Below are 286,793 nucleotides of genomic sequence, written 5' to 3' on the forward strand. Positions count from 1 at the left end.
AAAGAAAGTAGTCGAAGACCAAAATCTTTAGAGCTGGTGATGAAAACATAAAATCTGGGATTGTTCTGGGGGTGAAGTCAGCCCAGTCCTTCCCGCTAATACCCGCTTGGACTAAAAAGCACAATATTTCGTTTTGTGGTCGCAACTGGTATTTTTTACAGCTGCAGTGAATAAACAAGGCTGTAGTTTATCGGGAACTTGAGCTTGCTCTTGACAAAAGACATTTTCCACGTCAAGGATGCAATGAGCTCCTGGTAGCTGGAAGTGCTATCATTGTAACGGACCATGTGCCAAATGCAGTTCTCTTTCCAGCCAAGTGCAGACACCAGGGTCCTAGGCCTAACCTTAAGGCCCGATCTGAGATCATCGATAAGGCATAGGGCTAAGAGATCTGCCGGGGGGTTCTATGGGAGCAATGGACAACTGGCAATGTCCCCATTTACTGATCCAAAACTTCTACCCAACATGGTAGAGAAGAATTAAAATAGTTTCCAGTGTCATGCATCATGCAATGTTTTAAATCACAAACCTGGCTGCATTGCACAGAGTCAGAGTTGGGGGTTTAATGCAGTGGTTTGGGGAAGGAAGTATCATTTAACATACCACTGGCATGAAGTTATTGGGTATGATGAATAAAGGAGAGGATCAAGCATTTCAGCGTCCTTTTAAATTATAATATGCCATAGTTGATGCCTGGCACTTTTCAGCAGTAGATCTCAAAGCGCTTTACAAGGTCAGTGTCATGATCCCCGTTTCACAGGTGGAGAAACTGAGGCACAGAGAGGGGCAATGACTTGCCCAGGGTCATTCAGCACACCAGCAATGGAGCTGGGAGTAGAACTCAGTTGTCCTGAGTCCTAGTCTGTGCTCTGTTCACTAGGCCACACTGCCTCAATTAAAAAACCTAGGGACAAATCCTACGGTCTTTACTCAGGCAGAATTTTGTTTGACTTCAGCGGGAACATGGGCCCACCCTCTGAACAAACCCCCAGCAATCCCTTTAGGTTTGGGGTTTATTTCCAGGATAACCACACTAAAATAGACTAGCAAAAGCTGTGGCCACATTTTCTTTTCAGACCAAACAAGGTAAACAGCATCAGCAATATGTTACCGACAGGGCAGCGTCATTTCTGCACTGCTCCATGGCCTGCCCTCCATTCCCATGGCTGCTCCCCTCCCAGCTCCTCCCTGAGGCTTTGGGCCACAGTCACTAGTACGTTTCAGCTGGTTTGCCATGGGGTTTAGGGTGCCTTTGCGTTACGGGAGCAATGTAAAGCAGCCAGAATCTGGGTTTATGAGACCAACTACATTTAGGTGTAGAGAAGCCTGAGTTTCCATGTATATGCCCCGCAACTACCCTCAGATCCCCCATGGACTCTGTGCCTGGGGTTTAATTCTGAGATGCACCCCTAGGAGCCCAGGTAAAGGGAAGTGAAGGTGGCTGTAAGCCATTGTTGCGATGCCTGGATTTGAGGCGGACTAGAGGTTGCAAATTAGAGCAGCCCCAGTGGTTACCTATAGGGTGTGTGTCAGCCCAGAACCTCCATAGATGCATGTGTTTGGGAGAATCCCCCTCCATCTCCTGCCTCCGTCTGGGGGCACGGGTAAGGTGGGCTATGTCATGGCTGCAAGGGAGTTGTGCTAGAAAATGGATTGAAGGTTTCAAGATATGGGGTGGAATCCTGCCATGCCCTCTTCACATTAGGGCCTGGGATGAGGCAGAGTGTGGCTCTTGTCCATAAATATTGTTTTGCTGAGAGGTACTGTTGCTGCAGAAACCTCCATAGTCTCTGGGATTGAATGTGAGTGCCCCCTTCCATTAACATACCTGGCAGGGTGAGTGAATCACAAAACCGAAGACAAAAGGGGGTTGTGAACCCTCCCAGGTGTTTGGACTGAACAGGTGCTTTTGCTGAGTTGTGTGTGAGTGAGTGAGAGAGAGAGAGAGAGAAAAAAAAAAGATGACAGAAAATGGGGAAAGACTCAGAGTGACAGACAGCCTGAAGGATCAGCTGAAAGCCAAGTGTCTGACCCTGGAAGAAATTTTGGGTCGGTGGTGCAAGCTGAAAAGTGTGTTCTTCCCCTGAGAAGTGTTTCCTGCCATTTGGTTCTTTCTGTGTTCACAGACACCGGACTTTGTGCATTCTTTGTAAATAAACACAATTTCAACAAAGAAATACTTATCACCCATTTCTACTCCTAGCTGGAACAACCCCAGGGCCCCAAAATTTGCCTAGCCACCTGGGTCAAAAAATGGCAACACAATTTAATAAAACTTAAAACAAAACAAACCCTCTCTACATTTGAGGACTTATGTTCCCTGTAATTAGAGGAGGGCAAATAACTCAAATACTTCCATTGCTCTTCTCTCAAATCACAACCAGAATTTGCTTCTCCCGTGGTTGTGCCTGTTTCTGTTCATATTCTAGCACACAGATTTCCTGGCAGGAAGGGGCATACAAATCAAGAATAGGGCTGAATATTTTCAAACGCTGAACTCGGGAATATTTGATTCTAAAAGTAATGCTGATCCAACTAGGGAACCGATACAGTGTCATGTGATCAAAACATCTATTCCAAACTAAACAGCGCAGTTTGCATATGGAATGATTACAATGGACTAGTTGATAAGTCCTACAAACAATTCTTGGCCTATATGCTGAACAATTTTGAACAACAAAAAGAATTGGGGAGAACTATGAGTTCCCCTCAGACAATTCACAAAGGGAAGATGAGGTAAAAATTAAGGTGTTCTCATGACAGTCAATTAATCATGACAATCCTGGGTTCTCAACCAGAGGTCATGATCAGGTGTTGAGGGCTTACGTCCACCATGCCCATCTCATATTACTAAAGGGGAGTGAGTTCTCTGCTAGCAGGGAGCGTGGCTATTGGGTCCCAGTCTAGAAAAGGAAGTCCTAATTTGGAAAAGGCTGAGAAGCAAACTGATCTATTACAAATAGTTTGCCCTGCACAGTTGGAGTGATGGAATCCAAAATGATCACATGAAAAAATAAACAAAGCATGTACAAAAATTCTCTCCAGGGTCTCGGGTGGGTGGCTTGTTAACAGTAAATGTTGCTTTATGGGCCTTGTCTCTCTGTTCAGGGCTGAGCGTATGTACAGAGCACTGCCAAGCCAAATCCCACCTCTGTGGCTATCAAACCCCAAGAGATAAATGAATTCCAGTCTGTTGGAAAATAATTACCTTTCTAGAGATCTTCAACTAGTCCCTCTTGAAAATCATGCTCCAATTAGAGGGTGCTGAATATAAATGCTTTGGATGTCCTTCTGGCCTGCAGATTAGCCTCAGATGTGCACCAGCAACAGGTGTTATTACATTAAACATCACAGCAATCAGTCCTGAGTCATGGTTTTTAAGATGTCAAAACTTTTTCTTCAGCAAAAAAGCTGATAGTGATCTGTGCTAAATTAACTACAGGGGTTCAATTCATTTTAACAGCTTTTCCAAACATGAGAGCTCAGACTTGTACTTGGGGTTGCAAAACAATGGTTAGGCCTTATAGTTACCTGGTTTAACTATTCCCAAATTGTTACCAGAGTGTGGATGCTGCTATATGGGTAAAAAAGTGCTTATACTATTATAGATTATTCCTGTATGGGAAGGGGAATAAGATGTCCCATATTTTTACCAGTAAAACTGCGTCCAGACTAGGGGTTGTGTTGGTATAACTATTTCAGTTATGCCCTCCCCCCCAACTGAAACAGATATATTGGTACAAAGGCCTTAGTTTTTTTTGGCAATGACGACTGTCATATCGAGCTGCAATCATCTAGGGAATTGATGTACTTACTAGCTGATAAATGCAGAATTCAGACAATCGACGTGCCAATGTTTGGAAGGTGGGCCACACGCAGAATAGCTTCCAAATCCCACTTGCTCCCACCTCTCACCCATTAATCTAATCAGCCAAGATACCTGGAGCAGGGGGGCTTCCCACCCCTAAATCCACTGTCTGTATGCATAAATGCATGCTTGCACTCTCTCTCTATTTGGTAGAATGTGTGAGCCTGCACATGAGCTCCTCCTCTGTTGATTAGTAGAGCTGCATCTCTGGCTTATAGGGTGAATACATCCGATGAAGTGAGCTGTAGCTCACGAAAGCTTATGCTCTAATAAATTTGTTAGTCTCTAAGGTGCCACAAGTACTGCTTTTCTTTTTAGGGTGAATACAGTATCTGGGTTTTTAAAAGGAGAGGGTTCTGAGCTGTGGCCCCAATAGTAATGAACTAACAGCACATGCACTGTCTGGGGTTTACTCCTACAGATTATTAGGCCAGTGATTCTCATTAAACGTGCCCGCAAAGGTCCTTTCTGCAGCTCAGTAAAAATACTGAGCCAAATTCATCACTGAGGATGTTCTATTGAGTTCACTGCAGTAAGAGCAGGGATGGATTTATCCCGGCATGGGGGATCCTTTCTCCAAGCACTTGTGATGACAGAAGGTTTCCACCATTATTCATAAGCCAGAATCCTAGAGATTTGCAATCAGGAGCATTTTCCTCTTCTCCAAAATTTGGTGTAACATATGGTGCTTTCAGAGGCAGAGAAGGTCCAAAGGTGCCCAGCCCTTCAAGGCTGTTGCATGCCCCATCAGGAGTCATGAGATCCCCACTAACTCTTCCAGTGCCCCCCAAAACCTCCCTCCATCACAGCCTCGAGCCACCACATCCTGACAACCTCCATATCCCAGTACCGCTCAAAGCCACCACCTCAATACACAGCCAACCCCGCTCACCCCCCCATAACCTCAAAGCTGCCCCACTATTTGCCCCGACGCACCTCCGCTCTCCATAGAGAATAGACCATGTTCTTTCTACTCTTGTGATTTTTATTGTCAGTCTCATGATTTTTTTCTTAAAGCCCCAGCTCCTGGACTCAAGTGACTACATAAGAACTTTTATTTTTAAAAATGGAAGTTTCTAGTTGTGGGGGTTTGTGAAGAAAAGTGAGACCTAAAGGTTCAAAATCCAGAAGGTAATTAAAAGGGACCCCAAATGTGTGTTTTTTTTTAAATCTTGATTTTAAATGTATGGGGATTGGCAACACAGTAAACCCCCACTAACTGCACCCCAAACCCACCCCATAGAGAGCCTCTGCACCAATTGTACCCCAAACCCATCCAATACAGAGTCACACCATCCCCAACCATTGCACCCCAAACCCACCATATTCAGTCACCCCACCACACCCACTGCACCTCAAACCCATCCCAGAGCCACCCAACCCCTACCCACTGCAATCTAAACCCACCCCATACAGAGCCACCCCCCACCCATTGCACCCCAAACCCAACCCATACAGAGCCACCCTACCCATTGCATCCAAAACATACTCCATACAGAGTCTCCTCACCCAAACTCCACCCCAAACCCACCCTACTCAGAGCCACCCACACCCACTGCACCTCAAACCTACCCCATACAAAGCTGCCCAGCCAACCCACTGCACATCAAACCCACCCCATACAGAGCCACCCCCACACCTTGCATCCCAAACCCACCCCATAGTCACCCCCATCCCCCCACGCTAAAACCCACCCCATACAGAGCCAGTCAACCCCTGCATCCCAAACCCACCCCATACAGAGCCACCCCATGCCCACCCATTGCAACCGAAACCCAACCTGTTCAGAGCCACCCACCCCACCCATTGCACCCCAAACCCACCCCATTCACAGCCACCCCATCCCCACACATTGAACACCTAGCCCACCCCATACAGAGCCACCCCATCCCCGCCCATGGCCCTAACCCATACAGAGCTACTCACCCCCACCCATTGCATCCCAAACCCAACCCATATAGATTCACTGCACCCCACCTACTGCAACCCATACCCTCCGTACCCAGAGTCACCCCACACCAAACCATTGCACCTGAAACCCCAGACAGCCACCAACCCCACCGATTACATCCAAAACCCACCCCACCCACTGCACCTCAAAACCACCTTATTCAGAGCCACCCCATCCCCACCCATTGCACCCCAAGCCCACCCGATACAAAGCCACCCAACCTCCACTGCACCACAAACCCACCCTGTACAGTGGCACTACACCCCAAACCCACCACATACAGAGCTAATTAACCCCACCCATTGCACCCCAAACCCACTCTCTACAGAGCCACTCCACCCTACCAATTACATCCCAAACACACTCCATACGCAGCCTCCCAACCCGCACCCATTTCATTCCAAACCCACTCCCTACAGAGCCAGACGACCCCCACCCACTGCAACTGAAACACACCACATACAGAGCCACCACACCCCACCTACTGCATACAAAACCCATCTCATAAAGTCACCCACTCCTACCCTGTTTGCACCCCAAACCCACCTATACAGAGCCACCCCATCTCCCCCACTGCACCCCAACCCCGCCATACAGAGCACCCAACCTCTGCATCCCAAGCCCACCCCATAGAGCCACCCCACCCCACTCATTCCACTCCAAACCTACCCCATTTAGAGCTACCCCACCCCCACCCATTGAACCCCAAACCCATTCCACACAGAGCCACCCCACCCATGGCAATACCCCATAAAGAGCCACCCACACTCACCCATTGCATCCAAAACCCAACCCATATAAAGCCACTGCACCCCACCCACTGCACCCCAAATTCATCCCCACCCATTTTACCCCAAACCCATCCCATACAGTCTCCGTACACCTACTGCACCCCAAACCCATCCCATACAGAACTACTTAATCCCCACCCACTGCTCCCCAAACCCACCTCATATAGAGCCACACCATCCCCACCAACTACACTCCAAACCAGTGTGGATTTGATTTAAATCACTAGTCAGGAAGACTCGATTTAATCCTGGATTTCTCCATAAAAGTGCATTCTTGTTGGTTGTTGTAATACATATTCTTCACAACTCAGAGATAGATGAGACCCAAACTGGGTCTCTTTTACGGCCTGCTGCCATTATAGGTTTTCTGTTCTCATGAGAGAATGATATGGTAGATCTCAAATCAATGAAGGCTACACTCAGAAAGACCTCAAGACTTCTGGAATATGCTGTTCAAACAGTTTCACTTTTGTTTCTAATGCCTGTCCCTCCCTTCTCACAGTTATCTCCTGACTTCTCCTTGTCCAGATCTATTCTGACCCCAACAATCTTCTATTAATTGAACTTTTTGAAACTTTGCCCTTTTAGAGAGAGGTAAGGGACTGACTCTGTGCACACAAATTTGCAGAGAGACAATAGGGTTGAGGTCTGTTATTTCTCACCTCTATATATTTGCAAGTTTGCAGATGACACTAAACTGGGAGGAGTAGTAGATACGCTGGAAGGTAAGGATAGGATACAGAGGGACCAAGACAAATTAGAGGATTGGGCCAAAAGAAATCTAATGAGGTTCAACAAGGACAAGTGCATAGTCCTGCACTTAGCATGGAAGAATCTCATGCACTGCTACAGACCAGGGAATGAGTGGCTAGGCAGCAGTTCTGCAGAAAAGGACCTAGGGGTTATAGTGGACGAGAAGCTGGATATCAGTCAACAGTGTGCCCTTGTTGCCAAGAAGGCTAATGCCATTATGGGCTGTATAAGTAGGAGCATTGCCAGCAGATCGAGGTACATGATCGTTCCCCTCTATTCGGCATTGGTGAGGCCTCATCTGGAGTACTGTGTCCAGTTTTGGGCCCCACACTACAAGAAGGATGTAGAAAAATTGGAAAGAGTCCAGCGAAGGGCAACAAAAATGATTAGGGGGCTGGAGCACAGGCTTTATAAGGAGAGGCTGAGGGAGCTGGGTTTGTTTAGTCTGCAGAAGAGAAGAATGAGGGGGGATTTGATAGCTGCTTTCAACTACCTGAAAGGGGGTTCCAAAGAGGATGGATCTAGGCTGTTTGCAGTGGTAGCAGATGAGAGAACAAGGAGTAATGGTCTCAAGTTGCAATGGGGGAGACTTAGGTTGGATATTAGGGAAAACTTTTTCACTAGGAGGGTGGTGAAGCCCTGGAATGGGTTACCTGGGGAGGTGGTGGAATCTCCTTCCTTAGAGGTATTTAAGGTCAGGCTTGACAAAGCCCTGGTTGGGATGATTTAGTTGGGGATTGGTCCTGCTTTGAGCAGGGGGTTGGGCTAGATGACCTCCTGAGGTCCCTTCCAACCCTGATATTTTATATTATTTATTTAAAAACGTGTTTGCTGTTAACAAGCATGTTATCTCTGGAGAGACAAATACATAGTCTGAGAACTGCAAAACTAAGTATCTCTGATGATGTCTTCTAGACTGAGCACTGAGTCCCGTTGGGAGGATAGAAAGATTAACCTAAATAATTTATGCATGGAACCGCATAAGATTGGGTCCCCATGAACTATTGGAACTCACTTACAAAACTTTTCTTAAACAGTACATGAATCTATTGTCTCATACTACTGAATTAGAATTTATAATCACTATTTCATGATGAGATATCTTTAAGCTATAATGTATCTTAATTAAAATGATCTTTAGATCAGATTTTTTTAGTAAAATGCTTTTTTTTTTTTTTAGGAAAAAACCTATTTAAATAAAAAAACTCCAATTTTTATTTTTTTTTTAAATCATTGATTTTTATCCACCTTGCCCCAAACAGAGCCATCCACCCCCACCAACTGCACCACAAAGCCACCCCATACTGAGCCACTCAACCCTCACCCTGATCCACCCCATACCATCACCCCACCCCCAGTGCACCCCAAAGTTACCCTAAACAAACCCACTCCACCCCCAACCATTGCACCCTAAACCCACTCTATACACAGCCACCCAAAGTCCCCCAAACCCATCCCATACAGTCACCTTACAAAAAGAAAAGGAGGACTTGTGGCACCTTAAAGACTAACAAATTTATTTGAGCATAAGCTTTCGTGAGCTACAGCTCACTTCATCGGATGCACTCACGAAAGCTTATGCTCTAATAAATGTGCTCATCTCTAAGGTGCCACAAGTCCTCCTTTTCTTTTTGCGGATACAGACTAACACGGCTGCTACTCTGAGACCGGTCACCTTACACACACTGCACCCCAAACCCACCCCCTACAGAGCCACCCACTAGACCCATTGCACCCCAAACCCACCCCCTACAGAGCCACTCCTTATACCCCAAATCCACCCCACGCAGGGCCATCCCACCCCCATAAAACGGCCCCGCCCCCTACCGGAGGCCCCGCCCCCGGGCCGGGCGGCCCCAGCCTCAGAGCGGCGCCGGCAGGCTGAGGGGACGCATCTCAGCGCCGCGCGCGACCAGCCCGACTCGGCCGGGATCCGCCTCAGCCCGGCCCCGCAATGGGCTGCACCGTGAGCGCCGAGGACAAGGCGGCGGCCGAGCGCTCTAAGATGATCGACAAGAACCTGCGCGAGGACGGCGAGAAGGCGGCGCGGGAGGTCAAGCTGCTGCTGCTGGGTGAGCCCCGGCCCGCCCGGTCCCGCCCCGTGCCCCGTGCCCCGGTCCCCCCTCGCCAGCCCCCCTCCCCGGTCCCGCCCGGTCCCGCCCCGTGCCCCGGTCCCCCCTCGCCAGCCCCTCTCCCCGGTCCCGCCCGGTCCCGCCCCGTGCCCCGGTCCCCCCTCGCCAGCCCCCCTCCCCGGTACCGCCCGGTCCACCCTGCCCCCTCTGTACCGCCCGCCCCGCCCTCGGCCCCGCCACCACCCCGCCAGCGCCCTGCTCCGCCCATCGGCCCCCGCGGTGCCACTGCCCCGCTTTCCGGTGCCGCCCTGTCAACCGCCTGCCTCGCCCCCGCGGTACCGCCCTGCCCTTCATCCCCCCCCAGTACCTGGGTCCCTCCTGGTGACACCCCCACCCCCTGGTACCACCCTGCCAGGCTCCTGCCCACCTTGCCCCTATGGTACTGCCCTGTCCTTGACCCCCGGTACTGCCTGGTACCACCCTGCCCTGTGACGACCCCCCCCCCCCCCGTGCCTGGTACCACCCGCCAGCCCCTTGTCCAGCCTGCCCTGCAACCCCCCTGGTCCTGTGGTGCTGCTCTACATCCCCCCAGTACCCCAGTCCCTCCTGGCACCACCCTGCCCAGCAACACTCTCTGCCTTTGTACCGTCTGGCCCACCCCTCTGGTCCCACCCAGTGACACCCCCACCATCTTCCTCCTGCCTGCCTTGCCTCCGCGATGCCACCCAGCCCTGCGTCCCCTCAGTACCCTGGTACCGCCTGGCCCAGTGACCCTCCTCTGGCCCTGCCCTGTGACATCCTCCTGTCCTGGTACCACCTGGCCCAACAAGCTACCCACCCTGGTAGCCTGCTCCTGGGCCCACTGAGAGTCCTCAGTTACACTCTTGGGATTCTCCAGCATCTGAGAGCCCCCCAGTCTGCTACCTCCCACAGAACACCCCCCACTGTGGCTCTCAAGGGCCTTTTGAGACCCTGCATACTTTTAGCCTGTCTCACCAGGGACCTGCTTAGCAGACCCCAAGGTACAGCCCCGTGCACCCTCCCAAAGAGCCCCCTACTGGCTTCCTGCACTCCCCTATGTTGCACCCCGGAGACACTCCAAGCCCTCCAGATTGCATTCCCAGGCTGCCTATGTACACCCCAGCAACCCTATGATATACCCCCCTAGGTACAGCCTACACTCCATACATCTTCCCTAATATACTCCCTCAGTAAATTGCACCCACCCAGATTCTCTCAATACACCCTTGTACAGACCATTGAGCCCACGACCTCCTTACGTACACTGACACCCCTTATGCCACAGTCCACACTTCTTTTATATCACAGACTCCCTAGTAACACCCCCATATAACAGACCCTACTAGATACAGCTCCAGCCTCCACCCCCATACATGACAGTCCTCCCAGATACCTCTACTTCCCCCTAGATACCATAAGCTCCACCGTAGATGAAAACCCTCTGTTCCAATCCTCAGATACCACAGGCCTCCACCTCTTTCTAAGCCCCATATACCATGGGTGCCTATGTATGGCATATGGAGGCATGTACCTCAGCCCTACATGTACCCCAACTGCCAAGTTCTTCTCCCGATCTTCCCCCAGAGATCCCCTGAATGAAACCTTTCCATTCTTCCCCCCAACTGCCCACTCCCTCCCTTCAGCTACCCTTTTCCTCTGGAAAGGCTAACCCCTCATCTCCACACCCCCGGCTGTCCATGTATCCGCAAAGAATTCCCATTCCTCTGTCAGCCCAACATTTCCACATTCTGAAATACCCCATCCCGTCCAAACCCACCCCACCCTCCCTGAAGCCTTGTCCACGCTCCAGCTACCACATCCCCTCCAAAAGTGTTCTTCAGCTGCACCCGTTCGCATGCACCCCCCCAAATACCCCCTGTCGGTTACAGAACTCCACCCTTGTACAGCTATACACCCTGCCTTGTGTTTTCCAGCCACTCTGCAGAGTAAATGTGCAGTATGTGTACATGTATGTGTAAATGTAAAAGTGTGGAGGGGAAAGCTTTGAGAGTGCCCATGCCCCCTCCCACATCCATGCAGATGATGATGGAGAAGAGTTAGGATCCCTGTCAACTGTGGCTGGGGATGGATTGCTTGGGAGGAGAGTTGGAGACAGCTGCTGCTCAGGGTGATGGAACTTGTGTGTGTGTGTGTGTGTGTGTGGGGGGGGGGGGAAATGGAAACACTTTCATCCTGCTTGATTTGGGGGGCACTGTGGTCTGTGAGGTGAACCCCCCTTGCATTGAGCAGTGCTGCTCAGGGGGTGGAACTACTTTTTGTTGATTTTTAGTCTCCCCTTTTTGAAACCCTTTGCAATCTGACTGAGACCAGATGGCATGCTCATCCCGTTCCAGGAGGTGCCCAGAGCGAGCTGGGTGGGTAGCTTTGTGTCTGCAGTCCCAGGTTACTGGTCAAAGGGCTATGTCAGCTGCTTTATGCCTTTAGCATTCAGCAGTGTGCCGCGCTATTTCTCTCTTCCCTCCTTTCTCTGAGCTCATCATGGGGCCCCGTAAACTAGGAAAGTAAACGTCTATTTCAAATCCTCAGATTTTCTTGCTTTTCTTTTTCCCAGATACCCCCACTTTTTTTTTGAGGGGGGAGAGGAACTAAATTGTTCTTCAGTGCCAAGGTAGCAGGGTATTGAAAGAAAGTGTTTTCTGCAGCCCTTAGTGTAACTTGATATTAGATGGATGGGATCTGAGTTACTATAGAAAATTCTTTCCTGGGTATCTGGCTGGTGAATCTTGCCCATATGCTCAGGGTTTAGCTGATTGCCATATTTGGGGTCGGGAAGGAATTTTCCTCCAGGGCAGATTGGAGAGGCCCTGGAGGTTTTTCGCCTTCCTCTGTAGCATGGGGCATGGTTGACTTGAGGGAGGCTTCTCTGCTCCTTGAAGTCTTTGAACCATGATTTAAGGACTTCAATAGCTCAGACATGGGTGAGGTTTTTCATAGGAGTGGGTGGGTGACATTCTGTGGCCTGCGCTGTGCAGGAGGTCGGTCTAGATGATCAGAATGGTCCCTTCTGACCTTAGTATCTATGAATCTATGAATGGTGGAAAGCATACCCTGACAAGAAGCAGCAATGTGAATTCAGTATGTGTGGATACTGGATGTTCTTATTTGCTTAGTTCAGTAGCAAACTTTGCACCAGTCCAGCCTGTGTTTACCGCTCCTCAAATATTTTTCCACTTGTTCTGCCCGTCTTTTAATGAAGCTCTAATCCAAATTGAAGATTTGTGCTTTATGGACATGTGATGATGAGAATGATAATGTGTTTGCATACTGCTTGCTGAGTTCAAAGCACTTTACAGACATAAAACTCAGACATCTCTGCTCTCTGTCCTTTAGCTTTGGGGAAGAAAGCAGATTTAAAAAAAAAATTTAAATGACCTCCTAACTGGATTTTATTCTGCTTCTGAAATTCCCAGGAAGAGCAATTCCTCATTTAGCCTTTTAAAGCTAAATTTTTTAGCCATATTATGTGATACTCCTACACAGTGTGGGGAAACCCAGATGGGGTGGTAAACTGGAAGATGTGGGGTGGGTTGGGACGAGGTGATTAGGAGATATAGGATGGAAGGAGAGAAGCATGTGATGGCAAAGCAGTTGAGAAAATGTCTGTCTTGGGGATTTTTTAAATAGAGGAAACAGTGGCAGGAAACAATGATGAAATCAGGCAGGCTCATTTCTTTAAACACAACCTTGCTTTAGTAACTACATAATTAACATCTGAGCAGCTCTAGTCATACAGATAAAATATGTTATTATATATGATAAAAATGTTGATAAAATAACAGTGACTTCTTGACTTATTTAATATTGGTTAAGTGCCAACAACGTATGCACTCCCGCTAGGAAAGTCCATGGGCTTATTTGAGGACAGTGGAGATGCACTGATGCTTTTTTAGAGGGATTTCAGTAAACAAATTAGATCAGATTCCTGTGTTGGTGTGATGTGCTGATATCAGGACTGACCAACTGGAATGCAAGATTTCTTAATACCATTAATATTTTAGGCCCTGATCCTGCAATCAGGATCTATGTGGGTGGACACCAGGGTAGCTCCATTGACTTAAATGGGGTTCTGTGCAGGTATGGGGATCTGTTTACAGGATTGGGGACTTAGGTGGGGAGAAGTCCTACACGTATTCATGTAATCTTATTTTTGGGTGTGAAGATTCCAGGCCTAGTCTTGCATCTTTTTTTCCCCTTTATAAATACATGGGTCAAGTAAAGCAACAGCTCTAAAACATTGTTTCTTGTAGCCTCTTTAAATGCCCTGCTCCCCATAACTCCTAAATATTTAATAATAAAGCTGCAGAATGAGGTGCCTGTAGTACTTTTAGTAGCAAAACAAAAACCCATGATTGACTTTCTCCCCCCCAGTGAATTTTCTTTTGTATGAGTCTAACATCTGTTGGCCTGCATAATTTGTAACATAAACATGCTTGTGATTGCCTGTGGATTTACAGCTGGCTAGGTGAATTCACTGGATAAATAAGGCAGAGGGCAGCAGCTTCACCCATAAACTAAAAATAATTTACAAGGTCGCAGACACCTTTTGGATTTGGATTTCCACCTGTGTTAGAGTAAAGGCAACAGGAAATCTGTTTGTAGAGCGCTACTGTAGCATTTTTGCTAGCTTTGGTAAAATTCTCTAGCTGAAATGAATACTCGCAACAAATCTTTTTTTTTTTTTTTTTTTTTTTTTTTTTTTGGATAATCACTTTTGCACTGAATATTAAATGTGAAACAAGGGCATGAGATTTTCAAAATGCAAATGATGCACATGGTTAATTTACAGGCAATAATCCGTATGCTTCACTACAGTATGTTTTCTCAGTTTAGGTGGGGCTGTAGCCATGTTCTTTGCTGTGGCTGTTTAAAGTAACTCATTTAGTAACAAAGGTCTCCATCCTGCAAGCACTTATTCATGTGCTTCACTTTATTCACACAATGACTGCTGTTGGAGTTAGTAGAACAACTGATGTGTAAAGTTAAGCATCGGGGCACGCACTGGTGTAAGGGCTAGTCCAGTGTGTGTGTTACAGGTCGTATCCTGTGCCCCCCTCACCTCCCCCATGCCTGTCACTGAGGATCTGAGTTGTTGCAGCCCCCAGCTAGGTAGCCTTGGCTCTTTAGCTCAAGCTGTAAAATCTCCTGTTTTTAGCTCTGGAGGTACCCAGTTCAGTCTCTGGTGTGTTGGCCAAGATGTTGGCTGTCACATTTGCAGGATGGCTGCCAAAATGACCATCTGTTTTCGAGTGCTACCTGTTGGTTACAAAATTAAAGGGAAGAAAATACCTTGGCAGCTTTGAGTGGAGGATGAATGTGTGTATTCTGCCCTCTGTCATACTGTATGTACAGTGCTTGGTTTTAGATGTCCAGTGTGGAATGAATTATTTATTCCCAAATTGTATCTTTATGTTGGAAAGGATGGGCGGTGGGAGGAAGGGAAGCATCCAAATGATCCTTGACTTCTGAAGTGGAGAGTATTTACAAAATACAATTCTGATCTTGGTGTGGGGCTCTAAATTCAAAAACAGAGCAAGACAATTTTTCTTTCTAGCAGCTGTTCAAGTGTAAATAGTGCTGAAGACTTGAGTCATTATTGCCCTATATTTAAGCTGAGACATGTCTGCAAAATACTTTCAAATTAACTTGAAGTCATTGCACAAACAGATTGCTCTTTACTGAGAACAGCAGTAAGACACCTTACTTCCTAGATTGTGAATAATTGTAATGTTAACTTGGTAATTTCTGAGCACAGTTGTCAATTTTAGGTCAGTTACAACAGCGTGAATCTCATCAGTAAATTCGTATAACAAGCACAAATTTTAATAGACTTTTGAAGAGTGACTGTACAACTGAGGAGTCCCTGGGACTTAGCAAGCACTTTCAGGATGAAAACTGGCTTGACCTTGATGAAATGAGTGGTGAAGAGAATCTGACATTTGGTCTGTTAGTTGTATGCTAGCAGATGTTCCTCATTGCAAGGCTGAAAGTATGCATGTATAAGTGATGCTTTCAGATGGACTGTCCCAGGCAGGCTGGTAATGGCAGATGTATTGTATGTACATTAAAGATAAGTCAAGGAAAACTCCTGTGGCATGAGATCATTATTGTTGTTTGTTTGAGGGGAAAAATGGATGTAAGCCTTCTAATACCAAAGGAGTACTTGTGGCACCTTAGAGACTAACAAATTTATTAGAGCATAAGCTTTCGTGAGCTACAGCTCACTTCATACAGACTAACACGGCTGCTACTCTGAAACTTCTAATACCAGTGGCTCTGAAGTCTGGATTTATTTTTTCAACAGGTCTGCTGTCTTTACAAAGTGATACCGGTATGGTTCTAATACTCAATTTACATACTTCCTCCTTAGCGTTCCACTGTGTAGATGGATTTCTTCCCCCCCCCCCCCCCCCAATAAAAAACCAACAACAAGCTGTGCACTGATGAAAGTTCTTACTCCATCAAACTGCTGTGAGCTATTGCTTTGTGAGCCTCTGGAGCGGAGGGTAGTACCACATTTTATCAGGACATTTGTCTGCTTTGGGGAGAGCAGCTGCAGTCATCAGAGAGCCAACTTCTTGTACAAGCTCAAATTAGTACTTTTCAGCAAACACGGTGGCTTTTGTCTGTTGTGGCTAAAGACTGGACTGAGGTCTCAACAAATCCTCTGTCAAATCAGAACTCTCTCTCTTCCTGCTCTTCATGTGCATTCAAATAGGCTTAAAAGGCTTCTCTTGTCTCGAATCTTTTGCACCAGAGCATTGACAAACTAGAATAGTCGTGTAGCTAAGGGCTTGTCTACACTGGCAATTTACAGCGCTGCAACTTTCTTGCTCAGGAGTGTGAAAAAACACCCCACCTGAGCACAGCTAGTTTCACCACTGTAAAGCATCAGTGTGGACAGTGCACCAAAGCTGGGAGCTGAGAGCACCCCCTCGTGCTCTCCCAGAGCTCTGCTGTGACCACACAAGCCATGTTAAAGCGCTGCCAGCGTAGACTAGCCCTAAATCTCAGTGTGCACCACATGCCTGGAAAATTTAATCTGCCATTTCAGCTCCAACAAACATGTTAGGGAGGCAGTAGGTAATGTTTTCTGTTGGCTTGATTTTAAATGGTACCCTATGATCTCAGTCCTTTTTTCCTCTCTGAATCATGGATGTTTGCTTAGATTTTTCACACAAACATTCATTAGAAGTAGGGCTGTTGATTGATCGCAGTTTAACTCATGGGATTAACTCAAAATTAATTATGATTAAAAAAATTAATCACAATTAATAGCAGTTTAAATCACTGTTAAACAATAGAATACCAATTGAAATTGATTAAATATTTTTGATTTTTACATATTCAAATATAATTTCAGTTACAACACAGTATACAAAGTGTACAGTGCTCATTTTATATTTTTGATTACAAATATTTTCACTGTAAAAATGATAAAATAGTATTTTTCAATTCACTTCATACAAGTACTGCAGTGCAATCTCTTTATCGTGAAAGTGCAAGTACAACCGTAGATTGTTTTGTTTTTAAGTGCGGTTATGTAACAAAAACAATGTAAAATTTTAGAGACTACAAATCCACTCAGTCCTACTTCTTGTTCAGCCAGTCACTAAGACAGACAAGTTTGTTTACATTTATGGGAGATAATGCTGCCCACTTCTTATTCACAATGTTTCCTGAAAGCAAGAACAGGCATTTACATGGCACTTTTGTAGCTAGCATTTTAAGGTATTTATGTGCCAGATATGCTAAACATTTGTATGCTGCTTCAGCCACCATTCCAGAGTACATGCTTCTATGCTGATGACACGCATTAAAAATAATGTGCTAATTACATTTGTGACTGAAGTCCTTGGGCGAAGAGTTGTATGCTCTGTTCTACCCACATTCTGCTGTATATTTCATGTTATAGCAGTCTCTGATAATGACCCAGCAGTGGTGTTTGTTTTAAGAACACTTTCACTGCAGATTTGACAAAACAAAAAGAATGTACCAATGTGAGATTTCTAAAGATAGCTCAGCACTCGACCCAAGGTTTAAGAATCTGAAGTGCTGCCCAAAATCTGATGGGGACAGAGTGTGGAGCATGCTTTCAGAAGTCTTAAAAGAGCAACACTCTGATGTGGAACCTACAGTACCCAAACCACCAAAAAAGAAAATCAGCCATCTGCTGGTGGCATCTGACTTGGGTGATGAAAATGAACATGTGCTGGTCTGCACTGCTTTGGATTGTTAGTGAGCAGAACCCATCATCAGCATGGATGCATGTTCTCTGGAGTGGTGGTTGAAGCATGAAGGGACATCTGAATTTTTAGCGCATCTGGCACATAAATATTGTGTGACGCTGGCTACAACGGTGCCATGAGAATGCCTGCCTGTTCTCACTTTCAGGTGACATTGTAAACAAGAATCAGGCAGCATTATCTTCTGCAAATGTAAACAAACTTGTTTGTCTGAGCGATTTGCTGACCAAGAAATAGGACTGAGTGGACTTGTAGACTCTAAAGTTTACATTGTTTTGTTTTTGAATGCAGTTATTTTTTGTACATAATTCTACATTTGTAAGTTCAACTTTCATGATAAAAAGAAAAGGAGTACTTGTGGTGCCTTAGAGACTAACAAATTTATTTGAGCATAAGCTTTCGTGAGCTACAGCTCACTTCATCGGATGTTTATGCTCAAATTTGTTAGTCTCTAAGTGCCACAAGTACTTCTTTTCTTTTTGCGGATACAGACTACACGGCTGCTACTCTGAAACCTTTCATGATAAAGAGATTGCACTACAGTACTTGTATACGGTGAACTGAAAATACTATCTTTTATTTTTTTTACAGTGCAAATATTTGTAAAAAAAATAAAGTGAGCACTGTACACTTTGTAATTGAAAACAATATATTTGAAAATGTAGAAAACATCAAAAAAAATTTAAGTGGTATTCCATTATTTTTTTAAAAGTGCGATTAATCACAATTTTTTTAATTGCTTGAGAGCCCTAATTAGAAGTTTTAGTGTTTTAATGGCTTATTCCAGTGGGCCATAAATTACCAAAACAAAACTTGTTGCCGCTTTGAATCAAGCACGCTCCATTCCAGAAGCTTCCTTTGGTGGGATTCACCCTTGAATTTGCCCATCATTTAGTGTCAAAAATAGACTGCTGCACAAGGGGAAAAATGTTTTTAAAAAAAGGCAGACTTTGGTTAGTAATTCTAAATTATTGTAAGACTTTCCATCTCTCTCCTTAAGGAATGTTAACATTAGAAAAAAATGGCTATGCAGCTTTGTTCCAAGGTTGAGTCTTTAGCTAAAAATAAGTACAACTAAAGACTGTTCAGTTGGCTTGGAAACTATTTCCAAAGCCAATGAGAAATACCCTCCTGTTACCAAAGAGAAAAGCGTTGCTGAATTTTGCTGACCCGAAAGTAGGGTGGAGAGTTTCACTTGTGCTATTATTACTTGCTGCAGATCTAGATGCATTCTCTTGTTAAATTACCATTCTCAGAAAACCAGCCCTTGACTCTGACAATCAGCTCTCCCTATAGAGCAGTCCCTTTCGTGTCTGAGCAGTATGAGCTATTTTAATTTAGATCTAAGCTCTGCCTCTGGGGAGGAGTGATGGAAATAATTTCATTCTCTTAATGGCTTCTTTATAATTAGTTTAGTGTATCTGATTGTGCCCAGAAGTTTTTGATATCTCTGTGGACCAAGGGTTTTTTATCAGTTCAGATGTGAAAGTTGGCTTCATTTACCAGAGAAACTTAAAAAAACAAAACAAAACACATCTTGCTGATGAGTTGAAGAAAGCAAAGGCCCTAGCTATTCATTTCAGCCCAAGTATGCCTTCCGGAAGCATGGGTGACATTGTTTCTCCAGCAGCTCTGAAGGTAGTGGAATATTGTAGCAGAATTAACATTTTGGAGCAGCGATAGTAATTGCTGTCTTATAACAACACTGGGAGAAAACTGGAACCACCAGGACCTCTGGAATTTAACAGTTCATCAAGGCTAATTTCAATAACAGTGCAAACCAAACTGTGTGCCAAACAGTTTTTCAAATTTTACTGTAAGGATAACTAAATTTTTTGGCACATTTACCCAGTAGGAGAACATAACTAGTTATAGCAGAGCAGCATCAAACATATACAGTGCTACTCATGGACTTAATCACGTTAAAGAACACGTGCTTCGGTTTGCATAGGTGTTCTAGAACACTGTTATCAGATAGTAGATTTTTGTCACTGCATATTTTGGGGGAAAAAAAATCTTGTGTCTGTAGACACAGTTAATGAGCGGGTGTGTATATACAATATATATACTTCCTACAGCTGAGTAAGGCATGAACATATGCAAAATAGTTAAATATTGTCTCTATTATATGGTCTGAGATCTACAGTTCCACAAATGGAGAATGAATAGATTGGAAAACATGCCTCATAATATGCAGTGCTTATAGCCTTGTTGGTCCCAGGAATTAGAGAGACAGTGTGGGTGGTGTAATATCTTTTACTGGACCAAGCTTTCAAGCCACACAGAGCTGCTCTTCAGGTCTCTTCCTGAGGAAGAGCTCTGTGTGGCTTGAAAGCTTGTCTCACCCACAGAAGTTGGTCCAATAAAAGATACTCCCTCACCCCCCATGCCGTAAAGTGTTGGATTCCCAGAGTTCAATCTATTTAGCTTAACAAAGAGATGTGACTTGATCAGTCTGCAAGTACCTACACGGGGAACTAAACTTTCATAATGAGCTCTTCAGTCTAGCATACGAAGATATAACAAAATCCATTGGCTGGAAGATGAAGCTAGACAAAGTCAGACTGGAAATAAAGTGTAAATTTTTAGTAGGGAGAGTAATTAACCCCTGGCACAAGTTATCCTGAGCTGTGGTGGATTCTCCATCACTGGAAATTTGTAAATCAAGGGCAGGTGTACATTTAAAACACTGCAGCAGCACAGCTCTTCAGTGAAGACACTCGAACACAGATGGGAGCTCTGCCATCAACATAATTAATTCACCTCTGTCAGAGGAGGTAGTATGTCAAGGGGAAGAGCTATTCTGTCAACATAGCGCTGCCTACAAAGGGAGTTAGGTCGGTATAACTGCATCACTCAGGGATTTTGCACACCCCTGAGTGATGTATAGTGATACTGATGTAAGTGTATAGTGTAGATCTGGCCCAAGATTGGATATTTTTCTAAAAGATCTGCTTTAGTTCTAACAGGAATTATTTGGGGGCAGGTTTCAGTTCTCTGGCCTGTGTCACACAGGAGGTCAGACTGGATGATCACAGTGGACTCTTCTGGCCTTAATGTAAATCTGATGGCCATTAAGGTTACTGGATGGCCTACGGCCACTGATAAGTTTTTTAATTCTTCTTGCCATTCAGAAATTTGCCTGTTCAAAAAGTATAGTGTACTTAAAGGTTTTGTTTAATGGCTAAGCTGTCTTTGTTTAGTCACACATCCAGTCATGTCTAAACCAATCTCAGTGTAACTATTCCATAATGATACAGTAGGAAAAACCTCGCTTCACTGTTCCAGCGTCCATCCGGCACATAATTGTATCTTCATCAATCATTTGGAATAATAGAATTCAAGTAATTGAAATTGAACATATTAGTGCAGTATATCTGTCTCCTGCTTGTAAAAATTAACATCTTGGCTATGCCTCAACCTTTCGCTCAAATAAATGAATCACCCTTTGTCTAGTAGTAGCAGACCACTGTCCTGTGACATTTGTTCTGTTTTGTTGACATTGTCTTTAGTGATTTTTAAAAAAAAAATAAAAAAAAGAACAAGTGATTTCTGGTTGATCCCTGACTGAAGAGTTCTTGGTGGTTTTTTAAATTATTACCTTTTAAATGGTCTCCATCCAGTATAGTTCTTGTAGTCAAGTGATTTATTTAGATGATGTTATGACTCCTAGGCATAGGACTCAGAGCGATTGTCTCAGGCTCTTTGCAACCTCAGGCATGTGTTGCTGCGCTGGTTATGCCCAGGGCAGCTTCCTCCCTTTAAGGGTTTGTCTTTACTGCATAGTGAACTCAAGTGTTTCCCCAAATTTGAAAGCATGCTGAATCATGTGGTTGGCCTGAGAGGGAATGTAGGCCAAAATTGAGCGAGCACATCTAGTCAGCTGCTGATTGACCACTTTGTAGTATGGAGGCAGGCTAGTGCCAGCTGAGCACTTCTAATGCTGCTGTGCCTTCCCACAATTTTCCTAGTATGCCCAGAAAAGACAGACAGGTTCTCCCACACATGCTTGTATGCAAAGAACCATGGGATGTGCTCCTAGAAGTCGTAACGCCACCCATGAGTTAGTGCAGCGCCTGTGTGGACGCAGCAAGTCGCTGCTTAGTTTGCAGGGTTGCTGCTTTTACTTGAACTCAGTTAATTTGAGTGTAGGTAATTGGAGTTAACGCTGCAGTGAAGACCTAAGCAATTGAGAGCTGTTGTCTCAGGCTCTCTGCAGACTCAGGCAAACACCACTGCATCTGTTACACCCTTTCAGAGCTATTGTTTCTCATGTTAAATTTGTCATTAGTTTCTGAAAAATCCCCCTTTTAATAGGAAACGTTTCTCTGTGTGCGTGTGTGTTGCTTTCCTCAGTCTTCAGACAGCTCCAGTACTTTTGCTATTGCTCAGAGCTTTGCCAAGCTACATCAGGCTGAAGTTAATTCAGAATAGTTTAGATGCTTCAGCTCAGAACCCTGTGGGCAGAAGTGAACTTATTGGTCACCTCAGTTTCATGCAGCTCCTTGGGAAGGTCATGAGGAGCAGCGGAGGAAGGGGTTGGAATTTCTTCTTATGGGGAGGAGGACCCAGAAAAGAGTCTGAGGGAGGGGTGGGGCAATGGACAGCCCCCATTCTCCTCTGTGGCAGCCGGTATCCTCTCTGGGATAGAAGAGTTGGCTGGCACATGCTTCTGTCCAGCTGCATGCAGGGAGTGGAGCTATTGTTATAACACCTAAGATTCTGGAACTGATGAGCTGTTCTCTCCCTTTCTGGTTTTCAGATTTTTTTTTTTTTTAAGGTAGTGAAATGGACTAGATGCAAACTGTTGTCAAGTGCAGAGCTGTATAGTCGGTTGTTTGTGTCGCTGTTTTCCACAGCAACAGGGAGAGGAAAAATGTTTTTAAAAATAGGAAAATATGCTTGTAAATCCCAAAAAACTGGCAAGGGACTTCTGGGGTAAAGTGCGGTACCTGAAACTACTTTAGTTGTCATCGCCTTTTTTTTTTTTTTCTCCCCCTTCAGTTGACTAAATCTCAAATTGGTGGTGTCCCTCTAATCTTCCTGGCAGCTTCATTTCCTAAGCTACTGTAGCCTTCTTAAACTTCCCATTTAGGATTTTAAATAGATTTTTCTCTTTATCACTCTGCCTCTGCCAAGTACAACTCTTTATTATTGTAAAGCAGCAAGTATATTTTTCCGGGAACAGATTTTAGGACTCGGCAAATGCTGCAGAGAATTTTTCTAGTTATTTCCATTAAAACTAGTCCTTTTGGGGTCTCCCAGTAATACAATACTTCCTTTCTCCCCCCGCACCCCACATGAAGCTCCATCATTTAAAACAAAACATCATATTGAGTTGAGAATAGGAAAAATACAGCCCAGCTGCTAAAGTTCAGTTTACTCTGGAGTTCTGAGTTGTTTTTGGTTCATTTTGTTTACAGATGACAGTGTCCATAAGTAAGTGGATGTTGGCTTTCTCCCAGACACCCAAGTTATTTTTAGATTGTGAAGGTTTTTTGTTGTAGCATCTGGTAAGGCAAGTGATTCTATGTTTGGGTGGGGGAAATATACTGTGCAGTAATATGTTACTTAGATTAATTTCACACCCACCCTACAGTTTTCTGTAGAATTTTGCCTGTTATAATTTTTATTTGCTTCCTGATGTTGTTGTGTTGGACTTGATTGTCTGTCTGAATGCATGCCAAAATAACTTTTTAAAAAAACAATTCTGTTCTTAGGATGTTATCACTCTGCTAACTTGGCCGAGATGTCATGTCCTACCAAGAATAAGAATGAACTGTTAGGCAGTTAGTTGCATAACTTTTCGGGGGGGAGGTGAAAGTGAGATATGGGAGAAATTGACATGGTTGATGGATTAGATGTACAGTAAATAGTCTTCAGTATATGGAGTTTGATCTTTTAACAAGTATAAAAATCATACTTAAGAGTCTGAAATGTCAGCTATCTGGTTACTTCAGAACATTTTTTGGAATTGTATTCAGTGGCTGCTTTAGTTTTGCTGTCTACACGAACAGTTACAAACTCTCTGTGGGTGTGTCTTTAAAAAACAGATCCCTCGCCAATAATCTCATTGGGTCTCAGTAAATGACATGTAACAGCTCCTTCCTGGTGCCTTGGTCAAGGGGGCTATGAGTGGGTTGTGGCTTTTATTTTTGTTTGTAACTGACCTTTTTGGAGGCCCCTCCCCCACCTCTTGTGAACTGGCCTCTTGCAGGAAAAATTTACTTAGCAACCTTTTCTTCTGTTTTTGAGGCTTGCATAAAAATAGAGGAAGGGAGGGGCCGGCTGCAACTCTGAGGCTTCATTTTCCCAGTGCAGTAGGTGGAGCTAGGGTGGGCTTTGTGTGTGTTGCTGCCCATTTGTTGCATTTCACTTGAGTGACTTTCCGCTATGGTTAACGGACTGTGGTGCCCCCTCCCCTGCTCTGAGCTTCACCAGCAGTAGTACTGAAAAATGTTTCCAAATTTAGGTGTTTGCCCTGAAGCATCTACATCCATAGGGAGGCACATAATTGGTCCTAACTCTCCCACCCTGCCTCAGAGTGCTGAGCACTTGCAGCTGCCCTATTTTCCATTGGGGTTTGGAAGCCCTCAACTGCTCTGAAAAGCAGGTCACCTACTCTGGTTGCCTAACCTGAGGCCACTGAGGTTTGCAATCTTTGACTGAAGTTTCGTCTCCCCACTTCCACCCAGTCAAGCACCCTACTATACTTGAACTTCTTTTAAACACAGATTTAGTTGCAATGTTAAAGTCTTCTTGCCAGACTCTGAGATCAGGGCCTAAGTGAGGGCTCCAGGCACCCCTCCCGTCCTGTTGCCAGTCCCCTCGCAGTAGCTGTTAGCAAAAGAGGAAATTCTGAGGAATTGAGGGTTACGCTCACAACATTACCCAGGATGCTTCTCCAGCTTGCAGTTATGTTGTTATATCACTAGGAGTCTGATCCCTGGGAACACACTGAAAGGTTTAACCTGTGCTTTTGTTTTGTGTTGAATCCAGATGTTACAGGGATATCTGTCAGGTCAGTTTTGGCTCCATAGTTAGGTTCCCTAGGTCTAAGCATGTGTAGAACCTTAAAAACCAACAGAAATTTTTCCATTAAAAACTTCTGGAAAGTTTTCTTTCTCCCCCTCCAATGTTTGTAAGGTAACCCTTGGCTGCTTTATGCTGGTGACCCAGGAAGTGAAATTGACAAGAAACTCACTAGTCTATTTTCAGTGTAGTGAGCTGATAAAAACGCCTGTCAAAAATACAGCTAGTGCATGCATCCGATGAAGTGAGCTGTAGCTCACGAAAGGTTATGCTCAAATTAGTTAGTCTGTAAAGTGCCACAAGTACTCATTTTCTTTTTGCGGATACAGACTAACACTACTGCTACTCTGAAGCTAGTGAAAAGTAAATGAGAACATATAACTTTAATAAGCTGTGGTGTTTGACAATGGTAAAAAAACTGCTTTCTTAATGGGATTTTTAACCATGTGGTGTCCCTTTAAAAGTAAGCTTGGTCATGATCAGTGGGGGTTTTCAACTCCAGGACAAAGTTGGATTTGGAAGAAATGGGAGGCAGCCTAAAAAGACCTTTAGGATTTAAAACCTGAAGGAATCCTTGTTATTTTGTAAGCCCTTCTGTTTGCTGTGAATTTCATATCAACCATTGAGTTTGTTTCTGTGCTTACCTTGCAAGAGCTGAGAGCCTCACTAATGCTTATAGTGGTGCAGGGAGCTGTATGCCTAGCAGGGCTTTGGAACCTAGCAATGCAGGAAAGAGCTGTGAACTTGGATCTTGGCAAGGGGAGGTGACTTTCAAGTGTATCAAAATGGATTAGTAAATGTTAAGTCTAAATAGACAACTTTAGGTTCTATGTGTTTTCTCTATTTTAAAAAAATAAATGTCAGCTGGCTCATTTTTGTTTCCTGCTAGAAGCTCAGCTGGAGGGGCTCTGCTCATCATGGATACATTTTTTTAAAAATAAAGGTACATCTATGACACTCCTGAGCCTAAGGACTTGCCTACACTAGAAAGATGGGCCTTATAAATATACTGATATGGGTCTGGTCTACATGAGAAAATCAGTTTGGCTTAACTATGTCAGTCAGGAGTGTGAAAAATCCACACCACTAGGTAATCCACCTCCCCAAGAGGCAGTAGTATTCTTCCATTGACCTAGTGCTGTCTACACAGAGACTTAACAGTAAAATCTTCCCCTAGTATGGGGGCAGTTGCGTCACTAGAAAGGTGCTTTCTGCTGGTGTAGTTATTGGGAAGGGGACTATGCTATACTGGTATAAAGAAACTTCATACTGGTACATCCACAACTGGAATTGTCCCAATATTAGTATTAGTTACCCCATACAAAATGTGTGTGTGGAGCAGGCTGAAGATGGAATGTGCCACCTTGAAAAGTGATATTGTCCCACCCTCACTTGGCAACTTGTAAACCCATCTCCACGTAGCTTTAATGTATTAAACAAAGGGTTAAAATGTCTGGACCCTGAGGCATTCAGCAAGGACAAGTGCAGAGTCCTGCACTTAGGATGGAAGAATCCCATGCACCGCTGCAGACTAGGGACCGAATGGCTAGGCGGCAGTTCTGCAGAAAAGGACCTAGGGGTTACAGTGGACAAGAAGTTGGATATCAGTCAACAGTGTGCCCTTGTAGCCAAGAAGGCTAATGGCATTTTGGGCTGTATAAATAGGGGCATTGTCAGCAGATCGAGGGACGTGATCATTCCCCTCTATTTGGCATTGGTGAGGCCTCATCTGGAGTACTGTGTCCAATTGTGGGCCCCACGCCACAAGAAGGATGTGGAAAAATTGGAAAGAGTTCATTAGAGGGCAACAAAAATGATTAGGGGGCTGGAGCACATGATTTATGAGGAGAGGCTGAGGGAAATGGGATTGTTTAGTCTGCAGAGGAGAAGAATGAGGGGGGATTTGATAGCTGCTTTCAACTACCTGAAGGGGGGGGGGTTCCAAAGAGGATGGATCTAGACTGTTCTCAGTGGTAGCGGATGACAGAACGAGGAGTAATGGTCTCAAGTTGCAGTGGGGGAGGTTGGATATTAGGAAAAACTTTTTCTCTAGGAGGGTGGTGAAGCACTAGAATGGGTTGTCTAGTGAGGTGGTGGATTCTCCTTCCTTAGAGGTTTTTAAGGTCAGGCTTGACAAAGCCCTGGCTGGGATGATTTAATTGGGGATTGGCCCTACTTTGAGCAGGGGATTGGACTAGATGACCTCCTGAGGTCCATTCCAATCCTGATATTCTATGATTTGGGAGACTGAAAGGCCTGGCAGCCTCCTCACTTCTAGGTTGTGATGGGGCATAGTGAAATTAGCACTCCATTCTAGTGGGGTCTTTTAGAGTTCTCAGGACAGTGTAAAGCTGCCCTCCTCTGGTGAGAAATCCCAATGGATTGGGAGTGGGGGACTGCTGACTGCCCTCTCCACAGTTTGGGGAGTCGGCTGGTGCAGGTGGAGTGTGTGTTTAATGCCTCTGTGCCAGCTGGGGTAAATCAGGTCCATTGTGTTTAATTTTTAAGCAGTTGTTAACCCTGACTTGGAAGAGGATGCATTTGTCTTATCTTTGAAAACTCGTGGCGAACGGGGGAAGTCCCGGATGACTGGAAAAAGGCTAATGTAGTGCCCATCTTTAAAAAAGGGAAGAAGGAGGATCCTGGGAACTACAGGCCGGTCAGCCTCACCTCAGTCCCTGGAAAAATCATGGAGCAGGTCCTCAAAGAATCAATCCTGAAGCACTTAGAGGAGAGGAAAGTGATCAGGAACAGTCAGCATGGATTCACCAAGGGAAGGTCATGCCTGACTAATCTAATCGCCTTTTATGATGAGATTACTGGTTCTGTGGATGAAGGGAAAGCAGTGGATGTATTGTTTCTTGACTTTAGCAAAGCTTTTGACACGGTCTCCCACAGCATTCTTGTCAGCAAGTTAAGGAAGTATGGGCTGGATGAATGCACTATAAGGTGGGTAGAAAGCTGGCTAGATTGTCGGGCTCAACGGGTAGTGATCAATGGCTCCATGTCTAGTTGGCAGCCGGTGTCAAGTGGAGTGCCCCAGGGGTCGGTCCTGGGGCCCGTTTTGTTCAATATCTTCATAAATGATCTGGAGGATGGTGTGGATTGCACTCTCAGCAAATTTGCGGATGATACTAAACTGGGAGGAGTGGTAGATACGCTGGAGGGGAGGGATAGGATACAGAAGGACCTAGACAAATTGGAAGATTGGGCCAAAAGAAATCTAATGAGGTTCAATAAGGATAAGTGCAGGGTCCTGCACTTAGGATGGAAGAATCCAATGCACCGCTACAGACTAGGGACCGAATGGCTCGGCAGCAGTTCTGCGGAAAAGGACCTAGGGGTGACAGTGGACGAGAAGCTGGATATGAGTCAGCAGTGTGCCCTTGTTGCCAAGAAGGCCAATGGCATTTTGGGATGTATAAGTAGGGGCATAGCGAGCAGATCGAGGGACGTGATCGTTCCCCTCTATTCGACACTGGTGAGGCCTCATCTGGAGTACTGTGTCCAGTTTTGGGCCCCACACTACAAGAAGGATGTGGATAAATTGGAAAGAGTACAGCGAAGGGCAACAAAAATGATTAGGGGTCTAGAGCACATGACTTATGAGGAGAGGCTGAGGGAGCTGGGATTGTTTAGTCTGCAGAAGAGAAGAATGAGGGGGGATTTGATAGCTGCTTTCAACTACCTGAAAGGGGGTTTCAAAGAGGATGGCTCTAGACTGTTCTCAATGGTAGCAGATGACAGAACGAGGAGTAATGGTCTCAAGTTGCAATGGGGGAGGTTTAGATTGGATATTAGGAAAAACTTTTTCACTAAGAGGGTGGTGAAACACTGGAATGCGTTACCTAGGGAGGTGGTAGAATCTCCTTCCTTAGAGGTTTTTAAGGTCAGGCTTGACAAAGCCCTGGCTAGGATGATTTAACTGGGACTTGGTCCTGCTTTGAGCAGGGGGTTGGACTAGATGACCTTCTGGGGTCCCTTCCAACCCTGATATTCTATGATTCTATGTGTACAAGGGGAAATGTAGAGCAGGCCCAGGCTGCTCATTAGAGAGGAGAATCACCTGTCAAGTGCTCAGTTGCTTCCCTCAGTGCTTCTCTAGTGACTTGGTTTACTGCAGCCTGGCGCTGGAGTGCAGGGCTGGTGACGTTGCCTAACTTCAAATACCCTGTGCAGTTTGTCCTTGGTACCAGAGTTCCTCCTTTCCTTGCGAATGTTCAGGGCTTGCACAGAGCAAGACCTGTGCCTGTCTGTCTTCTCCAGCTTCAAGAACATTGTCCTCTGGTGGCCCATCTTGTGGTGATAGCTTGAGAGGGAGGAGCTATTTTGCTTGTAAAAATCCTGGGGAGCCATTGATCCTGCTTTTTGTGGATGGCTAGAGCTTTATCTGAGGAATGGCATTTTAAACATCAAATTACTGAATATAATTGTGCGCTAACCACACTGAATGTTCTGCTCTGATTCCAATTTAGCTCTTTCCCCAGGATGTTAAATTCCATTTTTTCCCTATGTATAAAAACAGGCCTGCCAATGCCTGCTCTCCAAGACTTCCCCATGCCATGGGAAGGGCTGGGTAGACATTGCCATTTCAGAATCTCTTGTAGCAGAGATGGGGATTTGCCCTCTGTTCTTGGCCCAGAGGGGTGGACTCTAGAGCTAGGAGGATGTGGGTTCTACTCCTGGCTCTGCTACAGGCTTGCTCCATGTCCTTGTGCCTCAGTTTCTCCATTTGTAAAATAGAGATGATGCTAACAATCTCTAAAATGTTTTGAGATCTATTAAGGAAGAGCTGTTCTCTACAAAAATAATTTATTTCTTGTATTGAACTCCAGGAGTCTTGCTTGAGAGCACTCTATGGCTGGGATCTAGCTAGCAAGTCCATCTGAATGCTCTGTACCATGCTCAGTTGCGCTTGGTGGAGTTGTGCTGCCTGGTGTTTTAGCTAGATCTCCAATTCTTTAGTTCAGGAGTTTTGTATTGGTGACTCCTTTCATACAACAAGCCTCCGAGTGCGACTGCCCTTATAAAAAAAAATTGTGCATTTAATTTACATTAAACACTATTATGAATGCTGGAGGCAAAGTGGGATTTGGGGGTGAAGGCTGAGAGCTCAAGACCCCCAGTTTGAGAACACCTGCTTTAGTTACTCTCCCTGTGGGTTGCTCTGAACCCACCTCAAGCTGCAGCTGAAAAGCACCCAGAGTTTCCAGTGCTGTGATTGTCTGGTCTGGATCATTGTGGCTGTGCTAAGTGAGAAGGTGACTAAGCTACCGCCCTAGCAGTGTAGTGTCAGCAGCCTCCTCCTTGTTCCCAAAGCTGTGTCAAGTTCCTTTCATTTGCGCTGTATCCCAGAGCGTGCTACAGATGGAGAACTGGGTGCTGACAAATGCTGACTCCAGCGAGTTTTGACAGTGGTTCAGTGTCGAGTGATAGTGCTTGCACAGCCTTCAATGTGAGAACATGCGCTCTGTCTAGCGTAAGATGTTGGCTGGGACACGGGTTATCCCTGTCTTCTTTGGGGGAAAGCACTGTGGGATCTGTAACATGTACCAGCAATGGGCAGGAAGGGTCTCTGGCTTACCACCTGCTCATCTGATAGCCAGCACCTTTTCTCTGCGAGCTCTGTGGGGCTTGCAGCCATGTACTTCTGGGCTTGACAAGAGTCATAGTTGTAATGTGCAACTGCCATTAAATGACCACACTGCCCTAACTTCCTTTCAGGGTGCTGATGGACCAATATAATGAACAGAGCTTCTGTCATTTTAGTTTAGTCCTTCAGATTAGTGCTGGGTTGAGGGAAGTAGAAGCTAGTTGGGTACCTTTTGAACTGTAAAAATGGAACCTCACCAGCCTGGCTGAATGCTTCTCACTGACTTCACATAATCTGTGGTTCTTTAGCTCTGTCCAGCCATCAAAAGATCTCAAAGCCCTGGGTAGACATAATGAATGTAGATCCTGTCAGAATGCCTGTCCTGAACCGCTGAGTATTGGGGGAGCTTCTCTGGCTACAGTCTTTATGTGCCATGGAGGTTCTTCAAACTGCATTCAGTTCTCTGGGGAGGGAACATGCTGTCTTCAGTCTTCCGGGGTGTGGTTTGTGAAGCAAAATGGTATCTGTAGAGGGGTCTGTTAAACCATTTACATGGAAAATAGAGGGGTTGCTAATTAAGGATAATACATAATTAATGTTGAAAGCTAGGTCCGTCATAAATTGCAACCTGGAAGTGCTCAGTCTCCCCAAGGGGGCTGGGAGAGTTCCTTCCCTGTAACACTTTGACTCCCTTGATTGAATTTCCTCTTGAGGAAAACTTTGTTCTGCCACAAGGATTGCAAAGGCAGTTTCCCTCTAGATTCCCTACAGAGTCTTCACCAAGGTTTTTATTTCAGCCTGAAAAGAGTCATTTGCTAAAGTGTTGAAGCATCGGAGAGCTAATATCGTGTCAAGTGAAGAAAATACATTTTTTCCTGGCTATTCCTCAAGCAATGCCATCTCAGAGGAAATACTTCTGCCATTGCAAACAGGGTTTGTTTTTTTAGGGGTTGAGGCTTGCCTTTTGTTTTCTGCTAAATCTCATTTGGTCATTAGCAAACTAGGAGAATTAGTGAGTTAGGACACTGCTAGGCTTTTACTGGGGCAATCTAAATGCCAAAACCAGGAAAAGAGATCTTTGCATATGACACAGGTGAAGACTTAGTATAACTCTATTATTGCTGATTCTAATCAGGAGCTAGCACTAATTTGTCTGTGTCTGGATTTGGCTGGCAAGTGTTTTTCTGAATTAGAATATATGACTGTGCATTGTATATAGAATCCCCAGGCAACAGCTTTTCTTGTGCTTGCTCTGAATTATGAGCAGGATCAATTCTGCCTCTTGAGAGTCCAATTCATCTTCCTCATTAATTCCCCTCCCCCCATTTTTGGTTCAGCTTCTTGTGTAATGAGGCTTCTTTGGAAGGTGGAGTTTCTAGTTAAATTTGTGCTGTTTGTGTTTTCCTGTTGCCCATGTTGCAGTGGCATTGAATTAACATACCTGACAAGGTTATTTTTCTTCCATTAATTTCTGTAGCCACTAGGCCAAGCTCCCGTTTACTAGCTCTTGTTAGTGGTTGCTCTAGCTGATTTTGTCCAGGCATGAGAGATGGAAGGGGAAGCATTAGTATCAAGCTGTGCTGTTGTGACAAAGCTCGCTTCCTCCATCTGAGTGAAGTGATGGGGGAGGGGCTGACTGGTTCATTTCACCTCTTACCACCCATCTCTTTAGTCTCCTTTGTTTCTGCTTCTTTGTCAAATGGCCACTGAATGTGAAGGATTTTCAAATCAGAGGAGCAGGCTGGTTGGCACATAGGACTGGACTGGGAGCCCTGGGTTCTATTCATTGGTCTGTCTAAACTTGCCATATGAGGCTTAATTCAGGCACGATTGCAAGACACTCAAATACTACTGTGACTAATGCCAGTTAATAAGGAACTGTGTGGGGACAGTACTGCTGAGGTGCGACATGAGGAACAAGGGCTGTGCTGTTAGAGATATCCAAGGGAATGTGTGGGTTAAAGTACCTGTTTCAGGACAGCTGTAGGGGTCATTAAGGACTGGCCCCTGATGGGTATTTAGGTACCTTATTCCCATTGATTTCAGGTGCCTGAATACCTTTCGGGATCTGGGCCCAGGCTAGCAAGCTGAATGCACGTGGCCTTTAGCCCCACAGACGAATTGGGGTTGGGCTGCACCAATGAGCACTACTGCTCCCAAGAGAAGGAAGCACTTGGTCTGCCCTGTCCATACCATTATAAGATGCCCATTACCATTGTATCTGAGCCTAGCCAGAATGAAGGTTCTTCTGGAAATAAGTAGAACTTGTTTGAGTGTAACTTTTTATTCCCAGGTTTCAGAGTAGCAGCCGTGTTAGTCTGTATTCACAAAAAGAAAAGGAGTACTTGTGGCACCTTAGAGACTAACAAATTTATTAGAGCATAAGCTTTCATGAGCTTATGCTCTAATAAATTTGTTAGTCTCTAAGGTGCCACAAGTACTCTTTTTCTTTTTATTCCCAGTTTGACAGCTGCCTCAGGCTGTCTGTGTGCTCTATCAGGATCCCACCCACGGCAATTTTATGTTCCCTTCCAAATGGAAAGTAATATTTTACCCTAACTGGGAGCCTTGAAATGCCATGAATATGATAAAGGCCATTAGTAGTGACCAGAGGCTGAGCCTGCTGTAAAATCGCTGCTTGTGCTTTGAATGTGACAGTGCAGCTCTCATACAAAGCTGTGTTGAGACTTGAGCCTGCCATGCAAGTCTGAATGGACCATCAGTTAGCCACTGGTGAGCGGGTTATAATGGGCTGAATTAGCCTACCAGGGCAGTAGGCGTTCAAATGAATAGTAATTTTGCACCTTAAAAAACAAATGGAACTGTTCTTCAATGCAGCTAGTTCGTTCTTTAACATTTTGTGTGGTTCAGCTGGATACCAACATTTCTTATAAGTGTTTGCACTGAATTTTTACTGCCATGTATCATTTACCAAATCAGTTTCATTTAATTCCTATGATTCAGTCTATTTTTATGTCTCAGATCAGTCATCTGCACTTAATGTACAATTCATCTGCTCTGAAAGGGTGACTTGCATCATCGCATCACAATTCAGATCTGCTCAGTTGAGATCAGCCTCTTCTGTAGTGTAGCTTTGACTGTGTCTCAGAGAAGGCACAAGTCCTCTTCCTTTGTGACATGAACATCAAATTGGTCCCCAAACACTCCTTGATCTGCTTTAATGATCATCTCTGGGGAGGTCTCTGAACTCCTCTTCCACTCCACTGAATCTCTGCTATTCAGTGCTATTAGTGATGGAGTGCTATTACAGGAGGGTCAGTGGTGACCTTTCTTCTTTTGTACAGAATACAAGCTGTCACTGTGTGCTCTACAGTATGAGTGGTGACAAGCGTTAACAGGAGGAAGGATGGTCCAGTGGTTAGAGCACTAGCCTAGGATTTGGGAGACCTGGGTGCAAGCCCCAGCTCTGTCACACATTTTCTTTATGACCTTGCCTCAGCTCCTGGCATTTCCTTCCCTGTGCAAGAACCAATACATTAAAGATTGTGATGTGCTCAGGTACTGCAGTGATGGGAGAGCCTGATAAAGATATCTCTAAAAGAGATCAACTGCATGATGTACCATAATAACCCTAGAGGTCACCTGGTGTGATGTAAAGTATGGTTCTGGAACCAGTTTAATCGTGTTTAGTTGGGGTGGCCAACAACAGAATCTAAAATGTGGCTGGGCTAATCTGCCCACATCAAATGAAATGTTAGGTGTGAGACCCAGGGCCTCCTTTTGTGCCTTGCTAAAGTTGATCATTAATTGGTACGTATGTCAGGGTGACATACTGAAATGTACACAAGGCACTGCAGTAGATAATTCTTTGTTTAAAAACCGAATCTGATCTTCTGTAGCCAGCATAAATGCAAGCTCTTCAAACTGTAAACCCTGCTTGTTGCATATGCTTTATTTGTGGTATTAAGTACTGAGAAATCTGTAACAGCTGAAACCAAGTATTGGCAAATTGCTGCTAACAGATGCAATTTTAATACCTAATTATGCAGGGTAAATGGAGGCATGATATAAAGTGCACTGGATTGGTAACACAATCTACAGATCCCCTTGACTAATTCTGCTGATTACATATTCACCTATTTCTAGCAACTGCCTGAAAATCTCAGTACAAAGCTCATAAAAAATGGGACAACAAACTGTAGCCTTGGTGCCTCTAACCTGCATGCTTAGTAAAATAGTATGGTCCTGATTTGGGCTTCGGAGCATGGTTGATCGTGTGTGATTGGTTTACCTTCCCCCTGCTCCTTTACTACAGGAGGCTGGGAATTTCCTGGTTAATGAATATGCAAAAACCTTTGTTTCCAGCAGAGCAGTATAATTTATGTATGCTGAGCCACCAGCAGAACTGCCTTCCCCTTCTGTATGGCTGTAAGGAGTCTAGGGGCTGGGATTGGCATGTGGCATGTTGAGTTTGCTTCCATGCTTTGTTTGTTCTGTGGACTTTTTGTCTGACTTTCCAGTTATTTCCCATGTTAAAGTATATGGTGGAGATGTAAGTCAAATCTGCCATGTCTCAGGCCATTAACATGCCATACTCATGGTGGGAGAGAATCTATTACTTAAGAACCCATGTCTTGGGGAATGAATTCAGGGGTCTCAATAAGGGTCTGCTTTGAAGGTGGAGGTGCACTGGGCCATGAAGGCCTCTTTCAGTTACTGCTCTGGAATGCCCCTTTTGGTCAGAAATGTGTCAGACCTATGCAGCTGGCTGATCAGGCACAGCCTGATGGGCCATTAAAACACTTCTCATGTACTTGGGCTGCTCAGAAGACACACAGTGATTTTATTTGAGTAGCAGCCGTGTTAGTCTGTATTCGCAGAAAGAAAAGGAGTACTTGTGGCACCTTAGAGACTAACAAATTTATTAGAGCATAAGCTTTCGTGAGCTACAGCTCACTTCGTCCAATGAAGTGAGCTGTAGCTCACGAAAGCTTATGCTCTAATAAATTTGTTAGTCTCTAAGGTACCACAAGTACTCCTTTTCTTTTTACGGTGATTTTAGTACAGGACAGAATCTCTTCTGTTCTGAATTTAAAGCAAACACATTGGTTGGTTTCACTTATGCAGCCCTGACCCCAGGACTTTTGGAGCCATATTAGCATTTCCAGTGATGTCTGTTCAGGCTTTGTCATCCATTGAAGTAGGGAGGCCTTTTTTAGCCTTGCATTTTTTGAGGCTGTCTTTAACATGTAGCTAAGGCTGGCAGGGGGAAATCTGATTCTTGGTGAGTCAACCTCGAGTCACTTTGGTGTGAGTGTCTGACCTTGTAGCAACAGATCAGCGGGCAGTGGTCTACCCCTTTTTTCCCCCTTGAGATCTTGGAAATGGGTTACTGCAGCAACCCATCTGCTGAAAGCTTCGTTTAGGAATGTCTAACTCTTATGACTCTTTACAGTAGAAGTTTGCAATAAATTTAGCTGGAATGACAATAATTGGAATACTTTGTCCAAACATTAAATTGGTGCCATTAACAATAAAAGACAGTGCCGTATAATTTCAGTGCCAACTAATACCTTTGAAGGACTGAGTGTTGGATGGCTCAGCTAATGCGGGAGAGAGCCTTTTGCCTCAAGGCTGCTGGTTCAAATTCTGTCCTGGCTGGTAACTAAAATTTGTTCCTATGAGAAGACTGTTAAGTGACCTCTGTGAAGTGAGTTCATGGTCTATCTGGTTCCAGGTGCTCAAGTCTCAATTTGCCTTCTGTGTATTTGCTGTTGCAGATATTTGTTGTTTGTATTGTAGCAGTGGCTAGAGGCCCGATGAAAAAAAGGCCCTGCCCTCAAGAGCTTACAGTCAAGGAAGACTGAGGGTGGGAGGGAAAGTGACTGGCCTGGTATAGCATAGCATGTCAGTTGCAGAGCCATGGAAGAACACAAGTCTTCTGATTCCCACTGGACCACATTTCCCCCCCCCCCCCCTTTTCTGATCTGAAGACCTAAGTCGCCTGCTTATAGGGCCTCCCTTGCCATGGATGACACATCCCACTTGGATTTTGCTGCAGGGTCAATCAATAAGAAAAACTGAGAGAAGTCCTTTATTTAAAGGTGATCTGTAAAAGGTAAATAGGTGTGTGCTCTCTTGATGCTTTAGAGTGTATGAAGGGGGCCTGGAAGGTGTTGGAAAATCCAGCAGAATGGTACAGCTGCATTTAGAGTTAGGCTGTTGGAGGTTTATGGCTCTGGGAGTGGTAACTGCAGGGGTCCTGGATGAAGCAAGGTGTCACTTTCTGACCCAGGAAGAGCTGGTTCAGAGCATTACAGCTTCAAACATTAAATCATGAGTCTGGTGCCAAAAGATCATCAAATTGAAGCAATTGTATATTTGGGATTTTTTATTTGCTCTCTGGGTTCTGAGCCCTTGGAGCACAGTTGGGTCCTTTCTCCAAGCACGAGGGCTGGGACTTTTTTTTTCAGTGCAAGATGAGTCTCAAGTAATTACCTGGCTCCTGGAACTGGGGCTTTAAAAAGCTAAATGCTGCAAGACTTCCTGATAAAATTACAGGAGTTGGCAACATGGACGGAATCAAGCTGCTTCTGCTAGTGATTGCTGCTGCATAGGAGGAGATGAGGAAACAGAAGCTTATGAGCCAGCACTACTAGAAGAGAATACTTACCCAGTATGACTTTTCCATATAACCTCTTATTAAGTTGCCACAGGGAGATTGTGCAAATGGAAGGGGAGGTGGCTTGTGATCGCAAGTTTGTTGGGGAGCTGTGGTTGAAACAAGCTCTCTGAAACCTTGCTTACACTAGGAAGGGTTTGGTGGTATAGCCCTACCGGCAAATCCTCCTAGCGGGGACGCAGCTCATACCAGCAAAAGAGTGCGTAGGGCCTAGTAGATAGAGCACTGGACTGGGACTCAGGAGATCTGGGTTCTATTGCTGGCTCTGCCAGTTACTACTATTGAACTTGGGCAACTCACTTAAACTCCCTGTGCCTCCATTTCCCCATCTGCAAAATGGGGATACTTGCCTCTTTATAAAGTGCTTTGAGATCTACTGAGGAAAAGTGCTAGGTAAGAGTTGGGGTTAGAATGTTATACTGGCAAAGGCCCTCTTTTTGCTGGCATAATTGCATCTACACTTTGGGATGTACACTTTTTGTATCCCACGCTCCCATTCAGCAGGCCAGGTTTTGCTGCTCTAAAAATGTAATTAAAAAAAAAAAATCACCTCTCGCCTAGCTGTTAATACTTTACCAACCACAGTTCCTTGTGTAGACCAAACACTATGGACCCATGTTGGAGGACCCACCTGGGCTGGTGTTTAGTGTAGCTCTTTCAGGATAGTCTTGGATCATTACTTTGCAAGTTCAAAATTGTTCCCTTCCTTTGTGATACTTGCTTCCTGTTGCTGTTTTTTAAGAGACAAAGGAAGAGATATGAACAAAAATACCTTGAACTGGGGGAGGAAGCACTCAACAACTGTGCGACAAACAATGATCTGGCTGAGTTGGGTTTTCTTTTAGTGGTAATTTATAGACTTCCTTTTTTTTGTGGGGGAAGCAGAATTTTTCTTCTCTTCACACTTGTTCCTAGAATTGGGCATATGCAACACTCCTAAAACAGTGCTAATTTGTGCCCCTACTCTGCCTGACTGGGAGTCCCCCGAGCAGCCTGTCATGCAGGTTACTCCTATCAGGACCATGAGTGACCTGAATGTAAGAGGCTGCCCAGTGACTTCAGGGGTGAGGGACTCTGGGTTAAAACAAATGAGTCTGTCTCTTTGGATTTTCCAGCCACACCTCAGAGTGCCTGTCAGCAGCTCAGTGTCCACATCTGTTGGAAATGAGCTAGAACCGTGGTGCGCTCTGCAGCAATTCAGGCCTCCATGGAAGCCAAAATCTGGATATGGTCCTCTGCACTCTCAACACAGAGAGAGTACAAAATATTCCCTTCAGCACTCAGAATTCAACTTGATGTTGGTGAAAGGACTCCATAGGCAATCCCAGGAGGCCGGTGTCACCTTTCCCAGGGTAGGTGCAGCACAAGGTTCTTCCATGCTGCCTTGTCAGTGTGGACAAACTGTCCCTGGAGGCAACAGGGAGTTCAATCTCCATGGCCTTTTGGCTGAGAGCACCAGCGAGATGGCTAAAGATGCGGGAGAGGCTTCCGTTCCTAGTGGGCAGGTGTCTGCTTTATACACACACGCAGTCATTTTACAGAAGCAGCTTCACAGCCATCTGATGCAGGGCTTGAGCCATGTGTCAGCAGTGGAAATAAAGGGGTTAGTGCATGGGGATGTGGCCCCCTCTGAAATCCAGGCAGAGTGTTTTGAGCTGCTGGGCTGTGTGTCTACAACAGTGCAGTTGCATAACGGTTTGCATCAAATCCAAGGACACGAGTTGTGGCCCTTAACTGTGCTCTCTTGACTCCCTGTGGTGGCACCTGATGTGCACACATCCATGTGCAAAATCCCAGGCCTACTCAATCCTTTCTTATTTAGTCAGAATCTAAGCCTGGGCTCTCGAAGTGAGAGACTCCAGTTCCCAAGGCAAACCCGTCTGTGTTCCGGTGCTTTCATGCATCTGTTACAGTCCCAGCAGCAGCAGGGAGAAGGAAGTATCTTTCAGCTTTAATGGACTATGCTTTATTGAATGGTACTAGTCTATTTCTGGGGCCATGTCATGTCCTGTGCTGCAGGAGGAGGTTAAATTGAGACGGCCTCTCTACCTTTTTCAAGCAGCAGAGCTGTTAGTTCAGTTCTGGGATTATGAAAAAAGGCGATGACTGACCTTTTAATTTTTTTTTTAAATTTATTTTATTTTTATTTTTATTTTTTTTGGTTAAAGTCCTGATTGCATCCCTCACTCCCACTTAGCAGGTCAGTAAATACACAGCCTCTCTAACTGTTTCTTTCAGATAGAAATGTCTTGGGAAATTAATTCTTGTCTGCTCTCTGCCAAGCATGTCTGGTGTCTCTTCACTTAGAGGAAGGCACGTACCATTCTTCCTTACAGTAAAATGCAGTAGGATGGATTGCCACACTGTGGGTGGGAATCATGCCAAGGGGTATGCCATGGTGGGCGAGGAACTACATATCGGCCACTGAGTCTTGCTTGTCACCAGGGAAAGGGTTTCTGCTTGCTGAGGTGATGAGCTGGGAGGCTTGGTGCAATGAGGCTGCTAGTTAGTTCTAATTGCACTGGTGGTTTCTCCTAATTTAATCCATTGGCAGCAGCAGGATGACTGCAGCTTTGTCTGCAGCACTGTGAAATCAGTGCCTCTTCTGTTGGCATGCTGCCTAGTGCTCAGCACCACAGCAAGGGCGTTGGGAATGCTGAAGTGTAGGCACCACCGGTCTTGTGGGCTGCACTCTGACCAGCTCTATTCTCTCTGGCCAGCTGACGAGGGGAGAGACTAACCTGTGGTACAGGAGTGAGTGGCAAGAGGAGCCTGTTTGATGCTTGTTTCATCTATGCATCCTGGTCTAGTACAAGGCTTGAGGAAAATCCTGGCTGCTTCTCTGGGGTGGAGGGTGGGGACAGGGCCTGCTTTTCTACATCTCTCTTGAAAAGCATGGGCTCTATTTTTCCTCTCTCTCCCTCTCCCCCTTCTCTATTCTTTGGGTTCCCTCAGCTCTCTGAATAGCCCCAGTACCTTCTGCAGCTGCTGTTCTGAGCTTCCCCAAACAGCAGCAGCAGCTGCAGAGTGAAGTTGATGTGAAACTGACAAGAATCACTGCTTCTGTTCAGAATCTTGTGGGCTGCGATGAAATTGACATGAATCATTTCAACTTTCCTTATTTATATGGGAGAAGATGCTAGAGACATTTATTGAAATGGGTGCTTATATGTCCAGCAGCTCTTGGATTTGCTTAAATAAGGTTGTAGGAACCCAAGATCCCCAGCAATATTCCCAAGTCAAAAGTTAACTGAAATAGTCTTTTATGATCACAGTTTTGGTTCCGTGCCGTAGATCTGTGTTTGGAGTCCAGGAACATAACCTTATTTTCTCTCTTGCTTTGTGTGTGCACATGTGAGGCAGATCATGCTAAAAAGTACCCTACGAAGTTATTTTTTGGGAAGCTGGTGGCCACCTCTATTTTTGGGATGTCCTAATTCAAGAAACCCTTATCCGTCTCACTTCAGATTTTATTGAAAAATTCTACCTCAGCATCCAAATCTAGGATGCTAATTTGAGGCCAATCTGACTTTAATTTTAGATCTGGAGTTCCAAATCAGGGCTGTTATGGAAACATAGGTGGAAACCTTAACTATAAAAAGAACTGGAGTACTTGTACCTTAGAGCATAAGCTTTCGTGGGCTACAGCCCACTTCATCAGTTGCATAGAATGGAACATAGAGTAAGAAGACACAGAGAGAGAGAGAGATAAGTTGGAAGATGCCATATAAACTGTAAAAAGAAAAGGAGTACTTGTGGCACCTTAGAGACTAACAAATGTATTTGAGCATAAACTTCCGTGATGAAGTGAGTTGTAGCTCACGGAAGTTTATGCTGAAATACATTTGTTAGTCTCTAAGGTGCCACAAGTACTCTTTTTCTTTTTGTGGATACAGACTAACCCAGCTGCTACTGTGAAACCATATAAATTGTGAGAGAGTAATTTAGTTGAGCTATTATCAGCAGGAGAAAAACTTTTGTAGTGATAATCAAGATGGCCCATTTAGACAGTTGACAAGAAGGTGTGAGGATACCTTCAATATGTGTAATGACCCAGCCGCTCCCAGTCTCTATTCAAACCCAAGTTAATGGTATCTAGTTTGCATATTAATTCAAGCTCAGCAGTTTCTCATTGGTGTCTGTTTTTGAAGCTTTTCTGTTGCAAAATTGCCACCCTTAAATCTTTTACAGAGTGGCTAGAAAGGTTGAAGTGCTCTCCTACCGGTTTTTGAATGTTATGATTCCTGATCTCCGATTTGTGTCCATTTATTCTTTTGTGTAGAGGCTGTCTAGTTTGGCCAATGTACATGGCAGAGGGGCATTGCTGGCACATGATGGCATATATCACATTGGTAGATGTGCAGGTGAACAAGCCCCTGATGGCGTGGCTCATGTGATTAGGTCCTATGATGGTGTCACTTGAATAAATATGTGGACAGAGTTGGCATCGGGCTTTGTTGCAAGGATAGGTTCCTGAGTTAGTGTGTGTGTTTTGTGGTGGTTGGTTGCTGGTGAGTATTTGCTTCAGGTTGGGGGGCTGTCTGTAAGCTCCAGGACTGGTCTGTCTCCCAAGATCTGTGAGAGTGAGGGATCATTTTTCAGGATAGGCTGTAAATTTTTGATGTGCTGGAGAGGTTTTAGTTGGGGGCTGAAGGTGATGGCTAGTGGCGTTCTGTTTTCTTTGTTGGGCCTGTCCTGTAGTAGGTGACTTCTGGGTACTCTTCTGGCTCTGTCAATCTGAATTTTTCACTTCAGCAGGTGGGTATTGTAGGTTTAAGAATACTTGATAGAGGTCTTGTAGGTGTTTTGCCTCTGTCTGAGGGATTGGAGCAAATGCGGTTGTATCTTGGAGCTTGGCTGTAGACAATGTATCGTGTGGTGTGTCCTGGATGGAAGCTGGAGGCATGTAGGTAAATATAGTGGTCAGTAGGTTTCTGGTATAGGGTGGTGGTTGTGACCATCACTTATTAGCATGGTAGTGTCCAGGAAATGGACCACTTGTGTGGATTGATTGGTCTAGGCTGAGGTTGATGGTGGGAGGGAAATTGTTGAAATCATGGTGGAATTCCTCAAGGGCTTCTTTTCCATGGGTCCAGATGATGAAGATGTCATCAATGTAGCGCAAATAGAGTAGGGGCATGAGGGGATGAGAGCTAAGGAAGCGTTGTTCTAAGTCAGCCATAAAAATGTTGGCATACTGTGGGGCCATGCGGGTACCCATAGCAGTGCCGTTGACTTGAACTATAAAGTGTCTGCTGTCTGTAATATTTCACTCGAAGGTGTGTAACCTATTTTGCTTTAAAAACAACGTATATCTGCTTTCATATCAGTAGATTTTGCACTTAATGTTTGTTTGCACTGTGGTAGCACCTCAAGACCTCCAAACAAGGATCAGGGCCCACTGTTCTATACAAACTATATAGATGACCAAAATGGACAGTCCTTGTAACAGATTTACAATCCGAGATTAGGACAATAACAGGTAAGGATTAGACTTCACTGACAGTTGTGGTTTGTATCCCCCTTCTTCCCCCTCCCCCTGCTCCGCATAAATTAGCAAAGCATGTTTTCTATCTGTGGCATAGAGCTATCCACAATGAATCACTGAGTACCATTTGTAGGGAGTTAAGTAGCGTTTCCGCAGAGGATGCAAAATCTATAGTGCAATTAGTTAGTTTTTCAGTCTGTTGGCTGTAGCAGGGTTTGGTGTTCCCATTTGAAGTGGGTGACCCAATAAATATTGAACAAGAAAATTGGAGTCTCCAGAGTATTTTAATAGGTTTTCATCCTTATGCTATTTACTATCATTAATATATTTTTTTATCATAGCTTCTAGGAGCCCCAGTCATGGAGCATGGCACCATTGTGCAAGGTCCTACAAAAACTCAGAACAAAGGGTGTCCCTTCCCAGAGAGCTTACAATCTAAGTCACGACATTGGCTTTTTTTTGTCTTATTTACTTTTTTGCTTGGGGATGGATTTCAGAATGGAGTGGTGGTGGTGGAAATCTCATTACTCCCCCTTTCCCCTCCCCCAACTTTCTCTCAAGCATACTGGGACAGCTGATTAGCTTGTAGAAGCAAGCAATACATTTGTTTTTGCTAGAACTTGTAAGCAGTGATTTTATTCTAGTTTTAAATTGCATTATACATAATTATGAAAACTCATACTTGTATACACTGCAAGCTTAAAAAAAAAACTTGAAAAAACTTCTGAGATCTGCTTTGCTGCATTGGAAGTTAGGGCAGAGGATGTGATGCAACATATTCTATATCATCCCCTTTTCCAGTAGGGGAAAAGCATTTCTGGGAAGGTATAGCTTCTCGTGGCAGTAAAGAGAAGCATTTGGGATTGACTTGATTAGTCCTCCTTTTCTAGACAGTTGTGACAGCTATGTTTGTGGCTGGGTCCTCGCAGGCTGCTTAAAACTTCTTTATCTAAAGGGCCTGATGTTTGCATGTTGCATAATAGCTTGTGACTTCGCTGAGCGTCTCAGTTGAGACAGATGTTTGAGGCATGTATACAATAAAATATGGTGCATAAGCTGTAAAACAGGGAACTTATGCACTTAAACATTCTCCTCATCAAAATAACCCCATCTTGCTCTGAATAATAATTTGGCAAACATAAAGCATGTTTCTAAAGATAGTGGGGTGATTCACTGCAAGCTTTCTGGAGGGACTGCCATGAATGCGGGCAGCTCCTGCTTTTCTTCTACTTCGTTTCAGCTAAAAGGTCAATAAGCGACAGATCTGGCTAGTGGGGCAGCTGGCTGTTTCCTGATGATGCCCCATCCTGGTATTCTGCCCATTTCTTGAACACTCTTCATATAGGCTTTAGAGGAGTTTTCTGGGTCACTGTCTTGCTTACTGATGAATTAGATGCTATCCAGATGGATACAGAATGCTGCAGTGTGTCAGTTCAAGAACAAAAAGCCTTGGCTGTCTGAGCCTGAGTCGTAGTCAGCTTGTGACAGATATGAATAGCAAAAATCTAGGAAAGGAATTAAAGAACGAGCAATGCCTTCGTTTCCTGTGGGTGGGAGGGAGGAGCGTCTGGGGCTAAGTCATTCAGAGTGTTGCTGGAGTTACATTTCCTATCATTCTGAGTTTAGGTTGAAGGTGGTGTTTACAGCTGTTGGGCGTGGAGGTGGGGGAGGGACAGAGATTTGCTGGTTTTATATGGAAAGTTACCATGAAAAGTTTAGCACTGATGTCAGCACAGCATTGGCACTAGTACATTTCGCTCTCTGTTCTAGTAGGCACCAGAGGGGGTGTGTGCATGCCACTACAAGCACACAGGAACAGTCGAGAAATTGCTGCAGATTCTCCCAGGCCCTTATGCTGATCTGCTTTAATTAAAAATGTATATAATTACTCCTCCCCTTCAGAAAAGGAATAGCAAAAGCTGTAACCTATGTTTGCTTTGCTGGAGATTGTCTATATAGTGGGAGAACCATCACACCCCCGACCCACCCAAAAAAACAAAAAACCCACCACCCTCCTATATGTTGGACAAAAGGGTTCTAGTGGCATAAAGGGCACTAAGGGTCTTTGATCTGCCCTTGTCAAGGTTCCTTCCCCACTCTGAACTCTAGGGTACAGATGTGGGGACTTGCATGAAAACCCCCAAGCTTATTTTTACCAGCTTAGGTTAAAACTTCCCCAAGGTACCTTTTGCCCTTCGACTTTATTGCTGCCACCACCAAGCGTCTAACAAATATATAACAGGGAAAGAGCCCGCATGGAAACTTCTTTTCCCCCCCAAAATCCTCCCCAAACCCTACACCCCCTTTCCTGGGGAAGGCTTGATAAAAATCCTCACCAGTTTGCATAGGTGAACACAGATCCAAACCCTTGGATCTTAAGAACAATGAAAAAGCAATCGGGTTCTTAAAAGAAGAATTTTAATTGAAGAAAAAGTAAAAGAATCACCTCTGTAAAATCAGGATGGTAAATACCTTTCAGGGTAATCAGATTCAAAACATAGAGAATCCCTCTAGGCGAAACCTTAAGTTACAAAACGACACAAACGGGAATATACATTCTATTCAGCACAACTTATTTTATCAGCTACTTAAACAAAACAGAATCTGCCATAAGCCTGCCTTCTGAGACCCCCATGGCATAGGGACTGGGACAAGGCCCAGCGCCCACTGCTGCAAAGATTCCATGCAGCACTGCCATAGTTTAGACAGGTCCCTGGAGCAGGCCAGGATCAGGAGAGCCCAAAGGTAGCTTAAAGCTGCTGTAGCTCCATCCCCCCTGGCTGCCAGTTTTGTGCTGCATCTCTAGGAAGTGCAGTGCAGAATCTCATCTAGTGAGCCCCAGCCGGGTGTCCTTAGTCAAACACTTGTAATCAGTGGGAGATCTGCTGGAGCAGGGATCTCGAGGATTTGGCTTAGCAGAACTGGGTTAATAGACTCACTTCTGTGAGCTGAGAAGTGTAATGGAATGTCCTTAATACCAGCCGTTGAGGGTTTCACGTAGCAAATCCCCGAGGATGCATATACAAGAAAGAATCTCCATAAATCATCTATCTTGCTAAATTTTTCTGGGTGCCTTCCTGTACCTGGACTCTGATTTACCATTAAGGAGAATTCCTTCGATCCTAGGGCAGTAATATTGTGCAATCAGAGAGTAAAGGGATACAATTGACTTAAAAAAACCAAAACCAAACACTTCTCTGACAAGGCCTTGTCTGTCTATTGCAAGAAACACCTAAATTACTGCATGCATGAAAGTGTATTTTATAAGTTGTTTCAAAGGCAAGCTCACAACTTGCTCCCTAGTAAATTCATCACCTGTTCCAGTTAACTTGATGCACTGCCAGAGGTATGTGAAGCTTATGCCTTTGGAGATCCACTCACAAGCAAAATGTGGGTGAGAAAAAACTAAGAACTACACTGATTTTTTTCTTATTTGTACACTATCTATTAAAATGCTTCAGAACTCTCTGGTGCAATAATTTATTACAGAAAGATTTCTCCTCCCCCATCATTTTCAGTATGTTTATTTTGTGCTTTTGCAGGCATTTGCAATGTAGAGTCAATTTTAGTGCCCCCTCCCCACACACAGTTAGTTTCCTCATATTCTTTGTGTGGGTCTGTCCTTCAGCAACAAGGAAGAGGAAAAAGTATTTCTTGAGTTGGAAAACTTGATTGTAAAGTAATTAAAAAAATTGTCAGACCCTGAGGGCAGTTTTACTGCTTGAAACTAACTAAACTCACTTCTTGAAGTTGATTAATTTCAAGTTGAATTCAAGTTAATTGTCTTTTAAAATCCTTCCTCAAATCCTTTGCAGACTGTGCTGTGGTGAAATGAGCTTGCTGGGTACTGTGGGCAGAAAGATACAAGAAGACTGTTTCCTTGGAGGCCACTAGTTAGCTTAAAGCACCCAGTCCTCATTGCAGGTCAGTCATCCATGGCACCATCTACCTTAAAATTGATGTAGGAAAAGTGGAGTCTTAGGGTTGAGGGAGATTAATTAGTTCACACATCCAGACAGATTTGGGCAGATCAGCACGCAGATGTTTCTCTATGCTTTATTTGCATCTGATTGCATGCATCTGAATTTGTGCATGAAGACTTAAAAGTTAACGTTCAGGCAAGTACGTTTTCAGCATGGATTGCCCTTGGTCTTTAATTCTACGTCAGTTGTACATGGAATTGGAAAAATCCACATCCATTTACCCCTGTTATTCAGCATGGGATCTCAGAGGCATCCCAATAAAGCAGTTTTTAAAGCTTATTTAAATATATTGCAGGAAATCTGTTCTTGGCCATTTGTCTATTAAATGACTTGTGTGTGTTAAACTTCTGATGAAGTGTAATTTTTGACCCAGGCCAATAGAGCTTGACTTTTCTGAATCAAAGACTCAGTTTGGGACTCAACTTTAAAATAGACACTATCTACTTTAAAAAAACCTTTCTCTTCAGTAACCGTGCCATGTGGCCCAGTTTCTGGGCTTGAGGGCACAAATGCATAATAACTCTGAGGAAAAGGTTTCCCAGTGCAGCTTATGGGGTTACAAAGATGATGCATTCTTGGGTACCGGTAAGTAGCTCTCGGAGCATTTCAGACTGTCTTCGTGATGGTTTTGCTTTTTTTTAAATTTCCTTGCTGCTGTGATCCTCCCCAAAGCAGGAGTCACTAGTTGAGAATCAAGGCTCCGAACCATCAAGGTACTTTCCAGCTGTTATCCGACTCTAGAGACTTGCAAAATCCAGTTTTCATATAAGCCTTACAGAAATTCTTTGAAAACAAACAGGGACAGGTGGAGAAAACAGTAGCCAGGACAGTTACATTGCCATTTTAAACTTAGTCTCCTGGATTTAGTAGGAATGACTGAAAACTGGGACAAAATAAGCCTTGGTTACACAACAGCCTCGCACTAAGAAAACATAACGCATTACCCTGCTGGACCAGGCCTGTGATCCCGCTAGTGCATTATCTTGCCTCTGACACTGACCAATACTAGCTGCTTCAGAGGATGATACAAGAAGTCCCACAGTAAGCAGCTCTGGGATAATCAGCCCCCAGGGAAAATTTTTCCTTCTAACCCCCGATAGTTGTGTCCTAAAGCGGCAGGATTTTTATTCCTTCCTGCACGCCTGTGACTTGAGCAACACTAGACTTGCTTCCTTTTTTACTGCTTCCTGAGGTACAAAGGGTTGCCTGAAAGGTGTGTGGGTTCCCACTCCAAATTTTTTTTGTTTTTCCAGTTTATTTCCATTAGGAATTCAATTGTTTCTCTGCCCTGGAAGACTGTATGGTGACTGGAAAAACAAAACAAAACAAAACAAAAAAAACCCTGTGACAATATACCCTCACGAGACTCAAGAGAGCAAAGGCTGTGCAGCTGAGAAGGAAGAGATCTTTTTTTAGACTGTTTAAAACTTAGCAGGCCACCTTTAAGAATTGTTTTGTTGTTTAGATTCTTGCCACAGATCCTTCATGTGGCGCAGCAGAGAGGCAGGCCTGGTAAACAGTAACCCGTTTGCAGTGTCTACATATCAATTCCACCTCCCTCTCCCCAAAGGTTTATTGAATCACTGAAATCTTGGGGCTACCAGAGGTCACCTTGTCATAAAAGAGGTTTAGTACAGTTGAGAGCATCATTTGGCTGTGTAGTTTCAATAATGCGTATTACCAGAATATCCAGTTCCTGCCTGTAAGGTTATATCAGGGGGTATGTTACCCCACCAGTCAATATTTGAGAACAAGGAGCCTAGTGTGCTGCATTATAATGACAACTGAGTTGCCGTGCTTTATTGCTGTTCCAGAGGGGGAATGTAGTAAAATAACAAAAGGCTTTTTAATTTCCTGTTTGGGGTTTTTAAAGGTTCCCCCCACCCCCCAACTGAATTTAGTACCAATGAAAGGTACTAGAGTGAAGCTCTCCATCTAAAGAACAAGGATGGTGATGGCAGCAGCGCTGGCTAGCTTCCCTTCAACATGTCTCAACCCTGACCTATGTAGGAAGTCCCAATGTATGTTGGGGAGTTACTCAAGGCCCATTCAGTCCTTGGCTTCTCAACAAGGCTGCTGTTTGTAAGGTAGTTTCTCTAACATAGAAACTTCTTAGCAAGTGGCTAAAACTAGCTAGTGACTAAAACTAGACAGAAACTAGCAACTTGCTTCCTGTGGACCACTGCCTTCAGTCACTGATTAGAGTGGATGATGTAAAGTTTCTGGATTTGTTAACCACTCAATCACCCAGCCCTTAGACCTTGTACAGGATTGCAACCTCTCCTGGTAGCTACTACAGTGGAAGAATGGTTTGGTATTGAAGTCTCTGCCTAACTCAGGGCAGGTTCTAATCTGACTACAATGGTGGGCAGGTTTTAAATTCAAAGGAATTATCTTTGTGGTGTGGTCTAGTGGAAACCTGACTGCTACAAAGACATGCATGCTTTCTTTGGAGACCCGCCATTTAGCTGGGGATAACACAGCTGCTTGATTTATACAAGAAAGCATTCAAGTGATTGCTTTACTACTTCTAATTCTGTGCAGAGGATGTGAACTAGATGGTGTCACCCTTCAGGAGGATTTTGAATGCTGCTTTTAAATGGGTGACAGAGATAGTAGCTTGTCATGGCTTTCATTTGAAGATGATAGCATCTGCCTGCAAGTCTGATTTGAGAAGAGGCAAGAGAAGTATGGGGAGCCTTGCCTGCCAATCATTTTCTTAGTCATTTTAGAAACACAGAATCCTGTTGAAAGGCTGCCAGCTCTGTATGGGAATCAGATGGCCACTTGTGAAAACATTCCTTTTTTAAATGCAATTATTTTTAAAAGTAATTTTCCATTTATTGTTGCTACAACGGGCAGTCCAAAGGAATGTATGTTTTGCAAGTTGTTTTCCCCCAGTTCAGTAGCTATCTTTCTAAGGCGGGGCTTGAAAAATCCATTTGGCATGCTGGAAACTTTTCCATGTCAAATGAAGATCCCTAGCAATTCCTGCAGAAACAAAGCTTTAATTGAGATCGGGGAAAAAAGGGTTTGTAGCCTTCATGGTTGTGAAGAGACTCTTCCAAATATAAACTGAAATAGTGTTTTCTTCCTGAGTTTGCAAGCAGGCAGCTCCAGGGCTTTTACTGCTGCTCAAGCTTTCCCCTGGGGCAATAGAGTGAAATTGAGACCACACTAGTCTGTTTCACTCTGCTGTGAAACAGACATGGTTTTTTGTCAGTTTCACCCTGCTTGGACAGTCAGGTCTCTGTCTGCGTAACCCTATTATTCTATCCCCTCCCCTATTTTTCAGGTCTACCTCGGGCTAGTGGGTTTCTGGTATTTTTTTTGAAACCTGGTCCAAAGGGGTAAGTGGGTATTGTGTTACTGAGCTCCTGTGGATGGATACACAGGTTGTTTTTTAAATGTGTACCTTTTTAGTATTTCCTAAATATACAGGAAGTAAAGTTGTCAATCAATTTAAAGTAATGAAAAATTATATCTACCCTGTTCAGTTAACAGTAGTCAATAAGTTGCAGTTGAGCTAAGAATTCATTATGGGAAAAATATCTGGCTGATTGCTAAAACAATAGAATACTCTGTCAATAATTTTCCTGTCCAGGGATTTCCAAACTGTGATCTATGGCGAGCTGGCTGGGCACATGGTACTGGCTCTCCTTGTTTCTAATTGCTTAATCTCTTAAAAAGACACTACTTTCCCCTATGTAAGCAATTGCTCTGACTCAGGGATGGATATCTGATCACCATGGAACTGAAGGTGGTCCATGAGACACTGTCTGTTCATCTTCCAGTCACCTAGAGGTGGAACTAAATCTCCTGTCTGGTGCTTTGCTATTCGTTAGCATGAAATAGATAACGGGGCCTTAAAATTCTCCAGTGTCTGGTCAAATGTTTCTTCCAAATATTATATTTTTAAACCAGCTGCATCTAATAAATCTGAATAATTAAGTCCAGATTGTCCTAGTACTCCAAACTGCATGATGGACATAAACCCCACTTCCATATAGCATTCTGAAGGTATTTCTGATCTAGAATGAAAAGTTCTGCTCAGGTGATATTTATGATATGCTGAAAATTTAAGAATAATTTTATGCAGTGCATTAAGACAGGGTCCTAAATCACTGGCTGATTAAATTCCATTCCTTTTTTCCAGAGAAATTCAAATCTAAAGATTTATGCCTAAGAATTAAAGGAAACCTTGAATGATTTAAAATATACCTTACTAATTTCTTTTCCCATAAATGGAAGCAGATGACTTGCTAAGTGTTTAATTCTGGTTCTTTCAGCTCATCCCTGATATTAGAAATCCAAAATCCAATCTTGGAGAAGTATTGATAAAAACATGCAAAGGCACGATCATATCTGAAGATGTTAATTCATTATCTACTATATCTCCCTCCCTCCCCCCTCACCTGCTCCTCAGTCTAACCTGAACTTGTAGCTGATAAATAAGAAATATTTTTCAGTTTTGCATTGCAACCAGTGCCATCTGTGCCTGGATTTTGTCGTAGTATCATGCCAGGGAAAACATTAATGCACCATAAGGCAATCCAGAAAATAGTCTTTTCTCATCCACTAGTAGCTTCTGCTTCCTTTCTTTTATTGCCATGAATTTGTTCTGTGACTTCTGTTACCTAAGACAACTGCTTTGCCGTCCAGTGTACAGGAGGACCTGGCTGGCCTGCGTGAGCCCCTGTGTGTATGGGGAGCCCAGATGGTTATGGGGGCAGGATGCTGGCTAGCATACACTTGTAATGTCATAAGACTAGAGACCAACCTTCTTATAATGTCTGCGGGGAGCAATGTGGAGGGCCATTTTGGCAATAGTCTCTTCCAGCTTGCATAGCTGGCTTCTCTCTCTTTCTATCTTGGGTATGTGTATGGCCCCTGTTACTGTATTATCTGAGCACCATGCAGTCTTTAGCATATTTCTGCTCTTGCACTCGTATGAGACAGGGCATGGCTATTATCCCCATTGTACAGACGAGGAGCTAAGGCCCAGTGGCACTCAGTGACTTTGTCCAAGGTCTTACAGGAAGTCTCTGGTGGAGTAAGGGTTTGAACTCAAGTCCTAGGCTAGTGCCCTGCCCCGGCCTTTGTCCATCCTTGCTTGCGGCACTTGTTTAATATGGCCAAGATGAACAGACTCTTTACTTCCTCCATTACAAAATCTTAGTTTGTGTGTTGTATCCGGACTACACCGCTAGCATAGTCTTCCTGCTGGTCTCCCTGCATGTGTTGCCTCCAGCTTGTACAGAGCTGCACTGCCAGATTCATTTCTCAACATCCTCTCTAGTCTTGAGTCCTTCTATTATTATCCCCTTTGCTTATCTGCTAATGCATTCCCAGGTCAAGTTTAAAATCATGTTGGTCGTTACAGCATGTCACCCTTCCACTCAGTCTTGGGAGTGAATGAATGGAGATCAGTTCCTCAGCCAGGCATTTGTTCTATCAAAACAATGAACTGAGATTGATTTCCCATAATTCCCCTCTCCTGCTCTGCCAATCCTATTACCTGCCTCCCAGCTGGCGTCCTCTCTTCCTAAAATCCCTTTATCCAGTTCCACACCAAGCTCCTCATCTTTCAAAGCTCTCAACGATTCTGACCCATCTCATCTGTTCTCATTTTGTCCAACCTTCCGTCCCATTATGCTCCTTTGTATCTTCTCTCAATCACTCCCTTTGATTCCTCTCCAGGCTGCCTTCTCGGAACAGCCACTTTTACAGTAGGTTCCTGCTCCTTTCCTAGTTTTCCTCACATTGCTCCCTTTTAGCTGTGGTGTCTCCACCCTTTGCCATGTCTGGACTGTTGTCCTGGGCCGTGTGCCTTAGCCTTCTGATGGTAAACAGGACAGGGACCTTGGAATGCTGTGTGAATGTATGTGACTGTTCATTTCCAAATTTCAGTCATTTGCCATGGAACGGTTGGTTTCGTTAACGGGTTTCATTGCTTCGGGTAGAAGTTCCACTTGTTTTACAAACATGCAGCTTGTCTTGCTCTGCAGAGCTAAAGCCTTGACTCCTGGGTGAATGTAAGATAGATATAGATATAGATATATAGGAGTCCCAACCCAGTGAAGTACTGAAGTGCTCCATGCTCCCTGGCCCAGATGGAGCTCTTTGGTCCTCTCCAAACCCTACAGGCCACTAGATCCCAGAAGCTTGTAGCTCTTGTGAAGGTCTAGGCACCAGGAGTTCTCTGGTCCTGTAGCAGTTAAAAAGCCTCATTTCAGAAGCTGTTGGAGGGTCCTTGGATCCTAAAGCAATTAGGAACCCCAAGTGAGTCCAGCCAGGGACATTGCAGCGCTGGTTATAAACCAAGAGAATATTGCATGTATTTGAGAGGCAAATGCAACATTGCACCAACTAAACTTTCCAGAGGCTTATCTTTACTGCAACAGCTGGCTGGATTTACTCCACTTGAGCTTGCCTAGCTTGTGTGAGCAACCACACTGCAAAACAGCATTGCAGCTACACTCAGAGCGATGTGATTAGCAGCTGAGGAGTTCTAACACAATCTGAGGCACCCCTTCTGCACCCAACATTAGCAGTAGTCAAGCTCCAATCCCTTTTCCTGTTACCTCTGCAGTTCAGCTGAAAAGTCACACACATGAGAAACTCCAGGCAGATTGGTCTAGATTTAGCACACTTGGAGTGAGAGGGTCAGTCTACCTTATAACCAAGGTTGTATCTAGCTTTGACTGTGCAGACTTTCCATGATCCACGTGCTGCTTAACTTACCACACGTTGTGTGGTTTGGTTACAGGCAGGAAAGGGTTAAGGGCACATGTACACTGTGTGCCAAGTTATGGGAGGGGGCGGGGGGAATGAATTGGCAGTAACTTCTGTAGAGGTTTTATGGAAACTCCAGCCTGCATCTCTCACTAAATAGGTAAGTCCCAATTCTTTGAGGGGCGAATGTTCACTGATGCACTGAGTTGCTAATTAGGTAGTAAGATAAGGTCTTCGGAGGAGCTCCACTCCAACCAGATCTTGGCATCGGGCCGTTGGAAGTGTGAGTATATAAATATTGCATTAGATGTCATGACTGTACTAAAAGAAGCTTTAAAAGCTTAAATCACAATGTTCAAAATATATTGGAACTAAATAATTTATCTTGCTGACAAAACGTTAAGATTAACGTTGCCTTTCGGATCCAGCCATCTACTCCCTCAATGTTTTAAAAAAAAAAATACCCAACTCCCTCCCCACCCCCCCAAAAACAACAAAAAACAAAATTCCTTGTACTTCAGAGAGCAGTTGATATGGGTGGTGAAAACTGTGGAGTGCCAGCTGGTGGAAATGGAGGCCATGATCCTGGGGAATGATCTATGTGGGTGGACCTGTGCGCACACGCAGGGGCCCACATAGGAGTGCAGCGGTCCCTCCTTGGCAGATTTCATTGCAGGATCAGGGCAAAATCTGCCCTGAGAGAGTCTTTTCTAGAGGATTTAGAGCAGCCATCTTAGTTCTCTGGCTACCTTATGGACAGATTCTTGTTCATAAACTTGCTCCTTTTACCTCTAGTAGGTTTCAGAGTAGCAGCTGTGTTGGTCCATATTAGCAAAAAGAAAAGGAGTACTTGTGGCACCTTGGAGACTAACAAATTTATTTGAGCATAAGCTTTACCTCTAGTAGCCATTTTGAATCCAGACTCTTTCTGTTCTTTGGTGGGACATGAGCTGATGTTGGCAGCACCATTGTCTTCTTGGCTCCTAAGACTGTTAGCAAGGTGGCCCTGTAGATCCTGAACTCCTTTGTGCTAGCCTGTGGAGCTGATCTCCTCCCATCTGTGGGAGACAGGTTTTGAGAGGAAAGCTTGCACAACCACTGTTTTATCTGTTCTATGCCAAGTATTTTGCTTCTAATCATGTTGACCTGGCACTTTCGCCAGCTTCAAATTCGTTTCAAGGAACAGCTATTCACTGACCTCTCATGTGCTGGTTCAAAGTGAAATCGGTGGAAGGAGACTGGTGTAAAGCAGTGTAAGAAATGAATCGGGACCTGGGACTCCAGCGCAGTCTTCACTGGGATCATAGATGTGATCTTCATTGTAAGTACATGAGAATGGAAGAGGACTCGGAGTACGTCTTCACGGCAGAGGTAGCTTGCACATTGAGCACCCACATTAGCTGAGCCTGGGTACAGGTATCCCCACTGCAAAACTTTGCCTGTTTTACTGTGTCCTCACTAAAAGAAAAGGAGTACTTGTGGCACCTTAGAAACTAACAAATTTATTAGAGCATAAGCTTTCGTGAGCTACAGCTCACTTCATTGGATGCATTTGGTGGAAAAAACAGAGGGGAAATTTATATATACACACAGAGAACATGAAACAATGGGTTTATCATACACACTGTAAGGAGAGTGATCACTTAAGATAAGCCATCACCAGCAGCGGGGGGGGGGGGGGGAGGGAAGGAGGAAAACCTTTCATGGTGACAAGCAAGGTAGGCTAATTCCAGCAGTTAACAAGAATATCTGAGGAACAGTGGGAGGTGGGGGGGGGGGGAGAAATAACATGGGGAAATAGTTTTACTTTGTGTAATGACTCATCCATTCCCAGTCTCTATTCAAGCCTAAGTTAATTGTATCCAGTTTGCAAATTAATTCCAATTCCGCAGTCTCTCGTTGGAGTCTGTTTTTGAAGCTTTTTTGTTGAAGGATAGCCACTCTTAGGTCTGTAATCGAGTGACCAGAGAGATTGAAGTGTTCTCCAACTGGTTTTTGAATGTTATAATTCTTGATGTCTGATTTGTGTCCATTCATTCTTTTACGTAGAGACTGTCCAGTTTGGCCAATGTACATGGCAGAGGGGCATTGCTGGCACATGATGGCATATATCACATTGGTAGATGCGCAGGTGAACGAGCCTCTGATAGTGTGGCTGATGTGATTAGGCCCTATGATGGTATTCCCTGAATAGATATGTGGACAGAGTTGGCAACGGGCTTTGTTGCAAGGATAGGTTCCTGGGTTAGTGGTTCTGTTGCGTGGTGTGGGGTTGCTGGTGAGTATTTGCTTCAGATTGGGGGGCTGTCTGTAAGCAAGGACTAGCCTGTCTCCCAAGATCTGTGAGAGTGATGGGTCGTCCTTCAGGATAGGTTGTAGATCCTTAATGATGCGTTGGAGAGGTTTTAGTTGGGGGCTGAAGGTGATGGCTCGTGGCGTTCTGTTATTTTCTTTGTTGGGCCTGTCCTGTAGTAGGTGACTTCTGGGTACTCTTCTGGCTCTGTCAATCTGTTTCTTCACTTCAGCAGGTGGGTATTGTAGTTGTAGGAATGCATGATAGAGATCTTGTAGGTGTTTGTCTCTGTCTGAGGGGTTGGAGCAAATGCGGTTATATCGTAGAGCTTGGCTGTAGACAGTGTCCTCACTGTTTCTGCCTTTCTGTGTATGTGCCTGGGGGCATATCTCATGGTTTTGAGTGCAGAGATGCTCTAGGATTCTTTCCCAGTCTGTTGTGGGAGAATTGTCTGCCCTTGGGAGGGAATTGTGGGAAGGCATTGGAAGACTATTAGCACTTCAGTGATTTAGCCTGAATCCTCACTGAAAAGAGGGTGCGGTTGCTGCTCAAGTTCAAGTGGAGCCTGGGCTCTAACCTGCATCCCCAGCCAGGCCAACTAGCCTGAGCCTATTGTATCTCCAAGCCTGGGTCAGAGGTTTTTCTGTGAAAGCGGTAGGGAGTGCTGGGCTAAAACCCATGGAAGAGCCCTGGTTAACTGTGCAGTGAACACAGACCCTGGAAGCAGGGCTGTCCTTACCCATACGCAAAGCACACAGCTGCATGCTGCTCCAGCACCTGCTCCGCCTCTTCCCCAGGCCTCCGCCCCCGCCGCCTCTTGCCCTGGGCCCCCTGCCCCTTCCCTCCCCCCCTGCACTCACCTGTGGCATGGCTGAGGCTGGGTCACTGCACTCCTGCTGCTGGAGAATACAGCCCCAGCCCTGCCCCCGTTCCCCTGAGCTCTGCAGCCAGGCTGGGCCTGCACTCACTGGCAGTGGGAGTGCAGTGCCCCGGCCTCAACTGCACCGCTGGTGAGTGCTGGGGGGTGATTTTCCCCCTGCCCCCCCAATGTGGAGGCCTCCCCATTGGGAGGGAGGAGCGGGGGGGGCTGCGTAGGGCCCCAGAATTTCTAGGGACAGCCCTGCCTGGAAGACTTGTTCCTGCTTTGGCACTTGATTCTTACTTTTCAGACTGCAGGTTCACACTGCAATACTCTTCCTGCCTAAGTTTCTCTGCGCTGGGGTAGTTGGGGCCTGAAGCTCAACAGAAGGGAAATGGCTTTCTTTCCTACTGGTGTTGGCTGAATGCTTTGGTCCTAAAAAGGCCCCACACCTGTGACTGAGGAAGAATAGCAGGAAAAGGAAAAACCGGCAAAATGGGTTTCTACACTTCTGCTTGCTTGAGGGCTTTTCTCCGAGTTGGAAATGCCTTTTTCTTCTGAGACAGGGCAGCTTAAAATCCGGGAAATACTGCCCCTTCCTCCACTCCCAGGCAGCCATCCAGGCAATTGTTCCCTTTAGTGAATGGATGTCATTTACTGTGTTCTGGGGATCTGGGCAGTGCTTTGAGCATGTCTCGGTTCTCTTGCACTCCCATGTGAAAGAGGAGAGGCTATGGAAGTTCCAGTGATACCAGGAAGCGCAGCTGAGTGAGTGGAGGGTGGAAAGGTTCACATTGGCTAGAGCAGGCAGAGACAGAAACTCACCTGGCAAGGCTCTGGGATTCAACCCCCAACATTAGTCACTTTGCAGCCATCTTAGCTTTTTTTCATTGGAAATAATAAATCTTATGTGAATGCTGTCTTGCTTTTTAAACATGAGCAAACAAGTGGTAGAACTTGCAATGCAGAGATATGGGTTTTGATTTTTATTAAATACATCTTTATTAAATGTTGTGATGCAGACGTAATAAAATTTTTGAATACCCCTAGAAGTTGCAAACCTCTTATGTAAGGAAATAAAAATTGAAACATGCTGGCTGTTGGGGTTTGCTTGTCAGGGAATCCAATACATGCTACTGTAGGAACTAAATATGTAGCAATAAGTTATGGAGACAGGCACAAATGGTGGAACTGTCATGTCCTTTTCTGCCCTCACGTCAGAAGCTTTATTGTTCACTAATACAAGTACGGGACTGAATCAGGGAAAAAATGCATTAACAATACTCATCTCTTGTCCGGTGCTTTTCATTAGTAGATCTCAAAGAAGCTCAGTATCATTATTCCTATTTTACAGATGGGGAAACTGAGGCACAGAAAGGTGGCTTGCCCAAGGTCATCCAGCAGGCCAGTGGATGAGCTGGGAATAGAACCCAGGTCCCATGAGTCCCAGCCCAGTCAATGTAATTAGATTGAGGAGAATTTATTGCTCTTATTCCCTTTTTAGGGATAGAGCCCTAGATGACTTTTTACTGAAATAGCTACACTTAGGGTGCAGTTGTATCGTTATGGGGTTGATGTAGCTTATTCCCCTTCCCGTAGAGTAATAGCTGTCCTGCTATAAGAAAAGGAGTACTTGTGGCACCTTAGAGACTAACAAATTTATTAAAGCATAAGCTTTCGTGAGCTACAGCTCACTTCATCGGATGCATGCTGTAGCTGTAGCTCACGAAAGCTTATGCTCTAATAAATTTGTTAGTCTCTAAGGTGCCACAAGTACTCCTTTTCTTTTTGCGAATACAGACTAACACGGAAACTACTCTGAAACCTGTCCTGCTATAAGCACCTTTATACTGGTACAACTGTTTAATTATATTTAAAGCAGTACGACCTGTCTGCCTACAAGCCCTAAGGTTTCATGTAGAGGAGGGAAGTTCCTCACCGCCTATGGAAGAGGACTACTCTAGTTTGCCAGCACCTTTGAAGCAGAAGGCTGCTGTGTGCTAGCTGATGGTTTCCTTTTTAACATCTGGCTGGCTAGAATCTGTGCAGGATCAGGGCTCTGAGCTCTCCTCCACCAGTGACCATCTTCCCTGAAATTAGCAGTTGAAAAGGAATGTTCCATACTGTTGTGCAGTAGCAAAATGTGCCAAGCATGTTTGTTCCGTGCTTCACAGCTGATTTGCATTGACGCCTTTCTTGGGAGGGGGGTGTGGGGACCATCACCAAAAACCTGGCAACTGAAGTCACTCGTGAAAGATCTTGTACCGGGGTATCCCTCCTGCCTCCAGCTTGGTGACCTGGATAGAAAGCCAACAAAGAATTATCCATTGCAGCCCTCTGAGCAGAGGAGCCTCTGAGTGTATTGTCTGGTGGGGATTTAGGATGACTTAATTCCCTTGGAATGCTGATCTTCTCCAGCCGCTGGGAGTGGAACCCATTCCGTTTCACAGTGCTGTAGGGAGGAGCCTTGGGGGGAGGAGGAGGAGGAGTGGCAAGCTTTGTTCTCCACAGGGAGTCAGGGCCTGACTGAGGAGGGAGAGCGGTGGGCATGGCAAAGCAGTCCTCCTTTCAGGGAAGGCTGTTCCTTCAGCCAATCTCTGCCTTTAGCCATGACCTGCTCCTGGGTTCTGCAGTGCCACAGGCACCTTTGGCCACTTGGATTGCGAGCATCAGTTCAGACTGAGTGCTGGCATTAAGATCCACTGAAATGGAAATGATGTGCTTTTCATCCAGGAGTTTGGATGCCAAACCAGTGCTCAAATAAATTTTAGTCTCTAAGGTGCCACAAGTACTCCTTTTCTTTCAGTGCCTTTCTGGTGACTTAATCAATAATGGCAGAGCTGTAGGCACTTTATTTCAGAGGTGGGGTGGTTCTGGAGGAAAAACCTTTGAGTGGCCGGGTTTCCCTTTTTTGGTCTTCCCAAGCCTGCAGGCTTTTCCTTATGGTACCTCCTTGAGAAAGGTGCGAACAGCCTCATTCAGTTTAATAGTGTTGACCCTGAAGCCTACTGATGCAAAATAGCGGTGTTAACTATTTTTCTCTCTGGAGAGGATGGATGTGTCTAATGCACTAGACTGGGACTCAGGACACCTGGATTCAGTTTTAGCTCTTCCACAGACTCCCTAGGCAACCTGGGGCAAGTCGCTTAATGCATGATTTCAGGTCCTCACTTGTAAAATGGGAATTGACTGTCTTGTCTATTTAAACTGTAAGCTCAAGAAGGATCAGGGACCTCTCTCTCTCTCATTATGCATGAGTAGTACCTAGCACAATGAGGTCCTAATCTCAGTAGGGGCAGCTAGATGCTAATATACAAATAAACTATTCCAATTTTATCAGAAATATTCAGCTAATGTACTCATCCAGCATGACTGGATAGAGTACGACTGAGGGAAGGAAAGGGCCAGATCAGTCAGGTCTCACCTGGTCCACCCCCCCTGGAAGGGTGAATGGTCAGCATATGTTTTCCTAATGCTCTGTTCTGTTCACTTTTTAAAATGTAGCAATCAGTGGGGTTTCTTCTGCTTCCCTGCAGAGACTGTTTCACCATCTAATAGATTCCCCCTCCCCCCCCCCCGGTGTAAATATTGCTCAGTTTTATCCCATTCTTTCCTACTTGTGCTCCCAGGACTCAAGGTAAGCCCCAGGGAACAAGGAAAAAGGAAGGGAGAAGATAGGTTAGTGAGGGATAAAGATGTTGGCGCCTGCGTAGAGTCAGTCCTGTCGCATTCCTGCCCCTCCCCCTATCCCTGTGGCTCTCATTGTTTTCATCCTTAGAAGTAATGATTTTAGCATCTGTGACCCTGGTGCTCTGTGTGTGTGTGTGGGGGGGGTGTGGAGGGAAGAGGGGGTTTAAGAAACTACAGCATTTGCTCAAGAAACTCCCTGAAAAAACGCAAGAACAAATCCGCACAGACACACCCCTAGAACCCCGACCTGGGGTATTCTATCTGCTACCTAAGATCCATAAACCTGGAAATCCTGGATGCCCCATCATCTCAGGCATTGGCACCCTGACAGCAGGATTGTCTGGCTATGTAGACTCCCTTCTCAGGCCCTTCGTTACGAGCACTCCCAGCTATCTTCGAGACATCACTGACTTCCTGAGGAAACTACAGTCCATTGGTGATCTTCCTAAAAACACCATCCTAGCCACTATGGATGTAGAAGCCCTCTACACCAACATTCCACACACAGATGGGCTACAAGCCGTCAGGAACAGTATCCCCGATACTGTCACGGCTAACCTGGTGGCTGAACTTTGTGACTTTGTCCTCACCCATAACTATTGCACATTTGGGGACAATGTATACCTTCAAATCAGCAGCACTGCAATGGATACCCGCATGGCCCCACAGTATGCCAACATCTTTATTGCTGACTTAGAACAACGCTTCCTCAGCTCTCGTCCCCTAATGCCCCTACTCTACTTGCGCTTCATCATCTGGACCCATGAAAAAGAAGCCCTTGAGGAATTCCACCATGATTTCAACAATTTCCATCCCACCATCAACCTCAGCCTGGACCAGTCCACACAAGAGATCCACTTCCTGGACACTACGGTGCTAATAAGCGATGGTCACATAAATACCACCCTATATCGGAAACCTACTGACCGCTATTCCTACCTACATGCCTCTAGCTTTCATTCAGATCATACTACTCGATCCATTGTCTACAGCCAAGCTCTACGATATAACTGCATTTGCTCCAACCCCTCAGACAGAGACAAACACCTACAAGATCTCTATCATGCATTCCTACAACTACAATACCCACCTGCTGAAGTGAAGAAACAGATTGACAGAGCCAGAAGAGTACCCAGAAGTCACCTACTACAGGACAGGCCCAACAAAGAAAATAACAGAACGCCACGAGCCATCACCTTCAGCCCCCAACTAAAACCTCTCCAATGCATCATTAAGGATCTACAACCTATCCTGAAGGACGACCCATCACTCTCACAGATCTTGGGAGACAGGCTAGTCCTTGCTTACAGACAGCCCCCCAATCTGAAGCAAATACTCACCAGCAACCCCACACCACACAACAGAACCACTAACCCAGGAACCTATCCTTGCAACAAAGCCCGTTGCCAACTCTGTCCACATATCTATTCAGGGGATACCATCATAGGGCCTAATCACATCAGCCACACCATGAGAGGCTCGTTCATCTGCGCATCTACCAATGTGATATATGCCATCATGTTCCAGCAATGCCCCTCTGCCATGTACATTGGCCAAACTGGACAGTCTCTACGTAAAAGAATGAATGGACACAAATCAGACGTCAAGAATTAAACATTCAAAAACCAGTTGGAGAACACTTCAATCTCTCTGGTCACTCGATTACAGACCTAAGAGTGGCTATCCTTCAACAAAAAAGCTTCAAAAACAGACTCCAACAAGAGACTGCTGAATTAGAATTAATTTGCAAACTGGATACAATTAACTTAGTTTTACTTTGTGTAATGACTCATCCATTCCCAGTCTCTATTCAAGCCTATTTCCCCATGTTATTTCTCCCCCCCACCCCCCACTGTTCCTCAGATATTCTTAAAAAGAAAAGGAGTACTTGTGGCACCTTAGAGACTAACAAATTTATTAGAGCATAAGCTTTCGTGAGCTACAGCTCACTTCATCGGATGCATTTTTTTTTTCTTTTCTTTTTGCGAATACAGACTAACACGGCTGCTACTCTGAAACCTCAGATATTCTTGTTAACTTCTGGAATTAGCCTACCTTGCTTAAAGAAAAGGAGTACTTGTGGCACCTTAGAGACTAACAAATTTATTAGAGCATAAGTTTTCGTGAGCTACAGCCTACCTTGCTTGTCACCATGAAAGGTTTTCCTCCTCTCCCCCCCCCCTCGCTGCTGGTGATGGCTTATCTTAAGTGATCACTCTCCTTACAGTGTGTATGATAAACCCATTGTTTCATGTTCTCTGTGTGTGTATATAAATCTCCCCTCTGTTTTTTCAACCAAATGCATCCGATGAAGTGAGCTGTAGCTCACGAAAGCTTATGCTCTAATAAATTTGTTAGTCTCTAAGGTGCCACAAGTACTCCTTTTCTTTGAGCCATTAGAGGTGAGCTGAGGAGGGAAGGAGCTTTTGATAAAGCTCCAGCTAATGATGAAAATAAGAGTCTACAGCTATTGAAACTGAGAGAAATGAAACCATTTGGTTCTGGAGCCTGCACATGACTTCCAGGGCGGCGGCTGCTGCTGCTATCTTCTCGTCAGGGTCTTTTATTTTTGAGATAAGTGAGTCTTGTCTTATCCCCATTATGTAGTTAACTTTTCTGGGCCACAGTTTTCCTAAGTGACTTTCTCACATTCACCCAATAAGTTAATGGCAGAGCCAAGAATAGACCCAGGCCTGCTGTTCCCAGCTCTGTGCTTGAACCAATATAGCAGGGTGTGGTGGTATACTGGGAGTGCTGTTAGCACACTGTGAACAGAACCCCTGAATTGCCTAAGGACATTGCTGGTTGAGTATTCAGAAACCTTCTAAGGGGCCTATTTCTCCGTTTTTCTCCTTGACCAGCTGATTTGTTCTGTAAAGCTAGATGTGCTGTTACAGTTGCTCTCAGATAACTCACAAACTTTGAGGCCAGGCACCTTCAGCCGGCTGAGGACTGAAAGTAGCCAGCGTTGCTTCAGAAGGTGGCTGGTTCTATTTTAGTAATGTTTGGTTGCTCACACTTGATGTGTCCTTTTGTTATATCAAATACCTGCATTGGTAGAAACTTTGCCAGCCAGTCAAATCTCTCCTCTTCCTGGCATGTGTTGGCGGGGTATGAATGGATTGGGCAGAATGCTGCCTGTCAAATCAGAGGAAAATGGATTACAGTGTCATCTCCACGGTTGGAGAACTTGGTTGTGTAGGGGTTAAATGGGAGCCTTGAGCTCCAAGAGACCAGGAGGTCACTATAGGTGGTAAACGGATGCTTATGCAGAAATGGAGGTCCTGTGGAAAAATTTACTCTCTGTTTTACCTTTGTGCTGCAATCAATCATGTGCAGTCCCAGGCATGATACTGCTTCAGCTGAGCTAGAAGTGTAGTAAATGAAATATTGTGTCATAAAGCAGTGGACCAAAGCAACAGTAAAATAGCTTGTGGGGCAGCATAATTATCCAAGTAAATCTTCGAGGAGTGACAGTGCAGGGGCAGAATCTAAACACTATAGCAGCTATTTCAGTAGCGATAGATCTTGTCTGTCTGGGATTGGCCAGGCAGTAGCCATGTGAGATGCAGCAAGACAAGGATACCTCCAGTGTTCAGTGTAAAAAGAAAAGGAGGACTTGTGGCACCTTAGAGACTAGCAAATTTATTTGAGCATAAGCTTTCGTGAGCTACAGTCTCTAAGGTGCCACAAGTACTCCTTTTCTTTTTGCGAATACAGACTAACATGGCTGCTACTCTGAAAAGTGTTCAGTGTGGTGAGGAGGAGCTGCATGTTGTCCCCATAATCCTAAGGCCATGGGTGGGGGCTTTGTCAGTTGCTGGCTTTCTATTGAGTTCGTCTTGGCCTCTCAGATTTCCTAATACACATGATTGAGGCTCTGATTTTGGCTGGATGGGCCCAGTGCTCATAGTAATCATGAATTAAAATAAACTCCATGACCCCCGTAGCAATGTCTCCTTTTCTCTCCAGGCATTGCAGCCTGTCCCACGGAGTCGCAATGTCACTAAGGTTTGGTGTGCTTGCTCCTCCACAGATAGAGACTGGGGGGTGGACGTGCCAAACTTGAGTGGCATTGTGACCTAGTGCATGCAGATGCAGTGCCAATGAATTTTGGCCCTTTACCCCTCCATCTACAAAGCAGCAGATGCACCAAACCTGAATAGCATTGTCACTGGCTCTGTGGATATAGAGAAAGAGGTGGATGTGATATATCTTGACTTTAGCAAAGTTTTTGATACAGTCTCCCACAGTATTCTTGCCAGCAAATTAAAGAAGTATGGATTGGATGAATGGACTATAAGGTGGATAGAAAGCTGGCTAGATTGTCGGGCTCAATGGGTAGTGATCAACGGCTCGATGTCTAGTTGGCAGCCGGTATCAAGTGGTGCCCCAGGGGTTGGTTCTGGGGCCGGTTTTGTTCAACATCTTTATCAATGGTCTGGATGATGGGATTAATTGCATCCTGGGCAAGTTTGTAGATAACACTAAACTGGGAGGAGAGGTAGATATGCTGGAGGGTAGGAATAGAGTCCAGAGTGAGCTAGACAAATTGGAGGTCTGGACCAAAAGAAATCTGATGAGGTTCAACAAGGACAAGTGCAGAGTCCTGCACTTAAGAAGGAAGAATCCCATGCACCACTGCAGGCTGGGGACTGAGTGGCTAAGCAACTGTTCTGCAGAAAAGGACCTGGGAATTACAGTGGACGAGAAGCTGGACATGAGTCAGCGGTTTGCCCTTGTTGCCAAGAAGACCAATGGCATATTGGGCTGTATTAGTAGGAGCATTGCCAGCAGATCTAGGGAAGTGATTATTCCCCTCTATTGGGCATTGGTGAGGCCACATCTGGAGTATTCCACCGAATGCATCCGATAAAGTGAGCTGTAGCTCACGAAAGCTTATGATCAAATAAATTTGTTAGTCTCTAAGGTGACACAAGTACTCCTTTTCTTTTTATCTGGAGTATTGCGTCCAGTTTTGGTCTTTCCAATTTGTCCACATCCCTTCTGTAGTGGGGGGAGTCCAGCAGAGGGCAACAAAAATGATCAGCGGGTTGGGGCACATGACTTACGAGGAGAGGCTGAGGGAACTGGGGTTATTTAGTCTGCAGAAGAGAAGAGTGAGGGGGGATTTGATAGCATCCTTCAACTCCCTGAAGGGGGGTTCCAGAGAGGATGGAGCTAAGCTGTTCTTAGTGGTGGCAGATGACAGAACAAGGAGCAATGGTCTCAAGTTGTAGTGGGGGAGGTCTAGATTGGATATTAGGAAACACTATTTCACTAGACGGGTGGTGAAGCACTGGAATGGGTTACCTAGGGAGGTGGTGGAATCTCTATCCTTAGTGGTTTTTAAGGCCCGGCTTGACACAACCTTGACTGGGATGATTTAGTCTGTGTTGCTTTGAGCAGGGGATTTGACGAGATCAGTGGTCTCCGAACTTTTTGGCTCGCGCACCCCCAGGGTGAAGACCAGCTGCACGCGCACTGCCAGAGGGGAATATCAGCTGTGGATGTACAGAGCTGCTGCTGAAGGAAAAAAAACAGTGGAGTGCCATCTGGTGGTGCTCCTACTGCCGCGCACCCCCTGGTATCATCTCGCATACTCCCTGGGGTGTGCGCACCCCAGTTTGGAGACCACTAGACTAGATGACCTCCTGAGGTCTCTTTCAACCCTAATATTCTTTTGATTCTAGGACTACGTGGGCCAGGTTACTATGCCCAGAGTTGGGAGCCAGCCCCACAGGACAGGACCGATCACTGAGGGGTGAGCCCACCCCACAAACACCTCCCCCAGCTCCCATGGATCCCCCACTCCTCCCCTTTCTGTGACTATCTTGTTTTCCCATGCCTCTTCTGTGAAATTGTTAAAATGTTCTGTGAATAAATCATAGCTTCAAACATCACTTCTAAAGGCGTGGCGGAGAGAGAGCTGTCTTTGCATTAGAGGAAACGCAGGCATAGGGCGTGTGCAGCGGCACACTATATGGGTTGTGCAGTGGCACAACTGTGGTGTGTTAGCTATGCTGTTGTGACCCTGTCATGCAGACACGGTCTACACAGACTCAAGGGTTTTTTCCAGTGCTGTAGTAATCCACCTCTACAAATTGCAGGACTCATTCTTCTGTCAACCAGGCTGTGTCTACATTGTGGGTTAGGTCGGCCTAGTTACCATAAATCTATGTCCTGAAGTATCATAGCAGTGTTGACTTAAGTGTGAAGTATAGACCATTCTTGAGCCATCATTCACCGGTCGTTGTCCCTGAATCGGTGCCACCCTGTCAGACAAAGGCAAATCCTGCCTTGCCCTTAATTCTGATCATTGTTGCAGGCCAGCCTTTGCTGAAATGGGGCTATTGCTGAGTTCAGACAAAGGGCCTGGCTACACTTGTAGATATAGAACGCTGTGAGTTAAACCAGCCCTTTTGAGACTGCAGCAGGGAAAGCGCTGCAGTGTGTTCACACTGTAAGTTGCAAACTCACTGGCATGGCCACATTTGCGGCACTTGTAGCAGCATGGGAGCGGTGAATTATGGGCAGCTATCCCACAGAGCCCCTCTTCACATTCTGGCATTATGGCTTGTGGGAAGAGGGAGGGGGGGAGATGCAGGGCATTCTGGGTCCTGTCCCAACGCACCGTGATGCATCACTTCACATCCCAGCAATCCCTGTGCTTCCGTCCACATTTGGCGCCATCTTTCAACATTTTTTTATACTGCGCACTAGGTCTTCCCTTTCGGTCTGTGGGAATGGATCCCAACCTGCTGAGGAATATGCTGATGGGTCTTGCAAACACGTCACAAATTGCAGTCGAGTTACTCCTTAAGCTACAAACTGACAGTGAGGAGTCCAACAATGTTGACGCGCATAACGCGTACAACCGGAGATTGCTTGTGGCATTCACAGAAATGCTGACCACAGTGGAATGCCGCTTTTGGGCTCGGGAAACAAGCACTGAGTGGTGAGATCACATCACCATGCAAGTCTGGGATGACGAGCAGTGGCTGTAGAATTTTTGGATGAGAAAAGCCACTTTCATGGGACTGTGTGAGGAGCTCACCCTCACCCTGCAGCTCAAGGACACGAGATTGAGAGCTGCCCTGACAGTGAAGAAGCGGGTGGCTATTGCAATCTGGAACTCCAGACAGCTACCGATCGGTCACTAACCAGTTTGGAGTGGGAAAGTTAACTGTTGGAATCGTGTTGATGCAAGTTTGCAGGACCGTTAATCGCATCCTGCTCAGAAGAACCGTGATTCCGGGTAACGTGCATGACATTGTGACTGGCTTTGCAAGTGGGCTTCCCTAACTGCGCAGGAGCGATAGATGGGATGCATATTCCAATTCTGTCACCGGCCCACCTAGCCTCCTAGTACATAAATTAGAAGGGTATTTCTCTATGGTTCTCCAGGCGCTTGTGGATCACCATGGGCATTTCATTGACATTAGCACAGGCTGGCCTGGAAAGGTGCATGACGCATGCATCTTTCGGAACACAGGCCTGTTCATGAAGCTGCAAGCCAGGACTTTCTTCCCAGACCAGAAGATCACCATAGGGGAAATCGAAATGCCCATTGTGATCCTTGGAGACCCCGCTTACCCTTTAATGCCGTGGCTCACGAAACCCTACGCAGGGAGCCTTGACAGCAGCAACAGGCCAAGTTGGTTGACTGGAATGTGCTTTTGGCTGTTTAAAGGGCCACTGGCGCTCTCTATATGGAAAGCTGGACCTGGCCGATCACAGCATCCCTGCGGTTATAACCGCGTGCTGTATGTTCCATAACATTTGTGAAGGGAAGGGTGAAAGATTCATTCAGGCATGGAACTCGGAGGTTCAACACCTGGAGGCTGAATTTGAAGTGCCAGAGAGCTGGGCTATTAGAGGGGCCCAGTGTGGGGCTGCAAGAATTAGGGATGCCTTGAGGGAGCAATATGAGGCTGAAAACCACTGGTAATGTTTGGTGCCCTGCACAGGACTGAAGTGCAGTGGTTCCAATGTTAGTAGGAATCTGTGTTTGCTACATATGATGCACTGACTTGCAGTGTCTGTTGCTGTCGTGGGCTAAGATATCTTTTACTTAATGCAATATTAAAGAATGTTTTCAAAGCCAAAAAATTCATTTATTGAAAAGAAACACAACTGCTTGGAAAACAGGGCATGACACATCTGTGCGGTTTGGGACGAGAGAAGGGGGTGGGGTGGGGAACGGGACAATCCGAGATTTGCGTGTGTCCTGTTATCATACTCTGCCTTCCTGTCTGGAGTCCTGTGCAATGAGTGCTGCACTTCAGGCTGGCTAAATGCATGGTGATGGGGGTTGAGTGCAGTGGGTGATGGGGGTTGAGTGCAGTGGGTAACGGTTGTAGTTTGCAGGGCTGGGTGGTGAAGCTACAGGTGTTGGAGGCAGGTGGTGGCGATTAGAACCCGGATGTTGGGGAAAGTGGGTTGGTGGTGACATGGGGGCACAAAGGAAAGAGTTTTGGGACAAGGTCTGCGGGGGGACAGGCATGGAAACGCTCAGCTTGCATGGTTACGAGCGCTTGTATTGAGTCTGCCTGGCGCTCCATGATGCTTAGCAGCCACTCTGTGCTTTGGTGCAGGCGATCCGCATTCTGCTGGCGGACCCTCCTTTCACTCTTCTGCCACTCCTGCACTTCTTGATTTTCATTAAGGGAGTGCTGCATTACTTCATGCAGCATGTCCTCTTTGCTTCTACATGGCTGCTTCCTGATTCTTTGGAGTCTTTTGGCCAGTGATAACAACGATGTTTGGGATCTCAAGGTTGCATCTGTAAAGCCAAAATGCAACACTTAACAGAGGCAGCATTGTTTACACCAGACAGAGCAATGATTTGACCATACTTAGACAAGCACAGTGTACACAGTTGCAGAAATTGCCCATCCCAAAGCGAGTGCACGTAACCCACGGGAGCCCCAAAATGGTGAGCACAGGGGCAAGGTGGACTAATTGTTTCACGGCCGTACTGTCCTCTGGGGTTCTGTGCCTTGGGGAGAGCCAACAGCTGCAAGGGGCCTCTATACTGAACACTGTCCCCACATTTTCCACAGGATGAGTTCGTCCTGGAAAAGATCTTGCTGCTGAGTGTGACCTAGGAAGCAAGGGAGGGTCTTCTACTACAATGCAGCTTCCGCCCTGGCCCATATGCAGCTTGCCTATGTGCAGCAATGGTCCCCCCTCCCATCATGGCACAATGGTGCAGACATGTTAGCCTTACTGGGACAAGGAGCACAGTAGCTCTGCCAAGAAACCTGCGCAAGCGGATTGCCCAGCGTTTGCGTGAGACCTTTGAAGAGAGCACTGAGGCCGATTACTGCGATGTGAGAGAGCACATCAATGCCCTATTCCACATCTTGGCATGCATGCAGCCCTAACCCTCCTCGCCCCAAGAGCCTGCACCGAATAACTTCCTTCCCAAAATAAAAGCCGCTTACTGGGAACCTCCTCTGGTGTTTGTCCTTCCCCAAGCACCGGCCGCCGCGACTGGCTACCTTCTTCCTGGTTTGAGAACAGCTCCTGGCTGCCTGCATCTAGGGATGCCAGGGTGTCTTCCTCCACTTCAGCACCCTCGCTCCCGCTTTTGCTCCTCCTCTTCCTCCTCCTCCCTTGTTGAACTGGGCTCTGAAGTGTCCATGGTGGTCTTTGGAGTGGAGGTGGGGTCATCCACAAGTATCGCGTCCAGCTCTTTGTAGAAACAACAGTTTGTGGGGGCAGCACCGGAGCGGCGGTTTGCCTCGCGGGCCTTGCAGTAGGCATTCCGCAGCTCCTTCACTTTAACCCTGCACTGCAGTGCGTCCTGGTCATGGCCTCTTTCCATCATGTCCCTTGATATCTGCCCGAAGGTATCGTAATTCCTAGGGCTGGAGCGCAGCTGGGACTGGACAGCTTCCTCCCCCCAAACACCTGAGGTCTAGCCACTTTGCCATTGCTTCATACTGGGGATTGCCTGGCCCGTGGAGGCATGGTCACCTGGAAAGATTCGCTGAGAGCACTCCACGCCCGGCTGAGCAAACAGGAAGGGGATTTTCAAAATTCCCAGAGAATTTAAAGGGCGGGTCTAATGGTTGGTCACCTTAAGACAGGGCAGTAGAGTTCAAAGTGATGACCAGAGTGGCTAGAATAGGCATTATGGGACACTTCTGGAGGCTGATGAGTGTATTAATAGATCAGGGCATCTACACTGGCGCTGCGGCACTCCATGGAGGTGCATTAACTATAGCAATGAAAAACCCCTTCCACTGATGTAGGCTGTATCCACGCTACAGGGTTACAAGGGTGATGGAAGAATTCTTTTGTTGACCTAGCTACTGCCGCTCGGAGGGCTGGGTTACGGAAAAATCCCTTCCACTGCTGTATGAAACGTCTATGCCATGGTGCTGTGGCTGTGCCATGTAGTGCCCAGAGTGTAGGCATGGCCTTACTTTCGCATCCATATTCTCCCCTTTCCTTCACTGGTGTTCAGAGGGGGAGTCCAGAATCTATCCAGCATCTGTCTCTTAGGTATGTATGTATATGGCCTCTGTTGCTGTAGCACCTGACCACCTCGCAATCCTTAATGCACTGACCCTGTGAGACAGGGCAGGGCTGTTAACCCCATTGTAGAGATTCAGGAAAAGAGGCACAGAAAGGCTAACAGTCTTGCCAAAGGATAGTACAGGAAGTCTGTGTCAGCGCAGGTATTTGAACCTTGGTCTTTCGAGTAGTAGGCTAGCACCCGAACCACTGGGCTCCCTGGCCAGCACCTGGCAATTCGAGCCAGTGGCAACCCCATACAAACTAAATTGGAGTCAGTATGTTTACTAGGCAAATGGGATGGTTTGAGAGGCAAATCCAAATGAAAAGCTTTCCATGCAAACTATATGGTAGGTTTATTTTATAGAATTGTATTGCAGCCTAGCTTCCAAATGATGTCGTTTTTGTTTAAGACATTGCATGTTCTGTACTGGCACCATAAGCGTGCTTGGCATTTTAGGGATGATCAGGGCACTGCCCAGCCCTGGGGAGTTCACATTATAGATAGGTATGGCAAGTTTGATTCAGGGAGAGAAGGAACTGAGTCTTACTTACAGACCAGGTCTACACTTAAAAATTAGATTGACCTAGCTGCGATGCTCAGGACCATGAAAAATTTTACTCCCTGGCCAATGCAGTTAGATCAAGCTAACCCCAGTGTAGAAACTGCGAGGTTGATGGAAGAACTCTTCCGCCCATCTAGCTGCCACCTCTTGGAGAGACGGATTAGCTACTTTGACGGAAAAATCCCTTTTGTCAATGTGTGAAGTGCCTTCTCTACAGTATTTTATCTGTGCTGATGTAGCATAGACACACCCTCAGTAGCATGCTGTTCTTTTTCCAGTTTTCTTAGGGCTTGTCTACACTGGCATGTTACACCGCTGTAATTTTCTTGCTCAGGGGTGTGAAAAACACCCCCCTGAGGGCAGCAAGTTTCAGCGCTCTAAAGCACCGTTGTAAACAGTGCACCAGCGCTGGGAGCCACCCCTCATGGAGGTGGCATTGTTAGGGCGCTGGGAGAGGCAGTGCTTTTAACATTGCCAGTGTAGACTAGCCCTTAATGTGCGTTTCCAGGGCTGGAGAGGAAAAGGCATCATTGGAGGTGAATAGGGGCATCACATTTTGGGGAAAAACCAGGAGCATGTGTTTGCTGTTTTAAACTTGCTATTTATGTGGTTATCTGATAGAGAACGTCTAGAATGATTATTACACTACATAACAAACCTTTGGGAAGATATTTATTGACCCTCCTGCTTCAGGGCTTAAGCCGATCTCTGATTAGAGTCCAGGATGCAACCCAGTGTTGGGGCAAATTATCCCACATCCGCTAATGTGGGCTTCTGACACCTTCCTCTGAAGCATCTGGCTCAGACTGTCAGATACAGGATATGGGACTAGCTGTACCTCTTCTCTGATCCAGTTTGGCACAATTCCTGCATAATCTTCCTCTCCCTGCCTGCTTATGATAATGAACTAAGATGCTACTCACTATAGGTCGCATAGACTTTCTTAATATGATGCTCCTTAAAATAGTTTTCGGAGTGGTAGCCATGTTAGTCTGTGTCAGTAAAAACGAGGAGTCCTTTCGTGAGCTTATGCCCAATTAAATTTGTTAGTCTCCAGGGTGTCACAGACACTCGTTTTTTCTTAAAATAGTTAGCAACGGTGACATTAAAATGATCATAATCCAGCTTTCAGAGTTGACCCATAGACTTTAGATGATCATGATGGTTCCTCCTGGCCTTAGTCTGAACTCCTGCAGATTGCAGGTCACAAAGACTTCACCACCCACTCCTCTAGTAGGCCCACAACCTCTGGCTGAGTTACTGAAGTCCTTAAATCTTGATTTTTAAAAAACAAGTTACAGAGAATCCACCATTTACTGTAGTTGAAACCGACAATTGACCCATGATGCAGAGGAAGGCAAAAAAACAACCAGAGCTTTACCAATCTGATCCTGGGGAAAATTCTTTCCCAACCTTAAACATTGTGATCAGTTAGACCATGAGCGTGTGGGCAAAAGGGTTGTCTTCTGCTGAGACCAAGCAGACACCTGGGAAAGAATTCTCCGTAGTAACTGAGAGCCCTCCCAATCTAGTGTCCCATCTCCAGCCATTGGAGATATTTGCTAATAATGCCTCATGGAGAAGAACAGAAACTATTTGTGTTCCTCTCAGAACTATTGTTTCAGACTCTCTGCAGAGCCAGGCAGTCATCACTTCACTGGTTACCCCATTTTCACAATGTGAATGTTGTCTTCGCAAGAGGGCATGAGATGGACTTGGTTAAATTCTGGAGCATGAGATGGCAGCATGCTAGGGAAAAAAGCACCAAATTCAGATCCTGGTGTAGGGGAGGATTTAGAAGGAGGGGAGAGAATTTGCCTGACCTACAGGATCAGGGAGGTTCTTTCAAGTACAGGGACTGCATGAGAGAAGGCCCCAGGTCTGGAGGGTCAGCGAGGTGGAAGGAAGTATGGTGAACATGTTGGAGTATAGATAGGGCCTAAATGGGAGAGTTGCGATGGTAAAATATAGGTCAGGGGTTAAAGCATAGGCCTTGAGGGTAAGAATGAGGAGTTTTCACCATTTTGAAAATGGTGACATGCTTTAATACTGGAAGCTGCTCTGTTGCTAGAGGCCAGATCCCACCACCTGTCTCATGTTAAGTGCCACTTTGTTGTGGCATGTGATGCTCCATGGCTAAGAATTGCAGGTTCTGGACTTGCTGCTGCTGCTGCTGAAATGAAATATCCATTTTCCATGATCACTCTGATTAACAAAGAGGCCTTATTTGAATTCTGCCCAACGGCTTCACAGAGGGTTGCCTTCTGCTGAGACACCACTTATTTACCCCCTACAGACAAGGCCTTAGTGCCTGATGAGGTGCTAACTACATTCATGTAGCACATTTGAGGCCTGAGAATAAGTTTTTGCACACTCTCAGCACTTGAAGATGGACACTTAACCTGGCTAATCAGGGTGGATTGTGCTCTCAAAATTAACGAGACTAAAGCACTGTAATGAATAAAGGGAGATTTAAAAAAAAAAACCCACCAACCCCTGTTCAACTTGAAGGGCTAGATTGAAAACCATTTCAGATTATGGTGTACACTTTGCTTTCTCTAAAAAAAGGAAAGGAGAACTTGAAGTGAGCTGTAGCTCACGAAAGCTTATTCTCAAATAAATTTGTTAGTCTCTAAGGTGCCACAAGTTCTCCTTTCTTTTTTTGCGAATACAGACTAACACGGCTGTTACTCTGAAATGTGCTTTCTCTGAAAGGGTCTGAACACCATTAGGCTGTGACAAGTTCAGAATCTGTTCCCAATATTGTTTGTTCATTGTCTGTGCTGGGCCATATTGTATTCAAAATTGGGGTAAAGAGCTTGATCTTCCCTTGTTCCCCAGGCATGTATGTTTGAAGTTTTGGGACCAGATTCTGAACTTCTTTACAGCTATCTAACTCCATTGGAGTTGCTCCTGACACTCACCAGTGTGGTGAGAGGGTTCTTGAAGAATGCATTAATTTTTTCTAAACCTTCTGTTTGTGGCTCAGCCCCTCCAGTGCCTCATCTATGCTAGGGAAAAGCATTGGGTTAGAAAACGTGTTCACAATTTTGCCATTAGTATGAACCAAGATGTGACTGTCCTTGCCTGCACTAAGGATGGAATAATGGGGTTAATTAACACATTTCTGAACTCTGTGTGCTCTATCCCAGTATAGAGGAAGCCAGGTTGACTTGTCTGCTCCCTTGCTTTCTGGTTTGGGACCCTGCATTGCCAACTCTCAGCTGTGAAATGGATCTTTTTCAGTAAAGTTCCTCCTTCCCCTTCCTTTCCAAATGGATTGAAAGAGAACTGGTTGTTGACTGGACTAATTCAAGAGGGGATGTTCAGGAATGGAATATGTTTGGAAGTGAGGGTGATGGAGCCAGCACCCTCTGGAGTCAGGGGGACAATCCTGGATTCCAGCCATTGCTGCCATATTATTCAAACTCCGTTCTCTTAATGATGGGAGCATTTTAGAAATCCAGCTGCTGCAGCAGATGAGTCATCGCCCATCTTGAATGTCATGAAGGCCAGCCTACTTCAGGGAATTTTAGAGATTCCCACTGGTGTCTGCTGTCTCAGCTGTACCGGTGGGAGCTGTCATTAAGACAAGGCTGCAGAAGCTTTACGCCATGTCCGCTCACCCTGGTTAATTGATGTGGTTCTAAAAATGTAGAAGCTGCAGGGTGCTTTTCTGCACTATGGATCCCACTGGTCCAATGGAGCAAATGGTAGGAAACAGTCTCTAAAATTTTTTAGAATAGACAATGCCTAAGTGGTTTATTCCCAGCTGGGAACATCCTAGCTGTGAAAGATGTATGGAAAAAACAAGGAGTCCGGTGGCACCCTAAAGACTAACAGATTTATTTGAGCATAAGCTTTCGTGGGTAAAAATCCCGAAGGGGGTTTTTACCCACGAAAGCTTATGCTCAAATAAATCTTAGTCTTTAAGGTGCCACCGGACTCCTTGTCGTTTTTGTGGATACAGACTAACACGGTTACCCCGCTGATACTTGACAACATGAAAAAGAAGGCTTTCTGCAAATGTAAAAGCACTGCCTGGGATCCCCAGAACGCATGGTGCTGTATGTGTGACGGGATTGTATACGCTGTTCGTCTGATTTGTTACTAATCTTTCTCACCCCGCTTGTCTCTTCATCTATCTCGTATGTCCTTTGAGACATGTAGGCTGAGCTTTCTGGGGCAGAGGCTGTTGACTTTGTTTGTACAGTTCTAGCACAATGGGGCCCTGGTCTTTGACTGGGGTGCTGCCATAATACAAATAATTAGAAAAAATTAGTTCTGAAACAGAAGCTTTAATTTGGAAATTGGAGTCAAAAGGGACAAATCTCCCGAGTTAGAGAATTCCAGTGGAAACAGGACAGTGTGAATAAAAGCAAGGGATTTCGAGTTGGCAAAAAGGTGGTTTTTGTTTGTTTGTTTGTTTGTTTGTTTTTTTTTTTTTTTTTGCTTTTAAGTCTTGGAGACTAATTGAAAGAGTTCAAATTGGTGAAAAAGCCACTTGCACAACTAGGGTGAATGCAGTCAAGAGAATTTGCAGTGACCGCTCTATTGCATCTTAGTTAAAATGTCACTTGCAAACAAAGGTGAGTGAATTCTGTAGCTGAATTTCTTCTGACATCACAATTCCACCACCTAGCAACTTGGGGCTTGTCTACACTGGCACTTTACAGCACTGCAACTTTCTTGCTCAGGGGTGTGAAAAAACACCCCCTGGGTGCTGCACGTTTCAGCACTGTAATGTGCCAAATTAGACAGTGCATGAGCATTGGGAGCTATGCCCCTCATGGAGGTGGTGTGTGTGGGTTTAAAAAAAAAAAAAAAAAAGTGCTGGGAGCACTCTCTCCCAGCACAGTGCTGCAACCAGGCAGCAGCGCTTTAACGTCGTCAGTGAAGACACACCCTTAGAGTGTGATTTCTTAGGTCTTGTCTACACTTACAGCGCTGCAGTGGTGCAGGTGCAGTGCATAGTGATGACGTTACTTATACTGACGAGAGAGCTTCTCCCATTGGCGCAGGCACTCCACCTCCCCGAAAGGCAGGTAGCTGTGGTGATGGGAGCAGTCCCCCTGGCAACAAGTACTGTCTACAGCGAGAGTTAGGTTGGCATATCCACATCTCTCGTGTATGTGGATTTTTCACACCTGCGCTGCCCTCTTTCCCTCCAAGGCCCCGCCCCCTTGCACGGCCCCTTCCCTTGAGGCCCCATCCCTTGCTTGCTCTTCTCCTCCCCCTTCCATACCAATTGTTCCCCCTTATGTCCAGTAAAAAGTTATGCGCCATCCCCGCCCCCCCAGTTCCAGCACTCCTGTAAGCAGCCACTGCTGCTAAAAAGCCACTTCTCAACACTTCATCTCAATTCTTGCATCTTCCCCTTCCACAAAGGATTCAGTTTTATTCTCTGCCTTTCCTCCCCTGTTCTCAAGGTAACTCAGACTTGTTTGGTGTTCTCATCACATCTCAGTTTCAAAGGAAATCAATTCTATGTAAACCGGTTTATGCAAACCTGGGCATCCTAGTGTGAAGGCTTGCATGGCCTTGTGGAATTGCCATAGGTAGGGATGCTGGAGTGAAGAGCAATTGTTTTCTTTAATTGAGCCTAATAGAGACAGGTAGAGGATGACACATAGCTGCATTAATGAAGAACAGATTTATTTTTACAGAAGTGATTGTTGTAATTACTGCTCAAGATAATGATTATAAACAGATGCTTCTGTTTTTACAGCTAGTGGGAGTGATCACCTCAGGCTCTTCGGATTTCAGTACTGTGAAAACAGGCTTGCTTCAAATTGGTACGTGGTGTCTGACTGGAGCTTTGGGGTCTATTTTCCCAGCATTGAAGGGACCATGTTTGCCTGGCTTATGTTCTTATTGATGAGAATCTTGTATGCCGTGGGAGCACATACCTGTTACTGAAGCTTTTAAGGGTAATATTGACTTTTTTCTCTTCCCTGTTTCAGTGCTCAAGAATAGCTTGCTAGATTTACTTTAGCAGCTGAAATGTTAACTGTCTTTAAATTGTGCTCTGTAACTTCTCTGAGACACTGATACCTCTGAGTTGGGATTCTTCTTTCCCGCTTCCTTCTAGAACCACTTTCTTCAGCCTGAAGGCAGTGATTGGTCCTAGTGATCTAGTTTTCTCTGAGCTGTACTTTGGAAATCAAGAGAGAATTGTTAGCATGGAATGAAGCTTATGCCTAGCCTGTCCTTGTGTCTTAAGACTGCAGTCTAATCTGCATAGTGTAATGCATGAAGAAATTCACTTACAGCTGGAAGGAACCAGAGAAATTTCCTTCCCAGTATCGCTCTACTTCCTGGGGTCACTGGTCAGTCTCCGACACCCTGTAAGGTAGTGGGGGGTATCTTGGTGCTTAACATCAAGTGGAAATTACCAATAACCAACTGTATGAGTATGTCGAAGCGGGACCCTGAAATAAATAGAGACAGATTGGGAAGTTCCCTGCAGCTTTCAAAGATTCTGTTTAAACATGGGATACTATGGCCTTCAGAGGTGGAAAAACTCTATATGGGACAGGCTAAATCTCCTAACTGTTCCCCTTTTGTAGAGAATCTAGGGGGTGGGGGGTCAGCCGTCTTTTCTTCAGCCTGTAGCACAAGGGGCGGAGCCGAATGACAGTGAAGGATCACCTAGAGAGGGTGCCCTTAAAGCTCTTACAATTTTGAAATACTTTACTGGTCTGAGAGAAGCTCTCTATAGGCTTACTAAAGAGTGGTGCTAGATGCACTGAAAACATTCAGTGTGTCTACTGGAGCTGGGAATTGCACCTCCTGGCCTCCCGGATGGGGACATACCCTCAGACAGTTTTCTCTGTCCGCCCTTTAGAGCCGGTCCACTCTATACCTGAAATGCTGACAGGTGAGGGTTTTTGTACCATAATTGCACAAGAACTAGACAATCTGTCATGTATCCCCTAATACTGAGCAGCTGTCTGAACGTGCTTCAGGGACACGTAACTGGGCTTTGTGTCCCTAAGGATGTCTGTAGCACCTCATGTTCAGCAGCCCTTGTAGCTAGAAAGCCTCCACTACAGCTCTGTGCCTCAGTTTCCCATCTGTAAAATGTGGATAATGGCACTTACCCTCCTTTGTAAAGCACTTTGAGATCTGCTGATCGGATGTGCTGTGTAAGAGGTGGGTGGTAACAATATTATGAAAATGAAAGCAATCCTTAGCATGGTACTGTCAGTAGGTGATCCCATCTGCCTAAGTGGCCAAAGTATATCCCCAAGTTTCCAGTCCAATTGCGTTGATCTTCTAGTAGCCACCTGGCTGAGTTGATGATTCCTGAGTGTTCACTAATGTCCTAATGCTCTCTTCCCTGCCTGCCTTTCAGAATAGTCCAGTCCTCTTTCCATTTGATCTCAATGTAGGCTCCTATTCATAGAATCATAGAATATCAGGGTTGGAAGGGACCCCAGAAGGTCATCTAGTCCAACCCCCTGCTCAAAGCAGGACCAAGTCCCAGTTAAATCATCCTAGCCAGGGCTTTGTCAAGCCTGACCTTAAAAACCTCTAAGGAAGGAGATTCTACCACCTCCCTAGGTAACGCATTCCAGTGTTTCACCACCCTCTTAGTGAAAAAGTTTTTCCTAATATCCAATCTAAACCTCCCCCATTGCAACTTGAGACCATTACTCCTCGTTCTGTCATCTGCTACCATTCCAGGGTCCCTGTGGCCTCTGGATAGAATATAGCACTGCATAAAAGATTTGGGGGGCTTCCCAGTGGACTGAGTTTCACTGGCTGCCTTTTGACCACCTTGGCCTCATTGGTTCCTGAAGGAAGAGACTCTGATACACTGATGAGAAACACAGTATATGAGGCATATGTTTGGTTCTATGAAAAGGCTTTGTTAGTGACATGGCCTTTAAAAGTCCCATGGCAGTGCTGAGTGAGGGAAAGAAATCTGAATCATAGAATACCAGGGTTGGAAGGGACCTCAGGAGGTAATCTAGTCCAACCCCCTGCTCAAAGCAGGACTAATCCCCAATTTTTGCCCCAGATCCCAAATGGCCCCCTCAAGGATTTGGACTCACAACCCTGGGTTTAGCAGGCCAATGCTCAAACCACTGAGCTATCCCCCCCGCCAAGTTCTTGTTTGCAAACCCAATGTGATTTTTCTTTCCTTCTGATCAATCGCACACAATTTCAGCCAAACAGTATATTTCAAGTTAAGTTAAAAAACATTTGATCCAATTTACTGGGGCGAGTGCCATCATGGGAGTAAGGTGCTGCGTCCCTGGCCAATTCCTCCTAATGGTTCTCTCCTGGAAGGGCCTATAAGGAAAGCTAGCTTGGGAGGGAAGAAGCTATTGAAAGTCTCCAGTCCATATAGGTAGGTGTAAGGGGACAGTGTGGCAATGTCTTGGTACATTTCCCAGGGTAGGTACCAACCAGAGCAGCTCCATCAGTAGCTGCAGCAGTGCTAGAGTAGCAGCATCACTGGCACTCTAACCAGCATGTTACCTCATCCTGCTCAGAGAAAGTTTAGATAACGTGATTACAAACTGGCTGTCAATTTGTAGTACCGGCACTGGCACTGTTGCTGCAAATGGTGGAGATGCTCAGTCTGGTGCCAACAGTGGGAAACATTGGGGGTTGAAATAACAGAGGGTGGGCTTTGGTAGGGCCCAAAATAGGCGGCAGCAGCTGAAGGAGTAGAGGGGAAGGAATATTTAGTGGCCCACTTCCAAGAGCATTATTGATCACAGGGGAACTGGGAGTCCTCAGGAACAGTGAGTCACTGCATTGCGAGTCAGATGGTTCAACACTCTACCTGAAGGATGCTGACTCCCTGATTCTGTAACTAGGTGCAGGAAGACTGTCTAAGATGATGAACATTGTGTGGGGGAAGGACAAAGCCCTAGTAACTCCATAAGGAATGGACTGAAGAAGTGGTGGAAAGGTGCTCCCATCATCTGCTGTAATAAATACGCTCCCATCATGGGACATGTTGAGTGAAATCTTGGCTCCATTAAAGTTGATAGGAAGTCATCCATTGATATCAATGGGGTCAAGATTTCATCCATGAAGGGTTCTGAGATGTATCAGGGAAGGATGTAAGGTACTGGATTCTGAGCTAGAGGTCACTAGAGATTTGAGAATATGGATAACCCATTCCCGAGTGTGCTTGAGAAAATAAGTTTTGGCCAGATGTTTGAGGAATTGGGGCTTAAGGGGATGAGTTGAAGGTCTGGATAACCATTTCAAAAGAAGCACAATCAAGAGTTGAATGAGGGGGAGACTAGCAAGGAGAAGTGACACTCTCCAGCACATAATATAGCATAAAGACCTAAGACCCTTAAACAGACTTGGGGTAGAGTATTTTATGATTGTTAACTTGCTGAGCTGCATATCTGACTATTGAGGCTTTTCTTGGTAACAATAGGAAGTAGGAGTGGAATGGATTACTGTAGACATATCATACAGTGAGTTGGCAGCAGTTTTGACTAAATTTAAGAGTAATCCTAAATTTGTAATTGCTGTATAGATAACCTGTACTTACTTTCTTACAGCATAGACACATTGTGCAAAATCAAACTTTAGAGCTCAGTAACCCTTCTGCGGAATGTCTAAACTCTGTGCTTGTTACCTTATTCATATCTGTTTTGTCTTATATGGGAACGGTCTACGGGAAATGCATTCACAACCTTGGCTGTGTTTTGGAGGCACCAGTAGAGAAAATCTTGGAACCTTTGGACCTCCAAGTTGAATCTGGGTCACTGAAATGGCCAATGTAGGTTCCTCAATTTTCTTAAGCTCCGTATTCACCATTAAAAGTCACTATTGTACCCAGGGTGGTATGATATATGTTATATCAGATACCATACTTTCAGCATCTTTGGTATTGTGGGGTGTGGTAAATGTTCACTTGTAATAGTGACTACTGGTAGCACAGTGAGAAACCAAGAATTCTCTCAGCCATGGTGGTTTCCTTCACCTACCTGCCCAGGATGGACTTTGTAGGTAAGTATCCTTCAAGCATTCTTCTGTGCATTGCGTTTTGAGAGCCTGAGCTAGGAATCATAGAATATCAGGGTTGGAAGGGACCTCAGGAGGTCATCTAGTCCAACCCCCTGCTCAAAGCAGGACCAATCCCCAACTGAATCATCCCAGCCAGGGCTTTGTCACGCATCACCTTAAAAATCTCAAAAGGAGAGTCCACCACCTCCCTAGGTAACGCATTCCAGTACTGCATCACTCTCCTAGTGAACAAGTTTTTCCCAATATCCTACCTAAACTTCCCCCACTGCAACTTGAGACCATTACTCCTTGTTCTGTCATCTGCTACCACTGAACAGGCTAGATCCATCCTCTTTGGAACCCCCTTTCAGGTAGTTGAAAGCAGCTATCAAATCCCCCCCTCATTCTTCTCTTCTGCAGACTAAACAATCCCAGTTCCCTCAGCCTCTCCACATAAATCAGGTGCTCCAGTCCCCTAATCATTTTTGTTGCCCTCCGCTGGATGCTTTCCAATTTTTCCACATCCTTCTTGTAGTGTGGGGCCCAAAACTGGACACAGTACTACAGATGAGGCCTCACCAATGTCAAATAGAGGGGAATGATCACGTCCCTCGATCTGCTGGCAATGCTCCTACTAATGCAGCCCAATATGCCATTAGCCTTCTTGGCAGCAAAGGCACACTGCTGACTCATATCTAGCTTCTCATCCACTGTAATCCCCAGGTCCTTTTCTGCAGAAGTGCTGATTAGCCAATCGGTCCCCAGCCTGTAGCGGTGCATGGGATTCTTCCGTCCTAAGTGCAGGACTCTGCACTTGTCCTTATTGAACCTCATCAGTTTTCTTTTGGCCCAATCCTCTAATTTGTCTAGGTCCCTCTATCCTATCCCTACCCTTCAGCGGATCTACCTCTCCTCCCAATTTAGTGTCATCTGCAAACTTGCTGAGGGTGCAGTCCATGCCATCCTCCAGATCATTAATGAAGATATTGAACAAAACCAGCCCCAGGACTGACCCCTGGGGCACTTTGCTTGACACTGGCTGCCAACTGACATGGAGCCATTGATCACTACCCGTTGAGCCCGACAATCTAGCCAGCTTTCTATCCACCTTATAGTCCATTTATCCAGCCCATACGTCTTTAACTTAGTGGCAAGAATACTGTGAGAGACTGTATCAAAAGCTTCATTGCTTTGCGCTCCTTGTTCCTTCCAGCTGTACATTACAAGTCTAGAGCTACATATCAAAGCGCAGTTGGAAGGAATGATGATCCATGTTTCTAACGTGTGTTCTCAAAAAGCTACGCATGGAGACTTTGAGGTAAGTATCGGGAAAAATTCTGTCACCATTTGAATATTTGGTTGGAACAAGCTGCCAAGGCAGATTGAGTAGCTGACTGTCCCAGAGGTAACTCGGGCTGAGTCTGGAGACCCGTCTTGTGCAGTCAATGGAAAGCTTTAAAAGACACAATTGCCACATTAGACTCTTGAAAGAGGTGACTTGCTGCCCTTGTAAATATATGGAAAGCCATCAATAAAACTCAGGGTATGTCTTCGCTAGCAATGTTAAAGTGCTGCCATGGCAGTGGTTTAATGTACAGAGAAGCTAAATGCCTTCCTGTGGCAGCGCTTTAATGTGGCTGTGTAGTTGCAGCACCAGCAACTACAGAGAGAGCTCTCACAGCGCTGTAAAAACATCACCCCACAAGGGGAGTAGCTACCAGTGCTGGGAGCATGGCTTCCAGCGCTAGTGCACTGTCTACAATGCCACTTTACAGCGCTGAAACTTGCAGCACGCGGGTGTGTTTTTTCACATCTTTTGAGTGAGAAAGTTGCAGTACTGTAAAGTGGCAGTGTAGACAAGACCTCAGTGCTGCTGCCGCTGCTTGACTCACAATATTTACAAAGGATGAGTTTGAGCAGCTTGAACCTGTGATGGGATGAGTGACCATGGGCCGGGCTTCTAGATAAGGGCACTTACTTGTGAACAGTTGCAATGAAATGGCTGATTGGGGAGGAGCTGCATAGCATCTGCCACTGCAGTTGTCTTCAGTGAGTGGACTATGGCACCACAATCACAGTGCAGCATACTTGTTCTGTAATTGGCAGGGAAACAAGCTTGGAGATGAAGAGGGGACAGCCATGCCCTCGGAGGAGAATGGAATACATTATTAGTTCATATTAAACTGTAGGACCTTTCAGGTGATGCTGAGAGCCCTCAGATTATCAATTCATTAGGTGTTTGTTGGCAGTGATTGTGAAGTGACTCCTTAGCACTGTGACTGCAGAGGGTACTCTCTGTGGTGTGCTATTACAATTCAGTGCCTCTTCAGGCCCCCTTTATAGGCGTAAAGTGGAGCTGCTGGTGTACTGCTGTGAAACAGCCTTGAATGGAATAGTTATACCTCTTTTTTTTTTTTTTTTTTTAATTTTCCATTTCAAAATAATTCTTCTAACAAAGCTGCTGAGCTGAACTGGTGAGGCCTGATTAAATAGAAGGACGCTGGGATAACCTGGGTAGTGACTGTTCCTCATTAAGTCCATCTGCTCCATTACTTTGCTCGGCCCAGTTTGTAGTACTGCTTTTCCTAGACTATTGCCTAGTCTAATCATTCCTGATGGTCTAAATTTCTCTTTGCTTGGTTGGGCATGTCTAACTGTTTCTTTCTAAGCTGGTGCTCGCACCTTTCAAATACCGGTGGACCCTTGTCTCCTGCTTCAATCATCACCGTGTCAAGATATTTAGCTCTCTGGAAAGCTCCCTCCACATGAGTCAATTCTCCTGTCCCTTTATCACATTTGTTGCACATCTACATTTCCTCCAGTTCAATATCTTTCTAGTATTGAGGTGCCCAGCACCATGCTCAGTGTTGCAGATGTGGTCTCTGCAGAGCATCCAGGGACCATCTGTGGTGTGAGATCTTAATGCGTGCAGCTGAGGATTGAACTTGGTGTTGCTGTCTGCATTGTGCTTTGCTGCTGGTTCTCTCTGCCTTGGAACAGGTTTGCGATTCCTACACCATTTAGCTTTAAATCTGGGGCGTTCCCAAACTGAATCTCATTTTATTTCCTGCACCCTATTTCTGCCCTCTCAGTTTGGGCCTCTATCCTCTCTGGCATTTGTGGCCCCTCATTGAGGTTATTTAATTCTCTCTCTCAAGTATTTATCTGGCCCCCATTACCATGGTATCTGAGTACCTCACAATCTTCCTACTCACAACACCCTGGGAGGCAGGGCAGGGCTGTTGTCTCCATTGCACAGATGGGGAACTGAGGTGCAGAGAGGCTAAATGCCTTGCCCAGGGTCACAGGAAGGATGTGGCAGAGCCAGGGACTTGTACCCTGGTCTCCTGGGTCCATGGGACAGCAAGGAAAAGCTTTAGCAAATGAGAGATTTGAGGAAAAGTATTTATTTATTATTTCTGTAGATCTCAAAATCATCTAGGTGCTTTATAGCCTAATAATGTGGCCCCCAGCAGTTGGCCATCAAGAGATCTTGGTGTATTCAGTGTGGAAGGAAAAATGACTTCGGGCGACCTAACAGTGGTCATCTTCTATGTTTGTTTGTATTGCCATAAGTCTTGATTCATCAAAGGGATTTTTGATATTAGAGCTATAAACTTGCAGTTGTCCCTTGCCCTCGCCTGTTTGGTGAACTTCTTGTGGTGGTGGAGATGGGTCTTGAGAAGGGCTTAAAGTGCGGACAGGGCCTTGCCTTTACAGATCAGCTCAGGAAGGACATGCCACGTGTCAAGGTTGGTATGGGAGGAAGCCCAGCAATGGCTGTGGGGGAAGTGGCCGAAAAGTATCGAAGCCTGCCTAAAATACTGTGCAAAGGACAGAGGTTGGTTATTTCCCTTAGGCTGTGAGAAGAAATGTGCAGTCAGTGCAGCAGGGAGAATTTGAGATAAGTATCTGGAAAAATGCTATCACCATTTGAATATTTGGTTGGAACAAGCTACCAAGGCAGATTAAGCAGATGACTGTTCCAGAGGTAACCCAGGCTGAGTCTGGAGACTGTCTTGTGCAGACCGTTCAAGGGTAACTAAATCCATTCTGGAGGAAGAGCTCAGTGACCTGGAGTCTCCCTCCAGCCCTAGCGGTTCTCCTCCCCTTGAAGTTGCTAAGATCTCTTTTCATTGTGTGAGATGCTGTGGTTAAAGTTATTTGCAAGGCCAGAGGCTCAGGGCTCCAAAACTTTCCTTCCAGACTGAAACTTGTCACCGTTCTCCACCGGGGGAAGTTTTTTTTTCCAAAAATGGGACCAGAATTGTTTCAGGTTCCTTGTGAGGAATGGAAGGTGGTAGGGACAGGGATGGAAGCTTTAGATTCCTTTGTTTGCCACCTTCAATCCAGAAGACTCTCCTTTAAAAATATAAATAACCCCACCCTCTTGTATGTCTGATGGGTGCTTTAATCTTTTGAGAACAATGAAGTAGGTGGGGTCTGAACTTGACCTCCCTTGGCAATAGTAGACTTGTAATCTAGAGAACCATGTCTTTTGAGTTCACAGTATTCAGGAGCATTTCCTCTCTTAATCCACTGCTGTGGGGCTGAGAAATACTGAAGACTTTTTTGTGGGGCCAATGCAGTGGCAATATCTTGTGCTCGCCCTGCTGGCTGTGCAGTTAGCATGCCCTTGGTAGAGCTGGAGAGCGCATCCCAGATGGCTGCCGATGCCTACAAGTGCTGGTTTAGTTACTGTTTCGTCACCTGGGCACCTTTTCTTTGCTTTCAGTGTTCTTCTAGCACAATTTGTTGTGAAACTGCATCTGGGAGTAATTCAGGTCTGGGAGATAGGAGTGGGAAGAGAAATCTGCCTGAGACCATATTCCTACCTTCTTCCACAGCAGCAGTGATCAGTTTGGCATCCGAACCTCCATGGTCACTTGGATTGCTAGGAGGTCTGAAATGCAACTCCCACCCCGGGGCTGGCCAACCGCCTGGTTTGTATGCTACAGAGCTCCACCCCCTGAGGAGATGGAAATGTAGTGGTAAGACCTATGAATCCACTTACTTCCATCACAGAGGCCTCCCACTTTGCTAACATAACTTTGGTAGCAGTTAATCCTGAACTGCCGGACCTGATACTCAGATGGTGGCCGAGTACCTGGTGGCCTAGTTTAGTTTTTGGTATGTAGTGACTTCTGATGGGAAATCTGCTTGAGGAACAAAACCACCCATGAAGAATTTCCTCTCCTGTTTAGATGGCATTTTAGAAATATTACTCTGTTTTCCAGTCCAGATTTGTTAGAGTATATGCTTCAAGCTATTGGACTGACCTGGCCTGTCTCAGAGTGTAACTAAATTAATGTGTTTTTGGAGGGCATTAACAGGAATTAGCTTTGTATTAGTCATTCCTCAGTCTAAGACAGGGGTGGGCAAACTTTTTGGGCCGAGGGCCACATCTGGGTGGGGAAATTGTATGCAGGGCAGGGGGTTGGGGTGTGGGAAGGAGTGTGGGATTTGGGAGGGGGTGTGGTGTGCAGGAATGGGCTCAGGGCAGAGGGGTGTGGGGTGTATGAGGGGGCTCAGGGAAGGGGGTTGGGGAGCAGGAGGGGGCTCAGGGCAGGGGTGCAGGAGGGGTGTGGACTGCAGGAGGGGGCTTAGGGCAGGGGGTTGGAGTGCAGGAGGGGTGCTGCTTACCTAACGCAGCTCCGGGGTGGCAGCGGCATGCACTGGAGCCAGCCTGCCCTGGCCCCATGCCGTGCCGCTCCGGGAAGCGGTTGGCACTATGTCCCTGCCTGGCCCCGGGGGAGAGGGAGAGGAGGGGGAGGGGGAGGGCGCACAGGGCTCTGCGTGCTGCCCTTGCCATGCCTCCAGGTACCTCCCTCGAAGCTCCCATTGGCCGCAGTTCCCTGTTCCTGGCCAATAGGAGCTGCGGGGGGCGGTGCCTGGAGGCAAGGGCAAGGCATGGAGCCCTCTGCCCCCCCCGACCACCCCCTGGCCCCAGGGATGTGGTGCTGGCCGCTTCTGAGGGCGACGCGGGGCCTGCAGCATCACGGGGGGCAACTCTGTGGGCCGGATCCAAAGCCCTGAGGGGCTGGATTCAGCCCACGGGCTGCAGTTTGCCCATCCTTGGTCTAAGAGCATGGAGAAAATGGAAGTTATCCGAAAGATCAGTGACCTGTGATCAGCTGACTCACTTCAAAACACAACACATGCTTGAGTTAACTGACAAGGGGACTTTCTCTAAGCAAGTTAATCTGTTTGCTTGCTCTAGTTATGGAGGCAATGTACAATAAATACTATGTTACAGGACGTTAAGATCTTTGGCTCTAAAAACTGCTGTGTGGATTATTTTTCTGCAATGTAAAGGGGGAAAAAGGTAGGGAACAGTGTTTTTTTTTTTTTACAGTTCTGCAAACAAGCAAATTAGCTTTGCAAGAGAAGCTGCTATCCTGAAGATGAGCAGAGGGTAATTTGCAAGGGAAATGGCTAGGGCTCTCGATTAATCGCAGTTAATTCACAGGATTAATGCAAAAAAAAATTGTGATTAATTGCGTTTTTAATTGCCCTGTTAAACAATATAATATCAATTGAAATGTATTAAATATTTTAGGTTTTCATATATATTCTGTGTTGCAATTGAAATCAAAGTGTATATTTTTTATTACAAATATTTGCACTGTAAAAATGATAAACAAAAGAAATGGTATTTTTCAGTTCATCTCATACAAGTATTGTCGTGCAATCTCTTTATCCTGAAAGTGCAACCTACGAATGTAGATTTTTTTTGTTACATAACTGCACTCAAAAACAAAACAATATAAAACTTCAGAGCTTACAAGTCCACTCAGTCCTACTTCTTCAGCCAATTGCTAAGACAGACAAGTTTGTTTACATTTACAGGAGATAATGCTGCCCTCTTCTTAGAATCATAAAATATTCGGGTTAGAAGAGACCTCAGGAGGGTTGGACTTTGTTTGTTTGACCTTCTTTTACACCCCTCTGTGTACTCATTGCCTAACTTTTAAGCGTCAAATCTGAGTGTCAGTAGAAGCAGAAACAGCACATTTCTTCTCTCAAACCTTCCAGGAGACAGGCGACTTCATGGAATAGGTGGTGTGGCTCTTGCTGCCTATGAGCGACTGGGGGATACTCTTGATCTGCTTCCTCAAAGCTGCTTTGCCAAGGATACCAAGCATCGGTCACCTTGTGGGGTTCAGTTTCTCAGCAGGAAGAGAGATGGACTCCAGCCTTTATATGCCTACTAATTAGAAGCAGAAAAACATGGTGGCAACATGGAATCAAAAGCTAAAATGAAAAACTGGGTCCTGAAAATCCTTGCTAACCATGTCAGCAGGTTTGGAAGGGTGGCCCAATAAACCCCATTCCATGCAGTTTGGTAGCTAATGATTTTATCTCCTTAACTGATCTTCAGTTCATCTATGCTCTATTTTTTGCCTCTTTATGGGGTTGTTTAAAAGCCCTTGGTTCCATTCTAGGCGTTATTTGCTTAATTCCGAACAGAGATGTATTTGGGTGACTTATCACCTGATTGAAATGACTGACTTAAGAGAGAGCACCAGCAGACATTGACATGCGCCTGTTTGAGACGCCCCTGGAAAGTCTCTACAAAGATCAGGGGAACTATGTGGGGCTGGGTGAGCTGTCAGCTTCTCAAAAGCCGATGGTAGTGGTGGCTGCTTGGTGAACTGTTGCTCCTCCTTAGAGTCCAGTGCCCCAATAATCTCTTCAAATCTCTGGTCAGATACTGGTAAGTGAATGGGTTGAAGAGTTATTCTGGAATGTTAGAGACCAGATTGCTGCTACTCAGAGGAGACACAAAGTGCAGCACGCACCCCAGTGACTGCTCCAGTCTTAGCACGACCCCTCACATCTCTATTATGTAAGTGGGACCTATAAAGATTCCATGTCCCACCCAGCACACATCAGTAAGCACTACGGGGTGGAACCCTTCTCTGTGGGGCTTATTTCCATGTTGCAGATTAGGGCAGATAATTTATCCAAGACAGTGCTGACCTTCGGGTTTCTGGGGAAATTGCCAATGACATTCCCAGCTGGGCAGAGGATTCTGGGGCAGGTCAAGGGTTCGGAGGCTCCTGGGCAGCATTGGAAGCTCTAGCAGAGACTGGATTCCTATTACATTCCCGTTTGTTAGCACAGCGGAGCATACGTTCCTGGTGGTAGAGAAGGAAATGAGGCAGCACTGATGAATTGCCCTTAAACTCTTGGTTTAAACAGGCTGAGATCTGAGAGGCAGGGCAGGCTGTGGAGGAGACAGCTCTCTCTGACAGCTGGCCTCATTACAGGGGCCCTGAGTGCATGAGGCCAAGGAGGACCTTTGAGCCATAGAAGTAGGCTGCCAATCTATAGGAAAGCACTGTGGTCAGTTGTCTGTCTCCGGGGCTTCCCATGTACAAAAATGGGTGGAATCCCTCATGTGGCTTTGTGCGGCTCCTGAGAGAGAAGTCAGTGGGATGAATTGTCTCCTGTGTAATGATGATCTTCTGAGGCCATGGCACTTTTCCTTGGCATGCAGCCATGGAGGTGGTTCTAATCAATGGAGTCTTGGGCTGGCTCCATCATGTCCCATCAGTGATGAGCTGGCCGTCACATTTTTAATTTAGAAGTTCCCTTTATTTTGCTGGGGGTTAGAGAAGCTCCTCCCCCCCCCCCCCCCCCGTGAATGTCATAGAAACTATGCCGTGCCTGTAATAGTAAAGATTGGATGTAGAGATAAATATAGCTTTAGGGTTAGCGCTGACCTTGGCAAACTGCATTTCTGATTTGACACAATCTGGCCCGTCTCCCGCTGGCGGCAGTTAAACATGAAAAAACAAAGCTGGATTATTCTCCCTCGATCTCTGCCTGGCTGGGGCTTTTGAAATCTCATCACTGTTTGGTTTGGATCTTGCCTTTGGACCAGGAATGAAACTAGCCTTCTGTCATTGCCACAGCAGCTCAAATGGTTTCCCCATTCGTTTGAAGACGTGAGTATCTCGGATTCCAGAACTCTTTAGGATTGGCCTGGCCTTTATTGTCTTTAAGATGAAAGCTGGTTTCTGTAAAGCTGCAGAGTGATGTGTTCCCAGTGTGCATGGAATTTCCTCCCCCTGCACCACAATAAGCGTACATATTCCTGATTTGCATTCTGGGGGGATAGGGAATAACTTGATTCCCTCTTCTGAGAACCAGCATCTGAGCAAAAGCTAGTGTTTTTGGAGGATGTGAGCCTTGTAATTGCAGTTTGCTTAAATTTTAAGAGCAACGTAAGGAATTGTGGGTTTCAGAGTAGCAGCCGTGTTAGTTTGTATTCGCAAAAAAGAAAAGGAGTACTTGTGGCACCTTAGAGACTAACTAATTTATTTGAGCATAAGCTTTCGTGAGTTACAGCTTACAATGAAGTGAGCTGTAACTCACGAAAGCTTATGCTCAAATAAATTAGTTAGTCTCTAAGGTGCCACAAGTACTCCTTTTTCTTTTTTTAAGGAATTGTGCTGGCCCTAAATGTTGAAAACAAATCCTACTTCCAGCAGTGAGTACAGGTTTGGTGTGATCGCCTACCTGCCATGCTGTGATTTGAACTACTATGAAGACCTTTTAAGCCATGCTCTGCTTCTCAGAAGTAGAGTTTTAAATGCAGGTGGGTGAACCAATGCAAGCCCTGGGTAGTTCTACAATGCTGCAGTTGTCATGTGGAGTGACTGGGACCATTGCATGCTGGGTCCTTCTAGTTTCTGCAGGTTGTGGTTCCATTTAAAGAGGGTGGCCAATGGCTTTGGTTTGGGCATAGTGTGGGTGCCTAGATCAAACACAATGTGCAGGCTCATCAGTCAACAGAGTGGCAGCTTGTTTGCATACCAGGCAAATAGCATCCTCCCCAAAGAGCATACGCATTGGGGTCATATTCCTGGTGTACAAAGTAAGCTGAGACAACAACCGCCTGCTCTGGAGATTGATATGCTCAGATTAGCAAGTATATTTACAAAATAAAACCCTGCTAGGAAAAGAGCCCAAAGAGAGGCCTTGTCATGCATGTGAGGTGTCCAGCGAGGCTGGCCTGGCCACCTGTTCCCCCTACGCAGGGAAGGAATTAGAACCAGTTAAGTTCCCACAAACTGGCTGCCCCCTTCTGAGGTTGCTGAGTTGCAGAACAGGCTGGTAAGAAACCCTGTCTTGCTTAAGGGTTGCCCCTTCTCCAGGCTTCATAAAGCCACCCAGACCAAGCAGACAAAGGAGTGTTTCATATAAGCCATGTCCAGTGAGACATTCTTGGCGGCTGTCTCCACTGCAGTCGGAGGTGTGATTGCAGGACTGTACATGCACGGGAGTTAGTGTGGATCTAGCTAGATCAGCACTAGCTCGCGAGGATGTGCCCAGAGTCCTGGGTGGGTTGGGCTAGCATGTGCAGCTGTCCATGTTGCTAGACCTTCGCTGCTATGCTTTCTTGAGTTAGCTTTGATCTAGCTAGCTCAAGTGTGCCTGCATGTGTGTGCCAACACATCACTCACTGTCTAACCTCTGATTGCAGCATAGATGGACCCTTAGTGTGATTGGCTCCCCCAGCTCTTCTGGCAGCCGCACTGGAGTGGAGCCTAATGACATGCCCCTTCCCCAAGCAGGAGGGAAGATGTAGTCGTTGTAGTGGCAAAGCCTGGCACATGGAGATGGCAGCAATAATCTCCAGCATCAGTCATTGTCAGCACTCGTGTAGCTGTCCTGCTGCTGTGTCAGCATCTGCCAGCCGTGGTGCATTTTCCCAGCTGACATCTCTCAGCTGACTCACTCCCTGCGTTTTGACAGGTTAATTTTAGTGTAATCTTTATTCCCCCCCCCCCCCCCCCCCCCGTAATCTCATCCCCACTGTGGCATGTGATGGGTCAACTCTGCCATCAGCCATTTAGAGTCCATTTAAAGTGCTGTGCAAGGCTTCTTTTAAACACAGGATGCCACTTCTGTCTGACCTCAATCACAGTGCTGGGGGCTGTCATTTGGGCTGGGCCGGCGTTCTGCACTGCTGTCGGACTCTTTCTGAAGCGACCCACCTCGTGTGCCCCACAGGGATGCTTTTGTTCTAGCAAATCTCTTGGATGCAAAATGCAATTTGAAAGGTCGGGAACACAACTGTGCAATAGCTAAACATAGGCACGTTGGATTTAAAATAACTTCTCTTTCTTGGTGGCTAGCTTGTGAGGTGGGCCCAGCCTATGTTGGGCTCTACTGATGTAGGTGCCCCATGGGGTTGGGGGGAGGCAGTTGTGGGTCAGGTTCAGTAACCAGTCCAAAACCAGCAAGGACTAGTATATGTGCATGGATTATAGATTACATGTTGCATTATTTCATGAAGTAAATGAGATCATGTCGTGGTAGAGCTTAAAATTCTCAGCTAAACAGCTGCTCCTGCCCTCTGCCAGACTTTTTTATTCCAGAAAGATTGCCTTCTGATTGATGCCATCAGAACAGCTGGGGAGTGTCATGCTGCAAAAGTTCTCCTGGCAGCCTGCTGTGCCCTGTCCCCAACAGGTCACTCAGTGCCCTGGCATCAGTGCCATCTTCCATATCTCCTCTAGCTTCCTCACCTGTCCATCTGTGGCTTCTTTCATGAACAGGCCTGTGGAGCTCTTTTGATCATTCCTTCTCCAGCCCCACCTGTGGCACAGCTTCAGATCTCAGTCAACTGAAAGCCTTCCAAAGGAGATGAAACCCAGGGCCTAGCCTGTATGATGGTATGGGCTGCTTGAGCCTTCCTGAAAGCCTTATTCCCTCCATTCCCATCTCTATACTGCCTAACATCTCCGCAGTTATCCCCAGTTTAGGGGGACCTGAACTGAGCTCCGTTCAGACCAGAACTCTCTAACAAAGCTGACCGGTGTTCGGGTGGTGATTAAGTCCATGGAGCTGTTTTTTCCAGAGAGATCTGAGTGCTGGATTGCCTTGCTGTTGTGAAGGAGTATCCTCTTGTAAGTTATTAAACCACATTTGATGCTGCGGCTGCAGGAAATAAACCACTTCTCGAAAAAACCATCAGTGTTAAATTCATTCCTAGTCATGCAGGTTTGACACTAGAATTGCATAAGTGTAGAACTAATTGCTGTATGGGTATTAGTGGACCCGCCTACATATATAAATGTATCATCACTCTAGTATCTGAGCACATCACCAGCCGTAACGTATCAAACCTCAACCTCCCCCAGGAGGTGGAGAAAGTAGTATAATCCCCGTTTTACAGATAGGAAAACTGAGGCCCTGGGGGTGAATTGCCCTGTCTGAAGTTGCACAGAGGCTTTCTAGAAGAGCCTTGAAGGCGCACGTCGTCTCCTGGCTCTCACTCCGGTGCCATGACCACTAGGCTATTCCTTCCTCTGCTTCAGTGTTAGCGATGGCATAACAGTCAACTCGTTTTTAAATTGAAATGCTGAAAACACTACAATACATTGCTGGCTCTAGGACCCTGTAGAACCGTCGATCTACTCATCAGTTTTGCCTGTTGGCTATTCCATCCATTCCCATCTGAGGAGGCAGGCTGCTTGTTTGAACTTTACTATGGTTCCCTCCCCTATCTCCCGATTTCAGGGGTATACTGAAGCCATTTAAAAATCCATCTCCTCTCTGTATTTGTAATGAGTGCAGATATGTACACAGTGTGATTGTAATGCCAAATAACTGCCTAGTCAAGCAAACTGGATTTTACTGTGCTCTAGTCTTTGATTTTTCTTACACTAGCGATCAGTTAATGGTCTGTCAATGGAGCCCTAATAGCTGAGGCTAAAAACCTCCAAATACCTGATGCATTGTCGAGAGATTCAGTTAATCAAAATATAGACCTCGGAAGATTTTTTTTAAAATAACTGTCAGGATATGTGATCCTTTTGCAATACTGCCTCTAACATGTAACGAATGTGTAGCAACATGAGGCTGTGAAGGGGAAGGGAAGGCTTTATTTTGAATTGGAAATGGTATTTCTTTTTACTGTGTTTCATGCCTCAGGCCCTGGATTTTTGCTGACGTATTGAAAGTGATGTATTGCTGTGGATGTTGCATTGTTTTCAGCGGAAGTTGCCCTGTTGCTTAGAATGTAAATGAATTCCGAAGTTATCCAGCTGTTGCCTTCTTTTCTTTGGAATCTCTTTTTGTGTTTTGAGTTGAAGTGACTTGTGCAAGGTGGAACCTGGGTTTCCTGACTACTGGAGCAGTTTCCTTTCTCTTTAGACCAAGCTGCTTCTCAGAGTTATGGTTGTGTTGTTGCATCTCAATCCTTGATATGTTTGAGACTACCTGTGATTGCGCTTGAAATCTCTCCATGTCTGTCTGTCTCAGGGCTTGTCCACTTGGAGAAATTTCCTGGACTAACTATACCGGAATGATTCCTCTAGTTCTATAAGTATAAATCAGTGTGTGTGGACACGCTCTTCCAGAATAGAAGTGTTTTTATTCCACAATAATTATCCACTTAGTCTTTGAACCACTTAATTCTTTTTACCAGTAGCAGATTTTCTCTAGGGTGCATTATTCATGAGTGCAGCTTGTTTGGGAATGAGAAGATGTTGATAATAAATGCGATGGAATGTCGTGTCCAAAGCCTACCAGTTTAGGACAGTATCATCCAGTTGTAACAATGGTGGGAAGGGAGCCAGCTGAAGGAGGTAAGATCAGGATAAAATGTTAAGTGGGGAACATTCTTCTGAAAGAATGGAGTATCTTTCTCTAGCTTTCTGTCCAGAAAGATCTGAAAGTACTTCACAAACGATGGTAGCTTCCTCTGCCTTTGATCGGACCTGTTCTCGTCACTGAATGATGTGATCCTGAGTAAAAACAACAAGGAGTCCGGTGGCAGCTTAAAGACTAACAGATTTATTTGGGCATAAGCTTTCATGGGTAAAAAACCACTTTTTCAGATGCGTGGAGTGGAGAAGAGGGGAAAAAAACAAAACAAAAAAACCTTAGGTTTCAGAGTAGCAGCCGTGTTAGTCTGTATTCGCAAAAAGAAAAGGAGTACTTGTGGCACCTTAGAGACTAACAAATTTATTAGAGCATAAGCTTTCGTGAGCTACAGCTCACTTCATCGGATGCATTTGGTGGAAAAAGCAGAGGAGAGATTTACACACACACACACACACACACACACACACACACACACACACACACGAAACAATGGGTTTATCATACACACTGTAAGGAGAGTGATCACTTAAGATAAGCCATCACCAGCAGCAGGGGGGGGAAAGGAGGAAAACCTTTCATGGTGACAAGCAAGGTAGGCTATTTCCAGCAGTTAACAAGAATATCAGAGGAACAGTGAGGGGTGGGGTGGGAGGGAGAAATACCATGGGGAAATAGTTTTACTTTGTGTAATGACTCATCCATTCCCAGTCTCTATTCAAGCCTAAGTTAATTGTATCCAGTTTGCAAATTAATTCCAATTCAGCAGTCTCTCCTTGGAGTCTGTTTTTGAAGCTTTTTTGTTGAAGTATAGCCACTCTTAGGTCTGTGATCGAGTGACCAGAGAGATTGAAGTGTTCTCCAACTGGTTTTTGAATGTTATAATTCTTGACGTCTGATTTGTGTCCATTCATTCTTTTATGTAGAGAGTGTCCAGTTTGGCCAACGTACATGGCAGAGGGGCATTGCTGGCACATGATGGCATATATCACATTGGTAGATGCGCAGGTGAACGAGCCTCTGATAGTGTGGCTGATGTGATTAGGCCCTATGATGGTATCCCCTGAATAGATATGTGGACAGAGTTGGCAACGGGCTTTGTTGCAAGGATAGGTTCCTGGGTTAGTGGTTCTGTTGTGTGGTGTGTGGTTGCTGGTGAGTATTTGCTTCAGATTGGGGGGCTGTCTGTAAGCAAGGACTGGTCTGTCTCCCAAGATCTGTGAGAGTGATGGGTCGTCCTTCAGGATAGGTTGTAGATCCTTGATGATGCGTTGGAGAGGTTTTAGTTGGGGGCTGAAGGTGATGGCTAGTGGCGTTCTGTTTTCTTTGTTGGGCCTGTCCTGTAGTAGGTGACTTCTGGGTACTCTTCTGGCTCTGTCAATCTGTTTCTTCACTTCAGCAGGTGGGTATTGTAGTTGTAAGAATGCTTGATAGAGATCTTGTAGGTGTTTGTCTCTGTCTGAGGGGTTGGAGCAAATGCGGTTATATCGTAGCGCTTGGCTGTAGACAATGGATCGAGTGGTATGATCTGGATGAAAGCTAGAGGCATGTAGGTAGGAATAGCGGTCAGTAGGTTTCCGATATAGGGTGGTGTTTATGTGACCGTCGCTTATTAGCACCGTAGTGTCCAGGAAGTGGATCTCTTGTGTGGACTGGTCCAGGCTGAGGTTGATGGTGGGATGGAAATTGTTGAAATCATGGTGGAATTCCTCAAGAGCTTCTTTTCCATGGGTCCAGATGATGAAGATGTCATCAATGTAGCGCAAATAGAGTAGGGGCATTAGGGGACGAGAGCTGAGGAAGCGTTGTTCTAAGTCAGCCATAAAAATGTTGGCATACTGTGGGGCCATGCGGGTACCCATCGCAGTGCCGCTGATTTGAAGGTATACATTGTCACCAAATGTGAAATAGTTATGGGTCAGGACAAAGTCACAAAGTTCAGCCACCAGGTTAGCCATGACAGTATCGGGGATACTGTTCCTGACGGCTTGTAGCCCATCTGTGTGTGGAATGTTGGTGTAGAGGGCTTCTACATCCATAGTGGTTAGGATGGTGTTTTTAGGAAGATCACCAATGGACTGTAGTTTCCTCAGGAAGTCAGTGGTGTCTCGAAGATAGCTGGGAGTGCTGGTAACGAAGGGCCTGAGGAGGGAGTCTACATAGCCAGACAATCCTGCTGTCAGGGTGCCAATGCCTGAGATGATGGGGCGTCCAGGATTTCCAGGTTTATGGATCTTGGGTAGCAGATAGAATGCCCCAGGTCGGGGCTCTAGGGGTGTGTCTGTGCGGATTTGTTCTTGTGCTTTTTCAGGGAGTTTCTTGAGCAAATGCTGTAGTTTCTTTTGGTAACTCTCAGTGGGATCAGAGGGTAATGGCTTGTAGAAAGTGGTGTTGGAGAGCTGCCTAGTAGCCTCTTGTTCATACTCCGACCTATTCATGATGACGACAGCACCTCCTTTGTCAGCCTTTTTGATTATGATGTCAGAGTTGTTTCTGAGGCTGTGGATGGCACTGTGTTCTGCATGGCTGAGGTTATGGGGTAAGCGATGCTGCTTTTCCACAATTTCAGCTCGTGCACGTCGGCGGAAGCAGTCTATGTAGAAATCCAGGCTGCTGTTTCGACCTTCAGGAGGAGTCCACCCAGAATCCTTCTTTTTGTAGTGTTGGCAGGAAGGTCTCTGTGGGTTAATATGTTGGTCAGAGGTGTGTTGGAAATATTCCTTGAGTCTGAGACGTCGAAAATAGGATTCTAGGTCACCACAGAACCGTATCATGTTCGTGGGGGTGGAGGGGCAAAAGGAGAGGCCCCGAGATAGGACAGATTCTTCTGCTGGGCTAAGAGTATAGTTGGATAGATTTACAATATTGCTGGGTGGGTTACGGGAACTATTGTTGTGGCATATAGTAGTTTAGATAGCTTAGTGTCCTTTTTCTTTTGTAGAGAAGCAAAGTGTGTTTTTGTAAATGGCTTGTCTAGTTTTTGTAAAGTCCAGCCACGAGGAAGTTTGTGTGGAAGGTTGGTTCTTTATGAGAGTATCCAGTTTTGAGAGCTCATTCTTAATCTTTCCCTGTTTGCTGTAGAGGATGTTGATCAGGTGGTTCCGCAGTTTCTTTGAGAGTGTGTGGCACAAGCTGTCAGCATAGTCTGTGTGGTATGTAGATTGTAATGGATTTTTTACCTTCAGTCCTTTCGGTATGATGTCCATCTGTTTGCATTTGGAGAGGAAGATGATGTCTGTCTGTATCTGTGCGAGTTTTTTCATGAAGTTGACAGATTTCCACTCTATACGGCTAAATTCAGTGCCTTGCATAATGACAGGTTTCAGAGTAGCAGCCGTGTTAGTCTGTATTCGCAAAAAGAAAAGGAGTACTTGTGGCACCTTAGAGACTAACAAATTTATTAGAGCATAAGCTTTCGTGAGCTACAGCTCACTTCATCGGATGCATTTGGTGGAAAAAGCAGAGGAGAGATTGATACACACACACACACACACACACACACACACACACACACACACACACACACGAAACAATGGGTTTATCATACACACTGTAAGGAGAGTGATCACTTAAGATAAGCCATCACCAGCAGCAGGGGGGGGAAAGGAGGAAAACCTTTCATGGTGACAAGCAAGGTAGGCTATTTCCAGCAGTTAACAAGAATATCAGAGGAACAGTGGGGGGTGGGGTGGGAGGGAGAAATACCATGGGGAAATAGTTTTACTTTGTGTAATGACTCATCCATTCCCAGTCTCTATTCAAGCCTAAGTTAATTGTATCCAGTTTGCAAATTAATTCTAATTCAGCAGTCTCTCCTTGGAGTCTGTTTTTGAAGCTTTTTTGTTGAAGTATAGCCACTCTTAGGTCTGTGATCGAGTGACCAGAGAGATTGAAGTGTTCTCCAACTGGTTTTTGAATGTTATAATTCTTGACGTCTGATTTGTGTCCATTCATTCTTTTACGTAGAGAGTGTCCAGTTTGGCCAACGTACATGGCAGAGGGGCATTGCTGGTGATCCTTAGTGTGTCACAAATCATTGTTCCTTGGGAGGAAGGATGGGTCAGTGTGTAAGGTACTAGTTTGAGAATGGGGTTCAATACCTTGCTCCCTCTGTGACCTTGGTAAAGTCATTTAATCTCTCCATTCCTTATCTGTAAAATGGGGATGGTCCCACTATCCCGCTCTACTCTAGTATCTGGTTTTTGGGAGGTGCCCGCAACAGATGTTTCAGTGGAAGGTCCAAGACCCCTGCAGTGGGCAGTGGTGGAATAACCTGCCCATAGAGGTGTTTTTTCTTCTCCCCATAGATAATGATTGGCTTATGTCCTGAATTGGGGGTGTTAATTTTCCTTCCAGAACTCCTTACTGTTGTCACTCTGGATGGCCTCACATGTCTGGCCCTCTTCTGAATCCTGCTAGGCTTTTAGTCTCATTGCTGGCTTGTGGTAATGAGTACCACAGACTTAAGTGCACAGTCAAAGGAAATACTTTTCTATGCCATAGGTTTAAAGTTGCTGCCTTATTGTGGTTTAGAAACTGCTCTTCTGCAAATCTGTTTAATTATAGGTAGCTCTTCGTTCAGGGGAGAAGGTATTGCAGGAGAGGCCACCACAAGAGGTGGAAGAAACTGATACATTACTGAAGGGACACGAATTATAAAAGAGCATTATAAAGATGAATAGTGGGTCTCTTAAACCATTTCAGCTTCTTTCCTTGTGTGCATACATAAGAGTGCAAAAACCGTCACTATATCATGTATACTCCTTTGTTTATAGCTAACCATTGTTCTGAAGTCATATTTATTTGCAACTGGTTAATTACAGAGACCTCCTGGAACTTAAGTAAAAACCCAGGCTCTTCAAGGAAACTGCTGGGGCTAGCAGTGGTGGCTTAGGATGTTGTCTTGAGGGCATGCTATTGGTCAGGAGCTGGATGCACAGAGCCAGCCAGTGTGGTGAGTAGCTTAGGGGATGCATGTGCATGTGTGTTTGATGCAAAATCAGTATCAGCTGGAGGACAACGGATTTGTCTGCACGTCAGCTATTTGCATTTCCAAGTAGTCTTCCCATGCTCCATGCCTGTTTGTTTTACTGTCACTTCTAGTCACGTCAGTTCCTATTTCTCTCTTCCCTTCCCTCCATGGGATTCCAACCATGTGCTCGCAAACTGGGGTGGCTGCTACCATGATGAAATGCAGCGCAGGGCCTAAGAAGCCTTCATGTATACTTTGCTTTTGGTGCATCTTCATTTGATGAACCCCACATTTTGCAGATCACTTACACATGTCTGCAGTGGCACAAGATATACAAGCACAGGGCAAAGTGCAAATATAAATACCCACACAGTGAACTCTATAAACAGGGCCCTGTGCAGTCCACAATTCCATAGTGCAGGATTGTGCTGTAAAATCTCAGCTTTCAGTTGTTTCTAGTCCTTGTGGCTTCAGAGAGAACCTCGAAAACATGGCCTGCATGTGAAGCCATGCAGCGTCACCTGCCTGAATCTGCAGACAGCATGAAAAGATGGCTTGAAGAGGTGTGAACTGTCCTATTCATCTCAGAATCTGGGGCCCCTGGATTTGGCATTTCCCATGACACTCTGCAATTCAATGTTTCTGCCCCGGAATTTGGCATTTTACTGCAGGCAGGTGCTTGGCACTTATTTTGTCTCCTTGCCTGCTGGGACCTGCCTGCTGCTGCCTCTTGCTCTCCAGCTTTCCCCTTAACGGGGAGTTAATTGGATTTACAGTGCATGCTCCCTGCACTGTTCTGTGGAGCCAGGCAGCAGGGGTGTGAGCTAGTGAGGGTTTTCATCATCCAGGAGAGGGGGTGGGAGAAGCATTAGCCTTTTAAGGCAGGGGCGGGCAAACTTTTTGGCCTGAGGGCCACATCGGGTTTCTAAAATTGTACGGAGGGCTGGTTAGGGGAGGCTGTCTCTCCCCAAACAGCCAGATGTGGCCTGGCCCCTGCCTCCTATCCGACACCCCCTCCCCCCCCGATGGCTCCCCCGGGACTCCTACTCCATCCACCACCCCCGAACCCCCCACCCTGACTGCCCCCCCCCGGAACCCCAGCCTCATCCAACCCCCGTTCCCTGCCCTCTATCCACACCCCCACCCCCAACTCCTCTGCCCTCTATCCAACCCCCCCCCCCCCGCTCCCTGCCCCCTTACCAGGCTGCCTGGAGCACCGGTGGCTGGTGGCGCTACAGCAGCACTGATCAGAGCACTGGGTCAGGCTGCAGCTCTGCAACTGCGCTGCCCACAGTGTTGTGCCGGCAGCACAGCGCGCTGAGGCTGCAAGGGGGGGGAAGCGGGGGAGGGGCTGGGGGGGCTAGCCTCCCAGGCCAGGAGTTCAGGGGCCGGGCAGGAGGGTCCCGCAGGCCGTAGTTTTCACACTTCTGTTTTAAGGTCTTTTCCTCAGGACTTGTTTTATGGTTGACAGAACAGGAAGCAAATCCATTGATCAAAACTGGGCATAATTCCCATAGGCGTTCCCTGCTGTGGACAGCCAGGAGAGCCGAGAGCACTCCTCTGCACTTTGACCCAGCTTCCCCTCCCTGAGGCGAGGGGGCAAGCAGGGACGTGTTAACCCTTTACAGGCTGCAGCTCCCGCTCCTTGTCACAAGGGAGTTGGGGAGCTAGAACCCAGCTTGCAGTCTGGCAGCAAAGGGAGCTGGAAGTGTATGCTGCCAAGCAAGGCAGTGGGGAGAACAGTGCAGGGACTGAAGTGTGGGGGGGCTGTCAGCCAGCCAGTCTTCCCCTTTCCCTGACACATGGTGGGGAAGGAGGTTCTGAGCTGGGTTACCTGGTCAACATCTCAGGTTTTCTCTATGCTTGCAGCAGTGCATGTGGTGTGTGGCTACACAGACCCTAAGGAAAGGCAGGCTGCGTCCATGCTCACTGTGGTGTGTAACTGCATGTGTAGAGCCCTGCGTGGAAATAAAATTTGCATCCAATTTGCAAACATGGTCCATGGACATAAAGTGGATTCCACAGTTTTCAGGGCTCTAGATGTATTTGGATCCGCATCCATCTGCTATCCACAAATGTGGTGCTCAGATATCCGCAGATATAAAGTGGATATCCACAGATTTGACTAACACGGCTGCTACTCTGAAACTACAGATTTGCAGGGCTCTGCAGGAGCTGCTGGAACCTTTTTCCTGCTGCTGAAGTCTTCCACTGCAGCAGAGAGAGGCTCCTGCAGCAGGCAGGCAGTGGGACATTACAGTGCTATTTTTAGCAGTGTAGACTTGCGGGGCACTGCTTGGGTGTGTAGAGTATATACCATAAGGTTTAGACATCTCTACTTGCCTAAGCAGTGCTTAACTCTATGTTGCTGTTATAGCCATGCTAATTGGGTGTGCAGTATCTGTATTCTGTATGCTGCCACAAGTGTAGACCCACCCTAAGGAGCAAAGATCTGGGAATGGGTCAGGCTGCCTCGATATAACAAAAACCACATCTTTAATAAATTTTAGCTGTGTTTTCTGACTGACCGGGGGGAGGGGCATGGAGTGTGGGGGCAGTGGTAGCGAAGAGTGAAGAATGTTATTTAGCAATAGAATAAATATTGCTGCTGAATTTAGTAGTTGCAGTGAAATGTGGTCCCATCCTGGCTTGCAGTATGTGTGGCCCTGTGTATAGCACCTATGCTATTGTGTTCAGTTCCAAGGGTATGGATCAACTGGGGGATATTTAGGAAAGAGCAACACAAGTGCTGCAAAGCTTGAGTCATGAGGACAGATTGGGGCCCTGATTCAGCAAAGCTCTGAAGCACATTCTTAAATTAATCCATTGATTTCAGTGGGACTAAAGCACTGTTTAAGTGCTTTGCTGGATTGGGGTCTTAAAGAGCTAAATGTGCATAGCCGGGCAAAATGCTGCCAAAGGGGATTAGACACAGCTCTGCAAATGGTTTTTTTTTTTTAGGGTGTAAACACTGAAGAGGGAAAGGGATTTTTCAGGGTGTAATGGATAAATTATGACTTCATGGAGGGTACGGAAATTGTAAATATGCCACCAAATCATGATCTTTGTTAAATTTTTTTAAAAAGGAAAATGTCTACAACAAAGTCTTCAATACAGAAAATTACTTTAGCTTGTCGGTTTCCAGGACGGAATGAATTCTACAAGTCTGTGTTGAAGAATAGACTGGTGTGTGCATGCAACAAAAATAGGTGAACACTTGGTGGACTGCATGTTTGTTGCTGCTGGTTATAGTTGTGAAGTTGATTTAAATTTACTTGAATTTTCTAAACTAATATTAGTGATTGATTTATCTAGGGTAATGGGATAATGCTAAAAACAAAGAAAATGTGGGTTAAAGATCAGGAAGACCTGAGATCTGTTAGACTCTGGAATGGTCTCCCAAGGATTGGGATGGTAACCCCATGACTCAGAGCACTTAAACTGGACTGGATGCTGCACTGGTAGATACACGCCTGGAAATAACCCAGCCCTGAAAAATGGCATTGATGTGACCTAATAAATTTATTTCCCCTCTCCTCCTCAGGATACTGGGGGATGGGTGGGGCATTGGCATTATGGGCAGAAATTGTTCAGAACATTCAACACTAAGAGTAGTAACTGAGATAGTAAACTCTTCAGGGCAGGAAATGTGTGCACTCCTTGACTTGGAATACGTTATTTGGATTGTGGCTGGGCCCATAGTTAGCTCAGCAAACAGTACCAAGCCAGTCAGTTGTTTGAATTAAACTTGTTGCTGCTTACGTTTAGCCTTTGTGCTTTTAAATTCTTGTTCCTTTTCTGGGTTTCATGTGTCCCTATGCTTCTCTTTACCCTGAGAATCTGTGCAGTTCATCCAGATAGTGTTTGGCTGGCTGCCTGATCCACCTATTCTAAAGGATCATCAGCTGTTTTCAGTGCGGCTCCAAGGATTGCCTGAGTAATGTTGAAGCAATCTTGAGATTAATCTTTCAACTGCTATCCAAGCAAGCAAACAGTATCTAGCAAATGTGCTAGAGGTTTGAGCAAATATATTAGGTCTTTAGGTGTTAGTATGTGTCCATGTTGGCAGATGTGATTTGCTGGGCTGTGACAGCCACTTTTCATGTTGGGCTTTCAAGCATGATTACTCAGCATGGCAAGCTGCTGGAGAGGGACCTTTCCAAGGAGCATACTTTTTGCAGCATGTACTGGCCTACTTAAGTCCTTTATGAACATACTGGTGCTAGTGTGCTCTGGGGGTGGGGTTAAAATGAAGTGAGCACTCCCCAAAATGTAGTCCCTAGACTAGATAATCCTGGGAATTTGATTCTCCAGCTTTCCCTGTCCTTGGTGAGTATTTCAGCTGAAAAATCATAAAGGCAGGACATGGCATAGACCAGTGACTATTCATGAGGGAGTAATTCCACCAGAGGCGTTGAGATGGTGCAGTCAGCCTTCAGAACCTTCTGACCTCACCAGAACCCAGAGGATCAATGCCAGGGAGCTTCCTGGGCTTTCTTTGTTCTGCGTCTCCAGTGGGGTGTTTTGTGCATCATCCGCATCCTGGTGCCACCTGAATGCTCCATGGTGTCCCTGTCTGACTCTTCCCTCCTCATCCTGCATGGACACTGGCCCCTCGAACCTGCAGCATGCTACTCTCTGTGAGCAGGTTACATGCTCCACCTGAGTCCTCTGCCCTGTGAGCTATGAGTGTTCTAGTCATAGAGTTTACGGCCAGAAGGGCCCACCAGATTATCTAGTCTGACCTCCTATCACAGACCACCAGTACCACCCAGCCTTCGCACACTAAATCCAACCACCAAAATTAGACCCATGTATTACAGCCCACAGGAGACAAGACTGTTCTGTGCCATAGGCAGAGAATAGGAGGGACTGGGGTGCACCAGCATCCGAGGCCCCTGCAACGACAGGGAATTGATTGTCGGAGATATTCAGATGATCCCATCAAGTGACCTGAACCCACAAGCAGCAGAGGAAGGTGACTCCCCCACCAGTCTGGTGGGGGGGGGGGAATTCCTTTCCAACCCCCCACCTGGTGATTAGTTAGACCCTGAGCATGTCAACAAGAACCTGCAAGCAAGCACCTGAGAGAGAGAGAAAGCTCAGTGCCACCTCAGAGCACTGGTCTTCTGGTCCACTGCCTCATCCCTAGCCATGGCCAACTCTGATGCTTCAAGAACGAGGAGTACTTGTGGCACCTTAGAGTAAAAAATTTATTTGCGCATAAGCTTTTGTGGGCTAAAGCCCACTTCATCAGATGCATGCAGTGGAAAATACAATAGGAAGATGTATAGTGAACATGAAAAAATGGGTGTTCCCATACTAACTCTAAAGAGACTAATCAATTAAAGTGGGCTGTTATCAGCAAGAGAAAAAAAAATTTGTAGTGATAATCAGGATGGCCCATTTCGAACAGTTCACAAGAAGGTGTGAGTAACAGTAGGGGGAAATTAGCATGGGGAAATAGTTTTTACCTTGTGTAATGACCTATCCACTTCCATTCCTTACTCAAGCCTAATTTAATGGTGTCCAGTTTGCAAATTAATTCTGGTTCTGCAGTTTCTCATTGGAGTCTGTTTCTGAAGTTTTTTTGTTGAAGAATTGAGACTTTTAGTTCTGTAATTGAGTGACCAGGGAGGTTGAAGTGTTCTCTGTCTGGTTTTTGAATATTATATAATTCTTGACATCTGATGTGTGTCCATTTATTATTTTGCATAGAGACTGTCCAGTTTGGCCAATGTTCATGGCAGAGAGGCTTCATGCTTCAGAGGAAGGAGTCAAAAAGCCCAAGCAGATGGAATAAATTGGGGAAGGAGAAATCTCTTCCCAACCCCTGCAGGTGATGGGGCAAGCCATCAAAGCCCTGATGCATGGGATTTTAGGAACATAAGACATAAACCAGAGGGGACCCCCAGGGCAGTAGACCCTCCCTCCACCCTCCTAAGCAATCCCCATCATTCAGTCTCACTCAGAAATTTATCCTTCTCTCTCTCTCTCTGTCTCTCTGCTAACTAAGATATTTGCCCCCACAACTCCTGTTGGAAGACTGCTCTGGAACCTCACTTCTCTGGTGGTAGAAACCTTTGAATTTACAGCCTGAATTTGTGAATGGGAGGGGATGTGAGTGTAGGTTTATACATTCAGAACATGTCACAATACATGTTTGCACTGTGTAGTTCAGTGAACATCAAGATTTGTTGTCCCTTGACATTACTATTGACCTTAGCTTAGGGTAACGTTTTCCCTCTGGGTTATTAAATCTGATTTCACCTCAACAGAAGTCAATAACTTATTGTACAGTGGCCTATGAATCTAGGATTGTAAGGCAACTGTTAATGACTTTCTCTTCCCGTGATTGGTGTGAATGTATTGGTCTAAGAGCATTGCTGCTGGAAGAGAGGAAATTGACAATCAAGTGCCAATGAATACCTGTTGACCCATGAAGGATGGCTGGTGCAAAGTCTGCTGCATGCTATAGGAACAGTCAATGTCTGTTTGTCAGAGCAACCTGAACTGCAGCTGGCTCTGTAGCACTAACAGTTTCCGGGGAGGGTGAGCCAGCCAGCCATCTTGCAATGGAATGCTACAGGCACAAGCAAAGCAGAAAAGTCGGGTGGCTCTTGCTTGGGCTGGACCCTGAAGGAGATGACAGGCCTCTAAGGCACGGTTGTAAAGCACTTTGTTTAGCAGTGAGAGCGCTCGTTTGACCTGCATGAAGGATTTGTCCTGTAAATGGGATTAAGGGATGAAATGTACAAGAGGAGGGAGTGAAAGCACAATCTCTCATTAACTGGGGAAAGGCTGGCAGTGCACATGTGTGTGGGGAAATGGCAGAGCCCAGATCACCACCAGTAGCAGTGTCAGGAGATCAGAAAGATTTGTTTGCAGGTAGGATTGGAGGCTCCAGGCTAAGGGGCTGAGAGGAAGGGGTACCCTAACTGTGTCTCAGGGTCTAGAAGGCAGCTCTTGTCTCTAAGGCCAAAGCATGGTTCAGGGAGCCTACAAATCCCAGCATGTAATGCAGTCCCCATTTGAGCAGTTGCATGCTGGGACCACTAGTCTCCAAGTGCTTGATCTTATGTTGTTATGTGGCCTTTTGACAAAATTTTGTCATGTTCCTTGGACTCTGATTCCAAATTCACAGGAACAAGCAAACTAGCATACGAGCCCATTCTGCCTGCTGGTTGGTCTGGAACAATGTGTTTGAGTTCGCTCAGAGTAGCTCACTTCATCGGAGCTGTTGCTCATGAAAGCTTATGCTCAAATAAATTTGATAGTCTCTAAAGTGCCACAGGTATTCCTTTTCTTTTTGCGAATACAGACTAACTCTGAAACCTGTCGGAGTAGCTGTTTCCTTTGCAGAGGATGTGAAAAGGCTGGCTCCTCTCCGGTAGGGAAATGTTAAAACCTTATGATCCTCACATGGACTTTGTAAAGGATTTTGTCATTGGAGCAGCAGCTACAGTAGTGTTAAATACACTCCAGTAAAATGTCTTCTGCTCTGTTGGGTTCCATGCCTAATTAAGAGGCTTTTTAGTACGTTCTGTTTAGCAGAAAACCAATGGCTTCTCATCCCAGAGGGATCAATTAAAAGCCTATGTGTGACTGGGCTGGCTGAGTTGTGCCTTGCTGGGCGACCTGAGTGTTCTGTGCTGTTGGTACCATCTGTTACCAGCATCTCAGAACACGCTACTTGCTATTCAGGTATCTACTCAGAGCATGTGCACAGACACACAGTGTGGTTTCAATTCTTATTCTATAGAAAATAGCAAAGTGCCGTCCCTCCATGGAGTGTGATTGCTCTCATCTGTTCACCACTCCTGGCAAATGGGAATCTGGTCTCAGGCACTGTGTAGCCGGCAGAAGGGCATCCATGAGGTTTGCAGCCCTGCCTCTTTTTAGATTGCTTTTGTAACGGAGGCACTTGGCCATCTGTGTCTCAATACCATGTGAGAATCCCTTCTCTCTATGCTCTTGGCCGCGCCTAACTTCACTGGAGTGGATGGAGCTGCAGAGAATTCAATTAGTATTCTAAGTTTTTCCTTCTTGCCTGCATTTAGACACCCGTGGCTGGCCCAGGCAAGCTAGCTGTTAAATTGTGATGTGTGGACATTCTGGCTCAGAGGGTCCTAGAGCCTGGGCTCATGCACAGGCCAGAATGTCCACACCTCATTTAAAGCAAGCTGCGAGGGGGACATGGCTTGCACACAGTCGCTGTACTACACCTGGTTTGCCATCTGCTTGGTCTTCCTGACACCTGAAGTCTAGTGGGAAAGGGGAATAAGGAGCCCCCTTTGTTGAGTGCTAATGAATCTTGTATTTAGGTCTGCTGCTGCCAAGCCCAGGACTCTAATTACCTAATGAATCTCAGTTGTGGGAAACATGCACAAATGGGAGTGGGAGGGCACTAAATGAGTGTGACTGTGTGCGCGGGTGGGGAGGCGGGGACAATGTGGGTGATTCTGGACACTGCTGAGTTACCCAGTTTTTCTGTGTCGAGGTTAAAAATAAGCAAAGGCTAGACCAGAGAAGTGGTTGGGTGACTGTATACCTGGTGAAAGGGTGTGGTCTGTTCAGAGAAGTAGAAACCCTTTTCTCTAGGTTCCAAGCCATTCTGTCTTGCTGTCAGGTCAGATACTGTGAATCTATTTAGATGTGTTGAGTGTGTACCCCAGAGTCCTGGGGGAAGTGGACCATTGATAGCTACAAGCATTGAAGAGCTCTGTGGGGTCTCAGAGGATGCCTCCAGCAGCCCAGCACTCCCTCAATTTGCGCTGGGCCACAGGTGCAGTATGTACTAATGGAGGTGGCACTTCTGTCTTTGGAATCGCTGCTTCCTGCAGAGCCCCCCACCGAAATAATGGCCAGGCCTAACCAAGCTCAGTCTGAGATCACAGGCTATGGAGGGGGCAGCTGCTCCTCAACCCCAGAGCTTCTGCAGAGGCATGGGATCTCAGGACGCTCCTCACGCCCATAGCTCCCTGCCTGAGAACCCTACTGCAATTCCCTGCCACTGCAGAGGCCTCAGCCATAGGTCCACCTCGGTTCTCTGCCTGTGGTGCCCAGTAGTTGTCTCCTGATCGCTGTAATGCTTGAGCCCAGTGATCTAGATTGAACTAAATACAAGGGTATCTGGGTGGGGTTTAGTGGCCTGGGACGTGCAGGAGGTCAGACTAGATGGTTTGACCTTAAACTCTGCGTCTCTTTGCTGCAGTACTGGTCCCCATTGAGGACATGGGTGATCCATGTTGTGCATGGCCGCAGCAGGATAGTTGCTAGGAGTTTGTCTGCCATCACCTCGGCAGATGTTTGCGTGTTGGGAGGCAAAGTTTAATCCACGCATTGTTCAGGAACCAGCTCTGCTGTTAGCTTGCTAATTACAATACTGACATAATTATACATCCGGTTTTATACATAACAAATACAGCACTGCTTGGGCAAGAGCAGCTCAGTAATTAAATCACCCCTACACAAGATCTTCCATTTGACAACAAACATTCATGTAAGCACAGCCCATCTATTGAGAGGCTTAAGCCCTTTCTGCACTGATTTATTGGAGCTGTAAGTATTTCTCACTTGCTGTTGGATTTGTTGTGGTGTCTCAGATAGCTAAGTTTAAAAGGCAGAGGCTCTTGGCTTGAAAACGGCATTGTCATCAACTCAATGACACCTGCTAAGCTGAGCCCTTGGCCTTATAGAAAACTTCAATAAATTAAATGCGAAAGCCCAGTGTTGCAAAGGCCTGGCTGGAGTTCTGGCATGGCTGGGTAGTCCTTTGGCATTGAGTGATGAGCTTTTTTGTCTTCACCAGAGGAGGTACCCACGGCCCTGTGCATGGGGGCTGAAATCCAGTTCTTCCTGGTGTTTTGAAATAAACAGTCAGAGGGAGTTCTCACACCTTAACATCAAAGAAGCTGCTGCACTGGAGTTTGACCTTCCATCTGTTTTCCATGATGCACTTTGGTGACTCCCACTGAACCCAGGCATTGCTGAGAAGAGGGGAGGGCTTTGATCTGGGTTGAATTCCCACACCTCATAGCTTTCCTTTCTGTATGAGCCCAGGCTTTGGCTCCCACCTTCACTCTGCATCCCAATTACCCTGCCTGCCAGCGCAGACTCTGTACGGAGAACAGATTGTTGTTCCATCAGTCAGGTTCAGATGACCCCAGGGCTGGGCATGTTCCATGTGTGAAACGCTGTGAGGCCAAGCAGCAGCAGCTAAGCTTGAGATGCAACCGTTAATTACATCTTAGTTTTATGAAGTCAGACCCTTTTATTTCATTGATCTCACACTGAAGGCACTGCAGACACAGTAGGCTTTTATTTATAGCTGCTGCTGCTCCTTGGAACAGGCCTTTCCTCCTCTTGCATTTCAAACTGTCTTCGTTCCTTTCCTCTCCTCTTGCAGTCTGAAGTGGCTGGCTAGGCACCTCTTTCCCATGCCCACAGCATTTTATGTCAATGGCTTTTTAGCTTTCAGCCTTGTCCATTCTGGTTTGTAACCAGTTATGGCCTGGTTGGCTGTAAACATGATTTGTCTGCACATCATGTACTAAAATGAAGCTGTAGCAGCGAAGCATGTGGTGCCTGCCAGAGGCCTAGCTCGGCACATGACTCATGGAACTGGATCAGCACACTGGATTTATTTGTAATTTGGACATGATTTCCTACTGGGCTCTGTGTAAGGAGTTAGGGCAGTCCTTCTCCTTCCCAGCTGTCTGGGCAGGCAGGGGAGTCGTACACTGGAGTTTGTAGGCAGGACTCTACCTAGCATCCTTTATCCACGTGGATTTCAAAGTGCGTTAGCCGCTTCTCTGAACTGTGGAGGACAGACTGCTAAGCAATGGCACCAATTTACGTGATAAAACATACTCCAGACTCTGTCTGGAAAAGGCCCTTTTTATCTAGCACTTGTCCTGCCTTATCCCTGGCCAGCGGGGGAAATGTGTGTGTTGTGGGTTTTTTTTAAACTGGACAAGTCATTTTAGAGCTGATGGATTTATCTGTTTTGGAAACTTCTCTTTTCTGGTCACTCGCCCACAAACAGCTCGTTTGTTTTGTTCACTAGTCTTTGGGCCCTGTTTGTGCAAAGGGACTGTTTCTCCCCTCTTGAAGTCTCCAGCTCTTAAATTTATTAGGATTTTGAAAAGAGAGGCCAGTTTGTCTCAGGTAACTAATGCCAGAGTCTCATCTCAGTCATAACAGTGTGAACTGGGAGTAACTCCTTTGAAGCCAGTGAAATTATTCTGGACATACACCAGTGTAACTGAGCTGATAAGCCTGCTTTTGGAAATCTTGGCTAAATCAGTGGGATACATTTCCTTTGCCCAGACTGGCTTTCAGTTGTCACAGGCTGCTGGAAAACCAGATTTTTTTTTTTTCCTGACTGTCATTTGACTGCTAAAAATGGGCTTTTAAAAGAGCTTGGCAGTTGTGCTCGTCTGGGCTCTGTGGGTGCTAGAGTCAAGGCTGGTGTTTTTCGACGAAGAGATCAGAATTCGGTTTTGATGTTAGCTTCTTCGGTTGCTGCTTTGTCCTGGGACTAAAATTGTGCTTGCTGAGTTTGAGAATTGTTCTAGTTTTCTGTAGGAAAACTGGAGAAAGAGAGAGACACACACACACAGATTTGGGTTTGGGATGAGGTGGGGTTGCCTGTCTGTGTTGGAAAAAATGTGGGTTCTCTTGAAATCCGTGATCCTTCTTGCACCTTGGAGGGTCTGTGTATTTAGAGCAGCTGTGGTAGTTTTAAAACATTTATAGTATCCTTCAAAATAATGGGCTTCTGCCACAACTGAAAATGCGACTGCCTCTAGGGTAGAGTGTAGCTGGCCTTCAACATGCTGCAGCACTTGAGAACGGTTCAGGGCAGCCTGGTGGGTAATATTTAAGGCACGCTCTTCCATTACTTTGCCCCTTTATTAAATGTTTTAAGGTACCAATTTCCCAAGCAACTAGCCAAAAGAAGAAAAAATGCAGTGCAGGGAAGCAGGGAGCTGGCTCCACAGTGACACTGGTACATCTGTAGATGTGGAATCTGTTTCCTTCGAGCCTTGGGTGTGCGCGTTCTTGGGTCACATTGACTCTGGGCTCATCTGGCTTGCATTAAAAGGCTGCTCTGTTTTCTCATAGGAAACCTTCTGGCTGGAAACCTCCTTCAGCAGATCAGGTGTCTTATGGTTCCATGCCTATTGGGAAACAGATGGCAGGTTTGCTGTTTGGTTGTATTAACAACTGGGTCTTCATATTCTTTCCTTCTGATCTTTTCCTGCTTAGCCCCCCGAATGAGCGAGCATTTCCTAGCACCTCGGTGTGGATATGTCAGCTAACCTTGGCCAGATAGGCTCTGATCCTGCCATCTGCATGGAGCTGTGGTCAGCCAAAGTCAAACTACCATTTCAGGAATGTTGTCACTTGAAAACTCCCCTGGCTTATGTCATCCTCCACCATGTCCATTCTTCTTTCTCCAGTGCTGTTTTGGGGAGCACCTGCACAGAGCTGGGGCTTGTGTTCAACTCGCCAAGTTAAATATAGGGCAGAACTGGAATGTTCTTGAGGAGTAGATGCTAGGACGTCACCTGCTAGTGGTTATAAAGCCCTGCTCTACCTCACTGCACACCCAGTGATACCATTGTTAGATGCTACACCTGGAAGCCAAAGGTTAGAGGTTCCAAAACCTAGCGCTAGCATCTTCCCAGTTAGGTTCTGATTGAATTCGAGGCTGTTCAGGGAGTGATCCCTAGGATAAAACACCAAGAGACTCCTAGTGCAAATGCCCCATTCCGGTGTATGGTTGGATACTTTGAGACTTGCTTTTATTATTTCTGTCCTCCTTACAGGCCTCTTTTCATAGCAAAATGCATACTGAGCTCTGACCCCAGTAGCCCTTACCTTGTTAATGGTGTCTGTTCTAAAACCAGCACACAATGGGTCCATGCAGCTAGCTTTGGTAAATCACTGTGAAAATTTACCAGCCTAGGCACAATCTACCTGACTACACTGATGATGGCAAAACAGAAGTGTTGTTTACCCCTTCACATAACACAAGAACCACGAGTTGGCCTCTGAAATTAATAGGTAGCAGGTTTAAAACAAACAAAAGGAAGGACTTCATGTAACACACAGCCAACCTATGGAACTCCATTGCCAGGGATGTTTATGAAGGCCAAAAGTATAACTGGGTTTAAAAAAACAAAACAAAAACAAACCACTAGATAAGTTTCTGGAGGATGGGTCCATCAATGACTGTTAGCCAAGATGGTCAGGGACCCAGCCCCATGCTCTGGGTGTCCCTAAACCTTCAACAGCCAAAAGCTGGGACTGGACAATGGGGTGGATAACTCAAAATTGCCCTATTCTCTTCATTACATCTGAAGCACCTGGCACTTGCCACTGTCAGAGACAAGACTTTGGGCTAGATGGACCATTGGTCTGACCCAGTGTGGCCGTTCTTATGTTTGCTTACCTGTGAGCAGAATTTTTTTCAGCCTGATACCTCAGCCACAGTTGTCTAGTGCTGCCTGGAGGGGTAATGAGCTGTGGTAGACAGAATCAGGATAATTGTAATAATATACAGCATTTATTTTGTGTCGGTTATTCAGAGAGTGTTTGGAGATGGTTGGGATTCTTCCCATATTAATAGATTGGAAACTGAGGCAAAGAGCGGGGAAGTGACTTGCCCAAAATCTGAGTGTATCACTTGCTGAATTGAGCATAGAACACAGGTCTTGTGACCTGCTGTGTAAGGCTCCAACCACTAGACTTGTTGCCCAGTATCTAATCTTGGTAGAGGGTTGTCTTGTGAGTGCTTTTGACTAGTGGGAGGCAGTGTGGCCTAGTAGATAGAGCACTGGACTGGGACTCAGTTTCTACCACTGGCCTGCTACATAACCTTGGGCAAGTCACTTCCCTTCTGTGCCTCAGTTTCCCCATATGTAGATTTGGGATAATGATACTGACCTCTTATAAAGTGCTTTGAGATCTACTGATGAGGCATGCTAGCGAAGAGTGTGGGAATATTATGGTGCTTGTAGTACTGGTTGAAAAATGGCCACTTGGGCCACAGACCGAGCGATCTGCTCTTTATGGGGTTAAGTTCCTGCGTCTCTGCCAGGCCTTCCAGAGAGAGCACAGTGCTGTCTGATGCTAGGGAGCAGCCTTCAGGAGGCGGCTGGGTGACTTAGCTCTTTTCCAGCTGAGCGTCTGCTTCGTCCCTGCTGCTTTGAGATACCAGTGGTTAGTCCCCTCCCAGCACTAGGGTCCCAGGCGACGGGGCCTGACCTTGGTTAAAAGGCAGAGCATTAGCATGAAGAACCTGCTCTGAGGAGTGGCAAGCCCTTACACAATGGTGTGCATGCTAACCCCTTGCAGTGCCTGGCGAAGTCTGACACCCTGGGCTGGACCCCAGTCTGGTCTGCTCAGCATGAGCCTGATTGTGTCCTGGGGTGGAACTGTCTCCGAGCTGTATGTTCCTGAAACACATGACTCTTTTCCCCACATAGCAGGAGAATAAAGTGATCAGATTTGGTTTTATTTCCCTACTAGGGTAGCAAAGTAGGAGTGGAGACAGGAAACGCTTCCCAAGTTCCACTCTCTGAGCTTAGCAGCTCCTTTGAAGAGCCAAGACGCCAGTCAGGCCTTTCAAGAAAAAGCCAAGTCCGAGGCGGGAGCGCTCCTCCGTTTTAGAGGCCAACCTCCTTATTAGTTGGCTGCTCTCCGTACTATGTTCTGTAAGACCAGACACTGTGACAGAATAATACCTAGAAGAGCATCTGCAGACCCTTGTCCTTCAGCAGGTGTCCCTGCTGGGTACCTAGCCATGATTAGAGACAATTGCTGTCTGTGAAAGGGATGGTGCAGCTGTAGCTCAGCATTGGCACCAGAAAGCCAGCTGGCTCACTCTGCTGAGTTGATACAGTGGCCTGGAGAGTGTCTGCACCGTCTCACCGGCTTATTAAAATATCTTCTGACAGGTGCCAGCCTCGCTCGTAGATGCTCATTGCAGGTAGAGCTTGGAGGCTCTGGATGTCTTCCAGTTTGTGCACAGTGGCTCTCCCTTTAACTTACTTTTGCAAAGCTGTTGGCTAGCTGAGAGCTCTCTCAGCTTTTGGCTAGCAGGGGTGGGAAGAGGGAGCCCTGGAACTCTCAGATCCAGGGCCCTTGCATTGCTTTTATTTAGGATATTGAATTTCTTTGACTTCCACTTCTTAGCCTTTACTCTGAGGCAGGGAGCGGCTAGCTATTTGCAGGGAAGAGGCCTTCTCTTAGGTAGCTGGTACAGTGTATGCATTGGGTATATTTGTCAGGGTGGTGGCTAAATATGTTGGGGACCTTCCAGAGTCATCTCGGTGCTGACAAGCTATTGCTCCCAAGCTCACCTCCCCATGGCCATCTGGCTGTTGGGGTTACCAGAGATCTCTGAGGGGGAGAGGGATCCTCTGTATGAACACATGCACTTGTGCCGGGCACATGTTGGCAGGAGGGGCTCTTGCCAGTCTTTAAAAGAGAACATTGGGCATCCAGAGGTAAAGAGTTTGCCCTCTGGACAACGCATGTCCCATTGGGATGCAGCAGACTGCAACAGTGTGTGGTGAGAGCTGCTTGGGGCTTCAGAAACTTAAATAGGCACAAATTCCGTACTGAGAGACCATAACAAACCTGCCCCTGGTTCTCCAAGGGAGCATGGAGAGCCAGTTGCTGCCTGCTAATTGCCATCCTTATTTATGGATTAGAGTGGGTTGGTGACCATCTCCATACATGCAGTGTATTGGTCAGATGCAATGCTCTGCACACAGCTATGACTCTGGGTGTTTCTCTCCTCCTCTTAGAGGCTGAGGAGCGGGAACAACAATGGCAGTGTTGTTGGAGGGGGCGTACCTCAGTTTTGATGTCTTCACTCTACAGTGCACATAAAATAAAGCACACGAATCTGGGGGGTGACGGAGCCTTAATAAAGTCCCTTGTGATGAGCGTCTGGGAAATGGAGTTTAAGAAGGGTATGAATAGACTCTCCCTAATCCACATACAGAAGCAACTTGCTACCACCTGGAAATCTGCCCCCAGCAATGGCCATCTCGGAGATGCTACTGGAGCATCCGGACTGCTGAGCCGTCTCTATGGTTGTGAAGCGTGCTCCAGGGTGCTTCTGAAAACAAAGCCCCTAAATAAAACTCTGCTCCCATTGATCAAACGAAGGAGCCGAGCTCATTCTGTGATGCATCATTTTGTGTGTGTTCCTTTTTTCATTCATTTTACATAACTGCTCACAAGGGGTCGGTGAGACATAGCAGTAATCAGAGAGAACTTCAGGGTTTGGATATAAAATCAAACAAATCAGCCTTCTGGGATGTTAAATTGAGGGCAGTTTCAAATGGCAGTAGGTTGGTAAAACAGTGTATGGCAGTGGGTTGTTGCAGTAAAAGGAGGGAGATACTAGTGGTTGGGGTAATATGGTCTGAGCCAGTTAGTTATGCCACATGAGAACCAAAGTACTTGACTCTCCAGTGTCACAGATCAAAGCCCTGAATCTGATCTCTGCAGTTAGACAGCTGATCTGTGAGAGTCAGTGTGTGCAGCTGACTGCAGGATCGGAGCCTGAGCTCTTCCTTTTGGAGGATATTTACTGCATGTGTGAACAAGCTTCCTTGTCTCTTACCAACCGGATGGGTCCATTTTCTAGGCTAGCCAAACTTCCCCTTCCAAACAGAAGCCTCCGATTGAGTTAGTGTTTGTGTACCTGGCTGCAGTGTGGTCCCTGCTGGTGGGAGCACGAACTCACTCTGTTGTAACCAAGCCACCCCAAATCAGTGCAGTCCCAGGAGATTCCCTGAATTCCAGGACACAATGAGGCATACAAGCTCGGAGTGCTCAGTATCTTCTTTGGTTTTGTGACCTTTAAAATGGCTGAGCGGATGAGTTTTTGGCGCTCCCTAGAAGGCTGTGCTTGGGTTGAGACCTCATGTGCCAAATTTCAGCCCTAGGCACATTTTCATGGCCGAACATTAAGGTGCCCACCCCTCCCCCCCAATTCCCTGTGGACAGCATAACCTGAGCTCTGCTCTGAGCAGGGCAGGCACTGCTGTCAGTGAGCTGTCTCTGCACAACCCAGTTGTGATCCGTTCAGCCCTGAGGCAACAGGGTTTGCTGCTGGTTGTAAAACACTGAGCAAGCCCCATGACTCACTCTTTCAGACCAAAGCTGAGTTGCGCTGCTGGGACTTGGGCGTCTTTCAACGTTACTGACTGGAAAGCCTGGTTCACACTCGGAACCCATTTCCAGACCTCTTGCTCTGTGCAGGGCGATACCCTAAAGCCAGAGACGAGCTGGACCCATGGTGATCTGAGAGCTCCTTTAGCCAACAGTATACAATACAACAGTGCACAGACAATCCAGGAAGTTTTTGGAGAGTGTTGGGGACAACTTCCTGGTACAACTGATGGAGGAACTTACTAGGGGCCGTGCTCCTCTTGACCTGCTGCTTACAAACAGGGAAGAATTGGTAGGGGAAGTAGAAGTGGGTGGCAACCTAGACAGCAGTGACCATGAGATGGTCAAGTTCAGGATCCTGACAAAAGGAAGAAAGGAGAGTAGCAAAATATAGACCCTGAACTTCAGAATAGCAGATTTAGACTCCCTTAGGGAACTGATGGGAAGGATGCACTGGGAGGCTAATATGAGGGGGCAAGAAGTCCAGGAGAGCTGGCTGCATTTTAAAGAAGCCTTATTGAGTGCGCAGGAAGAAACCATCCCAAAGTGCAGAAAGAATAGCAAGTATGGCAGGCGACCTGTTTGGCTTAACAGTGAAATCTTCGGTGAGCTTAAACTCAAAAAGGAAGCTTAAAAGAAGTGGAAATTTGGACAGATGACTAGGGAGGAGTATAAAAACATTGCTTGAGCATGCAGGGGTGTAATCAGGATGGCCAGGGCAAAATGGAGTTGCAGCTAACAAGGGATATGAGGGGAACAAGAAGGGTTTTTACAGGCATGTTAGCAACAAGAAGGTGGTCAGGGAAAGTGTGGGCCCCTTACTGAATGGGGGAGGCAACATAGTGACAGATGATGTGGAAAAAGCTGAAGTACTCGATGCTTTTTTTTGCCTCTGTCTTCACAGATAAGGACAGCTCCCAGACTACTGCACTGGGCAACACAGCATGGGGAGTAGGTGAGCGGCTGTCAGTGATGAAATAACAGGTTAAGGACTATTTAGAAAAGCTGGACATGTACAAGTCCCTGGGGCTGGATCTAAGGCATCCAAGGGTGTTGAGGGAGTTGGCTGATGTGATTGCAGAGCCATTGGACATTATCTTTGAAAATTTGTGGTGATCTGGGGACAAGACAATTGGAAAAAGGCAAATATAGTTCCCACATTTAAAAAAGGGAAGAAACGGAACCCGGGGAACTACAGTCCCTTGCAAAATCATGGAGCAGGTCCTCAAGGAATCCATTTTGAAGCACTTGGAGGAGAGAGAGGTGATCAGGAACAGTCAACATGGATTCACTAAGGGCAAGGCATCCCTGACCAACCTGATTGCCTTCTATGATTAGATGACTGGCTTTGTGGATATGGGGAGAGCAGTGGATGTGATATATCTTGACTTTAGCAAAGCTTTTGATACAGTCTCCCACAGTATTCTTGATAGCAAGTTAAAGTATGGATTGGATGAATGGACTATAAGGTGGATAGAAAGCTGGCTAGATTGTCGGGCTCAGTGGGTAGTGATCAATGGCTAGATGTCTAGTTGGCAGCTGGTATCAATCAGAGTGGCCCAGGGGTCGGTCCTGGGGCTAGTTTTGTTCATCTTTATTAATGATCTGGATGATGGGATTAATTGCACCCTCAACAAGTTTGCAGACAAGACTAATCTGGGGGGAGCGGTAGATACGCTGGATAGTAGGGATAGGGTCCAGAGCACTGTTCCCTCTAAGCTGCGCGCGTGTACGCATGCTCACAGATCCTAAATCCCGTGCACATGGCGAAACACTGCGTGCACAAAAAGTTTCACAGAAGCACAGCAATTTGCACTGAAATTTTTTTGCGCACATGGCCTGTCAAAAATTAGAGGGAACATTGGTCCAGAGTGACAGACAAATTGGAGGATTTGGGCTAAAAGAGATCTGATGAGATTCAATAAGGACAAGTGAAGAGTCCTGCACTTAGGATGGAAGAATCCCATGCACCGCTACAGGCTGGGGACCGACTGGCTAAGCAACAATTCTGCAGAAAAGGACCTGGGGATTACAGTGGATGAGAAGATGGACATGAGTCAGCAGTTTGCCCTTGTTGCCAAAAAAGGCTAACAGCATATTGGGCTGTATTAGTAGGAGCATTGCCAGCAGATTGAGGGAAGTGATTATTCCCCTCTATTTGGCACTGGTGAGGCCACATCTGGAGTATTGCATCCAGTTTTGGTCCCCCCCACTATAGAAGGGATGTGGACAAATTGGAGAGAGTCTAGCAGAGGGCAATGAAAATTATTAGGGGGCTGGAGCACATGACTTAGGAGGAGAGCCTGAGGGAACTGGGGTGGCTTAGTCTGCAGAAGAGAAGAGTGAGGGGGGATTTGATAGCTGCTTTCAACTACCTGAAGGGGGGTTCCAAAGAGGATGGAGCTCGACTGTTCTCAGTGGTGGCTGATGACAGAACAAGGAGCACTGATCTCAAGTTGCAGTGGGGGAGGTCTAGGACGGATATTAGGAAACACTATTTCACCAGGAGGGTGATGACGCACTGGAATGGGTTACCTAGGGAGGTGGTGGAATCTCCATCCTTAGAGGTTTTTAAGGCCTGGCTTGACTAAGGCCTGGCTGTGATGATTTAGTTGGTGTTGGTCCTGCTTTGAGCAGGAGGTTGGAGTAGATGATCTCCTGAGGTCTCTTCCAACCCTCGTCTTCTATGATTCTATGCCAGTCCCATTCAGAACCAGTCAGTCCTGCCGAGGCCAGCTGAATGGTAGGGGGGTAGCTAAAGTAGGGGGGCTGGAGGGACCTGGAGAGGCTTCAGATCAGCTGTGCCATTTGGAGACACTAGCTCCTGGGGGCAGACCTCATTAGCTGAAGGGCAAATGGCTTGCGCTGTATTTGGGAGCAGATGTTTCCATCTCCTGATAGGAGCCTTGACTGTATGTAACCCTCTAAAGTGCATCTCCTTTTTACTAATTCTACCTGATTAGCTTCTCTGTTTTAGACAGGAGCTCAGCCTCCCTTAGCTAGGCGGGTCTGGGGGCAGCAATCTGAGCGCACTCTGCCTCTTGTTGGTGAGGGGGAATTCCTAGATTCCAAGGGACCACTGTGATCACCTCGTCCAACCTGCTGTGTAACAGGCCAGAGAACTGCCCCCTGATGATTGTCTGTGTGTGGCGTGTGCACATCCTGCTGCTCTCCCCCGAGGGGCCTTGAGTGGTTCCCATCCGGGCCTTGGGCCGGACCATGCTGCGAGGGAGCAGCCAAGGTCAGGGCTTGTGCCCCCTCCTCGCCGTGCAGCAGGCCTGTCTGCTAGACTGACTTTTCCACACTCTCCATCCCAACTGCTGCCATCAGTGACCCAAATCCAGGGAGGGTTTTCACTGGTGAGAGCTAGGGCGGAAAGACCAGCTCCAGCCTGTAGTGCTGTCCAATGGCCATGGCTGGGTGGGTAAAGGACCTCTGTCTCTGAAATCATGGGCTAGTGGGCCAGCTGGAGGGCAGGGCAAGGTGACCAATCACTGCCCAACCTCAGTCACAGACAGCAGATGGATTTGTCACACTCACTGTGCCGTGGGTGCTGCTCAGATCCCATCCCGGCCAGCCCAGTTGCAGTCTGGGTGCAGGATGGGGCGCTCACCGTCGGGGGATACTGGTGTTGAACCAATATCTTGTGGGCGCTGGAGGACAGTATATAGAAACCTCTGTGGGGTGACAAGGAACGTGACTCCTTGCTGGGAGTGATGGCCCCTCCGCTCTGAGGAAAGGCAGCACGCTCCACTCCAGCCCCAAGAGCTTGGAGATGACAGGTTCTGAGCTGGCAGCAAGTGGAAAGGAGAGTGGTGATGCTGGCATGGCGCTGGAACTCTGGCCAGCAGGAGGCCTTAAATTATAGGAGAGTGACTCTGAATTCATTATGGGGCATTTATGTCCTAAAAGTCTTGTAACGTTTCACTTCCTATCCATGTTATGTAGTGCTGCAGCTTGCGTCTGCCACTGCATCTCTGCTTCCTTTTCTCAATTGGTTGGCCCCCAAGCAGCATGACTCTAGGCCAAGCTGGCACCAAATCTCCTCAGGCTGCTGAAAGCCATGCAACCTAGCTTTTGCCTCCAGGGAGAGGAAGGGGAATCTGTGCGGCTTTCCTCTCGGGCTGCACGGAGCGAACAGGTGCTAGACAATGCAGATGAATCAGTGTTTGCAGGCGTGAGGACAGCCAGCTATAGGAATGAATCTGAGAGCAATGGGTAAGGAAACTGAGACACTCATCAGATCCAACCGTGTCCTAGGGGGCAGATCCAGGCACTGCCCCCTGTTCAGAGATGTAGCAGGGGGCCTGCATCATCCTAGCATGGCTTCTCTGGCCAGTACTTGCAGTCATGCTAGTTAGAACATGGTGGTAAGGTAGAATGCCCCGTCTGCATTGATCAGGTCTATCCATGTACTTGCAGGCCTCAGTCACACTACTGTATCTGAGCACTTCAAAAATATTGTGTTCCTCCTCATAGCCCCCTCCTTCTCTCCATGAGGTAGGGCAGCAGGATCACCATTTGACAGATGGGAAACTGAGACTCAGAGCGTGACTTGCCTATGGTCACTTGAAGCCTTTGGCAGAGCAGGAAATTGGACCCATCTTGCTAATAATAGCTGTGCTTAGAGTGGGGCGTGCAATGGGCATGTATATTGCCTGGCTAAGATAGTATGCTGTGGTTCCTGCTTCCCCTGCCAGCTTCCAGGAGGAAGAGGAAGTTTCCTGTGGGTGGGGGAGGAGAGAGTCCGCTTGTTCAACTCTACCTCCCCCCTGATCGTGGTAGTCCCTGAAAGAGTAACTGCTTGCAGCTGGCCTCTGCTGTCCAGGGGTTTGTGTTGACTGGAGCTACACGTGTGGGATGGGGAGAGGCATGATTGGTTTCCTGGAATGCCCCTCTTCCCCCCCAACATGATTCAGAGTTTGCATGACGCTAGGGACGTTCTACTTAATCTCGCTGTTGATCACCGTCCTGGCCCTCGTTAAGTGTCAGGCAGGACACCAGTTCTTGCAGCCTGCTTGGGAAAGCTGGCAGTGCTGATAGGCTTGTCAATGAAGATCAGCCCTTGGTGGCTCCCCTATCCAACCAAGGCCACGTCTAGCTCAAGGAATCAGTCCACGCTGCAGCAGTTTATTTGGCCCAGCCATGCACGTTCATGCAGGTCCTGCTGCGCCATTGCAAAGCAGCCTGTGATTTTGCCCTGCAGCTACCCTCGTGCTGCGTAGCGCCTGTTGTGGCTTGTGGCCCTCTGACTGTGTAGCCCGTTGTCTGGGCGCTGCTCTCTGGCCTGGGGCATTCTCGATAATCTTTGCTCAGCATAAAGGGATATTTCTAGAGGGCTGAGAGGACTTGTGGGAAAAGGCGGTGGCAAACCTCCCACCATCCTCTGGGGAACTCCCATAATACCTGAGTGGGAGCCCTGAACTTACCTGCAGCTGTTATCATTTCAGGCTGTCTTTGTGAGATGAAGTAATGCTGTAGCTGTGGTGTTGTCTGGACGTGCACATTTCGGTACCCCGATACTTCCGTTAGACTTCTTGGTCGTCCCTATGAGGTGTCTTGTTTGCAGGGGCCTTTCAAGCAGCGGAAGGGGGCTGTTTTCCAGGGACAGACAGCTTTTCTAGGAGCTCAGCCTCCTGAAAGAGCGCTCTCTCTCCTCTCCCAAGGTGGAAGGATCCCCCCCACCCCTTGTAACTTAGTCCTTCGGAGGGTCAGCATTTGTCAGCCAGTGGTGCATGAGAGAACTGGGTGTGCTGTGTCTACTTCCCTGCCTTTGGACACATTGCGGCCTCTGCAAATCGGGCCCTGCTAAGGTGTGTCCACCTGGACAGCCAATGTCTCTAGTCACTTTGACAGTGTGGGGCCTAGGTGCTTGTTGCTTTGAGTTTGCATCACTCCAGGGTGGGGATGAGGGCCCCTTGTTCCCAGCTCTCACATCAGACTGGCCCAGGGGCCTTGTACTGCTCAGTATTCATATCCCCTGTTCATGTCCGCATGTGTGCTGGTACAGTCCAGCTAGCAGCTTCTGCCAATGTGCAAGGCTTCCAAAGCTACCTGGGTGGGATCACCAGGGCATGTGAAGGGCTGAGGCATGCTGCACAGTGAGATTGAGCCCACTAAAGTGTGTACTGCCAAAAGTCACCTTCTCTTTATCCCAAGGTTCCCTGGAGATCAGGGTCTACTCCATTGCATCTTTGCAAACTTCTTCTTGCAAGCTTCTGTACGTCTCTGGGCTGCTCTGGGCTAAAGTGTCTGATGACCAGACAAGTGCTTGTAAGCCCAGAGGGCCAGACTCTTTGAGGCTCTGCTGCTGGGAGGCCTGTCTGGATGCTAATTCGGCAGCAGGGGGGTTACATCCTCTGTTGTTGGTGACCCTAATCACACCACAGTGTCCCGCTACTGCACGGCAATGTCCAGTCAAACGCTGCAGCTCATGGCTTTTCTCTCTCTCCTTTCTTTACAGGTGCAGGAGAGTCTGGGAAGAGCACAATTGTCAAGCAGATGAAGTAAGCAATGCCTCCCCTCCTTTGCTTTTGTTTCTGAATTTTAGCAATTGCCTCCCTATTTCACCTCACTGCAGAGAGTGGAGTGTGCGTTCTACAGCCAGGGACCAGGGTGCTACATGGGTGCTGCGTTTTGCAGCTAGGGTCCGGGGCGGTGGTGCCACGTTTTGTATGAACTCCTTTAATAATATTAATTAATTTTTAAAAAGTGCAATCCAAAGCCTGTGATTTCAACGAAAGTTATCCATGCTTTATAGATGCTTTAGCTTCCATTAGCGAGACCTAGAAAAAGTGCTTCCAGGGGATAGTTATGGCAGGCTTCTCTGCACTGCATTTGGGTGATATGATTTCCATGTTCTTAGGGCTCTTGTTTTAAAAACACCCTTTTTTGTATTTGAGTTTTTCATCTGAACAGCCAGGGCAGCCCACGCTGTGGGGCCCGGTGATCAGTTAGAATGGCTGCTCTGGCATTGCGCCATTGACCACATCCAGACCCTAGAGAACTCGTTGTGTCGTAGCCAAGCTGGCTGCCTTCTGAAGGCTGCTGACCCTGTTAGCTCTGTTGGGGAACTGTTTGCTGGTGTCTGCACTCTCTCTGCTAGTCTCCCGTTCAGCACACTGTTCCCCTGTTCAATTCGCAGGGTGGCTTGTTCAGCTTTACCCAAAGCCAACCCTGAACTGACTGGAGGTTGGGCTGGAACTTCCCCAGTGTGTTGGCCCTGACAGAACCTCTGGTTAGAGGGCTGTTCACGCTTGCCTCTAGCCAGCATCAGTTGCTTCCCCGTTGGAGGCAGGAGACTGGACTAGCTGGCCCACTGGTCTGATCCAGCTGGGCAGTTTGTATGTTCCTGCATCGCATCCATCTGCTCGCAGCAAAACTGTCCCACTCTAATTTTGGGCACAGTGCCTTCTCCGGCTGGCATGATGAACCCAGAACTTGTTTAATTTGAGCAAAACTTTACTCTTCTGGCAGCCTGGGGCAAATTGCCTTTTGAATATTTCAGGGACTTGCAGTTAAACATAGGAAGTGACATTAAAAATGCATGTGATAGTGATTACATAATAGCAAAGAGCAATGCTGACAAGTATCGCACAATGAGGATACACAAAAATGGTTTGTGTTGGGAGAGGTAGCCTGGAGACCCCTGCACAGCATCACAAACTAAACCCTCCTGATAGGAAACCACCCTGGTAGAAATCTGCTGCATAAGAATTGACAGACCCATTTCAGTGAGGAGGGAGAATGATGATTGGCTGAACAGGGCCCTATCAAAATAAACCTTCAGGGGAAGGTTCAAGGCATTCTCTAAAAGCAGAGGGAGCTGTTTGTCAAAGGGGAGTGACTTCCACACTCTGGGGTTTACACAGCGCAGAGAGCTTTTATAATCATTCTGTTCAGACGGGCTGTATCTCCTTAACATCTGAGCATCCAGACCCAGAGCATGGCCCAGCTAAAGAACAGCCAAATCCCCACTTGGCATAACTCAAGTGAGCATTCCACAAGAGAATTAGACAGGGGAGGTAGATTTCCTGCCTGCCCTGAAGAGAAGAAACTCTTGCAAAGACAGCAGAGGAAGGTTGGTCTTGTGGTTAAGGCATTTGATGGGGTCCCAGAAGATTTTGGTTCAATTTCCAGTGCCACTACAGACTTCCTGAGTGGGCAAATAACTGAGACTCTGTGCCTCAGTTCCCCTCTTCTGCTCTGTCTAGTCCCTGCCCCAAAGAGCTGACAATCCCATGCTATGTGACAGCTAGCACAGTGGGGCCCTGATTTTGGTTGGGGCTTCTAATGTTGCTACAATACAAAAAGCTGCTGCTTAGAATAATACTCAAATGTATTTAAAACCAGATCCTTTAATTACGTTGTCTGTGTCTGAACCTCTTGCTGAAATGTGTTTGTGATCCCCTGCGGTGTGGGAGCCCAAATGCAATAGATTGTTCTGCTAGATTAAGGTGGGGTGGAGACTGGAGTACAAGAAGAGCTGTTTTAATGAGTCAATAAAATGCTTAAGTTTTAAAGGGCTACAGAATTTGGTTATTTTGGGCATCTCTATGCTGTCAATCAGCACAGCTTGCTGAAGCTGAACAGGTTGGCTGCATTTGCTCCATTTATCCTAGCATATCCAGGCTTGAAAAATTAGTGGCAGGTAACAAACTCCCTGCCTGCTGGGTGGCTGGTGGGTGAGTGAGAGCTCTGCTGCTACAGGTGGAATTGATAAGCATCTGGTCAATTTCACTGTTGCTATGCTGGCTGGTCCTTTCAGCTGCAGGGAACCCAAGCAGAGTCTAGTGGATTTCAGTATTGCTGTTGGGGACAGCAGCAGAGGCACAGCCTTGATCCCAAATTAGCTGCTGCTGTGGGATTTCCCAGGTCGGGGGCTCCCAGCATGGCCAAGGGGTTGTGATCACCCTCCCTTTTTTATGGTGACTAATTCTTTCTTGTTGTAACATGGCCTCGTGGTAGGCAAACAGTTCAGAAACACTGCCCTAGGTGGTGGTTTGAGGAGAAGAGTCTCTTCTTCAGTTCTGCATTTCCCTTCCTCTTCCCCCCATTCCCCCAACCTTCTTGTAGCAGCTGACTAAACCTGACTAGTTTCACAGCTGCTGAGCTCACTCCAGGCAGCAATTCTGGAACTGATCAGCTGCTGTAGAAAGCTGTGAGAGGCTGAGGTCTTGGGATGACCAGTAGCAGGAGGGCAAGAACTTAGTACCCAAAATCCAGTGGGGTGAGGGGGGAAATAGAAGCTGGGGGAGGGGGAGTTCCCTCTCTTTTTGCAGTAGTTCGATCTTCAAACTTCTCACCTCCTCTCCTGGGAGGTGGGAGTGTGTGGGGGGACGGGACAACCCTCTTGGAGCCAGGATGGGATGATGGGGGAGCTCTGGCTGGAGTGTTTGGGAGGGATGTTGGTGACAACCCTAATAGGTTAATCTGAAAGCTGGGTCCAGGGACAGTGTTCAGGTGGGAAGCATGCAGTACCCTATGCTCACTGCAGACTGAGTGCCCTGCCCTGGTGCAGCTGAGGACCCCGTCTTTCATAGCAGCCATTATCTAGCAAACATCTGTGTGATTGTCTCCGCCCCTCAGAGACGGGCAGCACTGCCACAGTCCTTTTCAGCTCCGGTGCTGGGCTCCCGTGATGGTAACATGGCCCTCTTTAGCGATGCTGCTCCCAGAGACAGTCTCCACTGCGAAGTGCATCTCAGGGGAACGCTTCCTGCCCTCCAGATTGGGAGCTGCTGCACAGAGCTGAATGGGGCAGCTCCCAGCAAGCAATACGAATGCTAGTGAGGGAGCAGGGGATGAGGGGTGGGTTCTGCTGAGGAGCTCTGCTAGGACATGATCAGCTCGGTGATGGTCTGACTTTGTTCCTGCCCCCTCTTCAAGGATTATCCATGAGGATGGCTACTCAGAAGAGGAGTGCAGGCAATACAAAGCTGTGGTTTACAGCAACACCATTCAGTCCATTATGGCTATCATCAAAGCCATGGGCAACCTGCAGATTGACTTCGGAGACCCTGCAAGAGCGGTAAGTTACCCTCTCTGTGGCTGAAGATTGTCCTTGCTTTCACTGCTAGCCCTGGCGTGGGAAGTCGGAGCTCTTCTGCCTGCTGCCTGTCTGAATGTGGCATTCGAGGAATCGTGACTCTTGCCAGAGGAGCAAGAATAGCTGAATCCTAGAACTGTTGGTGCCTAGAACCTTGCTGGCAGTTGGGAGGTTGAGGCTAGCTATGCCCAGCAGCAGTCACAGTCAATAGATTTTTAAGAGCTGTGCTTCTGAGTGGGTGAGGCCTGAGCAGCATAACCCAGCCAGCCCCTAAGGCCTTGGGGGTTATGTTTAGCCTGAGGACTCCAGGCATGGGCATGTGCTGCTACACTGTGTACTGCAGACAGGCAAGTGCTTGTTCAGCTCCCACCTGAGCACCGTGTGTGACCTGACCTCCATCCTGCTGGGTTCCAGCCTGAGGGATGGGGCAGTTGCAAGGGGAGGTGAGGTGCCTCTGGGGCACAAGCTTTAATGAGGGTGAGCTTTCAGGTGCAGAGAACCAAAGTGACTCAGGCTTAGTCCAGGCATGTGCCCTGACCTACTCCACCATTAGCTGCCTCCCAGTAACCACCAAGAGCAAGCTAAGGGCTAGCATGAGCAAAGTGGATCTAGATAGGAGGCAACATGGCTCAATGGCTGGCGATTCAGCAGAGCTGGGTTTTATTCCTGGCTCCCTAGGTTTCCTGTGTGACATCAGGCAAGTTGCCTCCCTGTGCCGCCTTCTGGAGATAATGCTGCTCTCCACATGTATGGCGCACTGAAATGCTGCAAGAGGGGGCTGTGGAAGGGCTAAGTAGGGTTTGGGGGGGCTAACAATAGCAGCAGCAATCATGTTTTTTTTTTTTTTCCTCTGCCTGGGACCTCCCTCATTCAGGGTTTGCTCACTTTGCAAAACTGTGTGTCTGATTTGGTTGGTCATTACCTGGGGGATCAGAAATAGGATGCTGTTTATTCAGGCCCCAGCAATGTCCCTCAATTGCTTAAACTATGTGTTGCAAGATCTGAGAGATGGCAGGTGTCCTTAATCTGCCTAATGACCACGTGTGTACCGCTTTGTTGCCCTGCAGGTCGATGGGGAGAGCCCTAGCAGCATGTAGCAAGTGCCCAGGTGGCCACTGGGCCATAGTGTGATGCTATGGTTTAAAACACAGGCTTACAAAGAGGCTTGTACAGCTGAGGAAGCTGGTCCTCCTGCCAAGCCAGCTATGAGCAGAGAATGTGACTGCAGCAGCAAAACTGTCCGTTCTCCTTAAACCCTGGAGGCGGTTGTACCTATCAGAAGGGCTCCCAGCAGGAAAAGGTGTTTAAGCCCTGCCTATGGCCTCCTGGCAGCGTGAAGCTGGCTGGCGGTGCTAGAGGCCGAACTCAGTTTACCTCCTTGGTGCTTTCCGTATTCCTGGGCCAAGGACAGGAGGTTGCGCTTGGGATGGTCAGCACAAAGGAGTCAACAAGGAAAGTTCTGCAATCCACACAGGGCTGATGTGGCAGAGAGTTCTCAGCAATTCAGATGAGCTGGGCTCTGCTGGAGACTTATTCCCTTGAGGGCTGTCTTGAGTGAGTAGCTACAATTGCTGAGGCAAAGGAATTCTTGATGCTCCCGTCTCCATCCCTCCTATTTACCAGCAGGGAATACTGAAGTTGCCTTAGCTTGGCCTTCCTGCTACCTCTCTGTTTGCCACCGGGGTCATAAAAGGCAGGGGAGACAAAGTTTCTGCATTTTGTTTGCTTATGGGAGTATCAGCTGGTTGGGTGACTGCAAATGAGCACTGTATAGCAGGTGTATTTCTCCTCTCCCCAGTCCCCTCCATGGTTTAACAGAGGCCAGTTGAAATGAAATCTAGCTTATTGTTTGGAGGAGTCTGCAGCAAGGATGCATCCTAATACCATGGCATGGCAGAAGACCTGGGCCTTTCCTTTCTGACCTCTCTGGGTTTCTGAGAAGTAACTGTTGGGCAATGTGTTTATGCATTCCCTTCTGTGCCTGACCACAGAGGATGCAAGTCTGTTACAGCCCCTGCTACAGAGCCAGGCTCTTTTAGTGCTGGAGGTCCCCAGTGCAGTCCCTGGGCATGCTCAAGCAAGTGGCTGTCACATGTGCTGTTGTGAAGAGCCCCTCCGATTAGAAGTGCAGGGTGTCTTGGGGACAGTGCTGTGATTGGGTCTGAAAATCTGGAGCTGCAGCAGCCCAGCTGTGTACCTGCCAGTAGCCAATCGGCTGGGGAGGCTGTCTGATTCTCCCCATTTGTGTGTTGCAACACGCTTTGATCCTGCTTTTAGAGTTCTGCTCAGCACTGGGAGACCCTGCAGAACAGTCACAGTGCAGCATCTATTCCGCTGCCTGAAATGCTTCCTCTCCTCCAAACGATGGATTGATTGAGCAATCTCGGTGACTGGCCATCTTTGTAGGGCTCCTGTTCATGTCTAACATTGTGCCTTAGTCACCAGAATGCCTTGCAGACACTTGACCATCAGTTTCCCCCAGTGTCATAACTTCGGTGCGTGGGGGAGGGAACGAGAGGAGATCTCTGTGTAAATGCAATGGCTCCTGAACAATCCTGCCTGAGTTTCCTTGCTGTTGGGTCATGAGCTAATCCAAATGGTGTACTGCAGTTCCCAGGGCTAAGTAACCGATGATAAGCCATGACTGCATACTTTTTAAATTGACATCTAGTTTGTTTGCCTGCCATCAGCCCTGCAGGAAATCAGGGGAGTCCCAAAGCGTGGATTTTTCTGCTGGCTTTTTTGCAAACATTTGAAGTGCCACTTGCCCCATTAATCAAAGAAGCGAACCTCCCTGGGGAGGGGTTTCTTGGGAGCCTTAGAGGCACGTGCATAGTATATGGTTGGTGCAAACCTCCTGGGTTTTGGAGCACTATGTTCCTTTAGTACAAGGCTTAGCCATCAGATTTTAGTGTGATCAGCTTTCATACACAGCAGATGTGAGAAGCAGCTGTTGCTCAGGAACTTCATTGATGTTTGTGGTTTGCTGTTCCCTGCAGGATGATGCTCGTCAGTTATTTGCACTCTCTTGCACTGCAGAGGAGCAGGGAATCATGCCAGAGGACCTTGCCAATGTGATTCGGAGGTTGTGGGCTGATAACGGTGTCCAGGCCTGCTTTAACCGCTCCCGAGAGTACCAGCTGAATGACTCTGCTGCATAGTGAGTACCTCTCCTTTACTGGCAGATTTAACCTGGGGCTGAAATGTGCCACAGCTTCAAGTGGCATGTGCCAAAGGCCAGCCTGTACAGTGTGTGAAAACTGATGGTGAGCTGCACCCTTATGATGGTGTCTTGTTCACGGACAAAATGACCTATGTGCATTGAGCTGGACACATGCACGTGCTGCTGTCATGAGTGTGGGCACTGGTGTAAGCACGAAGGGGGCAGGTGTAGGATAATGAAACATTGACCATCACTCTGCTAGATTTGCCATGTAACACAGCGGTCTCCATTGCTTCCTCTGGTGCTATCTTAAAATAATCTGTGTTGTGGTTGCACGTCAATACTGGGCAAGATAAACTAGTCATTGGTGCTGGCTCTTTGGCTTCCTCACCAACCATTGTTCGCAGGGACTGTCCTGGGCCCCTTGGGACCAGAGGGAGTAGTCTGGCCAGGGGAGGGGGAGTTCAGGGAAGGGTATGCCACATCCTCTGAGAGTAATTCTAGTACAAGTTGAGCACAGTTTGGTTGGGAAATGTCCAAGCATTGTGGGACACATGGGTCTGGAATTTCTGGACTGGGTTGCCCCTTCTTGCCCTCCCATGAGCCTTGCGAATTGGTTAGCTGGAAGCTGGGGAACTGTTCATCATTGCCACCTGGTTTGTGACACAGAGGTTAGCCTGGTTGCTCACGCAGCCCAAGGGTTGGATCCCAGCAGACTGTCCTGGAGACGCAGCCAGGTGGACGCTGCCTGTTCCCTAGGTGACGTTCCTATGACCCCTTGCCCTTGTTTAATGTTTAGGTGATCCTGTGGGACCTGTGCAGAAAGCTCCATTGTCCCAGGCCCAGGCCCAGGCCCTGCCCTGCCCTGCCATGTGCACTGCACAGACTCATCCTTTGTCCCCAGCCCGCTGCAGCACCTGGTGCACCTTCCCTCTCTCAAGCTCACCCAAAAATTTCTGCCTGGCATGGCTGGCTCTGAGGCATTGGCTGTAGGGGGCAGTGGTAACCTCTCCACCTCCTGGGAGCACATAGCAGTTGTGACGGTGTCTGTCTCCCACCACGTCCTCTCTGGATTGTTTCCTGTCTGCTATCATAAAGTACAGCCCGGTGTCCTCCTCCCACGTGCAGTAGTTTTGGGTGTCTCTGTAAGCCACAGGCTGGTGGTGGATAGAAGACACTGCTTGGGTTCTTGGGGCCAGCCTCAGCAAGGAGAGCCGGGCTTCAGTTGTGGCTGTAATGCATTTTCCTGCATCTGAGTATGTGGGTGTTTTTGGCAAAAATATCCTGGCTCTGGCAGTGTGGGGTGGATGTGTGGGGTGGATTTGGGGAGGAAAGGGGGGAAGAGATGAGTGCCTGTGTCCCCCCCCCCACACCCCAGTGGGCTACCAGGAGAACACACGCTGCGTGAGATTCATGTGGGACCTCGGTCCCTCTTCTCCCTGAGCACCAGAGAGGAATGGTCTGAATATTTACAGCACTATTTTTCCATGGCATATTGCGATGGCCTGCTTCATGGTATCTTCCTCCCTCTCCTCCCCCCGCTTTCTCCCCCTCTCCTGCCCCACAATCCTAGAGCCCTGATGGGCTGCAGGCCAGCAGGGTTTGATTAGTTGCTTGTTGCAGTGAAGGTTTCGAGTCTGCGTTGAAACAAGGGGCTCCATTAAGACAACCTGCCTCTGTATTGCTGCTCCCCAGCATCCTGGTAAGCGGGCTGCTGTTGCCCTGCTCTTGTGGCTGTTGTTGGAACAGGGGTGCGTCACTGCATCATGCACTCCATTTCACAAACCCCCACTGCTAATGTGCTTAACGAGTTTATAACGGGCTTGTTGGCAGGGTAACCAGGGGAGAGGTAAACAGACTGCAGGCTCTCCTTTCTAAGGGCTGTGGGGTTTTTAACACACTCCACTCACCACATGAGGAGATGGAGTCATAGCCCTCCTTCCATGGTGGAGGCCCTGTGTGCATTACCCGGTGCTACCCCAGGGCAGCTCAGCTGGCCAGCCCACTTAATGCTCTGGGACTTCCAGGGTGCAAACAATTTGGGTGTGTTGGGGGGGACTGGAAACAACTGAAATGAAATGGACTCTTTGGTCAGTCTTTGGTGCAGCCAGCCCCAGCTCTTAGCCAGGTGTTGCCATTAACTCTTCTCCCCCACCCCTGTGCAAAACTTTCATCTGCATTTAGTGGTGCTTTTAACCCTGGGCTGGCTGGGGCTGAACCTAGGTGTCACTTTCTTTGGGTCTGGTAATCTGTCCACTTTGCAGTGAGGACACAGGCTAAACCACTGCAGTGCTGCTAGTCCTCCAGTGCCTTCCCACAATTCCCCCCACACACCCAGAAGGACAGCCAAGTTTCCCCACTATTGACTGGAAAACAGTCCTAGAGTGGCTTGGCCGAGTGTAGTGCAGAGCCCCCTGGGATGTGTTCCCAGGAGTTCCAGCCACATGCACAGGTCTGTGCTGCTGCACTCCCAGGGCTTTCCAGCGGGGTGCTGCACACCCATTCTAGGCTGACCGGCTGGGTTAACTCTGCAGTGAAGATGTACCCTTTTGTCCCAGGCACTCTTTTGGAGAGGGCATATTTGCAAATCCAGAGCTGCAGTTGCTTCTCTTTAAGGTGCTGAAGCTATGTCCACAGCTCCTGGGAGCGTTCCCCCCCGCCCCCGGGTGATAACAGAACTAGAAAGGAAGATGTTTCAAAAGCATGTCCTTATATTGCAGCTCTTGTGCCCAACAGTCTCCTGACTGCAATGGTGAGGCCCAGCCGTCAGGCCAGAGGATGGGGTGTGCCTGAGTCCCACCCAGTCTTCCCGGTTCCTTTTTGCCTCCGGCACATCCAGATCTGTGGATTGCCCTCAGAGTCCCAGCTGGTCTTTCTGGACAGGGAGGGGTCTCTGAATTGCCCCCTCCCCTTCCTCTCCTCTGCCAGAGGAGTCTGTCCCTCTCACTTAGTGAGCAAATATTTCATTACAGTGATTGGTAGCCATGGCTGGCTGGGCTGACTAAGGAAACACCCTCAGCAGAGTCTCACACTGCACGTGTCCCTGGGCTCCAGCACAGAGACTGTAGGCAAATGCCCCAGTTTTGCCAAAGTTGTCAGGATGGCCAGGACAGGGTTTAAAAAAGAGACTGTCCTGGCCAAACGGGACATATGGTCACCCTAGTTGAATGAAATAGAATTTTAAAAACTGATGTACTCTTGGTCCAAACATCAACACACCTGTTGATAGGACAGCAGCACTTCTGCTCAGCCCTGTCTGTCAGCAGTTTAAATTGCATATGCTTTTGCTTTAAGACCTTGTTGCTTTTATATAAAAAAGGCTTTTGTCCCGACATAGTCACTTAGAACTCCAGCTTCCCTTGCCCTGTCAATAGATGGAGAGGCTGGAGGGAATTCAGAGAGGCACAAAAAGTATCATGAAACTGACTGATAGGGAGAAATTATCAAGGATGTACAGCTCGACTAAGCGAGGATGTACAGCTCGACTAAGCGATAGTAATGGTGGGAGAAATCTGTCTCCAAGTATTTGATACATGCAGATAAAAAAGATAGGGTGATCCAAGAAGGGGCATAAATGAGTGAAATAGAGCATAGGAAAACTTGCAGACAGTGAGATCTATTTTACTGTGGTATAGTCTCTCCATGGAAAGGGACAGAAAGCCCCATGGTACATTTAAACTTAGTTCAGTCTATCCTCCAGGGCTTCGTCTAGAGAGAACAAATTCTGCCTTGGCAGGCAGATGAGCCAAGCTCTTTTCTATCTCTAACTTACACAAGCCTCATGGGACTTTGACAAAGGGCCATCAAGGCAGCCACAGAAACAAATGTAACAGGCTTGCTCATCTGCCGTTCAGGGAGATGGAGAGTCAAGTTTTGCGGTGAGACACCAGATCCTGACTGATTAATACAGTGAATAACCTCTGTTCAGCAGGCCTTGCAGTTACAGCCACTCCCCAAGGCTTCTGCAACCAGTACAGCGTATTCCCTGCTGAAATACTCTCTGTAAGTCAGAAGGGAAATGTGTCACATAGGCCTAGCATTTTCAGACCTGGGTGCCTAGAATTAAGCTCTCAAAATCCCTGTTTACACACTTCAATCAAAGTGGGTGGTGTTTCAGACACGCCAAGTATCCCTAAATCCCACTGAAGAGGGAGATGCATTTGCTCAGCACTCCTGGTAATTAAGCCACTTTTGTTTAGGTTCCTAAATGAGGATTTAAGAGCCTAACTTGAAGCTCCAGGTTTGAGCCTGCTGGGCTGTATATGGTATAGAACAATCTGCAGCACTCGCTGTCTTTCTGAGTAACCAGGATGTGTTTGTGTCATGTAACTCCTCCAGCTCTGATCCACTGGAGTACATCTGCAGCTACAGCTTACAAAGCAAAGCATGCCCTTCCAAGTCACATGGCAAGTGTGTCTGTCTTCATGGCCTTTTTTCTGGCTGCCCATGGAGCACCAAGAATCACTGAGTGTTCACTTCATGTGATCCTCAGCTTTTACAGGGGAGTGTCCTGAGACCAACGATTCTCCTTGGGGATGGCTTTATTTCAGCCTTTTTCTTTCTCCTGCCCTGGGCAAGGGCTTTAGATAAAGGAAAATAGACTTTCTGTATCTCCTTACAAGATAAATTCTATCCCTTCTTGTTGCTGTTACATTTCAGTGCTTGAAAGACTAAACCCCCACAAATGAAAATGTCTGCTTTGAAGAGAACAACAACAATTTTTTAGGTGAACTTGAATTCTCCAGAAGTCAGCAAGAGCCTGTAAGGGGCTGATTGAGTTCCATCGTGGCATTATCTGGACCTATCCTCCAGTACACTCCATTAGTGCTAGTAGGTAAGCTTTCACATTGGAAATATGGGAAGCTGCAGAATGAATGGTAAGAAAAGAATTAGGTGCTATGATCGAGATCAACAGCTTGTGAGGACATCTTCAAGCAGAATGCGCATCCAGCTGCATTATGGTCCTACCCAAGACCGGCACAGCTTGGGCTGGGCATGAGTCACAAGACTACTAGCTTTAGAATTTCTGAGAGGAGGAACCACAAACAGCAGAGCAGCTGAACAAACTATTCTTATCCTAGAATATCCGGGTTGGAAGGGACCTCAGGATGTCATCTAGTCCAACCCCCTGCTCAAAGCAGAACCAATCCCCAATTTTTGCCCCAGATCCCTAAATGGCCCCCTCAAGGATTGAACTCACAACCCTGGGTTTAGCAGGCCAGTGCTCAAACCACTGAGCTATCCCTCCTTTCCTCCTTTTGGAACTAAATCAGACATGTTCTTTCCAGGGGAGGCAGTTGCTGATTCTGACACTGTCAGTATACATCCCTCAGGCTTCCCATTTCTGATGCTTTTCAAATTATGCCAGACGTTGCTTTTTTGGAAACTCGCACTTTACAGAAAGAGGTTTCGGTTGAAGAAAAGGAGTACTGGTGGCACCTTAGAGACTAACAAACTTATTTGAGCGTAAGCTTTCGTGAGCTACAGCTCACTTCACCGATGAAGTGAGCTGTAGCTCACGAAAGCTTATGCTCTAATAAATTTGTTAGTCTCTAAGGTGCCACAAGTACTCCTTTTCTTTTTGCGAATACAGACTAACACGGCTGCTACTCTGAAAGGTTTCGGTTGGTAACTGCCTCGGTGTCATTGTCAATTAGCCTGGGAAAGAAAATACCCCATTGTGGAGTGGCCTGGTGTAACCTTTGGAAATGGCCCCTGCCTGTGATGCCCCATTTGGTTTGTGTGTTGGAGCTCTGTGGTCACAAGGCTAGTCAGATTTTGTGCCATCCGTGCACAGCAAAAGCAGACTGTGAAAGCTGGGCATTCTTTGTTTGCCTTGGCTCAAAGCAGCTGTTCCAAACCCACACTGACAGCTTTGAGAGTCCTGCCTCCCATTTTACCTTAACGAAGGGGATGCAAGAAATGCCGCTTGGAAAGCTGAGCACCTGGTGTAACCCACTGAGAAACCTTCAGAAGACTGAGCCAATTCCACTTAAATTCCCAGACTTGTCTTTTGGAGGTGTTTTACAGGTTTCCTCTGAGGATGAGGGACTGACTTTGTCCTCTAAAAAAACATGTACAACCGCCCTCAAAAGTTGAGCCTGGGAATTGAAATATAGAGCACTCTGGATCACTAGGAAAGCTGGATGCAAGCAAACAGTGTGTTTTTTAATACAGCCAAATATAGTTACACATCCAGGAACAAAGAATGTGGTCCATACTTACAAGATGGAGGACTCTGTCCTGGGAAGCAGTGACTCTGAAAAAGACTTGGAGGTTGTGGTGGATAATCAGGTGAACCATGAGCTCCCAGTGTGACCATGTGGCCAAAAGAGCTAATGCGATCCTAGGGTGTATTAACAGGGGAATCTCCAGTAGGAGCAGAAAAGATATTTTTGCCTCTGTATTTGGCACTGGTGCAACCGCTGCTGCAATCCTGTGTCCAGTTCTGATGTCCACAACTCAAGAAGGATGTTGGTAAACTGGAGAGGGTTCAGAGAAGAGCCAGGAGAACGATTAAAGGATTGGAAAACCTGCCTGAGAATGAACTCAAGGAGTTCAGTCTACTTAGCTTAACAAAGAGCAGCTTGGGGGGGGTGACTTGTTCAGTTTGTAAGTACCTAGCTGGGGAACAAATATTTGCTAATTAGCTCTTCAACCCAGCAGAGAAAGGCATAACAAGAGCCAGTGGTTGATAGATGAAGCTAGACAATTTCAATCTGAAAATAAGGGATACACTTTTAATGTTCAAACCTGGAGACCTTAGCCTGTTTGAATTCTAGTAGCTTCGCTTGCAAAACAACTGTAATGAGAAAATCCCCCCCTGAAACGGCACACGGTGGACACAAGCAGAATGGTCTGGTGGCTAGAGCACTGGTCTGGGGCTGTGGAGATGAGGGTCTTTCCTTGGCTTCGCCACTGGCCTGCTGGGTGACATTAAACAAGTCACTTCTCCCTTGTGCCTCAGTTTCCCCAACTATTAAAAAGGGTGTACCACCTCTGTAAAGCACTATAAACTACCAACTGTAAAAAGGAGACTGACCTCCTTTGTAAAGCACTTTGAGACCACTGTCTAAAAGTTTACGTAAGAGCTAGGTAGTATTAAATTACCTCCTGAGGAGGCCTCCCCAGTTCAGAGGTGTGGCTTCCATCTCTAAATAGTAAATTGTCTCCCCCCCCCCCCCAGAGCAAACATCTTTTTCTTACAGCATCCCGTCCTGACAACTGGAATCTTCAGAACATCACCTTGCAGTAGTAGCTCAGTTCATGAAAGCCTTCAACTAACACGCTCTTCGAATGAGCCATCTGAGCTTGTGAGGGCAGGCTTCCAACCCCCCAGCTATTCTAATCAATAGAGAGAGACAGCTGGGACCAGCCGCAGTTTGCCTCAACAGTGCTTCAGTTGCACTTTGATCAGCAGTGTGTGTGTGTCTGCTTTGCACTGAGAATGGCCAACCCATTTGCTGGGAGAGCTCCCTAATGGAAGAGAAATGGGAGAGCACTGAGTACTAGTAATTTAGACATTCACTAACTTGCAGTTCATACTTCTTAGGGGAGAGCCAGAGACAAACACCCTCCCCCCCCATTTTCTTTTTTTCTAACCCACTTGTGGGAAGGGGATTCTAAGCTCTGCGAAGGTCAGAATTCTAGCCATAGCCTAACCATTTGCCATTCCCTTTGCCTGGAAAGGGAAACTAGAAACGTTTGCTCCTGGCCCTGGACCAGAGGGATCTCTGTCACTCCCCTCCCTCCCCCCCGACCCAAGCCCCACTGAGACTCCAGGAGAATCATAGAATATAGAATCATAGAATATCAGGGTTGGAAGGGACCTCAGGAGATCATCTAGTCCAACCCCCTGCTCAAAGCAGGACCAATCCCCAATTTTTGCCCCAAATCCCTAAATGGCCCCCTCAAGGATTGAACTCACAACCCTGGGTTTAGCAAGCCAATGCTCAAACCACTGAGCTATCCCTCCCCCTAAACCCCACTGCGTTAATTCCAACAGTGCAGACTGGGATGTAGTGGGTTTGTCTGTGATCAGTACCATGTGGCTGAGTGCATATTCTTGCCCTGATTCTCATTTACACTAAGACTCTTTGACACTGCTCCGGTGAGTCTAATTGACGCCCCCTTGATGACCCAGAGCAGCGGAAAGGGCCCTCTGTGCATGTGAGAATCAGGTGTTCTGTTCCTTGGCAGGACCGCTCCAGAACCTGGCAGTGATGTACCAGAGAACTCCAACAGTTTATCTAGTTTTCCCCAAGAAATTTTGTATTAAAATGCTGTTTTGGGGGAACCTCCATGGTCTGTCTTCACTGTAACTCTGTGGTGCATGAATATGGCTATCTAGGGGGGGCCGGACGTGGCTCCAGCTGCTCTCTCAGACCAGTAAGGGGTCACTAGCAAGTGGCATGATGTGCTGCTGTCTCTCATTCCTGGGACTGAGCATCCTTTGATAGCAAGGGACTGATAGAGCCTGACTGCCTCAGCCTCTGATTGCCTGAGATGATGGTGTGTTGCACTGGAGCTATATCACCAGACCAGCATTTAAGTACAAGGAATTTCCCAGAAGGCTTTTAGTTAGAGAGGAGAATAAGGGGCTGGCAATATGGGGTATCTTTCCGGTTATATTGGTAAAGTTAAACCGCCATAGTTATACCAGTATAACACCCCATGTTGACACTCTTGGTATAAGTTTTTTTTTTCAGTTTAGCTTAAATCACTTCCAACATGATATAAATTAAACTGAAAAAGGGCCCTTAATATAAAGGCCATGAGCAAAAGTGTCCATATGCAGAGTTATATTGGTAGAACTCTAGCGGTTTAAATTCACACCCTATCTTCTACCAGTACAACTCCCCCATGTAGACAAGTCCTGAGAGGACAATATCCAGAATAGCCTGCGTTGCTTTCATCGTCCCAAATTCTTTGTCGTATGGAGACCAGATTGTCTGATACAGGTTTATGCTGATGCCTGCCACCAGCACAGCACACATTCTTGTCTGGTTAGACATCGTTTTTCGATTGCTCTTATTGATGAGCTCATGCTTCCTCATATCTATTCCAATTAGGTGTGTGCATGCTGGTTGCACAGTTTGTCGGAAGGCTTTTCCCCTAGCAGCACCCATCGGGTTGGCTCTGGAGCCCCCTGGAGTCGCACCTTTATGGTGCCGCATATAGGGCCCTGCCAATCCAGCGCCTCTCCAGTTCCTTCTTACCATCAGTTGCAGTCGTCGGAGCATTTCATCTCTAGTCTTCAACGAGTGAACCTCCTAGCATATTTTCTGTAAATAGTTAGACGTTTAAAAAATTGTTGTAGGTAGTTAGACATCTGGACCTGGAGTACTGGGGAGTGTTTCCCTCCCTCACTTCCCTGTCCCTCTCCCAGACCCGGGGCATGCCTCGGACCCAGGGGTTTAAGCCGTGCAGGGTTTGCTAGAAGCCTGTGCCCAAGCTTGTCTTGTCTAAAGTGCTTGGGGGAGACCCAACAAGCAGACAGGTGCAAGATCTGTAGGAGCTTTCGCACCCACAGGAAGTAAGAGAGGGTTCACAGACTAAAGTTGCTGTTAATGGAAGCAGATCTCCACCCTGAGTCTGAGTCGAGCCCCATGGACACTGAGTTGGGCTCCTCTGCGTTGGTGCACAGCATGCCGGCTTCAGTCCAGGAGGTGCAGAGGAAGGACTCTGGGGTCAGGGACCCTCGGCACTGGTACTCCCTAGCGCAGAGCACGGCATGGGATCAATATCGGTACCACTCAGTCTTCTGTCCCAAAGAAGTAGTACAGGAACATTGATAGAGGGTGCTCCCCTTCCTGTGCACAGAAACGTGAATGCAACGGAAGTGAACCCTACCTCCCCTCCAGTCAGCAGCCAACACCATTAACTCCGGGCCCACGGGAGGGACCGTTGAGTCTGGTGCCACCGGAGGAGACCTAGGTGGAGGATTTTGACCTCCCATCCACACCCAAGACTTTTATGAGGTGGCGCGGGACCTGATAACATTGACAGTGGCAGAGCACCGGTCCAGAGGCCACTGGTGAAGTCCAGGGGCAAGCCAGCTATGACTCGGCAATGATCTACATCGCCCCAGGACCGATCCCCAGCAATGACAGGCATGGCACCGTCATGGTCCCCGTACGCAGACTCATCAGAATCTGCATCGGACACTGACTCGTGTGTCCCGGAGAAGCCGACACTGTAGCCACCGGCACTCCCAGTCAGTAGGAATGACCCAAACTTCCCCTCAGTACCATGGCCACCACAATGGCAGGTACCAGCTCGGATGCCAATCCAGTGGCCCTTCTGGACCCTGTGGGCTTACCACCAGTCCCAGGGGTCTGCCTTGGTACGCTCCTTTTCAGTTACGTCTGCGAGAAGGACTGTTTGGTGCCAGGGATTTCTCCTGGGCATTAGCCACCGCTACTGCTGCCAGCACCACGATTGGTACCACACCCGGCACCGATGACAGGCCTGGCACCACGGCTTCACTCAGTACCATGGATGATGCTGCCGTTGCAACTGGTACCGGGGCCGGCACTGAAGTGGACTCTGACTTGGGGACAGAGTTGCAGCGTTTTGAGGAACTTGATGGGCAGGTGGGGCATTCCCATATTCCAGGCTCCTCCTCCTCATCTCCAGATGAGGCAGTGGCAGGAACATCCTTGGGGCCTCCCCTTCCCAACAGCAGAACTTCTGAGGTGGGTCGTTCAGAAGCTTGGGGTACAGATGGAGGAGGTCACCAAGGTGTCAGACCCAATGGTAGACATTTTATCCCTGGCAGGACCCACCAGAGTGGCCCTTCCCCGGATAAAGACCATTCAGGAGAACATGCAAACACCATTCTCTCTGGCTCCTACAGCTAAGGGAGTTGAGAAAAAGTACTTTGTGCCCTCCAAGTGAATACAAGTGAATACTTGTTTACCCACCCTCTGCTGGACTCACTGGTAGTGGCAGCTGTTAACGGGAGGGAAAGGCAAGGGCCTACCCCTCAAGCTAAGGATGCAAAGAAGCTGGACCTCTTCGGGAAGAAAACCACGAGTTTTCAAAGACAATGGCCAATTGCTCTGCAATCAGATCAGCCAATTCCCTCAGCACCCTTGGATGCATTAGATCTGGACTCATGGACTTATGCATGTCCAGCTTTTCTAAATAGTCCTTAACCTGTTCTTTCACCACTGAAGGCTGCTCACGTCCTCCCCATACCGTGTTGCTCAGAACAGCAGTCTGGGAGCTGACCTTGTCTGTGAAGACTGAGGCAAAAAAAGCCTTAGTACTTCAGCTTTTGCCACATCATCTGTCACTAAGTTGCTTCCCCCATTCAGTAAGAGTCCCACACTTTCCCTGACCACTTTCTTGTTGCTAACATACCTGTAAAACTCTTCTTGTTACCCTTCACATTCCTTGCTAGCTGCAACTGCAGTTGTGTTTTGGCCTTCCTGATTACACCCCTGCATGCTTGAGCAATATTTTTATATAGTATCTAGTCCCACTGGAATCAGGAATTTGATGAGAGGATAATTCCTTAGGACGGAGATATGTAGAGTTCATGGGGAAGCTTGCAGATGGGCCGCATTTTTCTATTTTAGCCTGTTGCCACCTCTGAGTCTGTTGAATCTGTGGTGAAGGCTGTGATGTTGAGCAAAGCTGCAATCTCTTCTCTGCACTGTTCATCAGTCGGTACTTCCTGTTCTCAGTCAGCATGACTAATCACTCCCCTTTGGTTCCAGGCAAAGGCTCTGTCTTCACCAACCCAGCAAGCTCTCAGATTGTTTGCTCCCTGAATTTGCTTAATAGGCGTCCTGCTGCTCTGGGATTTCTCAGGTGAAAGACTACAAAGGGAAGAAGAAATGTTTATATAAAGGACTGGACAAAAAGTTCCCAATCCATGCGGCTCCCGGGTCTTGGATGAAATCTGGGAATGTTCTCCAAAGACATTCTTTTTTCTTCTCTGAACAAATCTAGATTGAGTCAGGAGGAAATTCACACAACTAGAGCACCTCAAACTTGTGCTGGATGCATCTTCACCTGGCAGTCTGTGCTAAGGACGCTTTGTGCACAGTAAAAATGACAAGTCGTCCTTGTGGCACCTTAGAGACTAAAATTTATTTGGGCATAAGCTTTCATGGGCTAAAACCCACTTCATCAGATGCATCGAGTGGAAAATACGGTAGGGAGGTATAAATACACAGCATATGAAAAGATGGGAGTTGCCTTACCAAGTAGGGGGATCAGTGCTAACGAGCCAATTTAATTAAGGTGGAAGTGGGCTATTCTCAACTGTTGACAAAGCGTGGAAATCACTTTTGTAGTGCTAATGAGGCCAATGTAATCAAGGTGGCCTATTTCAAACAGTTGACAAGAAGGTGTGAGTATCAGCAGGGGGGAATTACTTTTTGTAGTGACCCATCCACTCCCAGTCTTTATTCAGACCTAATTTGATAGTGTCCAGTTTGCAAATTAATTCCAGTTCTGCAGTTTCTCGTTGGAGTCTGTTTCTGAAGTTTTTTTGTTGAAGAATTGCCACTTTTAAGTCTGTTGTTGAGTGTCCAGGGAGATTGAAGTACTCTCCTACTGATTTTTGAATGTTCTAATTCTTGATATCAGATTTGTGTCCATTTATTCTTTCGCGTAGAGACTGTCTGGTTTGGCCAATGTACATGGCAGAGGAACATTGCTGGCACATGATGGCATATATCACATTGGTAAATGTGCACATGAATGAGCCCATGATGTGGCTGATGTGGTTAGGTCCTATGATGGTGTCCCTTGAATAGATATGCGGACAGAGTTGGCACCGGGGTTTGTTGCGGGGTTTGATGCCTGGGTTAGTGTGTGTTGTGTGGTGTGTAGTTGCTGGTGACTACTTGCTTCAGGTTGTGGGGCTATCTGTAAGCGAGGACTGGCCTGTCTCCCAAGGTCTGTGAGAGTGAGGGATTGTCCTTCAGGATAGGTTGTAGATCCTTGATGATGTGCTGGAGAGGTTTAGGTTGCGGGCTGTAGGCGATGGCTAGTGGCGTTCTGTTACTTTCTTTGTTGGGCCTGTCCTATAGTAGGTGACTTCTGGGTACCTTTCTGGCTCTGTCAGTCTTTCTCTTCACTTCCCCAGGTGGGTATTGTAGTTTTAAGAACGCTTGATAGAGAGCTTGTAGGTGTTTGCCTCTGTCTGAGGGATTGGAGCAAATGCGGTTGTATCTTAGAGCTTGGTTGTAGATAATGGATCGTGTGATGTGGTCTGGATGAAAGCTGGAAGCATGTAGGTAAGTATAGTGGTCACTGCGTTTCTGGTATAGGGTGGTGTTTGTGACCATTGCTTATTTGCACTATAGTATCTAGGAAATGGATCTCTTGTGTGGACTGGTCCAGACTGAGGTTGATGGTGTGGTGGAAATTGTTAAAATTGTGCACAGTGTTTATTTACAGCAGCTCCATCTGGGCTTTCACTTTAAAGCTGATGCTGTCAATTTGTGTACATGGAAGCAACAATGACAAATGAAAATCCCAACTGGTGGAACCAAATTAGGTAGGGTTGACAGACTCTCCTCCCAGACGCAGCACACTCCAGAGACCCAGGGAAAGCCGCAATACAATACCAGGCACAGCCTTGCAGCTGGGAATAGTAGGTCTTCAAAAAGTTTGCAGATTTCTTTGAGTCCATTTCCTTCTGTCTGAGCAGTGAAATGGAGTTCATGTGCAAGCACGGTATGTCCTGCAAAGAATTTCTCTCTTGGGTCTTTGGAAAGTACATGCTAATGGGAGCAGGCACACGCTCCCTTTTCTCTTAACTGTTAGCAGATGCTGGTGTGTAAGTACCCAAGAGGAAAGATGGGCTAGTGGTTAGGGCAGTGAGAACCAGATTCAATTTGTCCCTTAATCTTCTCTGGGGAAAACCGCACAGGAACAAATACATTCAAGGTTCTGAGCTGCTCAGATACTACAGTGATAGGGTCCAGACAAGAACCTAGAGTCGATTTGAGTGTAGTTTTGATACTGGAAACACTGAGCTCTAATTTCAGCCTGTGATAAGAGATGGATGAGAACTAACATCAACTCTTCCCTCTTCAGCATTAGGGTCTGAACCTAGGATTGGATTTAACTCAGTCAGGATATATGTAGAGATGGTTTCTATGCTTGAGGGTCTATGCACAGATCTTCAGAAGTAGCACCTATATACCCTGCCACTTGATTCTTCAAAATGAACACCGCTACAAATTTGACCAAGCAGCAGTAACAAACTAGTTCAAGCATACTCCACTGCTGGCAAGGGAGAGCTCAGAGAGTTCTGAGAATAAAGTTGGCTCTGTTGCAAAATCAGCTTTTTCCAAATATCTGTGGTTCGGTTGTCTGAACTAGCACTTCTGTGTTAGAACCAGGAACGGGCCCTATTTAAAAACACTGCATTGAGAATCTGAATAAGAGGAAAGAATAAGAGTTATTGACCTGGCTTTCTATGCAGCCACCTTGGAATCTAGCAAACTGAAGGCGGCCTTTTGCCAACAACATAGGCCAAGAGCACTTCCTTCTGTCGTTAGATTATCCCCTTCTTACAAAGCGCTAGAGAGCTCCTGCTGTCTGCACAGACTCTGGGACCCCAGGGCATTGCCTCTGGAGGAAAGCAGACTCCCAAAGAGATTCTTCTCGCTATTGAGGGAAATTAACCACCAATATTCCTTGGGTTTTCTTGCCCAGTACTTCAGAGCTTGTTGCTATAGGAAAGACTGCATCCCACGCATGCTATCCATACCCGGTAGGATCAGACCCGCTTGGAGTCAAAATTGGAAGGAAGCATGGCAGGTGTAGCAAGGTAGTATTTGATGCTTCCAGTATTTAAGAAGGGAAATGGCTCAAACTTGCTATCTGGAGGATTAGGCCAAAAGAAATCTGAGGTTGGACAAGTGCAGAGTCCTGCACTTAGGGCGGAAGAATCCCATGCACCACTACAGGCTGGGGACTGACTGGCTAATCAGCACTTATGCAGAAAAGGACCTGGGGATTACAGTGGATGAGAAGCTGGATATGAGTCAGCAGTGTGCCCTTGTTGCCAGGAAGGCTAACGGCATACTGGGCTGCATTAGTAGGAGCACAGCGAGCAGATCGAGGGACATGATTATTCCCCTCTATTTGGTACTGGTGAGGCCACATCTGGAGTATTGCATCCAGTTTTGGGCCCCCCGCTACAGAAAGGATGTCGACAAATTGGAGAGAGTCTAGTGGAGGGCAACGAAAATGATCGGTGGCTGGGGCACCTGACTTACAAGGAACTGGGCTTGTTTAATCTGCCGAAAAGAGAAAGGGGGGATTTGATAGCCGCCTTCAACTACCTGAAGGGGGGGGGGGGGTTCCAAAGAGGATGGAGTTCGGCCGTTCTCATTGGTGGTAGATGACAGAATAAGGAGCAATGGTCTCAAGTTGCAGTGGGATTGGATATTAGGAAACACTTTCACTAGGAGGGTGATGAGGCACTGGAATGGGTTACCTAAGGAGGTGATGGAGTCTCCATCCTTAGAGGTTTTTAAGGCCCGGCTTGACAAAGCCCTGGCTGGGATGATTTAGTTGGTGTTGGTCCTGCTTTGAGCAGGGGGTTGGACTAGATGACCTCTTGAGGTCTCTTCCAACCCTAATCTTCTATGATTCTTTGATTTCCTAGTACATTGCGGTGCCGACAGGGCTCTCATCCTGGCACATGGCAGGAGCATGGAACATGTTGACTGCCTCCCAAGGACTGATCTGCTAGGTGGTGCCCAGCTGAGAGCCTGGAAACTTTCCAGGAGCCCATAGCTGCGTTTAGTGGGTATCTAATAGAGCAACTGTAGCTGCCTGGGTCTTCAGTGCAGAGGTGCCTTCTGATGGTATTTCTGACCCCAGCACATAATGCAGCTGCCGATGCCTCAGATGATGATGAAGAGTTCCACTTGTCCATGGACACAACCTCTGTATTCAGGCTGAGGATAGCTGAGGTAGTTGAGAGTTCTGGACTGTGTGCGCTGTTCCTGTTCGTTGTGTGGAGCTGTCATGTCACTGCTGGGATTCCTGGCTTAGTCTGATTTCAAAACCATAATAAGGTCTGGATGGGTGGGGGGGGAGTCAATTTACAGATCAAATTATTCATCAACACTTGTATTAAGCGCCAGATTTGTGCATTTTGCTCCCATATGGACACGGGGTGGGATCTTCCAAAGCAGCTAACAGTGTTAAGAGCGCAGGTCCCACTGGTTTCCAAGAGGACTTGTGCTCCAAACTCCTGTGGACAATTTGAAGATATCCCCACAGCCCCTATCCCAGAGAAGTGACAGCCTTGGCTCTGAAGTCCAGGGGGAGAGACGGAAGGTGTTATGCAGGACACGAGCCCATAACCATAGACTCAATTGAATAACACAGCCGCAAAGGTGTTAACTAGCTGGGTGGTGGTAGCTCCTGGTGGGTATTAAGCTGGTAAGTAAACTGCTGCCGCCACCACCACCATCATCATCATTCTGCTCATGTGCTTTCATTTCCTCTCCAGCCCTGTGCACCTGGTTCTCCAAATAGAGATCTGGAGCTGCTTTCCTTAATTGCTGGCTGAATAACCATTAACTTACTGATAAGAATCCTGGGCATGTTTGTATAGCACTGGGAAATCTCTATAGAAACAAGCTACGGCTACCAGGCTTCTGAGGCTCAGTCCATAGTAATTGGCTATTTTCCCCAGGATAGTCATTGTTTCTGCCTTGGATGGCTTCAGTGTCTTCACTTTGTGGAGGAACATCTCAAAGGATGATTTTCACCATGAAGAATGGCTTCTTTGTCTGTCAGGCTTATATTTTTCTCCCACTCCTGGGTGCCCATATGGTGGATCATCTGCGCTGGCCAGGCTCTGAGAGAAGAGGGCTGGCTCTGACGTTATCTCTACCATTTAAGGCTGTGTGTATTTTTATGTTTAAACAAGCAGGAGTTTGGTTATCATAAGATGTGCTTTTCCCTGAGGTGGCATTAGACTATATAATGACGAGCTGATGATGGTCTCCACTGGCTGGAGGAGAAGTAGAGCTGTCTGTGTGTGTAATGCAAGCACAGCTTGGAAATTGGGGGAGAAGGAAAGAATCTGTCTGTCAGGAGCCTCACAGGTATTTTCAGAAAAGGTCCATTTATCATTAATTCATTTCTATGCCCTTTCCAGACAAGCCCTGCAGCTTCACAGCATCAGGTGTGTTCAGTGCAAAAATCAATGCTAATGCAGTATTAAGGGTGAGGTTTTTTTTTTTTTAAATCCCCACAGGTCTGGAAAATTCAACAGCATCACATCTCTAAAATACAGCCTTTCTTACCCATCTGCACAGCTGCAGCACTCAGCCAAGCTCTCATCACGCATCTTGATTATTGCAGCATCCCTCTCTCTGACTTTGATAAATGTAGGCTTTCCCCACTCATATTCAGCCAGAATGCTGCTGCAAAGATCATTTTCCTCCTTGGTTGTTTTGACCCTGGTCTCCTGCCCTTTGCATTCCTCCACTGGCCCCCTATCACATCAAACAAAAGCTGTTTGTCTTCCCTTTGAAGGCCATTCAGAGTCTGTCCCCACCCTGCTTATCTTCTCCCCTTTGCTGTCAGTCAGCTCTCACCTTGGATCAGCCCGTGATGCCGCCTCCACTGCCCACTGGTTATGTTTTCAAACAAGGCCCTTTGTGCTCCTGCCATGCTTATCAATACTCTCTCATTGTTCACTTGTACGTCCCTGTCCATCTCCATCTCTTGTCACACTTAGTCTGCAAGCCCCTTGGGGCAGGAACCATCTTTTTGTTCTGTGTTTGTGCAGCACCCGGCACAGTGTGGGGCTAAGTTCATGGCACTACGGCAAACCAAATAGCTGTTACGGTTCCCATAAAATCTGTATCTCTCTCCCGTTGTGCATATATGCTATTTTGTCTAGCTCATAACATGCCCATGGGACCTTAGTGCGTGGCAAGCTAGGGTGTGAATCTACAGCGCGCTAAGTTGCCACGCAGTCATGTCCCGTGTGGACGCTGCTACAGAAGACAAGCCCTAAATATCTCTATTTGCTTTGGCTGGGGTGCAGTGGCTTTTAAGACTTTCTCCGCTGGATATCTTGATTTCTGGGAGTGTAAATTCTCCAGCTGCCGTGCTGTGTCAGTGTCACTCACATTGGTCTTTCCTTAGCTTTTTAAAAAATGTAGGACTAAGAGGAGGCAAACTCTACTCTATTATACTCTGAAATAAACCCTTTCTGTTCCTGGCATTACTTCCCCCAGTCCCTGACAGAGGGTGTGTGCTGGAGGTAGCTCCCCTAGCTGCAGTTTGTTTGCCTAGAGAACTCACCCCAAGGCTCTGCCTGTAACGGGAGGCTTGTGGAAGTCGCCCCCTCAGTTCCTGTTGCTCTGCTTGTCACTGAGGCTTCATGCTCCCAATTTCGCTTCTTTGAAGTGAAGCAATTGTTGAGGGCGGTGTTGCCACCTGTGGAGCTTGGTGGGGGCCGTGGAATGGGCTGGGCCTGGCTTTGTATCCGCAGTCTTTTAACTTCACCCTAGAGGAGGAATTGGGCCACTTCTGTGTTAGTGATTTCTCATGAACAATTAGAGACCAAAAGAGACTGCAAAGCAAGGAGAGTGTTTGTCCCATCCAGTCTGAGACCATCCAGTCGGCCCAAGGACTCTCAGCCAGTGCTGCTCGCTTCTGTGTAGGAGAACCAGCACTTTGAGTCTTGAGCTAGGCACAGCTCCAGGAGTTGCTTGGGATCGCTAGCCTTGCCGAGATAAGTTCCTTCCTGCTGGAGTGGCATGTTAGGCACTGTGCCCACCACCACCGCGCAGAGAGAAGCACGTAAGAGGGAGTGTCTCCAGACAAAGAGCATGATAGGGCTGCGGGGTGGTTGCTTGGGAAGGGTCTGTGATGTTCCAAGAGTCTGGTGGTAAAGCAGATCCATTGCACTAATCCTCTTACTTTGTGACCTGATAAGAAGGGATTAGATCTGTGCTTCTGGTGAGCTCAGATGTGGTGGGTGTAGTTGAAAAGCATGAGCAGTTTGGATTTAACAGTGATCTACAAAAGGAGTAGCAGGGTTTTTTTGAGGGGTGCTTTATGATGTATACAGAGAGCCTGAAAGGAATGTTTGTATATATTAACTCTTCTAATTCATTGGTTCTCAACCTATGTCCCATTGTGGGCCGTATTTGAAGTTTGTGTGTTAGGTGGGCTGCATCCGCACAATATATATCCTGCCTGTATGACCCTGAAGATGTCACATGACATCACAACTGTGCACTGATTGGGCCACAAGCGGACCGTGGGTTGAGTACCACTGTTCTAGCTTTTTTAGCTTATAAATATCAGGCTTATCAATGTGTTCTCAGGTTTTGCTGGAGGTATCCTTGGAGGTCAAGAGAACTGGAGTAGTAGCTTTCTTAAAGCTCGGACGAAGAGATGGAGCTTGCTGTATCTTTAATCCAGATCTTCTGTACCAGATGTTGCTACTCAGAAGCTGGTTTTATATCATCTATTTCAAGCTAGAGTTGTAAACAAAAATCCCTTCCCCTTTCATTTCCCTAGGTATGGCTTTCTTGGTTCTTGTGATCCTATGAGTTCTCTAGGCATTAAGGATATATCTACACTGCAGTGTAAGCCCAGCATTTGAACTAAGGCTCAAGCCTGGCTCCGCTTCTGTCTACACAAATCATGCTAGCCCAGCATGCAAACGCAGGACCCCACAGGGGTGGAGGGACCGAGCCTGAGTCAAGCTCGTACTCAGGGTTCAAACCTCTTTCAGTGTAGACACAGCCCTACTAGACTCACACTCTGGGAGTCTGCCAAAAGTATTGACAGGCTCACTTTCTTTGCCCTCTGGACAGTCAAGTTTTCCTATGCTGCATCATGAAGAAAGGAGTAGAGTGGCCACATTTTGGGAAGGCCTTGGGAAGTCTGGGATATGGGTGGTTGGACTCAGACTGCATAATGCAGTGTAAATGCTGGAGCCGCAGGCTGGGACCCAGGGTTCAACAATTCCTAATTCCCAGGATTACAGATGAATGTAGATGCTCAAGCCCTAGTTTAACAAATCTAGGGTCTGCTAATTCGAGTTCTACTGACCCTTGGCTTATGTTGCAATGTAGACATACCCCTAGAGTCCTTTAGGAGAAACAAGGGGGAAGACCTGAATTTCAAATGTGGGTAATAAAATAAGCTGAAACAGTTTTATCTGGGGAGGGAAACAACCTTCCTGCTCTCCTTTATGTGTTATCGAGAAACAAACAATGGCACAAGCCCAACTGTGTTTCCTTTGCAGATTGCGTTGAACTGGTTTCCCTTTAGCCTCGCTCTCGATTGCATCTGAGATGGCCTATGGAATGAGATTTTTTTTTTTTTTTTTTTGGTCTGCCTCTTAGGCTTGAAACACTACTATCATGAACCCAAACTTCTCCAGGGACTGGTTCCAGTGCCCCTGGGTGGGACTGTTCAGCCACATAGGAGAACAGAAGATAAACTACTGGGGAAGAATTTTGGTTAGCACATAAAATACCTTGAGGCATTAGGAATGCAGGTCAAGTCCATGGGACTTGAACAAAGCCTTTGTGACTTGAGCTTTAGGTTTTCTGCAGTGGCTTTTTCTTCCTAGCCCCCTCAATGGCAAGAAATAAGGTTTCCCAGCAGTTACTACAAATGCGTTCTTCATGGTGAAAGCCACGGCTGTTCCAGAAAGCAGGCAGTTGCAGCGTATTCTGTTACATGAAGAGCACTAACTACTGAAAGATTAATGATAAAATCACAAGAGCTGGTAACATTGTCTCTGCGCTTGTCTACGCGCAGCATGACTCTGGCTGAACTGGTGGAGTGATCTAAAATCAGTTTAGCGAAACCAGTGCAAAAGGCTAAATGGACACTCTTAAATAGATGTAAACCTGTCAAGTGGTTTTAATAACACAACCTAGCTCTTATCTAGCACTTTTCATCCATAGATCTCAGTGTGTACAAAGGAGGTCAGTATCGTTAGCCCCCCTTTAGTCATGGGGAAACTGAGACACAGGGTGAGGTAGTGACTTGCCCAAGGTCACCCAGCAGGGGCCAGTGGCAGAACCAGGAATTGAACCAAATCTCTATGCACTTAGACTACTTAGGTTGAGTCAATTAGGAGCAGATTGGCTAATTTCAAGTTAGCTTCATTCTTATACTATAATAAGAGTGGCTACACAGGGTTTGCACTGGCTTAACTAAATCCATTTAAAGAACAATTGAAATTAATCTAGTGCAATTTTTGTGCATCATGATGGCCTGTCTTACCCTGGTGATGGGGGCATCTGGCAGTCTCTCATAAGTTGAATTTATCCTCTTACCAGCCCAAGGATCCGTGTCATACCCGTTTTGCAGATGGGGCGTTAAATTGCTCGGAGAATGAGGCATTTGTCCAGTGTCTGTCCGTCTGTCTCTCCCTGGAATCCCAGTCCAGTGCCTTAGCTGCAAGTCCAGCCTTCCTGCTGCTGATTGGTCACAAGACTTTTTTAAAAAGTTTGCATGAGAGAAATTGGCATCGCGCTGGCCTGTCGGAGGGCAATTCAGTGCTGCTGTGTGTAGATCCATAAATCTAATGAATTTGTTTCAACTTATCCCTGAAGAGATTTACTGAGGGCAAGTCTACACTACAGCACTACCTCAGCACAGCTGCACCCTGTCTGGTGAAGCGCTAGGCCAATGGGAGAGTGCTTTCCTGTTGGCATAATTACTCCACCTCAGCGAGAAGTGGAAGCTATGTAGGCAGGAGAGCATCTCCCACCACCATAGCGCCGATGTGGACAGCGTGAAACTTACATCTCCGGGGGGGCTTTTTCACATCCCTGAGTGCCATAAGTTAGATCAACTTAAGTGGTAGGGCACACCTGTCCTGAGTAAGCTAATCTTCCTAAAGGATCCATTGACTCGGTAATTATTTGTGAAATAAAGCTCAGATGCATAGCTCTCCCAACTGCTCATAGACAACCAGCATACAGAGCCCTGACTTCCAAAAGCATCGGCAGATGACCCAGTTCTGAACGCTCTGCTGCCTTTCTGCCCAATCCACCAGCTTCAAATGCAGTAGCCAAAAGCTGGGCTAGTGATTGCCCTCCGGATTCCAAATAGAAGAGTGAGGGTGGTAGACTGGGGGAGCAGGATTCCAGGCTTGTCTATATTCGGGTTAAGCAGTGGTTCTCAAACTTTTTGTTTTGGTGACCCCTTTTCTGGATCCTCCAGAAAAAAGTTTGAAAACCACTGTCCTACATGGGTGAGACCATAAACTGAGAGAAGAACTCAATTGAAGGATTTTATGACATCTTAATTTTCCCCGATGACATCAGGAGGCTGGCTTCTCTGATGTGCATGGCGTGTGCTACTGTTGTGTATTTAAATAAAATATGCATCTGACTGGAGAAAAGGAAAACCCAGAAAGGCCACAGAAAATCTTAGATCCCATTAGTGGAGCTTTCATCTGAAAGGAAATGGGACAAGGGAGAGGCAGAAGACATCATCCAATTTAAACACAGCCAAGACTTCCAGGCAATTTTGCAGGGCTAAATTCTGACCCAGTTAGGGCAAAGCACAAGCATCGATCTCATCAGGAAGTCCGCTTAGTGCAAAATGGATTAATAGTGAAAAAAGCGCATCGAAATGCATCTCTAAAGAGCATCCAGATAAGTCACTTAGAAGTGATCTGCAAAGAGAGAGTTTTTTGCAGGTTTTTTTTGTTGCCTCTGTTTTATGATGGATAGAGGCCCTGGAAGGCAGTATCAAATAGTTTTTATTCTGTTTGATGTTTATTTGTCTTAAGAAATCACAGTATTGAATTAAACTCTGTGCTTTGGGCCTTAAAACCAATCTCTGAATATGAGACTGCAATTAGACAATGTGGGGGCAGATTATCTGCTACTGTAGGGCTCTGACACTTTCTCCTGCAGCATCTGGTACAGGCCACTGTCAGACAGGATGCTGGGCTGGATGGTCCTCGGCTCTGGTCCACTCTGGCAATTCCTTTGTTCCTATGCTTTTGCTGGTGGTCTCCTTGGAGGACTTGGAACTGTGTTGGGAAAGTTACTTGGCTAGAATATTAAATCTTTTAACAAATAATTGCTTCCTTCCAACTGTTTGTAGGCCATCTGAGTCAAATGGGTGGGAACAAACCCAGTTTTAAACGGTCAGAAAAGAAAAATCTCTTCCTCTTTCAGTTAACCACGCTTTACTTGCTTGGTACCTGTGATGTGGTGATTCCACCAGTTCTCCAGTCATCCGTAGAGTCTTCCAGGAAAAACCGGGATGATGAGACCTGAATTTCTAACATAAAATACATACAGAAGAAATAAAACGTTTATCTGAAAAAAGCCATTCAGGCCGACTGTACACATAATAAAGAAGGGGGAGGGAAGGACACTGACCCAGCTTATTTTTTCCTTTGCTGGAGACTTTAAGGATGGATGCTCAGCTCAGTGGAGAGGGCATGTCCAGCAAATAGGAGTCCGAATTCTTGCTCTGGCAGAGACTGTGTGACCCTCTGTGCCTGCATTTCCACTTGTGTGAAATGAGGATGATAGTGCTCTATCGACCTTTGTGAATGGCTTTCAGGGTGAATGAACTTAAGGTGTTCTGTAGGGTATGATTATTCTGTATTTATTATTTGAGAGACAATGGATGTATCAGCTATCTGGTAGGTCAATCAAATAGTTTCTGCGAGCATCTCTTCAATCAGCCGGTCCATAAAACCATCATCATAATGATACTTAGCATTTCTCTGGCACTCAGCATGTTCAAAGTGTTGTAATTAGTACAATTCAGATACGACTATTAATGAGCTATTGCCTCAAGCTTCTATCTAAATAACTTTTGGGACCATCGCAATCTTGAAATAGAAATTTAGACCCTGATAGCTCACCCCTTCATGTAGCAGGATGAACAGTAGTAACTGCTCTGGTCTGCTGACCTGATATTCATTTTCCAGCAGTGTAGGTTTTTGGTTTTTTGGTTTTGCATTGTGCGGGAGGAGTCTTGAACTATTGTGTGTTTCTATATAGTTCCCGATTTAAAAAGCACTTAAACATGTGCATCGCTTTAAGTGCATGAGTGTTCCTATTGAAGGCAATGGGTACATAAGTACCTTGCTGAGTCCGTGCTTTGGCATGCAGGATTCTTGTCTATATCGCTCTCTGGATACTTGCTCTAACTCTTCAGGGTATGTGACGGGTTGGATCACAGAAACCCCCTTGGGGCTGCCAACTGATGCGCCAAGACTACTTCTGCCTCTGCTTTCCTGCCCTGGCAGATTGGGACTTCAGTGTCCTGCCTGGTTTGAGCCAGACCTGCTAGCCTCTTGCAAACCCAGACCCAGGTCTGAACCATATCCCCTAACGGCTGTAGGCTTAATTGAAAGCAGCTTGAGAAATGTTCCTGTCTTTAACACTCAGATGCTCAACCCACAGTGGGATCCAAACCCCAAATAAATCATTTTTACTCTGTATAAAGCTTATACAGGGTAAACGCATCAATTGTTTGCCCTCTATAACACTGATAGAGAGAGATGTGCAGCTGTTTGCCTCCCCAGGTATTAATACATACTCTGGGTTAATAAGTAAAAAGTGAATTTTATTAAATACAGGAAGTAGGATTCAAGTGGTTCCAAGTAGTAACAGACAGAACAAAGTGAATTACCAAGCAAAATAAAATAGAACACGCAAGTCTGTCTAATACAGTAAGAAAACTGAATACAGATACAACCTCACCCTCAGAGAAATTCCAGTAAGCTTCCTTTTACAGACTAGCCTTCTTCTAGTCTGGGTCAAGCAATCACTCACACCCCCTGTAGTTACTGTCCTTTGTTCCAGTTTCTTTTAGGTATCCTTGAGGGTGGCGAGGTGATGTCTTGAGCCAGCTAAAGACAAAATGGAGGGGTCTCCCAGGGGTTTAAATAGACTTTCTCTTGTGGGTGGATGCCCCTCCCTTCCCCTGTATAAAATTCTAGCTACAAGATGGAGTTTTGGAGTCACATGGGCAAGTCACATGCCCATGTATGACTCAGAACTTATAGGTAGCAGCTATGGTTTACATGCTACCTTGAACGTCCTCATGTAGACTTCTTATGTGGATTGGAGCCTTCCAAGATCCATTGCCGTTAAGTGCTTCTTGATTGGGCACTTAACTTGCAAATTCCTTTCTAAAGACTGACCAAATGCCTTACTAAGGCTATTTAAAATCAAACAAGTATACAGCCAATATTCATAACTTCAAATACGACACATGCATACAAATAGGATGAATGGTTTCAGAAAAAAGAAAAGGAGTACCCGTGGCACCTTAGAGACTAACAAATTTATTAGAGCATAAGCTTTCATGAGCTACAGCTCACTTCATCGGATGCATAAATAGGATGAATATATTCAGTAGATCATAACCTTTACATATGTTACATGGCATATGTAGCATAAAACATATTCCAGTTACGTCATATATACATTCATAAGCATATTTCCATAAAGTCTTAGAGTGAAACATCACAGGATAGATCTAGGTGCCCTGTGTAAAGCCAGATTGAGAGAGTGATGCCCTGTGAGGCTAAAAATAAACCCTGCCTTGTTCCAAACTCACACCAAACATAGTCAAACTTGTTTCAGACGTGTTCCCTCTAGCTCTGTTTTTCCATATCTGTTGGTGAGCCCAGTATCCATAGGTTTTGTTTACTTTCGAGGTTTTTTCCTCTTTCCCAGTCTCTTCAGATGTAGGCCTGTGGAACTTACTGCCACAAGATATCAGAGACGAAGAACTTGAGGAAAATTCAATAAAGAGTAAATATTTGTATAATATAACTAGTAATTACTGTAGCAAAAATCATTTTGATGGCCTATAAATCCTCAGGGACCATCCCTTCATGTTTCTTAATTGAAGTTATATATGTATATATTGTATATGCCCCAAAGGACTTACAATCTAAATGGACAGGCTGTATTTTAGGGAGGAGTTCAGCCAGTGGTGCCAACACATGCTATTGGGTTAGAATCAGCGAGAGGGTTGCATCACTGGGCACAAAGAGAGCCTTCAGACATCTGATCTCTCATGGTTTGGAGAGAACCTACCTTTTATCAATCCACCCACTTGGGACTTGTGGAGCAAATGCCTGTCGGTCTGTATCCATCTGTTGTCTCCTGTATCACACTCAGGCTGCAAGTTTCTTTGGGCAGGGCCCATCTTTTTGTTGTTTGTACAGCACCTGGCACAGTGGATGTGGTTCCTAGGTGCTATGATAATACAAATAATAAATAGCAGCAGCAGCAGCATACTGAGCAGAGCTGGGCCCAAGAGGGATAGGAAGCTGAAAGCTTCAGTTTAAGGCTTGGCACTAAAAGGAAGAAATGTCCGTCATGCCTGTGAGGCACCAGGATAACCACAGGTGTTGGGAAATCCAACCGACAGCCTGGAACCTCAGTGCCTCAGTTCTGGCATGTGACATCGTTTCAGCCTCATCATGTGTCCGTCAAGACACGCCCCGTGGCCAGCTCCTACATTGAAAAGTATTTCGGGCTTCACCTCCAGGACAAATGGCCAGAGGGCAAAAAAGTCATGGATCTGAAGGGGAAATGAGGGTTATAGCAAGAACTTGCTTAGACCAGGAGACACTGGGAGTGTTGGAGAGGGAAATGTTTCAAAGTACAGCAACGGCTTATGAGTGGAAGTACCCACGGCCCAGTTCGAGGATTATTGTGCATTATACAAGTTCAGTTGCAGAGTCTATTCTGACAAGTTTCAGAGTAGCAGCCGTGTTAGTCTGTATTCGCAAAAAGAAAAGGAGTACTTGTGGCATCTTAGAGACTAACAAATTTATTAGAGCATAAGCTTTTGTGAGCTACAGCTCACTTGATGAAGTGAGCTGTAGCTCACGAAAGCTTATGCTCTAATAAATTTGTTAGTCTCTAAGATGCCACAAGTACTCCTTTTCTTTTAGAGTCTATTCTGTAATTTCTTGGTTCATGTTACAGCTGTGTTCACTAGCAAAAACAGTGTGATATATTGGGGAGATCCGGAGAGGTAGGTTTTAGATGTGGTATTAGCTATGACTTGGTGTAGCACCGTTTATGTACATTTATTTGGGGGAGTGCTGTACCACACTGCTAGAGCCTCAGAGTTGTATCTCTAACTGTCTAGAGCAGGCAGGAACTTGGGGTCGGATCTTTTCCCCTGTTGCTAATGAGTTTAACAGGCACTTACACATGATGATGGGCAGCGTATAAAACCCCAAGATGGAAATATGCAGGTGGTGGTTATGCAGTGTATAAAACAAAAGCCCCCTTTGTTGATATGATAGAGTAGCTCTTGGTGGTCTGCCTGCTTTTTTCTGGGAGCTTTTAAATAGGTCACAGGCAAAGGCTCATCACACTGATGTGTCTAATCAGATTTGTTCCATATCCCTTATTACTTGCACATGTGGGGTTTTCCTTAGCAGCGTGATGCATTTCTGTGCTGCTCTTGGGCCTGTTAGCACAGGGCCACGAATCCAGGGACTAGCTGTATCATCAAAGGGACAGGGTTCAAACCAAAATGGATTCCGTTCCTCTAGACGGCCCTTGGAAGACCCAGTCTGGAATAGAGTGTGTGCACTCAGGGGGAAGGTTGTTGCACTGTCACTGTGTGCAAGATGCATGCTGGATCCCATCCAGGGTATTGGGTGCTGTACCGGTTGCTGTTGCATTGCCTAGGAGGTGGGAGCAAAGGCGATAACACTGCTTTAGGAGCTTAATAATGAGGCACAGTCTTACGAGCAAAGAGGAGAAGGAAAGCAGGTGTCCCAGGTGGTGAGGGGGAGGTAGAGACCAGCCATTTCTCTTTGGTGATGGGTTTGGGGACAGAAATTTCTAGCCTTTTCAATGGCCTCAATCCAAATGAATGCCTTGCTCTTCCCCGGGCCTGGTGAGGTAGGGCAGTATCAGCTCTGTTTTACACATGGGAAACTGAGGCACAGGGACTTTGTGGCTTGCCCAAGGTCCAGCAGAGAATCCTGTGGCAGAACCGGGAACTGACCCTGCCCAGTGTTTTCACCATCAGATCATCTTTCCTTCCTAAACAGGGCCTTGCCCAGAACCACTTCCTGCCATGAGTAAAAGCCTCTGGAGAATCCGTTCCCGGGGAGAGCAATGGGGCTCAATGGGAGAAATGGGTTCCAGAAGCTCATCTCCGATTCTGGCAGACGAGGGAAATAGAAGGGGTTGTCTAGGAAGGAAGATTAAAACGGGGCCCCAGCTGCCAGCTTGTTGCAACGAAGGGCAGCTTGCAATGCTATCTGAACTGAATACACGTTTGGTGGCTGCTCTGATTATTAGTGTCGAGGACTCGAACCCCAGATGGCATGGTTTGTTGTCTGACCGGAGAGACAGGCAACACCAGCAAGGTCCGAACACAAAGCTCTTTATTGAAGAGTGCACACAACAATAGAGAGCAGCCCATCTCCAAAGAGAACCAGCCGCCTCTAAATAAAACTAATAGGTTTTTATAGACAGTCCCGTCTATATATATCTGCCTTCTATCACTCTCCTGTAGCCCTCTGGCCTGAAGAGAGAAGGAGGGAGAGGACTGCTGCTTCTGCTAGGCTCTGGGCTCTCCCTGTTGCTACTGCTGTTGCTGCTCCAGCTGCTGCCCTGGCTGGGCCAGATACCATCCCCCTTCTCTGCTACCTGGTTGCTGGCCTGCTGCTGGACCTCCCCACCCTCAGGTGCTGCTACTGCTCCAACTGCAGTCCCTTGGGGGGGCCTGCTGGCCTGCTCCCCAGAAGGGGGAGTGAGGGATCCCAGCCGTTGCTGCTGTAGACACTACCATCACCACCACCTGTGAGGGGTCCTTTCTGCCAGCCTGGCCACCGGGCTGCTGCCTGGAGCTGCTGCTGCTTTTGCTGCCTTGGAGCTCCTGGACCCCGAAGGAGGAGGGGAAGAGGCCATCTGCTGCTGGGGGAGCGCACTGGGACTCTGCAGACCACTGTGGAGGGGGCCTTAAGGCTGAGTAACTTTTGAACTGTGCTTGTGTGGTGGAGGTTTTGACTGTGTGTGTGGGGACACAGGGGGTGTGGCGTGGAGCCTGCCCCCCAGTCCATCTTTGTGTCCCTCCCCAACCCCCGCCACCACTGTCGTCGCTGCCCCCTCCATCACCCCAGTGGACATTTACCATCTGCCTCAAGCTCCTGCCTTGCTTGGCTGGCCGCACCCTTTCTCCACCTTTTTGGGCCTGAAGCAGCAGCCAGCCCATACTGACGCTTTTGTGCAAGCACACATGAGCGCACGTGCCCCCCCCTTCAGCAAGCCTCCCAGTTTTGTCCCTTGCTACCTGCCCCATTTTGCCCCGTGCAGCCTTTTGCCCCCCCTTTTACCCCAGCATCTTGCTAGCTTCAGTTTGTTTGCTTGCCCTGCCGTTTTTCCCTCCTGCGGCTTTTGTTTGTTTGCCCTGCCCCATCCTCTGCCACTAGCCCCTTGGTTCCCTGTCCTACCTCCCAGATGGCTCTTCCGCCCCCCGCACGTGGTTCCCCTGCTCTGATTGGCCTGTTACTCAGTGCGCCTATGCCCCCTCCCATGTGCTTGTGCTTTTCCCCGGTTTGAGTTTGCCCCATCTCACTGCACCCCCCTAACGTTATGACCCCCCTCCCCTAGTACAGCTAGAGGAGCTGGATTCCCATCCTGAGTCAGTGACTGCCCCCCACGAGCCCTTGATAGCTCCCCCGTCCAGCCCACCCCTTTTGGCGCCCTCCTCCCCTGCCTGCAGCCTAGCGGGACGGAGTGATCAACCTGCCTCCCCCTTCCCCTCCTCTCTCTGGTGTTTTTCCCCTCCCTCCCTGCTCATTATGGCGGGGGATGCGGCAGGTGGAGCCCCTCCAGCGGCCCCGGCTGCCCCTCCCCCGCCTGCTTCTCCATCACCCCCCCCAAGCCTCTCCTCAACCGCCTCTGCCAAACCACCTGCTCCCGCTGAGGCGCCAGCAGCGGCGGGCACCAGGGTGACCTCCGCTGCTGCCACATCCCTCGCCCCCTCAGATTCTGGAGGAGTCCCCCCAGCCGGCGGGAAGGGCCAAGGTAAGAAGGAGGGGAAGGGCCCCACTAAAAAGACCAGGCCCTCCATGGCAGGGGTTGCCCCCAATGCTGCGGCCCTACCGCCAGCCGCAGCGTCCTTCCCCGCTGTTCCCTCCACCAGCTCTGCAGGTGTCCCGGCCCCCAGGGCGTACGCTCAGGTGGCAGCAGCCCCCCCCCCCCGCCTGCCGCTATGTCATCTCTCCCGACCACCGCCTCCGCTACCATCTATCGCGGCCGGGGCCCCTTTCCCACCATGATCAGGAAGCACGGTGTCCGTTGCCTCCTGGTGCCAGCCTCGCCCCACGTGGAGACCTACGTGCGGGCATTAACAAGGGTGGTGGGGCCCACGGCCGTTGTGGTGGCCTCCAAAATGTATGTCAAGGTCGTTGTCGTCTTAGCATCAGAGGCCGCTGCCCAGGATGCGGTGGAGAAGGGCCTGGCAGTGGGGGGCGTGTTTGTCCCCTTGGAGCCGCTAGAGGACCTGGGAGTCCACCTGGTCCTGACCTCTGTCCCTCCCTTTCTTCCCAATGCCGCCATGTTACCTGCCCGCTCTACCCTGGGCGTCCTCGGCCCAGACCTAGTCACCGTCTGGGCCAAGTCTTTGCAGAGCGGGGTCCTCCCTCTTTCTTGCAGGCGAGCTGTGCTTGCCTTATTGCCGAAGAAGGGGGACCTCCGCGATTTACAAAATTGGCGTCCCGTCTCGCTCCTCAGCACGGAGTACAAGATCGTAGCGAAAGCCATCTTGTTGTGGCTAGGGTCTGTGCTGGCGGACGTGGTCCACCCAGAACAGATCTACACTGTCCCGGGCCGCACCATCTTCGACAACCTGTATCTGGTCCGGGACCTCTTGGAACTCAGGTGTAGGGATGGTCTGTTGTTCGCGCTCCTGTCCCTGGATCAGGAGAAGGCGTTCGACAGGGTGGACCACGGGTACCTCCTGAGCACTCTGCAAGTGTTTGGCTTCGGACCCCAGTTTGTGGGTTTTCTCCGGGTGCTGTATGCCTCCGCAGAGTATCTGGTCAGGCTCAACTGGACCCTGACCGAACCAGTCAGCTTTGGGTGAGGAGTACGGCAGGGGTGCCCCCTCTTGGGCCAGCTGTACGCTCTGGTGATCGAGCCCTTTCTCTGCCTCCTCCATAGGAGGATGACGGGGTTGTCGCTGTGGGAGCTGGAGCTGCGGCTGGTCCTGTCGCCGTACGACGATGTGGTGCTTGTGGTCCAGGACCCAGGCGACTTGGTGTGGGTGGAGGCTTTCTAGGCCATCTACTCGGCAGCTTCCTCCGCCCAAGTCAACTGAGTCAAGAGCTCTGGCTTCGTGGTAGGGGACTGGTGGCAGGCGAGCTCCCTCCCACTTGCACTTCAGACCAACCGGTGGAGCGCGGGTCCGCTGCTCTATCTGGGTGTTTACTTTTCTGCCACACATCCCTCTCCGCCGGAGAACTGACACAATTTCGAGGGCGGGGTGATAGAGCGGCTCCGGAAATGGACAGGACTACTCCGGTGCCTCTCCCTTTGAGGGAGAGCGCTGGTGCTGAATCAACTAGTCCTGTCCATGCTCTGGTACCGGCTCAACACCCTGGTCCCGGCCCCGGGTTTCCTGGCCAACCTCCGGACATCTATTCTGGAGTTCTTCTGGTCAGGACTGCACTGGGTCCCTGCAGGGGTTCTCCATCTACCCCTGGAGGAGGGGGGGCAGGGCCTGAAGTGTCTCCACACTCAGGTCCGTGTCTTCTGCCTCCAGGCCCTGCAGAGGCTCCTTTATGGTGCAGGTAGGCCGGCGTGGAGCATACTGGCGCATGCCTTCCTGCGCCGCTTCCGAGGGCTCTGATATGACTGGCAGCTTCTTTATCTCCATCCGAGAGGTCTTCCGCAAGGCCTCTCTGGGCTGCCCGTCTTCTACCATGACCTCCTCCGGACCTGGAAACTGTTTACAGCGACCAGGTCCGTGGCGGCCTCCTTGGGGGCAGATCTCCTCGCGGAGCCCCTGCTACCCAACCCCCAGCTCCGTGTGCAGGTGGCGGAGTCCCGCTCGGTGCGCCAGAGGTTGGTCCTGGCAGAAGTCATAAGAGTCAGAGACCTCCTGGACTATGACTGGGGAGACTGGCTGGATCCCCTGACGCTCGCTCAGTGCATGGGGCTCTCCAGACCTCATACTCCCCGGCATATACTTCAGGAGGTGAAGGACGCTTTGCCACCCGCTGCTCAGGTTTACCTCAACCGGGTCCTGCACAAGGGCATGCCCCGCCCACCCTCCACCCCAGGCCCGCCGGACCTTTTCATTGGGCCCGTGCCCCATGGACCCAACTGACCCCTTCACTGTGAGCCGGCTGCACAAGCTGCAGCCGGTCTGCTTCCAGATCGCGTCAAGGAAACATCTATATACGCTCATGCTCCACACCCTTCACGCCCTCATCTTCGTGTCCCGCCCCGATACAAAATGGCGGGACCTCCTGCCACCTTTGGAGAGTGAGGAGTCCTGGTGGGCCAGCCTGTATTCCACCTTAGTCCCGAGGCCCGCCGGGGATATTAGTAGGCAGCTTCTTCACAGAGCCGTGACCATGGGCATGTACTTGGCGCGGTTCGCCCCATTCCAAATACCTGCCCCTTTTGCGGCATGAGGGAAACCCTGGCGCACACACATTTGGAGTGTGCCAGGCTGCAGCCCCTATTCTGACTCCTCACCAATATTTTCTTACGTTTTTGGTTGCACTTTTCCCCTCACCTTCTTATTTATGCACTCCCTATCCAAGGCCCCACAAAGTCACAGGATCTCCTGATCAATCTCTTCCTGGCCCTAGCCAAAATGGCCATCTATAAAACCAGAGTGAGGAGGTTGGCCGATGGAGTCTCCTGTGACTGTTGGGCCTATTTCCTATCCTCAGTCCGTTCACGTATCCGGGCAAACTTCCTCTGGGCGGCGTCCACTGACTCCCTTGACGCCTTTGAGGAGCAGTGGGTGCTGTCCGGGGTTCTCTGCTCAGTGTCCCCATCCGGTTCCCTTCATTTGACCCTTTGATCACACTCCTGTCCCTGTTCTTTCATTAGTTGTCCCCTGGATTTATTTGGTGTCCAGGTCCTGTGGATCCCCCTCTTAGGCTGGGGGGGAGCCCAATAGGATCACTTTCCTGTAGCCATCTGGCCCAACCCTGTCACAGTACCCAAAGCCAGAGGCTGTGGGTCGGGGGCTAGATAGAGTGATGACCAAGGCCAGGTCTACACTATGGTGTCTGCCTGCAGAGCTGGGCCAGGCAGGGTGTGAAGCAATCTGACCATCATAGCTGTGCCAGCGGAAGGCCCTAGTGGAGATGCAGCTTTGCTGTCAGGACTGTGCTTTCACCAGTGGAGCTTGATTCGCTCGTGGCGGTTGGTTTCACTATCCAGGGACAAAGTACAGCTTTTCCCAGTGCAGCTGCACGCACACTAGGAGCGTTGCCAGTATAGCTGTACTGGTAAAGCACGGCTAGTGTGTGTATAGCCAAGACAGCCCAAGCTGTGGGGCACAGCAAGCGATTTACTTCTGCAAATAAGCCACCTTAATTGTCTTTGTTTTCCCAGGGCTTATTGTCTGCACACAGCTAATAAGACAGTGACAATAAGCCGGTATCTCTTTGCATCCAGTGATAAGCACAGGGCAAAGGCTGTTTCTTTGAATGATCTTGCATAAGCCTTTCTCAGCCGAGCAGGAGTCCAGGAGCCCTCCGCCCTTCCTTGCTTTGTTATGCCGGTGTTGCGTAGAAAGGGTAGCTGGCCTGAGTTGCGTAGAAAGGGCAGCTGGCCTGAGGGAAGGAACTCAGTAATGCTCGTGATAATGGAACCACTCCATGGGAGGGCTGCAATCAGAACAAAGTGGCAGGCACAGTGTGTGCTGGCCGTACCCAGACAGTCCCGCATGGGTGTGGGATCCTGCAGACTCCTCGCCCGGTCACCAGCATCACAGGAAAAGCTCAGTTCCTGCCAGGAGCAGCTAAGGGAAGCTAGAGATCCCCTTAGCGAGGGAACTGCATTGATCATCCCAGATAAACTCTTCAAATCTAGATGTGGCCCTAGCGTCAGGGTTGATTCATTTTGTTATTGATTTTGTATTGCCAAGGGTGGGAAGGATGGGGTAGTGGGTATGGTGTGGCACTGAGACTACAGTTTGATTCCTCGCTGTGACACAGGCTTCCTGCGTGACCATGGGCCTGTCTACCCTGGGGAAGGTATAGCTTATCTTGGTTCCCCAAACAAAATAAGCCATAAGCCCTCTTTCACCAGTGTAACTGTCTGCACGAGGGCCTTTGTCAGTACTGAAATGTCACCCTTCCTGCAAGCAACATAGCTCTATAGGCAAACATTTCTAGTGTAAACCTGGCCTAATTCTCCCCAGTCTCAGCTCCGCATCTGTACAGTGGGGATAACACCACTGCCTAGCCCACAGGTGTGCGGGGTGGTAAAATCCATAGATGACTCTGAGATTAGGGCCATATAAGTAAGACTGCGGGTAAGCACTGGCTGCTGCTATGGCAGTCTTGGGCCACTCTCTCCCACCCCCAGCAGCAGAGTTTGAGTGTGGGAGGGGGCAGGGGATTGGGGTACGGAACAGGGTGAGATGGGCTCTGGGCAGCACTTACTTGTGGGGGCTCCCCAGAATCGGCGACATCCCTCTTGCTCAGTTGCTAGGTGGGGGCGTGGCCAGGCAGCACTGCCTCGGCTCACAGTGCTGGCTTCACAGCTCCCATTGGCTGGGAACCACGGCCAATGGGAGCTGCAGAGGCAGCATGCAGAGCTGCCTGGCCACACCTCTGCCTAGCAGGTGAGCGAGGAGGATGTCGCCGATTCCGGAGAGCCCCCCCAGGTAAGCACCGCCCAGAGCCCACCTCACCCTGTCCCGTGCCCCTCCCGCACCCAAACTGTGCTGCTGCTGGTGGGGGAAATGTGGAGCCAGGTAGGGAGCCTGCCAGCCGCGCTCCCCCCCAGCACCAGCGGTGGTCCCAGGCTGCGCGCTGCCACCCCCACCCCCCCAGCTCCCTGCCCCCAAGTTTTAGTCGGGTATGTAGTAAGAGTCATGGATAGGTCACGGGCCGTGAATTTTTGTTTACTGCCTGTGACCTGTCCATGACTTTTACTAAAAATACCCAGGACTAAAACATAGCCTTACATATAAGTAACTGGATGGTGTGTAAAGTCCCAGTCAAGATCGGGACCCATGGTGCTAGGTAATGTATGTACACGAACCAGCTGGGATCAGTGAGCACTGTGTGCCTAACTCCCTTAGGTGCCTTAAACTTCCAGACAGCGAGAGACTGTCCATGCCTCCAAGAGCTTACCAGTGAAATAGATGAGCCAAAGGCTGGGAGACCAGGATGGCCTGTTCCGCCCCCTCATTCCCTGCTGGTCATTGCTGCTCTGGTGAAATGTTAGCCTGCCACTTGAGAGCTTCAGCCTTTGGGAGGGAGACTGGATCTCCCCAATGCCCATCCCCCTCGCTGGAGGATTGCCCTAGCATAGGCGCCGACTCTGTGGGTGCTGTGGGGCTCAAGCACTTGGGACACAGCTGTTCGGCAGTTGAGGGACGCACTTGAGGGAGAGCAGTTGGCGGAAGCCTCGGGAGGGGATGGAGCAGTGTGGGAAGAGCTGGAGTGAGGGCAGGGCCTTGGAGGTGGAGTGGGGGCAGGGTCTTGAGGGAAAGGGCGGAGCAGTATGGGAAGAGGTGAAGCGAGGGCGGGGCCTCAGGAAGGGACAGAGTGGGGTAGGACCTTGGGGCGGAGTGAGGGTGGAGCATCCCCCGGGGAAAAAAATAAATATCGGTGCCTATGTGCCCTAGTCTTTAGGGTGCTGGTAGGGCTACAAGCCCTCTAATAAGCATCCCCTGGGGGTCTCCAGGAAGGGGTGGTGCAAACAGATCACAAGACCCTGCTCTTTGGAGCCGCCAGTGTGTCTAAGCCACTGCTGCCTTGGCAGCACTTCACTTTGTCTTGTTAAGTGGGGAAAGTGCTGCACCTCCGCCCCTCCTCCAAGCAGGGCTCTTGGGTTGCATTGCCCCCAGCACAGAGCTGCCTCCAGCACTGCCCACGCAGCGGTTAGTTCCCCACTGGCTGAGCTGCAGCATTCCTTGCCTCACTTTCCCCTTTTTCATGGTGTTGGGGCTCTAATGCAGGACACACGGGGGTAACTCCCCTTGCCAAGGATGCTGGGACCCCCTGTGGCCCTGGAACTAGTGAATCTTTACTGCGAATGCAAAGCAGCAGCCATCGACTTGAGCTGCCACAAGCTTTTCTCTGAGTTCAGGCCTTGTCATCTTAGTGGCCCCAGGGCTAATGCATTGTTTGTGTAGCAGCGAGCGTCGTCGGGAAATGGGGCTTATTGGCCCTCCAGCCAGCTAAGGGTTTAGCTGATCGCCATATTTGGGGTCAGGAAGGAATTTTCCTCCAGGGCAGATTGGAAGAGGCCCTGGAGGTTTTTCGCCTTCCTCTGGAGCATGGGGCACGGGTCACTTGACAGCGGATTCTCTGTTCCTTGAAGTCTTTAAACCACGATTTGAGGACTTCAATAGCTCAGACATATGTGAGGTTTTTCGTAGGAGCGGGTGGGTGAGATTCTGTGGCCTGCGTTGTGCAGGAGGTCGGACTAGATGATCAGAATGGTCCCTTCTGACCTTAGTATCTATGAATCTAAGGAATCACTTCAGGGACTCAGTGGGTTAAGGACACTCAGCAGGTGAGAAAAGGGAGTTTCTGATCTCTAACCCAATGTGGTGCATCCTATCCCAGCGGAGGTAGGAATCCTCATGACAGCCTGGTCCCCAGTGGGAGAGGAGGGCGGGGAAGGGTGGAGGTTGCAAAAGGCCACAATAGCAGTTCAGCTTGTGCAGCCCCAGCCCAGCCCCTGGCTTTTGCTTCCTGTTTTTGTACTGGGAGGCTGAAAGAGTTTCCGGCTGTTTTTGAGCAGCCAGCTCATTTGCATGATGTGGTCAGGCCTTTATTTTTAAAGAAGAGTGAGCATGCTGGAGCCATGCCCTCGGAGTGGGTGAAGCTCCGGCTTTGGGCAGGGCCGGCATCCCCTCCTGCGGGGATCTCTGGGGCTAGGAGGGTGCAGAGAACACCCAATGTCTTCCTGCAAGCTCACCTGCTCACTGGACTGAAGATCAGAAGAAATCTGGGGGCCAGATGCGCAGCTGGTGTAAATCAACATCACTTTATGGTCTTTGCTGCTGAGCCACTGGCCAGAGCCACTGGCTCCCTGCCTGGCACTGGTATTTCAGGCTCCCCTTTGATCCCTTGGCTCTCCCTCTCACATTAAGTTTGTTCCCCTGGTGGCCCTGAGGCCAGTCCCTTACCATTCGTACGCAGGTGCTCTATCCCACAATGACCATGGGCGTGCTCACCGCCAGGAGCTCGGGGTGTGGGGAGGGGGAGCAGCTTACGCGGAGGCCAGGTGGATGCACTGCAAGGAGCTGGTGGCTATTGCATCGTCCAGCCAGCCTCAGGGTAGGGACCCGTGTTGAAGGTTAGCATTCAAGTCTTTGGTCCCTACCAGAGGTCTAGCTTTAAATGTGATTTCCGGCAGACTCCAGACCTGAGGCTTGGACATTTTGAGGCTTCTCTGAGATGAGTGTGCCCAGCACCTGCCAGCTTTCCCATGCGTCAGGTATTGACGTGTCTGGGAGCATGTGCCTCTGGCAGAGTGAGGGATGGACAGCATGGCTGAGCTCTGGCTGAGATTCACCTATGCAAATCCCACTTGCCTGCAGTGTTTTCTTGGGAGCAGTGCCCAGAAAGCCTCACGTAGGCAGACTTGCGCTGCATGCAAATGTTTGCAGGTGGCAGGATCTCCTTGGGCCATGCTGCAGCTGATCAGGAGGCAAGGCCTTTCATGCGCTCCTTGGTGTGGGCCCAAACTTGGGACTTGTCCCTGCTTCGCTGCAGGCTGATCTCTGCTGGGGGCACAAACCCATCTTGTGACTCAGGCTGCAACTTCCATTCCCCTGCTCTTGAAGAGCAGCCTTTAAAAACTCCCTCTGAAGGGAAATGGATGTTAATTAGCACAGTGGGAAAGTGAGGAGCTCTCCTGAGGGATACGTGTTACTCCGTGATTTTCCCATGTAATAACTGCGCTGCACCTGCCATTCCCCAGCCCGGTCCCCTTTGTTCTCTGTGATGGAGGGGAATCTGTCATCTAAAAGATTCTCTCACTAGATTAGGGTGCTGCAAATCCCCTGATTAACATGGTTCTAATTTGCTTAAAGGATGCCTGAGTGTAATAACCCAATTAAGCAACTGAGCTGGGGCAATTTAAACTCTCGCTGACCTCCCAGGCAGTGTCCTGGGCAGGATTCCTGAGCCTGCAACATCAAATGTTCAAAGGTGCTGCTGTGCTCGGATACTGCTTTTGTAGACTGCTTCCTAGCCTGAGTCCACAGTAACTGCCAGTGCTACCCAGAGCTCAGACTTGTCCCCAACGGCTTTGAAGCAGAGAGAAAGGACTGGCCCTGAAGTTTGCTTGGCAGATGAAAGTTCTGTAGATACTTGATTCCAGGCTGCTGGAGCCGGTGGTCACAGTAGAAGTACGTAAGGTTGGAGCGCAGATGTGCAGGCTTGATCCTGCTGGGGGCTCTGATTTGTGCAACACACCCATCCAGAGCCTTTGCTTTAAAACCACACGATGCCAGTCCGCTGAGCTGAGACAGCATACCTGCCTCTCCCTTGTCACCGCCTCCGGGACCACCAGGGCTTCCCGTGCGTTCAACAGGGCTACAGCTCAAGGTGTAATCTGCTGTCCTGTCTGTGAGATCTCTTGGATTAAGGCATTCTTCACCCGTCATTGTACAGGTCTCAGCTGAGGGAGAAAGCGTTGAGCTAGGTTTCTGTCACGGACTACTCCCTCTACTGGAAAGATCAGGACTCTAAAGAGTGACTTACACTAAATCTAGCAGCCAACACTTGATCGGGATCCCCAAAATGTCATCAGTGGAGCACTGAATAGCCCTTCCCTGTAATTCAGAGGGTCTGTCTGCACTGCAGTTGGGTGGTGAGATAGCAGCATGTGTAGACATGCTGACGCTAGCTTTGATCTAGCCAGCACAAGTAGCAGTGAGGCTACAGCTATATGGGCTCGCCTCGCCCACCCAGAACCCTTATACATCCTCCAGTGGCCCCTGCCTGTCACAGCTATTTCATAGAATAGAATATCAGAGTTGGAAGGAACCTCAGGAGATCATCTAGTCCAACCCCCTGCTCAAAGCAGGACCAATCCCCAACTTTTGCCCCAGATCCCTAAATGGCCCCCTCCAGGATTGAACTCACAACCCTGGGTTTAGCAGGCCAATGCTCAAACCACTGAGCTATCCCTCCCCCTATTGTTACTTGAGCTAGCTTTGCTCTAGCTCAGAGGTTCTCAAACTGTGGTCCATTCTCCATTCAGGTGGTCCGTGGATAGTTCCGTCTAAGGTGCACACCTGGGCAGCCGCACACGAGAGAATAAAGGGCCACCCACCTAATTAGTGGAGCTGCGCAGGCATGACTCCACTAATTAGGTGCCTGGACCCTGGAGAAGATGCCCATGTAAGGTGGGGTGGTGGCCTTGGGGAGAATAGCTGGTAGGTAGGAAGGGGAAGTGGGGTGAGAAGAGGGGGTGGGGGGAATTTGGGATGTGCAGGGCTGTGGTGGTCAGAGAAAGAGGTGACTTTCCCCAGCTCCAAGGCTGCAGCTGCGGGAGAGAGATGGCTCTCCTTCCCAACCTCTGATCTGGGACTGCTGTGATGGGGGAGACACCCCACTCCTTCCCAGCCCCAGCTTGGGGGCTGCTGTGGTGGGGAAGGGAGGGCACATCCATTCCATTAGAAAGGTAAAACTACTCATATTAAAATGTGAGTTGTGTGCTTTTATTTGTTGAACAAAAAAAAAGTTTAAGGTTTTTTTTATATAGTGCTTTTATCCAAAGTGCTTTACAATAGCTAGCTAACAGTACAAACAACATTTGGAAAGATCATTAAGTGGTCTGCCGAGACCCTCGGCAATTTTCAACTGCTCCGCTTAAAAAAAAAAAAATTGAGAACCACTGCTCTAGCTAGATCAGAGCTAGTGTGGGTCTGTCTACATATGCTGCAGCCACGCCTCCCACTGTGGTGTAGGTACCCCCAGAGGTGCAGCCTGGATGGGCTGTAGGCCCCAGCATGAATGCTCTGCCTTGATCTGAGCAGTCTGGACTCAGGGCATGCCAGGACCTATGGATTCAGCACCCCACATTTCTATTGTTGATTATGCTTAGTTAAGGACTTAATCTGGGGGGGATCTTTGAATTGCACGAGGAGCAGTACAGGATCATCACACTCTTGGTGTTTTGGGGAAAGCCACTCTTTACGTCTTGTCAGCCCTTCTCCCAACTCCTCCAACAGGACCCCGTGCAGCTGTGCTGCATGCAGCAAGGGCCCTGTGAACTATGCCGGGGCGGAAGGGGTAGGGAGTGTTTGCTGATCATCTCCAGCTGGCAACGGAGGCAGAGTTGCCCCATCAGGGTATTTCTGCCTCGGCTGCAGCACTGCCTCCCCATCTCCTCCCCTATGCCGGCACCTCCCTCTTCCTCCCAGGATGGAGGGGTTTGTGTTTTTGACTATAAATGGTGCACAACCATCAATTGTTTCCGCTCTTTGTGTGGTTTGTTGCCATAGTGATGAATACTTTCCTTTCTCCATTTTTTCCTGAGAGCTGCACCGTATCAATGCAGCTCCGTAGCTGTGATTAGCTCAGAATGGGGTGGGGAAAAACAGCCCTGCCCTGAGCACCAGACAGGATCTACTCCCCCAGAAAAGCTCCAGTTATACCCAGGGACTGCACTCTACCCAGCCAGGAGCAAGGAAATCCACAAGGGTGGCAGATACATGCTGCAGAGCAGTATAACACAGTAATGGGGCACAAGACCCCCACCTTTACAAATGGGGCTTGTTTTCAGAATGATGCAGCCATGGCCCTTGGTTTGACTGTACCAGCCTCACTATTTCAATAGTTCAGAAGGCCTCTGACTGGTTTCAATGGGGAGCAAAATCCTTTAGCTAGTGCAGATGACTCCCACTAGTGAAAGTACTGAGTAAAAATGCAGGAGGAGCCAAAGTTCAGTCTACATATGCAGCCCCCAGCTTGCGTGGACTACACATCCCACCATGCAGTGCTCCACCTTGATTGAGGAGCCTGCTGCACTGCTTGCTGGGACATGCTACAGTTTGGGGACTGACTGGATAAGCAGCAGTTCTTCAGAAAAGGACCTGGGGATTACAGTGGATGAGAAGCTGGATATGAGTCAGCAGTGTGCCCTTTTTGCCAAGAAGACTAATGGCATGTTGGACTGCATTAGTAGGAGCATTGCCAGCAGATCGAGGGAAGTGATTATTCCTCTCTATTTGGCACTGGTGAGGCCACATCTGGAGTATTGCATCCAGTTTTGGGTCCCCCCACTACAGAAAGGATGTGGACAAATTGGAGAGAGTCCAGCAGAGGGCAACAAAAATGATTAGAGACTGGGGCATGTGACTTGCGAGGAGAGGCTGAGGGAACTGGGCTTTAGTCTGCAGAAGAAAAGAGTAAGGGGGGATTTGATAGCAGCCTTCAACTACCTGAAGGGGGGTTCCAAAGAGGATGGAACAGTCAAGTTCTCAGTGGTGGCAGATGACAGAACAAGGAGCAATGGTCTCAAGTTGCAGTGGGGGAGGTCTAGGTTGGATATTAGGAAACACTATTTCACCAGGAGGGTGATGACGCACTGGAATGGGTTACCTAGGGAGGTGGTGGAATCTCCATCCTTAGAGGTTTTTAAAGTCAGGCTTGACAAAGCCCTGGCTGTGATGATTTAGTTGGGTTTGGTCCTGCTTTGAGCAGGGGATTGGACTAGATGACCTCCTGAGGTCTCTCCAACCGTAATCTTCTATGATTCTATGTAGTTTCCATGGACCATGCCTCATATGGATGATGAAGCTGGGGGTCCTTTTCTCACATGATTCCTCACCCGCAGTGTGTTTGGGCTGGGGCTGCATGCTCATTCTAGGGAACGGATCCAGCTTGCTGGAATCTCTGCCAGCCTCTTTCCCCTACTCACTGGCCAGGAGGTAGGTGTGAAGGGGACTTTATTTAACAAACATGGAAATGTTCCCTGGGCAGCTAACTCCCATTGTCCTGCCGTCCCGGTGGGTCTGAGTCCCTCTGGAACCAATGCTGCAATATGGCCCACTTTCCTGTTTTCCCCCAAAGCACCCGGTCTGTACAGTAGTTGAGAGGGCAGAGCCCTGGAGACCACACCAAGCCACGTCCTTTGGTTTGCCTTGCTGACACAGCTTCCTTTGTATTCTCTCTGCAGCTACCTGAATGACCTGGAGAGGATAGCCAGAGGGGACTACATTCCAACCCAGCAGGATGTGCTGAGGACCAGGGTGAAGACCACGGGCATTGTAGAGACTCACTTCACATTTAAGGATCTGCATTTCAAGTAAGTGGGAGCTGCAAGACATGCCGGCCCCTTCATTTCACCTTTCCTGGTGTCACTTGGGCTCATCCCATTCAACCTTAGCTTTCCTTAGGGAGACAGGAACCTGTCCTGCCAGCAAAGCAATTCTCTCAGCGTGGTGCACGTGCAAATGCCTTGGATTTTAACAAGGCAGTGCAGCCTCTGGGTCTGAGCGTGCAGCGCCCTATCTTGAGCCTTGCAGATTTGGGCCAATGTGGGCTGTTGCATGCTGGGACTTGCAGCCCTTTTGTGGGTCAGGCCTGAGAAGGAGTACAGCTTTAATTAGCTTCCTTGTGTCAAAGGTAAGGGCAAGCTGCTGGCTCTGGCAGGCTGTCTGCAAGGATACGTCTTCACTGCACACTAAGCCCAGGTTCCAACTTGGGTTTGAGCCCAAGCCACCCTTCCAGCCACACACAAATCAGTCTGACTCAGATCTGACCCTGCTAGGAGGTGGGTCAGAGCTTGAGTCCCGCCATTTTTGCAGTGTGGACGCAGCTCAAGCCACAGCCCTGAGTCAGACGGCCACGTAGTGCAGCGTGGATGCATTAGCACAATGCAGTGTGGACACTCGAGCATGGGTTTGGAAATACTGAGCGCACAAACCCAAGTTCCCCAAACCCAGGTTTAGTGTACTGTTGTAGACACAACATAGGTGCCGACAGTTTGGGCCGCGCTGTCTAAACGTGTCTGTAGCTGAATCCTTGCCCCTGCTGGGAGCTAGGCTCGACTCAGCAACGCTGACTCTCACTGAGGAGTTCAGCCGGCCTGTGAGAACGTCCCCTCCATTCGTGTCCCGCTGCAACAGGCAGCCAGGCTGGAAAGTGAGGAGACGCGTTGATCCCTCTCCCAGGGAGGGAGCTTGTAATGTTGCCATAGCCATAGTGGTGCAGTTAAGATTAGAACCAAGCCCTGTCCCCATTTCCAGCTCCTGCTGTGAACCCTGGGCACCTGTTGGATTAGCTAATCAATGCTCCTGCCGTGCTGGCTGGGGGAGAGGTCAGGCTCGGGCTCAGGCTTAGCATTGGGCTGTGGCTCAGGTGACCCCCCGGCCAAACTAATTCTTGAAATAAACAGCTGCACTCCCTTGACCTCATCAGAGCTGGGCCTGGGCTGCAGCTGTCACCTGGCTTCTATCCTGGGCTCTGCCACTAGCCTACTAGGTGACCTTGCCAGGTCAATTCACCCCTCCATGCCTCAGTTTCCCCATGTGTACATTGGGAATAATACCTGCTGGGCAGAGTCAAGAGTTAATTTCCTGTCTAGACTGCTTCAAGATCCTCTGATTAATGGTGCTAGAGAAGGCATCGTAGATAGCCGTGTCTTAGTGTCACGGGCTCTTAGGAGAGGAATTAGCACAGTGGAAACACACTGAACTACTCTGCCCTCCTACCTGTCTGTCTCTGTTTGCTCTAATGGAGGCTGAATGTGCTGTGCCCTGGTGCGTGGTGTCTTGCAGGCAAATGCGTGGAAATCCGTTTGGTCTCAGCCTAGGCCATACATTGCAGAATCTTCCTAGAAGCTAGCACAGCTGTCTTTTCAGGGCTGGAATAGCTGGGGGGCTGCAGGTCAGGAGTGGGGAACTTTGGCAGAGCTGTGGTGAGGGGATCCCAGATCTGGAATAGCAGGGGGCTGCAGGTCAGGACAAAAGTGCATTGGCACAGGGGTGCGAGAGCTGTGGGCAGGAGTGAGGGAGCATGTCTATCCAGTGCACTTACTCTCTTTACTTCACAAGCACCAGACTGACCTGCAGGATAGAGGTAGAAATAAGCATTGGCTTCCCATCTGTTGATACTTTATCATTCAGCTTTTAAATTTGTGGCTCCCCTAGCCAAATATCTTCCCATTCCAAGAGGCTGCAGTGCAGCTAATCCCCCCAGCACTGCGTGAACATTAGCTGAGAGGGAGGGATGCAGCTGCCAGGATGACAGCAGGGCTGAGGGTGGCTGCCTTAGCTCTTCACTAGCACTGCAGCGAGACTGGAAGGTTCGGGGGCAAGATGGCAAAGCCCTGCCTCTTGTCGTTTGAAGTGGTCCAGCTTCACTTCAACGCTCCACAGAGACATTTGCAGGTCTCTGAAACCTGCAGGAAAACTAAACTCGCCACTGGAATAAAACTCTCTGGAATCAGTCAAGAAGCTCTGGAGATGGATCCGTTGCTTCAGAGGCTGCCCTGTCCCTGTGATCTTGCTAGGCTGCAGCCCATCTTCCCACTCCCTGTGCACAGTAAAATTGTGCTTTCCAAATGCCAGCCCCCAAATAGTACTGCACATGGAGTGGGAAGAGAACATGCTGAATGCACAAGTTGGCGCTAAGAATGTGACGCAACAGACCTACTGGCTGCTGAGCATAGCAGATTTCCAGCTGATGCCAATGTACTCCTGGACCGTGCTGCTACAGAACCAGCTTGTTGCTGTCTGGGCACGCTCAGCCTGACAGCACGATGCACCCGGGGAAGCCACCTTTGTCTGGGACTACTGTAATTCATCATGTGAAAGTAGCTGGAAAGGATCATGTACCCTCTTCATTCATATCACACCCAGACTAGGCCTGCCATTTGGTATCTAGCTGGGGCTTATAGCTCCCCTCTCCATAGTATCTGACTGCCTCCCGCTCTGTAAAGTGTTTCTCCTCTGAGACACCTGTTGGCTGGGGAAGTGCCACCCCTGGTTCCACGGAGGTAGAGAGTCCAAATGACTTGCCTGAGGTCACCCAGGCAGTCTGTGGCAGAGCAGGAGATTGATCCCATGTCTCTGGTGTCCCAGGGAGGTGCCCTACCCACTGGGCTGTTCTTTCTGTCTGTAACCATAGAAATTAGAGAATGGAAAGAGTAATAAAATCAACTGGTCTGTCCCTTTGGCACAGGTCCTAGTCGCCATCCCCTCCCCCGCACTCCTGGGCTGCAGCAGTCGTCAGAACATGGCTGTTAAAGATGGAGCATGTTTATATTCTGTTTCACCCAGGATCTTCAGCCTCCCAGCAGGATTGTGGCTTTGTAATGCACTTTATTTAGCTAAGCGCATCACATCTGAGCCCCTATGGTCGCTGCTGCTGCTGGCGAAACCTCCTAGCAAATTTTATTGGGGTGACTTTAAAAACAGATTAATGGGACAAACACTCTCAACAAATAGCAAAATCCTGAGCCGCCCGACATTGGTTACTGTGTCCTCATGTTCCCACCGTTCCAGGGGACGATGAAATCGAATTGAATGAGATTACACTGGCTTGAAAAAGTGAGAGCCTGAATCAGCGTAAGCAAGTTTAGTGCCCCCCTTTGCTTCGCATAAGATGGAAGCAGCAGAGTCCCTTTCATTGTAGGCACCTGCACCGTGGTGGTTACTGGGGACTGAGCCTGGACTTTGAGCTCCAGCAGCAGAAACCTGTATCGGGTAATTGAACAGTCTGCTCTCCCCTTCCCTTTAGCTGGGAGTGTGGTGCGAGCTCGTATCTTTCCGGGGACCAATGACAAGATGGAGGGTGAGCATCCCTGCTCAGCCAGTGGTATTACCAAAGGGATACCACATGTCCCTCTCAATAGGATGGAATCGTCGCCTCGGTGACTTAGGGCTGCATCTCCTGCATGTGAAAAATCCACCCCTCGGAGAGAAACAGTGAAGCTGACGTAAGTCCTGGTGTAGACAGCGCTAGGTCTACAGAAGAATGCTTCCATCAATCTGGCTACCGCCTCTCGGGAGGTGGATTAACCACAGCAATGGGAGAACCCCTCCCATCAGCGTAGTGCAAAATTTTTGGCCTGAAGGCCACATCGGGTTTCCAAAATTGTATGGAGGGCCAGTTAGGGAAGGCTGTGCCTCTCCAAACAGCCAGGTGTGGCCTGACCCCTATCCACCCTGACCCATTTCTCACCCCCTGATGGCCCCCCTGGGACTCCTACCCTTCCAACCCCTCACTGTTCCCTGTCCCCTGACATCCCCTCCTGACCTCCCGCCCCTTCCAAGCCCTCCTCTCATTCCTGACTGCCCCCCCAGACCCCTGTCCCATCCAACCACCCCTTCTCCCTGACCACCCCCAGAACCCCTGACTGCCCCCTGCCGCCCCCTCAAACCCCCGTTCCCCACCCTCTGACCGCCCTGACCCCTATCCACACCCCCGCCCCCTGACCACCACCCCGAACTCCCTTGCCCTCTATCCAATCCATCCTCCCCCTTACCGCGCTGCCTGGAGCACCGGTGGCTGGTGGTGCTACAACCGTGCCGCCCGGCTGGAGCCAGCCATGCCATCGCACAGCACAGAGCACTGGGTCAGGCCACAGCTCTGCAGCTGTGCTGCCCCAGGAGCTCACAGCCCTCCCGCCCAGAGCATTGTGCCGGCAGTGCAGTGAGCTGAGGCTGCAGGGGAAAGGGGCTAGCTGGCTGAACAGGAGGGTCCCGCGGGCCGTAGTTTGCCCACCTCTGGTGTAATGTCTAGACTGACACTCTGCAGCGGTTTAAGTGTAGACATAGTCAAAGTCCCTCTGACGCTCCTTCTATCTGAAGTGCTAGCTTGTCTGTGTCTCAGAGAGCTAGTTTACAAAGGTCTTGAGTCACTGATAGCAGCGCTAGTGTACCCAGTGCTCCAGTGGCCATGGGCATTTTGTATACCTTCTCTGAGCAGAGTTCGACTATACCATGCTTAAAATGCTAGTGGCTTTCTGGTGCCCTATGTCCCAGTGGGATCAGTGCAGGGAGATGGAGGTGTTGGGCGAGAGAGCTAGTGGAGCAGTGCCTGTGTTTCGCAGTCCTGTGGGATCTCAGCTCAGCTGTGGAAAAAGGGGCTTCAGCCTGCCCGGGAATCTGGTTCTTCCACCCTGAGTCACTTACCTATGTACCTGTCTGTCTGGGAATGGATCTGGCCTTCTTGGTTTTTAGTGGTGTGTGACATTGCGCTAGAGAAAAGCTCTGGAGTCTGTAGATTGCATTTTCAGTTGCCTTATGCTTTCAGGGTCATCCTCCTCCAAAAAAGTCTGCCCAATAACTCTGTGGGTGATGTTCATGCACTTCAGCCACTTTCAGGCTTTTTTGCTTGATTAGGAGTAGTTTAGACCCAAAAATGTAGGCCCTTCTTAAAATAATAGGGGTTTCGTAGAAAATGTCATCAAGAATCTAAATGTCTGCTTCACTCTTTCTTAGATCCTCTGAGATCAGTATGTTAGATTTAAGGAAGATACAGATTGTTGCAGAGAATCGGACAAAATACGGGAATGTTGTGGGGAAGTGCAAACTATCTGTTTGAGCTTGTCTGTATCTGTGACACTGAGTACCCGTCTCACAGCTGAAGAGACAGCTTAGAAGCTTGTCTCTTTCACCAGCAAAATGTGGTTCAACTGAAGACATTACCTCACCTACCTTGTCTCACTAGTGGGAATTAATCACCCAGCTTGAGTCCTATGTGCAAAGACATCAGTGCTGGTCATGGACCAGCCTTCGATGAGCAGGTGGAGTTCCCAGAGGGGAGACGGTGTACAGCCAAGAAAGTAAACCAGATGTTCCACCTCCAAAAAATGGCACAGGGCAGGTGAACTAAGGCAGGGGTGGGCAAACTTTTTGGCCTGAGGGCCACATCTGGGTGAAGAAATTGCATGCAGGGCCATCAATGTAGGGCTGGGGAAGGGGGTTAGGGTGCAGGAGGGAGTGCGGTGTGTGTTTGGGGGGGGTGCGGTGTGCAGGAAGGGGCTCAGGGCAAGGGGTTGGGGTGCAGGGAGGGGTGTGGAGTGTGGGAGGAGGCTCCGGGCAGGGGGTTGGGGTGCAGGCTCTGGCCCGGCGCTGCTTACCTTGAGCGGCTCCAGGGTGGCAGCGGTGTGCAGCAGGGCTAAGGCAGGCTCCCTGCCTGCCCTGGCCCCGTGTCACTCCCAGAAGCTGCAGGCACCACGTCTCTGGGGAGAGGTGGAGGGGCAGAGGGCTCCGTGCGCTGCCCTCACCAGCAGGTACCTCCCCCGCAGATCCCATTGGCCGCGGTTTTCTGGTTCCAGCCAATGGGAGCTGCAGGGGGGTGGTGCCTGCAGGTGAGGGCAGCGCACGGAGCACTCTGCCCTCCTCTCCCCCAGGGGCCACAGGGACATGGTGCCGGCCGCTTCCAGGAGCGGCGTGGGGCCAGGGCAGGCAGGGAGCCTGCCTTAGCCCCGCTGCATGACGGGGTTGGCAATCCTGCTGGACGGATCCAAAGCCCTGATGGGCTGGATCCGGCCCACAGGCCATAGTTTGCCTACCCCTGAACTAAGGTTTGCCCAGTATGAAGGAGCTCAGTCCATGTGGCATGGTGGTGGCTTTGAGCTTTTATGGAGTTTAAGAACATTAAGTTAAAAAATACTTGGCTATAATTTCTTCCCAGACTCCTCGCCCCCATAGAAATGTAGAGAAACATGATGAACACTCCAAAATACTTACTTTTTGGCTAGGTAAAAAGAGCTACTGGGGATTGCCAGGGCATGGCCCCAGTGCAGGGGACTACCACAGCGCCATACTGGAGATCCCCAGCAGGAGAGCTCTGGGAGGAATAGGAATACAACGCACACTGCAGGAGTGGTGTGTGCTGCCAAAGGTGGAGCAGCTTTTCAGTGAGTGCGCTAAGGCACCCTAATTATTTCACATCCATTCTTCTGGCTGGGCCCTGCATGTTTACACGTTCCTGGGATTCTGGGTTTCCTTTCTCTCTCTGAGCTGGAACTCCTGGGTCTGCTTCATTGCGTTGTTGAACAGATTGCTCAGCCCGTTGGAAAGGGCCCATTTCGGCAGGCCGTGCACCCCTGCTAGCGGCATGGCAGTGGGCTAGGAGGAGGATCTAGATTTCAGTTGTAATGAAATTCTTGCTGGCTGATTAGAGAGAAGCCCATTAACTCCAACGTCCCACTTTCCATGCTCCTATCCCAGAGCTAGCCACTCATTGCTGGTGCTCCACCAGGAGACTTTTCACATGGGCTGGTTGGGGGGTTCTTCCTTCTCAAGGGTTTGGGCTGGTAAGTTATAGACCTAATGGCCAGGAGGGTCCATTCTGACCATCTGGTCTGACCTCCTGCTTCACACAGACCGGAGCACACAAGGGAATCGAATGGGATAAAGTGACTTTACCCTCCTGACTGTATCTAGGGGATAGAACCAAACACCCCAAGTGAACCCTGTCCAGAAGGAGAACATGCGGCGAGAGCACTGTGCTCCTGAAGGGAGATGACCTCTTCACAGTGACCATTCAAAACAGCAGTAAAGTCTAGCCCCAGCTGATCACAAAGAACCATGGTCCAGCAGCCAGGGTGTGGGACTGGAAAATGTCCGCAAATCTGCACCTCCGTTTCTCCATCCACGCAGCATGGAAAATCATATTTACAGGACCTATTGTTTGTAAAGTGCCCTGAGTTCTGTGAATGCAGTGTAAAAGTGAAGCATTATTTGTGATAGCAGCACACTGCTGGAATATTCTAGAGCTAGCTCTTCCTTCAGGGCCCTAGCATTGTCCGGCAGGGAGCATTGTAAAACTGCAGCAGCTGAATGGCTTCACTCCTCCCCCACTTCCCCTTCTCTTTCCCTCCCCCACACACCCTAATGCTCTTTGTGCAAGTTTTGTTCACTACAGTTATTTCCTGGCCAGTGTGCAAATTCACAGACTATGTGAGTAAATCCATTACAACAGCAAACTCTTGGTGCTCCACCACTTCCATACAGAAGGCCTAACCACCCCGCTCCATTTTTCCAGGGGCTCCGTACATGATCGCCTAAGTTAACAGCAGCCACGTCTGATAGCTCCTGTGCAATAGATTTACAATGTGAATGTTCCTCTTTTATCACTTACATTCTTTTGCCATCAGTGTTGAAGAAGCTAGAAATGTTTGGGAGAGAAGCAAAGTCCTATTGATGGCTCGGTGTCTGTGATCAAGGGTAGCCTGTTTTCTGCAGGCAGATGTAACCAGAAGGGATCCTGGCTCCTGTGCCCTCATAATTGGTACAGGTTTCGAACTCTCTTCTCTATAAACTCCTGTGTTTTTACAGGCCTTGGAGGCTCTAACATGAAGCCATTGAGAGAGAGGCATAAAAGGGATCAAACAAATCCAAGTTTTCTGACCTAAATGAAAATCACATGCTTTGCCTCAGTCCTTGCTAGGCTGGGGAGCCCTCCTGCCTTTGCTGAGCAGAGTCATGTCAGCTGATGTTGGCAAGGCAGAGCTCATCCTGAGCTAGTTCATGTCCTGCGCTGACAGCATACCTCAGTAATGAGGAGCCCTGTGGAGCAGAGTGGGGACACGACCCCATCCTGGTGAGACTGATTTCATGTTTAATCCAGCGGCTGAAAACAGTGCCAATTCGGTACTTTCCATGGCCTGGGCTGCAAGAAGGGGAGGGCGTGCCCTGGGGTTGGGAAGGGAGCTTAGTCGTGGCTCTGGTAGAGGACACTGTCCCTTCTCTGTGTTTATACCCAAGTGCTGGCCCTTGCATGCCTAATAACTGGGCACCAGCTACTCAGTGCTGTGTCGGAACGCCGTGCTTTTCTGCGGGGTCACATGCAGCTGGGGTGCCAAAGCTGTGGGTGGCTCCTGTTGAGACAGGTGCCTCCGGCTAGAGAGGATGGGGGAGTGTCTTTGGGGCAGGGAAAGCTGGGCCAGAGGGCCTGGAGGAAAACCCGAGGGACAGCCACTCTCGGGGAGGAAGCTTGGGCAGAGGTGTCTGTGCTGTTGTTTAGTTACCATGAAATCCAAGTACCAGGAAAAGGGCTGGGTTTGGAGCCTGCCTCGGCTCCTGCCTTGGACAGCGGAGGGAGCAATGTCTTTCCTGACTTATTGGTAGAGCCCTGCACAGATACACAATTTATACCTGCAGGTACTGATATCCACATCTGCGGATATAATTTGTGTATCCGTGCAGAGTTCTACCCATTGGAGGGTCTGCGATTGCATAGGGAGGCTCAAGTCCTCTAAGTGGGCCTGGGAAGGAGGCGGCCTCCTGGGGTTCCCAATTCAGGTCTCACTTATTCCATAAGACAAATGGTGGGAGTAAGTGCTGGCCACCCTGGGATCTGAGAGTCAAGCTGGGTTGCTCCCCTTTGTGCATGCTCACTACTAACTGAGTACATATGCCCCTGAAGACGTGCCTTAGTCTGTTCAATGACTCGGGCACACTGCACTTGAGCTCGGCTCACAATTCTCTTGCTGTGTGAGCTGGATTCCGCCTTGCCCTGCTGTACCTGTGCTGACCCTGCAGGTCCCCAGGATAGAAAAAGGAGCAAGAACCTCATTCCTACAGTAACAAACTGCAACTCTGAACATGCCTGGAAAGTGGGTCTGTGGCAACCCTAGCTAAAAAGAGCTGCTGGGGGTTGCCACAGCACCATACTGACTCATGGACTCTAAGGCCAGAAGGGACCATCATGATCATCTAGTCTGACCTCCTGCACATTACAGGCCACAGAATCTCACAAGCCTGCTCCTGTAATAGATCCCTAACCTCTGGCTGAGTTACTGATGTCTTCAAATCATGGTTTAAAGCAGGGGTGAGCAAAAGACGGTCTGCGGGCTGCATCCGGCCTGCCAGCTGTTTTAAGCTGGCCTTCGAGCTCCGACTGGGAAGCAGGGTTGGGAGCCGCTCACTGTGGCTCCCAGAAGCAGCGGCATGGCCCTTCTCAGGCTCCTACGCATAGTGGCAGCCAGGGGGCTCCGCTTTGCATGCTGACCCTGCCCAAAGGCCCGCCCCGCCCCCAGCTCCCATTGGCGAGGAACTGCAGGGGCATTGCCTGCAGACAGGGCAGTGTGCCCAGCTGCCTGGCCACGCCTCCATGTAGGAGCTGGAGAATTGACATGCTGCTGCTTCTGGGAGCCACTTGAGGTAAGCGCTGCCTGGAGGCTGCACCCCTGAGCCCCTGCCCCAGCCCAGAGCACCTTCCTGCACCCCAAACCCCTCATCCAGAGCCTGCACCCCCAGCTGGAGCCCGGACTCCCCATGCACCCCACTGCCCTAGCCTGGAGCCCCCTCCTGCACCCTGAACTCCTCATTTTTGGCCCCACTCCGGAGCCCGCACCCCCAACCAGAGCCTGCACCCCCTCCTGCACCCCAACCCCAATTTTGTGAGCATTCATGGCCCAGCATACAATTTGTATTCCCAGATGTGGCCCTCAGGCCAAAAAGTTTGTCCACCCTTGGTTTAAAGATTTCAAGTTAGAGAATCCACCATTTACACTAATTTAAACCTGCAAGTGACTCGTGCCTCATGCTGTAGAGGAAGGTGGAAAAATCCCTGGGGTCTCTGCCAATCTGACCTGGGGGAAAGTATGGCGATCAGTTAGATCCAAAGCATGTGGGCAAGATCCAGCAGCTAGACAGCTGGGAAAGAATTCTCTCTAATAACTCGGAGCCCTCCCACTCTAGTGTCCCATCACTGGCAATAGGAGATATTTGCTGCTAGCAGTCGCAGATCAACTACATGCCATTGTAGGCAGTCTCATTGTACCATCCCCTCCATTAACTTATCAAGCTCAGTCTTGAAGCCAGTTAGGGTTTTTGCCCCCACTGCTCCTCTTGGGAGGCTGTTCCAGAACTTCACTCCTCTGATGGTTAGAAACTTTTGCCTAATTTGAAGCCTAAACTTGTTAACGGTCAGTTTACAACCATTTGTTCTTGTGTCCACATTTGCACTTAATTTAACTAACTCCTCTCCTTCCCTGGTATTTATCTCTCTGATGTATTTATAGAGAGCAATCATATCTCCCCTCAGCCATCATTTGGCTAGACTAAACAAGCCAAGCTCTTTGACTCTCTTCTCATAAGGTAGGTTTTCCATTCCTCGAATCATCCTAGTAGCCCTTCTCTTCTCCTGTTCCAGTTTCAATTCATCCTTAAACATGGAAGACCAGAACTGCACAGTGTGTCCCAGATGAGGTCTCACCAGTGCCTTGTGTAATGGTACTAACACTTCTCTGTCTCTACTGGAAATATCTCACCCGATGAATCCTAGGACCGCATTAGCATTTTTCATGGGCATACCACGTTGACTGCTTATAGTCACCTAGCTCTTTCTCCTCCTCTGCTGCTCCCACCTTACATCCCCAGCTTACAGCAAAACTTTCTTGTTGTTTAGTCCCCAAATGTGTGACCTTGCACTTTGCACTATTAAATTTCATCCCATTTCTATTACTCCAGTTTTCAAGGTTGTCCAGATCTTGTATGCTATTCTGGTCCTTCTTGGTATTGGCAAAACCTCCCAGCTTTGCGTCATTTGTAAATTTTATTAGCACACTCCCGCATTTTGTGCCAAGATCAGTAATAGAAATGTTAATAAGATTGGTCCCAAGACTGATCCCTGAGGAACTCCACTAGTAACCTCTTTCTTCCCTGTCAATTCACCTTTCAGTAGGACTCTTTGTAGTCTCCCCATTAACTAGTCTTACCCACCTCTCAATTCTCAGAGTAAGCCCCATCTTCTCCAATTTAACTGATAATTTCCCTAGTGGACCTGTATCAAATGCTTTACTGAACTCCAGACAGGTGACTAGAAAAGGAGTACTTGTGGCACCTTAGAGACTAACATTTATTTGAGCATAAGCTTTCGTGAGCTACAGCTTATGCTCAAATAAATTTGTTAGTCTCCAAGGTGCCACAAGTACTCCTTTTCTTTTTGCGAATACAGACTAACACGGCTGCTACTCTGAGACAGGTGACTGGAGATCACAAGGAGTAGAGCTCTAGAGTCCCACTGAACATAGCCAGGGCCGGTTCCTTCGGCCAGCAGCACTGAGCGTTAGCGTGAGGTCTGTCAAACCCCCGGCGGTGGGCATGGTTTGTGCGCGCGCGCTCTCTCTCGGAAGAGAGGAGGATCTGGTTTTTCTTTTATTTCTGTGGCAGCAAACATGGTAACATCCTAGTGTGTACCAGGCACTTTGTGGTTCTCACGTGCCTCAGTGCATTGAGGTGAACCATGTGCTCCCTCCGTGTTTACCATGACCTGCTAACAGGTGCAAATAGCCTTTTTAGTTGCCACAGGTTAAAAACCCTCCTGTGCAGTGAACACAAGGATTTAGGGAGAGGGTCCTTGTTCCTTTGGTGTACATGGTGGTTCAGAGAGAGCTGACACATCCCTGCTTTAGTATGTTCATTCCAGGAGGAGCTGTGGGGAGAATAGACAGAGTTCCAGTCCTGTTATCTGTGTGGCTGAAACGATGATATGAAATGCCGATCAGTCGCCAAGCAAAGAAAAACACATCTCCTGAGGATTTCAATAATGAGCAGTTTGCAGGGGAAGTTGGAATGCAGTTCTGTGGGTTTTGCCAGTTCTCGTACTTTATTGCTCCAGAGGTTCTGTGAGCAAGAAGAGAGAGCGAGCTGTGTGCCCCAAAAGAGACTGGACCTACAATTCACTGCAGAAGGAGCCTAGCAGTCAAAGGTGGCTCATGGAGCCCATGGAATATAGATTAGGACATCTTGGCTACTCTTCATCCTAGCTGGAAAGACTACAGCAGTGGTTCTCCACCTGTGGCCCACAGGCCACATTCGATCACATTAGCGTACAGTTGCAGCCTAGCTCAGCTGTGTGCTAAAGGCCACAGGCTCTGGGCTGCCGGCTGTCACCGGCTCCATGCAGGGGGGTCCAGCCAGCTGGCTGCTGCCAGCTGCGTGCTGCCGCCCGGCCATGTACAACAGGGTCCAGGTTCGGGGTCTCTGCCCCCGGCCCTGCACACAGCTCTCCACTGCTGGCCCCACTCTGTGGAGGAGTCTCTGGGCGGAGGGTGCTGGGCATAGGGGTTTGTGGGGGCCACAATGATAAATAGGTTGAGAACCCCTGGACTACAGCATACTTAGTCCTCTGAAGAGGATCTAAGGTGGGCAATGCCCATGTAAGTGCTTCTCTCAGCACCTAGGGCTACTAACAGCAACACTGGAAATATTGTACATATCATAAATATCTACTCCACAAATCGCAGCCCCTCGCCCCAATCTTCTAGCTCTGTGTAGCTTGAAAGCTTGTCTCTTTCACCAGCAGAAGTTGGTCCAATAAAGATATTACCTCACCCACTTCATTTGAAGCTAAGGTAATTTACATGTGAAATGAGCAAGTGTTTGCTGAAGAGCAAAGCAAAGCACTCAGGATTGCAACTGCTGCAGCTACAATGTGGTACAGCCATCACCATCAGATGATTGGTGTCTTTTTTCAATTGTGGGAAGAGCTTAGAAACATGGGAGAAGCTAAGCTATTTAGATATAATAACCTAGATAGATTTACTTCTCCTTATATCTGTTCTATAGTGAAGCTTCCTCTCCTTGGCAATCCTTGCATTATCCTGCAGAGAGAAAGAGAGAGAGAGAGATCTTCAGATAAAGGCTGGGTTTCTAAAACGAATCATTGTGCAAGGCATTTTGCTTAGGGGATAAATTGAACTTTGGCCCTTTGGTGAGTGTATAACAGACTCCCAGGTCGTGGCCACTCTTGGCCCCGTATGGTCCGTGCGGGGAACCCCATTCAGTGTGACAGCCCTTCTTCGGGGGGTTAAGCCCCTCTGCCTCCTGGAACTGCACCTTTCTGAGCCTTAGTACGCCTGTCTTTCATCATGAGCCCGCTCAGGGAGTCTACTTGCTTTGGACTCCCAGGGCCTCCACTCCCAGAGGGAATAATGTAACCCTGTCTCTAGACCGGAGCGACTCTCAGCTAGCCTAAAACAGGAGAGTTTATTGAGCGTCTGAACACTGCATAGGAAACTCTTAAGGCCCTCAGGCCTGGCCTCCCTCACCACAGTACATCTAAGCCTTCCCTGCATCCAGGTGGGCTCTGCCTGCTCTCTCTCTCCCCAGTCCTGAGACCCTGCGCTTTCCAGCTGGGCATCCTGCCCCAACAGCTCCTTCCCTGTCCTTTGTCAGGTAAACAGGTTGCTGTGGCCCTCTCTCTTCTGTCCTTTGTTCCCCTCTGGCTGGAACTGGTTATTCAGGTCACCAGGGTCCTCTCTGCTCAGTCCTTTGTTCTCCCACTGGCCAGAACCGGCTGACTGCCAAGCTGGGGTGAGCCTCTTAGTCATCAGGTCACCCGTTGTTAGGGTTCCCCATCTCCAGGCCATTGTCCGGTGGTCCCAGCTGCTAGGCGAGGTCACACCTGGTCCTCTGCAACAACAAACCCCTCCCTCCACCTTGTTAAACATGCAGTACACAGGGAAGCTGAGAAGCGCACACTCTATTCATGTAAAAGACTACAAAGATCCCCAACTTTGTCACAGTGTGTGCTTTAATGATGTATGAAAAAGGGTCTGAAAGGGTTTTTAATAAATGTTTTTGCTTGTTTCTTACCTCAGAAATGCAGCTTTTCTCTAGCCTGTTTTCTGTTTTGAGGAGGCTTGGCAGGTGACTAGAGAGCAGGTAGATGCATGACTGATCTGTCTCCGAAAGATGCACTGTTGTAACCAAACTGATCTGTGCCCATTAGGGACTCGGACCAGTGCAGCTGAACCCAGGGCACTGATCTAACCCCAATGTGGCATGACTTAATCCTTTTCTACACACAGCCTGTGCACTGATTTAGCGAAATTTATGCAACCCCTGTCGTGTGGACACTCTCTTTAAATTGGTTAAGTTTAAGGCTAGGTCTACATGTTCAGGGATGCGAAAAATCCACACTCCTGCGAGATGTAGTTAAGCTGACCTACCCCTCAGTGTAACAGCACTAGGAAGAATTCATCCATCTCCCTAGCCGTGGCCTCTCAGGAAAGTGGTTAACTCCGGTGGTAGGAGAGCCCCTCACATCACAGCAGTGAGTGGCTACCGGAAGCGCTTCAGCTGCACCACTCTTGCAGTTTAAGTGTAGACACAGCCTGAGTCAATTACAAACTGAAACAGATTTGGTTTCAAATCACACTGTTAATTACACGAGTGCCATTCGGTGTGTCGTCCAGGCCTAACCTACCCAGAGTCCCTGAGTTTAATGTGAGCAGGTGCCTGCTGGACACACAGAAAGCAGTGCTGGCGTTATCTGACAATGTGCACCACTTGGCAATCTTAATGACTTCTGCATCTTAACTACGGAAGCCATCCCACACCCCAGTCATGAGTGAGTCTGACCCTCCCCTTTTCACTCATGGGGAAACCGAGGCACAGAAAGCCGAGGTGACTACCCCAGTGCCACCCAGCATCTCAGCAGCAGAGCAAGGAATAAAACTCCAGAGCTCCCAGCGCCCATCCCCTGCCCAGTCTCCACTGATGCCCAAGGGAAGCGGTGCCTTCGCGTATGCCTGGCAAGTTACCGTTCAGAGCACTCGCTCTAAACAAGCAAGGTGCTGACCCCGTTGGCCCTTGCCATGTTGTGTTGTAACACAGTGTTCTTACCCTATTTAGCTCCGCAGCGCTACATGTGATGAGTGTAATCCACTCCCGAGCCTTGCATTTCCTTTGTGCTGCTAGGATAGCTGTCTGAATGTGTGCAAGGCTACTGAGGCCTCAGCCTCTGCTTCCCAGCGCTTGCCGACAGCGTCTTCCCAGAGATCCATCCTTGCTTGCCACAACGCTCTTCCCGCTTGCCACAACGCTCTTCCCACTTGCCTGCAAGCTTTAGAAATACCTCCCCTGAGGCATGGATGCTGGAAGGGAAAAGGGAAGTTTACACTTCCCAGGAATGGAGGCGGCTGTTTAAATGGCTTGTCTGTGAGACCTTGTCTTCTCCAGGGGAAAAAAGGTTGGTTCTTAACTCAGGTTAGCTGACACAAGATAAAACTGCAGTGAAGGCAAGGCATTTTCACATGGTTAGTAGGTTGAGATAAAGACTGGAACAACCTAGGATTTAGCCAAGTAGACCTGCTAACTTATCTTCACTGGTATTTTAACCAGTTAAACTTGCTAACTCATGTTAAGAACACACCTTTTTTTTCCTAGTGAAGGTGCATTTTTATCCCCAAGTTAACTCTCCAGTGTTAGAATCCTATTCTGCACTGCACAGCCAGCCTGGGTGATTGGCACCTGGGTGTGAGTGTCCCACCACAGAGCCCTACCTCTGTTAGCATCCTCACTATCTCTGCACTCGCCCATGTGTTCTGAGGGAACATCCCATGATTCTTAGTGCTAGAGACGCTCTAGGATTTCCCCCCAGTCAGTCATGTCAGTTGCAGGAGAACTTGTCTGTCCTTTTGGGGGGAATTCCGGGAGGGCACAGGACTCAAACCCAGCTGTAGCAGCTGGCTGCAGACTTTCTTAGACAGTTGTAGTGTGGTCAGGGCCGAAATGCAGCTAAAATTCTTGTGTCCGACCTGCTGCTGCGATGCTGCTGTGCCCAGGAGCTGAGGCAGGAGTTGGCTGACTTAGCAGAGGGAACGGCACATTGGTGTGGCCAAGAGAACAGCAGCCAGTCATCTGGGCTGGTGCCAGCGCCACTTCATCCTTCCGAGTTGGCAAAGAGGTTTCTAAATAACGTGAGCAAATGATTCTCAATAAGAATGATTTACTCTGCACTCCTGAGCATCCCCAGACAGCCTGCAGACTCCTAGGCTCAGGTCCTCAGAGGTGTTTAATTGCTGTCAAGGCTGATTCCCCACTCTGGCACTTCGAGTGCAGAAGGTGGGCCCGCAAGGATTCTAAAAATTAATACTGGCCACTTCAGGCTGGTATTAAATTCCCAAGGTTACAGCTTTTCTCTGACCATGGATAGGTAGATGCTGCTCCCACCCAAGTGCAAAAAACCTCTTTGAGAACCCAGGAATGAGCACTTGGGAATTCCTCCCTCTGGGGTACCCTCAAGCCCCTTCACCCCCCTCCGGGGAAGAGCTGAGAAAGAAAACAAAGAAAATCAGCTGTTGCCATCAGCTAAGTAAAGATGTTCACAAACCTCTTAGGACACAAAAATCCAATCTTTTTCTTTAAAAAAGGTAAATTTTATTAAAAACAAAAGGAAAAAAAATACATCTAAAAACTTAGACTATTGCTAGATTTTAAAAAGAACCACTTACAAGGATTAAGCATCAAAATAACTTCCTTGAGGTCCAGCTTAAAGGTTACAAACAAAACAAAAGCCCTTGGGGTTAGCATAGAGGAGTCCACAAGCCATAAAGAAATGAGAGAAACCTAATCGCATCTTTCTAGACATTCCCTGATCTACTTACATATCTGGGGTTTCAAATGAGTAGTTTCTAGGTATGATTAGATTTATTTTTCATACCTGGCTTAAACTTCTTACAGCATTGCTGCTCTGTGTCCTTTCTGGAAGAACAACCACAGACAGACAAAAGGTTCGATTTTAAAAAGTTCTAGCTTTCCCATTGGCTTTTTTGGCCAAGTGCCTACTCACTTCCTTTTACCTATGCATAGCTGTCAGACTTTTTAACCCTTTACAGGTAAAGCAAGTAGAGAACAGTAACCAAGAGGGATTTTTATAGCTAACTGACTTGCTGGGTGCCCATAAAAGGGAGCTACCCCCATTCATTTATCACAGCTACCGAGCACCCTTTGAAAATCTGGGCCTAATTAGTTAATTGAGCCTCTCAGTTCTGGGAGGTTGGTCTTACAGGTGAGGAAACTGAGGCCTGTGCAGGTGACGAGATCTTCCAGGTTGTCCCAGCCAGTTGGTAGCAGGGCTAAGTGGCTCCCATTCTCAGCTCTAGCTGGCTCTCCCTCTCTGGACTGGGGAGTTGTTGATCAGGCTGAGGCTCAGCAATGGGCAGGAGTGGGGGAGGAGCTGCCCTGCTGTAACGCTGGCTGTTTGCTTGCAGGATGTTTGACGTGGGCGGCCAGAGGTCAGAAAGGAAGAAGTGGATCCATTGCTTCGAGGGCGTGACAGCCATTATCTTCTGCGTGGCTCTCAGCGCCTACGACCTGGTTCTGGCTGAGGACGAGGAGATGGTAAGGACAGGAGAGGGGCTAATCTGGCCCTGTGTCACTCGGAGCTAGTCTGAAATGCACGAGCATGAGGGACCATGGGCTGGGTGTCTCCAGCTCAATCCCCTGGATCTGTGCATGTTCACTGGGGAGGGGGTTTGCTGCAGGAGGCTCCAGGCCTCTTTCTCTCTCCACCGCCCCACTCCCTACTCCCTCCCCCCCCCCGGCACTCTAATCTCCTTCCTCCCACTGGATGCTTCTGTCCCTCTCTGACATCTCCTCACCTGCCCCCACCCTCATTGGCTGCCATTGCGTCACCTCTCTTACACGGGGGACAGAAACGAGGGGTGTCTGTAGGATATATGCGTGCAGGAACTGGGCATCTCAGCAGACTCATTAGCCCTCATCTGGGGCAGTAGAAAGCTGTGGGTTTGCCTCCCAGCCACCTGATCCTGCCAAAACCAGAAGGGACCGTTGGGTACGTCTAGTCTGAGCAGGCCAAAGATCTGCCCCCAAACAATCCCAAGAGCAGCCAGTTTTGACAGATAAATTCCAGAGATGGAGAATCTACCACGCCCCCTGGTAAAATGCTCCAGTGGCTCATTACTCACTGCTAAACAATTCTGCCTTCTAGCCATGGTTTGTTCTGTAGTTCCACGAGCTCTTTAGTGATTGCAGCGACACACTGGGCTGCTCATGGGTCCTGCAGGCATGTTGAGTGTAACTTGGTTAACACCATCTCTGTCCCAAAATTTCGGTACTCTACAGTGATGAGGCTGGCGTTTTGGGAAGGGTGCTGTCTCAGTGCTCTATAACGTTGGCAATTTCGCACCAGCAGTGCAGTGTTCCTGTGCCAGGCTGGGATATGACAATAGCCTAACAGCCAAATTGTCCTCCCTTTAGGTTCCAATGCCCCAGCACATTTATCTTTTCCCTTTCTTCCTCTTTCTGTGGCTCCACATGATGATGATTGATGATGATTAAACCTGTGTGCAAGTGTCATAAACTTGCCCTCTGATGCTTTCATTTGGCTTCTAGGAATTCCAGCTGATCGTGACCCTCCCCACGTGCTTTCTACTCTGAAAACTGCTCTGCAATAAGATTTATGGCTTTAAAACATTTTAAAGCTTCTCAGAATTCTCTTAGAACTGAGTTAACCTGGATGCCTAGGCCCCTAGACATAGGAGACATGAGCACCCCCCATCTAGCTAGACTCCAGTGGGAATGGTTGGAGGCAGTTCCATCCAGGAAACACCGGAAATGCATGAGGCTGTTGGTGCCCAAACTTCTCCAGAGTTGAGACATGGTTCCCCAAAATCCAGAGATCTCCTCTGTGTGAAAGGCAGAGGTTCTGGCTGTGCTGGCTCCTGAGACCTTCCCCAACTCATGCCAGTCTGTCTGATGTCCTTGTATGGCCCCATCACTCACCCGTGAGCAGGGGAGTGGTATTAGCCCCATTGTACAGATGGGAAACTGAGGCCCAATACTCAAAGGTATTTAGGCACCAAACTTCCATTGATTTCAACTGAACTTGGCTACAGCATGAAGAAATTTGATTCCAGGGGAAGTGAGACCCCCTAAACCCCTCTGAGGATCTGGTCCAAAGTGACTTGCACAAAGTTACACAGGGAGTTTTGGGGGACAAGGGAATTGAATCTGGGTCTTTTGAATTCCAGTTGCATGCCCTAACCACTAGGCAGCCCTTCCCCCTGCCATTTCTCCAGCTCCTAACCCGGTTCGTGCTCTGTCTGGGTCCCGTCTGGCTTACTAAATGCCTGTGGTTGGTTGTCTTGACAGAACCGGATGCATGAGAGCATGAAGCTGTTCGACAGCATCTGTAACAACAAGTGGTTCACAGACACATCCATCATCCTCTTCCTGAATAAGAAGGACCTCTTTGAGGAGAAGATCCTACACAGCCCTCTGACCATCTGCTTCCCCGAGTACACGGGTAATGTGCTGCTTCTCGCCAGGGTGAAACCCATCCTGGCTCCCAGCGGGTGGTGAATCATCCACTTCCACATGGCTCCGGGCTCAGCACCTGCTCTGGGTGGAGGATAAACTTGTAGCTCCTAGAATTTCCATCACAGACCTTCCCCGTTTCAAGATCATGTGGCCACACCCTGGTATTTTAGGCTGCACTCAGAGGCTATGGGGAGGAGGTAGAAATGAAAATGCCACGGGTTCGATTATCTTGTTTATACGTAGACTTTACTAGGCCTGTTACACTGAGATCCCTGCCTGTTAGTACGGGTCATGGCTGGGAGGAGGTGACCTCAAATGGGAGGTCCTGTGTTGTCAGGAGCGATTGGGTGCCATTGCAGACTCAGGAGAGGCATCCGCTTAGGAATGCATGAAATGAGCATGCAGACGGTATAGAGATGAGTGTGGTATAAAGGCTCAGCTAGTAAGTCAGATGCAATAAGTCTCATGCAAGATATACAGGGCTCTGAAGAGACTGAGAATAGCGCCAAGAGCTGAGAGGCTCCTGTCAGGGCCAGAGGAACTGAACCTAAAGGTCTGTGCAGCCGCAGCTAGACCAGGAAACTCCTGTGACTTTCAGTGGGGCTGCCTCCGGGAGGCAGGTCCCTGTGAATGGGACAGACTGTGGGAAAATCTAGCTCTGTCGCTGCTCCTGCCGCCCTGATCTCTGCTGATGTGAGAAGGGATGTAAGAGAGGGCAGCTCTGTTGAGATGTTGACTGGAGGGTGAGCCCCCTGGAAGGGGGTCTTACCTGGGTTAGGGTAGCTGTCAGCTATATTTAGCTGTTGGGTATAAAGCCCATCCAGACCCTGTGGTTGTACATGGCAGCTGAGTTGAGTCAGGCCCTGGAGTTGGCTGCTGCTGTCTGGGAGCTTAGCTCCAGCAGTAGTGACGCGGGTTCCATGCACAAGATGCTGAGGGCTTATCTGATCATGGAGCTGTGTGCTAGAGCAGGCCTGAGGTGCTGGGGAGATCTCTGCTCAGCTCTCGCTTCCTCCAGGTACCCTGGAATGGCCCTGTGAGCTGCTTCCTGCCAGGCCAGCTGTTAGCACAGCTCCTCCTGCATCACAGCCTAGACGATCACGACACCTGAGGCTCAGGGAGGATTCGGTTCAGGGGCAGGATGAAGCTACTGCAAACTTCAAGGCAAACCCCATTGTCAGAGGGGATGCTGGAGCTGCCCTGTTCTGTGCCATGAGGCTGGGAGCATACAGGCCAAGCCAGACCTGCCAAAGTTACTCTAGGAGACGCTCTCTCTGGGCTCATTGAGATCCTACCTATTTGAAGTGGTCATGTTAATTGAACACTGGCCCCAATGCACTTCAAACGATCGGGGAGTTGCTTGAGCCCCAGCACTTGATGCACAAAGCCAATCCCTTACTTGCATCTTGGAGTCCCGGCTTCCCTGGCATTCCATCGGGAGCTGCCCTCTCCCAGCCCTGGGGGGAAGCTGGGACTCCCAAGGTGGAGACCAGCTGGCCACTTCCACATAGTGGCTCTGCCTTGTCAAACTGGGATGCCTGCCTATCGCATACCACTCCAGTCCAGTGGCTGTGGCTGTGGTGGAGGAGAGGCGGGTTTGAAAATCCATGTAAGTTGTAGCAAACCTGGGCCCAACGGGGAGTGATGGTCACTGCACTGCTCTCCAGGGCCCCTGTGAGCTCAGAGTACAACACACTGGCCATGTTCCATGTCCTGCTCTGCCCAGCCCATAGAGGGTGAGTCTGTTCCAGCCACAGCTATGGAGCTTGACTCTTTAGCTCAAGCTATAGCAGCTCCTGCTTCTGGTTTAATCCCTGGCATAGCACTTGGATCCTCCTTGAGAGGCCTCAACCTTTCCAGCTACAGCCCTGTGCTGGGTTTAGCTCTGGGAGCATGTCTCATTCTGTCCATTGAAGGGCAGCAGTGGGACCTCTGTGCCAGATAGGACCGCACTGTGCCAGGTACTGTACAAACAGACTTGTTAACTCTCCCTCGTCACTAATCCCTGCGAGTCCTTGAAATGGGGGTTTGATTCCAGGGCAGCCCCAGGGACCCCAGAGAGGCAGGGAAGAGAAGGTGAGCACAGCAGCATGCAGGCTCCATTTAGTCTGCATTGTTTTATCAGCACCTCCTGACAGCAGTGGCAAATCCTCATCGGGCCCTTGCTGTGAGACTAAAAACCTGAGGACGTCTCCTCTGTGACGCTTGTTCTGCACAGAGGAAGTGCCAGAGGCATGCAGGGTCAGGAGGACAGGAAACAGCAAGCTACAGACCTGCTCTGTCCCTGCTGATAAGCTACCAGGCCAGTAGCTTGTGTCTGGCTCTTTCTAGTGAGGCTCCCGTGCTGGGCTCAGTGAAGTCTCCAGGAGTGGGGGCGGTCTGTACAGGGTAGCAGCACGTTGGGCTGGGGTTTAACTGAACGGCGGCTGAGCTGCTCTCTCCTGGGGTTACTGGCAGCTGTGCGCATCGTGACTGCCTTCCATAGAGAAGGGAACCAGTGGACAGACCTGCTTCCGTCTGGGCTAGGGGATGAAATACCTTTTGACAGGCCAGTTCAAGCCTTCGGACCTGCTCTGGCTGTGGGCAGAACGCTGTGTTCAGGCTCTGTATGGGGCTGTCTGGGTCTCCACCCCACCCGCCGTGTGCCAGGCGCCCAGGCCTGGCTCGAGGGTAAGTAGCTTTGACCTAGAAGGGATACTGTCCCCCTGTCTTAGGGGTCTGGCTACACCGGTGGTTCTCAAACTTTTGTCCTGGTGACCCCTTTCACATAGCTGTGAAGGGGTCTGAGTGCAACCCCCACCTTATAAATGAAAAACACTTTTTAAAATACATTTAACACCATTATAAATTCAGGAGGCAAAGCGGGGTTTGGAATGGAGGTTGACAGCTCGCAACCCCCCATGTAATAACCTCGCGACCCCGAGGGGTCCTGACCCCCAGTTTGAGAACCCCTGGTCTACACTGCAGCTCTGAGCGCACCTGCCATCCCGGGGAAACAGGCTTATGCCCTGCTAGTGTGAGTCTGTCTGCCTGGGATCAGAGGCTCTTCCCATTGCAGGGTGGATGGACCCTGACTTGACTGACCTAACTTAAGTTAAGAACCCATCTTTTTTCGCAGTGTTGACTTTCCCATAGACACTTACCTGGCTGTAGTATCTGGGCACCTCACTGTCTTCACTGTGACCCTCACGCTGCCCGAGCAGCAGGGCAGGGCTGTCACTCTGTCGTACAGGTGAGGGCCTGAGTGGTGAGTGGTAGGATCAAGGTCGCACCCTGAGTCTGTGGGAAAGGAGGGGATTGAACCAGGTCTCCCCTTCTAGGCTGGTGCTCTAAGCTCTGGCCCAGCCTCCCCTCTCTCCGCTTGTGAGTTGGGCGGGCCTAAAATTCCACCTGCCTTTTCTTGAAAAAACCCAAACTAAACCGAAGTTGTCCTCGGCAACCCTACAACAACCCCTTCCTCTGCCTCATGCCACCAGAACAAACCCGCTGCCGTGCAGATCCTCTCAAACCCAGCACCCAGCAGCAATCCTGCCATAGCAAGCCAGCATGGGCACGCCCTGCAGCCAGGGTTGGAGCAGCCAACTGGGCTGTAGCAACCCTACAATAACAAATCGGGGCCTATGGAATCTACTCCTCTTGAGTGATACTGTGTGAACAATCAAGGCATAGAGCCTGGTGCCCCATCCCTCCTGGAACAGCAATGTGTCGATCTGATGGAGACGTGACGTTCAGGAGGATAATAGCTGTAAATGTCGAGTTCTGGGACTTTCTGAAAAATTGGTACATGGGGGAGGGGAAATCACGTGATCGAGGGGAAAATACGTTGGATTTTAACCCCATGTGCACGTCCGCGTCCCTTTTGCAGCACAGCTGCTCTCAGTCCCAGCCCAAGGTAACTTTGGAACAGCCAGTTCTTCTTCAAGTGATTGCTCCTGTGCATTCCAATAGGGGTGTGTACGCACACCGCATGCACGATTGCTGGAAGCTTTAACTTCGCGGTACCTGTCGGGTTCGCAGTGGAGACCCCTAGAGTGGCGTCTTCATGGTGACATATATATATATATATATATATATATATATATATATATATATATATATATATATATATATATATGACCCTGCTGCCCGTTCAGTTCTTTCTTACCGCCAGTGGTGGTAGTTGGAACAGCTTAGTGCTTGCTCACAAGTTACTTAGCCTAGTGGTTTCCTTTGTCTTCAGTGTAGATAGTTATTCAAGTTGTTAATAGTTGTAGTTATTATTCTTTCCAGGGGGTTCCCCCCTCCCCCCTTCATTCTACTTTCCCTAGCGTCAGAGCATGCCTAGGCCGCAGGGGCTTAAAGCGTGCGAGAGGTGTGGGAAGTCTGTTCCCACAAGCGATATGCATGCCGATTGTCTCAAATGTCTCGGCAAGGGCCATCAAACAGATAAGTGCCCTATTTGCAGGGGCTTTAAACCCAGAACAAAGAGAGAGCGGGACTACCGCCTGAGACTCCTTTTGATGGAGTCGGCCCTTCAGCCGCAGATGGAACCGGCGTCGGTCTCCTCGGTACGCAGTACACTGGCCTTAGTACAGGATGTCCCGGCACTGAGGAAGGACCCGGCAAAGAGCCACCGGCACTGTTCTCCGGCACACAATGCCAGTGCCTCATGTCGGCACCGATCCCAGTCTCCGATGCCACAGAGGTTGCTCCCCTGTCAGGAAGCCGAAGGGCGATCACAGTGGGGTGCATGCTCCGGTTGGACGCCCCCGGCAAGGCCATCAAGAGCCAATGCTGTCAGCCTCGGCCCCGGCTGCAGAGCCCGAGTCCGGTGGGAACGGAGTCTCCTACCCGTGTGGAATTAGAGGAAGAGCTCGACCTCCCCTCCACTCCGGACACCTATGAGGCAGCCTGCGATCTCATTGATGCGATGTTTCAGTACCTGGACCCGCATGTGCGAGATCCGGGCCTGCAGAATCAGCTACCGGCATCGGTGCCGACAGTAGCAGTGTGCCCGGCACCAAGGGGCGCCGCTATATCAGCAACGACTTCGGCACCGATGGCTGTACCGATGTCGGCGGCACCGATGATGGCAGTTCCGATGGCTACGGCACCATTGGGGACAGCGATGCCAGCACCGATGACAGCACCGCCACTAATCCAGCATCATGGTAAACCCATGATGTTATGGCGCCGGTCTCCGTCCCCTCGCCACCGTTCTCCAGCACCGTCTGGCTCTGCTCCACTGTGGTCGGCATCGGAGTACTCGTCGGAGTCTGAGGCCGAATCTTCACAGTCCCATCGCAGACATTACCAATCTTGGTCCCGACATCAGTCCCGGCACCATCAGCCGGCAGAGCAAGCGGCGCCCATAGCCACTTGGCCGCCCCAGTGGCAGGGCCCAGTACAATGGCCCTTTTGGATCCCATGGGCCTATCATCAGGCCCAAGGCCAAGGGTCTAGACCCGTGTCGGTGGTAGAATCATAGAATATCAGGGTTGGAAGGGACCTCAGGAGGTCATCTAGTCCAACCCCCTGCTCAAAGCAGGACCAATCCCCAACTAAATCATCCCAGCCAGGGCTTTGTCAAGCCTGACCTTAAAAACTTCTAAGGAAGGAGATTCCACCACCTCCCTAGGTAACACATTCCAGTGTTTTACCACCCTCCTAGTGAAAAAGGTTTTCCTAATATCCAACCTAAACCGCCCCCACTGCAACCTGAGACCATTATTCCTCCTTCTGTCATCTGCTACCACTGAGAACAGTCTAGATCCATCCTCTTTGGAACCCCCTTTCAGGTAGTTGAAAGCAGCTATCAAATCTCCCCTCATTTTTCTCTTCCGCAGACTAAAGAATCCCAGTTCCCTCAGCCTCTCCTCATAAGTCATGTGTTCCAGTCCCCTAATCATTTTTGTTGCTCTCAACTCTTCTAATTTTTCCACATCCTTCTTGTAGTGTGGGGCTCAAAACTGGACACAATACTCCAGATGAGGCCTCACCAATGTCGAATAGAGGGGAACAATCACGTCCCTCGATCTGCTGGCAATGCCCCTACTTATACATCCCAAAATGCCATTGGCCTTCTTGGCAACAACGGCACACCGTTGACTCGTATCCAGCTTCTCGTCCACTATAACCCCCAGGTCCTTTTCTGCAGAACTGCGGCCGAGCCATTCAGTCCCTAGTCAGTAGCGGTGCATGGGATTCTTCCGTCCTAAGTGCAGGACTCTGCACTTGTCCTTATTGAACTTCATCAGATTTATTTTGGCCCAATCCTCTAATTTGTCTAGGTCCCTCTGTATCCTATCCCTACCCTCCAGCATATCTACCTCTCCTCCCAGTTTACTGTCATCTGCAAACTTGCTGAGGGTGCAATCCACAGCATCCTCCAGATCATTAATGAAGATGTTGAACAAAACTGGCCCGAGGACTGACCCTTGAGGCACTCCACTTGATCCTGGCTGCCAACTAGACATGGAGCCATTGATCGCTGCCCGTTGAGCCCGACAATCTAGCCAACTTTCTCTCCACCTTATAGTCCATTCATCCAGCCCATACTTCTTTAACTTGCTGGCAAGAATACTGTGGGAGACTGTATCAAAAGCTTTGCTAAAATCAAGGAATAACACGTCCACTGCTTTCCCCTCATCCACAGAGCCAGTTATCTCATCATAGAAGGCAATTAGGTTAGTCAGGCATGACTTGACCTTGATGAATCCATGCTGACTGTTCCTGATCACTTTCCTCTCCTCTAAGTGCTTCAGAATTGATTCCTTGAGGACCTGCTCCATGATTTTTCCAGGGACTGAAGTGAGGCTGACTGGCCTCGAGTTCCCCGGATCCTCCTCCTTTCCTTTTTTAAAGATGGGCACTACATTAGCCTTTTTCCAGTCGTCCGGGACTTCCCCCAATCGCCATGAGTTTTCAAAGATAATGGACAATGGCTCTGCAATCACATCCGCCCACTCCTTTAGCGCACTCGGGTGCAGCGCATCCGGCCCCATGGACTTGTGCTCATCCCGCTTTTCTAAATAGTCCCAAACCACTTCTTTCTCCACAGAGGGCTGGTCACGTCCTCCCCCTGCTGTGCTGCCCAGTGCAGTAGTCTGGGAGCTGACCTTGTTTGTGAAGACGGAGGCAAAAAAAGCATTGAGTACATTTAGCTTTTTCCACATCCTCTGTCACTAGCTTGCCTCCCTCATCCCACACTTTCCTTGACTTTCTTCTTGTTGCTAACATACCTGAAGAAACCCTTCTTGTTACTCTTAACATCTCTTGCTGTTACTCTTAACATCCCCGTGCCTCTCCATCAGCATCATTGACGGCATGCCGCTCCCCTAGGGCACCAGAGAACCCTACATGGGATGTGACTGCCGATCAGCCGCAGTCAGCCACAGCTCCCACTCCACCGACGGTAGAGGCCACTCAGTCGGTTGTTTTTTAGGCCTCCTGAGTTGCTATGTCCAGCCTCTAGACAACTGGAGGGGCAGGAGCACCCGGTTCCGGGAACATCTTCCTCCTCTTGGCCTGATGAGGCTGTGGCGGGCACATCCACTGCTTTACCACCAGTGGATGTCAAGGGCCACCAGGACCTACTTAGGAGGGTGGCAAGTAACCTTAACCTCCAGGTGGAGGAAGTTGCTGAGGACTTAGACCCCACAGTAGATATCCTCGCCCCAGAGGGTCCCTCCAGGGTTGCATTGCCCCTCATAGTCTATCCAGACCACCACCAGTGTGCTTTGGCAGACTCCAGCCTCTATACCACTGATGGCTAAGGGTGTGGAGAGACACTACTTTCTGCCACAAAAGGGCAGTGAGCACCTTTTTACACATCCCCAACCGGCTACGTTGGTCGTAGATGCGGTAAATCATAAGGAGTGGCAGGGTCAACGAGGTTCCGCTCCTAAGTCACGTGACTCAAAGAAGCTGGACCTCTTCGGCCATAAAGTCTATTCAACTGGGGGTCTCCAGCTTCGAATAGCTAACCAACAGGTAGCGCTAGGCAGATATGCCTTTAATTCCTGGTAGGCGTTGGCCAAGTTCCAGGAGTTTATCCCAACTGATTCATGTAGGGAGTTCGGAGCCCTCCTGGAGGAAGGCAGGGTGGTCTCTAGAACTGCTCTTCAAGCAGCCCTGATGCGGCGGATTTGGGAGCTAGAACTATGGCCACCACCATCACTATGAGACGTAGTGCATGGCTCCAGGTCTCAGGTATCCCTCCCGAGGTCCAAAATACCATATAGGGCCTTCCCTTTGACCCTGAGGGCCTGCTTGCCCAAAATATGGACAAACATTTACACAGCCTCAAGCACTATCCGGCCACTGAGATCTCTGGGGCTGCACTTTTAGGCCTCAGCCCCCATCTCGCTTCTACCAAGGACCTCCGAGATGGGACCCACCTAGAAGGAGGAGCAGAAACAATAGGAGGCGCCCACAGGCCTCTTCGGGCCAAGGCCAGAGTTCAACTAAACAGCCCCCGGCACTAAGCCTAACTTTTGAAGTTAAGCACGAGGACAGTGCACCAGTCGCCTACCGGATCCTTCCCGTCCCTTTGTGAACCGACTCTCCCGCTTCTACCGGGCTTGGGCTCAGATCACGTCAGATCGCTGGGTCCTCAGCATGGTAGGGGCGGGATATTCTATCCAATTCTGCTCCCTACCGCCCTCCCACCCGCCTTCCCCGTCTCTCTTCAGCGACCCTTCTCACGAGCAACTTCTTCTACAGGAGGTTCAGCCGCTCCTAGCACTAGGGGCGATAGAGGTCCCTCAGGAATTCAGGGCAAGGGGTTCTACTCCCATTATTTCCTTATCCCCAAGGTCAAGAGGGGGCTTTGGCCTATCCTGGACCTGTGAGACCTCAACTCGTGCATAAAAAAGATGAAGTTTTGCATGGTGTCTTTGGCCACCATCATTCCCTCAATGGAGCCGGGAGACTGGTACTGCCCTCGACTTGAAGGACGCGTCTTTCCATATTTCAGTTATCCCTTCCCACAGGCGTTTTCTCAGGTTCGTAGTCGGTGGCCGCTACCAGTTCAGGGTGCTTCCGTTCGGCCTTTCCACTACCCCTCAGGTATTCACCAAGTGTCTGGCGGTAGTGGCAACATTCCTCCGCAGGCTCCAGGTCCAGGTTTTCCCATACCTGGATGACTGGCTTTTCAAGGCAGAATCCCAAACAAGGGTAGCGCAGCACGTATACCTGGTCAGGGACGCATTCCTCAGGCTGGGCCTTATATTGAACGAACCCTAGTCTATCCTGACCCCCACTCAAAGGATAGAGTTCATTGGAGCCCTCCTGGACTCTGCAGTCGCGAGGGCGTTCCTCCCAGAACTACGCTTCAAAGCAATCTCGGACATTATTCATACCCTCATTTTGTTTCTCAACCATCACAGCCAGAAACTGTATGGGGCTTCTGGGACATATGGTGGCCTGCACATACGTGATGCAACACACCAGGCTCTGCCTTTGACCTCTACAAGCGTGGCTTGCACAGGACGGGCAGGGATCCATTGGACTCAATAGTGACCCTCCCTCCGCGAATACCCAGCTCACTCCACTGGTGGCTCCAACCTCAGATGGTCTGTGCGGGAGTTTCTTTCACAAAGCCCCAATTGACGATTGTCCTGGTTAAGGACGCTTCAGCGCTCGGTTGGGGAGCTCATCTAGGCAGTGTCAGAACCCAAGACCTCAGGTCCCAGGCAGAGCTGTTGCTGTACATCAATGTCCAAGAACTGAGAGCGGTTCACCTGGCATGCCAGACATTCCAGAGCCGTCTCTGGGATAGGTGCATATCAGTACTCGCAGACAACACCACAGAGATCTTTTATATAAAGAGACAGGGTGGTGCTCGCTCCTCTCCCCTCTGTCAGGAAGCCCTCACCCTGTGGGATTTTTGCATCATGCACTCCATACACCTGCAGGCGTCATACCTTCCTGGGGTGCAGAACGAACTGGTAGACCGCCTCAGCCACTCGTTCCAGGGACACGAGTGGTCCCTCAGATCGGATATCGCCCACTCAATTTTCCAGAAGTGGGGCTTTCCCCATACAGACGTGTTCGTCACACGGGGCAACAGGAAATGCCAGAGGTTCTGCTCCTTCCTGAACCACAGCCCAGGCTCCATTGTGGACACCTGTCTCCTATCTTGGGCGGGGCACCTGATGTATGCATTTCCACCATCCTCCCCTCATACACAGAGTGCTCCTCAAGGTTGGCCAGGACAGGGCCTCGTTGATCCTGATAACACCAGTGTGGCCCTGCCAGCACTGGTTCACCATATTGTTGAACCTTTCAGTGGTCACACCAATAGTGCTCCCCATCTGCCCATCCCTAATTTCGCAGGACCACGGCCGGCTGCAGCACCCCAACTTGGAGTCCCTCCACCTCACAGCGTGGAAATGCTATGGTTGAACCCTTTGGAACTTCAGTGTTCGAACTTGATCAGGGAATTCCTGTTGGGAAGCAGAAGACTTGAGCCACGTACCTGGCCAAGTGGAAACGTTTCTTTATTTGGTCCCGACAAAGAGGATCTGAACCACAATCAGCCCCAGTTCCTCTTGTCCTAGATTACCTCTTGGACCTCAAGCGCAAAGGGTTGGTGATATCATCCCTAAGGGTACATCTGGTGGCCATTTCGGCCTTCCACCCAGGAACTGTGGGGGGATCAGTATTCAGTAACCCTCTGGTAGGTAGTTCCTTAAGGGCTTTGACAGACTTTACCCACCTATACATCGGCCTGTTCCCCCCCGGGACTTAAACCTGGTCCTATCCTCTCTCATGAGGCCCCCTTTTGAGCATATGGCTACCTGCCCTCTCTCTTATCTGTCCTGAAAGGTGGCCTTCCTAGTAGCTATAACCTCTGCAAGGAGGGTGTCCGAGCTCAGAGCCCAGACCTCCAAACCCCCGTACACAGTATTTTATAAAGACAAAGTGCAGCTACGCCCCCCACCATGCATTTTTGCCCAAAGTGGTCTCCCAGTTTCATGTGAACCAGGACACATTCTTGCCTGTGTTCTTCCCTAAACCCCATGCCACCAGCAGGGAGCGCGTGTTTCACACCTTAGATGTTAGACAGGCCTTAGCCCTTTACATTGAACGCACAAAGGCGTTCCGTAAATCACCACAGCTCTTTATTGCAATTGCAGAAAGGATGAGGGGGTTTCCTATCTCATCACAGAGAATGTCATCATGGACCACGTCCTGCATCAGGACATGCTATGATCTGGCTAAAATGCCAGCTCCACCTATTACAGCGCATTCCACCAGAGTACAAGCGACGTCTGCGGCTTTCCTGGCGCAGGTCCCTATCCTGGACATCTGCAAGGCAGCAACGTGGTCTTCAGCCCACACCTTCACTTACCATTACGCTATGACCCAGCAGGCGAGGGATGCTGCTGCTTTTGGTTTGGCAGTCCTCCAGTCGACAGTCAGGTGAACTCCGACCCCTCCTCCGGGGTAACCGCTTGGAAGTCACCTATTGGAATGCACATGAGCAATCACTTGAAGAAGAAAAAACGGTTACTCATCTCTCGTAACTGTTGTTCTTCGAGATGTGTTGCTCATGTCCATTCCAAATCCCGCCTGCCTCCCCACTGTCGGAGTCTTCCGACAAGAAAGAACTGAACAGGCAGCGGGTCGGCAGGGTCATATATACGTCGTCATGAAAGCACCACTCTAGAGGTCTCCACTGTCAACCCAACGGGTACCGGGTACCTCTAGGGAAAAGCTTCCGGCGATCATGCATGCGGCACACGCACACACCTATTGGAATGGACAGGAGCAACACATCTCGAAGAACAACAGTTACGAGAGGTGAATAACCGTTTTTTTCCAGTCATTTTGTGTGCTCTGACGCAGCTCCACCAGCCCTGCAGAAAGTGACTGGATGTGGGAGTTAGTCCGGTTACTGCTGCCTTTCAGGTCGCAGATTATCTCAGCATGGCTTCTGAGGAAAATGGAAGAGCTGATGCAGACAGTGCCCCTATTAAAACAAGCGCCGTGGGTGGGCCCGATGCACCACTGTGCCTTGCTGGGAGTAGCACCCTCCGGTCTTATCCCCCAGCCGTGCACCTGGCCTGCCAGTCCTTAGTCAATATTGGGCATTTCCCCCAATCGGCCACCAATCTAAGCTGCCACCTCAGTCTGCTACTTGTGAGTGCCACCTTCCTGCGCAGTGCCCTGAGGAATCCGGGAGTGCAGACTGGGCAGGGATTCTCAAGGTAGGGTGCATTCGGCAGGCTCTACCATGGCACCGCCCAGGCCAGAGCCAGCTGGAGTCACCAGCAATCAGGCACAAGTGGTCGTCTTTCAAGCCATGTTTCTCCCTCTCTCCCCCTCTTCAGTCTCTGTTTACAGTGCCAGTGCCAGTACCCAGTCAAATCGAATAGCAACGTCTCCTGGCAGCTGGCTAGGTTGGCTTGGTAGGGTGCTCTGGAGTGACAGCCTGGGATCTGGAGAGGCTTTAGTGGGAGCAGTGTGCAGTTCTGGACGCCACACTTCGGGGGTGATGTGGACAAATTGGAGAGAGTGCAGAATGGTCAAAGGTTTAGAAAACCTGACTGCTGGGGACAGGTCAAAAACCTGGGCATGTTTGGTCTTGAGCAAAGAAGACTGAGGTGGGGGTGGGTCTGATACCAGCGTTCTAATTTGTGAAGAGCTCTTCTAAAGAGGATGGGGATCAATGTTCTCCACCTCCACTGAAGGGAGGACAAGCAGCAATAGGTGTAATCGGCAGCAAAGGAGATAGAGGTTAGATATTAGCAAACATTTTCTAACTCTCAGGGGAGTGAAGCTCTGGAACAGGCCTACAAGGGGGGTTGTGGGATCCTGTCATTGGGAGGTTTTAAGATTGACTCACACAAACCTCTGTCAGGGCTGGTTTTGGGTGACTTGGTCCTGCCTTAGCGCAGGGGGCTGGAGTTGATGGCCTCTCTAGGGCCCTTCCAGCCTGACATTTCTCTGATTCTCTGACCACAGACATAGATAATACTTTCCCTAAGGACAGCAGGCAACAATTTGTCTCCATGCAGCGCTTCCATGCACTATTATTGTGGGCTGCCGACATCCTTTACCCCAGATCACTGGAGAGCCCCCAGAAGAGAATTTGGGGGTGTCCAGAGGTTTGTCAGTCAGCCGCCGTCTTGGCCTATGCACCAGGGATAGAACTGGGCACTTCAGCGTTAAGAGTAAGAGCTGCTATGGCTTGAGCTAAACGACTGAGTCCTCAGGTGGGCCTGTACCAGGTGCCATCCTCTGGGGGCAAGGCAGAGGGGCCAGTAACGCACCCGGCCTGTGGTGTACATGTTGCAGTGTGTGTATACCGGCCAGCATGTTCTAGGCGGAGCTGATCGCATAGGTTTGTCACTTGTAAATGGGTGGACACCCGCACTGAAATGCGTCCAACTCGGAGCCCTGGTGCAGAGGGGCCCATCCAAATGTGCATGACGAACAGGTACTTCCCTCGGACCCAGTTCAGTACGTGGCTCAACAGACCCAGTCAGTCCTCCCAAGGTGGGTGGGGAAGGTTCTCCGTGCCAGATTGCTGTCCCTCTCCACGTTCCCTCACCCATGGCACTCACTGCATTGTCATGGAGTGAGATCCCGGGGCACAGCATCACTGGCCCAAAGACTCAACATTGGATCCGACCCCCAGAAATCACAAGTGCAGCTTAAAACTCCTGAGCATTTAAAACCCAACAGCTGTTAAGTTCTGTTTCTTTGATTCTGATGTCTGAGCAGTCAGGCTCACTCGAGTCACTAACGCTGCATGGAGCCCGCCTGGGAGCACTCTCCTCTGGGGCACCCCCTTCCCCTCAGCATAGCTGGTATTAATGCAGGAGCGGAGGGAGCCCGAGGGGTGGGGGGGAATGGAAGAAACCCCAAAGCGATGCGTGGGGTATGGACAGAGGGTCTGAGGGGCAGAGCGAACACCCCGTCCCCAGCTGTGCGTGCTGGGAGCTGAATCCTGGATGCAGCTGCCATGTTGTGGGTACGTTATTATGAGAGGCACAACTCCATCTTCGCGATTTTTCCCCCCCTCCCCCATTTCCCCCTGTGAGGCGGGCACCGCCCAGTGTCTGGGTAGCATCTGCTTAACAGACATGCCAGAGGGCAGAGCCAAGCCAGGGGGCAGGGCTGCTCTAGTGAGCACTGCCTGCTTTGGGCCCTACGTGGTACCCCTCTGCCATCACTTTTTACTGAGTGATAGCCCACCCTGCCAGCTGGCCCTAAAACCCACTGCCTGTCCCCTCCCCTGCCCATGCAGCTCGGGAAGATCAGGAGCCTCCCTGTGAGGTGAACCTGGAGCTGGGCTCTCTGCGTGGATTAGTCTCAGGGTGGGGGGCATTTGGGCAAGCAGCACACCGGCTTGGGCCGCGACCTCAGCTCCTCAGGGCTCAGCTCTGGCTTTGGGACTCGAAAGCGGGAGCTTCGGGGGAGGTACCCACAGGCAAGGGCAGCGCAGGGAGCCCTCTGCCCCCAAGGGCTGCAGGGACGTGGTGCCAGCCACTTCTGGGAGTGGCGTGGGGCACACTGTGCCACGGTGGTGGCAATCCCGCGGGCTGGATCCAAAGCCCTAAGGGGCCGGATCCAGACCACGGGCCGTAGTTTGCCCACTCCTGTTGTAAGATGTGGTCATAAGCAACCTATGTGCACTCTAGCAGTCGAATACCCATTTATTAAAGCATCTGTTGTTCATTTATTAACCCTCTCTAGGCTGCTTGCAAACATCCCTGTGGTGTAAAGTGAGACTGTATCCATGGCACACACCCAGCTCGAGCACCAGGTCAGGATCTTGCTTTCTGCCTGGGAAAACCGAGGCACTGCTAGGGGAAGGGACCAACCCAGGATCAGTGCTCAGGGGGGCTGCCTCTTAGAATTGTGCCCTGTATGCAAGTGGCTCATTCCCTCTCCTTCTCCTTAGGGGCCAATAAATACGATGAGGCAGCCAGCTACATCCAGAGCAAGTTTGAGGACCTGAACAAGCGGAAGGACACCAAGGAGATCTACACACACTTCACCTGTGCCACCGACACCAAGAACGTGCAGTTCGTCTTTGACGCCGTCACCGATGTCATCATCAAAAACAATCTGAAGGACTGCGGGCTCTTCTAACGGTGGAACGGCACCTGCTGCGGAACAGGGGAAGGTGAGGCTGGCCCAGCAAGGGCTCAGGGATAGAGGCTGAGGGAAAGGGGAGGGGCTGGTACCCAGAGACGGCCTGTGGAGGAGAGGCACTGATGCCGGGGCTGGAGGAGGCCAGGCTGGGGAGCTCCAGGGTTGGCTGTGAAGCCAGGGTCCTTCTCTCGCCATGTCCCCGTGAGCCCCTCAACGATGGGTGCGTGAGCAAACGGGCCCTTGCTTCTTCTCAAGCAGCCCCACTGCATGAATCAGCCCAAGGGGGTACCTCTCAGTAATGTACAAGGCAGGCAGAGTATAGGCCACTGCGACATTTCCCAGAGATGGTAGAACCTCGCTTTGTGGGCTGCTGCTGGAAGAAGGGAGCCGCAGGCTTATGAGGAGGGGGCTGGGGGGCCTGCAGGCCTGTGGGGAGGGGAATAGGGGTCAGCAAGCCCATGGGGAGGGGCCTGCAGGCCTTGGTGGGCTGGAGATTGCAGCCTCTCTACCTCGCATAGTGATCCTGTCCCATGTGGGGTAGATTGGAGCCCAGTCTTGGTGAAATTCAATCCTTGGCCCCCAGCCATCACCTCCTAAGCATCAAGCTGTAGCCTTAAAGCTCTATGGTGGGGAACCCGGGGGTGGCCTATGGGTTGCGGGAGCAGGGGATTGGCTCTAGGTGGCACAGGTTGCAGCAGGCCCAGGTGTTGGGCCCTCCCTGGGGAGGCCAGTGGGTGTAAGGGGGCTCTTACCCTTGCAGCACCCATGTCCAGTGACGCTGACGTGCCTGAGGCCAGGCACAGGGCCCAGTGTTGTTGGGGCATGGGGCTTGTGCCCGTGTTCTCTGACCAGCCTGAGAGGCCATGGAAAGGGTGGCTCCAGCCAGGATCCAGCCAGCTCCTTTTCCCAGGGTGGCTCACACACAGCGTGGCTTTAAAAAGCCAGCTGGGCTTTGGGGAGCCTGGGACTCACACATAGCTCCTGGAGGAGAGACTCCAGCAGCAACTCTGGGAAGCTGTGCCCTAGATCTGGTAGCCCGTGCCTCTCTGGTAGCCCTGTGCTCGCAGTCCCACTACCCTCGGCCTCCACTCTGAACGCAGCTCCCGGTGATGCCAGTTTTCCCTCGGGAGCGGGGGGGAGGGTGTGCTTCTTCAATGGCTGTGTTTGAAGGCATGTCCACGGCACTGTGAGCCAGGCACCCTGCATAAGACCAGGCTGCTGCCATTCCTGATAGCCCTGGCAGGCAGGTGGAACCCGGGCCCTGCCCCTCCTGTGGCAGTGGAACCACACACACACACATTGCTGAGCTTGCTGCAGCCTTGGCTGGCAGAGCTGCGGGTGTTCAGATCCAGAGGTCGCTGGTTCGATCCCCATGGCTGATGACCCTGGGCATTAAATTGGCACCAAAGGAACCTCTTTTTGTCTCCCCTTTCCCATCTCTCTGCCTCTCCCCCCACAGTCCCACTGGGGGCTGCAGCAGGGCTCAAGTGCTGCCCTTGGGCCAGATGGCGGTTGGCCCCCCCTCCGGTTTGCACATGTCTATCCTGTCTGGTCTCTCCATGCTCCAGACTCTCCCATTAAGCCTGGAGAGTCCCACCAGCCCGTTAACGTGATGATCAGCCGTGGCCTGCGGGTCTCACTAGCATAATTCCTGGGTGCATCTCTCTTCTAGGACTACTTGAACTGCATGTACCGGAGGAAAGGCTGTCGCCGACGAAGGAAGGACTGCACCATTTAACAACTTCTGCTTCTTGGTTTTTTGTGTTTTTGTTTTGGTTTTGTTTTTTTTTCCTCTCCTAATAAAAGACTTTTTGGTTAATGATCATGACACGAAGGCAGCAAACCACCTGCTGCAGGCTGTGTTTCCACCTGAACCTGCCTGGTATTTCTCCCCCCTTGTCCACCCCCCAAGGACAGATCAGTGGCTGTAGATTGGGACATTTTCATCCCGTTAAACTAAAGCGCAGCAATTTCAAAACAAAAAAAAAATTATTTTGGGGGTGGGGGAAACCCATATTTGTCATTGTTTTTTTGAAACTGCGGTTGGAATTGCTCCCGGCCGTCCTAGCTTAAGAAATCGCTTTCCAAATGTTTACATTCGAACCGTTGCTCTTTCATTTGGGACAGAGGGGGCTCCAGCAAGTCCCACAGGCTTCTGTGATTTGCACAGACCAGCAAGAGAAAAAATAAACATTCCTTTTAAAAAAAAAAAAAAAAAAATCAATTAAAAAAAAAAAAGAAAATTGTATTTTACATTGCTTTTTAAAGGAGATCTTTTTTTAAAACTATTTAACAAAGTTCAGTACTAAATGGTCAAGTTGTCCTCACAAAATCTTCTACAGTTAAAAAATAAATTGTGCCTTGAGGGGTGTTAGTACGTTTACATCTGGTCCGTAGTTTGCTCCAACATGAGTTGTGTTTAGAATTGGGTTCAAATAAATTCTCCCCTCCAGATCTCCGGGCCACACTCGGTCCCTGGGAGGGGGGGGAGAACACGGCCCAGAACCTCGAGCCGCATCTTTTCCCATCAGCAGAACTAGGTTTCTAAGGGCTAAGACGCCAGCGAAGGACTAAGCGGTGGTGATCACGTCCGCGTCTTTCCCGTTCCTTCTCCTCCCCTGCCCCAGTGGACGGGGATTGCTAATGAGGTTGCTCTACTGTCAACTCTGTTTTAAACGTAGTTTCTTAGCTCTAACTGTAGCGTCGGTTGAGGAAACACTGCTGTACGTAAGCGGGCCCTGTGGGGCGAGCTACTCGGGGCCCTTAGCCAGCGACGGACGCAGCCTAGCTTTCATCACAGGATGTTTTACTGAATTGTTCACATGGTTTGAAATAATAAAATGTAGAAAGAACCCCCCCCCGTTTGTGCTGCTTTGATTGGCTCCGACCCCAGCGAAAGGGAGTTTGGGGACCCGTTGGGAGAGGGAAACCCCATGGAAAGCAGCTGTGAGCTTTGCCCCAGCCCCGGGGAGCTGTGCTTGCAGGACTAATGCTCTCTGTTGAGCAGAGGGGCTGTGGAGGCCACGAGATTGGCTTGTTCGGTGCCAGGGATCCGGAACCCTCGGCACGGGGCAATGAACAGAGAGGCTGAGGCTAGATCTCTTTATTAATAAAAGAGGATGGGGATGTGGGACAGAGGGGAAGCAGCAGCTGTGGTACCAGGGGGCAGTGGGGGGATTCGGATGTTGAGCTGCGGCTGTGATACCTAGGGGATGATGGGTTGCCACAGCCGTGGTACCGGGAGGAGGGATGTGGATGTGGTACAGATGGGGAGCTGCAGATGTGTCACTGGGGGCTGGTGATGGGGAGGGGGGTTTGTGGCTGGGGGGGCGTGGTGATTTGTGGGGCTGCCGCACTGTGGGGTGATGATGGGGAGGGCGGACCAGGGGCTCAGAAGAGGCCACAGTCTTTAAGGTTCTCTTTGATGATGATGTCGGTGACAGCGTCGAAGACGAACTTGACGTTCTCGGTGTCGGTGGCACAGGTCAGGTGTGAGTAGATCTCCTTTACATCCCGGCGCATGTTGAGCTCCAGGAACTGGACCTTGATATAGGTGCCTGCGTCCTCGAACGTGTTGGGTCCTGTGGAGGCACCAGTGCCAGGACAGGGTCAGGGGGCGGCTCAGCTGCTGAACTGGCTCTGAGCTCTCTGAGGAAGCGTGGAGACCGTAGAGCCTGCCAGCAGCTCCCTGCCCCCACCCCCAAACCTGCTGTGAGGGCCACAGGCCATTACTGGGGCCCCGCTGCTGAGATCCCCATTCATCACCCCATTCACTCCATTTTCTCCCCTTTCTCCTCTCCAGTCTAATCCAAATGCATGTCACAGATCCTCCCTCTCCCCCCTGAAAATACCCTGGTCAGCTTAAACAGCAGGGCTGAGCTGCCCCGCAGGAGAGACAAAGGGGCTTTCTGCCACCTCTGTGCCCTCCCCAGTTGAGGTGCCACTGGGGCTGGCACCCCTGTCCCCAGTGTAAATGCAAGGAGCCAGAACCACTGGTGGCCAATGGTGCTCTGCTAGGACTAGCCTTCCAGCCACTGACTCCACTGAGGGCAGCCCATAGCTTTGCTCCTGCAGGGAGATGGCCATAGCCACTCCTAGTGTGGGCAAAGAATCTCGTCAGCATGATCAGCTCCTGCAAACACCTGCCATGCGGGACTGGCAGAGATGCCTCAAGAGTTGGCAGCGGCAGGACATCCTGCTCCACCTGGCACTGAGGAGAACCAGCCGATGGGCACTGACGGGCTGTGTGGCAGGGGTATAGACGGCAGGGCCAGGACTGAGGGCAGAGTTAAGGCTCTTCTGCTGGGGCAGGGGCTTGGGAGTGTGATGGGCAATGCAGTGGGTGGCAGGGACCTGGGGGCAGTCTCTTAAGTACATGGCATGCTGGACCCAGCCACATGGCCATAGGTGTCCCCGGGCTCAAGGATTGGACGCAAGCTGCCCTCCGCTGCCCACCGCAGAGTGTTCCCACATAGGAGCCTGGCACTAACGGTGGGTCTGCGGATTGTGCGGGGCAGGAAGGAAGCACTGACCCTGCCCCAGGATAAGGGGGGATCCTGACAGAGGGTCTGGTCCCAGCTCCATAGCTCAGCTGAGCTGGCTTTGTGCCCAGGTTCCCCCTCTGTTGGGTGTGCAGAGCACAGCCCCATTCACCCCTCTCCAGTGAGTTCAGTTTGGCATGTCATAGCATCTGTGAATCTGGGCCCCAGCATCTCCCCCCCCACCAGTGCAGCACCTGCCTTTGGGCAACACCTGCCCACATGCTCGTCCGAACAGGGTAGCTGGGGACCTGGTGAGCCCTGTCCTGTGGTAGGGGAATCACGCTGCCAGCCAGGGCAGTGCTGTCCTAAGGCACTGGGCTCTGAACTCTTCACTTGCTGGGTTGCTTGGCAAGACAGAGACCCTGGAGTCCTCCTCCCCAGCCTCCCTATTCCCCCCTCCCCAATGCTTCCCTCTGGGGCTCTCCCAAAAGGGCTCTCTAGGCTGGGGAATTCAGGGCTGGCCCCCCAAGGGACTTAGTGCTGCAAGGTGTTCAGGTACCTGCATTCACAGGCCTGTGCTCCCCCGCCCCCCCCCCCGGCCAGTGGATGGAGCTGCTAACCAGTAGGAAATACTGGGGGCGTGGAGCTAACCCCGGACCCTCAGAGTGACTTGGTCCCCAACCCTGCCTCCCTGGGATCTTCAGCTGGGAGCCCTCTTCTGGAGTTAGGGGGTGTAACCTGGTCAGTTCTAGTGAGGCCCCCATAATTCAAACACTTGGCAGCGGCCCCCACTGCACCCTAAAGACTGGGCAGCTCCCCTTCTCTGCAGTGGCCTTGGTGTGAGTTAGGGTCACGGCCCGCCCCAGGTTGGGCACCGCAGGCTGGCCTACCAGGCTGAGCGACGTCTGGTTCACGAACTCAGGGGAGGCCCCTGGTGTGAGATAGGGCTCCAGGTGGCTCAGGGACATCACGGAGGTGTGAGGACCTGCAAGTCACCTGCTTAGCTGCTGGCTTCACCGACTGGCTGTCTAAGGAGCATGGTGGGGCCGGCTCAGACGATCAGCTCAAGCCCAGCAGCAGGGAGCTGACTGCTCAAAGCATTCGTCCACAGCTGCCATGGCCCCTTCCCCACCTCACCCCAAGGAACCTGGTTCTGGCCCTTGGCTTCATTTCCTGACCGCTGACTCCTGCTCCAACCACTAGGCAGGGCCTCCCAGAGGATTTAGGGGGTCTGGGGCAAAGCAATTTCGGGGGCTCCTTCCAGTGGCATAGCCAGGGGGAGCAGACATAAAAGGTGCCAGCTGCTTGTACTCACCCGGTGGCGCTCCGGGTCTTCGGCGGCACTTCAGCGGCGGGTCCTTCACTTGCTCCGGTTCTTCGGTGGCACTGAACAACCCGCCACGGAAATGCCGCCGAAGACCCGGAGCAAGTGAAGGACCCACCGCCAAAGACCCAGAGCGCTGTCGGGTGAGTAAAAATTAAAAAGGCACCACTTGCGCTCAGTGGGAGAGCGGCCACTGCCCCGCTCCCCCCCAGCTATGCTACTGGCCCCTTCCCTGTCTCAGACTTCAGACGTTTTCGTGGGGGCTTCTGCAGGGCCTGGGGTAAATTGCCCCACTTGCTTCCCCCTGGCATCCCACTCCTGCCACATCCGGACCGAGGCAGCTCTGTGCATGCTCACTCACAGAAATCACTAGGCACCATGGGGACTTTAATGGTGGAAACTCAGGCACCTGGAGAGTTGGCAGCAGCTGAGTGCGTCCAAATGTTGAACTTAAGCGGCACTGAATTTGTGCTATAAGATGGGGATGTATCAATTAGAAGGGACAAAGGAGGAGAAAGACCTGGGTATATTGGTTGGTCATGGAATGACTATGAGCCGTTAATGTGATGCGTCCATGAAAGGGCTAATGCGGTCCTAGGCAAAGGTGAAAGTAAGCCAATACAGTACTGTACGGCGTACCAGCAAGAGCCGGTACACTGCCGACCACACCGGCAGGGCACAGCTTCCCCAGGCCAGCGATTTAAAGGGTCCGGGGCTCCCTGCAGCAGCTGGAGCCCTGGGCCCTTTAAATCATTGCCGAAGCGCTGGGGCTCTGGTAGTGATTTAAAGGGCCCAGAGCTCCCAGCCACCGCTACCACAGGTGGAGCCCCCAGCCCTTTAAATCTCAATTTAAAGCGCCCCCCCTCCCCTTGCTCAGGACTCCGGCATACCAGTAAGTCCTTTAAGTTACTTTCACCCCTAGTCCTAGGATGCATCAGGCGAGGTATTTCCAGTAGAGACAGGGAAGTGTTAGTACTATTACACAAGACACTGGCGAGACCTCATCTGGAATAAATACTGTGTACAATTCTGGTCTCCCATGTTTAAGAAAGATGAACTGAAACTGGAACAGATGCAGAGAAAGGCTACTAGGATGATCCGAGGAATGGAAAACCTGTCTTATGAGAAGAGACTCGAAGAGCTTGACTTGTTTAGTCTAACCAAAAAAAGGCTGAGGGGAGATATGATTGCTCTCTCTAAATACATCAGAGGGATAAATACCAAGGAAGAAGAGGAGTTATTTAAGTTAAGTGTAAATGTGGACACAAGAACAAATGGATATAAACTGGCCATCAGCAAGTTTAGTCTTGAAATTAGACAAAGGTTTCTAACCATCAGAGTGAAGTGCTGGAACAGCCTTCCAAGGGAAGCAGTGGGGGCAAAACACCTAACTGATCTCCAAAATTGAGCATGAAAAGATTACGGAAGGGACGGTATGCTGAGGTTGCTGAGGGATGATGATGGTTTGATGAAGTACAATGGCATGTGGCCCATCCACGACAGCCATTAGCAAATATTTCCAATGGCTGGTGATGGGGTACTAGAGAGGAGGGCTCTGAGTTACTACAGAGAATTCTTTCCCAGGTGTCTGGCTGCTGCATCTTGCTCACATGCTCAGGGTCTAACTGATCGCCATATCTGGGGTCGGGAAGGAATTTTCCCCTGGGTCACATTGGCAGAGACCCTGGGGGGATTTAGTCTTCCTCTGCAGCACGGGCTTAGGTCACTTGCAGGTTTAAACTAGTGTAAATGGTGGATGCTCTTGAAGTCTTTAAACCGTGATTTGAGGACTTCAGTAACTCGGCCAGCGGTTAGGGGTCTGTTACAGGAGTGGGTAGGTGAGTTTCTGTGGCCTGCATTGTGCAGAGGTCAAACTAGATGATCACAATGGTCCCTTCTGGCCTTGAAGGCAGTAAATCTAAAGTGGCAGCAAGGTGCCCAAATCCCTATATGGCTCTAGCCATTAGGGAACAACAGGGAGAGACCCCCCCCGCACTGGGCCCCCTCCTTTCACACCATACTACAGCAGAGGAGGACTCTAACCTGCCTGAGCAGCTCCACCTGCTCCCAGCTGGTGTCGAGCACCAGGGAAGAGATGCTGAGTTCTGAGCAGGTTGGCAGGGTTTGATTTGTATCGGTGAATGTCAGTAAACACCGATTTCACCTGCATGCCCAAACCCATGAAACCCTACTTCCATCGGCAAGGCTCAGCACATCCAGATGGGTAAGGGATGAAAACTGCTGCATGAGACCTTCTCAGGGGGCCAGCCAATGCTGGGGATGGACTGAGACTCTGGACAAATGGCCTAACGCCTGAACAGTAAAGCTAGGCCTGATTTCCGACGGCTGGCTGGGTGATGGTGACAATGGTGCAGTGATGGCTTATACAGCTTTAACTAAATCTCAGCATCTGCTGGCATTAAATAATTATTCTCTCCCCCCTCCCCTCCCGCAATCTCCCACGAGTACAAACATTTAAACTGAAAGAAAAGTTAAAACCGCTGAAAACTCCGAATTGTGCACAACTGCGAAAATGTAAGTTGATAAAAAAAATCTTTAAAAATAAAAAAGCTCCATAAACATCAATCCTACTGTCAACAGCATAAAAACTAATCCCCAACTTCTGCCTGGCGGGGGGAGGGAGGCATTGACCCTGCAGGGGCAGCAGCCTTTGCACAGAGCAGTGGGGAGATCTGGTGGCCAGTGATGGAAGCACAGGTACATGCTGCCATAAAGCTAACCAGTGGGCGTGTTTAGTGTAAGTAGCTGATCTGGTACTTAGCGGGCAGCTTGGCTTCTGAGATGTGCCCTGCAGCTGGTCCCCCCTCAGTCACCTTGTGCATAACTAATCTGCCCGCTGGTCGCTGGTGTTTAGATCCAGGCTCTTTTCGGTCTCTGTTTGTCCCTGAAAACCCATTTGACTTGTGAATCAAAACCTAGTTCCCCTGCACCCTCTTTACCCCACCCCACACAAAACGTGCAGCAGAGGACCTGCAGCAGGCTGGGCACTTACCGTCATAATCGGGGAAGCAGATGCTGAGGTGGGCCTTCCTGATCTTCTCCAGGAAGACATCCTTCTTGTTGAGGAAGAGGACGATGGAGGTGATGGCGAAGTAGCGGTGGTTGCAGATGCTGTTGAAGAGATGCAGGCTCTCATGCATCCGGTTCTGAGGAGGAGCAAGGGGCCAAATGGGGCTTTTAGTTGCATCTCAAGCATCAATTTCCTGCCTTGTCTCCTGGAGTGTTTGTGGTGTGAATGGGAGGCTGGCTGGGCCAGTGGAGGACAGATTACAGGGTCGCCTTCCCCTGTCTAGCTTGATAACCCTTGTACCCTTCGAGTGCATGCTCTGCAGCTCCTCTGAGATCCCTAGCCCCTGCTGCCTGGTGGGTCCGAGCCCCACTAGCTCCTGTTAACACAGAGAGGTTTCTATTCAGAGATCACAGCATGCTTTACAGTATCTAGGAGCATCATCCCCATTTTACAGCTGGGGAAACTGAGGCACAGAGCAGTGCAGTGCCATGGCCAGGGTCACCCCGCAGGCCAGTGGCAGAGCCAGGCACAGAGCTCCCACCTTGAGTCGTGCTCCCTCCCCACCCCAGGCCACGCTGCCTCCCAACGGGCTGTTGTCTCTGCTTACTTGCCAATTATTGGCATTTAGAGTGAGGCCAGAGAGATGGCTGCTGTTGCTCCAGGTAGATTATTTCTAGCTGTATCCACAGCATTAAAACTCATGTGAAACCTCCCCTCCCCCACGTCCACCCCACAGTCTCCACCATCAGCAGGACGGTACTGAGCGCCTGCCAGCGCTGGCTCGCACGGCTCTTTACCAAGCATCTGCCCGAGGTCACGGGCAGGGCAGGACCAGAACACAGGTCTGCTAAAGTCCCCACCCGGTGCTGTGACCACCTCCCCAGACTACATGTCTGCACAGAGGATCCGATTGGCTAGCCAGTCTCAGGGACATGAGCTGATTGGCTGGATGTTTTTGGAAGCGCTCTGTGATAGGCTGGTCTTGGAGGAGTTCATCCTCTATCTGAGGCCTCTGGGGTTCTTCTAGTGCTTGGGTCGCTGCTCTGCTTGCACTAACCAGTTCTGGTGGCCAGACCAGGTGGCCTGGTCCCAGGCACCTGGGCCCGACCGGCTCCCTCTGGCTAAGAGCCAAGGGCCTCGTCCCCCTCTCCCCCCCAATAGCCAGGCTTCACTCACCACTTCGTCGTCCTCCACCAGGACCATGTCATAGGCACTGAGGGCGGCGATGAAGATGATGCAGGTGACCCCTTCGAAACAGTGAATCCACTTCTTCCGCTCAGAGCGCTGGCCGCCCACGTCGAACATCCTGGGGCCGGAGAGAGGGTCCCTTGAGCAGCCAGGCTCCAAAGCGGGCACGGGTCGCATTGCTAGCATGGGGGGAGAGACCTCCCGAGGGGACAGCTTTGTTCCGGACCCTGTGGCCTCTGCTACGCTTTGGGCTGGGGGCATCTCTGCAGGGGCGCCTGGCCACGGGCGGCTGACCACAGCTCAGGGCTGGCCACAGCTGGGGTAACGGCTGCCAAGTAAGGGACTGTTGGAGACCTGGGCACGGCCGGTGGCATGGACCCTGCCCCCACGGCGGGGATCAATGTGGTGGAGAACGGTGCTGGGTTAACCACGGAGCAGGTCCGGCACTGGGCAAGGGGTCTCAACACTCCTACCTGGAAGGACAACCCCCAAGGAGCTGTGGTCCATGCCCCCCAGTCCAGGCTTGACTGACACAGCTGCTGGCAGGGCTGGTTAGTGCCAGCTGTGTTGCCCACCCAAGGGGAAATGGGCTGAGAGTGTCATGCTCAGGATAGGTGTGTTCTGGGCTGCCCAGCTCCTGGGCAGTGTCCACGTGGCATCTCCGGTTGCAGCTGTCCAGGGCCACCCAGCTGGGACTGGGGAGAGGTGGCTGGAGCAGGGAAAGGAGCCTCCACGGAATGAGACAGGAGAGCTCCCGTAATAGGGGAGCAAGAGCTAATTGGAGGCTCTCATTGGGGGGGAGTTAAACCCTCTGCTCTGCCCACAATGGAAAGGCCGCAGACTGCAGCCTGGCTGGCACAGCAGGGCCCTGAGAGCCCCGGCTGGCACCGCGCCCAGCCTGGCTGCATCAGCACTAGATGGCGCCAGCCACTAACAAATGAAGATGAGGATGAGCCCTGGTGAGATTACAGTGGCAAGATTCAGCAGGTGGGAGAGGCCCCCTCCCAGGACAGGGGCCTGGGCTGAGCGTGGGACTCAGCCAATCCCCGGAGGGGACTAGGGGCCAGAGGCTGTTGGAGACTGTATCAGCTCAATGGGAAAACAGCCCTGGAAAGCAGAGGGCCCCAACCCCCCTGTTCTGTCATGTTGGTGCATTGCCACCCCAGGGCATGCGCAGCGTTGGCCCAGCCAGCCCCAGGCCCTGTGCCCAGCTCTGCCTGCCTGCTCCCATCCCTCCCACTGCCCAAATCTCCTCCTTGCTTTAATCCTTCGAATCCCAGCCTCCCCCATCTGGGTCTCCAGTGCCCCAGGCCCCAGAGTCCTGCTCAAGCCCAGCACCCCCTTCTCCTGTGCCCCACAGGCCTTGGGGCGGCTCTCCACACCCGCATCTGGAGCTGGCTGCAGGGACCCCTGTTGACAGCCCCCCACACACCCCGCGGGCTGTCTGTGCTTAGCAGGGCCCCGTTCCCGCACCATGCCCTACCTGAAGTTGAGGTCCTTGAAGGAGAACTGGGTCTCGATGATGCCGGTGGTCTTGACCCTGGAGCGCAGCACATCCTGCTCTGTGGGGACATAGCCAGGTGCCACTAGGCGCGCCACATCATTCAGGTAGCTGCCCAGACAGAAAGGAAGGGCCTGAAATACCCATTGCCTCAGGGATGGCATGGGATGGTTTCCATGCTCCCCAGGCCCAGAGCGGCTGGAGCCAAAGGCTGGGTGCCCTTCTGGCTGGGTGGCCCTGGACAGCTCAAGCAGGCGCATGGGGGTCAGGGATCTAGCCCCATCGCCGCCTCATGCTAGCATCCCACTGACTGGGGTCTCTTTGGTTGATGCGCTTGGTGGCTTTGAAGGAGCTCAGAGGGGGGCAGCAGCTTCACCAAAGCTGGCAAAGCTCAATTGGGCACCACGAGAGGACTAGCTTCCACCTCAGATGCCCATTCGCCCCCTGGCTGTGGGCTTGCTGGGGCAGGGCCTGGCTTTCACTGGGTGTCTGGGTAGTGCCCAGCACAAGGGGCCCCTTGGAGCTGGCTGGACCCCAACCACCCCACGTGCTGCTATATTCTAGAGTGACCAGTGCCTAGAGCCACCTGCTGCTGCTGCTAGTTCTTGTATTGCAGTGGTGCTGAGATCAGGTGCTATATGGACACAGCAAAGGGCTGGCACGCTATAGCTACAGACCTCCCCACAGGCACCCCGACTGCAACCCGCTTCCTGCCTCCCACCCCCTCTCTGCATCTCCAGGAGAGGGGCCCTTGTCCCCTCTTCCCCTGGCCCCACACTGGCCCCTGGAGCTGCTCCAAGTTCCAGTAGCTCCATACCTCCTCAGCCTGCACCCTCTTGGCCCTGTGCCCATTCCCTGTGCCAGCACCTATGTGAGCTCAGCAGAGGGCTGCCTGTGCCAGAGGAATGGACTAAGCGCTGGGATAAGGTGGGGGTGGGCTGGGAAGAAAACCCCCCACACACTCTCCCTTACATACTGGGGAACAGTCAAACCACTTGTTCTGATGTTCCCCAAACTCTTCCCGGCCTCCAGGTCAGTGCAAAGCCAGGAGGGTTCCTAGCCCATCTCCCATGGGACTGGCAGGCCGCTCCCTTGCCAATGCCTCTGTGATGAGGTCTGTGGGGGCACCTGAGCCGGGGTACTGTCTGGACGGCATGTGCCCTAGGAGATTACACAGGAAGGTTCATACTAGCCGGCCGAGTCGTTTAGCTGGTACTCTGAGGCGCGCTCGAAACAGGCCTGGATGCCCGTGTCCTTCCAGAGGCGAGCAATGATGTCAGACATCTCCTTGGGCATGGTGCCCTCTTCAATGGTGTCAGCCAAGTGCAGCAACTTACGGGCATCGTCCTGGGGAGACAGGGTGCAGCAGGATCAGTTGCTTTGGCTTGGCCCAGGGCTCACCAGGAGGCACCGGATGCTCTGAAGTAAAGCCCTGTCGGCAGTGGGAATCGAACGTGGACCCGCTGGATCTAAACGCATGAGCTAAACTACCCAGCTCTGCTGTCCGGGGCCATAGGGGACTCATCAACCGCTATATGTGGCCAAGAGGGGTGCAGAACCCCACCTATCCCCCACCTGTGCCCAGCCGCTCACCTGCCGGGCCGAGTCCCCGTACTGGATGCTCAACGTGCCCATGGCCCGCACGATGGCCAGCATGGACTGCAGGGTGTTGCTGTAGATGATGGAGATGAACTCCAGGCACTCTTCCAGGGAGTATCCATCCTGGTGGATGATCCTGGTGGAGACAGGAGCAGGCGGTGAGCCTGGGGGAGGCCGCGGGCTCTGCGGCTGGGCACTCCCTGGCAATGCCTGGCCACGCACAGAGGGCACCCAATGGGCTGGAGGCGTTGCCACTGGCTCGCTCCCGTCCAGTGAGTTTCCCCAACACGAGCCTGGCAGTATGGCAGCCGTGCCGTGATGGCATGTGCTGCCTGAGGGACAGTCTCAGCACACTGCAGTGGGCATGGTGGGTTGGCAGAATTCCCTGGGAGTGAGGAGAGGTATTGGGGAGCCCCCAGAGGTTGCACCCTAGCATATCGCAGCTGAGCATCACCTGGAAAGGCAGAAATCGGTGGGGGGTAGCATGCCACTGTCAGTAAAGGCTTCTGCGGGAGATCCTGTCTCAAAAACCAGGCCTCCAGGGTGGGGCAGGAGCTGGCTGTGGGGAGCTCCCAGCTACTCCAGCCCCAGCCTCTCCCAGCAAGGGGCACTGTGGGTAGCAGGGTAGGCATCAGTGAGGTGTGAACCCACTTACTTCATTTGTTTTACAATTGTGCTCTTCCCGGATTCGCCAGCTCCTGGGGGACAGAAAGGAAAGTCATGGCAGGGAACATGCCCGGTGTGGAGCCCGACGCAGCCACCTGGGTTGCCATGCCATGGGGCGCTGGGCGAGTGCGACAGGGAGCCCGCTGCTAATCAGCTCCAATGGAGGGGGAGCGGAGGGGGCAAGGGAGATGGAGAGCCATCGTGGGTGGTGTGGGCATCACGTGGCCTGACATCCTCTGTGCAGTTCTGCTGCAAATCCCTCCCTGGCACAGGTTGAATGGACCAACCCATTGGATGGACTAGCAGGGCCCTGGGGTGGGACTGGAGCCCATTGGGCCACATGTGTCACAGGCCCCCCTCTGTGCTAGAACCATGGAGGCTGGCACAGCCCCAGAATCTGCCTTTAGTGCTGGAGGGCCCCAGATTAGTGCTGGTGTGTTGGGCAAGATGGTGGCAGCCTCACGCAGCCGCCCTGGCCCACAGTCACCTGGCTGCACTCAGTGCATGGCTGCGAAGCAAGCTGGAGAGTTGAGAATGCGGGGGGTGGGTACAGCCCTAATCACTTCTCTGCAGACACAGGGCTCTGGCTAATGAGATCTGCACCACAGCTCAGCTTAAGCACCCACGCCCCGGGCAGAGCCGCCTGGGCTCAGGTGGAGGGGCCTGTGCAGACGCTAGCCACAGGAGAAGGGGACACTGATGCCCCAGCGATCTGTGGGCAGGGAGCGGGCGCGAAGGCAGCCGTAGGCTCTGCCCCAACCTTGCCGTGTGGGAACGGCACCTGTTATCAGGTGACTGGACCTGATCCTTGTCTGCCTGGCCTGAGATGGGGCAGCCACAGCAATGGGGTGGAAGGAAAGGTACGCTGGGCTGGGTGGTACATGTGTGGGCTCCTGTGCATTGCCTGGGGCATCCTGCGAGCCTCCGGGACAGTGTGAGCCCAGAGCCCGCAGCAATCACTGCTCTCAGACAGCCACAGTTGGAGGACTGAGATGCTGATGGCCAGCGAGAGATGCAGCCCGGCCGGCCGGGCGGAGGGTGACCGCCGAGCATCCTCTGCCATTGCAGCATGTCAGACTCTCCTCTAAGAGCTCAAAGTGCGTCAGGCACCCAGCAGGTTAAACCGAGGCACAGGCAGTGTAAGTGACGCCCCACCCCACCGCCTGGTCACATAAACTCAGCAACTGAACCTCAGAGACCTGCTGCCCCCCCAGAGGGCTGGAACAGCGGGGTGTAAAGCCAGCGACAGCAGGCCAGACCCTCCCCAGCGCAGCGCCGCGCCATGAAATCAGCTAGGCAAGGGCCACAGCAGTCAACCAGCAAAGCTGAGTCCCATCAGCCGGGAGTCTGTCCCCATGGTGGTCGGAGGAGCTGCTGTGGATTTACCCCAGCAGGTCCCAGCAGTGTCTCTAAGGCACCAGCCCCATCTCTGTCAGTGTTGGGGAGCCAGGTGGGTTCAGATCCATTGGTCACACACAGTCCCCCTAGGCCAGCTTTTGGGAGGGCAGAGTTGGGGGCACTCAGGGGCGGGGTGCTGGGTGTCTGTGCTTGTGTGTTTAATGCCAAGGGAGTCTGAACTGAAGCCCAGTGTCACCCGCCCTGCCTGCCTGGCACCACCCTGGGCTGGATTCCCCAGTGCTGTGCCTCGGGAGCTGCCAGCATTGGGGCAGAGCCCTCTGGGAAGGCCCAGTTCCACAGGCTTGCTAGTCAGGAGCAGCAGGGGCTGGTGAGGATGTGGGGGACTGGCTGGCTCAGGACTGGGAGGACTGGTCAGGCTCTGGGGGAGCTGGTCAGGATGGGGGGCCTGGCTCAGGATCTGGGGGGGCTGGTCAGGATGGGGGGCCTGGCTCAGGATCTGGGGGGGCTGGTCAGGATGGAGGGCTGGCTCAGGGTCTGGGGGGCAGGCTTAGGATGGGAGGGCTGGCTCTATAGCCCAACACATACCCAAAAGCAGCAGCTTGACCGTCCTGGCATCCTTCTCCGCATCTTCCTTGAGCTTCTTCTCCAGCTCGCGGGAGTGTTTCTCCTCTGCGCTGGCACCAGCGCCCATGGTCCGGGTGCACCCGCTGAGCTGCTCGTTTGCGCTCAGCGACAGGGGGAACCCTAGACCAACCCCTAAATGTCCGGCACCCCCCGCCAGTCTCCCTCTTAGCCCACCAGGAGCGCTAAGTGGCACTGTTCCCCACTGCTCCCCAAGCGCCGACTGCCCCCACCCTGGCCCCAGTGCCAGCCACACGCCAGTTGGGGAGGATTTTGCGGGCTATGGCCATCAGGTGCTCCCGGCCACCCAATCTGTGGCAAGGACAGGTGGCCAAGGATCAGGTGCAGACCCACTCCACCTCCCCCCACAGCCCAGCTTGGAGCTGACTTGCTGCGCTCAGCACGGCAAGCAGCCGGTGAGCCGCTAGCTTATGCTAAAGCCCCTCAAATCTCCCCCTTGCTGAGCCCAGCGATTTCAAGCCTCATCTGATCCTGGCCAGTGATGGGGCAGCAGGTTATACAGGAGGGGCCTTCCCCACAGCCCTGCACCCCTCTCCCCCCCGGCATGGGATACAAAGGGGCATGCTGCTGAGTCCTGTGCTGAGCCCAGCCCAGCTGGACCTGCAGCTCCAGCACCAGGACATTGAGTGTCCAGGGGCTCTGAGGACCGCCCTCGACATCAGCCAGTGCTGGTGCTTTGGGGCACTGCCGGCCAGGGCACCTAGCACCTAGCCTGGATCTCAGGCTGCCTGCGTGGCCATGTTCTAGATCCATGTGGGCAGCTCCCACCATGGCCTGGCACGGGAGCAAGGGGGGGCTTCAGGAGATGGCCCGGCTGGCTAGGGGAGGGGTTTGCCATATAGGCACGGAGCTGCTGGATGCCAGCTGGATTTCCTTGCCCCCTCCCAGCACCACCAACCCTTGCTGCCCCATCCGGGCTCAGGGTGATGCCCCAGGGAAACCTTTGAGCTCATCTCATCAGGCCCCTCCTGCTCCCTGTCTCAGCCCTGCTCTCCGGCCCTCAGGGACTCAACCCCCCACCCCACCCCTGGGAACTGCCCAGGGCTTGCAGATCCCCTGACCTGCTCCACTGCCCAACCATCCATCTGAGGGTGCCCAACATCCAGACCATACGCTGCCCTAACCCCACCACTAACCAACCAACATGCCTGTCCCTGGAGATGGGGCTTTGGAGATCAGATATGATGAATACACTGCACCAGCCTGGCCCATGGCCTCCAGTCCCAGCCAGCCAGACCCATGAGGGGGGAGGTCTGGGACTTGGGGAGAGCAGGCTGAAGGAAATCAGAGCTCGGGAGTGGGGGTGGGAGTAGGGGTGGGCAAAAGGAGTTGTTGGGGAGGAGCATGTCTGGGGAAAATTGAAAAATGGGTGTGTGGGGGGGAATTGAGGGTTGGGCCATTGAAATGTTTCATTTCAACAAAAAAGAAAAGGAGTACTTGTGGCACCTTAGAGACTAACAAATTTATTTGAGCATAAGCTTTTGTGAGCTACAGCTCACTTCATCGGATGCATTCAGTGGAAAATACAGTGGGGAGATTTATATACACACACAGAAAACATGAAACAATGGTTTAATCATACACACTGTAGGAGAGTGATCACTTAAGATGAGCTATTACCAGCAGGAAGGAGGGGGCGCCCCGTCATCTCAGGCATTGGCACCCTGACAGCAGGATTGTCTGGCTATGTAGACTCCCTCCTCAGACCCTACGCTACCAGTACTCCCAGCTATCTTCGAGACACCACTGACTTCCGGAGGAAACTACAACCCATTGGTGATCTTCCTAAAAACACCATCCTAGCCACTATGGATGTAGAAGCCCTCTACACCAACATTCCACACACAGATGGGCTACTAGCCGTCAGGAACAGTATACCCGATAATGTCACGGCTAACCTGGTGGCTGAACTTTGTGACTTTGTCCTCACCCATAACTATTGCACATTTGGGGACAATGTATACCTTCAAATCAGCGGCACTGCGATGGGTACCTGCATGGCCCCACAGTATGCCAACATTTTTATTGCTGACTTAGAACAACGCTTCCTCAGCTCTCGTCCCCTAATGCCCCTACTCTACTTGCGCTACATTGATGACATCTTCATCATCTGGACCCATGAAAAAAAAGCCCTTGAGGAATTCTACCAGGATTTCAACAATTTCCATCCCACCATCAACCTCAGCCTGGACCAGTCCACACAAGAGATCCATTTCCTGGACATTACGGTGCAAATAAGCGATGGTCACATAAACACCACCCTATATCGGAAACCTACTGATCGCTATTCCTACATGCCTCTAGCTTTCATCCAGATCATACCACACGATCCATTGTCTACAGCCAAGCTCTACGATATAACTGCATTTGCTCCAATCCCTCAGACAGAGACAAACACCTACAAGATCATAGAATCATAGAATCATAGAATATCAGGGTTGGAAGGGACCCCAGAAGGTCATCTAGTCCAACCCCCTGCTCAAAGCAGGACCAAGTCCCAGTTAAATCATCCCAGCTAGGGCTTTGTCAAGCCTGACCTTAAAAACCTCTAAGGAAGGAGATTCTACCACCTCCCTAGGTAACGCATTCCAGTGTTTCACCACCCTCTTAGTGAAAAAGTTTTTCCTAATATCCAATCTAAACCTCCCCCATTGCAACTTGAGACCATTACTCCTCGTTCTGTCATCTGCTACCATTGAGAACAGTCTAGAGCCATCCTCTTTGAAACCCCCTTTCAGGTAGTTGAAAGCAGCTATCAAATCCCCCCTCATTCTTCTCTTCTGCAGACTAAACAATCCCAGCTCCCTCAGCCTCTCCTCATAAGTCATGTGCTCTAGACCCCTAATCATTTTCGTTGCCCTTCGTTGTACTCTTTCCAATTTATCCACATCCTTCCTGTAGTGTGGGGCCCAAAACTGGACACAGTACTCCAGATGAGGCCTCACCAGTGTCGAATAGAGGGGAACGATCACGTCCCTCGATCTGCTCGCTATGCCCCTACTTATACAACCCAAAATGCCATTGGCCTTCTTGGCAACAAGGGCACACTGCTGACTCATATCCAGCTTCTCGTCCACTGTCACCCCTAGGTCCTTTTCCGCAGAACTGCTGCCGAGCCATTCGGTCCCTAGTCTGTAGCGGTGCATTGGATTCTTCCATCCTAAGTGCAGGACCCTGCATTTATCCTTATTGAACCTCATTAGATTTCTTTTGGCCCAATCCTCCAATTTGTCTAGGTCCTTCTGTATCCTATCCCTCCCCTCCAGCGTATCTACCACTCCTCCCAGTTTAGTATCATCCGCAAATTTGCTGAGAGTGCAATCCACACCATCCTCCAGATCATTTATGAAGATATTGAACAAAACGGGCCCCAGGACCGACCCCTGGGGCACTCCACTTGACACCGGCTGCCAACTAGACATGGAGCCATTGATCACTACCCGTTGAGCCCGACAATCTAGCCAGCTTTCTACCCACCTTATAGTGCATTCATCCAGCCCATACTTCCTTAACTTGCTGACAAGAATGCTGTGGGAGACCGTGTCAAAAGCTTTGCTAAAGTCAAGAAACAATACATCCACTGCTTTCCCTTCATCCACAGAACCAGTAATCTCATCATAAAAGGCGATTAGATTAGTCAGGCATGACCTTCCCTTGGTGAATCCATGCTGACTGTTCCTGATCACTTTCCTCTCCTCTAAGTGCTTCAGGATTGATTCTTTGAGGACCTGCTCCATGATTTTTCCAGGGACTGAGGTGAGGCTGACCGGCCTGTAGTTCCCAGGATCCTCCTTCTTCCCTTTTTTAAAGATGGGCACTACATTAGCTTTTTTCCAGTCATCCGGGACTTCCCCCGTTCGCCACGAGTTTTCAAAGATAATGGCCAAGGGCTCTGCAATCACAGCCGCCAATTCCTTCAGCACTCTCGGATGCAATTCGTCCGGCCCCATGGACTTGTGCACGTCCAGCTTTTCTAAATAGTCCCTAACCACCTCTATCTCTACAGAGGGCTGGCCATCTCTTCCCCATTTTGTGTTGCCCAGCACAGCAGTCTGGGAGCTGACCTTGTTAGTGAAAACAGAGGCAAAAAAAGCATTGAGTACATTAGCTTTTTCCACATCCTCTGTCACTAGCTTGCCTCCCTCATTCAGTAAGGGGCCCACACTTTCCTTGGCTTTCTTCTTGTTGCCAACATACCTGAAGAAACCCTTCTTGTTACTCTTGACATCTCTTGCTAGCTGCAGCTCCAGGTGCGATTTGGCCCTCCTGATATCTTTCCTACATGCCCGAGCAATATTTTTATACTCTTCCCTGGTCATATGTCCAAGCTTCCACTTCTTGTAAGCTTCTTTTTTATGTTTAAGATCCGCTAGGATTTCACCATTAAGCCAAGCTGGTCGCCTGCCATATTTACTATTCTTTCGACTCATCGGGATGGTTTGTCCCTGTAACCTCAACAGGGATTCCTTGAAATACAGCCAGCTCTCCTGGACTCCCTTCCCTTTCATGTTAGTCCCCCAGGGGATCCTGGCCATCTGTTCCCTGAGGGAGTCAAAGTCTGCTTTCCTGAAGTCCAGGGTCCGTATCCTGCTGCTTACCTTTCTTCCCTGCGTCAGGATCCTGAACTCAACCAACTCATGGTCACTGCCTCCCAGATTCCCATCCACTTTTGCTTCCCCCACTAATTCTACCCGGTTTGTGAGCAGCAGGTCAAGAAAAGCGCTCCCCCTAGTTGGCTCCCCTAGCACTTGCACCAGGAAATTGTCCCCTACGCTTTCCAAAAACTTCCTGGATTGTCTATGCACCGCTGTATTGCTCTCCCAGCAGATATCAGGAAAATTAAAGTCACCCATGAGAATCAGGGCATGCGATCTAGTAGCTTCCGTGAGTTGCCGGAAGAAAGCCTCATCCACCTCATCCCCCTGGTCCGGTGGTCTATAGCAGACTCCCACCATGACATCACTCTTGTTGCACACACTTCTAAACTTAATCCAGAGACACTCAGGTTTTTCCACAGTTTCGTACCGGAGCTCTGAGCAGTCATACTGCTCCCTTACATACAGTGCTACTCCCCCACCTTTTCTGCCCTGCCTGTCCTTCCTGAACAGTTTATAACCATCTCTATCAAGATCTCTATCAAGCATTCTTACAACTACAATACCCACCTGCTGAAGTGAAGAAACAGATTGACAGAGCCAGAAGAGTACCCAGAAGTCATCCACTACAGGACAGGCCCAACAAAGAAAATAACAGAACACCATCAGCCATCAGCTTCAGCCCCCAACTAAAACCTCTCCAACGCATCATCAAGGATCTACAACTTATCCTGAAGGACAGACCCATCACTCTCACAGATGTTGGGAGACAGGCCAGTCCTTGCTTACAGACAGCCCCCCAACCTGAAGCAAATACTCACCAGCAACCACACATCACACAACAGAACCACCAGGAACCTATCCTTGCAACAAAGCCCATTCCACATATCTATTCAGGGGACGCCATCATAGGGCCTAATCACATCAGCCACACTATCAGAGGCTCGTTCACCTGCGCATCTACCAATGTGATATATGCCATCATGTGCCAGCAATGCCCCTCTGCCATGTATATTGGTCAAACTGGACAGTCTCTACGTAAAAGAATAAATGGACACAAATCAGACATCAAGAATTATAACATTCAAAAACCAGTCGGAGAACACTTCAATCTCTCCGGTCACATGATTACAGACCTGAGAGTGGCTATCCTTCAACAAAAAAACTTCAGAAACAGACTCCAACGAGAGACTGCTGAATTGGAATTAATTTGCAAACTGGATACAATTAACTTAGGCTTGAATAGAGACTGGGAGTGGATGGGTCATTACACAAAGTAAAACTATTTCCCCATGTTATTTCTCCCCCCCACACCACCCCCCACTGTTCCTCAGATGTTTTTGTCAACTGCTGGAAATGGCCCACCTTGATTATCACCACAAAAGGTTTTCCTCCTTCCCCCCCTCCTTCCTGCTGGTAATAGCTCATCTTAAGTGATCACTCTCCTTACAGTGCGTATGATAAAACCCATTGTTTCATGTTCTCTGTGTGTGTATATAAATCTCCCCACTGTATTTTCCACTGAATGCATCCAATGAAGTGAGCTGTAGCTCACGAAAGCTTATGCTCTAATAAATGTGTTAGTCTCTAAGGTGCCACAAGTCCTCCTTTTCTTTTTTACGAATACAGACTAACACGGCTGCTACTCTGAAACCCATTTCAACAAAGTAATTTCATTTTGCTTTTGACCATTTTTAACCATGTTTGAGTATTGTGTTGTGTTATTTATTATTTCAAGCACTTTACAATGAAAGGAATGTTGGAAAGTGATGATCCTGTTTGGAAAATATTCCCGGTTTCAATTATTTTTTTGGATGAAAAACCTCTAAATAAAAATTGAGGAAAAAATCAGAACATTTTGCTATTTGGGCATTGAAAGGACTCAGTGTATTGAAATTCCCTTTAATTTTACTTTTAAAAAAAATCAAAACCATTTAGAAAGTAGCAATAACAGGCACTTTACTGCTTGAGGTTCTGTTTTATGGTAAATGTGATTGAGCATGTGGGTTGTGTTGTGTGGGTCTGTGTGGGTGGCAGATGGCAGGTGCGGGGTGCTGCAGTCAGAAGCTACATGTGTTTGGGGCTTTGGTTGTGCTGCTATGTGGGTGGTTGTATTGATTTCTGTGCAGGTTGTGTTGTGCTGGGACAATTGTGTGGATCTGAGCAGGTGGCGAATGAGGGGTGCTGGTTGTGTTGTGTTGGTTTGCATGTGGAGTGAGTTGTCTGGGTCTGTGCAGGTGGTGAATGAAGGTGTGTGCTGCAGCGAGGGACTGTGCGTGTTTGGGGTTGTAGTGTTGTTGTGTGAGTGGTTGTTGTGACTCTGGTAGACCAGATGCCAACTCTTACCCAGGCTGCAAGCATTAGCTCAGAACTGACAAACTCATAGCTGGAGACCAGAGCACTGCTGGAAGCTGGGAATGGGCGACAGGGGATGGATCACTAACTTGATGATTACCTGTTCTGTTCATTTCCTCTGGGGCACCTGGCATTGGCCACTGTCAGAAAACAGGATACAGGGCTAGATGGACCTTTGGTCTCACCCAGTATGGATGTTCTTATGTTCTTATGTCACCTGTATGGTAGTTTTGCTCAAAATAGGTATTAGTCTTATGAGAAACTATTTCGTGTTTAGACCGGGGTGGGCAAACTACGGCCTGCCAGCCATTTTAAACTGGCCCTCGAGCTCCCACTGGGGAGCAGGGTCTGGGGCTTGCCCTACTCCGGCACTCCAGCCAGGGAGCAGGGTCTGGGGCTGTTCCACTTGGCTCCTGGAAGCTGCGGCATTGCCCTGCTCCAGCTCCTATGCATGGGGCAGCCAGTGGCTCCGCTCTGCACGCTGTCCCCTGCCGCAAGCACCACCCCTGCAGCTACTATTGGCCAGGTACTGCGGCTAATGGGAGCTGCAGAGGCAGAACCTGTGGATGGGGCAGCATGCAGAGCCACCTGGCAGTGGCTTTGCGTAGGAACCAGAGGGTGGACATGGACGCTGCTTCCAGGAGCCACTTGAGGTAAGTGCTGCCCAGAGCCTGAGCCCCTCCCCACAGCCTAAGCCCCTGCCCCAGCCCTGATCCCCCTCCTGCCCTCTGAATCACTTGGTCCCAGCCCAGGAGCACCTTCCTGCACCCCCAAACCCTTGATCCACAGCCTCACCCCAGAGCCTGCACCCCCAGCCGGAGTCTGTACCACTTCCTGCACCCCAACCCCCTGCCCTAGCCCTGATCCCCCTCCCATCCTCCAAACCCCTTGGTCCAAGCTGGGAGCACCGTCTTACACCCCAAACTCTTCATCCCCAGCCCCACCCCAGAGCCCGCACCACCAGCTTGAGCACTCACACCCCCTGCACGCTACTCCCCCGACCCAGCCCAGAGCTCCCTCCCACACCCGGAACTCATCATTTCTGGCCCCACCCTGGAGCCCACACGCCGAACCAGAGCCCTCACTATCTCCCACACTCCAACCCCAACTTTGTGAGCATTCATGGCCCGCCATACAATTTCTATTCCCAGATGTAGGCCAAAAAGTTTGCCCACCCCTGGTTTAGACTCTACAAAATGCTTGTAAATTGCATCCTGTGTTCATCTCACTTGTGATGTCTGTAAACCAGGCTATTAGGTAAGATTTAAGTGTTTGTTCTGAAACAGTAAAACCCCACAGGCAAGAGCAAACCAGCATGAAATGCTAGTTTGCCACAGGAAGTGCCATCTCCTATCCAACAGGAGAAGGGCCCTAGACCCCAGACAACCCTTGTGGAACAGCAAAGGACAAATTACTCCCTTGATTGCTCCCCATCCCCCTTGAAGAGGAGACCTGCCTGTGAACGCCTCCCTTTATCTTGGCAGAGGGGAATAAAAATCTCTGACAGTAAGAAACTGCATCTGTTTGAACTTTGAGGGGCCAGAGACCCCAAATTGAAGCCAGAGACCCCCAGGTGCCGCCTCCTTGGGCCGTCCTGAGAGACACTTTGAATTGACAGATCTCACTACAACTCTGTCACTCTTAGGCCAGGTCTGTGCTACACACAGAGCTTCTCCCACCAACATAGCTACTGCCTTGCCTGGAGGTGGAGTTATGAACCTGACAGGAGAGCTCTCTCCTGTCAGCGTGCCATGTCTTCAGCAGATGCGCTACAGTGGCAGCTGCGCTGATGCACGTTTGTAATGTAGACCTGCCCTTCGGGTTTATCATTGGTGTGGATATGTTTTGTAGCCAATAATTTGAGTTTATTATCCAGTTACTGTATGATGTTATGATTAATTAACATGTCATGAGATATAGAATCACTGTATGTTAAATAGAATTAATGCGTAGGATTATAGAAGTATAAGATTGATCAATATTTAGAGGGAATCATGTATCAGATTGCGAAAAATTAGCCAAAAGATTAATTTTAAAGCACAAAAATGCTGTAAAGGCATATCTGTTTCTCACATGTGTCTCAACCACAGGATACAGGTTATGTGTCACTGTTAATGAGCATACAGAGAACCTACACAACCTGTAGGAATTGGAGTCCCTCAAGTTTCTAGGGGACACAGACCAATAAGGGAAAAGAGGGGTGACAATTTCATGTACATGCACAGAATGTAGGTATAGACAGAATCACTTTATAAAAAGGGGGTGCCCAGAGTGGGCAAATTGAGCTTCCTGTGGGAAACTCCAGCAAGAGCCATCCCATTACTGTTGTCAAATATCAGGGGATAGCCGTGTTAGTCTGTATCAACAAAAACAACGAGGCGTCTGGTGGCACCTTAAAGACTAACAGATTTTCCTGGGCATAAACTTTCGTAGGTAAAAACCCCCACTTGCATGCATCTGAAGAAGTGGGGTTTTTTACCCATGAAACCTTATGCCCAAATAAATCTGTTAGTCTTTAAGGTGCCACCGGACTCCTCATTGTTTTTGTTGATACAGACTAACATGGCTACCCCTCTGATACTAACACGGCTATCCTTCTGCTGATGATCAATACATCAGAGACCCATGAGACCCTAACACAACCTAGTGAGGATGTGAGTGGCTGTAGTTAGAACTGGTGCATGGATAGATCTAGGAGTTGTATATACTATGACATTCATGACTTTGTTGGTAACTGTAACAAAGTGAAAAGAAAAGGAGTACTTGTGGCACCTTAGAGACTAACAAATTTATTAGAGCATAAGCTTTCGTGAGCTACAGCTCAAGTGGGGATTTTCCCTTGTTATGATGTATGTGAGCCTATGTGAGTTTTACTGTTTTGCATGAATGCTGTGTGTGCCTCAGTTTCCCTGTGTATTGCACCAATGTCTAGCTGGTGGGAATAAGGTGTGTGACTTTTGTGGGGGTTGCTCCAGCTGCCTGCACAGTTGCTATGGCCGTCCCTTCGTAACCTGAGACCCAGGAGAACGATGTGACCAGGTGACTCTTGGCCTGGGAAGTGAGACAAAGGCCGGAGGAGGAGCAATGGGCAATGCAGGGGCCAGGCAGCTGGAAGTGAATCAGCCTCCGCTGGCTTGGGGGAGGACCAGAGCCCTGGCTCTGGGCTCCCCTCCCCCGAAGATGGACTTGACTGAAAGTCACTGATTTGTGTGCTGACAAGCTCTGTTCTACGCTGTGTTCCTGTCGACTAATAAACCTTCTGTTTTACCAGCTGGCTGAGAGTCACTGCTGACTGTGGAGTTGGGGTGCAGGGCCCTCTGGCTTCCCCCCACTTCCCACTCACTGCGGGAAGTGCACAGTGTGGAAGGGGAGGCTGAATGCTCCGAGGTCAGACCCAGGACAGTCAAAGCTGTGTAAGCTTCTTACCCTGGAGACAGTATGCTCAGAGAGGAGGCGTGCTCCCCCGGAGCCCTGACTCACTTTGTATGGAGTAGTTCCAGAGCATCGCCCCCCGGTGACTCCATGACAGTAACTTTAATACAATTGATAAAAGAGAGTGGCCCTTGTTCTTGTGATTGTCTGCATTACTTGCCTGTCATTTCATGTGTTCTTATGAGCTCAAGTTCTAAAACAGTCAGAGCTAACTCTGATGAATGTGAGACCGTAGCCACCAGAGCTGAACCCTCCATGGTGTAATAGAACATCACAAAAATTAACTTTAAATTAAAACAAAGGCTACAGGTCGCTTGCTTTAACCTGTGAATAATTCTCATTCCTTTTTCCTAGTTAATAACCCTTTAACTCCCTTTTTACAGGACTGGCTACAGGCGTTGTCTTTGGTGTAAAATCTAGGGGACTAACTAATCTGGGGTAAATGACAGGTCTCTTGGGACTGGAGGCAACCTGAATGTGGTGTGATTTTTGGTATAAGTGACCATTTAGCATGAAGTCCAGTTTGTCCGGATTGCAAGATAGACTGGAGAGTCTAAGGGGACTGTCTGTGACTCCATGGTGAGACTGTGAGAGTGATCCAGGAGTTCACATTTGTTACTGGCTTGGGGAAATCTGGTTATAGACCAGACCACGAGCTTGGGGTGTCTGCCCAGAGGAGGGCATGCACGGCTGTGATCCACTCCAGAGAGCATGGCAGTTGGCTTGATTTGTGTCTGCAGGGTTGTGCTAGGGGAGTCTGTGTTGATTTGTTTGGGCATGGGGATTGCATTGAGGATTTTGGGTTGAATTGTACAGAATCAGCCATTGAAGAGCTGTGGCAGTTAGTGAATCTCACCATGCAAATTAGCTGTGAAGTATTAAGGGTGGTGACTGGTGAATTCCCTCTTGCTGTCACAGAGAGCTGGGGCCACTGGCATAGATAGCTGTGTGCTTTCTGGTATAGTTTATACAGAGGGTTGATATTTGAACAAAATGGTTTTGTTTGAGCAAAAATGAGTATTTTTTTTTCAGTTGCCATGAATTTAGAAAAAACGTCATTGTCAGTGCAGTCAGGAACTAATCCCCCTGCACTTTTTTTCAGAATGGTCAGGGAACCAAACAATCCATTATTTGCACAGCTGTAAGTAGCCTCTCCCCCCGGCATGGGCAGGTTAGTCACATGAGCGTGTTTTTCACGATAAAAACGGTTTGTTAGGAGTTTTTTACAATTTTTGAAAATGAAAAAATTTCAATTAAAAATAATTTAGTGGGAAATGTTTTAAAAGAGACAAGAGGGCTGTCCCTTCCCCACACCCCATTCCCACCTTTCCCATGCCCCATTCACTCCTTTTCCATGTCTCTTTCACACGTTTTTTGTGTGTTTTGAAAAGAAGAGAGTGTTCTGGGCTTGTGCTGACGGACTTGCTTGTATCCCACCAGGGAAGTGTGGCTCTCCCACCCTGGCCGCCCAGCCAGCAGCGATGGGGGGCAGCCAGATGCAGTCACAGCCCGGGGCAGTCGTGCTTAGGGTACCCACATGTAACCATTGGCTGATGGGGTTTACAATTTGGGGAACTGAATGCCAACACAACATCAGCCCCTCCCCACTGGGGAAGGAGGAGCCAGGAACCAGATAGAGTGGATGCGGGGGATTCAGTGGACAGGGCACCCCTTTCTAGTCCAGATTGTTTAGGGAACTCTTTGTCAGGCCCCATCGTTGGTGTCAGTTCCCTGGGGTGGCTTCCAGCTGAACACAGTGGAGCCCTCCATGCCACATGGTTAGGCAGATACTGTGGCAGTTCTGCAGAAAAGGATGTGGGGATTACAGTGGATGAGAACCTAGATATGAATCAGCAGTGTGCCCTTGTTGCCAAGAAGACCAATGGCATATTGGGCTGCATTAGAATCATAGAATATCAGGGTTGAAAGGGACCTCAGGAGGTCATCTAGTCCAACCCCCTGCTCAAAGCAGGACCAATCTCTGATTTTTGCCCCAGATCCCTAAATAGCCTGCTCAAAGATTGAATTCACAACCCTGGGTTTAGCAGGCCAATGCTCAAACCACTAGGCTATCCCCCCCGGTAACTAATTCCAGTACTTCACCAAACTCCTAGTGAAAAAGTTTTTCCTAATATCCAACCTAAACCTCCCCCACTGCAACTTGAGACCATTACTCCTCATTCTGTCATCTGCTACCACTAAGAACAGTCTAGATCCATCCTCTTTGGAACCCCCTTTCAGGTAGTTGAAAGCAGCTATCAAATCCCCCCTCATTCTTCTCTTCTGCAGACTAAATAATCCCAGTTCCCTCAGCCTCTCCACATAAGTCATGTGCTCCAGCCCCCTAATCATTTTTGTTGCCCTTTGTTGGACTCTTTCCAATTTTTTCACATCCTTCTTGTCGTATGGGGCCCAAAACTGGACACAGTACTCTGGATGAGGCCTCACCAATGCCGAATAGAGGGGAATGATCATATCCCTCCATCTGCTGGCAATGCTCCTATTTATACAGCCCAAAATGCTGTTAGCCTTCTTGGCAACAAGGGCACACTGTTGACTCATATCTAGCACCTTGTCCACTGTAACCTCTATGTCCTTTGCTGCAGAACTGCTGCCTAGCCACTCAGTCCCTAGTTTGTAGCAGTGCATGGGATTCTTCCATCCTAAGTGCAGGACTCTGCATTTGTCCTTGTTGAACCTCATCAGATTTCTTTTGGCCCAATCTTCCAATTTGTCTAGGTCACTCTGGACCCTATCGCTATCCTCCAGCATATCTACCACTCCTCCCAGTTGAATGTCATCTGCAAACTTGCTGAGGGTGCAATCCATGATATCCTCCAGATCATTAATGAAGATATTGAACAAAACCGGCCCATGACCAACCCTTGGAGCACTCTGTTTGATACCGGATGCCAACTAGACATGGAGCCATTGATCACTACCTGCTGAGCCCGATGGTCTAGCCAGCTTTCTATCCACCTTATAGTCCATTCATCCAGCCCATACTTCTTTAACTTGATACAGCTGATGGAAGAAAAGATCCAAGGATTGGAGATGCAGGTGGAAACTTTGGTTGAGTTTAGAAGGGGGTTCAAGCAGATGATGGAGCACAGACATGAGGAGGCTGAAGGGAAAAGCTCAGACTTGCAGATGGAAGCAGGACCAAAGAACTCTGAGGGGAGACTGCTGGGTGAGGAAAGTGGACAGTGGAAGCATGTAACTAAGAGAACTAGGCAGAGGAAAAGATGGGCCAGTGAAGGAGAAATAGAGCTCAGGAACAGGTTTGCAGAGTTGGGAAATGAAGAAGGGGCACAGCAGGTGGTCACTGAAGATGAGAGGGCAAGGAAGAAGAGAAGAGCAACTTGTCCTATAGGAAGAGGGCAAGAGTCGATGGAGATAACAAATATGAGCCGCAGGAGGATACAGAAAGTGTTGCAGAGGATTGCAAGGGAGAATAGGAATCAAGAGGACTTGCAGCCAGAGGGAACAGTGGATAGACTGGAGAATCGCACCATCACCAGGAAAAGGCAGATCTACATTATTGGGGACTCCTTACTGAGAAGGATAGACAGGCCTGTAACCAGAGCTGATCCAGAGAACAGAAGAGTGTGCTTTCTTCTGGGTGCTAAGATACCTGAGGCTGAAGAGGATCCTAATGGGAGCGGGAAAGAATCCACTGATTGTCCTTCATGTAGGAATAAATGATATGGCTAGATTCTCACTGGAACATATCAAGGGAGACTATGCCAGGCTGGGGAAGACGCTTAAGGAAATCGAGACTCAGGTGACCTTCAGTGGGATTTCTGCCTGTTCCTAGAGAAGGGCAACAAAGGTGTGACAAGATTATGATGCTCAACAAATGGCTCAGGCGGTGGTGCTATAAGGAGGGCTTCGGGATTTATGGCCACTGGGAAGCATTCATGGAGAGAGGACTGTTCTCTCGGGATGGACTTCACCTGAATAGGGATGGACATAGACTTCTAGGATGGAGGATGGCACAACTGATTAAGAGAGCTTTAATCTAGGAATCTGGGGGAGATGGCTGAGAGATGTCCAGGTAATCTCCATGCTGGATTTTAGCATTGAGAGGGAAGAAAATGAAGTAAGAAAGGATACAGCCATGGGTAGGAGAATGGACATAAGGAGGAAGGGTAGTGTACATACCAAGATAATAGGTGATACTGGCGGTAGACTGTTTGGGCCTAATTGGGTAAAGAATGGTTTCAGAGTAGCAGCCTGTTAGTCTGTATTCGCAAAAAGAAAAGGAGTACTTGTGGCACTTTAGAGACTAACAAACTTATTTGAGCATAAGCTTTCGTGAGCTACAGCTCACTTCATTGGATGCATTTTTCCACTGAATGCATCCGATGAAGTGAGCTGTAGCTCACGAAAGCTTATGCTCAAATAAATTTGTTAGTCTCTATGGTGCCACAAGTACTCCTTTTCTTTTTCGGGTAAAGAATGTGAGCGAAGCCAAACAGCAAAAATTAAGATGTTTGTACACTAATGTGAGGGGCCTAGGTAACAAAATGGAGGAACTAGAGCTACTGGTGCAGGAAGTGAAACCAGATATTACAGGGATAATAGAAACATGGTGGAATAGTAGTCATGACTGGGCTACAGCTATTGAAGGATATGTGCTGTTTAGGAAAGACAGAAATAAAGGCAAAGGTGGTGGAGCAGCATTGTAATATCTATGATGAGGTAGACTGTAAAGAAATAAGAAGTGATGGAATGGATAAGACGGAGTCTGTCTGGGTAAAAATCACACTGGGGAAGAAAGCTACTAGAGCTTTCCCTGGGATAGGGTGTGCTATAGGCTTCCGGGATCTGATTTGGATATGGATAGAGACCTCTTTAATGTTTTTAATGAAGTAAATACTAATGTGAATTGTGTGATTATGGGAGACTTTAACTTCCCAGATACAGACTGGAGGACAAGTGGTAGTAATAATAATAGGGCTCAGATTTTCCTGGATGCAATAGCTGATGGATTCCTTCATCAAGTAGTTGCTGAACCAACAAGAGAGGATGCCATTTTAGATTTGGATTTGGTGAATAGTGAGGACCCCATAGAAGAAATGATTGTAGGGGACAACCTTGGTTCGAGCGATCATGAGCTAATTCAGTTCAAACTAAAATAGATTTGTGACTAGGGTTTTTGATTTCAAAAAAGCTAACTTTAAAAAAATTAAGGAAATTAGTTAGGGAAGTGAATTGGACTGAAGAACTTGTGGATCTAAAGGCAGAGGAGGCCTGGAATTACTTCAAGTCAAAGTTGCAGAAGTTATCGGAAGCCTGCATCCCAAGAAAGGGGAAAAAAATCATAGGCAGGAGTTGTAGACCAAGCTGGATGAGCAAGCATCTCAGAGAGGTGATTAAGAAAAAGCAGAACGCCTATAAGGAGTGGAAGATGGGAGAGATTAGCAAGGAAAGCTACCTTACTGAGATCAGAACGTGTAGGGATAAAGTGAAAAAGGCCAAAAGCCATGTAGAGTTGGACCTGGCAAAGGGAATTAAAACCAATAGTAAAAGGTTCTATAGCCATATAAATAAGAAGAAAATAAAGAAAGAAGAAGTGGGACCGCTATACACTGAGGATGGAGTGGAGGTTAAGGATAATCTAGGCATGGCCCAATATTTAAACAAATACTTTGCCTCAGTCTTTACTGAGGCTAATGAGGAGCTAAGCAATAATGGCAGGATGACAAATGGGAATGAAGATATGGAGGTAGATATTACCACATCTGAGCCAAACTCCAACAGCTTAATGGGACTAAATTGGGGGGCCCAGATAATCTTCATCCAAGAATATTAAAGGAATTGGCACATGAAATTGCAAGCCCATTAGCAAGAATTTTTAATGAATCTGTAAACTCAGGGGTTGTACTGTATGACTGGAGAATTGCTAACATAGTTCCTATTTTTAAGAAAGGGAAAAAAAAGTCATCTGGGTAACTACAGGCCTGTTAGTTTGACATCTGTAGTATGCAAGGTCTTGGAAAAATGTTGAAGGAGAAAGTGTTAAGGACATTAAGATCAATGGTAATTGGGACAAAATAGAACATGGTTTTACAAAAGGTAGATTGTGTCAAACCAACCTGATCTCCTTCTTTGAGAAGGTAACAGATTTTTTAGACAAAGGGAACACAGTGGATCTAATTTACCTTGATTTCAGTAAGGCATTTGATACAGTTCCACATGGGGAATTATTAGTTAATTGGAAAAGATGGGGATCAATATGAAAATTGAAAGGTGGATAAGGAATTGGTTAAAGGGGAGACTACAACAGGTCATACTGAAAGGTGAACAGTCAGGCTGGAAGGAGGTTACCAGTGGAGTTCCTCAGGGATCAATTTTGGGACTAATCTTATTTAATCTTATTACTGACCTTGGCACAAAAAGTGGGAGTGTGCTAATAAAGTTTGTTGATGACACAAAGCTGGGAGGTATTGCCAGTACAGAGAAGGACCGGGATATCATACAGGAAGATCTGGATGACCTTATAAACTGGAATAATAGTAATAGGATGAAATTTAATAGTGAAAAGTGTAAGGTCATACATTTAGGGATTAATAACAAGAATTTTTATTATAAACTGGGGACTCATCAGTTGGAAGTAACAGAGGAGGAGAAGGACCTTGGAGTATTGGTTGATCACAGGATGACTATGAGCCGCCAATGTGACCATGAAAAAAGCTAATGCAGTCTTAGGATGCATCAGGCAAGGTATTTCCAGGAGAGATAAGGAGGTGTTAGTACCGTTATACAAGGCACTAGTGAGACCTCACCTGAAATATTGTGTGCAGTTCTGGTCTCCCATGTTTAAGAAGGATGAATTCAAACTGGAACAGGTACAGAGAAGGGCTACTAGGATGATTCAAGGAATTCAAAACCTGTCTTATGAAAGGAGACTCAAAGAGCTTGGCTTGTTTAACCTAAACAAAAGAAGGCTGAGTGGAGATAGGATTGCTCTCTATAAATGTATAAGAGGGATAAATACCAGGGAGGGAGAAGAATTATTTAAGCTCAGTACCTATGTGGACACAAGAACAAATGGATATAAACTGGCCATCAGGAAGTTTAGACTTGAAATTAGACAAAGGTTTCTAACCATTAGAGGAGTGAAGTTCTGAAGCAGCCTTCCAAGGGGAGCAGTGGGGGCAAAAGACATATCTGGTTTCAAGAATAAGCTTGATAAGTTTATGGAGGGGATGGTATGATGGGATAGCCTAATTCTGGCAATTAAGTGATCTTTGACTATTAGCGGTAAATATGTCCAATGGCCTGTGACGGGATGTTAGGTAGGGTGGGATCTGAGTTACTACAGAGAATTCTTTCCTGGGTGTCTGGCTGGTGAGTCTTGCCCACATGCTCAGGATTTAGCTGATCGCCATATTTCGGGTCAGGAAGGAATTTTTCTCCAGGGCAGATTGGCAGGGGCCCTGGGGGGTTTTCGCCTTGTCTGCAGCATGGGGCACGGGTCACTTGTTGGAGGATTCTCTGCACCTTGAAGTCTTTAAACCATGATTTGAGGACTTCAATAGCTCAGACATAGGTTAGGGGTTTGTTACAGGAGTGGGTGGGTGAGATTCTGTGGCCTGCATTGTGCAGGAGGTTGGACTAGATGATCATAATGGTCTCTTCTGACCTTAAAGTCTATGACTCTAACTTGCTGGCAAGAATACTGTGGGAGACTGTATCAAAAGCTTTGCTAAAATCAAGGAATAACACGTCCACTGCTTTCCACTCATCCACAGAGCCAGTTATCTCATCATAGAAGGCAATTAGGTTAGTTAGGCATGACTTGACCTTGGTGAATCCATGCTGACTGTTCCTGATCACTTTCCTCTCCTCTAAGTGCTTCAAAATTGATTTCTTGAGGACCTGCTCCATGATTTTTCCAGGGACTGAGGTGAGGCTGACTGACCTGTGGTTCCCCGGATCCTCCTTCTTCTTTTTTTTTAAAGATGGGCACTACATTAGCCTTTCTCCATTTTTTCGGGACCTCCCCCGATCACCATGAGTTTTCAAAGATAATGGACAATGGCTCTGCAATCACATTCACCAACTCCTTTAGCACCCTTGGATGCAGTGCATCCGGCCCCTTGGACTTGTGCTCATTCAGCTTTTCTAAATAGTCCTGAACCACTTCTTTCTCCACAGAGGGCTGGTCACCTCCTCCCCATGCTGTGTTGCCCAGTGCAGTTGTCTGGGAGCTGACCTTGTTCGTGAAGACAGAGGCAAAAAACGCATTGAGTACATTAGCTTTTTCCACATCCTCTGTCACTAGGTTGCCTCCCCCATCAGTAAGGGGCCCACACTTTCCTTGACCTTCTTCTTGTTGCTAACATACCTGTAGAAACCCTTCTTGTTACTCTTAACATCTCTTGCTAGCTGCAACTCCAAGTGTGATTTGGCCTTCATGATTTCACTCCTGCATGCCTGAGCAATATTTTTTGGAGCATTGCCAGCAGATCAATGGAAGTGATTATTCCCCTCTATACGGAATCTGGAGTATTGCGTCCAGTTTTGGTCCCCACACTACAGAAGGGATGTGGACAAATTGGAGAGACTCCAGCAGAGGGCAATGAAAATTATTAGGGGGCTGGGGCACATGACTTACGAGGAGAGGCTGAGGGAACTGGGGTTATTTAGACTGCAGAAGAGAAGAGTAAGGGGGGATTTTATAGCAGTTTTCAACTACCTGAAGGGGGGGTCCAAAGAGGATGGAGCTCAGCTGTTCTCAGAGGTGGCAGATGACAGAACAAGGAGTAATGGTCTCATGTTGCAGTGGGGGAGGACTAGGTTGGATATTAGGAAACACTATTTCACTAGGAGGGTGGTGAAACACTGGAATGGGTTACCTAAGGAGGTGGTGGAATCAGAGTTGTTAAATACACTGAAGCGGTCCGTGTAATGCAAGCTGGACATGAGCTCTCACCTGTCGGCTTATAGCATCTTCACCTGATGTGTTACTGCAGCGCACCTGCCCAGGTGTATATTTGTAGTGCAGACCTGCCCTAAGACAGGAAATGTTTAACCATTCCCATGAGTCAAATCAAGGCATTCAGAGAACTGAAGCAAGAGCTAGGCAGATAATGGTATGACCCAACATACAGGACAACTTATAGAAGAATGTCAGGAACGTAGGCCAAGGAACCAAAAAGAATCATTATAATCTCATGAGATTCCTGATCTACCGTGGCAGGAGATAGCTGCAGGTAGTTTTGACTTCAGCAGATATGTCTACTCCAAGTGGCTAAAAGTGCGCATCCAATGAAGTGAGCTGTAGCTCACGAAAGCTTATGCTCTAATAAATTTGTTAGTCTCTAAGGTGCCACAAGTACTCCTGTTCTTTTTGTGGATGCAGACTAACACGGCTGCTACTCTGAAACCTGTCCAAGTGGCTATTTTTCCAAACATCCAGTTCTGTGTCAGCTAGAGAAGTCGGTGCGCTTTGTTATTGGTAACTGAGAGCTGTATTTGCACGCCAGGTCACCCTGAAGAGTTAGTGAGCGACCAAGTTCTCTTTGCAAGTACAGAAGTGGGTAACTTCACAAGATCTGGGGGGGTGAAACTCATCCAGCCCTGGAGACCCACAGTGGAACAGAATGGCTGGGTGAACCATTCCGATGATGAAATCCACGTTTCGCAAAACAACTGCATCAGGCAAAGATCCCTCCTCGGCTCTTTTGGACTTGAGAAACGCATTATTGACAGGAATGTGGCCCTGCTCATGGTGGGGAGGATGTTGTGAGCTACTCTTCCATTCTTACACGCACTGCTGCAACCCAAAGGGCTCACACCAGATTAAAGCAGCTACAGGAAAGACAGACTAGATGCTGTGGCCTGATAGCTACACTGCTATGGGTGTTCCATTGCTGAGATCCAATATGTATGGGAACAACAGCAGGTTGGCAAGCAGCAAGGGTGCTAGTGATGGGTCCAGACAGCCATTATCATATTGAGACACACACAGGAGAAAGGTACAGAAGTAATAGAAGGTGCTTAAGACCTGACAAGACACTACCAACATTGGATACACAACAGTAGCAGTGGTCCTGCAAGCCAGCAATCAGCATTGACGCCAGCATCTCCTGAGACGCAGGTTGCAGCTGGATCATCAGAAAGTCAATTCGCAGGACGTGGCCGGCCAGTGCGCCTGCCAGCAGGATACTGAGGTTTGTGCTTCCTGTCTGGATGGGAACTCCGCACAAAAGAAGCCTCAGGCAGTGGGGAAGCGCAAGCTCCCGGTTTTACGTGTTGACAGCCTCTGACCTGCACAGCTCAGGATTACACAGCCAGCGGCCAGCAGTTCAGGAAGCAGGACACATGCTGAGGGCCCAGTCTGTTGGAGGTGTTGTTTAGGGGTGGGGTTTGAAGACGAAAGGGATCTGTAGTGTACGGTGGTGCTGGTCTCTGTAAAATTAGGCACTCAGCAGAGTGTCCTCTCAGATGGGGCAGACACAGTCAGAAAAGAATCTGGAGGACTCCCCATGACACATAACTAACAGAGATTTCAGAGTAGCAGCCGTGTTAGTCTGTATTCGCAAAAAGAAAAGGAGTACTTGTGGCACCTTAGAGACTAACAAATTTATTAGAGCATAAGCTTTCGTGAGCTACAGCTCACTTCATCGGATGAAATGCATCCGATGAAGTGAGCTGTAGCTCACGAAAGCTTATGCTCTAATAAATTTGTTAGTCTCTAAGGTGCCACAAGTACTCCTTTTCTTTTAACTAACAGAGAATGGGGGTGAAATGCTGGGCTCATGCTGGGGTCCTGGAGTACAGGGACTGCAGTGCGCTTACCAGGAGGATGCTTTCAGCTGCCTGGAGTCACCCCCAGCTCTGTCCTGAGGGTTCAGGGGACAGGGTGACACCTCAGTGAAATTGAGCTCAATGGATCAGTTCCAGGCCTACAGGATTCAGCCCTGTCCAGGCCTTGAACATTCCCAGACCTTCCCCACAACCCTTCCATCCCCAGGCCATATTCTGCACTAGCCCTGCCACATCCCAGTGATCAGTGGCCCAATACACCTGCTATGACATTCTGTACCTTGTGGGAACCCCTGCACTCCCATGTTCATCTTTATAAAATGATTGTGTGGTATCCAGTGCAAAGTTTGTTATGTCAGGTGTCTTCAGAAGGCTTATGATGCACTGAGCATTGTTGTTATAGTAATGTTATGGGTTGTAATTTCATGTATATAGCTATGAGGCTGAAAATGTATCCTCATGGCTTGAAACAAAACGAGGCAAAAACTCCCCAAGAGCAGAGGAGCAGTTCACACCTCAACAGGGCATGTATGGGACAGCCCAGCCTCACAGAAACAAAGGACACTGGCCTAGGCAGCAACAAAAGGATCTGTTGGACTCTTGAGTGAGTCACCCCCCTTCCCTTGGTCAGTTAGGGATTGCGATGAGGTAATGCTCACCTGACTCTGAAGGGGCGGGGGGAAAAGCCAAGAGGGAAGAAAGAACATGATAAAAGGAAGAGATGTTTGCCATACTCTTCTTCTCTCTTCCACCTCCATCTACAGACAACACCACCGAGCGACTGAAGCGCTGATCAAAGGGGAGAGGCTTGCTGAAGGGCAACCAGCCAACCTGAGGTGAGAAGCATCTAAGTTTGTAAGGACATTGAAAGTATTAAGATCAGCTTAGAATGTGTTTTGCTTTTATTTCATTTGACCAAATCTGACTTGTTATGCTTTGACTTATAATCACTTAAAATCTATCTGTGTAGTTAATAAATCTGTTAATAAATCTGTTTGTTTATTCTACCTGAAGCAGTGTGTTGGCTTTGAAGCATGTCAGAGACTCCCCTTGGGATAACAAGCCTGGTACATATCAATTTCTTTGTTAAATTGACAAACTCGTATAAGCTTGCAGTGTCCAGCGAGCATAACTGGACACTGCAAGACAGAGGTTCCTAGGGTTGTGTCCAGGACCAGAAATATTGGTTAGTGTCATTCGGTTACACAATCCAAGGAGCAGCTTACATGCCAGAGGCTGTGCATGAACAGCCCAGGAGTGGAGGTTCTCACAGCAGAGCAGGGTAAGGCTGGCTCCCAGAGTCAAGGATTGGAATGACCAAGCAGATCACCAGTCCAGATAACATCAGAGGGGAATGTCACAGTGGCGCAGTGAGCAGGATGTCTGTACAGTGTGTTACTCCAAGTGGAGTTCACACTTTAAGCATTAATATTTGTGATTTTAAGTGAGTCTTAAGTGCAGTGGCTAACAGTCAGGAGGGGGGTCACAGTTTTGTTATTTTCTATTTGCTTATTTCAGGAAAGGGAAGTCGGAACAGAAAAGCAGGAAAATGAGTGAAAGCAGTGAAGCGATTGCAAAGTTGGAGCTTTTTAGGCTGCAGGTTGCAGAAAAGGAAGCTGCACCCAAAAGGGCTATGGAAGAAAATGAGAAAGAGAGAGAAGAAAGAGAAAGAGAGTGGGGAGAAAGAGAGAGCGAAAACACCAACTGGACCTGCTAGAGAAGCTGAACCAGAACCCCCTGACCCCAATGACTTCCATCACTCCAAAAATCCACAAATGGGAACACTTATGTCCTGCATACAGTGAAGAGGAAGATATTGCTGAATATCTGACTACCTTCAAAAGGCTGTGTGTAATACATGAAATCCCTGATGATAAGAGGGTTCCTACCCCAATTGCGAAATTCATAGATTCATAGATACTAAGGTCAGAAGGGACCACTCTGATCATCTAGTCCGACCTCCTGCACAGCGCAGGCCACAGAATGTCACCCATCCACTCCTATGAAAAACCTCACCCATGTCTGAGCTATTGAAGTCCTCAAATCATGGTTCAAAACTTCAAGGAGCAGAGAAGCCTCCCTCCAGTCAACCATGCCCCATGCTACAGAGGAAGGCAAAAAAACCTCCAGGGCCTCTCCAATCTGCCGTGGAGGAAAACTCCCTCCCGACCCCAAACATGGCAATCAGCCAAACCCTGAGCACATGGGCAAGATTCACCAGCCAGATACCCAGGAAAGAGTTTTCTATAGTAAATCAGATCCCATCCATCTAATATCCCATCTCAGGGGATTTGGCCTATTTACCCTGAATATTTAAAGATCAATTACTTACCAAAATCCCATTATCCCATCATACTATCTCCTCCATAAACTTATTGAGTAGAATCTTAAAACCAGATAGATCTTTTGCCTCCACTGCTTCCCTTGGAAGGTTATTCCAAAACTTCACTCCTCTGATGGTTAAAAACCTTCGTCTGATTTCAAGTCTAAACTTCCTGGTGGCCAGTTTATACCCATTTGTTCTTGTGTCCACATTGGTGCTGAGCTTAAATAATTCCTCTCCCTCTCCTATATTTATCCCTCTGATATATTTATAGAGAGCAATCATATCTCCCCTCAACCTTCTTTTAGTTAGGCTAAACAAGCCCAGCTCCTTAAGTCTCCTTTCATAAGACAAGTTTTCCATTCCTCGGATCATCCTAGTAGCCCTTCTCTGTACCTGCTCCAGTTTGAATTCATCCTTTTTAAACATGGGTGACCAGAACTGCACACAGTATTCTAGGTGAGGTCTCACCAGTGCCTTGTATAATGGTACTAAAACCTCCTTATCCCAACTAGAAATGCCTATCCTGATGCATCCCAAAACCGCATTAGCTTTTTTCACAGCCATATCACATTGGCAGCTCATAGTCATCCTATGATCAACCAATACTCCAAGGTCCTTCTCCTCTTCCGTTACTTCTAATTGATGCGTCCCCAACTTATAACTAAAATTCTTGTTATTAATCCCTAAATGCATAACCTTACACTTCTCACTATTAAATTTCATCCTATTACTATTACTCCAGTTTACAAGGTCATCCAGATCCTCCTGTATAATATCCCGATCCTTCTCCGAATTGGCAATACCTCCCAGCTTTGTATCATCTGCAAACTTTATTAGCACACTCCCACTTTTTGTGCCAAGGTCAGTAACAAAAAGATTAAATAAGATTGGTCCCAAAACCGATCCCTGAGGAACTCCACTGATAACCTCCCTCCAACCTGACAGTTCGCCTTTCAGTAGGACCCGTTGCAGTCTCCCCTTTAACCAATTCCTTATCCACCTTCTGATGTTCATATTGATCCCCATCTTCTCCAATTTAACTAATAATTCCCCATGTGGCACGGTATCAAATGCCTTACTGAAATCTAGGTAAATTAGATCCACTGCATTTCCTTTATCTAAAAAATCTGTTACTTTTTCAAAAAAGGAGATTAGATTGGTTTGGCACGATCTACCTTTTGTAAAACCATGTTGTATTTTGTCCCATTTACCATTGACTTCAATGTCCTTAACTAATTTCTCCTTCAAAATTTTTTCCAGGACCTTGCATACTACAGATGTCAAACTAACTGGACTGTAGTTACCCGGATCACTTTTTTTTCCTTTCTTAAAAATAGGAACTATATTAGCAATTCTCCAATCATTCGGTACTATTCCTGAGTTTACAGATTCATTAAAAATTCTTGCTAATGGGCTTGCAATTTCAGGTGCCAATTCCTTTAATATTCTTGGATGAAGATTATCTGGGCCCCCCGATTTATTCCCATTAAGCTGTTTCAGTTTTGCTTCTACCTCTGATATGGTAATATCTACCTCTATATCCTCCTTCCCATTTGTCATGCTACCATTATCCCCAAGATCCTCTTTAGCCTTATTAAAGACTGAGGCAAAGTATTTGTTTAGATATTGGGCCATGCCTAGATTATCTTTAACCTCCGCTCCATCCTCAGTGTTAAGCGGCCCCACTTCTTCCTTCATAGTTTTCTTCTTATTTATATGGCAATAGAACCTTTTACTATTGGTTTTAATTCCCTTTGCAAGGTCCAACTCTACTCGACTTTTAGCCTCTCTCACTTTATCCCTACATCTTCTGACCTCAATTAGGTAGCTTTCCTTGCTGATCCCTCCCATCTTCCACTCCCTGTATGCTTTCTGCTTCTTCATAATCACCTCTCTAAGATGCTTGCTCATCCAGCTTGGTCTACAACTCCTTCCTATGAATTTTTTCCCCTTTCTTGGGATACAGGCTTCCGATAGCTTCTGCAGTTTTGATTTAAAGTAATCCCAGGCCTCCTCTACCTTTAGATCCATAAGTTCTTCAGTCCAATCCACTTCCCTAACTAATTTCCTTAATTTTTGAAAGTCAGCCCTTTTGAAATCAAAAACCCTAGTTGCAGATTTATTTTTGTTAATCCTTCCATTTAGTTTGAACTGAATTAGCTCATGATCACTTGAGCCAAGATTGTCCCCTACAACCATTTCTTCTATGAGGTCCTCGCTACTCACCAAAATTAAATCTAAAATGGCATCCCCTCTAGTCGGTTCAGCAACTACTTGATGAAGGAATCTATCAGCTATCGCATCTAGGAAAATCTGAGCCCTATTATTATTACTAGCACTGGTCCTCCAGTCTATATCTGGGAAGTTAAAGTCTCCCATGATCACGCAGTTTCCATTAGTATTTACTTGATTAAAGACATTAAAAAGGGCTCTATCCATATCCAGATTAGATCCCGGAGGTCTATAGCACACCCCAAGCACTAGCGTAGGAGAGGCTTTACTAGTTTTCTTCCCCAATGTAATTTTTGCCCAGACGGACTCTGTCTTATCCATTGCATCGCTTCTTATTTCTTTACATTCTAACTCATCATTGATATACAATGCTACTCCACCCCCTTTACCTTTGTTTCTGTCTTTCCTAAACAGCACATACCCTTCAATACCTGTAGTCCAGTCATGACTACTATTCCACCATGTTTCTGTTATCCCTATAATATCTGGTTTCACTTCCTGCACCAGTAGCTCTAGTTCCTCCATTTTGTTACCTAGACTCCTCGCATTGGTGTACAAACATCTTAATTTTTTCTTTTTGGACTCGCTCAGATTCTGTACCCTATTAGGCACAGTCATTCTACAGCCTGTATAACCTATTAGACTAGTATCCACACCGCCCTCGCTCCTTATATACATTCTCCTACCCATGGCTGTATCCTTTCTTACTTCATCTTCTTCCCTCTCAATGCTAAAATCTGGCGTGGATATTTTCTGGACATCTCCCATCCATCTCCCCCCAATTCCTAGTTTAAAGCTCTCTTTATCAGTTGTGCCAGCCTCGATCCTAGAAGTCTATTTCCTTCCCTACTCAGATGAAGTCCATCCCGAGAGAACTGACCTCTGTCCGTGAATGCCTCCCAGTGGCCATACATCCCAAAGCCCTCCTTATAGCACCACTGCCTAAGCCATCTGTTGACAGTCATAATCTTGTCAGACCTTTGTTGCCCTTCTCTAGGAACAGGAAGGATCCCGCTAAAGATCACCTGAGCCTCAATTTCCTTAAGTGTCTTCCCCAGCCTAGCATAGTCTCCCTTGATACTTTCCAGCGAGAATCTGGCTGTATCATTTGTTCCCAAATTAACTGGTAAAGCTCAAAATGTATTCAATGGAATGCCTACTGGAGATGCTTTAGACTATTGTAAATTTAAAGATACTGTTTTGCGAAGTTTTCAGACTACCCCTGAAACATACAGAGTTAAATTTAGGAATCTTAAGAGGGTTATTGGGATGAGTAATGGGGAATATGTAAACAAAATGAAAGATTTGTTAGAAAAATGGGTGAGGGGTAAAGAAGTGGCAAGTTTTGAGGGAATGTTGGATCTTGTTGCTCAAAAGCATTTCCTAAGCATGTGTAAGGCTGATGTAAAGCAGTGTCTATGGGACAAAGCTGTAAAGTCTGTGGATGAGATGGCTGTTTTAGCTGATGCCTTTGAACAGACTAAAGCATCTATTGAGAGCAGGCCACAGAAGAGGGGTTTAGAACTGGTGGGAAGGGAGGATCCCATTTTTCCCCTGGGAAGAGAGAAGGGAGTTGGGAGCCTAAACATTCTCTTATCCAAAAACATCCCTCTACTGGTAACTCCTATCCCAAATCTCCTGTAAAAGCAGAAGAGCCCAAAAGGTGCCATCAGTGTAATTCCACCGATCACCTGAGGAATACATGCCCTGTGCTAGGAGGAAGCAGACAACCAATAGCTCATGTTAGTTCTGCTGTCCTCAACACAGAACCCCCACCCCAAACAATTGAAACCTATCATATTGGTTTTGTGAGGCCTCTACAGAACCAGATATTGAGCATATTAAGGTTGTCCAAATTCATGGCGGGGAGCACTGGAGGCAGAGGGATACAGGGGCCCAGATCTCTCTGGGTAAGTAGAGTGGGGTCCCAAAGGCCAATATGTTGCCTGGCCAAATGGCAGAGATTGTGGGGATGGGTGAAAGCAGATTCCTCATGCCACTAGCTAAAATCCATGTGGTGTGGGAAGGTTTGGAAAGTGTTTTGACTGTGGGGGTAATGGAACACCTCCTAGTTGACCTGCTTCTTGGTAATGATTTTTTCCATGTAGCTCAGGTTAAAGCATTTGCCTGCAGCAGGAGGGAATGTTGTGCTGGGACCCCTGAGGGAAACGGTAACGTCTCAGAAACTGCAGAGAGAATGGGAGAGAGTCTCCTTGATTCTTCTACAGCAGGGGGAAACCACATGCTTCCAGGTGGGAGGGTGGTTGAGACCAGCTCTTGCACTGCAGCTGGAGGCAACACCACATCAGGAAGGGATGGGGGTATAGTGCCTGCCAGGCAGACAACTGTCCAGGTTGTTAGCTGCCAGCAGGTCGCAGCTGAACCAGAGATAAACCTGGCTCTAGGGAGCAGAGAGAAATGTGTCTCAGAAAGCCTAGAAAAGGGGCATGAAATCACAGAAACCACTGAGATGGGTGAAGATTCCTTTGACTCTGTAACACAGGGAAGCAGGGGTCTTCCAAGTATGGGAGGGGCTGAGACTAGCTTCTTTCCAGAAGAAGGCAACATGCCCTCAGGTGCAGAGGCAGGAGAGGTGTTGTCAGTGATTAAGGAAACTGTCCCAGTTGTTAGCTGGCAGAGTTTTGCCAAGAGACAACAAGAGACAGAACCCTTCCTAGGGAGCACAGAGGAATGAGTCTTAGAGGGGGGCCCAGAGGAGGAAACTGGGGAAGGAATCCATGTGCCTCAATCCCAACCCGCAGCCCCTCCCCCCCGCCATCCCAGCCCTGTCACCCTCACCCTTGCCATGCTCCTCAATCCCGACCTGCAGCTACCCCCTGCCATCCCACCCTGGCACCTCTGCCCCCACCATGTCCCTCTATCCCAACCTGCAGTCCCCCCCTGCCATCACACCCTGGCACCTCCACCCCCATCATGCTTCTCAATCCCAACCCACAGCCCCTCCCGCTGCCATCCCAGCCCTGGGCCTCTAGCCACCGCCTCTTCACATGCCTCCTGGCCCGCGGCAAACTGCTCTCTCAGAGAGGGCCTGTCCATTATCATAGAATCATATAAGGTTATGGTTGGAAGAGACCTCAGGAGATCATCTAGTTCAATCCTCTGCTAAAAGCAGAACCAACCCCAACTAAATCATACCAGCCAGGGTTGTGTCAAGCTGGGCCTTAAAAACCTTTAAGGATGGAGATTCCACCACCTCCCTAGGTAACCCATTCTAGTGCTTTATCACCCTCCTAGTGAAATAGTGTTTCTTAATATCCAACTTAGACCTCCCCTACTGCAACTTGAGACCATTGCTCCTTGTTCTGTCATCTGCCACCACTGAGAACAGCTGAGCTTCATACCCTTTGGAACCCACTTCAGGTAGTTGAAGGCTGCTATCAAATCCCCCCCTCACTCTTCTCTTCTGCAGACTAAACAAGCCCAGTTCCCTCAGCCTCTTTTCATAAGCCAGGGCTTTGTCATCTGGCCCCAAAACCTTCCAGTCTCGCTGCAGTGCTAGTGAAGAGCTAAGGCAGCCACCCTCAGTCCTGCTGTCATCCTGGCAGCTGCATCCCTCCCTCTCAGCTAAAGTTCACACAGTGCTGGGGGGATTAGCCGCACTGCTGCCTCTTGGAATGGGAAGAAATTTGGCTAGAGGAGCCACAAATTTAAAAGCTGAATGATAAAGTATCTACAGATGGGAAGCCAATGCTTATTTCTACCTCTATCCTGCGGGTCAGTCTGGTGCTTGTGAAGTAAAGAGAGTAAGTGCACTGGATAGACACGTTCCCCCACTCCTGCCCGCAGCTCTCACACCCCTGTGCCAATGCACTTTTGTCCTGACCTGCAGCCCCCTGCTATTCCAGATCTGGGATCCCCTTGCCACAGCTCTGCCAAAGCTTCCCACTGCTGACCTGCAGCCCCCTGCTATTCCAGATCTGGGATCCCCTCGCCACAGCTCTGCCAAAGCTCCCCACTCCTGACTTGCAGCCTCCCAGCTATTCCAGCCCTGAAAAGACAGCTGTGCTAACTTCTAGGAAGATTCTGCAATGTGTGGCCTAGGCTGAGACCAAACGGATTTCCACGCATTTGCCTGCAGGACATCACGCACCAGGGCACAGCACATTCAGCCTCCATTAGAGCAAACAGAGACAGACAGGTAGGAGGGCAGAGTAGGTTAGTGTGTTTCCACTGTGCTAATTCCTCTCCTACGAGCCCGTGACACTAAGACACGGCTATCTACGCTGCCTTCTCTAGCACCATTAATCAGAGGATCTTGAAGCAGTCTAGACAGGAAATTAACTCTTGACCCTGCCCAGCAGGTATTATTCCCAATGTACACATGGGGAAACTGAGGCATGAAGGGGTGAAATGACCTTGCAAGGTCACCTAGTAGGCTAGTGGCAGAGCCCAAGATAGAAGCCAGGTGACAGCTGCAGCCCAGGCCCAGCTCTGATGAGGTCAAGGGAGTGCAGCTGTTTATTTCAAGAATTAGTTTGGCTGGGGGTCACCTGAGCCACAGCCCAATGCTAAGCCTGAGCCCGAGCCTGACCTCTCCCCCAGCCAGCACGGCAGGAGCATTGATTAGCTAATCCAACAGGTGCCCAGGGTTCACAGCAGGAGCTGGAAATGGGGACAGGGCTTGGTTCTGATCTTAACTGCACCACTGTGGCTATGGCAACATTACAAGCTCCCTCCCTGGGAGAGGGATCAACGCGTCTCCTCACTTTCCAGCCTGGCTGCCAGTTGCAGCGGGATATGAATGGAGGGGACGTTCTCACAGGCCAGCTGAACTCCTCAGTGAGAGTCAGCGTTGCCGAGTCGAGCCTAGCTCCCAGCAGGCCCGCTGTTAGGCTGGGCAAGGATTCAGCTACAGATACGTTTAGACAGCGCGGCCCAAACTGTCGGTACCTATGTTGTGTCTACAACAGCACACTAAACCTGGGTTTGGGGGACTCGGGTTTGTGCGCTCAGTGTTTCCAAGCCCATGCTCGAGTGTCCACACTGCATTGTGCTAATGCATCCACGCTGCACTACGTGGCCGTCTGACTCAGGGCTGTGGCTTGAGCTGCGTCCACACTGCAAAAATGGTGGGACTCAAGCTCTGACCCACCTCCTAGCAGGGTCAGATCTGAGTCAGACAGATTTGTGTGTGGCTGGAAGGGTGGCTTGGGCTCAAACCCAAGTTGGAACCTGAGCTTAGTGTGCAGTGAAGACGTATCCTTGCAGACAGCCTGCCAGAGCCAGCAGCTTGCCCTTACCTTTGACACAAAGAAGCTAATTAAAGCTGTACTCCTTCTCATGCCTGACCCAAAAAAGGGCTGCAAGTCCCAGCATGCAACAGCCCACATTGGCCCAAATCTGCAAGGCTCAAAATAGGGCGCCGCATGCTCAGACCCAGAGGCTGCACTGCCTTGTTAAAATCCAAGGCATTTGCACGTGCGCCACGCTAAGAGAATTGCTTTGCTGGCAGGACAGGTTCCTGTCTCCCTAAGGAAAGCTAAGGTTGAATGGGATGAGCCCAAGTGACACCAGGAGAGGTGAAATGAAGGGGCCGGCATGTCTTGCAGCTCCCACTTACTTGAAATGCAGATCCTTAAATGTGAAGTGAGTGTCTACAATGCCCATGGTCTTCACCCTGGTCCTCAGCACATCCTGCTGGGTTGGAATGTAGTCCCCTCTGGCTATCCTCTCCAGGTCATTCAGGTAGCTGCAGAGAGAACACAAAGGAAGCTATGTCAGCAAGGCAAGCCAAAGGACCAGCAAGGCAAGCCAAAGGACGTGGGTTGGTGCGGTCTCAGGGCTCTGGTGGAGTAAAGGGGCACCTTACATGCTCCGACGGCCAACTGCCCTGCCTTTCCATGGGTTTCTGCTGCAGCCTTCACTACCAGCTGCTCTTCCCCAGTAGCCATCCTGCAAGCCGGCCACCAATATATCTTCAGACCCCCTACTACTTAACACAGTACTCAGTGATTTCAGCTCATAGTAGGGGAAGTTCCAATGGCCCAAGATAAACTCAGTTCTACAATCTGTAACCAGACTCCTAGTATAATCAAAATTAGCTCTGTTATTACAGGCAGGGGAAAGGAAGAACAGTTGGCATTTAGAGCCCTCAAAAGAGGCCTATACCAAGGGGGTGATGGAGATCCCAATCCCTGTATTCATTCACTGAGTTTTGAACCCATGTCCTTTGCCTAGCACGTGCTACAAAGTTGATGGTGAGTCCCTCCATCATAACAAAAAGCCAAGTGCAGTTCCACTGTCCTTGATTCACATAATCAGGATAATAACACGTTATTCTTCCTGTCCAAATAACAGAGAAACTGGGGATCCCACAGCAGCCAAAGTGACCATCTAGGCAGGGTGGGTGTGCCTATGCAAATGAGGTCAGCCCCTGAAGTTCTTTTCCACAACCCACCACAACTCACCACCAGATGTCACGGTAGAGTTCATCCTGACTCTGCTTACATTTGTTAAGTAAAGTCCCCTTTACACCTATCTGCTAGCCAGCGAGTAGGGGAAAGAGGCTGGCAGAGACTCCAGCAAGCTCGATCTGTTCCCTAGCGTGAGCATGCAGCCCCAGCCCAAACAGACAAACACAGTGCGGGTGGGGAATCATGTGAGAAAGGGATCCCAGCTGCACTTCATCCTCCATATGGAGCCATGGCCCATGGAAACTACATAGAATCATAGATGATTAGGGTAGGAAGGGACCTCAGGAAGTCATCTAGTCCCACCCCCTGCTCAAAGCAGGACCAACACCAACTAAATCATCCCAGCCAGGGCTTTGTCAAGCCGAGCCTTAAAAATCTCTAAGGATGATGAGCTCCCTCATCATTTTTGTTGCCCTCCACTGTACGCTTTCCAATTTTTCCACATCCCTCTTGTAGGGTGGGGCCCCAAACTGAACACAGTACTCCAGATGAGGCCTCACCAATGCCGAATAGAGGGGAATGATCCCGTCCCTTGATCTGCTGGCAATGCCCCTACTTATACAGCCCAAAATGCTGTTAACCTTCTTGGCAACAAGGGCACACTGTTGACACATATCCAGCTTCTCGTCCATTGTAACCCCTAGGTCCTTTTCTGCAGAACTGCTGCTTAGCCAGTCAGTCCCCAGCCTGTAGCAGTGCATGGGATTCTTCCGTCCTAAGTGCAGAGTTCCTAGGTGCAGGACTCTGCACTTTCTTTGTTGAACCTCATCAGATTTCTTTTGGCCCAATCCTCCAATTTGTCTAGGTCACTCTGGACCCTCTCCCTACCTTCCAGCATATCTACCTCTCCCCACAGCTGAGTGTAATCCGCGAACATGCTGAAGGTGCAATCCATCCCATCATCCAGATTATTAATAAAGATGGCGAACAAAACCGGGCCCAGGACCAACCCCTGCGGCACTCCGCTTGATACCGGCTGCCAACTAAACATCGAGCCGTTGATCACTACCCGTTGAGCCCGACAATCTAGCCAGCTTTCTATTCACCTTATAGTCCATTCATCCAACCCATACTTTTTTAACTTGCTGTCAGGAATATTGTGGGAGACAATATCAAAAGCTTTGCTAAAGTCAAGATATATCACATTCACTGCTTTCTCCATATCTACAGAGCCAATTATCTCATCATAGAAGGCAATCAGGCTGGTCAGGCATGACTTGCCCTTGGTGAATCAACGTTGACTGTTCCTGATCACCTTCCTCTCCTCCAAGTGCTTCAGAATGGTTTCTTTGAGGACCTGCTTCATGATTTTTCCAGGGACTGAGGTGAGGCATATGGTTGTGCTCCAAGGACAAACAAGCAAGTACACTGGGTCCCCCAAGCTGATTGCCAGTGTGAGCCCCAGAAGATGGAGCCCGAGTCTCTGTTGGTGAAAGGGTTAATTGCCCACCGCAACCACCGCTGGAAAGCACAGCCCTGAGAATGGCTGGGGGAGAGAGAGGGAGGAATGGTGGCAGGTGCATGGCGGGTCTGTGGAGCTGAGACTGAGAAGGGCAGCAACTCCAGAGCCATGGCATGAGCCTGCGTCACATCTGAGACATGCTTGGGCTTACCACCACCTGGGGGGAAGCACAGTTCTGTGGCTCTACCAGCAGGGTGCACATGGGGGTGATGAATGTTCTCCTGGCTTGCGTGCGCTGCTGATATCTCCTGGCCCGGGACTGTTTAAGGTGCTGGGATGGGAGTGGAGGATACATGAGAGGCCAGACTGGGCTGTGGGCATGGCTGGATGGATGCTGAGAGCGGGACTCCCTCTCCATGTGGGTAGAGCATGTGGGTCCTGGGAGCTGCTGGGAGCTGGATCAGCACCAGCAGCCTCTCTGTGGGTAAGGCTGGAGCATTCTTTTGGGCTGTCCCACATGCCAGGCCTGGCTGGGGCATCCTCCGCTCAGTGGAACATAGGGGTGCCTAGCAGGAACTGCTGAACTCAGTTCACTTGCGATCAAAGGCAGATTGGAAGGCTGGGCAGCTGGTGGGTGCCTGGGGACTCGCTGAAATGAGGCAGGGCTCTGCCCAGCCTGCTAAGGACTCACCCACTGGGTCTCTAAGCCCAGGTGCACCTTGGGTGAGCTGGCAAGTCACAGGGGCACGGTCCCTACTCCCTCTGAAAGGGCCAGTGTCACCCTGTGACACTCCTCCACCCCCCAGGAAGATGCATGGCCAAGTGAAACTTCAAAAACAGCCCTTTGATCTGTACCTGTCCCATGCCGGGGCAGACCCACAGAGTGTATCTTAGGAGGCAGCAGGTGTCCTGGCAAGGAGCTCAGTTCTCTGCCGGACAGTGCCATATTCAGCCACCAGAGGGAGCAAGGTTGCCGCAAATCCCCTCCTCTGGCAGGCCAGCATCGCCCAGTGGGGTCAGGGGGCAGCCTCTGCAGAGCCAGGCTAATGTGAGACAGAGCCACAGCCTCCAGCCAACTGCATGTACCCACAGGGCTGGCAGCCCCTCACCATGGAAAACCCCATGTTGTTCCAGGCCCAACCCAAAGGGATTTTTTTTTTTAATTTATAACAAATTGAAAATTGAAAAAAAGAGAAAAGGTGATGGTCAAACATGCAATTTTTCCTTCCAGCAGCCGGCAACCACAGCACAAGGTCTGGCCCTTTGTTACACACCCTGGTTTCTCTTTTTCACACAACGAAAGGATGGTTTGAAATGAAATGTGGTTTCTAAACCAGAAAACGGAAACATTTTGATTTTCTTAAAAAAATTATTTTCCACCAAGACAAAATGGTCAAAATTGACAGGAATTTGCTAAATATTCCAGTCTGGCCACATTTGCATTTTTGGCTCAAAAGAAATTTGGCCAAAAATGTTGCCCACTTCTACTCAGTCCCCCTTACCTCCCTCCCCCCCCCCCCCCCCCGCATGAGCCCCAGGGACCCCAGTGCTCTGGGAGTCCTTTTCAAAGGGATTCAAACACCCAATCCCCATTAGTTTCGAAAATCAGTCTTTTGGGTGCCTCAACGAACCTTAACTCTGAGTTTCCTGGATTGTAATGCCTGATTTGGGGGAATATTTGCAACATCCCTGCAATGGTTTTTTCACCCTTTTGTTACTCATAAGTTCTAGCAACCTGCACTTGCCCCCCCCCCCCAACTCTTCAGTCAGCCGTGACTCTCAGCCAGCACGTAAAACAGAAGGTTTGTTAGTCGACAGGAACATAGTGTAGACCAAAGCTTGTAAGCAGGAAGTTACAACAAAGGCCATCTTGGGGGGAGGGGTGGGGAGATCCAGAGCCCTGGGCTTTCCCCCTCTGTCCTAACCAGGAGACTGACTGGCTTCTAGCAGCCCATCCTCAGTCATGCCCAGAGGCCCCTCCTTCATTCTTTGTCTCTTTCCCAGACAAGCAGGTCACCTAGCCTCCACTTCTCACTTTGTTCTCCAGGGCCTCTGGCTGGCTCCTAGAGAGAAAGGCCCCCGGCCATCAGGTGCCAGGATACAGGGTGTTGGATATTCTCTGTGCCCAGGCAGCCAGCTGACAGTCACACCTGACTTGAGGGGCCTCTGCAGTGATCACACACCGTTATCCCACCTCCTAGATACTTGAGTAACACATAGGGTAAACTGAGGCACACACAGTATTCAGCCAAAACATTAAGCACATTCCCACTTTGTCACAATGACCTTCTTCCAAGGGCCTCACTTGTAACCTGTTCCTGCCAGACCCCATGTCACAACCCCTTCAAAGCCACGCTGTGGGGCTGTCCACATTTACCTCTTGGTGGTTTGCCAGTACAGCACCCAGTAATCACCCCCTCTGCAGCTGCGTGGAGGTCCCAGCACACACATAGCCAAGGGGGATGAGGTTGTGCTGGTCTCAATCTGTGCCCAGCAGGCCCAGTCCCATGCTGTGGTGCTTCTTCTGGAGGCAGGTGTCTCAGTCATGGGCAGTCACCAGCATGCCTGGTGGAGCAGGACAGTGTGCCCATAGGTGTGACCAGCATACCATGTGCTGGGCTGAGTCATTGAACCCCAAGAGTAAAGTACAGCCTGAGCTGGAGGAGCTTGTCAGTTAACTCAGCCTGTAGGGGCCTCTTAAAACCTTGGTGGGTGTGGCCACCCTGGCTGGCATGTGCCAGCTGACTTGGGCTCAACTGGCTCAGGTTAAGGGGCTATTTAATTGCAGTGCAGACATTTGAACTTTGGGATCCTCCCACCTCGCAGGATTCTAGTGCCCTGGCTCCCACCTGAGCCCGTATGTCTACATTGCAGTTCAATGACCCTTTAGCCCAGCTCAGCTGGCACGGGCTAGCCATGGGGTTTTAATTGCAGTGTAGGCATCCCCCAGTGGCCCAGCCACTACTTGAGGAGGACAGAGGGGTGCTGGGGTGAGCATGGGGTTTGGGATGTGCAGTTCTGTCCCATACAAGGCTGGTGAGATGCACTAGTGAGTCTTCACTGGCACTTTGCACTAGGCGGGGAGATGCCTTGTCCCATGAATGGCCCTCGGGGAATGCAGTTAATAATAAACAGCTGCTGATGGAATGATTCGGCGCCATACCTTGGACTGGAGAGGGCTCAGCGTCTCGCCTGGAGAGCCAGAGTCAATATTGCACTGTGGGCTGTGAGGACAGAGTAACGCAGGAGGTATGTCGGGGTGGCTGGCTGGGGAGGGAAATGAGGGGCTGGTTGCATTATGTGAACTAGGCTGGGATCAAGTCCCTGCAAACCATGGCTCAGTTCTAGTGTCTGGCCAAGCTTTGCTCAGTGCACCATGGTGGCTTTCTGCTCTCTTAGCATTTCCCTTCCCCAGTGCCGGCTGGGGACCAAGTGCGCCCCCCAGCAGCCTCTGGGCTGTGTGAGATTGTGCTGGGCTGCCTGTGACTCCACAGGGCTGTCCTGCTGGGCAGGGATGGATGGAGCACAGCAGCACCCCAACCCTTCCCTGCACATCTGCTGCCCATTGGCACGGTCGGTGCCAGAGACGCGCTGGAGGGATTTCCCCACAGCCCTCCTCCCTTCAGTCAGGAATGTGTCCAGGAATGAGGAGTAGCTGCTGGCTGTTCTGCACTCCCATTGTAACCATACCTGGCAGCAGTGGGGGCTCAGTGATATCATTTCCCAAGGGAAAATAACCAAAGCATTTGTGCTCCCTGTGACGGGTTATGCCCCTTGGGAAGCCACCTGATGTGCTGAGATACCACTGAGTCGACCTGTTCTGCCATCATGGGTCCCCTTTAACCTGGCTTGCTGAGCCAGGCTTTTAAAACCTCCTCTAACACACACACAGGCAGGGCCACACCCGGCTGCAGATCAGCTCTGGGAAGACTCAGTTAAGGGACTTGCTCCAGCACTCAGATGTCCACCTCCTTTGGAATGCAAACCGAAAGGTATATTATGAAAGTCGCCCCCTCTCTCAATGTGGAGAGAGGTGTGCACAACTTCTCACCCCCCAGGTTAGAAATTACAGAAACTGGGTTTAATAATAAACAAAACAAATTTTATTAACCATAAAGGCAGATATTAAGTGGTAAAAGGGGTAACGAACAGAACAAAGCAACTTACTAAACAAATTAAATCAAACACAAAAACTAAGCTAGTTTCACTAAAGAAATTGGTTACTAATAGATATTGTCGCAGGCAGTTTGCAAAGTTTCTGTGGTTCAGAGTTCCAGTCATATTCCTTTTCAGACTGGACCCCTGTCTCAGTCTGGACTCCCTCCTTGCCTTCCCTTTTGCAGTCTTTCTTCTTGGGCAGACCGGCCATGGAGAGGAGTCCTGTTTACCTTCCTCCCCACTCTTAAATAGGATTTACATAAGGCGGGAATTCTTTGCTTCCCAAATGTGATCCCCTGCCCTTCCCTTACAGTGGAAAGTTACAAGAAGTCCCAGATAACAGTTTAGTATCAGGGGAAAAGATCAGCTGACTCTGTAGGGTTACAGCATCCATGAGTCATTGGCAGTATGGAGTGTCCTGTTGGGATCCAGGAAGGTCAAGCTTTTCAGAGTGTATTGTCCTTGCTGATGGGCCATCAGCACTGTAGGGCTTTTCCATTGCTGTACCTGAAGTATTAGCAGAGGGCGTCACCCAAAGTAGCACAGCTGAAATACAGATACATAGTCAATATTCCTAACTTCAGATACAGAAATGATACAGGTTTACAAATTGGATAATCACATTCAGTAAATCATAATCTTTCCAATATCTCACATGAGCCATCTGGCATAAAGCATATCTCAATTATGTCATATTCATATCATAAGCATATTTTCATAAGGAATATGGAATGCAATGTCACACTCCCGACACCTCACTCTCCCGGGCACGTTAGCTCCCCTGGGTCCCCCCTCACCCAAGAGTTACAGGGGAAAGAGGCAGCTCCCTACAGAGGCAGTGTTAAACTGAGATGCTCTACCCCCACAGCACTGCCCAGATCCAGAGCCAGTGAGGTGCAGTAGTGCAGGGCTCTGCACCCTAAGGGGAAATTGCACCCTAAGGCTCCATACCATGCATGCTGGAGCGTGCATGCACATGGCTCCTTACAGTACACCCTGCTGGGAGAGGCTGTGGCTGGAGTAGCCTGGAGCTCCCCCACAGCCAGCATCCCCTGCCTGTCTCGGTACAGGCAGAGAGGGTTGTGGGTCAGGCCCATCCTGGTGTGGGCGGAGGCGGTTCTGGGTCAGACCCATCCCAGCACCTACAGAGAGGGTTCGAGGTCAGGCCCATCCCGAGATGGTCAGAGAGGGTTCTACGCCAGGCTTGTCCCGGCGCCAGCAGAGAGGGATATAGGTCAGGCCAGTCCCAGCGCAGGCAGAGAGGGCTCTGGGTCAGGCCTGTCCCAGCGTGGAGCAGAGAGGGTTCTCTAGATCAGGCCTGTTCTGTGGCAGGGAGAGAGGATTCTGGGTCAAGCCCGTCCTGGCACCGGCAGAGATGGTTTAGGGTCAGGTCCGTCCCAACGCTGGCAGAGCGGGTTCTGGGTCATGCCTGTCCTGGCACAGGGCAGAAATGGTTTGGGGTCAAGCCCATCCAGGCGCAGGCAGAGATGGTTTGGAGTCAGGCCCCCCCAGGTGAGAGCAGTGCACTGTTGGGCCCTGTTCCCCACTTCCCCTGGTGCCCCCCTCTGTCGCACAGTCTGAGCTCAGGCAGGAGGGGCTCCATGGCCTGAGAGTCACCCTTTTCTGCCTGCGCCTCTATCAGCTCCCTCCCCCCCGCCCCACCTCAGGAACCCTGCAGGGACGGGTGCTGGCCTGGGCGATGCTGGGCTCTGCCCTATCTTGGCATGGGCCTGGGGCTGGTACTCCCTATCTAGCCCCACGCTCCCCAGGCCTTCGTGGGTGCAAAGGGGTCTCTTTCCTCCAACAGAAACTGGCCTCACCCATCCAGCTGATCACTGCAGGGAGGCCGGGGTGTCTGGGGAGGGTCTCGCACTGCCCCAGGGGAGGGGATCCCAGCCCAACTGGAGATTCACCCATTGTCACCCAGAGCCCTGGAAAGCATCACTCCCACCCCCAGCAGGGAGGCACACACTAGTTCACAGATGGGGAAACACAGAGGCACAGAGAGGGTAGTGACTGGCTCAGGGTCACAGCGCTGTCCTGTGGCAGAGCCTGGCATGGAACCCAGGTATCCTGGCCCCCAGGCCAGTGGAGTAAGCACCCGGTCAGCCTTGCTGTGTGCTAGCAGGCATCACTGAGTCAGTCCCAGCGGGAGAAGCCAGGCCAGGCATTCACTGAGGACCTTGATCCCTCCGGATCTGCCTCTGCAGAGATCCAGGATCACAGGCAAAGTAGCTGGGTGGGGCCGTTCCCTGGACCAGGCATCGCTGTGCCATCATCTTCATGGCCAGTGGTGCCCTGAGACAACGTGCCAGGCTGAGATCCTGGCGCCCTGGGCACAGGCCCATCACACGTGTTGGGGATGAACGTTTCTGGAACCCACATGAGCAGAAAGCTTGAGGTGCTGTCCCAGTCTGACTGAGTGGGGTCCCTGTCATGTTGTCCCCGAGCAGGTCAGGGCGTGCGGTGGGTTCAGGGTGGATCTGACAGAGGTGCCCCCTAGAGATAATGTGATGTCTCATCCCCCCCCGCATCCATGTTCAAAGGCTCCGCCTAGAGCGAATCCCCCAGCCAGGCCTGGCACATGGCTCAAGGAGAACCTGGGGGTGGCAGGCAGACAGGCTGTGGCCGTGGCAGGATGCACTGGGGGGCTGAGGGATGGGCCATGAGATTGTGCACTCAGTGCCAACACCTCTGTCAGCCTAGCACTGTGTGGGCTGGGGTCCCCTGCCCGGATCCTCCCCCCTGCCTTGGGCAGCCTCAAGCCCCTTTTCCCAGCAGGGCCAGATGCAACTTGGCCATGTGGCTGCCTGGACTCCTGCTGCGTGGAGTGGGCATCAGTGTGTGGGGTGCACGGCCCAGCACTGCCCCATCCTGGCATCATGCCAGGGCTCTCCCAGCCCCTGCACCAAGGACACCCAGCCTGCTCTGCCAGGGGAGAGGCTCTCCCTATACCACAACCTCTGGCCTGGGCAGAGGCAGGGGCAGGGCACAGGGGTAGCACGGTGGGGAACAGAGGCGTCAGAGGCTCCCCATGAAGTGGGCACACGTGAGATGGTTGCCATGGGTTAGGGGTCTCGTGGCACCTGATGCTAGCTTTAGGATGGGTGCGCCAACATCTTCAGGAATGGAAAGTGGGCACATTGTTCTGCCAGCATGCCCAGGGCATGAGCTGTCCTAAGGATGGGTGGTGTGGGAGCCATGCCATGCGATGGGGTGGGGGGGCTGTGCATTGGGAGGCAGGCCATACGGTGGGTGGGGGGGCATGCCTCAGGGGAGAGGACGGAGGCCGTGCCATGGGTGGGGGAGGGGGGTGCCATGCCTTGGAGGGGGAGTGGGGGAGGGGTGTGAGGCCAGGCCACAGGGTGGGGCTGGCATCTCATCTGTATGCTCTGTGTTTCAGTGCCGCGGAGGCACCTTCACCCACTCCATGAAGTTGACCAAGGATTACCCAGACGAGGTGATCAACTTCATGTGCTCGCACCCGCTGATGTACCATGCTGTGTACCCCATGCACCGCCAGCCACTGGTGGTGCGCAGCAACGTGCACTACAAGTTCACCACAGTGGCTGTGGACATAGCTGTGATGTTACTGACAGAATCTGTAACCGTATCGATCATTGTTGCAACCACTGTGATATATTTGCAGCAAATATTATACAAAGGTTGTCGTGTAAGGTGTCTATGGAAAGGTTATGATTTGCTGGTTATGATTATGCTATCTGTGTGAGTGTACCATTTTTGTAGTTAAAGTTATGAGTACTGGCTATGTACTTGTTGTGACGTTATTGACATAATCTGGGACCGTATAGATCATGTTGCAACCAAGGTCCTATAGTGGCACCAAATCTTATATAAAGGGGGTCAAACAAGGTGTCTAAAACAAGGTTTTGGTTTGCTGGTTATGATTATGCTATCTGTATGTGTCTATCATTTTTGTAGTTAAAGTTATGAATATTGGCTCTATACCGTCTGTATTTCAAACTCGTGCTGTGCTTCTGGGTGACACCCCAGACAAGTTGGTGTCAGCTCTGCCTAGCCTGCTTGATGGCCCATTAAGGACCATGAACTATACAAGTGACCCATTGAGAGAAGGCAGATACACTTTGTGATTCAGCAAGGTATGCAGGAACTTGCCCATGTGACTCCAAACTCCATTTTGCTGTAATTTTCCACAGTAAGAACACAGAGGGGTTCTTATACCTGGAAAAGACTATAAAAGGCTGATGCCTCATCTCCATCTTGTCTTCAGTCCTGCTTCTTACCTCTGGAGGGACTTTGCTACAAATGGAAGCTCAAAACAAAGGACTGATGACCTATCCCAGCTGTTGATGTACTCCAGAGACTTGATTTGAACCGGCAGTTTATTCCATCACTGCTACAAGCCTGAACCAAGAACCTGCCATTACTGTATGCAATAGATTCCATTTAGCCAATTCTAGCTCTCATCTATATCTTTTTTCCATTTATGAATAAACCTTTAGATTTTAGATTCTAAAGGATTGGCCACAGCGTGATTTGTGGGTAAGATCTGATTAGTCTATTGACCTGGGTCTGGGGCTTGGTCCTTTGGGATCAAGAGAACCTTTTTTCTTGTACTGGGGTATTGGTTTTCAAAACCATTTGTCCCCATAACGAGTGGCACTGGTGGTGATACTGAGAAACTGGAGTGTCTAAGGGAATTGCTTGTGTGACTTGTGGTTAGCCAGTGAGGTGAGACCAAAGTCCTCTCTGGCTGGCTGGTTTGGTTTGCCTTAGAGGTGGAAAAACCCCAGCCTTGGGCTGTAATTGCCCTGCTTGAAGCAATTAGTCCTGAATTGGCAGATGAGTCTCTGTTGAGTCCTGCCAGAACCAGCATCATCACACTTGTATCTCAATGTGTTTTGATTCTGAAGTAGCCTTAGGGCATGACTACTCTTGTGAGTTAAAGCGCATTAAAGCAGCCCAATGCGCTCTAACTCACAACGCATCCACACAGGCAAGGCATGTAGAGCGCTCTGACTTTGTGGCTAGAGCACTCCTGGTACTCCACCTTGGCGAGTGGAATAATGTTTGATGCGCCACTGCTGGAGTGCCGTGGTGCCAGTGTGGGCTCCCCGGTCCTATAGTGCGCTCTGATCGGCCTCCAGAAGTGTCCCACAATGCCTGTGCTAGCCACTCTGGTCATCACTTTGAACTCTACTGCCCTGCCCTCAGGTGACCAACCATCAGACACGCCCTTTAAATTCTCTGGGAATTTTGAAAATCCTCTTCCTGTTTGCTCAGCCGGGCGTGGAGTGCTCTCAGCAAATCTTTCCAGGTGACCATGCCTCCACGTGCCAGGCGATCCCCAGTATAGAGCAATGGCGAGGTGCTGGACCTCATCAGTGTTTGGGGGGAGGAATCTGTCCAGTGCCAGCTGCGCTCCAGCCCTAGGAATTACGATACCTTCAGGCAGATATCAAGGGGCATGAGGGAAAGGGGCCATGACCGGGACGCTCTGCAGTGCAGGGTTAAAGTGAAGGAGCTGCGGAATGCCTACTGCAAGGCCCGCGAGACAAACAGCCGCTCCGGTGCTGCCCCCACAACCTGCCGTTTCTACAAAGAGCTGGGCGTGATACTTGTGGGTGATCCCACCTCCACTCCGAGTACCACCATGGACACTTCAGAGCACAGTGCAACAAGGCAGGAGGAGGAGCAAAGCGGGAGCGAGGGTGCTGAGGTGGAGGAAGACACCCCGGCATCTGTAGCTGCAAGCAGCCAGGAGCTGTTCTCAAGCCAGGAGGAAGGTAGCCAGTTGCGGCGGCCGGTGCTTGGGGAAGGACAAACACCAGAGGAGGTTCCCGGTAAGTGGCTTTTATTTTGGGAAGGAAGTTATTCAGTGCAGGCTCTTGGGGCGAGGAGGGTTAGGGCTGCATGCAAGCCTAGATGCAGAATAGGGCGTTGATGTGCTTTCTCACATCGCAGTAATCGGCCTCAGTGATCTCTTCAAAGGTCTCATCCAGAATTTGGGCAATGCGCTTGTGCAGGTTTCTTGGGAGAACCACTGTAGTCCTTGTCCCAGTCAGGCTAACATGTCTGCGCCATTGTGCCGTGAGGGGTGGGGGGACGATTGCTGCACACAGGCAAGCTGCATATGGGCCAGGGTGGAAGCTGCATTACAGTAGAGGACCCTCCCTTGCTTCCTAAGTCACCCTCAGCAGCAAGAAATCTTCCAGGACGAACTCCTGTGGAAAATGTCGGGGACAGTGTTAAGTATAGGGGCCCCTTGCAGCTGTTGGCTCTCCTCAAGGCACAGAGACCCAGAGGACAGTACAGCCGTGAAAGAATCACCATTTTGGAAAAAAGAAAAGGAGGACTTGTGGTACCTTAGAGACTAACAAATTTATTTGGGCATAAGCTTTGGGCGGGGGGGAGGCTTTTGTTTGTGCTCTTTCTTTACGTGGTTGTTCTCTCTTGGGACTGAGAGAGGCTAGACAGAAATCCATCTTCTCCAACCCATCCTCATCCAAGTCTCCAATATTGCAACCAGTATAGGTAAGCCAGGCAAGGTGGATTAGTTTATCTTTTGTTTTATGTGAATTTTCCCTGTGTTAAGAGGGAGGTTTATTCCTGTTTTCTGTAACTTTAAGGTTTTGCCCAGAGGGGGAATCCTCTGTGTTTTGAATCTGAATACCCTGTAAAGTATTTTCCATTCTGATTTTACAGAGATGATTTTTACCTTTCTTTTTTTTTTATTTAATAAAATCCTTCTTTTAAGAACCTGACTGATTTTTCCATTGTTCCAAGATCCAGGGTTTGGGATTTTGATGATTTTGTAACCAATTGGTTAGGATATTATTCTCAAGCCTTCCCAGGAAAGCGGATGTGTAGCGCTTGGGGGGACATTTGGGGGGGAAGACATCTCCAAGTGGTATCTTTCCCTGTTCTTTGTTTAAAATGCTTGGTGGTGGCAGCATACTGATCAGGGACAAGGCAAAGTTTGTACCTTGGGGAAGTTTTTAACCTAAGCTGGTAAGAATAAGCTAAGGGGGTCTTTCATGCAGGTCCCCACATCTGTACCTTAGAGTTCAGAGTGCGGAAGGAACCCTGACACAGGCGCTCATAGCCATGCAGGTGGAGCATTACCATGCCTGCCCGTCCCCGCAGCCCTTGTCCCAAAACTCTTTCCCTTATGCCCCAATGTCACCTCCAACTCACTTTCCCCAAGCTCCGGGTTCTTATCGCCACCAGCTGCCTCTAGAACTTGTAGCTTCACCACTCAACCCGGAAAACTACAACCCTTACCCACTGCAGTCATCCCCCATCACCATGCAGCATAGCCATCCTGAAGTGCAGCACTCACTGCATAGCACGCCAAACAGGAAGGCTATCATAACAGGACATATGCAAACCTGTGATTGTACTGTTCCCCACCCCACCCACTTGCCCCTTTGTGTTTCCAAAGCAGTTGTGTTTCTTTTCAATAAATGCATTTTCTTTTCATTAAATGGATTTTTTTGTTTTGAAAACATTCTTTATTATTGCATAACATAAAAGATACCTTAGCCCAGGAAAGCAACAGGCACTGCAAGTCAGTGTATCATACGTAGCAAACACACATTCCTACTAACATTGGAACCACTACACTTCACTCCCGTGCAGGGCACCAGACATTACTGGTGGCTTTCAGCCTCAAATTGCTCCCTCAAGGCATACCTAATCCTTGCAGCCCCACGCTGGGCCCCTCTAATAGCCCTGCTCTCTGGCTGTTCAAATTCAGCCTCCAGGTGTTGAACCTCCGAGTTCCATGCCTGAGTGAATCTTTCACCCTTCCTTTCACAAATTTTATGGAGAGTACAGCACATGGATATAACCACGGGGATGTTGTCATCGGCCAGGTCCAGCTTCCCATACAGGATGCACCAGCGGCCCTTTAAACAGCCAAAAGAACACTCCACAGTCATTCTGCGCTGGCTCAGCCTGGTGTTGAGCCACTCCTTGCTGCTGTCAAAGCTCCCTGTGTAGGGTTTCATGAACCACAGCATTAAAAGGTAAGCGGGGTCTCCAAGGATCACAATGGGTATTTCGATTTCCCCATGGTGATCTTCTGGTCTGGGAAAAAAGTCCCAGCTTGCAGCTTCCTGAACAGGCCAGTGTTCTGAAAGATGCATGTGTCATGCACCTTTCTGGGCCAGCCTACGTTAATGTCAATGAAGTGTCCATGGTGATCCACAAACGCCTAGAGAACCATAGAGCACTAGCCCTTCTGATTAACATACTTTGAGGCTAGGTGAGCTGGTGCCAGAATTAGAATATGTGTCCCATCTAATGCCCCTCCGCAGTTAGGGAAACCCATTTGTGCAAAGCCAGCCACAATGTCATGCACGTTACCTAGAGTCATGGTTCTTTTGAGCAGGATGCAATTAATGGCCCTGCAAACTTGCATCAACACGATTCCAATGGTCGACTTCCCCACTCCAAACTGGTTAGCAACTGATCGGTAGCTGTCTGGAGTTGCCGCTTCCAGATTGCAATAGCCACCGGCTTCTCCACTGTCAGGGCAGCTCTCAATCTCATGTCCTTGCGCTGCAGGGTGGGGGCGAGCTCCTCACACAGTCCCATGAAAGTGGCTTTTCTCATCCAAAAGTTCTGCAGCCACTGCTCATCATCCCAGACTTGCATGATGATGTGATCCCACTACTCAGTGCTTGTTTCCCAACCCCAAAAGCACCGTTCCACGGTGGTGAGCATGTCCGTGAATGCCAGAAGCAAATTCGTGTTGTATGTGTTACCCGCGTTGATATCATTGTCGGAGTCCTCACTGTCGCTTTGGATCATAAGGAGTAACTCAACCGCCAAACGTGATGTGCTGGTGAGACTCGTCAGCATATTCCTCAGCAGTTCGGGCTCCATTCCCGCAGACCAAAAGGAAAGACAGAGTGCGAGTACAAAAAACATTGAAAGATGGCCCCAATTGTGGACGGAAGCAAAGGGATTGCTGGGATGCGAACCGATGCATCACGGGGCGTTGGGACAGGACCTAGAATGCCCCGCACCTCCCACCCCCTTCCCACAAGCCACAGAATGGGAAGAGGTGCTCTGTGGGATAGCTGCCCACAATGCATCTCTCCCAATGCCGCTGCAAGTGCTGCAACTGTGGCTACGCCAGTGGGCTTGCAGCTGTCAGTGTGGACAGACTGCAGCACTTTCCCTACTGCCCTCTACGAAAGTTAGTTTAACTCAAAGTGCTCCACATTTCAAATGTAGCCATGCCCTTAGTAAAGCATTTGGTCAGCTTCTTGAGAAAGGAATTTGCAAGTTAGTGCCCAATCAAGAAACATTTACTTGACAATGGATTTTGGGATATGCCAATCCACATCTGAGCTTTCCTGGGAATGTTCAAACTAAGATGTAAACAAGGACATTGGCCTGCAAACTGAGTCATGCATGGACATGTAACTTGCCCATGTGACTGCAGACTCCATCTTGCTGCTGGGATTTTCCACAGTAAAAACAAAGAGGTGTCCTCCCATGGGCAGAGAATATAAAAAGGCCCTGAAAACTCCTCCATCTTGTCTTCAATCCTGCTTCTTGCCTCTGGAAGGACTTTGCTACAAACTGAAGCTTTAAACAAAGGACTGAATGACCCATCCCAGCTGTGGATGTACTCCAGAGACTTGATTTGAACCTGCAGTTTATTCCATCACTGCTACAAGCCTGAACCAAGAACGTTGCCATTACTGTATGTAATTGATTCCATTTAACCAGTTCTAGTTCTCATCTATATTTCTTTCCTTTTACGAATAAACCTTTAGATTCTAAAGGATTGGCAACAGCGTGATTTGTGGATAAGATCTGACTTGTATATTGACCTGGGTCTGGGGCTTGATCCTTTGGGATCGAAAGAATCTTTTTTCTTGGACTGGGGTATTGGTTTTCATAACCATTTGTCCCCATAACGAGTGGCGCTGGTGGTGATACTGGGAAACTGGAATGTCTAAGGGAATTGCTTGTGTGACTTGTGGTTAGCCACTGGGGTAAAACCAAAGTCTTCTCTGTTTGGCTGGTTTGGTGTGCAAAGGAACCCCAGCCTTGGGCTGTAACTGCTTTAAGCAGTTTGTCCTGAATTGATACTATCAGTTGGATCCCACCAAAGCCAGCATCGTCACAGTGGTGTAGTCGGCAGGATCCACAGGACCAGATCAATTAAGCTTTGGGTCAGAACCCCACGCTATAGACATTTGAATTTTGGTATTGAGAGTTTGGTTGGTTAAAGAGCAGTTGCAACGGGTGAGCAAAGAGCATATGAGGGCCTTAACAAAAAAGCCCTAAAAGATGTGTGTTCAGAAAAGGGGATGAGCTTTAGAAAGAAAGCTACAAATCAAGAACCGAGAGATCTGTTAATGGCTAATGATCAGAAGGCAGGAGCACAGCCCTTATCTGATGCAACAGAAGCAATTAGAATGCAAAATGCAGGAAGTAAACTGCAACTTGAGCATGAACAGAAACTAGCAGACATTCGATTGCTGAAAAAGCAAAAGAATGCTGAATTGGAAAAAGAAGCTGGAAAATGTTTCTCAGGAGCAGATTAAAGTGGAGGTCAGGTTAAAGCCCTAACTGAGAAAGGAAAAGGTAGATTTTTGATGGGTGATGGATTATTGGCAAGTACAGCTTGTAAAAGTGAACCTGAAAAAGGTAACTGTGATATGCTGGAAGTAACTCAGGGTAGTGAGAAGAGCAGCAATTTATCTGTGGGGAGTGGCAACGTGTTGGGTAAGGAAAGTTTGGATGAGCCTAGGCAGCCTTGTGAGCTGATGGCTTTATCTAGTCAGCAGTTTGGGAAGGCGAGGATAGTGGAAGATGAATGTCCCTATACCTTACCTGTGTGTAGAATTGTGACAGTAAAGGAAACGTGCCTGTATCTGTTAGGGGTATTGACTTTCCTATGGAGGGAGCTACCTTGGTCTCCAAGCAGTTGTCTGAACAGCCCTGTGTGCTGGGACAAGGGAAAGGGTATCCCAAGCTGTGTGTCTGGTAAAGGAGAATGTGTCTCCGGCTCTTCTTTGTCCGTGAAGCAGATGGAAGGTGCCTGTGATGGTTGAGAATAGTGCAGTTGTCTCAGAGTTGATTCTAAATTCAGCCAAAGCCCAGGAAGGGAATAGTCCTAAATTTGTGTCTGCTAGGGAGAATGAAACTGTAACTAGGTTGCATCCAGTTAGTGTCATGGCAAAATCCCAGAGACCAAGCAATTTTGATGCTTGTATTTTGCCTATTTCTAATGTGTGGTTGGAAAAGGATGTAGCAACTCAGTCTAATCAGGGTAGTATCCTAGCCAGGGCACAAAAATATCATAAAGGTGATTTCATTGTGTTATCTACTGACAGTTTGAAAACTTCATAGAATCATAGACTTTAAGGTCAGAAGGGACCATTATGATTGTCTAGTCTGACCTCCGGCACAATGCAGGCCACAGAATCTCACCTATCCACTCCTGTAACAAACCCCTAAACTATGTCTGAGCTATTGAAGTCCTCAAATCATGGTTTAAAGACTTCAAGGTGCAGAGAATCCTTTAGCAAGTGACCAGTGCCCCATGCTGCAGAGGAAGGCAAAAAACCCCCAGGGCCTCTGCCAATCTGCCCTGGAAGAAAATTCCTTCCCGACCCCAAATATGGCGATCAGCTAAACCCCGAGCATGTGGGCAAGACTCACCAGCCAGACACCCAGGAAAGAATTCTCTGTAGTAACTCAGATCCCACCCCATCTAACTTCCCATCACAGGCCATTGGGTATATCTACGGCTAATAGTTGAAGATCAATTAATTGCCAAATTAGGCTATCCCATCATATCATCCCTTCCATAAATTTATCAAGCTTAGTTTTGAAGCCAGATATGTCTTTTGCCCCCACTGCTTCCCTTGGAAGGCTGTTCCAGAACTTCACTCCTCTGATGGTTAAAAACCTTCATCTAATTTAAAGTCTAAACTTTCTGATGACCATTTGTTCTTGTGTCCACATAGGTACTGAGCTTAAATAATTCTTCTCCCTCCCTGGTATTTATCCCTCTGATATATTTATAGAGAGCAATCTGTGACAAAGTTCCTCCTCTACCTTGCAAAAAGAAAAGGAGTACTTGTGGCACCTTAGAGACTAACAAATTTATTAGAGCATAAGCTTTCGTGAGCTACAGCTCACTTCATCGGATGCATTACTGTAGCTCACGAAAGCTTATGCTCTAATAAATTTGTTAGTCTCTAAGGTGCCACAAGTACTCCTTTTCTTTTTGCGAATACAGACTAACACGGCTGCTACTCTGAATCCTCTACCTTGGTGGGTCTTGTGCTTATTGGCGGATTTGCTCGCCTTGGAGCTTCATGGCAGCCCTCAGCTTGGCCATTTTTCTCAACCCACAGTCCAGGTTGACTCCTCCTGTGTCTGACCAGGAGTTGGGAGATTTGGGGGGAATCCGGGCCCACCCTCTACTCCGGATTCCAGCCCAGGGCCCTGTGGAATGCAGCTGTCTAGAGTGCCTCCTGGAACAGCTGTGCGACAGCTACAACTCCCTGGGCTACTTCCCCATGGCCTCCTCCCAACACCTTCTTTATCTTCACCATAGGACCTTCCTCCTGGTGTCTGATAATGCTTGTATTCCTCAGTCCTCTAACAGTCTGCGTTCTCACTCTCAGCTCCTAGCGCCTCTTGCTTCCAGCTCCTCACATGCACACCACAAACTGAAGTGAGCTCCTTTTTAAAATCCAGGTGCCCTGATTAGCCTGCCTTAATTGATTCTAGCAGCTTCTTGATTGGCTGCAGGTGTTCTAATCAGCCTGTCTTAATAGTCTCCAGAAGGTTCCTGATTGTTCTGGAACCTTCCCTGTTACCTTTCCCAGGGGAAAGGGACCTATTTAACCTGGGGCTAATATATCTGCCTTGTATTACTCTCCTGTAGCCATCTGGCCCGACCCTGTCACATATTCCCCCCCTCTGCTCAACATTATGGAGTTTGGCAACTTGGGACATCAGGCAGTGTACTCATGGCAAGCCATCTGCATTGCCATGATGACTTCCAGCCTGGTGTTGTATGGTGAATTGGAAAGGTTGTAGGGACAGGAACCATCTGGTCACCCTTGTGTTCTTCTCTTTATTTCGCTGCATCCACTGGAGGGGTGCATGGTTGGTCACAAGGGTAAACAGTCATCCCAGAAGGTAATAACGTAGTGTTTCCATGGCCCATTTCACAGCTAGGCACTCTCTTTCAACCACGGCATACTTCTACTCTCTCGGGAGGAGTTTCCTGCTGATGAAGAACACTCAATCCTTTACATCTCTGACCATCTGCGATAGGACAGCTCCCAATCCTACTTCAGATGCATCTGTTTGTAAAATGAATTCTTTGTTGAAGTCTGGGGCTATAAGCACGGGGTTACTGGAGAGGGCTGTCCATAGATCCATGAATGCTTTCTCTGCGGCATCTGTCCACTTCACCATGTCTGGACCCCGGGCTTTTATCAGGTCTGTCAGGGGACTCGCTCTGGTAGCAAAATGGGGAATAAGTCGTCGGTAGTACCCCACCACACCCAGGAATGCCAGGACTTGCTTTTTCTGATTCGGCTGGGGCCAATTTTGGATAGCCTCTAGTTTGTTTAGTTGGGGCTTGACCATGCCCTTTCCTACAATGTAGCCAAGGTATTTCGCCTTGGCTAGCTCTATAGCCCACTTGGCTGTGAGGCCAGCCTGTCTTAGCATGTCCAGAACCGCTTCCACCTTTCCTAGGTGGGTTTCCCAGTCGGGGGTGTGAATAACCACATCATCCAGGTATGCCACTGCATAACTGTTATGGGGCTGTAGGAGCTTGTCCATTAGATGCTGGAAGGTGGCAGATGCCCCATGCAGTCCAAAAGGAAGAACAGTATATTGAAACAGACCCTCTGGTGTAGAGAATGCCATCTTTTCTTTTGCATCTTTGGCAAGGGGAATCTGCCCGTATCCCTTTGTTAAATCAAGGGTGGTCAAAAATCAGGCATTGCCCAGGCGGTCAACTAACTCATCGATAGGGGGTATGGGGTATGCATCAAATTTGGATCTCTCATTCAGCTGGCAAAAGTCATTACAAAACCTAGTGGTGCCATCGGGTTTGGGCACCAACACAATTGGGCTTGACCACTGACTGTGGGACTCTTCGATGACTCCCAACTCCAACATCCTTTTTACCTCTGCCTTGATCTCCTCCCTTTTTGCTGCTGGGACCCGATAGGGCCTTAAAGTTACCTTTGCCCCAGGGTCTGCGATAATGTGGTGATATGCTTTGGTAGTCTGGCCTGGTTTGATTGAAAACACATCCTGGTATTGGTTGATCATCTCAGTTACCTCCTTCTTCTGGTTTGGTGTCAGATCAGTGGATATCCTGATCTGCTCCTGCATGTTATTTCCCTGGATCGGGGTCTCTTGGGCCACTACACATGCCTCTCGTTGGTGCCAAGGCTTTAAGAGGTTAATGTGATAAATTTGTTCTTGTTTCCAGCGTCCTGACTGCCGCACCTTGTAGGTTACTTCCCCCATGGGTTCAACCACCTCATAGGGCCCCTGCCATTGGGCCAAAAGCTTGCTTTCTGCCGTGGGTACCAACACCATGACCCGATCCCCTGGTTGGAATGGCGGACTTTTGCCTGGTGACTGTAATGGGTTCGCTGGGCCTCCTGAGCCTTTTCCAAATGTTCCCGTACAATAGGGGTGACCCGGGCTATCCGTTCTCGCATCTGCAACACATGGTCAATTACATTTCTCCCCTCATTGGGTTCCTCTTCCCAGATTTCTTTTGTAATACCTAGTATGCCACAGGGGTGGCATCTGTATAATAATTCAAAGGGGGAAAACCCAGTTGAGACCTGAGGTACCTCCCGGATTGCAAACATAAGGTAGGGTAGAAGGGTGTCCCAATCCTTCTCGTCCCGACTTACCACTTTCCTTAGCATCACCTTGAGGGTTCGGTTAAACCTTTCTACCAGCCCATCGGTCTGCGGATGATACCCTGAGAACTTCAGTCTATGTATATGGAGCAGCATACAGAGGTCCTTCGTTATCTTCGACATAAATGGGGTACCTTGGTCTGTTAATATCTCCTTTGGTAGCCCCACTCGGGTAAAGATCCCCACCAACTCTTTAGCTATCGTTTTAGAAGCTGTGTTCTGTAGGGGGATGGCTTCTGGGTAGCGAGTAGCATAATCCAGAACGACAAGTATATATTGGTGGCCTCGGGCTGTCTTCTCCAGGGGTCCCACTAGGTCCCCCATGGCTATTTGCTCAAAGGGGACCTTTATGGTGGGAAGGGGTACTAAAGGTGCCCTCAAGTGGGGACGGGGACTGTGCAGCTGACACTCCGGGCCAGACGCACAGTACCTCCGCCCTTCTTCATGTACTCCGGGCCAGAAGAATCGTCGCAGGACACATGCCAGGGTCCTTTCTACGCCCAAATGCCCCCCCAAAAAGATGACTATGGACCAGACTTGATACAGCATTCTGGTGTTTTTGAAGTACTAGGATCTGCTGTACCTTCTGCCCCTGTACTGGTGCAACCCAGGGTATAAGAGATTCTTCTTCATTATGAAGTAGGGTCCTGGTTCCTGGGTTTTCCCTTCCACGGGGACCCCTTCTATTTCGGTCACCTCCTTCCTAATGTTGTCGTAGCTTGGATCTTCAGCCTGGTCCCATCCAAATTTTCTCTCTCAGGGCTAATCTGCCCGAGATCTAGGGGGTCAGTTTCTGTTGCCTCTACTGGTTCAGAGGCGTTAGGGTGCGAGTCCGACTCGGGTGCTTCTCCCTCCTGGGCGGCCTCCTTTTCAGCTGCTCGGGTCCGCCTACCTACGAGAGCGACCCTCTGGCTTTGGGCCAGTATTGGGTTCCCAAGGCCTTAGCTGCCCTTCTTTCCCTTTTCGTCTTTCTACCCTGTTTGGGAGTGGAGAACAAATCTGGGGATATTTCAGAGAAGGTTGGGGGTTGACAGTCTACTGTGGATGCCTCACTACTTTCAGGGCTTCCCCCTTTCTCCATTTCCCCTGCCGGGAGTAAGTCTCCAAACCCTGGGAAGTCCCTCCCTATGAGCACTGGGTATGGGAGTTTAGGGACTACACCTGCTGCTACCTCAGTAGTGTTCCCCTGAATCTCGATTTTTACTGGGATGGTGGGGTAATAACCAACTGTCCCATAGACGCATGTTATCCCCGTATGCTTAGCCCACAGCAGCTGACTACGCTTCATGATCTTCCCCGAGACAAGCGTGATAGCACTTCCCGAATCAACCAGTGCCGTGGTCTCTACCCCATTTAGTTTCACTGGTCTGGTGTACATATGTGGGGTTAGTGAGACCCCCACAAGGTGGATTAGGGAGCATGGGTCTGCCCAGTTCCCCAGGTTACACTACATAGGCTCCTCAGCATTGGGACACTGTGCAGCTATGTGTCCCCACAGGCATAACATCTGCATGGAGCCCTAGGCGTTCCCCAATCTCTTGGTTTGGGCAGTCTAACATCATGATCCTCTTTCCCCTCAGTGCTCCAACTCTTTGTTGCTTCTGGTGGGCCTTCAGCCCCTCGCTTTTTCCACCTTGGTTCTCCTGGTGGCCCAGTCACCCGAGCTCTAGGGATTGGTGCTGCTAGTTTAACCAGGGGTGCTTCTTCCTTAACTGGTCGGATCAGCTCCCTCGCCGTCCTTCGGCTTTCTACCGGTGCGACAACCTCGTCGTAGGTGGAGGATTTGTTCTGGCTTACCAGATGTGAAGGTCTGGCGGTAGTCCTCTCATGTATTGGTCGATGACAAGAACCTCTAGTATCTCCTCCGGACTCCGGGACTCATTTGTAACCACTTTTGTGTGAGATGGATGAGGTCATATAGTTGGGACCGCTGGGTTTTGTTTTCCTGGTACCTCCACTCATGATATCGCTGGGACCACACTGCGGTCGTTACCCCGGATCTGGCCAGGATCTCCGCTTTCAGCTGGGGGTAGTCTGACACAGCCTCTTCAGGCAAATCATAGTAGGCCTTCTGGGCCTCCCCACACAGGAATGGGGCAAGGATGCCAGACCACTGATCTCGGGGCCAAGCCTCCCACAGAGCTGTCCTCTCAAAGGCCAGGAAGTATGCCTCTACATCATCCTTCCGCGTCATTTTCTGCAGCCAATTGCTGGCCCGCATGATCTGCGTCCCATCATGGCCACGGTTCAGCTCTGTAAGGGCCTTTACCTGGTTTACCAGTTCCCGCAACATAGCCTGGTCTTGAGCAGCCTGGTCCATAAGCAGGCGATTAGTCTCTTGCTGCAGCCGCACTGCCTCCTGTTGGGGAGCTGCCTGGACATGAGTAGCCTCCTGCTGGGCAGCCGTGGCTTGTATCAGTGCCCGCACTACCTCCTCCATTGTGGTGAAAAAAAATAAAAATAGACCCTCTTCCCTTTTTTCCCCCCCAAACACCCTCCTTCTTCTGCTGTGCTGTGTACGCCAAATCCCACTGCTAACACCAGTTGTGACAAAGTTCCTGCTCTACCTTTACCTTGGTGGGTCTTGCGCTTCTTGGCAGATTTGCTCACCTTGGAGCTTCACGGCAGCCCTCAGCTTGGCCATTTTTCTGAACCCACAGTCCAGGTTGACTTTTCCTGTGTCTGACCAGGAGTTGGGAGAATTTGGGGGGAACCTGGGCCAGCCCTCTACTCCAGGTTCCAGCCCAGGGCCCTGTGGAATGCAGCTGTCTAGAGTGCCTCCTGGAACAGCTGTGCACTGCTACAACTCCCTGGGCTACTTCCCCATAGCCTCCTCCCAACACCTTCTTTATCCTCACCATAGGAACTTCCTCCTGGTGTCTGATAACGCTTATACTCCTCAGTCCTCCAATAGTCCACATTCTCACTCCCAGCTCCTCACAAGCACACCACAAACTGAAGTGAACTCCTTTTTAAAACCCAGGTGCCCTGATTAGCCTGCCTTAATTGATTCTAGCAGCTTCTTGATTGGCTGCAAGTGTTCTAATCAGCCTGTCTTAATTGTCTCCAGAAGGTTCCTGATTGTTCTGGAATCTTCCCTGTTCTCTTACCCCAGAAAAAGGGACCTGCTTAACCTGGGACCCAGAGCTCTTGCTTAGATCACTCTCCTGTATCCCTCTGGCCTGGAGGAAGAAGGAGGGAGAGGGCTGCTGCTGCTGCTCTCCTGGCTGGGCCAGACACCATCTTCCCCCACCTTCTCTGCTCCCTGGTTGCTGGCTGGCTGCTGGCCCCCACTCTCAGGTGCTGCTACTGCTCCAACTGCAGCCCCTTGGGGGAGGGCCTGCTGGCCCACTCCCCAGAAGGGAGGAGTGAGGGACCCCAGCCCCAGCCGTTGCTGAGGACAACACCAACACCACCACCACCACCTGAGAGGGGTCCTTTCTACCTGCCTGGATCACCACCTAGAGTTCCTAGAGCTGCTGCTGCGGAGCTTGCTGCCTGGACCTGCTGAAGCCCTGAGGAGGAGAAGAAGAGGACCATCTACCAGTGGGAGAGCACCTAGAGACTTTGCAGACCACCATGGAGGGGGCCTTAAGACTGAGTAACTTTCAAACTGTGCTCTTGTGATGGGGGTCTTGACTGTGTTTCCAGGGACACAGGGGGTGTGGTGTGGCGTGGAGCTGCCCCCCGATCCATCTGTGTGTCCTCCACAACCCCCACCACTACTACCACCATCGCTGCCCCCTCCATCACCCCCACTGGCTGTATACAATCTGCCTCAGCTCCTGCCTCTAGGCTCAGCTGCTTGCTTGGCTTGCCACACCCTGATTCTACCTGAGGGTGAGAAGCAGTAACCAGCCTACACTGACTTTGTGCAAGCGCACTTGGACACACGTGCCCCCCCCCCCCCCGGACTGCCCACCCCACAGCTTTGCCCTTGCAACCTGCGCCATTTGCCACTTGCAGCTTTTGCCCCCCCTCTTTTGCCCTAGTCCCCCCCCTTACTAGCTTCAGTTTGTTTGCCTGCCCCGCCCATTTCCCTCTGCAGCCTTTGTTTGTTTGCCCCGCCCCAGCCTCTGAGGCTAGCCCCTTGGTTTCCCTGCCCTAACTCCAGCCCACTTAGCCCCTTGCTCTGTGCGCCCATGCCCCCTCCCATGCACTTGTGCCACTCCCCATTTTAGTTTCAACCCTCTTCACTGCACCCCCAATGTTGTTGTATCCCCCCCTCCCCTAGTGCAGCTAGAGGACCCGGAATTCCACTCTGTCGGCAACTGACCCCTAACCCCTGATTGCCCCCCATCCAGCCAACCCCTTTTGGCACCCTCCTCCCCTGCCTGCAGCCTAGCGGGGAGGAGTGGTCGACCTGCTTCCCCTCTCCCCTCCTCCTTCTGGTGTCTCCCCTTCCCTCCCTGCTCATGATGGTGGGGGATGAAATGGGTGGGGCCCCTCCAGTAGCCCAAGCTGCCCCTCCCCCGCTTGCCCCTCCGTCACCCCCGCAAGCCTCTATCTCCGCTGCCGAACCATCTGCCACTACCCCCGCTGGAGCACCAGCAGCGACGGGCACCGGGGTGACCTCCACTGCTGCCACGTCTCTCACCCCCTCAGATTCGGGGGGAGCCACCCAGCCGGCGGGAAGGGCCAGGGGAAGAAGAAGGGGAAGGGCCCCGCTAAAAAGACCAGGCCCTCCATGGCAGGGGCTGCCCCCAATGCCTCGGCCTCACCACCAGCTGGGGCGTCCCTCCCCGCTGTTCCCTCCACCAGCTCTGTGGGTGTCCCTCCCCCGGCCCCCAGGACATATGCCCAGGTGGCGGCTGCCCCCCCGCCTGCCGCTTCGTCATCTCTCCCGCCCACCGCCTCCGCTACCATCTATAGCGGCCGGGGCCCCTTTCCCACCATGACCAGGAAGCACGGCGTCCGTTGCCTCCTGTGCCTGCCTCGCCCCACGTGGAGACCTATGTGCGGGTGTTGGTGAGGGTGGTGGGGCTCACGGCCATTGTGGCAGCCTCCAAAATGTATGGCAAGGTCGTCTTCTTCTTAGCATCGGAGGCCGCCACCCAAGAGGCGGTGGAGAAGGGTCTGGCAGTAGGGGGCTTGTTCATCCCCTTGGAGCCGCTGGAGGACCTGGGCATCCGCCTGGTCCTGACCTCCGTCCCTCCCTTTCTCCCCAAGCCACCCTGTTACCCGCCCTCTCTACCCTGGGGAAGCCCATCTCTGTCATCAGCCCTCTCCCGTTGGGCTGCAAAGACCCCGCCCTCCGTCACGTCCTCTCATTCTGCCGGCAAGTGCAGCTTCAACTGCCGCCGGCGGTGCGTGACGGAGAGGCGCTGGAGGGGTCCTTCCTATTCCCCTACCAGGGGGCCTATTAGCGGGTGCATTACTCCACGTGGGAGGCCCGGTGCTACCTCTGCTGGGTGATGGGGCATGTCTGGAGGGACTGCCCCTTGGCCCGGCAAAGAGAGGCATCTGGGACCCCCGAGCCCCAGCAGGGCACTGGCCCCGTCATCGCCGGCGCCCCTGGCTGCCCAGCGCCCGAAACCACCCCTCCTTCTTCCCAGTCCACCATTGCTCCTGCTCGGGCCCAAGGAGCACCTCCCCAACTATGCCCAGATGAGCGGGAGAACCCCGCCCCCGCTGTTTGCAATCTGGCGGAGCCTGTGGAGGAGGGTGCGGCAGGGACACCGCCGGGCATGGGAGAGGGCCTGCCCCAAGGGGAATCTTCCCTCCCTTGTGCTGCCCCACCGTTATCCCCTCGAGTCCCTGAGCCATCGCCTCTGCCCTGTGACACGACCCCTGCTAGCCAGCCCCTGGATGATGCCATGGAGGGCTGGGCCCTAATCCAGGGGAAGCGGGGCAAGTGGAAGGCTCGAGCTCCACTCCTCCCATCGGATGCGGCGGCCCCCCGGAAGACCAGGAAGGGGGGCACCGATGCTGAGCCTTCCGCTTTACCCATGGGTGTGTTCCATCCACTGGTGCCGGCTGGGGAAGACATGGCAGCACTGGAAGGCAGTATCTCCCCTCCACGGGAGTCCCTCCCCTCCGAGGCCACCGAGAGAGCCGCCCCTGCCCTGGCGCCATCTGAAACCTCAGTGTGCCCCGAGGCGACCGTTGCGTCGGCTGCCGGCGGGGAGAATCCCGGGGTGGCGGAAAATTATTTCCCGTCCATATATGAGGAGATCGAGGCCCTCGGTCTGACCCCGGTCACCCAGGGGGAGGACGACCCTATGCCAGCGAGCCTTGATCTGGGCGACTTCACTCCAGCCTCCCTTTTCCCATGCTCCCTCCCCCTAACCGTTGCTTCCGCTCCCACCTCCGAGGAGCCCCTGGACTCCTCCATCAACCTGGCTGCAGATGGCACCCTGCTGAAGGCCACCGAGCCTGTTGAGGCCACGGCCAGTGCAATGTGGCCGGGACCCAAGCCACCGGGGCATCCCTCATTGGTGAGGAGCATTCGACCTCCTTCCCAGGAGGGGGCCCTACAGAAGAGAGTCTACCTCCTGATGCCGTGGCTGCCAAATCCACCATAGAGCCTGCACCCAGCATCACTGAGAGCCCTCTCCCCGCCCAGAATCTCGCCTCTAAACTTGCCCCGTCCCTATCCTGTCCACCTCCCAAGATGTTATTGCCGCCCCTGGGGCTGTCTCCTTCCCTTTTCCAATAGATGACCCCCAGGGAGCGGCCTTTGTGTTTACCTGTCCCAACCCACCAGGGGCTGCTATCCTCCCTCCGCCGCCCCCTATTGCCCCAGGGTTCCAGGCAGGCCTAGTGGCGCCAACCCATCAGGAGCCCCGTTGGGGGTCCGCACCCTGTCTGCCCGTCTCGGTGGGCCACGGGGCTGTACCAAGGGCCCCGTTGGGGAGTAACCAGGAGACCGTAACCCCACGCCCCCATGCACTGTGAGAGGAGTTGGGGGAGTTTTTAGAAGACGTCCGTGGCTCCCGCAACAAAGTACAGCTTGTTCTCCAGCGATGGGGGGACTTTCATCAAATCCTCCAGGCCGCAAGGGCCCTCATGGGGGAGGGCAAAAGGACTGGGAGGCAGGGCGCCGTGGCCTACCAGCGGGTCCTCCTCTTCCGTGACTCCTTACTCACCTATGGGGTAGGTCACGGACTGTGCGCGACCCGTCGGGAGCCGCGAGCGTCCCTGCCGGCGAGGATCCCCCCCAGCCCTCCTCATGGCCTCTCTTACCATCGCAACATTGAACACCCGCAGCTGTAGGATGGGTATCCGCAGGTCCCAGGTGTTCTCCTTCCTTCGGGAGGGGGGGTACTCTGTGGTTTTCCTGCAGGAGACCCATACGGATCCGACCACCAAAGACAGCTGGCGGCTGGATTGGGGGGACAGGGTCTACTTTAGCCATCTCACTGTTCGTACGGCTGGAGTGGCGACCCTGTTCTCCCCCAACCTACGGCCCAAGGTGCTGGGGGTCGCCGAGGCTGTGCCGGGCCGCCTGCTGCACCTCTGGGTCCGCATGGAGGGGCTCGTAGTCAACCTCGTTAACATCTATGCCCCAGCAGCGAGCCCGGAGTGGCTGCAATTCTATCAGCAGGCATCCGCCTTCCTCGGCACCTTGGATCCTCATGAGTGCCTGGTCCTGGGAGTGGACTTTAACATCACCCTCAAGGAGCGGGACCGCTCAGGGACCGAGCAGAGCCTGGCCTCCACTGCCGTCCTCCAGGAGATAGTCAAACACCACTCCCTGGGGGACGTCTGGCGTGACCACCACCCGGATGACACTTCCAAGTTCACCTTTGTCCGGGTGGAGGCCCATCGGTCGAGCCACTCCCGGTTGGACCCCATTTATTTATCACGCTTTCATCTTTCACGAGCCCACTCCTCCAGCATCTGGCCGGCCCCATTTTCTGACCATCATTTAGCCACCATGACGGCCTCCCTCTGCACGGAGAGGCCGGGGCCGGCCTATTGGCATTTCAACAACAGCTTGCTGGAGGACGCAGGCTTCGTGGCGTCCTTCCGGGAGTTCTGGCTGGCCTGGCGAGGGCAGCGGTGTGCCTTTCCCTCAGCGCGGCGGTGGTGGGACCTAGGGAAGGTGCGTGCCCGGCTCTTCTGCCGTGACTACACCCAGGACGCCAGCCAACGGAGGGATGCGGCGATAGAGCAGTTGGAACGGGAGGTCTTAGAGCTGGAGAGGCGTCTGGCCACCAGCCCCGAGGATCCATCCCTCTGCGGAGCATGCCGGGAGAAGTGGGAGGAGCTCCAGGCCCTCGAGGACCATCGGGCCTGGGGTGCCTTTGTTTGATCCCGCATCCATCTCCTTCGGGAGATGGATCGTGGCTCCCGCTTCTTCTACACCCTGGAGAAAAAGAGGGGGGCCAAGAAACATGTCATCTGCCTTCTGGCAGAAGACGGCACCCCCTCACGGATCTGGTGGAGATGTGCAGGAGGGCGAGAGCTTTCTACCCAAGCCTTTTCTCCCTGGATCCGACCGATCCTAACGCTTGCAGAGTGCTCTGGGAGGAGCTCCCGACGGTCAGCACGGGCGACCGAGACCGGCTAGAGCTGCCTCTCACTCTGACCAAGTTCTCGGAAGCCCTCCGTCGCATGCCCACCAATAAAACTCCGGGCATGGATGGGCTGACCATGGAGTTCTACCGTGTGTTCTGGGACGTCCTCGGCCCAGACCTAGTCACCGTCTGGGCCAAGTCTTTGCAGAGCGGGGTCCTCCCTCTTTTGTGAAGGCGAGCCGTGCTTGCCTTATTGCTGAAGAAGGGGGACCTCTGCAATTTATGAAATTGGCGTCCCGTCTCGCTCCTCAGCACGGACTACAAAGTCGTGGCAAAAGCCATCTTGCTGCGGCTAAGGTCCGTGCTGGCGGACGTGATCCACCCAGACCAGGCCTACACAGTCCCGGGCCGCAGCATCTTCGACAACCTATATCTGGTCCAGGACCTTTTGGACCTCGGGTATAGGGATGGTCTGTCGTTCGCCCTCCTGTCCTTAGATCAGGAGAAGGCGTTCGACAGGGTGGATCACGGGTATCTCCTGAGCACTCTGCAGGCATTTGGCTTCGGACCCCAGTTTGTGAGTTTTCTCCAGGCGCCATACGCCTCCGCAGAGTGTCTGGTCAACTGGACCCTGACCGAACCGGTCAGCTTCGGGCGAGGAGTACGGCAGGGGTGCCCCCTCTCGGACCAGCTGTACGCTCTGGCGATCAAGCCCTTCCTCTGTCTCCTCTGAAGGAGGTTGACAGGGTTGGTGTTGCGGGAGCCGGACCTGCGGGTAGTCCTGTCGGCATACGCTGATGACGTGCTCCTCGTGGTCTAGGACCTGGGTGACGTGGCACGGGTGGAGGCTTGCCAGGCCATCTATTCGGCAGCCTCCTCCGTGCGGGTCAACTGGGTCAAGAGCTCTGGCTTGGTGTTTGGGGACTGGTGGCAGGTGAGCTCCCTCCCACCCGTGCTTCAGGCCATCCGGTGGAGCACGGGTCCGCTGCTCTATCTCGGCATTTACCTTTCTGCCATGCATCCCTCTCCGCCGGAGAACTGGCAGAATTTAGAGGGCAGGGTGATAGAGCAGCTCCGGAAATGGACAGAACTACTCCGGTGCCTCTCCCTTCGAGGGAGAGCGCTGGTGCTTAATCAACTAGTCCTGTCCATGCTCTGGTACCGGTTCAATACCCTGGTCCCAGCCCCGGGTTTCCTGGCCAACCTCCGGACATCGATTCTGGAGTTCTTTTGGTCAGGACTGCACTGGGTCCCTGCAGGGGTTCTCCATCTACCCCTGGAGGAGGGGGGGCAGGGCCTGAAATGTCTGCTTACTTAGGTCCATGTCTTCCACCTCCAGGCCCTGCAGAGGCTCCTTTATGGTGCAGGTAGTCCGGCGTGGAGCATACTGGTGCACGCTTCCTGCACCGCTTCCGAGGGCTTCAATACGACCGGCAGCTCTTTTATCTCCATCTGAGAGGTCTTCTGCGAGACCTCTCCGGGCTGCTGTTCTTCTACTAGGACCACCTCCGGACCTGGAAACTCTTTTCAATGACCAGGTCCGTGGCGGCCACTGAGGGGGCAGATCTCCTCGCGGAGCCCCTGCTACACAACCCCTAGCTTCGTGTGCAGGTGGCGGAGTCCCGCTCGGTGCGCCAGAGGTTGGTCCTGGCAGAAGTCACAAGAGTCGGAGACCTCCTGGACTATGACTGGGGAGTCTGGCTGGATCCCCTGACGCTCACTCAGCGTATGGGGCTCTCCAGACCTTGTACTCCCTGGCGCATACTTCAGGAGGTGAAGGACGCTTTGCCGCCCGCTGCTCGGGTTTATCTCGACCGGGTCCTGCACGAGGGCACGCCCCGCCCACCCCTACCCCAGGCCCGCTGGACCTTTTAATTGGACCCCCCCCCCCTTCACTGTAAGCCGGCTGCACGAGATGCAGCCGGTCTGCTTTCAAACCGCTCCAAGAAAACATCTATATATGCTCGTGCTCCACACCTTTCATGCCCTCACCCTCGTGTCCCGCCCCGATACAAAATGGCGGGACCTCCTGCCACCTTTGGAGGGTGAGGAGCCCCAGTGGGTCAGCCTATATTCCATCTTAGTCCCGAGGCCTGCCAGGGATGTCAGTTGGCCCGCCGGGGATGTCAGTCGGGGATGTCAGTTGGATGTCCTTCACGGGCGTGTTCTTGGCGCGGTTCACCTCAATCCCAGACACCTTGTCCTTTTGCGGCGTGAGGAAAAATCTGGAGTGTTCCAGGCTGCAGCCCCTATTCCAGCTCCTCATCAATATTTTATTATGTTTTTGGTTGCACTTCTCCCCTCACTTTCTTATTTATGCACTCCCTCTCCTTGGCCCCACAAAGTCACGGGATCTCCTAGTCAACCTCCTCCTGGCCCTAGCTAAAATGGCCATCTATAAAACCAGAGTGAGGAGGTTGGCCGATGGAGTCTTCTGTGACTGTTGGGCCTATTTCCGATCCTCAGTCCGTTCAC

General features: G+C 49.2%; 2 protein-coding genes and 1 long non-coding RNA gene across 5 annotated transcripts; 2 read left to right on the forward strand and 1 right to left on the reverse strand.

The window, feature by feature from the left end:
- The first annotated feature begins 9,194 nt into the window (after positions 1–9,194).
- On the forward strand, positions 9,195–210,277 carry GNAI2 (G protein subunit alpha i2). Of its 3 annotated transcripts, none has more exons than XM_038408898.2 (10): positions 9,202–9,435; positions 85,964–86,107; positions 123,377–123,419; positions 126,802–126,943; positions 129,961–130,121; positions 172,478–172,606; positions 190,265–190,394; positions 192,168–192,321; positions 207,232–207,456; positions 209,098–210,277. In XM_038408898.2, exons 1-9 carry the CDS (start codon positions 9,318–9,320, stop codon positions 207,420–207,422), a joined length of 1,212 nt encoding a protein of 403 aa, XP_038264826.1. In that variant the 5' UTR covers positions 9,202–9,317; the 3' UTR covers positions 207,423–207,456; positions 209,098–210,277. The 3 variants fall into 3 exon arrangements, with proteins under 3 accessions (XP_038264827.1, XP_038264826.1, XP_043374300.1); XM_043518365.1 differs by having other exon boundaries at positions 85,964–86,059; XM_038408899.2 differs by lacking the exon at positions 85,964–86,107 and having other exon boundaries at positions 9,195–9,435.
- LOC122460946 lies at positions 144,049–169,729 on the forward strand. Its single transcript, XR_006282591.1, has 3 exons — positions 144,049–144,059; positions 157,057–157,066; positions 169,503–169,729. It is a non-coding gene; the product is annotated as an uncharacterized LOC122460946 (long non-coding RNA).
- Positions 210,278–210,790: 513 nt separating the features above from the next.
- On the reverse strand, positions 210,791–223,414 carry GNAT1 (G protein subunit alpha transducin 1). Its single transcript, XM_038409374.2, has 8 exons — positions 223,160–223,414; positions 221,205–221,247; positions 220,544–220,685; positions 220,140–220,297; positions 218,933–219,061; positions 217,438–217,567; positions 216,244–216,397; positions 210,791–211,006 (listed from the first exon to the last, which is right to left on the reverse strand). The coding sequence occupies exons 1-8, from the start codon at positions 223,263–223,265 to the stop codon at positions 210,816–210,818; spliced, it is 1,053 nt and encodes a 350-aa protein (XP_038265302.1). The 5' UTR covers positions 223,266–223,414; the 3' UTR covers positions 210,791–210,815.
- Positions 223,415–286,793: the final 63,379 nt, after the last annotated feature.

Source organism: Dermochelys coriacea, chromosome 7, assembly GCF_009764565.3.
Source record: "Dermochelys coriacea isolate rDerCor1 chromosome 7, rDerCor1.pri.v4, whole genome shotgun sequence".
NCBI classification, from domain to species: domain Eukaryota; kingdom Metazoa; phylum Chordata; order Testudines; family Dermochelyidae; genus Dermochelys; species Dermochelys coriacea.

Coding starts and splice junctions, on each gene's coding strand:
- GNAI2 (XM_038408898.2), top strand. CDS start 9,318: ATGGGCTGCACCGTGAGCGCCGAGGACAAGGCGGCGGCCGAGCGCTCT. Junction 123,420..126,801: donor ACAATTGTCAAGCAGATGAA/GTAAGCAATGCC, acceptor CCCCTCTTCAAG/GATTATCCATGAGGATGGCT. Junction 172,607..190,264: donor TTTAAGGATCTGCATTTCAA/GTAAGTGGGAGC, acceptor GTTTGCTTGCAG/GATGTTTGACGTGGGCGGCC.
- GNAT1 (XM_038409374.2), bottom strand. CDS start 223,265: ATGGGCGCTGGTGCCAGCGCAGAGGAGAAACACTCCCGCGAGCTGGAG. Junction 221,248..223,159: donor GGTCAAGCTGCTGCTTTTGG/GTATGTGTTGGG, acceptor TCTGTCCCCCAG/GAGCTGGCGAATCCGGGAAG. Junction 217,568..218,932: donor TTCAAGGACCTCAACTTCAG/GTAGGGCATGGT, acceptor CTCCGGCCCCAG/GATGTTCGACGTGGGCGGCC.